General features: G+C 39.7%; 3 protein-coding genes, 1 long non-coding RNA gene, 1 other non-coding gene and 1 pseudogene across 26 annotated transcripts; 2 read left to right on the top strand and 4 right to left on the bottom strand.

Annotated features, from left to right (window-relative positions):
• The first annotated feature begins 5202 nt into the window (after positions 1-5202).
• LOC100388830 (cyclin-dependent kinases regulatory subunit 1-like) lies at positions 5203-5541 on the top strand. Its single transcript, XM_002750923.1, has 2 exons — positions 5203-5265; positions 5356-5541. Exons 1-2 carry the CDS (start codon positions 5203-5205, stop codon positions 5539-5541), a joined length of 249 nt encoding a protein of 82 aa, XP_002750969.1.
• Positions 5542-59829: 54288 nt separating this feature from the next.
• Positions 59830-75447, bottom strand: LEPROT (leptin receptor overlapping transcript). 6 transcript variants are annotated; one of them, XM_017974816.5, is made up of 6 exons: positions 74691-74972; positions 73453-73612; positions 71219-71308; positions 70730-70805; positions 66026-66212; positions 59830-64238 (listed from the first exon to the last, which is right to left on the bottom strand). In XM_017974816.5, exons 1-6 carry the CDS (start codon positions 74754-74756, stop codon positions 64122-64124), a joined length of 696 nt encoding a protein of 231 aa, XP_017830305.2. In that variant the 5' UTR covers positions 74757-74972; the 3' UTR covers positions 59830-64121. The 6 variants fall into 6 exon arrangements, with proteins under 6 accessions (XP_017830305.2, XP_078188268.1, XP_035107651.1 ...); XM_078332141.1 differs by lacking the exon at positions 59830-64238 and adding an exon at positions 68783-68878 and having other exon boundaries at positions 66084-66212; XM_078332142.1 differs by lacking the exon at positions 66026-66212.
• Positions 75448-76159: 712 nt separating this feature from the next.
• Positions 76160-76973, top strand: LOC118142970 (uncharacterized). Its single transcript, XR_013520165.1, has 3 exons — positions 76160-76230; positions 76686-76782; positions 76897-76973. It is a non-coding gene; the product is annotated as an uncharacterized LOC118142970 (long non-coding RNA).
• Positions 76974-80225: 3252 nt separating this feature from the next.
• Positions 80226-80417, bottom strand: LOC118143553 (U2 spliceosomal RNA). Its single transcript, XR_004727745.1, has one exon. It is a non-coding gene; the product is annotated as a U2 spliceosomal RNA (small nuclear RNA).
• A 549-nt stretch (positions 80418-80966) lies between these two features.
• Positions 80967-259424, bottom strand: DNAJC6 (DnaJ heat shock protein family (Hsp40) member C6). Of its 17 annotated transcripts, XM_078332133.1 has the most exons (21): positions 242358-242558; positions 234707-234741; positions 152039-152151; positions 132415-132565; positions 131020-131069; positions 130760-130908; positions 118410-118532; positions 113666-113799; positions 112101-112295; positions 111080-111197; positions 109552-109631; positions 108223-108416; positions 108047-108127; positions 104214-104648; positions 101758-101892; positions 97597-97665; positions 94587-94706; positions 90385-90648; positions 87791-87933; positions 84854-85030; positions 80967-83301 (listed from the first exon to the last, which is right to left on the bottom strand). In XM_078332133.1, exons 4-21 carry the CDS (start codon positions 132546-132548, stop codon positions 83200-83202), a joined length of 2703 nt encoding a protein of 900 aa, XP_078188259.1. In that variant the 5' UTR covers positions 132549-132565; positions 152039-152151; positions 234707-234741; positions 242358-242558; the 3' UTR covers positions 80967-83199. The 17 variants fall into 17 exon arrangements, with proteins under 17 accessions (XP_078188259.1, XP_035107641.2, XP_078188264.1 ...); XM_035251750.3 differs by lacking the exons at positions 152039-152151; positions 242358-242558 and adding an exon at positions 253539-253726; XM_078332138.1 differs by lacking the exon at positions 131020-131069.
• LOC144577021 (PRELI domain containing protein 3B pseudogene) lies at positions 188422-189286 on the bottom strand (annotated as a pseudogene).
• Positions 259425-279732: the final 20308 nt, after the last annotated feature.

Here is a 279732-nt window from a genome sequence, read left to right as displayed (position 1 = left end):
GCTGGAAAACACTCCCCAGGATAATTATCCAGGAGAACACCAAGAACCTAGCAAGGCAGGCCAATATTCAAGTCCAGGAAATACAGAGAATACCACAGAGATATTCCTCAAGAAGAGCAACCCTAAGGCACATAACCATCAGATTCACCAGGGTTGAAATGAAGGGGAAAATGCTAAGGGCAGCAGAAAGATCAGGTTACCCACAAAGCGAAGCCCATCACACTCACAGCGGATTGCCCAGCAGAAACCCTGTAAGGCAGAAGAGAGTGGGGGCCAATATTCAACAGCCTTAAAGAAAAGAACTTTCAACCTAGAATTTCATATCCAGCCAAACTAAGCTTCGTAAGTGAGGGAGAAACAAAACCCTTTACAGATAAACAATTGCTAAGAGATTTCATCACCACCAGGCCTGCCTTACAAGAGCTCCTGAAGAAAGCATTAAACATGGAAAGGAACAACCAGTACTAGCCACTCCAAAAACATACCAAATGGTAAAAACCATCAACACAATGAAGAAACTTTATCAACTAATGGGCAAAACAACCAGCTAGTATCAAAATGGTAGGATCAAACTCACACATAACAGTATTAACCTTAAATATAAACAGGCTAAATACCCCAATCAAAAGACACAGACTAGCAAATTGGATAAAAAGGCACAACCAATTGGTGTGCTGTATTGAGGAGACCCATCTCATGTGCAAAGACACACATAGACTCAAAATAAAGGGATGGAGGAAGATTTACCAAGCAAATGGAGAGCAAAAAAAAAGCAGGGGTTGCAATCCTAGTCTCTGATAAAACAGAATTTAAACCAACAAAGATCAAAAAAGACAAAGAAGAGCATTACATAATGATAAAAGGATTAATGCCACAAGAAGAGCTAACTATCCTAAATATATATGCACCCAATACAGGAGCACCCAGATACATAAAGCAAGTTCTTAATGACCTACAAAGAGACTTAGACTCCCACAAATAATAGTGGGAGACTTTAACAATCCGCTATCAATATTACACAGATCAATGAGACAGAAAATTAACACGGATATCTAGGACTTGAACTCAGATCAGTACCAAGCAGACCTAATAGACATCTACAGAACTCTCCACCCCAAATGTATATTCTGAGAAGAATATACATTCTTCTCAGCACCACATCATCACACTTACTCTAAAATTGACCACATATGGAAATAAATCACTCCTCAGCAAATGCAAAAGAACAGAAATCATAACAACCAGTCTCTGAGATCACAGTGCAATCAAATTAGAACTCAAGATTAAGAAACTCACTCAAAACCACACAACTGCATGGAAAATGAACAACCTTCTCCTGAATGACTACTGGATAAATAATGAAATGAAGGCAGAAACAAAGATGTTCTTCCAAACCAGCAAGAATGAAGACACAACACACCACAATCTCTGAAACACATTTAAAGCAGTGTCTAGAGAGAAATTTATAGCACTAAATGCCCACATGAGAAGTGAGGAAAGATCTAAAATCGACACCCTATCATCACAATTAAAAGAGCTAAAGGAGCAAGATCAAACAAATTCAAAAGCTAGCAGAAGACAAGAAATAACTAAGATCAAAGCAGAACTGAAGGAGATAGAGACATGAAAAACCCTTCAAAAAATCAATAAATCCAGAAGCTGGATTTTTTTTAAAAGATCAACAAAATAGATAGACCACTAGCCGGACTAATAAAAAAAGAGAGAAGAATTGAATAGATGCAATAAAAAATCATAAAGGGGATATCACCACTGATTTCACAGAAATACAAACTAACATCAGAGATTACTACAAACACCTCTATGCACATAAACCAGTAAATCTAGAAGAAATGGATAAGTTCCTGAACACTTACACTCTCCCAAGACTAAACAAGGAAGAAGTTGAATCCTTGAATAGACCAATAACAAGGTCTGAAGTTGAGGCAACAATTGCCTACCAACCAAAAAAAGTTCTGGCCCAGACAGGTTCACAGCCGACTTCTACCAGAGGTACAATGAGGAGCTGGTATCATTCCTTCTGAAATGATTCCAAACAATACAAGAAGAGGGAATCCTCAATAACTCATTTTATGAGACCAACATCATCCTAATACCAAAACCTGGCAGAGACACAACTGAAAAAGAAAATTTCAGGCCAATATCCATGATGAACACTGATGCAAAAGACTTCAATAAAATACCAGCCAACCTAATGCAACCACACATCAAAAAGTTGATCTATCACAATCAAGTAGGATTCATCCCAGGGATGCAAGGCTGGTTCAACATATGCAAATCTATAAATGTAATCCATCATGTAAACAGAACCAAAGACAAAAACCACATGATTATCTCAATAGATGCAGAGAAGGCCTTCAACAAAATTCCACAGCCCTTTATGCTAAAAACTCTCAATAAACTAGGTATCAATGGAACATATCTCAAAATAAGAAAAGCTATTTATGACAAACCTACAGCCAATATCATACTGAATGGGCAAAAACTGGAAGCATTCCCTTTGAAAACTGACACTAGACAAGGATGCCCTCTCTCACCATTCCTATTCAACATAGTATTGGAAGTTCTAGCCAGAGCAATCAGGCAAGAAAAATAAATAAAGCATATTCAATTAGGAAAAGAGGAAGTCAAATTGCCTCTATTTGCAGATGACATGATTGTATATCTAGAATTCACCATCATCTCAGCCCAAAATCTCCTTAAGATGATAAGCAACTTCAGCAAAGTCTCAGGATACAAAATCAATGTGCAAAAATTGCAAGCATTCCTATACACCAATAACAGACAAATTGAGAGCCAAATCATGAGTGAACTTCCATTTGCGTATGCTACAAAGAGAATAAAATACCTAGGAATACAACTAACAAAGGACGTGAAGTACCTCTTCATGGAGAGCTACAAACCACTGCTCAAGGAAATAAGAGAGAACACAAGCAGATGGAAAAACATTCCATGCTCATGGTTAGGAAAAATCAATATCATTAAAATGGCCATACTGCACAAAGTAATTTATAGATTCAATGTTATTCTCATAAAGCTACCATTGACCTTCTTCACAAAACTGGAAAAAAACACCTTAAACTTCATATGGAACCAAAAAAGAGCCCACATAGCAAAGACAATCCTAAGCAAAAAGAACAAAACTGGAGGCTTCACACTACCTGACTTCAAACTATACTATAAGGCCACAGTAATCAAAATACCATGGTACTGGTACCAAAACAGAGATACAGACCAATGGGACAGAACAGAGGCCTCAGAATTAACGCCACACACCTATAACCATCTGATTTTTGACAAACCTGACAAAAACAAGCCACAGGGAAAGGATTCCCTATTTAATAAATGGTGTTGGGAAAACTGACTAGCCATATGCATAGAGCTGAAACTGGATTTACACCTTATACAAAAATTAACTCCAGATGGATTGAAGATTTAAACATAAGACCTAACACCATAAAAACCCTAGAAGAAAACCTAGGCAATACCATTCAGGACATAGGCATAGGCAAGGACTTCATGACTAAAACAACAAAAGCCAAAATACACAAATGAGGATCTAATTAAACTTAGAAACTTCTGCACAGAAACAGAAACAATCATTAGAGTAAACTGGCAACAAACAGAATGGGAAAAAATTTTTGCAAGCCACCCATCTGACAAAGGGCTAATATCCAGAATCTGCAAAGAACTAAAACAAATATACAAGAGAAAAACAACCCCATCAAAAAGTGGGCAAAGGATATGAACAGATATTTTTCAAAGAAGACATTTGTGCAGCCAACAAACATATAAAATAAGTACTCATCATCCCTGGTCATTAGAGAAATGCAAATCAAAACCACAGTGAGATACCATCTCACAACAGTTAGAATGGCTATAATTAAAAAATCTGGAGACAACAGATGCTGGAGAGGATGTAAAGAAATGGGAATGCTTTTACACTGTTGGTGGGAGTGTAAATTGGTTCAACCATTATGGAAGATAGTGTGGCTATTCCTCAAGGATCTAGAAATAGAAATATGATTTGACCCAGCAATCCCATATACACCATTGAATACTATGCAGCCATAAAGATGGATGAGTTAGTGTCCTTTGCAGGAACATGGGTGAAACTGGAAACCATCATTCTCAACAAACTGACACAAGAACAGAAAAACAAACACTGCATGTTCTCACTCATAAGTGGGTATTGAACAATGAGAACACATGGACATAGGGAAGGAAACATCACACACTGGGGTCTGTTGGGGAATGAGGGCTGGGAGGGATAGCAGGGGTTGGGGAGATTGGGGAGAGATAACATTAGGATAAATACCTAATGTAAGTGATGGGGGATGGAGGTAGTAAGCCACCATGGCATGTGTATACCTATGTAACAATCCTGCAAGATCTGTACATGTACACCAGAACTTAAAGTAAAATAAAATATTTCTCTCTCTCTTTCAAGGCCCTACCTCCAAATACAGTTACATTCTGATGTGTTGGGAGTTGGGGCTTCAACATAGAAATTTTGGGAAGGTACAATTCAGCCCACAAAGTTACCCTTCCAGTAGGCAATCATTTCCTCTTGTTTTCTGTAAGGAGACAAAATGAGGACCATGGATTATGTATCTCATATTATGCTCACATTGCCAGTGTTATCTTATTACATACTCTTAGTCTCTTCTGCAAAAGTAACATTTGTTAAATATTTCTAAAGGTCCACCACCTCAAGGGTGGTTCTAAAGGAAAAGCTAAGGTAAAATAGTCACATTCAAGAATACATCAGAAGATTGTATCTCAAATATCCTTCTTGGACCCTTGTATTACAACTGTTTTATGAGTCACCATATTTGACACTGCCAAATTTTAGTTTTTCTCATTATTTAAATAATTACTGAAAGAAAGGAGCCTAAGAAATCATTCTGAAGTAACCTAATATTTAAGGGAGAGGCAAGAAATGGGAACACTACTGTTTTGGTTGAATCGTATCCCTCTAAAGGATGTGTTCAAGTCCTATCCCCTAGTACCTGTGAATGTGACCTTATTTGAAAATTGGCTCTATGCAGATGTAATCAAATTAAGATGAGATCATTGTTGATTAGGGCGAGACCGAATCCAATACGACCAGTGTCCTTACAAGAAAAGAAACAGACTTGGAGGTGGGCGGCGCAGGGCTGAAGGCTAGCAGATGGAGCGATCATGTCACACAAACAAATTTACTATTCAGACAAATATGACGACGAGGAGTTTGAGTATCGGCATGTCAAGCTGCCCAAGGACATTGAGTATCGGCATGTCATGCTGCCCAAGGACATTGAGTATCGGCATGTCATGCTGCCCAAGGACATTGAGTATCGGCACGTCATGCTGCCCAAGGACATAACCAAGCTGGTCCCTAAAACCCATTGGATGTCTGAATCTGAATGGAGAAATCTTGGCGTTCAACAGAGTCAGGGTTGGGTCCGTTATGTGATCCATGAACCAGAACCTCACATCTTACTGTTCTGGCGCCCGCTACCCAAGAAGCTGAAGAAATGAAGCTGGCAAGCCACTTTCAGCCTCAAGCTTTAAACAGCTGTCCTTACTTCCTAACTAACATCTTTCTGATGGCATTATTGTGTTGCCTTCTTGTTTCTCACTTTGCTATTTAAAAGATTCAATACAGTGTTTGAATGTGCTGGTAACTGCTTTGCTTCCTGAGTAGAGCCACCACCACGATAGCCCAGCCTGATGAGTGCTCTACGGACCCACAGCCTCAGCTGAGTGTGACCCCAGAAGCCACAGTGTGCTGTGTATCCAGAACACACTTGGCAGATGGAAGCATCTGAGATTAAGACCATGTCTGTTACAGGGATCGTGTAAACTTGTTTTGTTTTTTTCTGCCGGGTGTTGTATGTAGGTGACTTGTGGATTTATGTTTCAGTGTACTGGAAACTTTCCATTTTATTCAAGAAATCTGTTCATGTTATAAACCTTGATTAAAGAGGAAGTTTTTATAATCTAAAAAAAAAAAAAAAAGAAGAGAAACAGACACCAGGAGGAAAACCTATGTGTTTTCCTCTTCTTATAAGGACACTGGTGTCAGAGGAAAGACAGCCATATGAAAATAGATGCAGAGATTGGAGTTATGCTGCCACAAACCAAGGAATGCCTGAGGCTACCAAAAGCTAAAAAAGGTCAGGAATATTCTCCCCTAAAGGTTTCAGAGGGAGTATGGCTCCCCAACACCTTCATTTTGAACTTCTAGCATTTAGAATTCTGAGATAATAAATTCATGTTGTTTTAAGCCACCCAGTTTGTAGTATGTTTTAAAGACAATTCTAGGAAATGAATACATTTCCTAAGAAGACTGAGAAAGAGAAGCCATATAGGAAGTAAGAAAACCAGAATGTTTCAGAAGTCAGAGGAGGAAATTGAATGGAAAGTCACTTGTTTGTCAGCTACCCTATGCAGGTTAAGTAATATGCAAATCAGGAAGTGTCCACTGATTTTGGCATTGCACAAATGTATAGAAGTTTATTATTAATATTACAAGGAATTATTAGGTAGTTCCAGAAGAATAGAAATCACTTGTGTCCAAAGAATTAAGTAAGACTTTATAGAGGGCATGACATTGATGCTGGAATTTAAAGGATCACATTCTAAAATGCAGAAATGGAAGGTATAGTTGAACAATATGGGAGTTAGGGGTGCCAACACCTCATGCAGTAGAAAATGGTATATGACTTTTGGGTCCCCAAGCATATAATTACTAATTGTCTACTGTTAACCAAAAGCCTTTCCAATAACATAGAATATATTTTCAATTAACATATATTTTGTATGCTGTATGTATTATATACTATATTCCTACAATAAGTTAAACTAGGGAAAAGAAAATTTTGTTCAGAAAAATCAAAACTTAGAGAAAATATATTTACTATTCATTAGGTGGAAGTGGATCATCCTAAAGGTCTTAACTTCATCATCTTTCTGTTGAGTAGGCTGAGGGGCAGGAGGAAAAGGTAGGGTTGGTCTTACTCTCTCAGGGTGACAGAGGCAGAGGAAAATCTGTGTATATGTGAAACTGCACTGTTCAAACCCAAGTTGTTTAAGGGTCAACTGTAGTATAGCTAGAGGGGGAAAGTGAATGAAATTATGGAGGAAAAAATTTCAGAATATTGAGGAAATGGCCAATATAACATAGGATCAATATAAAGGAGATGTTATTTGGGATCTGTATTTGTCTGTTTTCACACTGCTATAAAGAACTACCTAAGCCTGGGCAATTTATAAAGAAAAGAGGTTTCATTGACTTGTAGTTCCACATGGCTGAGGAGACCTCAGGAAACTTACAGTCATGGCAGAAGGTGAAGCAGAAGCAAGGCACGTCTTACATAGCGGCAGGAAAGAGAGAGCGATGGGGGAAGTGCCATACTTTTAAGTCATTGGATCTCATGAGAACTCACTCACTACATGAGAATAGCATGCGGGAAATTCACTCCCATGACCCAGTCACCTCCCACTAGGCCCCTCCCCTGACATATGGGGATTACAATTTAACATGACGGGTGGGGACACAGAGCCAAACTATGTCAGGGTCAGATCACGGATGTCCTTAAATGTTATGATAAGGAATTTGAACTTTTTTCTAGAAAATCAGAAATACCACAGCCTTAAATGTAAATTAGGAAGGTTGTGTGTAAAATTTTGTACAGATACTGGGTATAAACAAACATTGGTGAGCTGTAGACAAGGAAGACTGGGAGGTATTAAAATGCCTAAAGAAGAGGTCTGCAGATTTGAACCTAAATAACAGTGGGAATGGAAATGTAGTTCCTATTTTTGAAGCCTTAACACATGCCAGGCCCCCTACTGACTGCATTATATATGTGATCACACTAAACCTGTCAACATCTCTCCATGGTGGAATTTCTCCTCCAAACTGTATACTTGTGAAGGCTGAGACTCAAATACATTAAGTATCTTACCAGAATTCACATACCTAATAATGGTGGGGCTGATATTTATACCCAGAAATTTGTTATAATTTTATGCTCCTGCCTCATCAATTTGCCCCAACCCAACCCCTACGGCTCATGTTGAAAATTTTGGGTTATTCAGAAAACTTATTAAATGAAGCTTTACACACTTTTCAGTTCTGTGCCACCCACCCCCCACACCACTAAAAAGGAAGAATATTTTGAAAACACAGTAATTCCATTTGAGAAATTCACTGTATTCTTGACTTACAATGAGTTTTCCATCTATTTCCTCCCATCTTTCCTATCTCCTAAAATACAGTCTGTCACTATTATAAGCATTTAAAGCTTTCCTTTTCCTACTGGCACCAGAGAACATAATGGGCATTTTGACATAGTAAAGAAAAGTGCCCTTTGAACTATCTGTAAAATGAATGCTGCTCAAGTGCACACTGGTTTTCCTTTTAGACGAGGATCACTTAGTGTTTCCCTGTCAGAGACTCACTGATGACCATTTACCCTTGAGACATACATGAATGAACCAGACAATGTTCTAATGATACTGAATTGGAAAGAAAACTGTACCTTGTTTCCTGCTTGTAAGGTTATTGCCTCAAGATAAAGATACAAACTGTTAATGAGAGCATTCTTCTGTGTTTGATGAAAGAGGATTCGAGCTATTCTTTAATCAGTTTTTAAAGAAAACACGCATTTATTTATTTTTAAACAGTAAAATATTATGGAATCAAGCATATACCTGTATATCTTGTATATTTAAAAAAATGATCAGTGTCATTGTAAGGCAACTGGCTTCCAACTTTTGAGAATCTAAACTAAAACAGGAGAAACTGAGAATTAGGGGGGAAAAGGCACAAGAACCAAATAAATGCCTTTCCTTCTTCTGTTTATATAATAAATGCACTTATTGTTGCCATGGCAAAAGAGCTAGTCTATTTTTTCCATTCCTCTGTCTCTATCCATTATTATATCCAACACCAGAAAATGTCATATTTCGCCGTCGTCATTCTTGGGTCATTATGTTTATCCATCTACTCTGCATTTACCACTCTCCCTTACAGTTTTTTTATAATAATATTTACAGAAAAAAAGTGATTTCAGGTGAGGGAAGTGACTTCCAATTCAGTCAGAGAAAGAAGGAAGCAAAGAATGATGAAAAGAAAAGGGGAAAGCACTCAGCAGTTATTTAGCCAGTGGAGGGACCTTCCTGATCTTGTAAAGCCCTTCAGACACCCAAGAAAAATGTCAAAAATGCCACTTAAAACAAATTCTAGTTTATCTATAAGCTAAGTCAACTTTGTGGAGGTCTATTTTGGCCTTCTAAACACAGACAGCCATAATGATGGGGGTCATATTGTATTTCATCTTTATTAGGCTGAACTCATGAAAAAAGTAAATTCTAAATTAAGGAAATTAATAATACCACTATCCTACAATATTCATACGCCATATGGAGCATTCTCAATTCGTGATGCCACATTTTATCAGGGAGAGTAACACACTAATATATTTCAAAAGATGGCAACCACTGGGCACAGTGGCTCATGCCTGTAATCCCAGCACTTTGGAGGCTGAGGTGGGCGGATCACGAGGTCAAGAGATCAAGACCACTCTGCCCAACATGATGAAACCCCATCTCTACTAAAAATAAAAATAAAAATAAAAAAAGATGGCAACCAAGGTCTTACAATCACATTCCCCCATTCATCAATTCATCTGTGTATTCACAAAACATTTCTTAAGAACATATTATGTGCTAAGCACTGATTTAACTTGAAATTTTTTTAAAATAAGACTTTATCCCCTCTCAAAAATTTCACATCCCCAATCCTCCCATGCAAAAGGCAGTTGAATGAACAGGGTAATTATTGTTCAGAAAAGAGAAGACTAAGTTTGAAGAGCTGTCCCTGAGAGAAGAGCAAATGCAGGAAAATGCCACAATCTGTAGAAAACAGTAAGGGTGAGATAAGTGGTTTCATCCTGTTTATATGTCCTGAGGCTTGAGTGTATAAACAACCCACTCACAATGTTCTTTCTCTCTCATTCCCATTCTACCTACCATTAGGGCAAAGGGATGAGGTAGCCTGCCTTCCCTTTCATAAATCCTTCAGTCGCAGACCCTGAAATTCATGTAAAAGCAATCCTACAGGACAGAGTTACTATTGGGAGGCTCAGGACAGGAGGGGGTCTAACCTTGTACAATCTAGGAAGAGTCCAGCAAAGGAAAAACTTGGATTCTGCCTTCGATTATCTGAACAGCTGTCTTGTAAAATAAGGAACAGATCAGACTTACACAAAGTTACAAGAAGCCAATTTGAGACCAAGGTGTGGATATTATAAAGAATAAGCTTTTTCCTGAATTTTCCTGAATTTGCTATTCTCTCAGGTTCAGCTCTTCAAACTTAGTACTGTTTTTTCTGAACAAAAATTACCCTGTTCATTCAAGTGCCTTTTGCATGATGTGAAATTTTTGAGGGTAGGGATAAGGTTTTACTTTTTCTACAAAAAATTCAAGTTAAATGACATAATATGCTCCTAATAAAAGTTTTGTGAATACATAGATGAATTAACGAATGGAGCAATGTGATTGCAAGACCTTGGTTGCCATCTTTTGGGAAAAATTATGTATATGATATATAATATATAATTTATATTATTTATTATATGTTATATTAATTATATATAAACATTAATAGGTATATAATATATTAATATATAATATAATAATAATATAGATATAGTATATATAAACTCTAGAGCTATAATTTTCAAACTTGGATGTGCACATGAATCACCTGGAGATATGTAGATTCTGATTCAGGTCTGGATTGGGGTCTGAAACTCTTCATTTCTAACCAGACTGCAGATTGTATAGATGCTTCTGGTCCTAGGACTACATCTCACATCACACAATTCTAGAGTTATCTGACAATGGGGCTCATTAAGACATACTGGGTTGCCGGTCACTGGCGGTATTTAAGTAGATGTTACTATTTGTCAGGAATGTGATAGAAAGGATATAAGATTGTTAATAATAGGGGAAACTGAGTGTACAGTACACAGGAACTTTCTTTTAAACTTTGCAATTTTTTTTTTATCTCTAAAACAATTCTAAAGTAAAAGTGTTTTTTGTTTTTGTTTTCTGAGAGAGGAACTCATCTGTTGCCGAGACTGGAATGCAGTGCTATGATCTCTGCTCACTGCAGCTTCAACCTCCCCAGCTCAAGCCGTCCTCCCACCTCAGCCTCCCAAGCAGCAGGGACTACAAGCACGTGCCATCAAAACACCTGGCTATCATTTTGGTATTTTTTGTAGAGACAGGGTTTCACCATGTTGCCCAGGCTGGTCTTGAACTCCTCAGCTCAAGCCATCCCACCGCCTTGGCCTCCCAAAGTCCTGGGATTATAAGAATGTGCCACCATACCTGCCCCTAAAATAAAAGTTTTTATGAAACATATTTTCTCTTAAGGAGATAATTATCTTTTGGGGAAAGTATATTCTTTACTGTGGCTTTTTTTTTTTAATTGATTGACACATAATGATTGTATATATTTATGAGAGACATCTGATATTTTGATACATGTATATATAATGTATAATGATCATATCTAGGTAATTGTGGTATCCATCATCTATCATTTCTTTATATTTGGAACATTCAAAATCCTCTCTTCTAGTTGTTTTGAAATACACAATAAATCGTTAACTATAGTCTTCATACTGTGCTATAGAACACTTGAACTTATTCTTTCTATTTAACCATAATTCTATACTTGTTAACCAGTGTCTCGCTATCCTCCCCTACCCCACCCAGGCTCTGATAACCACTCTTCTACTCTCTAATTATATGAGATCAACTTTTTTAGCTACCACATATGAGTGAGATCTTGTGGTATGTGTCTTCCTGTGCTTGGATTATTCCACTTAACATATATCCTCCAAGCTCATACATGTTGCCACAAATGATATGATTTCATTCTTTTTTTATGGTTGAATAATAGTCCATCATGTATACTTATACCGTATTTCCTTTATCAATTCATCTGTTGATTGACACTTAAGTTGATTCCATATCTTGTCTATTGTGAATAGTGCTGCAGTGAATATGGGAGTGCAGATATATTTTCAAAATACTAATTTCCTTTCCTTTGGATAAATACCCAAGTGAGATTGCTTGGTGAGATTGCTGGGTCATGTGGTAGTTCCACTTTTAATATTTTAAGGTACCTCCATACAGTTTTTTTATAATGGCTGCACTAATTTACATTCCCGCCAACAGTGTGTTAAGGGTTCCCTTTTCTTCTCCTACTCACCAAACCTTGTTGCCTTTTGTCTTTTTGACAATAGCCATTCTAACAGGAGTGAAGTCATACCTCATTGTGGTTTTGATTTGCATTTCCCTGACGATTGGTAATATTAGCATTTTTTTCTTCCATCTGTACATCTTCTTTTGAGAAATGTTTATTTAGGTCTTTGGGGTTTTTGCTTTTTTTTTTGGCTGTTGAGTTGTATCAGCTCCTTGTATATTTTGGATATTGACCCCTTCTCAGATGTATAGGTTGCAAACATTTTCTCCCATTCTGTAGTTGTCTCCTCACTGTGTTGATTGTTTTCTTTGCTGTACAGAAACTTTTTAGTTTGATATAATCCTCCCATTTGTCTGTTTTTGCTTTTATTACTTATGTTTTTAAGATCTCATCCATAAAATCTTTGCCCAGACCAACATCCTAAAACATTTACCTTATGTTTTCTTCTCATAGTTTCATAGTTTCAGGTCTTATATTTAATTCTTTGACTCATTTTGAGATAATTATCATTTTAGTGAAAAAAATGCCATTATGATTATGGAATTATAGTCCCAGGCCATGATAGATAGAAACTAGAGAAAGATCATCAGCAGACTGAGTTTGGAAGGATTGTGATATTTCCAGAACCACCTAGTAGGAGAGTAGGAGCCAGAGATGAACAATAAGGGAATGGAAAGAAATCAGTGGTATGGCAGGAGACCCTAGAAAATGAAGAGAGAAGTCAGTTCCTAAAATATTTCCAGTGGCTCTGAAAGTTTAAGAACTTGTGCCTAAGTCCAGTTAAATTTTCTGTAGCATTATGATGTAAAGTAATCCCCACCTTTGCGATAGCTTTTCCTCCATTAAGTATCTCATACAGAAACAAAGGAAAATTGGATGCTTTAGAGTACATACTAGTGGAGGAACAGCCAAAAGAAACAAACTGCAGGTGAGGAAAATAACTTTGAGAAGCCAGAAGTCAGAACAAGAGGTGACTTTAAGAGACATAAGCCCTCGGAGAATATTTGGAGATATAGGAGGAAGGGCGCTAATGGCTTTCCCCTAATGCTGTAAGGCTATGATGTAAAGGGACACATTACTAATAGCGTGTAAGTATATAGGCCTATTTATAAATAGCAATTGTGAAAGTATTTGCCATGTGCAATTTTATGAGTGTACAATATTAAACTCAAGTTCATATCCACCACTTCAAACAAAAGGAAGTTGCAATTTATTTATTGCCATTTTAGTTGAAAAAATAATAGACCAGTAAAGAAATTTCCTTTCAATTATGTGTTCCCAGCTTGCTGCCTTCTTGAAATAAATAAAGCAGCACTGTCCCACCTCCCAGAACAAAAACAATAGCACCATGTAATAGGCCAAAAAAGCAAAACCTCCAAAGCAGACGGAATCAACTCCTTGTGCCAACTTCTTACTCTGTTGACTTTGATCTCTCTTGTTTATGTGAGTGGAAATGTTTTCAAGATGTGCAGTATTTCATTGATATCAGAAGCCAGGTCTGTTAACAGGATAGGGTTCCTGTGGAGAGCACATCAGATTAGAACATCAGGGAAGCCAGGGTCAATTCAAATAAATGAAACAACTAATTGATTATATCAGGTAGTTTGATTAAAAGATATAAAAAGTCAGCAACACAGCCTTGTTATCAAGAAACTTTTGGTCTGATATGCAAGAGAAAACAAATAAATAAATGACTGCTTAAACATGTAAAGAAAGATTGCAAGATGAAAAAAGTTTTGGAGATTGGTTGCCCAAAAGTGTGAATATACTTAATACGATTGAACTATGCACTTTAAAATGGTTAAGATGGTAAGTTTTATGTTATGGTTCTTTCACCACAGTTAAGAAATTTTCTAATTTTATGAAAAAATCAATAAAGATAATTGACTGGCCACCCTACCCCTTAGGAGAAAAAAAAGAGGGAAAGGCTGGCATGGGTTTGCCCTCAGACAAGATCGGAATCTGGAGCAAAAGAAAGACCTTACCCTAATAATACCCACTTTAGAAAAAAGCCAAGAAGTTATTTCAAAATCTATTATGGAAAATCAATGATCAAATGCTAAGAGAATAAGTAGGAAAACCAAAGAACCAGAATTGGTGTGGAGCTACAGAGAAAACAGAACAGCAATGGGCAAAAAACTGGCAGAGTCTGGGAAGAATTGATAAAGTACAAAAACGGGCCAGAAATAAGAGGAAACACAAGGAGCAATGGCCAGCAACAACCTCGAACTCCCTCTCTAAGTTGTTGGTAAGCAATTCAAAATGTGTAGGGACAAGTGGGGATAGCTAGATACTAGGTGTGATGCCGGAGAACAAACTGCAAGTATCTGCTAGGATGGAAGGAGGAGGATGATCAGGAAAAGCTTCATGGGAAAGTGGCAGTTAAAGTGAGCTTTAAAAGATGGACAATTAATACCTAACTGATGGGTTGATAGGTGCAGCAAACCACCATGGCACACGCTTACTATATAACAAACCTGCACGTCCTGCACATGTATCCCAGAATTTAAAATAAAATAAAATAAAATTTAAAATAAATAAATATTCACTGTTTTGTAAAAAAAAAAAAAAAAAAAAGGATTGATGAATTTTAATGTATGAGATGAAGAGAAAAGCATTTCTATATGACAAGAACAACATAATCACTGAAGCCATAGGAAAGGCCAGGAATCATTGTAATGTATACCTACCGCATCTATGAATAGGAAAATTAAGAAAATAGTGTGAAGTAACCCTAGAAAGAAGACTATGGCCATGCTATTAGGCTATCTCAGGCCATAATGAAGCATTAAATAAAACTAATTTTGCAATCGTGTTTTTACTGTTTTGGAGTAGACAGAGAGAATACGTAAAGGACTTATTTAAAGGCTTTTCAGTGACTTGGGTAAAGAAGATTGTACCCAACATAAGGTTTTATCTTGATTATTGCTAGTATTTCCACCTACTAATACCTAGTAGGTGAATAATAAATGTTTGCTGGATTAATAACTTAATGCATCATAAGAAAAAGCTTAATTAATGAAATAAGAGCTCCTAAGCTAATGACAATGGTAATGAAAAATAAGAAACCGAAAAAATATTGTTGAGACAAAATAAATATAATTTAATATTAGATTGGAAGTAGAGAAAGAATATATGATTGGAGCCTAGGTGCATTGAGGGTAAAGTAGGGAAGGTAATGAGTCTTTTACCCCCACTTATGCATAGAAAAGATTTTTTATTGTTAATCTTTCTCATATGAGGTATAAACTATAGTGGTGTGCTTGGTAAATACCCACAATACAGAAAGGAGCACAAGAAATTAATTATACTTGATATGAAATTGAATTTACAAATTGTCTAGCTATACTTTTTGGAATGGGTAGAAACAGTATTCTTAGCTAACTTCTAAAAGGATTCTAAGCAACCTGTATGCTTCACTGAATGGATAACTTAGGTCCCACTCCGCTCTTCTCAACAGAAGCACAAAATGAAAAAAGCTAATTAGGGAGAAAAGCTGCCCTATAGCTCATCTCACAATTTTAGAAGCAATCCATTTTACTTTAAGTACTCCTAACAGATACCTTCTAAAAGGCAATGATACTGGTAAAAATGAAACTCAATGTTCCCAGCTCACAATGTTTCCATCTCTGCCCTGATGGTTGGTAAAGTAATCAGGATGATCTACATACTCCTCACTGTAATATCTGGCTATTTGCTAACACAGATGTTTGGCTTTTACACCGAAGATACCTTGAGGTTCCCCTAGGCAAAAAATCATAGGAGAAAGTGCTCTCTTTTAAAAGACAAAATCTTAAATAGTGAACCACACTGATAAATCTGACCACCCCCTATTTGAAATTTTAAACTAAAGCAGAGGTAAAGGATGATATTTGGCTACTTAATAGTCACTTAGCAATAGTGGGATATTACTAGGAAATCTTGTTTCTTGTTCAGGATAACATAAGTGCATTAGGTTTTCCTGAAGTTTTGTAATCTAAACCCAAATAGACTCAGACCTGTTAGCTGAAAATTGGGTGTCTGGTTAGAGTTCTTTGATCTTCATGATACATTCTGTGTACACAGGAAGATAACTGTCTGTACCATTTACCATAAAGAGATTTTAAGTATATGACAAACATTAATCACTTCCCAACTAAACTAGCAGAAGCAGATTCTTAAGGCCAGGCTGATCTCCCTGCCAGCAACAAGGACTTCATGAGGGTGTAGTAATGAAATGGAAGTATTTTACACAAGCACATATACAAATTGTATATTGCTCAGCCCACAGTTTTTATTCTGGAGTTGGGAGTCTTAGGCTCAAAATCCAATCCAAGATCCATTCAATCCTCTGCTTTCCAAATAGCATTCTTTCCTGTTATGAAAAATCCATGGGCATCCAGATTCCTCAGCGTCACCTGTGAGGGTTATCCAGTGTTCCACAAACATTATAAGTTGTTTACACTTCTGAAATCATCTATATAGTCACAGTTCTTTCTCCTTCTCAGTTTAAATCCAGGGAAACGCAATCAGGAAGGAGCTTGGAAGATACTTCCGCAAGTCATCAAAGAGGGTGGAAACCAAAATACAAGCCCTGCAGCTTCAAAGGCACAGCCGCTGGCTGACAAGAACTTGTTTTTAGGCCCAAGGATAAAAATATTCAGGATGGGCGTTTTCCATAAAATGTTTAAGAAGAAATGAAAAATTATAACAGAATTATTTGCAGCTGTAAGACACCTTTTCCATCTTGAAGAGCTGCCATTTCTAATACCTCTTTTCCCTAAAAGCCATTCCTACAGCAGCCCAGATTGAAATCACTAGGACTGAAAGGGGAAAAATTCAGAAAACCCAAGTGAATTCGTGAAAACAGACTCTACACCAAGAAAACATAAATTTAAGAAGTGCAAGGGAATTTACTCTCACAGGAAAAGAAGCCTGGTATAATACAATCCTCCTAGGAAAATTCATCCCATCCCCAAGACAAGGCTCTAAATAAATTGTGTTATCACTGTCAAATTTTTAAGATTTTCTGAACTAACATTGGGACTACCAGAAAATGTTATGTACCTGTACATGTTAAAATGCTTCCCTTCATTCTCTTACTTTGCAAGCTGTTTTTGACAGTTCTCTTTGGGTACGTGGACAGCAACAACATTAGAATCAATGTTCTACTGGTTATTTACTAAGTGCCCGGGACTGTGCTGGGTATTTTAAGAATGAGTAATAGGTGCAAAAACATACTTAGATAAGATTAAGAAGATCTACTTTTGGTAGCACAGCAGGATGACCATAGTCAACAATAATTTATTGTATATTTTTTAATAGCTAGATTGGGCATGGTGGCTCACACCTATAATCCTAGCACTTTGGGAGGCTGAGGTGGGAGTATTGCTTGAGCTCAGAAGTTTGAGACCAACCTGGGCAACATGGCAAAACCCTGTCTCTACAAAAAATACAAAAATTAGCAAGGTATGGTGGTGTGTACCTGTAGTCCCAGCCACTTGGGAGGCTGAGATCAGAGGATTGCTTGAACCCGGGAGGTTTATTCAATGCTGTAGTGAGCCATAATCATGCCACTGTACTCCAGCCTGAGTGATGGAGTGAGATTCTGTGTCAAAAGAAAGAAGGAAAGAAGAAGAGAGAAAGAAAAGAAAGAAAAGAAAGAAAGAAAAGAAAGAAAGAAAGAAAGAAAGAAAGAAAGAAAGAAAGAAAGAAAGAAAGAAAGAAAACTAAAAGAGTGGAATTGGAATGTTTCTAACACAAAGAAATAATAAATTATTGAAGTGATGGAGACCTTAGTTACTCTGATGTGATTATACAATGTAGCCTGTATCAAAATATCACACGTGCCCGTAAATATACATACTTATTATGTATCTAAGATAATTAAAAAAATTTTTTTTAAATTTTTTAAGCCCAATGAATGGACAAGTTTAACTTTCAGTTTTATTCAAGATACACAGACAGTCCCAAGTATATCTGCTGGTCTGTAAGTGTAATCACATTTATTTATTTAAATACGGTCAACTTTTCTTTACTCTGATAAAACTTTACTTTGTTTTTTTCCAGCTATGTATATATATTTAGATTTAAATTTGTATAAGTTGTATGCATATGTATGTATATATAAAACCACACATAACAATTCAGGTATCCAGTATTTATTTACTATACCTACAACAACCCAGAATCTAAGAAGGAAACACAGTAGGCAAAATGTTCTTGCTACACTCAAAATAGATATGATAAACATCATGTACTTAGAGCACTGCATCATCCTTCCCTGGTGCCCACATTCAGAGCTTACCAGCTTTTATTTTACTCATCATTACTCAATTCCACTGCTAATAAGAAGTAAATAGAAAATTGATTGTTAGAGACAACATCCTTGGCAGCAGCAAAAAGTTACAACTGACAGACAAATAGTAAAACTATAAAAAGTCCATTCACATACAATAGTTGCTTATTATATTGTTGAACGAATGAGTAAATGAGCAAACTTTCCAAAAATTCTATTATATAATTGGTTAAACTAGAGTTTGAAAAAATCTGGGTGTTTTAGTTATCTGTGTGCAGAATATGAGTCAAGAATTAGTGTTATATTCGGTTGAATAAACTTTTATTCAGTGGTAGGAACAGAACTAACATAGGCAACCTTCAATAAAGGCACATGTATATGTTTCTCTGTCAGGGTGGGACAGTGATTATTGTAAAGATTCAGAGATCTCAGAGAAATGAAGAACAGCTAACCCTCATGGAAACTGGAGCCATGGGCTGGGAAGGATCAGATACCTGGATAGCCATATGGGCCACCTCATATTCTCCCTGGGGCCATGTGTCTCTCATCTGTGTTACTCTTGGTTCTCTTGGAAACTTTAGCCTCCCTGAGGCTGTAACTAGTCCTCACTGTTGGAACCTTCAGCTCATCTCCCCAGAGATAAGTCTTAATTCCACTTCCTAGGAGAGGAATTTGATTGAATCAGATTAAACCTTTTCTCCGACAAACTGTGGCCAAGTTTAACAAGGTAAAATGTTACAACCACTATTAGAGCAGCATTCAGGATTTATTCACTCAATCACGAATGTACCTGTTTACATGTCATAGGTGCTCTTTCACCGCATGGAGCTCACATTTAAACAGAGTTAATGTTGTGCTTCACATTACAAAGAAATATAATACTTTGTTTAAGTCATTCTAGTGGAGAAAAGAGAAAACTCAGTCATTCATCAAGAAATTTAATGAGTCCCTAGTATATTTTCTACATGGTGCTAGGTGCTGTGGTTATAATGGAGCACAAAATGAGACCCAATTCCTGCCTCATGAATGAAACTTGACTGTTACCTTCAAATTTTAAAGTTTTTCATCTATAAAATCTATATTTATTCTATGCTGCTTTCAAAGACAGAACTCACATCAGAGAATGAAAGTTACATAAAGGACAACAGATGAATGAACTATCTAACTGTTAGTAGATTCCAGAAATAAAGTTAAAATTCCCAGAAGATTCTGCTTTGCTCTCCAACTACAGCAAGTGGAGATAGCTATGAAGAATATTATTGAAGCAATTCAGCATGAGAGAAAGAGTTTAACTAAGGTATTTGCTAAAGTGCCTTTGAAATCTAAGATTCCAAAATGGAGCTTCAGGGAATGGTGTTCAGAAGCATAGTAGTCCCATGTGACAACCCAGTTCACTTTAGAGAGAGGGCCTCCCAACAGGCTTGATTACGTCATTCCCCATCCATCCTCATTCTTCTTGGATGTACTGTCTGTACAGACGACATTGCAGAAATGTTCAAAGAGACCCACAATGGCTCCAAAAGAACATTTTCATAAGCAATATTGTAGACTGACTGTACAAATTGGTAATGGAAGCACTATAGGAACCATTGTGACTGATCTGTTTTTAGAACAATACTGAAAATGGCACAACTTGTAGCAGACAGGAAAATAGGCTGACCTCTTTGAGACAGAGAAAGAGACAGTGTATGCGTGTGTTTGTGTGTGTGTGTGTCTGCATGTGGCAAGAAAGGATTTATGTAAGCAACCTTGAAGATCATCTGAACCCTACCTTCTAAAATGTGATGCTGATGCTCTCTGTGGCAACAGAAAGATACAAGAAAGCCGAGAATTTCTTTTTCTTTTCTTTTCTTTTTTTTTTTTTTTTTTTTGAGACAGGGTCTTTCTCTCGACAGGCTGGAGTGCAGTGGTGCGATCTCAGCTCACTGCAACCTCTGCCTCCCAGATTCAAGTAATTCTCTAGCCTCAGCCTTCTGAGTACCTGAGACTACAGGCACATGCCACCACGCCCAGTGAATTTTTGTATTTTTAGTAGAGATGGGGTTTCGCCATGTGGGCCAGGATGGTCTCCATCTCTTGACCTCATGATCTGCCCACCTAGGCCTCCCAAAGTGCTGGGATTAAAGGCATGAACCACTGCACCTGGCTGAAAACCAAGAATTTCAAATGCAGACTTTGGGACCTACAACAGTGCAGAGAGTTTGGGTCCTGGCTCCCTCATCTCACTTTTAATTTTATTTGTAAAAAGGATATTATCACAACACCTACTGCACATAGCGACTAAAAATATATATGCCACTTAGCCCAGTCAGTGCCTGGCCTATAGATACATTCCAGATACATTAGTTATAAATTAACATAATTATGAATGTATGCTGACTGCTTTATCTAAATTTTCTCATTACTCTTCTCTTTTTTATAGATGAAGAAATGCTTTATGGATGAAGATCTTGAGACTCAGAGAAGTTAGCTAACTCGGTCAGTGTCAGTGAGTGGCATGGATGGAACTTGAACCCAAGTAGTTTTCAACCAATAATTTAAACCCAAGTAGTTTCCAACTACTTCAAGTGTATTTTCTCTCCCTGGCATCTTTACTATCAGACTTCTGTCTGCACTTTGGTCACATGAAACAAACATGAATTTAGGTGTCTGAAAGATAGTTCCTCTCACTGACCAGATAGATTTCCATATAAACATATACAGAACTGTGACGGATTTCAGAATAAAAATCATAGCAGTATCCTTTAACCATCCATCCCATTCCTTGGTCCTTTTCTTCAAAAAAAGCATGCAAATTTCAGATTTTAGTAAACTACAATGAAAGATACATCTGATAACCTAATATTTGCTCTGAAATTGACCTAAACAAATCTCGATCTCATTGGCTTGTTACAAAATATGATCTCTTTGGGTGTGGAACAGTCTTCCTTCCCCATGAGTTATTATTGAAACCAGAGGCTTTTCAGTTGCATGAAATACTCAAGATTCTAATCTAATGACTCTATGCATCACCCAGAGTCCTCCTGTACCTCCAGTGTTCTTTATCACCATTCTGGCCTGGTTCATATTAACAAGTCTCAGTGTTTTAAGAACCCCGGATGACGCTCTCTTTGTACAGTCCACCGTAGAATAAATATTGACCAGAATGTAGGAAAACCCTGGACGTGTGACAACACTGACTTGAAAGCAAATCATTAGTTTAAAAAACAAGTGTGTCATAAACAAATTCTTTTTTTAAAAAAGTGTGGGAGGCATGTAACAAAATTCCCAAATGATGTTAGCAAATTAGATTTTAAAATCTATAAGTAAAATATTTTGTCAATTAGATAACAACTTACAAGGAATTTCATGTGTCCCTTGATTACAAAAATATTAAGCTCTTACAATGGGTCAAGTACTATCTAAGAACTAGGGATACAGCAATAAATAAGACAGAAGTCCCTGCCCTCATGGAGCTAGTAGTCTAGTAGAGGTATACAAACACACAGTAAAAAAGTGTAAAGGCCAGTGTCTTTAATCCCAGCACTTCAGAAGGCTGAGGCCAGAGGAGCTCTTAAAGCTAGGAGTTTGAGACCAGCCTGGGCAATATAACCTCTACAAAAAATTTTAAATTACCCTGCCGTGATCTGTGACTGTGCCACTGCACTCCAGCCTAGATGACAGAGCAAGACTTATCTCAAAAAAAAAAAAAAAAGAGAGATGGGGAGAGAGGAAAAAATTTAATATTTTATTTTATTTTTATTTATTTTTTTGAGACAGAGTTTTGCTCTTGTTACCCAGGCTGGAGTGCAATGGCGTGATCCCGGCTCATCGTAACCCCCGATTCCTGGGTTCAGGCAATTCTCCTGCCTCAGCCTCCTGAGTAGCTGGGATTACAGGCACACGCCACCATGCCCAGCTAATTTTTTGTATTTTGGGTAGAGACGCGGTTTCACTATGTTGACCAGGATGGTCTCGATCCCTTGACCTCGTGATCCAGCCGCCTTGGCCTCCCAAAGTGCTGGGATTACAGGCGTGAGCCACCGCGCCCAGCCCCAAAATTTAAAATTTAAAGTCATGATGAAGGTTATAAAGAAAAATAAAACAAGGAAGAAGATAATGACAGCTACAATGGGTGGTCACTTTTCAGATAAAGTTATCAGACAAATCATCTTAAAGAGATAACCTTTCAGCAGGCGCTAGAATAAATGGAAAGACAGAGCCATGTGGATATCTGGAGGATGAATATTCTAATAAGAGGGAATGGCATATATAAAGGAATAACTGAAAACAACTTCCAAGGACTGAGGATGGCAAGAGTGAAAGTAGTAAGAGGCGAGGTTAGAGAGTCAAGAGAGACCCAGCTCACACATACCAGGTCCTGGTAGGGCATTTTAAGAGCTTTGAATTTATAGCAGGTGGCCTTAATAGAAGTTAATATTCACAGGCTGATGTCACACAAGCCTAAGGTTATTGTAACACTGTAACTTCCTCAAAAACTTAGGAGACTTAGTCCTTATTCATTTAGGTTAATTCCATGTTGAGTTTATCATTGTATAAGGGTTCTCATTGTCCTGCAACATCACAGTTTTTTGTAATATCAGGTTGTATTTTTTCAATCTGATGGGTAGGAAATGATGATACATTGTGGTTTTAATTTGCATTTCCAAGATTACTGAGTCTGAAACATTTCCATGGTGTTATTTGTCTTTTTCTTACTAATCTGTAGAAAAATCAATATTGATTTGTATGTTCTTAATCCTAATTATTTGCTAGATACCCACAGATGCACACGCACATGCACACACACACCCACACACACACGTAACATTCTCCACGTCTGCTTTCTGCTGTCCTTAAAGTGTCTCCTGATGAACAGAAGTTCTTAATGCACTCAAATTTCCTGTCTTTCTCTTTGCAGTTTGTGCTCGTTGGGTTTTGTTTAAGTAATATTTCCCTCCCCCAACTCACAGATACTCCCTTATATTTTCTTTTAAAAGTTGTAGAATTTTACCTTCCACATTTACATTTTAATAGACATGGAATTGATATTTATGTTCATGGTAAAGTGAAGATCCAGTTCCACTTTTTCCATGTTAATAACCAAAGATCTCAAACCCATGTGTTGACCATTTCCTCATTTCACTGGCTTCCAGCAATGCTGTCTCTGTCACATACCAAGTGTGTTAAGTTCCATTGATCCCTTAGTCTTCATGCCAGTCACTCACTTCTTATTTAATAAGCTTAATGATAAGATTTGCTTCATCTTTTTCAGGACAATTTGGGTCATTCTTGGACCTTCAAGTCATTTATATAAATTTTAGAACCAGCTTTCAAGCTTTGTTGTTTCAAGCTTTTAAGTACAACACAGACTGCCTTTAGATATGCATTTTAATCCCATTGAATATATTGTCCCATTTGAGTAGATACAGCATCTCAAGATATTTTGTCTACAAATCCATATACGCCGTATATCTTCTATTAATTCTAGTATTAATACATTTTAATAAATTTAATAATTGTCTCCATTAAGGTCTTTATTTTTTCAGATTATTCCCAGGTGTGTGTGTGTGTAAAGTTGCTATTGTAAATTAAATTATAACTTTTAATTTCAGCTCTTTTTGTGCTTTGTTGCTGTTGTATAGAAATACAATGTATTTGTATATTGATTTTTATCCAATAACTCATCTAAACTTTTTAATCCATTTTATTAGTGTATCTGTAGCTTGTTGTAGGTGTTCCATATTAAATCATCACATAAAATTTCTAATAATGCTAATTTCCTCTTTTTTCTCCTAATTCTTACACTCTTCTTTTTTTTGTTTGTTTGTTAGGGTTTTAACTTTTGTTCTGGGGTAGGATTTTTTAGTAACATTTGCAAATTACCTAAAAGATAATGTGTCTGAGGTTGTACCAAACTTGTACCAAAGTTGAAGTATATTTATATACCTGAAATAAATTGAACTTGATAATGATGTATTAATTCCTATACACATTGCTGGAATTACTTTTAATTGATATAAAGTTTGGGATTTTTGTATCTATGTCTTAAACATTGGTCTATAATTTACTTTCATTATTATACCTATTCAACTCACTTTTAGAATGAAATGAGTTGGGCAATTTTTTCTTGTCTTTTATTTTCTGGAACAACTAAAATAACATGGGGATTTTCTGTTCCTTAGAAAGTATGTTTGGACTTGCCTGTAAAACCAACAGAACCTCTGTCTACTAAGGAATGCAGTAGTAAAAGGAAAAGATTGATAATCATGTTGTATTATGGATGTATTTAATTTTTTATTTCATATTTATGCTGGTAGGTTGTGGGTTTTTTTTTTTCCAGAAACCTACTTTTCTAGACTGTTATGGAATGAATTGTGTTCCTAGAAAATTCATATGAAGCCCTAATCCTCAGTTTCTCAAACTGTGACTGTATTTAGAAACAGGGCCTTCAGAGAGATGATTATGTTAAAATGAGGCTGTTAGGGTGGTCCCAAATCTAACCTGCCTGGTGTTGTTAGAAGGAGATACATGTGACAGCAGGCATGCCTGCATACAGAAGAAAGACCATGTGAGGGCACAGTGAGAAGGCAATCAGTCATCTGCAAGCCAAGGAGAGAGGCCTCAGGAGAAACCAAACCTGCCAACACTTTGTTCTTAGACTTCCAGCCTCCAAAGCTGTGAGAAAATGAATTTCTGTTGCTTAAGCCACTCAGTCTGTGGTATTTTGTAATAATACCTCTAGCAAACTAATATATATCTATTGAAATGTAAGCTAGTTGTTCAAAACATTTTCTTTTTCTCCTTTTATTGTGTATTTTGCTTATTCATGTCTTTTCTTTTTTTCTTATCGGTCTTGCTAGAGATTTTTCTGCCTTATTAAGAGTAAACCAGATCTCCTGTTTCAGATCCTGGCTCTGCCATTACTAGTAGTGTGAACTTTGACAAGCTACTCAACTTCTTTTAGCTTCTTTTTTCTCTTTTGTAAATGGAAATAAATGTCCTCATGTATATATCATATATATATACACACTATATATATAAAATATATAAATATATATATGAAAAAGAAAGTCTAATCAACCTACAAATTTTCTCTGCCTTAGTTACTCCCAGTAAATTTTGATATAGGCCGGGCGCGGTGGCTCACGCCTGTAATCCCAGCACTTTGGGAGGCCGAGGCGGGTGGATCATGGGGTCAAGAGATCAAGACCATCCTGGTCAACATGTTGAAACCCAGTCTCTACTCAAAATACAAAAATTAGCTGGGCATGGTAGTGCGTGCCTGTAATCCCAGCTACTCAGGAGGCTGAGGCAGGAGAATTGCCTGAACCCAGGAGGCAGAGGTTGCAGTGAGCCGAGATTGTGCCATTGCACTCCAACCTGGGTAACAAGAGCGAAACTCCGTCTCAAAAAAAAAAAAAATTTTGAAATAAAATGTTTTCATTACCATTCACCTGTAGGTATTTTGTATTTTCCTTTTAAATTATCATTTCTTGCAAGGGTTAACTGGCACCCTGTATTCCATTTCATTTTGTTTCTGGAGATAGGGAGTGTTTTGTACCCCTTCCATTGTATTTTAGCTTCACTCTAGTCCTTCCTGGATACATCTGTTTCCATGCAGTTCCTGGTTCATAGACACCATATCTTCTTGTACTTTTCTAAGGATGCCAAACTATTTCTTCCACGTTTTACTGGATCCCAGACTAGCTGGTTTTCACATGTACATTCTTCCTCAAAAACCATATTGATATGGCTTATTTTCCTTGTTGCACAGCATCTTTTTTTTCTATCATAAGAACTATTTTATTTTTCTTCTCTACTTGAACAAGGCAAGACCTATTGAAGGCAAGCTCCAGGTTTTCAACAGGTAGGGTGGGTGGAGTTTCTGGTGGTCCTGCTCATTGTGCAATGGTATGGTGGTTGACTACTTTTCTCAATCTAGAATTGAAAGGCAGATTCACTGGCACTGATTTCATTCCAAAACCCACTTTCTAGCTTACTTCTTTCTGGTCAACCCGTACGCTTTGTGGTTAACATGCTCCTTCCACGCAGCTGAGCTTTTGTTTTGTTTCTGTTTTTGTTTTTAGTGAAGTGGACAGATTACATACCCACTAAGATCAAGTTTCTTCCTTTCAACTTAAACTTCAGGACTGAACTCTTCACTGAACTGCAGACCAGCAGCATGGGAATGTGTACGGCTTATAAGCCACTTAGATACTGAGGTTGGCATGCAGCAAAAGCTGACTAAACACTTCTCCCTGAAGCAGAGGTCCACACAAAACAATCTGGGAAAATGGGCTCTAAAAACCTTCAAGGCCCCTCTTTCTACCAACCTACCATAATTCCCCAGTGTTTAAGAAAATACGGCAGCCTTTTAGATTTAAAATAATTTTACAGTTTTCATTGTGATTCTCCATTTATATTCCACACAATAGAGTGAGTTAGGATGGACAGCCCCGTTACCCAACCAAATGTGGTACCTGGAGAGCCAATAATTGGCAGAGATTTCAGTGGGACCCAAGTCTCCTGAATTCTAGCCTGGGTACTTTTCCACTCAACTTGGTGGAAAAGTTTATATAAGTTTCCTATTAGTTTTTACAAGAAGCCCTTCATGCTCTTGCGTATATTTAGGTTCACGTTACTGCTTTCAGATCCACTGTCTGATTTGGAAGGAAATCTTGCAATTAGAGGATGGCTTCATCTCAATATTCAATTGAATAATAGGAGTGTGGGTTGCATGTTTTGAGCATTAATAATACCAAGAAGCCTTCCATTTATTTAGTTGAACAAAAATAGTAATCCAATGTCTGCTACCCAAAATGGCCCAAGTAACTTTAAAAGCTACTCTAAAGGGATGAAGAGCTGTGGGAAATGACTAAATGCACTGAAAGCAGTACTCTGCTCTCTTAAAGTTCAAAAATTAGGCAATCTGGGTGAGAGACAGATGTGATCTAAAGGAACCAGGACACAGCCCTGAACAAATTTCAGAACTTGTAATGTGTTCAAGTTATGCAATCAAGTGCTGAAACCAAATTTGGGGCATTGCTTTAAAAAGCATTCCTGTTGAACCCATTTGAGGGCAGATGGGCTCTTCAGTAGGGCCTTGCTCTTGTGTGTGGCACCTACCATTGACCAGGTGGCCCCAGGCACAGTGTACAGTGGAGACCTGACTCCCAGTGCCTGCCACGGAGATCCCAGGCAGCATTCAAGTGAACGACTTAAGGTCCTGCCCATCAAAAATGTGCCTGTCACATGGCACTGCCTTACCCTTCTTGTAAAAGTAGAAATAGTACAGCATTTCTGAAGGGCACTTTGACAGTTGTATTCATTCAAGTATCTGTCATTGGACAAAGAGGTACTAAGCTACCTCTCCATGCCAGGCACTCTGCTAAGGGCTGAAGTGAGCAAAGCAGACAAAAATCTCTGCCCTTATGGAGCTGATATTCTAGTGTATATGCAGGAGAGGAGCTAGGGGGAGGGTGGGAGATGAAAGAAACTGAGGAAGCAAAATAAATCGAAAGGTAATTAATAAATAGAAGATGAGAAATTCCATGGAGAAAACTTAAGCAATAATGGGGACAGGGAATGGAGGTGGGTTGTAATTTGAAAGAAGGTGGTGAGGAAAGATCTTATTGGAAAGGTGTTATTTTTTCTAAAATTATGTTTAAAAGCTTATAGCAACAAAAAAAAAAGAGGAAGAAAAACTGAATGGAAACCCACAAAGTGCAATTTGTGGTGGTTATTTTTTTTTTTTTTTTTTTTTTTTTTGGAGACAGTCTCACTCTGTCTCCCAGGCTGAGGCTGGAGTGTAGTGGTGCGATCTCAGCTCACTGCAACCTCCGCCTCCCAGATTCAAGCAATTCTCCTGCCTCAGCCTCCTGAGTAGCTGGGACACAGGTGCATGCCGCCATGCCTGGCTACTTTTTTTGTATTTTAGTAGATACAGGGTTTCACCTTGTTGCCCAGGCTAGTCTCAAACTCCTGAGCTCAGGAAATCCACCTGCTTCAGCCTCTCAAAGTGCTAAGATTACAGGTGTGAACCACCGTGTCCCGCCTGTGGTTATCTTTAGAAGATATTTGAGTGAATTTTCTGTGTACCGTGTTCTGCACATGTATGCTTGTGCGTTTTTAATTAGTTGGAATTTTTGACAATGTACTGTGGCATCTTTAATTTTTAAAAGACCCTCCCAAGCAATTCTGAGGCACAATAAAATATAAACTGTTTTCTTCACACCTTACATGTTAAGTTCTATGCTCAAAAAGATTCTGGTAATTCTGGGCATGCTGAGTTCAATGTTTTAAGTTGTACGTATTTTTAATTGTCCTAAAATTTCCCTCAGTTGGGTTACTAAAGAGTTATATGAAAATTTCTCATAGTTCATTGTGAGAAATGAGTGATGTAATCCATGTAAAGATGTTAGCATCATGCTCAATAAATGTTTAGCTGCCATCAGTGTTATTATTGTGAGAGGCTTAATGGAGAACTTGCTGTTTGACTGGACCTTGAAAAAGGAATGGGTAAAGGATGTAGATAAAGGTCAGATGGCGACGGCAGATTATCGATGCAGGAGAAATACGTTGGCAAAGATATGAAGAATGAGCTCATTGTGAGCAAAGGCAAGTCTCCCTTTCATTCAGTAGACATTTACCAAGCTATTGCATCACAAGCTCCAGGAGTTCTGAGGCTGTGCCCACTCTTTTCTCTGCTTTATCAAAGCCCTGACTCAGCACATTACACAAAAAGAGCTGTAAATACTTGTTGACTGTTTAAAGTATTTAAACCACCACTAAAAGCATGCTCATTTTAGATGTGTCCTCAGGTAACTTCTGTGACATCAGTTGTCATTTTAATAAAGAGCTAACCAGAGCCACACTAAGAAAATGAGTTCATCAAGATGTATTCAAGCTACAAAAATAAAACATAATCATTTTTTGATTTGTATACAATAACAACTCATTTATCTGGTATGGTTAGGAAAATAGTAACTTATTTAGAATGGAAACATCCCTTTAATGCTAAAGGTTTTTAATTCTATTTTAATAAAGTTGGATGAAAATATTTTTAATTATGGGTTTTTTTGTGTGTGTTTGTTTGTTTGCTCATTTGTTTTGAGATACGGTCTCATTCTGTCACCCAAGCTGGAGTGCAGTCACGTGATGATGGCTCACTGCAGACTCAACCTACCAGGCTCAGGCAATGCTCCCACCTCAAGCCTTCTGAGCACCAGGGATTACAGGCATGTGTCAAAGTGCCCAGCTAAATGTTTGTAATTTTTTGTATAGATGGGGTTTCACTATGTTGCCCAGGCTAGTTTCAAACTCCTGGGCTAAAGTAATCCTCCTGCCTCTGCCTCATAAAGTGCTGGGATTACAGGCATGAGCCAACACACCTTACCTATTTTTAATTTTTATTACAAATATCTGTGGCTTTTTGAAGACTGCATATAGAACAAAATTGAGCCTTTAATGAATCTGTATCAGTTATGAAACATAGTTGTGAGCATCCAAAAACCACGTTTGACTAACATTTTATTAGAATGTTTTAAAGTAGTCCTCCAAATTAAAAGAAAATTGGAAAGGTCAGGAACCACGCAGCTCCAGGGTTCTATGTGGAATGGAAGAATTCAGGGTACCACCACAAGGATGAGTCAGCCCAATAGCTTTGTGTTGCTCTGCTCAACATCCAAATTCCTGCAAGAAGGTGACTGACTTGTCTTGGACTATAAGCTCAGCCTTGTCCAGGAGAAGGGAGAACTCCTTACATGATGGTTCCTTTGGAACAGAATACAAATTGGGAAAGGTAATTTTCTGGAGAAAAATCGCAGTGCTGCTTCCAGAAGAGAGAAGAATGAATGCTGAGCATGTGAAAACACAGAAGTCCAACATAAGAATTAATGAGTGTTTTGAACATCAATTACAGTATCAACTTGTAATTCAGTGATGTTCTTGAAAACTAATGTTCAAGGTTACTTTTCCCCTTCAATTAGCAGTCTCCGGCTTCTTTACTTTCTGAGTTTCTAATTTTTATAATTCTGTCTTTTTTTCATCTTTCAAAATGATTATTTTCTTGCTACTTTCAATTTACCTACTTTGGGTAGTCTCCATTCATCTTCTTCTGCTGCTTGGCTGTGGACTAGGAAACGAAATAAGCAAGCTTGTTAGATGTGTGTATGTAATGAGACTGTGAATAAGTCTGGGTCTATCAGTAAAGCACATTATAAATGCATAGACTTGGTGTCATCTACACTGACTGCTCAAAGACTTCTCTTGCTAATGTTTAGTTGTTTAACTACTTAGATAGTGACTAGATGAGGAATTTCTCTGCAAATAATATGGTACCAATTATAAGAACCATGTCCTTTGTATAATTAAATTCATTTTCACCATATCATTGAAAGGAAGGAGAGGGCAAATATTTGCTCAGTTTTAAAAGCATGAAAATAGAGCAACAGAGGGCTTAAGTACACTGGGGAGAGGCTAATGTTGAGCACCAGGTGTCCTGGTTTTCCATTCTAGAAATTTGTTAATAGATTCAGCTATGTCAATATCAGGAGCTGTACAGAATCATAGGTCAAAGACAGCTTAAAACTCCAGGATCACTAGGGGATTCAAGTATATGATATAGTCAGGGAAGCTCAGGGAAAATTACATAGGTGGCTGTAAAACACACATAACAGCACCCACAAATGGGAACAAACATTGATTTCCCTGTTCAATCACTTTTAGCAATAACTTGGATGAAGATACTGAAAATATGTTTAACAATTTGCAGGTGACACAAAATTGACAAAGATCTTCAGTACATTTAATGACAGAACCAAGATCCTGGCTGAAACTACTGGCTAAATTTTAATTGTGATTAAACAACATGAATTTTTCAATTTCTTATATTTATATATAAAATTCTAATTTACACACATGGTATAGGGGAGGTCTTACTTGACAACAATCATACAGATTTTGGCTTACTGCAAATAAAGAAATAATAATACCATTTATTAAATATAGTACCAGCATCATACTATGCGCTTTGTATGTACTATGTCAATACCCACAACAATTCTAAAACATAGGCATCATCATCTTCACATTGTGAGAAACTGATAATTTGAGAAGTTAGATAAAATGCCCCAAATGTGGCAGCTAATGAATGTTGAAACCAGGTGTCAAATCTACCTAAATCCATATCTTAACCAATATGTTGCTATTATGTAAAAATAAATGGCATTATTAAAAGATTTAAGGACGTCTCTTTGTCATACTCATTCTAATTGAAGTACTGTGATTGCAGTTTTCTAGGGGTCAATAACTTTTGTATTGGTTTATATTTTTATAGAGATACTGTCACAGCATATTCTGAGAGCACTGGAAAGCATGCCATATGAGATATCAAGCAGGAAACAGAAGGGTCTAAAAGGTGCCTTCAAATATACAAATTTGAAACAGGAATTATGCATGGTGTCAAGAATCTCGCCTAGGCATTGGATTTAGCCAGACTAGATGCATCTCTCTTAGCTGTGTGACCTTGTGCTAGTTCCCTCACCTGTAAAGTGTGCACAATAATCTCTGCCTGGTACTAACATCGCAAGTGTTACAAACAATGGATGTGAAGTTCCTTGGCACAGACCCTGGCACAGGGAAAGCAATCAAGAGTATTATCACTGCTTTTTGTGGAAGCTAAAGAACAATGAACTTTACCTCAATATTAGGAAGAATGCTCCAGCCTGGGTAACAAGAGCGAAACTCCGTCTCAGGAAAAAAACGAAGAAGAATAGCACCTGTCAGAAAGATAATTGTTTACCTTGTGAGATAGTAAACTTCAATCCCTGGGGGCATTTAGCCAGCATTTGTATATATACTTTAGAGGAATACTGCATTGCATTAGATGAGTTTTTGAATTAGATGCTGAGGTCCCTTTTAAAAGTGAGATTCTATATAAGAACAGATATGCTTTCCTTCACCTACCAAATGTAGTGACCTACAAGCTGTGGGACATCCTCATCATCTTATCCATTCCCCATTAAGCAAAGGCCACATCCCTTCTAGAAGCCTGATAAGGTACAGGACTATTCACAATCCCAGATAGGTGCACACTCTTCCTGTAGTTAAGCAGGTCTGAAGGGAAAGTGACTTTGGCATCAACTACATTCTTTAAAAAACAAAAGAAATGTACATATGTGTGTGTGAATATATATTTAGTTATTTATTCTGAGAGCATTGATACTTCATCAAATATCAAATATCAATGCTGTGTCAAGCATCCACTTCATTCACGATTTAGCTGTGACTGTAAGTAAAAAGCATATTTTATATATAAAGATATATAAGTGTGTGTGTGTGTTTTAGCCACAGTTAAATGACCCAGAGAAGTAAGGTTACTTTAATTGGGAAGAAATGGAAGGAGAAAGACTGCAAGTTAACTTCTTTAGCCACTCCATCCCTTTTCCCAAATGACATCCCTGTTTACAAATTACAGCATCTGGTCTGAATTGCCTTGTTTTACTACCTCACTCTAGCATGCCCTTGGTGAATTGATTTTATGCCTTGTGTTTAAAAAAAAAAAAAAGGACATTTGGTAATACCTTCTAGATATGTGATGTTTTGAAGACCTCAGTTGCTCTTTACTTTATCTTTTGAACCAGGTTTCATAGTATTTATTTACAAAGGCCAAAAAAGAGTTTTACTATGTTACTAAAGTTTGGAAATTCGTCTGAGATGATGAAAGAGTAATTACAAACTGACTTCACGCCTTAGGGAAGTGTTTTGGGCATTTTGTTTACAGGCCAGAGGGATGAAATCTGCCTCTTTGAAGTCCTCCTCTTGACACATTTCTGGCCAGGCTAAAGTAAAGTAATGAGATTTTCTAATATCATGTGATGTTATGTTTCTATTTTAAACTTTGGACATTTTTTACCATATGAAATTTATTAAAGTCAAATTATTCTTTATTCCACATGCTACTCCTGCCTATAAATCTCTTCCCCTAGCTCATGACCAGACTATTTTCTACTCATCCTTCAGATCTTTGCCAGATTTCATTACTTCATGGAGACCTCCCTGACTATGCTATAGAACTTTGCTTGCAAGTAGATCTTTCTTGAAAACATGATTCTCTGTTTGTCTGTCAAAGATTTGGTCAAAGGTCTTTTGGAAAAACAGGTCAACCAGATCATTTTTTTGACTGGCCACATGGGCAAACGCATTCATATACAAATGCCATGAGCAACACAAACACTGTAGAGGCACAAGACCTGCCACCATTTCAGTACTGCATTCCCTAACACTTTCTGGGGCTGTCATGTTATCAGGACGATGCTTTGGGAAAGTAAACATTATCTCAAAATGTGGGCGTATTTAACCAATAGCAGTAGTTTCCAATCAGTTTGTCTTAAAGATTTGTGTTTTGTTTTTTCTATGCCCTGACCCCACAACCTGTTACCATAAATGTGTGAGGACAGGGACAAAGTCCGCAGTGTTTCTCACCTTACTCCTAGGCCTGGCACAGAGAAGGCACTCAATAAGCAATCATTCAGTAAATGAGTGGGTCCTACCGTTAGTCTGGCTCTCCTTGCATAGAGACAAATTAGGAGTGATCGAACCAAGAATAAATAAAAACTTTTATATCAGCAAGGGAAGTTTGATTATCAAATTAGTAACTGTTTAATCCAGCATTACTTGGTTACCAGTCATTAGAAGTATTGTCTGTCTTTACTGCCACATGCAGGAACAACTTTGGAGCTCTTCCGGGGGAGCTGCCTTCAGAAGCTGTTTTCTGAAGCACGTTAAGGAGACTGTCTCATTAATTTTTACTCTTACCCACTTTACTGCCCCCAAATGACTATCAATCATCCATTTCATTCACCACACTTAACTTCAGATAATTCCTTATGTGCTTTTGGAATTGTCAAATGACTACAAAATATTTTGCACATTTTTGAAATAAGGTTAGAACTTTCCCCTCCACTGATTTTTTTTTTTTTTTTTTTTGAGACGGAGTTTCACTCTTGTTACCCAGGCTGGCGTGCAATGGCGCCATCTCGGCTCACCGCAACCTCTGCCTCCTGGGTTCAGGCAATTCTCCTGCCTCAGCCTCCTGAGTAGCTGGGATTACAGGCACCCACCACCATGCCCAGCTAATTTTTTGTATTTTTAGTAGAGACGGGGTTTCACCACGTTGACCAGGATGGTCTCGATCTCTTGACCTCGTGGTCCACCCGCCTTGGCCTCCCAAAGTGCTGGGATGACAGGCATGAGCCACCGCGCCCAGCCTCCCCTCCACTGATTACTTGGATAAAGCAAGCATCTATTTGGATATCGAGAATGTTCATTGTTTAAAATGCTGCATAAAGTTAAATTCCCATTACATATAAATAAAAGAGTTTTTATTATAAATCTTAATGACAAAGTCATATAAGCAATGTTGGCTTATCGGTGGTACATCATCTCACAAAAATCAGAAATTTCCCTCTGTTTGCTTATTTGGGAAGGAGAGCAAGGGATTGGGAGGGGCCCCACTAGGGATTTACACTATTCATTCACTTTATCAAGGTTGCTAATAGTTGCTACTAATTAATAAGAACTTGATCCCCAAATTAAAAAACAAAAGCAAAAACAGGAAGGAAGGGAAGAAGGGAAAGGGAACACACACAGGCCGGCCCGGCAGCACGCACCCTACTGGATGGCACTTGAAGGCCCATCAACCTACACGCTTCTTGGGACTTCCAGAGACATTGTGCGATATCACAACTTTGTTTTTCATTCTTTCACATCATTAAAATGAGATTAGAGCTGCTCACCAAGCAAACTAGAACCAATATTAAGTTACAAAACATCAACTTCAACATTGTTTGGAAAGACCAACCAACAATTCGAGAAATCCTATTTAAATGATGCAGCTGCCCCACAGACCAAGGGCCCAGTCGCTCCTTGGCGCTCTGTGATCAGAAGGTCCTTGGATCCCCAGGACTGCAGCCGCTGCCGTCCACAGCGCCTCAGTCTCTCTCTTCCTGTGTGGAACCCGGGGCCGGCAGGGCGGTGTCAGGCCTGGCATAGCTCAGGTTCCAGGTGTCCTGGGCGGCCTGAGTGGGTTCCTAAGTAGCCTCATTGAAAACACCTGAGAAAAGGAAACTATTAACTAAATAAGGGTTTTTCCACTTAATTTAACCCAGATCTCTAGCCAACTTAAAGGATTTAATTGGCATTTGTGAGAAATAATAGCACCTGTGTCACTGAATTGATTGATTTGGGACACAGATGGTTGACTTTCCCAGACGGCAACATAACGGAAAGCAGCATCCCTAAGACAGTGTCATGTGTTCTGAGCCTGCTTGTCACCTGGGCCTCAGGGTTCCTCGTCAGCCCCGTCACCGATGTGAACCAGCACTGAAGTATGAGGGGCAGAAAGGACTCCGCTGGCGTCAGGCACTCCCCTGCCTGTGACCCCTTTCCAGCAAGCTGACGGTGAGCCAGCGGCCCGCTCTGCCCAGTGTCCTCCCGCAACAGGGTCAAAACCACTACCCGACACAAGCCGCGTCGCTTCCGCACACGTGTCTGAGAGCACCTGCCGTAGATATCTGTGCGTTTCTGTGAAGCCCTGTGCTGTAAGGACTGGACTCTGACTAGCAAGCTGCCTTGCAGCTCCCAAACACTAACTCCGCTCAGGAGACTCGCATTGGGTGTAGATTGCGTCTTTACAGAGGGAGATGGAGGCTTCTGAGGACACCAGAGCTGTAAGTGTGGGACTAGAGCTGGGTGCCCAGCCCTTATGTAAGCTGTTCTGTTTCTGTGACTTTAACTGACATATTTCTGCAGAATGCCCCTTCATCTCCCCCCTTCATTAATGAAATATTACTGACATTGTTGAAAAACTGCCTTTGAGAGGCCAGAAGCCCCGCAGAATGTCTCTGGAAGTCCCAAGGGCCCTGTAAGTTGACGTGCATTCAAGTGCCGTCCATGCTGCGGAGCTGGCCTATGTGTGTTCCCTTTTCCTTCTTCCCTTTCTTCCTGTTTTTTGTTTTTGTTTTTAAATTTGGGGATAGAGTGGGCTATACGGGGAGAATGGTATACGATTTTGTTAAGGGGAAAATACACCATTTTTTAAAGTTGCAAAAAAAAATTATGTAGCTGCCAATTTCCTGGCCTCTGGTTTTTGTGCTTTCACCGTGAGGAGCTTACCATAAATCCTAAAAATGTTATTTGATCTCCTCGGTGATGGTGGTGAGGTGGGAGTAGTTATTTCAGCCCCCCTTGTGCTATTAAAATGTCAACATTGGCACAATTACATGTTTAAAATAGAATGCTATTGTTTAAGGAGGAATGTGGTCAGCTAGTGGCCCCATGGAATTTGAGAGTTTCAAATGAAAATAATGGACTAGAATTTAGGGGAAAGAATGCCTAAGGAAGGATAAGGAAAGCCAGCCAGGCAGAGAGGGAAACATTTCCCCCAAAATAAAGCCTTTTCATTTTGTTGGCTGTATGCCATGCTTTAGGAGGCTTCCCAGCTGACTCTGACCTAATCTTACATCAAATATCAATGCTGTGTGCTGTGCGCACAGGTCAGGCACGGCTCTCTCCATTTTAGCAGTTCTGGATCAGTGCAATAATCCTCCAAGGGTCAAGAGGCACCGAGAAAGGAAGGAGAATGAGGATGAATACAGCATGTGCTAAAGCTCAGTGTCCACAGCAGCTGACTGGGCCCAGATAGGCCAGCCTAGCCCAGCTGGAAAGTGTATTATGATGTATGTTACAAATAGCTGCACACAGGCAGATGCACATGCACTGTTCTGCTTATGAATGAACCCAATCATTCTAACTAGACTCAGTGCATTAGTTTACTCTGCCTTGCCCTTTCTGGCTGGAAAGTTCTGCTGTAAATGTCAAATTTCTCATTATAACTTCTGATTTCTGCCCTGTGCTCCTTCAAGGAAACCCAAGTATTTAGTTATCTGTTGCCAACAATATATATTCCAAATGCCCAGGCCCATCCTAATCTGGCTCCAGCCCAACTTTCTAGCCTGATAACTACTTCTGCTCTTCATGACTCTTTACTCAAATGATCCAGTCCCTAAAACACACCCTGCAATGTTCTAGTTCTAGATCTTTGCTTCTGCTTTTAGCTCTTCTCCACTTCGTCTTCAACTTTCAAGGACAAGCTCAGGCATTTACTCTTACAGAATGATCTTGTCATAGCTGAGGACGACACAGACTAACTCCACGCTCTACACCACACAGGCACAGCCCTGCCTCATCTGTATTAGCCCACTGGACTTGGCATAGCTCAGATTTACAGAAGTAATTGCAACCTGGCAGTGTGGATCATGTGCAATCCACAGACACATTTCCTTCAACACAGATTGGGCATACATGAGGATTAATAAAAACTTTCTGAAATAGTTGCCAACATTTTAAAAAGCAGAATTTTCCACATTAAAAATAAATAAATCTAGATTTTCAGCTTCTTTTGAAATCCCAGAATATGCATCTCAGTTCACCCTCCTGAACAGCAAAAATCACACAGAGCAGCAGCTGTTCTTTCATTTGAAGCTGTGTCTCCTATTAGGTATACCTGCCAGCGCTTCCTTATTTCTTATATCCAAGTGGCTTTACTCATTTAGACTTCCTGGCTGGATGCTATGGGGATTTGAGTTTGTATGTACACAACACACACACACGTGCACATACACTCACATCTCACCAAGTAACTGTTGAACCTTACTCTCCAATTATACGGTTCCACAGAGCTTTAGCTCTTCCCAGGAATTGCCACATGACAGCAGAGCAGAAACAAACTGAACAATATAACTTGGCTCCCAACCAAATGTCATCTCCTTCCTCTCACACCAGGTAGGAGTACAGGTTCTAGTCCTCTGTGGATTTTGCCTCAACTCTTTTTACCAAGATTCCAAAAATATTTACTCATGTTCTTTTATCATTTTTTTTTCAGGAAGCTTTTTATTTTAGAATGGTTTTAGAGTCATGGAAGAGTTGCTAAGAGAGTACAGATTATTTTCATATAACTATACCCCATGCCCAGTGTCAGCTATAATTTGTGACCACTGTAAACCAGGTTCTAATATGTGAATATTAACTAACAACTGTACTTTACTCAGATTTCTTTAGTCGTTCTGAGTTTCCTTACCAAACACCCTCTTTCCCTTCCTAAGATCCCATCCAGGATACCACGTTACACTGAGTCAGCCTGTCTCCCTAGTCTCCTCTTGGCTATAAGAGTTTCTAAGACCTTAACAGATTTGAGGAGTATTAGCCAGGTATTTTATAGAAGACCTTTCAACTGGGAGATGTATGATATTTTTTTCATACATACAACTGGGGAAGCCTACAGAAATAATATGCCATTCTTATCACAGCATATCAAAAATATCTACTATTGATGCTGACCTGGATCCCATGGCTGAGGTGGAAAAATTGGTCAGATTTTTCCACTACGAAGTTAGTTTTTTCCCTCTCCATAACTACTCTTTTGAAGGAAGCCAATATGTTCAGCCCACATTTGAATGTGGAACTATGCTCTACCTCCTTGAGGACAGAGTATCCACATATATTGTTTGGAATTCTTCTGTATGGGAGATCTACCTATTCTCCACTATTTATTTATTTGTTTAATCATTTATTTGCATCTTTTATTTTTCAATTATTTATTTGTATCAGTATGGACAGACTCATGGATGTTTATTTATACTTTATAATCCAATACTATTTTGTTGACTTTGTCACTCAAATTTTTCTGTCTTCGGCCCTTAGGAACTCTTTTCACTGGCAGCTGTTTCCCCTTAACACGTCCCCATTGTTGTGTGATTTTTTTTTTTTTTTTTTAGTTTTCTGAGCACTTCCTTACATCCTGGTACCTTAGGCCTATGTTTGTATTTCCTGCCCCAGTGCTAGCATTGGCCGCTTCTCCTACGAGCCCTGATTTATTTTACTGAAGAATGTATTAGAAAATAGGATCTGGGGCCCGGTGTGGTAGCTCATGCCTGTAATCTGAACACTTTGGGAGACTTAGGCAGGAGGATCTATTGAGGCCAGGAGTTTGAGACTGGACTGGCCAACATGGTAAAACCCCCGCTCTACTAAAAATACAAAATTAGCCTAGCCTGGTTGCAGGTACTTGTAATCCCAGTTACTGGGAAGGTTGAGGCAGGAGAATTGCTTGAACCCCCGAGATGGAGGTTGCAGTGAGCCAAGATTGCACCATTGGGCAACAGAGTGAAAGAAAGTGGGGGGAGGAGAAGAGGGGAGAAGAGGGGAGAAGAGAAAGAAGAGAAGAGAAGAGAAGAGAAGAGAAGAGAAGAGAAGAGAAGAGAAGAGAAGAGAAGAGAAGAGAAGAGAAGAGAAGAGAAGAGAAGAGAAGGGAGAAAAGAAAAGAAAAGAAAAGAGAAGAGAAGAAGAATGGGAGGGGAGGGAAGGGGTGGGGAGGGCAGGGCCCTGAACATCAAGATTGCCACCTACAGGAAGGAATAAGTGTCTTTGTTCACAGAAGATAAAATTGTTCATGCAGAAAATCCAAAAGAATCAACAACAACAAACTCCTGTAACTAATAAGCAATTAGTGCAAGATTAATATACAAAAGTCAATCACTTTTCTATATATGAGCAATGAACAAGTGGAATTTGAAATTAAAAACACAATATTGCACTTTAGGAGGCCAAGGTGAATGAATCACTTGGTCCCAGCAGCTTGAGATCAGCCTAGGCAACATGGCAAAAACCCGTATCTACAAAACAAAAATACAAAGAAATTAGCCAGCCATGGTGGTGCACACCTGTAGTTTAAGCTACTTAAGGGGCTGAGGTCGGAAGATCACCTGAGCCGAGAGGATTGAGGCTACAAGTGAGCCAAGATTGTATCATTGCAGTCAAGCCTGGGTGACAGAGTAAGACCCTGTATCAAAAACAAAACAAAACAAAAAATCACAATACCATTTACACCAGAAACCCCCAAACCAAACTACATCAGTATAAATCCAACAAAATGTATACAAGATCTACATGAGGAAAACTATAGAACTCTAATGAAAAAAAATCAAATAAACACTAAATAAATGGAGAGACAGTCCATGTTCATGAATAGGAAAACTCAACAGATGGTGCTGGAATAATTGGATTTCAATATACAAGGAAGGGAGGAAGGCCTTGATTCATAACTCATACCCTTTAAAAACTTAACTCAGATGGATTACAGACCTAAATTTAAAATTTTAAATTATACAACTTTGAAGAAAACATACAAAATCATCATGACCTTAGGCATAGATTTTTAAGATAATGCAAAAGTATGATCCATCAAAGAAAAAGAAAGATGATAAATTTAATCCTAGCATTTTAGAAGGCTGAGGCAGGTGGATCACTTGAACCCAGGAGTTTGAGACCAGCCTGGGCCACATGACGAAATCCTGTCTCTACACAAAATACAAAACTTAGCCCGGCATGGTGGTGGGAACCTGTAGTCCCAGCTACTCAGGAGGCTGAGGTGGGAGGATCACCTGAGCCCCGGAGGTCAAGGCTGCATGATCCATGCACTCCAGCCTGGATGACAGAGTGAGACCCTGTCTCAAAAAAGATAAATTATATTTTATCAAAATTTTAAACTTCTGCCCTTCCAAAGATGCTAAGGATATGAAAAGATTCCCACATCATCTAGTGGTTAGGAAAAAGAAAAATGAAAAAGAAAATTAAAAGACCAGCCATGGACTGGATAAATATTTGCAAATTACATATACAATAAAGCCTTGTGTTCGGAATGTATAAAAATCCTTCAAAACTCAATATTAAGAAATCACACAACTCAAAGAAAGGGACAAATAATTTGTATAGACATTTTACTGAAGATATGAAAATTATTAATAAGTACATTACAGGATTCTTAATATCATGAGTCAGAAGTGACCTTGCTGATAAAACAGGTTGCAGTAAAAAAGCTGGCCAAAACCCATCAAAACACAAATGGCAATGAAAGTATATGCTAACTCTAATGCATTAGCATGCTAAAAGATACTCCCACTAGCATCATGACAGTTTACAAATGCCATGGCAATGTCAGGAAGTTACCCTATATGGTCTAAAAAGGGTAGGAACTATTAGAATGGCTAAAATTTAACAACTGACAATTCCATTTATTGATGAGGTTGCAGAACTGGGACTCTTATACATTGCTGGTTGGAACACAAAACGACATAGCCACTTTGGAAAACAGTTTAGTACAAAGTTAAAAACATACTTACCATTCAACTCAGAAATCAAGCTCCTATGTATTTACCCAAGTGAAAAGACTCATTGGTATCTCAGATAAAAATATAGTCAGCACCTTAACTAATATCTCTGGTCATTATGCAATCTCATTTGACTTAGAATCTAATGAAAGAAATCAAACACAAACTAAATGGAGAGACAGTCCATGTTTATGAATAGGAAGACTCAATAAATGGTGCTGGAATAATTGGATTTCAATATACAAGTAAGGGAGAAAAGAAGAAAGGAGGATGACAATATTTTTCTTTTTCTTTTTTTCTTAAAGAAAGAAGGAGAGAAAGAAAAATAAGGAATGAAGGAGAGGAAGACAGAGGAAGAAAAAGAGGGAGAGAGAACAGGAATGTTGTTTTAGTCTAAAAATGGGTATTGAAAACCTCTTTTATGCCAATAATTGTGCTTAATAATGGCCGATCAATATTTCATTTAAACCTATGAGTAGGTGTGATGTGATACTGATAAGAATGTATATTTTGTATATTTAAAGTGGAGAGTTCTATAAATGTTTATTAAGTTCACTTGTTCCGGATCTGAGTTCAAGTCTTGGATATCCTTATTAATTTTCTGTCTCATTGAGCTATCTAATACTGATGTTGAAGTATCCCACTATTATTGTGCGGGAGTCTAGGGAGTCTAAGTCTCTTTATAGGTCTTACGTATCTGGGTGTTCCTGTATTGGGTACATATATATTTAGGATCGTTAGCTCTTCTTGTTGCATTGATCCTTTTACCATTATGTCTTTGTTGCTTTAAAATCTATTTTATCAGAGGCAAGAATTGCAACTCCTGCTTTTTATTTATGTATTTATTTTTGCTCTCCATTTGGTTGGTAAGTCTTTCTCCATCCCTTTGTTTTGAGTCTTCGTGTATCCTTGCATGTGAAATGGATCTGGATGCAGCATACCATTGGGTTTTGGCTGTATCTTTTGATTGGGGGATTTAGTCAATTTAAATTTGGGATTACTGCCATTTGATGTTAGCTGGCTGTTTTGTCCATTCGTTGATGTGAATTCTTCATTATGTTGATGCTCTTTACTTTTTGGTATATTTTTTGAAAGGCTAATACTGGTTGTTCCTTTCTATGTGTAATGCTTCTTTCAGAAGCTCTTGTTAAAGCAGGCCTGGTGATAATAAAATCTCTGACTACTCGCTTGTTTATAAAAAAAAATTATTTTTCCTTCAGTTGTGGAGCTTAGTTTGGCTGGATATGAAATTCTGGGCTGAAAGTTCTTTTTCTTAAGGATGTTGAATATTGGTCCCCCAATCTCTTCTGGCTTGTAGGGTTTCTGCTGAGAGATCTGCTGTGAGTCTGATAGGCTCCCCTTTGTGGGTAACCTGATCTTTCTCTCTGACTGCCCTTAGTATTTTCTCCTTCATTTCAACCCTGGTGAATATAAAAATTATGTGCCTTGTGGTTGCTCTTCTTGAGGAATATCTTTGTGGTGTTCTCTGTATTACCTGGAGTTGAATATTGTCCTGCCTCGCTAGGTTGGCAAAGTTTTCCTGAATAATATCCTGAAGAGTATTTTCCAGCATGGATTCATTCTCTCCGTTGCATTCAGGTACACCTATCAAATGTAGATTAGGTCTTTTCACATAGTATTATTTTTCTTAGTTAAAAAATATTACATACAATATTTTTCTTGGTTAAAAAATAATTTTATCCTAAAAAAGATTTAAAATTAAGCATAGAAATATTGAAGAGAATTATTAATGGTTTATGATATTAATTATAAGAGAATTATGGGTTTATAATATTAATTATATTAATATATGGGTTTATAATTAATTATATGGGTTTATAATTATATGGGTGTTTATAATATAAATATATTAAATATATATAATTAATATATTGATTATATTATAAATATAAACCCATATAATTAATTATAAATTGTTTTGTGTTATAAAATTAATATAATTATTATATTATAAATCCATATAATTAATTATATTCTTATATTAATAATTAATATTATAAACCCATATAATTATATGGGCTTATATGAGTTTATGACATAATTATAATATAAACACATAATTATTTTATGGGTTTATAATTATATGGGCTTATAATATAAATATGGGTTTACAATATTAATTATTAATATAATAATATAATAATATATTTTATTAATTATATATTAATAATAATAATTAATATAATATAATTAATAATAATATAATTAATAATAATAATTATATATAAATAATAATATATAATATAAAAATTAATATAATAATAATTAATATTGTAAACCCATAATCTTAGTGGTTTTAGGTTAAATTTGCATCTTTGATACTTTATGTCCTTAAAATGTTAAGAGAGCTTTAGCAGTTTAATTTAAAACACGTAATTGAGAATTAAGTCTTCTATTTTAAATTGAAGTTTCTTAAGTTTACTTGTAGAAATGGCATATGTAGAAAAAACAAAACTCTAAATTCAGTTTACAAGTTAGAGATTCTTACTCAAAATTGCTAAGATTTGCTGTTAAAAAAAAAACTCTATTCAGTTAATGTAATAACCAAAAGCTCCACAGAAGAACAAGTATTGACTGATCCTGGTAGTGAGTTTCACACAGATCCACTCATTATCTTCATGTTATAAGGACTTTAAAAAGGAAGATAAAATTGCAGCCAGCACCCAATAATATCTTACACCATAATAGATACATGAACAAGATGTGTCATTTAGAGTTTGAAGGACAGAAGGAAGAATAATACTGGCAACTTTGCCCCACTTGCAGTATAGTATATTAACCTCTCTAAGCAAGTGACATTCCTTTTACCAAAAAACAAACAAAAAACCCTTAATTCATTGTTGACCTTTATTTATTTATTATTGACTTTGTCCAAAAATACATTGAACCCAGCCAGGGGCAGCATTTACAATCTGTGTAGCTTGGTAAAGGGCTTTTGACTCATGCTGTCCATAAGAAGAATTAATTTAAACCCAGTTTTCAGCCATAGATAAGGTAAACTGTACCTTGGAGTACCCCAGATGGTCCCAATTTACACCTATTGCCCCAACATAATGAATAACACCTAATTCTGCTCTCAAAAGTGTCCCAGTTAGGGTGGCAATCCATAGCCTACACATCTAGTTGCAGCCCATTTAGATTGGCATTTGTAGAGTACAAAATCACCACCCTTTAAGTTAAAAAACTAGGGTCTGAGTAACAGTCAGGTTATTTGTCATCTAAGGCAAATCCCTTAACCTTGGACAGCTATGAGATTTTCCAGTGATGCTGCTGCTTTTTTTAGTGTTATATGCACTACATGAAAATATCTAACTGACACGGTTTTGTAAACTCCACATGACTATACGAGCACACACTATTACAACAATAAAGCAAAAGGATGTTAGCAAAAGTAAAAATTGTAATAAAATACAAATAACTCAAAATATTTAATAATTCTTAACCCAGTGCGACTTTTCTCATTAAATAAAGTTTTTCATCTCTTCCTCCTCTCCTCTCCATTGTTTTCTTTCCTTCAATATTTTTTGAGTCCCTACTACATGCTGTAGGAGCAAAGGGATTTCCCTCCCCACCCCCTGCTCGCCACCACCCTTCTGAAAGTTTGTTAATCTGAGTCTATAAAACAAACTGACAATAGATTCATGGGAGACACAGTATCTGACAATAGGCAGATTCATGGGAGACAAAGTAAACATATTTATCACATGCATGTGTGCACAGGAGCCACACAAACTATGGCACTCAAAGACTCAAAGAAGAGCCAGATAGTTGAAGCTTCAATAGCATTTTCAGTTACACAAAGAAATAGGTTCCTGAAGGCTCCTGCAGGGAGACAGTAACACATTCTGAGAGGGTGTGGGGAGGAAAGGCATGGCAAGCAAAAGCTGTCTTGTGATGCAGATGAAGTCTCTCAGGGAGCAGCCCTCAGAAAGAATAGATGCAGCAAAACCTTCACTGCCAGAACTTTAAAAGTTTGGGGTCCTTGGCCTCCTCTTTTTCTGAGTTCCTTTTTCCTGATCCAGATAAGTGGATCCCAGAGAAAGCCTCTGCATCTGCTCTTTACCTCACCAATGCAGATTTCCTCTACAGATGCAAATCTCCCCCAAAAAGAACAGCTTTTCGGAACTATTCCTGTCTGCTACTTCTCCGAATAACTAACTGAAAATACGCCAAAGAAGTATATTTTGAGGTGACATATTTTGGTTTCCCACAGTGTCAGGCACTATTCTAGGTACTAATTCCAAAAGAAGACTAAGACACGGCACTTTCCAATATGAACTCATCCAATCATTTTTCCAGTATTCTTTTTTTTTTTTATTTTTTATTGCATTTTAGGTTTTGGGGTACACGCGCAGAACATGCAAGACAGTTGCGTAGGTACACACATGGCAGTGTGTTTTGCTTCCTTTCTCCCCTTCACCCACATTTGGCATTTCTCCCCAGGTTATCCCTCCCCACCTCCCCCTCCCACTGGCCCTCCCCTTTTCCCCCCAATAGACCCCAGTGTTTAGTACTCCCCTCCCTGTGTCCATGTGTTCTCATTTTTCATCACCCGCCTATGAGTGAGAATATGCGGTGTTTCATTTTCTGTTCTTGTGTCAGTTTGCTGAGAATGATGTTCTCCAGATTCATCCATGTCCGGTAGTGTGATGCCCCCCGCTGTGTTCTTTTTGCTTAGAATTGACTTGGCTATGCGGGCTCTCTTTTGGTTCCATATGAAGTTCATGGTGGTTTTTTCCAGTTCTGTGAAGAAAGTCAATGGTAGCTTGATGGGGATAGCGTTGATTCTGTAAATTACTTTGGGCAGTATAGCCATTTTCATGATATTAATTCTTCCTAACCATGAACATGGGATGTTTCTCCATCTGTTTGTGTCCTCTCTGATTTCGTTGAGCAGTGGTTTGTAGTTCTCCTTGAAGAGGTCCCTTACGTTCCTTGTGAGATGTATTCCAAGGTATTTTATTCTTTTTGTAGCAATTGTGAATGGCATTTAGTTCTTGATTTGGCTTTCTTTAAGTCTGTTATTGGTGTAGATGAATGCTTGTGATTTTTGCACATTGATTTTATATCCTGAGACTTTGCTGAAGTTGCTTATCAGTTTCACGAGTTTTTGGGCTGAGGCGATGGGGTCTTCTAGGTATACTATCATGTCATCTGCAAATAGAGACAATTTGGCTTCCACCTTTCCTATTTGAATACCCTTTATTTCTTTTTCTTGCCTGATTGCTCTGGCTAGAACTTCCAGTACTATATTGAATAGGAATGGTGAAAGAGGGCATCCTTGTCTAGTGCCGGATTTCAAAGGGAATGCTTCCAGTTTTTGCCCATTCAGTATGATATTGGCTGTTGGTTTGTCATAAATAGCTTTTATTACTTTGAGATACCTTCCATCGATACCGAATTTATTGAGGGTTTTTAGCATAAAGGGCTGTTGTATTTTGTCAAATGCCTTCTCTGCATCAATTGAGATAATCATGTGGTTTTTGTTTTTGGTTCTGTTTATGTGGTGAATTATGTTTATAGACTTGCGTATGTTGAACCAGCCTTGCATTCCCGGGATGAATCCTACTTGATCATGATGAATAAGTTTTTTGATTTGCTGTTGCAATCGGCTTGCCAATATTTTATTGAAGATTTTTGCATCTATGTTCATCATGGATATTGGCCTGAAGTTTTCTTTTCTTGTTGGGTCTCTGCCAGGTTTTGGTATCAGGATGATGTTGGTCTCATAAAATGATTTGGGAAGGATTTCCTCTTTTTGGATTATTTGGAATAGTTTCAGAAGGAATGGTACCGGCTTCTCTTTGTGTGTCTGGTAGAATTCGGCTGTGAACCCATCTGGACCTGGGCTTTTTTTGTGTGGTAGGCTCTTAATTGCTGCCTCGACTTCTGACCTTGTTATTGGTCTATTCATAGTTTCAGCTTCCTCCTGGTTTAGGCTTGGGAGGACACAGGAGTCCAGGAATTTATCCATTTCTTCCAGGTTTAGTAGTTTATGTGCATAGAGTTGTTTGTAATATTCTCTGATGATGGTTTGAATTTCTGTGGAATCTGTGGTGATTTCCCCTTTATCATTTTTTATTGCATCTATTTGGTTGTTCTCTCTTTTCTTTTTAATCAATCTGGCTAGTGGTCTGTCTTTTTTGTTGATCTTTTCAAAAAACCAGCTCTTGGATTTATTGATTTTTTGAAGGGTTTTTCATGTCTCAATCTCCTTCAGTTCAGCTCTGATCTTAGTTATTTCTTGTCTTCTGCTGGGTTTTGAGTTTTTTTGATCTTGCTCCTCTAGCTCTTTCAATTTTGATGATAGGGTGTCAATTTTGGATCTCTCCGTTCTCCTCATATGGGCACTTATTGCTATATACTTTCCTCTAGAGACTGCTTTAAATGTGTCCCAGAGAGATTCTGGCATGTTGTGTCTTCGTTCTCATTGGTTTTGAAGAACTTCTTTATTTCTGCCTTCATTTCATTGTTTACCCAGTCAACATTCAAGAGCCAGTTGTTCAGTTTCCATGAAGCTGTGTGGTTCTGGGTTAGTTTCTGAATTCTGAGTTTTAACTTGATTGCACTATGGTCTGAGAGGCTGTTTGTTATGATTTCAGTTGTTTTGCATTTGCTGAGGAGTGCTTTACTTCCAATTATGTGGTCAATTTTAGAGTAGGTGTGATGTGGTGCTGAGAAGAATGTATATTCTGTGGATTTGAGGTGGAGAGTTCTGTAAATTTCTATCAGGTTTGCTTGCTCCAGGTCTGAGTTCAAGCCCTGGATATACTTGTTGATTTTCTGTCCGGTTGATCTGTCTAATATTGACAGTGAAGTGTTAAAGTCTCCCACTATTATTGTGTGGGAGTCTTAAGTCTCTTTGTAAGTCATTAAGAACTTGCCTTATGTATCTGGGTGCTCCTGTATTGGGTCCATATATGTTTAGGATCGTTAGCTCTTCTTGTTGTATCGATCCTTTTACCATTATGTAATGGCCTTCTTTGTCTCTTTTGATCTTTGTTGCTTTAAAGTCTATTTTATCAGAGAAGAGAATTGCAACTCTTGCTTTTTTTTGCTCTCCATTTGCTTGGTAAATCTTCCTCCATCCCTTTATTTTGAGCCTTTGTGTATCCTTGCATGTGAAACAGGTTTCCTGGATACAGCACACTGATGGGTTTTGGATTTTTATCCAATTTGCCAGTCTGTGTCTTTTGATTGGTGCATTTAGTCCATTTACATTTAGGGTTAATATTGTTATGTGTGAATTTGATACTGCCATTTTGATGCTGAGTGGCCGTTTTGCCCGTTAGTTGTTGTAGATTCTTCATTATGTTGATGCTCTTTAGCATTTAGTGTGATTTTGGAATGGCTGGTACTGGTTGTTCCTTTCTATGTGTAGTGCCTCTTTTAGGAGCTCTTGTAAAGCAGGCCTGGTGGTGACAAAATCTCTGAGTACTTGCTTATTTGCAAAAGATTTTATTTTTCCTTTACTTCTGAAGCTCAGTTTGGCTGGATATGAAATTCTGGGTTGAAAGTTCTTTTCTTTAAGAATGTTGAATATTGGCCCCCACTCTATTCTGGCTTGTAGTGTTTCTGCCGAGAGACCTGCTGTGAGTCTGATGGGCTTCCCTTTGTGGGTGACCCGACCTTTCTCTCTGGCTGCCCTTAGTATTTTCTCCTTCATTTCAACCTTGTTGAATCTGATGATTATGTGCCTTCCAGTATTCATTGAATGCTTACTATTTTATCCCTTAGTATTTAAATATAGTATATCTTTTTATACATTTAGAGCTTCTATACCCTGCAATAAATTTTTTTGGAAAATTTTCTCCAAGTATTAGACATCTTTGTAAGATTTAACCATCAGATATAGATGTGTATATAAAAATTGTATATATTATAATCTATATTATTTATGTAATTGTTTCTATTAAAAATTTGGAAAATTGTACTTTCAGAAACAGGGTCTTGCTATGTTGCCCAGGCAGGTCTTGAACTCCTGGATTCAGGTGATTCTCCCACCTCAGCCTCCCAAAGTGCTGTGATTATTGGATTGAGACACTGTGTCCAGTGCATTTTCTAATTAATTAGTACTAGTGCTTAGGAAACCAACTGATTTTTTTTTTGGTACTGATCTTTAGTAAGTTTTATAAGTGTAATTATTTCTAATAGTGTATAGATTCTCCTCTATTTTCTAAGTAATTAAGAGTGTATAATGCAAATAATCTGTTTATTTCTTTTCAGTCTTTCTACCACTTACGGCTCTAACACAATGTTGAACAAGTGATAAGAGTTAGCATATCAGCCACTGTTGCCAGAATCAGGCTGTTGCTATTAATTTTTGCATGTCTATTCCTGCCTTGTAATAATGAGGTCCTCAAGACAAGTGCTGGTGCCTCTTCCTGCTAGGTCAGTGATTCAGGATCCTCAGGCTCCTGAGTATGGTCTCTGTATGCAGTCTCCCTTGTATAGTAACCCTCCATAATATGTGCTGAATTGAGTCAAATGTCACATCTATGTAGATTTTCTAAGCTTCTGCAGGCAATGTTACTTGATCTTTGTATTCCCAGGTTGGTTTTGTTTTGGAGGCAGGGGAGGTGTGGCTTTATTTTTATTGAGGTATATCATATTTTACTGAGTGTATATATTGTAAGCATAAAGCCAAATGAACTTGCACAAACTTAAAACTGCTGTGTAACCATCATTAGATCAAGAAACAAATATTCCAGCTGTTGATGAAAAGAGTCAGACTGTAAAATATTTATAGAGGTTTCTTCTGAGCCAAATATAAATGACCATGGCCAGAGGTACAGTCTCAGGAGATTCTGAGAACACGTACCCAAGGTGGTTTGATTATAGCTTGGTTTTTATACATTTTAGGGAGACAAAAGATATTAATACATGTGGGATATACACTGGTTCAGTCTGAAAAGGCAGGGCAAACTCAAATCAGTGGGGTAGAGTAGGGGAAGGGTTTTAAGTCATAGATGGATTCAGATTTTCTGATTGACAATTGGTTTAAAGAATTAAGTTACTGTCTAAAGACCTGGAATCAATAGAAACAGTGTCTGAGTCAAGATAAGTAGTTGTGAAACCAGGGTTCTCATGTAGATGAAGCCTCATAAGGCACCAACCTTTTGGGAATCATCTTTTTATTTTATTTTATTTTTAAGGGCTTAAGTCTCCACCCATGTATAGCAGAGTCTTCTCAGCAAATATTTCTGAGGCATTTGGGATACTCTGAATACTTTCTTTACCCTGTGTCTCATGCCTCTTTGCTATCCTATTTCTCAGCCCACATTAACCCCACATGCAACCATTCTCTTTTTCTTCACTCTCTTACCCACTCAATATACCTAAACACCTGAGTGATCAACAGTGTGTATCACAGGCTTTGAGTAGGAATCTTGGGCAAGGGAGGGAGGCAATGGGAAAGGGGGAGAGGGCTTCATCATTGCTCTGCCAATCTGCTTGTTCTCAAAAATCCTTAGGCTGTCACCCCAAAGGGTCTCCCCAGCACTGTTTTAGCCTCTGACACCTTTTCCCCTGGATTTTTCCACCACTGGTGCTAGTGTACCACCCCCTACCCCACTTCCCCTTTGTCATTCTGATACAAATCCCCAATTCTCTTCACTTTATTATCTAAAACATTTCAAATCCTTTCCCTGTCCTGAGGCATAGCTCTTAACACTCAAATGGCTTATCTAAGATTAAATAAACAAAAATGTTTTCTCCTCCGAATTGTGCACCAGCCATTAAAATGATCTTTCTCCCTGCTCCACTGTAAGAATTAAATAAATGCAGTCCAAAGGCTAGGACTTAGAGACCACTTTCCTTTTACTGACAGGTTAAACCTAAGGATGTGTGAGTTCTGACAGCAAATATGCCTGAATGGCACCAAAGTCAGCTCCTAGGGTCACCACAATGAGGAAGTGGCCCAAAGCACCTGTATGTTTCAGGGCTCTCTCCCTTGTCCCCCATCGCTCTCCCTACCCCTTCTGCTAAATCAAATGTTAACATCCTCTGTCTGCAGGCCCCAGGGACAGACACCCAAGCGATTATTGCTAAGGGTGTGGCACAGCAAGCTCAACTCTATTAGGGCACAGTTTCAGTTATTTGGGGTTTACACGGCATTCTTTGCCAACATGTTTTCATGAGAATTCATCTCATTCTACCTACTGCTGGCTAAATTTATCTCCACAGAGTTTAGCAACATGGAATGATTAATTAGGGACCAAGCTATTTCCTGAGTGCTTTGGACCTAACTGTGATTTTGTGACTCTGTGATTCACTCTCATTGCTTCAGCCATCTGTCCCTGAACAAAATGCGTTTATCTATGTTTTCTGCGATTTGTAGTTCTCCTTTTTCCCTCTTTCAAAGACATAAATATGATTGATTTGGAAAAACAAAATTGTTTTTTCCTCTCTGCATGGTTTTAATTAAAACACAACTACAGAAATCCCAATAAAACATAATCATGCCACTCCTGCACATATCTCTAGTGGCTTCTCATCTCTAAATGAATCCCGACGCCTTACAATGGCCTGCTTGGCCTCATCGATCCATCTACCCATACACACATTATCTCATCTCCCTGAAGGCTTCATGCCAGCTCACAGAAGTGCTCCAGCTGAGGGCCCTTGCACCTGCTTATCCTTTTTAGACCATCTGGGCCACTACCACCTCCATAACTGCCTCCACTTCCTTCAAACGTCACCTTCTACGTAAGCCTTTCTTGGGTACTGTATCTTAAACAGAAGCCACCATAACCCATTCACACCCACATGCACACTCACACGTATTCTATATCCCTTTCTTCCTTTTCTGGCCTTAACATTTCCACTAACATACCAACCATTTGACTTATTTGTGTAGTTTATTCTTTGCTTCCCTACCAAAAAAAACAGTAAGCTCCATGGGGGGGTGGGGGTTTTGTATATTTTATTTACTGTTCTACCTCCAGCACCTAGAATAATATCTGGCACATAATAGGTGCTCAACAAATATTTCTTGAAAGAATAAATGAATACTAAAAAGAATTGAGAGTAGACCTTAAAATAGGTCCCATTATGTTCATTCCTTCTCATCATTCATAGCTCTGTTCAACCACCAATCATCCCTCTTCTGCAAGTCATTCTCTATGCCTTTATCCTGATTTATTTCTTCATAGCATTCACTACTGTCAAATTTTCTTTCTTTTTCTTTCTTCCTTCCTTCCTTCCCCCCTCCCTTTCTTTCTTTCTTCTTTCTTTCTTTTGTTCTCTTTCTTTCCTTCTCTCTCTTTCTTTCTTTCTTTTCTTTCTCTTTTTTTTTTTGACCAAATCTCACTTCTTCACCCAGGCTAGAGTTCAGAGGTGCAACCTCAGCTCACTGCAACCTCTGCCTCTGGGTTCAAGCTAGTCTCCTGCCTCAGCCTCCCTAGTAGCTGGGATTACAAGCACACACCACTGCACCCAGCTTTTTTTTTTCTTTGAGACAGAGTTTTGCTCTTGTTGCCTGGGCTGGAGTGAAATGGCATGATCTTGACTCACTGCAACCTCACCCCCTCCTGGTTCAAGTGATTCTCCTGCCTCAACCTCCCGAGTAGCTGGGATTACAGGTGCCCACCACCATGCCCAGCTAATGTTTTGTATTTTTAGTAGAGATTGGGTTTCACCAAGTTGTCCAGGCTGGTCTCAAACTCCTGATCTCAGATAATTCACCTCCCTCAGCTTCCCAAAGTGCTAGGATTGCAGGCATAAGCCATTGCACCCAGCCCAAATTTCATTATTGAAATATTTTTTACTTTAAAAAATTATTTGTCTTGCCCATTTGAAGGTAAGCGCCATGAGGGCAAATAATTTGTCCTGTATCTCCTCAGCTTAAAATGTTTTCATTTTTTCCTAATCATCAAAAATAATTTGGCCATATACTGTGGGTCTATTTCTGAATTCTTGATTATGGGTGTCTCTTCTCCAATATCACATTGTCTAAACTAATGTATAAAGTTGTAATAATGAGAACTCATGTCCTGTTGCCCAGCAGTGCCCTTAAATGGTGACAAGAACTGAATGGGGAAGTAGCTTTATGATTTTACGACTCATCAGAGATGGCTTTGCACACATATTTTAATCTGGTTAAAATATTTCTCAATACAAACAAAGAAATCCAAACCAGAATCAATTTCACCTAACATAGGAAATTAAACTCTTCTAATTGCTAATACTGCCCAGAAGTATATGAGGTTTAGCAGTACTCTAAAATTTTTTTTGAGCACCTGAATAATCAACTGGGTTATCTCAAATACAACAGGGTTTGTAATCTGACTGATTTGGCTTAGAATAAAAGAGCCCATTACCTATGCAACAATCCTGCATGATCTGTACATGTATCCCAGAACCTAAAGTACAATTTAAAAAAAATAATAAAGAATGAACTGCTTTCAGCAGTCTCCAACCTTCATGAGGATAAATTCAGATAATGAAGAAAACACAGAATAGAAAAAAAGAAAAAGAAAATTTTCCTGACATTGCCTTAATTAGTCCTTAAAGTTAACAGTAGCTACAGTTCAGCCACTGCCACTTCATGAATCTATACCCATTGTATTAGGGCCACTTTATTTACTCTCTAGATCAACCGTCTTTTTTTTCTTTTCTTTCCCTTTTTCTTTCTTTCTTTTTTTTTTTTTTTTTTTTTTTTTTGGAGATGTTTCGCTCTGTTGCCAGGCTGGAATACAGTGGCATGATCTCGGCTCACTGCAACCTTTGCCTCCCGGGCTCAAGCAATTCTCCTGCCTCAGCCTCCCAGGTAGCTGAGACTACAGGCACGCACCACCACACCCAGCTGCTTTTTGTATTTTTAGTAGGGACAGAGTTTCACCATGTTGGCCAGGATGGTCTTGATCTCTCAACCTCATGATCTACCCCCCTTGACCTCCAGAAGTGCTGGGGTTAAAGGAATGAGTCACAGCGCCCAGCCCATCTCTTTTTTAACATGACCATAACCTGGCCAGTGTTCCAGCTAGCACATAACTTCATTTCTTAAATCAAGCTATTTTATTTATATTATTTATTCTCAAGCAATAAATATCAAAGTTTAGTTGGAATATTTTTTGGAAAAATAAAAAAATAAAGGCCAGGAGCCATAACTCACACCAGTAATCCCGACATTTTGGGAAGCTGAAGCAGGAAGATCACTTGAGGCCACGGTTGGAGAGCAGCCTGGTCAATGTAGGGAAACTTTATCTCTACAAAAAATAAATAACTTAGCCAGGCGCAGTAGTCCTAGCTACTCAGGGCTACTCTACTGAAGTGGGAGGAACCCTTGAGCCCAGATTAAGGTTGCCGTGAGCCATGATCTTGCCACTGCCCCCCAGCCTAGGCAACAGATAGAGACCCTGAAATCCACATAGCTCTTTTCTTTGCCTTTTTTGGGTGAGGCTTTCATGGCCACCCTATCTAAAACCACAATGCCCCAAATACTATTTATCCCCCCTTCCCCACTATATTTTTTCCAGTAGCACCTATCATATCATATACTTTATTTACCTAGTTTTTATTTTTCTTCTCACACTGAAATATAAACTCTTTTTGGAGACAGTCTTCCTCTGTCACCCAGACTATATAATGCAGTTGCACGATCTTAGCTCACTGCAACCCCCGCCTTCTGGGATCAAGCTATTCTCCTGCCTCAGCCACCCAAGTGGCTGGGAGTACAGGCACATGCCACCGCACCCAGCTAATTTTCCTATTTTTTTTTTTAGTAGAGGCGAGGTTTCACCATGTTGGCCTGGCTGGTCTCAAACTCCTGACCTTAAGTGATCTGTCTGCCTCAGCCTCCCAAGGTGCTGGGATTATAGGCATGAGCTACTGCACCCGGCCTGAAATATAAACTCTATAAGGCAAGTCTTTTTTTCTATTTTGATCACTGCTATGGCTAGGGGCAGCCCTACATTTTATGGGGCCTTACAATTTTCAAGTCCTCCTTAAAAGAAAGAATTTTTAAATTTGTGAATATGAGAATCCTGAGAAATAAGACAAATATTACAAACTCTAGAAAAATGACAGTGCAGGTAAATGCAACCCACCTCATAATTCAAATTATTTTGGTATTGGCTGGATTCCCGAAGATATTTTTCCACAAAGCCTACAAATATCTGATATGCTTTGTTAGTTCAAACAAAGAGACTTCATTCATTATGTTTTGCAGATTTATTGAGATATAATTTACATACATAAATTTAGCCCATTTGAGATGTACAATTCAAAGGTTTTAAGTATATTCACAGAGTTGTACAAACATTACAATAATCAATTAAGAACATTTTCATCACACATAGTTTGTTTCACATTTTTTCAGTTGGATACTTGTTTCTACTTTTTTTGTTAGTTTGATTTTTTGTGGTTTTTTTCTGAGATGAAATTCAGATACTACACAGTTCCTTGAAGTGTATAGAGCCAGGCACAGTGGTACATGCCTATAATCCCAACTACTTGGGAGGCTGAGGCAGGAGGATAGCTTGAGCCCAGGGAATTTGAGAACAGCCTGGGAAACATATTGAGATGCTGTCTTAAGTGAAAATATATATATGTGGTCAAATGATGTTCAAAGAGCTGAGCAACTGTCAGTACTAATTTCAGAACATTTTCATCACCCCCAGAGAAACCTCATATCCATCGGTAGTCACTCCTCATTTTCCCTTCTCCCAACCCCTGGCAACCATGGATGGAAACATTCTATTTCTATGGAGTTGACTATTTCGGACATTTTTTTTTTTTTTTTTTGAGACAGAGTTTCGCTCTTGTTACCCAGGCTGGAGTGCAATGGCGCGATCTTGGCTCACCGCAACCTCAACCTCCTGGGTTCAGGCAATTCTCCTGCCTCAGCCTCCTGAGCTGGGATTACAGGCTTGAGCCACTGCGCCCGGCCTCTGGACATTTCATACAAATAGAATTATACATTATGTGGCCTTTGGGTGACTGGCTCTTTTCACTCCACATAATGGCTTCAAGATTCATCCATGATGTAGCACTCCATTCCTTTTTATGGTTGAAAAAACATTCCATTGTATGGATGTATCGCATTATCCATTCATCAGTTAATGGATATTTGCATGTTTCCAGCATCTGACTATTATGTAATGCTGCTATAAACATCCATGCATAAGGTTTTATGTGATGTATGTTTTCATCTCTCTTGAGTGAGGAATATGCCTAGGAATGCTATGTCATATGATAACTCAAAATTTAATATTTTGAGGAACTGACAAACTTTTCCAAAATGGCTGCATTATTTTACCTTACTACCAGCAATTTGCAAGGGTTCCAAATTCTCCCTTTGTCAACACTTGTTATTGCCTATCTTTTTGATTCAAGTTATTCTAGCGGGTGAGAAGCGATCACAGTAGTTTTGACTGGAATTTCCCAGACGTATAATGATGTTGAACATGTTCTTGTTGTTCTTATTGGCCGTTGTGAATCTTCTCTGGAGAATCACCTATTCAAACCCTTGGCTCATTTTTCAACCAGTTTGTCTTTTTACTGAAGTAAGATGGGAAGCCACTGGAGCAGTGGAGTGACACGATCTAATCTACATCTTACAGATTCACTCTGACGAGTAATCTAAAGGAGGAAAACGGCAAAAGCAGAGATACCATCAAAAAGGCAAGTACAATAATCCAGACATGATAGGGCCTTGAACCACAGTGGTAGTAGTGAAGGTATGAGAAGTATTTTGAGTATAAATACATTTAGAAGCTAGAAGCAACACGATTTCCTGACAGATTGCCTGTGAATACACACAAGAAGTCCTGAAACACTCCAAAGTCTTTTGGCCTGAGGAACAGGCCAGATGGGGAATATTAAGGACTTCCTTTTGGTCATGCCAAATTTCAGGGGCTTTCTAGGCATCCACGCAGAGATCATGCTGGCAGTTGGATATATAATTCTGGGGTTTAAAGAAATCTGGACTGGAGATGAAGATGTGTCAGCTGCCTAGAAAAAGTATTTAAAGCCATGAGACAGCGTGAGATCACCGAGTCAGTGAGAGTGGAGTAGGAAAGGTTTTTGTTAAACAAATGAGAAGTTTAGTCCTCCCATATTACATATATAATTTTCTTACCTGAATTTGCAGGAAATTTTACTAATCCCATAGCTTTTATTCTATTAATTTGCCTTCACAAATATATTTTATGTGACACCTTACACTCATCTCTTATTGATATATCTTAGATCAAAAAAGTCCCATCTCTGGCTAGGCATGGTGGCTCATGCCTGTAATCCTAACATTTCAGGACCCTGAGGTGGGGTGGGTGGTTCACAAATCAGAAGATCACGACCATCCTGGCTAACACTGTGAAACCTTGTCTCTACTAAAAATTTAAAAAAACATTAGCCGGGTGTGCTGGCACATGCCTGTAGTCCCAGCTACTCGGGAGGCTGAGGCAGGTTAATCACTGGAACCCAGGATGTGGAGGTTGCAGTGAGCCAAGATCACACCACTGCACTTCAGCCTGGGTGACAGAGCAAGACTCCGTCTCAAAAAAAAAAAAAAAACTGCTGGGCCCAGTGGCTCACACCTGTAATCCTAGCACTTTGGGAGGCTGAGGCGGGTGGATCACCCGAGGTGAACATGGAGAAACCCTGCCTCTACAAAAATACAAAATTAGCTGCTATGGCGGCGCATGCCTATAATCCCAGCTACTCCGGAGGCTGAGGCAGGAGAATCGCTTGAACCCTGGAGGCGAAGGTTGCAGTGACCCCAGATCATGTCATTGTACTCCATCCTGGGAAACAAAACCCCACCTCAAAAAAAAAAAGTCCCATCTTCAAACTGTGTATGTGCCCCACAACTTCAACTTCCCCTGTATTGATAAGCTAGAAAGAAGAGACAAGTGTGTCTGGCAGTGTTTCGTTGGAACCCTCTGTTTCAGAGCTTCTGGCTAGATGGTCTGAGAGTAGAAGATATCCGTAACAGGAAACACCATTTTGCACAGGCAATGTGAGTAGTTTACAGAGGTGCTCTAAAACACACTGTTGGAACCTCAGGCTGTAGTGCATCAGCTTAAGTACCACTGTGAGACTCACTGCAAACACCATGGAATCTTGAATAAATCAAGTCTAAGACTCACTGCAGATACTAAAGTGGTATCTTAAATAAATTAAAACCTGTTTAGGCCGGGCACGGTGGCTCACACCTGTAATCCCAGCACTTTGGGAGGCCGAGGCGGGTGGATCACGAGGTCAAGGGATCGAGACCATCCTGGTCAACATGGTGAAACCCCGTCTCTACTAAAAATACAAAAAATTAGCTGGGCATGGTGGCGCGTGCCTGTACTCCCAGCTACTCGAGAGGCCGAGGCAGGAGAAGTGCCTGAACCCAGGAGGCAGAGGTTGCAGTGAGCCGAGATCGCGCCATTGCACTCCAGCCTGGGTAACAAGAGCTAAACTCCGTCTCTTAAAAAAAAAAAAAAAAAAAAAAAGCTGTGTTTAGAGCTCATCTAGCTCATTTCTGTCAGTGGTTAAGTGGATTTTAGCAGAAGCACTGTCACAGAACCACAAATGGCAAGGCTGCAGCAGTGACAGCTGGAAGTACTAAAGAATTCTGCGTTTGTCAGGTGAACAAGCATACAATTTTGAGAAGGCTGTAAGAATCATGAAGCTTTACAGAGTGCGTTGATATAATTTGTTTCTCAACCACAGAGGAAGTGAAAGTGTTGAGGCAGAGGCATGGGTGCATTTGTGCTTTAAATTCGTAAGTGACATTATTATCCAGCAAAAGTTGAGCAGACGGTTTTATTATTTAATTATTCTGAGGGGAAAAATGAATGCACACACTTAAGTGAAAATTTATTCATTTGGAAGTGTCAACAGCTATCATTATTCAATTTTGATAAAGATATAATCAAAAGTGAGGAGATATTGTGCAGTCTCCAAGTGTGCTCTTCTTCAAATGGGAAAACTTAGGATTAAGACCACTTTGCCTATGTGCCTAGTATTGACCACAAGTAACTGTTTCAAAATGGTCATCTATTAATTTTCCTTGGGAACTGATTTTTCTTACGGACATTTTATAGTTATGTTGGTATTATCAAATTTTTATTTCTATTTCTGTTAAAAGTTTAATGTTACACTTAGCTTGGCAACACAAAAAATGACTAGCTTGATTTCTTTACAATCAGGCTGCCTAAATCCACCTGTAAAAAATCAGCTCTTTCCCAAATGTTTTCTGCGTAAGGAGGACGTATTATTCCTTTAAGACTATTTTCCACTAGTGCATTCTTTTCTGTATTGTACAAAAAGACTCTTCAAAATATGTAGAGCACTTTTCTTAAGGTGTCAGGTTTTTTTCTCTTTTCCAATACAGCATTTCCAATCTTCCACGTCCACCACGGGGAACATCTACCGCAGCAAAGTTGTAGTCAAGGCCTGGATTCTTTTCAGTCAGCACAACATTCCTGGACAGCGTCTCTTCAACTACAGCAAGTACGGGCTTCAAACTGGTCAGATTCACATTAAGATATGCAGACAACACTGGGAAAACTAACTTTTGGATCTCCTTTCCAAATGTAATGCACCGCAAAGTAAAACATTAAATTTTTCATTTAATAATGTACATAAAAGCCTTTCTTAAAAATGTAAATAACAAGTTTTATTTACAAAGTAATTGTCCCATCACATCGCATTTGGGGTTACATGTATCACTGTTGTATGCTGGTAGTGTGGCTATTTGAAAGATTATCATTCATGAGCTATTACTCACTGGGATTTTTGTAATAAGGGATTTCATGAGACAAAATGGAAAAAAGGATTAAAATGCACAACTAATATTTATCTACTAGAGAAATAATATTTTTCAGTTGTGAACTAATTACTATGCTTAGAAAATGCTAGCATCCTCATAAATATTTTGGTTCTATCAGGATACAAAATATGATTTTGCAAACTTTGAAAAGGCACATTTTTGTGACACCACCTAAGCATTTCCCTGAGAACATAAAAAAGGTTATTAACATAACGAACCATTTCAGCCTTGAAAAGTGTATTCATTGAGGAGATACCTCAGAGGTAAAGACTCCTTAGGACTGTAAGAAAAATCTGTGGATTCCTAAGTGGAAGAAAAGAAACAACTATGAAAAGCAAGACCAGCTCAGAAATCTTCCTGAGGAAGAGATGAGATATGGTAGAACTGTCCCTGTCCCAATATATTGCTAACCTTCTATAAGCTGCTGGAATGTTTTTTCATTCCATTCTCCCATCTCTGTGAATGAGAATCAGTGGGTTATCCGCCATTCTCTAAAAATGCAAGTGCAGCAGTCGTGGGCATGGCAGTCGGTCCAATGCAGGCATCAGAGTTTCAGATGTGGAGAAGATAATCACAAGGCATTCATTGTATCTGTGATGAAATGTGATCTGCTTTCTTCTCAGCACCACATGACATCAGCTGTACTTAGAGAACTGACTAATGGGAGGAGAAACGTGGGTGACTCTGGAATATGAAGAACCTCAGGAGGGAGGATGGAGGCCCACGGGAAGGCTCTCAGTTGGGAGAGGTGAGCAAAACTCCCAGGAGGGTACCTGGACCTCAAGGGCATTAGGAGGCAAAAATGAGTGGAAAAACTAAAAGAAGAAAGGCCTCATTCTTAGGAAAAGAGGTGGAAAGTTGCACTGTCCTTCCTCCAGACTGCTCACACTATCCTGTCTCAGAGACACAAAACTCAGGCAGGCACCTTCAGTATCACAGGTCAGGTATATTAGAGTTGAACCTGCCAATGGAGGCTTGGCCTGGGAACTCAATCACCAATTGTGGAAAGGTATCTCAAAGTCTGCTTGTAAGTCACTTGTTTGAAACATGATAAAGAATTCCTTCATAAGATTATTTACTTGTGGGCAGTTTCGGAAATGGATTCTCAGTTTTAGACTATAGTCACCATGCTCTGAATCTCCAAATATATTCTACAATATTTAAACAAGCCTTTTATATGGAAAAATGCCCAACATTTGTGTCACCAAGATGAAACACTTGTATTATACATTCAGATATAGCACTATTTCCTACTGATATTTACTATTTAAATGATATTTAGGCACTACAGAATAAATAGCTCTCTTTTCAGACATAGAGCAAATCTAATAATCTATCACTTCAAATACTCTATATGTAAGTATTTTATATCAGTCTAAAGATACAAACAAGAGGTAATGCTTTAAGGCTACATATGAAGGCTACATTGGTTATTGAAAATGTATATAAACAACAAAAACACTTTTGCAAAATGTAGTAGAAAGGAATCACTATTGCCATTTTAGAAAGAAAAGCTATTACACGCCAACTAGACAGTCGAAATGGTATCCTAAAACTTCTTGCTATTGTTCTACTGCAGGACAGATTATTGCTCAAAACTGCCCACTTCAAAACATTAAGAAATTCTCTCACTTTTGTTATCTTTTCAAGCAAGGCAACATCACAATAAAAACTTTTAAAGTTAAACTTTTAAAGTTAAAAGTGAAATTTATTACAATACAATAAATGCAAGTGCCATTATTAAAAATGCTGGTTAAAATTATAAAATATCTAAGTAATTTTTCTAATATAAATATTGGAAATAACAACTTTAACAATTCTACATGTATACAGCACATTCAAAACATAAAATCATACACAAGGCCAAAAAATAACATTGCAGATTAACCCTTTAGTTACTACTTTCTATCTTGTGGTCCCAACATCATACCAGCTAATTACTCAGATCACAAGCCTCAAGGTTTAAGTGTTTTGAATGTATTTCAGTTTCACACTTTAACAATGCTTAAAGACTGTTGGTGGTATTCTGATCAGATGGTTCTCTTTCCCATATTTCCCTTTCTCAATAGATCTTAGACAAAAGGGTAAGCTGAGAAAACTGTGATTACAGGATTCAACATGACATGTACACCCATGATTCATTTAAGGGTGGCATAAAGTTATATATAAAAGACCTACAGGATGTAAGACAAAGAGTACATCAACATGTAATGAAATTAAGCAGCCCACCCACTGCGTGCTTACATGGCTCCTATATCCATTCAGGAAGGAGCCAGAGCTGTAGGTCACAGCAAACCACAACTGCTGAGGAGTAGGGGTGGGAGGCAGAGGGAAGGAGCTGAGGAGAAGTGCCAGATCACAAGGGAAATGTAAAAGAGTTACCTATCTATTCTCGCACTCCTGCTAATGCACAGGCTGGCTCCAGCCCAGCCTCCCTGCCTGCATCCCAGTGGAGCTCTTCCCCCAGCACTGCCTTTCAGATAAGAAGATATATCTGTTCCTTGCTGAGAACTTTTTTGGGATCAAGGGGGCATGTTTTGCTTTTTAACTTATTTTTATATTGACAAATTATTGTATATATTTATAGGGTACAAAATGGTGTTGTGATTTTTGAATATAAGATGAAATGATTACACTAACGTATCATGACCTCAAATATTTAACTTTTTTGTAACGAGAACATTAGAAATTTACTCTTAGCAATATTGAAATGTACATTCAATTATTCCCATATTTAGCATGCTATGCAACTGATCTTTAAAAAAAAATAAAATCACACTTATTCCTCCTAAGGCTCTGTACCCTCTATCTCCCAATTCTGAGAACACTTCACAAATTTGAGGAACAGCCTAAATATTATAGGCTTGAACATTTGAACTTGTCCTCAGCATGATGGCAGGTGAGACTTTTTTATTTTTTTACAAATGAGCAGGTAATACCCAGAGAGGTTAAGTGGTTTAGCCACTGAGAAGGTAAGGAAGTTGGGTTAGATGTTTACTTCTCTATGATGATGCTTCTCCAACTTCAATGTGCATCAACGCCTATGGATCTCATCAAAATGCCTTGGATCGAGTAGGGCTTCAGATCTTGCATTTCTAATAAGGTCCTAGGTCCTTATATGTCAATGCTCTTGGTCTGTGGGCCACACTTTGAAGAATATGGGGCTACAACACAAAGAGGGACCCACCCCTGCCTTCATGGGCCATAGAGACCTGCTTCAGTGTTATCTGCCTCTCCAAGCACATCCCCAGGCAAAAGGTTTAGATGCACTGTATAAGGGAGCAGCTGTCTACAAGGTTTTGCTAATATATTTTCGAGAGCACCATGACTAGATGAACAGCCAAACAAGTAATATTATTTGAGTAACATCATCTAAATTTGAGAGGTCTATTTGCTGAGAATAAAACTCCACTTTTACTTATGAAGCTTTCCTTAAAGTGAACATGATATAAAGATATTAAAAAACCCAGCATATTAAATTTCATAGTAAAATGCAGCATGTGCACATGTATACATATAGTATGAGTTCTAAGAAATTCAATGCACTGTAATCAGAATAAAATGCTACCACTGCTCCCAGCTAAAATCATCTCCTCTTCCAAATATAAGGAAAAACCCTTGAATTGTAAGGAAAATGACTGCATTGCCTGCTAACACAAGGCCACACGCTCCCCATTTGATCTGAAAGACAAGAAAAGAAGGATTAAATCTTTACTTCCTTCATATTGTACTCTTTGCAATCTCTATTATTTTCTGCATTAGAAACATCCAATGAAATATTACACAAAGCTGCTAAAAGGCTTAATAATGTAACAGGCAGAAGACAATGAACTGTTCAGTAATTATTCTAATTACTTCTGTGATGCTTGTTAATTAAGTCTGATATCATCCTTAACATTTTCCCAGTTAGACATATTTCTCTACTTGTTTTTAATTGACAAGGATTGCCTTAAGTAAAACTCAAGTGGTAAGATTATAAATGGTGCAATTACAATATTGGGTACTGACAGTTCTGCATACATCAACTTCTGCACACATCAACTTCTGTCACAGAAAATAAAAACTGGAGAGTTATGGATTTGTTTATTTCTTTTCTAGGCAAGAAAAGACTTTAAATAATAGTCTTCATACAAGTGAAAACTGCTTTCCAGCTTGGAAGATGATTTGTAGATGGTTTTACCGAAGCACATTTGGGGGTGAGAGTACCCTCTAGTGGGCATTTTTTTGTTTGTTTTACTTTAACCAATAAAAACGTCAATGCAAGTTTATTCACAAAACATGATGGCAGTATTAAAAGGAAAAAATATAAATATTTACTGCAGTGCTTAAGAAGTGCTGGTTTAAAGCACAAAAAGAATAAAGTCATGACAATCTTGTTGTATTCAAAAACTCTCCATCCTTCCCCATTATCTAGACCAAGTTCAAACTGACATGGGGTTCAAGACCCTTGCTAATCAGGTTTCACAAACTCTTCAGCCTTAATCTCAACAACTTTCTTTTAGCTCTACCACACTGGACTCTTCTTTATTCCATATACTGCATTCTTACACTTGAATGTCATTCCATGGAATAGCCATCCTACTTCAATACAAATGCTATTTATCCTTAGAGGCCTGTATCAAATGCCAGTCAGAATTTCTCTCTTCTTGGTGCCCCTTTGTGTTGTGGCGGCATTCTGATCATGTTTCCACTGTCTCACATAGTACACTTACAGACTCCTTACCCAGCAAGCTAGTTTCTGTGTTTCTTAGGAGCAGAGATAGTACATATCTCTTCTTCTGGTGTCCTACAAATAGCAGTTGTTCCAAAGATATTTACTGAATGAATAAATAAGACTTGCACTTATCTGGTATTCAATGGCTCAAATAAGAGTTTCATAAGATTGAAATAGAATGTAATTTGGGGGAGAATAAAATCAAATAGTAGGAAAGACAGTGAACATCAAATAATTGAATAAATTATACCTACAATGTATACTTTGGAGACAAAATTAAAGTTTTTATCTTGGAAGTGAAGACGTCATCTTATTCACTGCATTTTCTGGAAGCTACATAGTTGTCCTTCAACATATATCTATTATACTGAGTTGAGAGTTGAGTCTATAATCCCATTTGCAGAAGACGAATTTGAAATATTTTCATTTTGTAACTAGAAAAGTATTGCTAGCTATTATCTGTGGATTACTGTAAGATTTAAGAGGCAGCAATTTAAGAACAATTCCAGAGAATAGCTTAAAGCAGAAAAATAAGAAATCATATAGTCTGGCTAAAACTTGTAAGAGAAAAAAAGCATTCTGAAAACATGACCAAGCTACTGATAGGTAGGTCTAAAGTAGAGGAACAGAGGAACTAAAAATATGTGGCCTTAAGTATAAAGTCTAAGCAATGAAAATGAAATAGAGGTCCCAGACACAGTCCTCTGAAGTAAACTCAGCAACAGTAGAGCAAAACAAAGAAAATAAAACTTACCACAGCCACACGAGCAAGAATAACAGGAAATCCAAAGGCAGAAACAACAATTCCAGTAGTGAAGAAATATGCCAGTTCCCGACAGGCACTACTGGTTGCATCAGAGTCATATGTGACTCTTTTGGCAATGAAATGAGGGATGGGGGAGATGGCGTGGAAAATCAGGACGAATAAGGGCCAGTAAACGCTGTCAGTTGAACCCAGGCAAAACCCAAAAAGAAAAGTCACAGTTACACTTTAAATAAAAGTCATACTACTATTTCAAAATCATTGCTATTTTCAACGTGTAGGACAAAAAAAAAATTAGTTGTGAATATTAGAACATAAGATGATTTCTACCAGAGATAGATAAGTAGTGATAATTTTAAAATTACTAGTTCATTACTATGTAGGTAGCTTATCTTGTGTTAAGAAACTACTACATAACATATACTCTAGAAACTTTACTGTTTTCTGTACTCCTGAGCTGCAATTTTAGAGACAGAATTTTAACTTAGTCATTTCTGCTTTCCCTATAGAACATAGTACAATGTCTTGCAAAAGCGAATTCAGTAAAGATCCTATGAGTGCATGAATCCTTGAAACCTTTTAAGCGCTTAGAATAAACCCCAACTTCCTTGCCCTCACCTACAAGGCCTTACATGATCTGGTATTATCTACTTCTTCCATTCATTTTGTACTATTTTGCCTTCATTTGCTTAATCTGTAGCCACACCAGCCTTCTTTTTCTGTTCCTTGAACACTGAGCTCATAGCTGTTATCCTGGGGCCTTTGCACTAGCTGTGCCCCCTGCTTGCAATGTCCTTCCCCATAATCTTTTCATTGGCTGACTCCTTCATACCATGTGATCCAAACTGACAAATTCCTTTCTAAAAGCGGCTTTTCCTGGCCTTCTATTCCAAGGTGCCCCAGGTCACCCTCAAACATACCACCCTCTTTTAACTTTCTGCACAACAATTATTTCCCTGATAGATCACTCTTGGTCAATTGCTCTTTATCCCCAGGGCCTAGAATCATGTACTTGTTAAATGAATAAAATAACAAATAAATTTTAAGTACGGAAGACATGAAAATAAATACGCTCACTAGTAAAAATTTTAGAGGTACTCTCTCTAATCTTCAGTATAAGAGCTCACAAGTAACAGTGTAATGCAAGAGCAAAACAAAAGTCTTCTTCCCAAATTTCAATGTTTTGTAGTTATAACACAAAAATTGCCACCTGGTTTCCAGTGCTATTTTCTCTATAAATACTTCAAAAATAATATTTTTTTTCCATCAAACATTCATTATGCTTCATTTCTTAAGAAAAACCAGTCTCTGCTCATTTTTTATATACATATACCACAATAATTCATATCACCACAATACTGTGATCACACAGATACACCCAGACAGCACCTACAAGCGAGAATTGGGATGAAGCCACACCTCTAATGAGAGCCGCCCATTCCAGCCACTGATCTAGGTAACCAAAAGGCATGAAGGGAATGTGTCCTTCAAGAGGACTCAGGGTGGAAACAGTGGATTTGGACTCCTAATTTTAAACTAGAAGAATGATGGTGTGTTTCAAGAATCACCAAACAACACTGTGTGAAGGAGCCCTGAGACATTCTCCAGTTCAAAACCCTTCTTTTAACAGTGAGGAAGAAGATACAAGAAGGGAAGGGTTGTGGATTAGAAACAGCTGTCACCTGACATATCCGCAGGTAAGAACTCTTAATTCTTCCTGAAATACAGTGACAGTTTTCTGAAAAACAATCTGACTCTGTTTCCATTCATAGTAAGCCACCAGTATCCAAATAAGAGAAATGTTCATGTATAAGCAATCTTATTTATAGACAATATGTAAATACTAACTATATACAAATCAGTAAACATGTATATAGTTAATATTTGCATTTTGTCTATAAATAAGATTGCTCATACATGAACAAGCAATCTTTGGCTCTTTATAGAAAAAGTTTTCAAGTTATAAAGACTGTCTCAACTACTCAACTCTGCCAAGGATAACTGGCAGAGCAATACAAAAGCAGCCAAAGATAATTCATAAACAAATGAGCATGGCTGTATTTCAATAAAACCTTTATTACAAAAACACGTAGCAGGCCATATGTGGCAGTTTGTTGACTTCCAATATAGAGGATAATCCTGGTTCACTATCATTAAGATAGTGAACAGCTTTGGGAAGCCAAGGCAGGAGGATGACTTAAGGCCAGGATTTCAAGACCAGCCTAAGCAACACAGAGAGACTCTGTCTCTACAAAAACTTTTTAAAAAAATCAGCTAGGTGTGGTGGTGTCTCTAAAAAACAAAAAATTAAATAAAGATAGAAAATAAACTTCTTTGTAGTAGCAGTAATGGGTCATTTTCTTACCTTGCAAAGAAGACACAGTGTATCACAGAGAATTAAAACTCGTAGATTTAGAGTTGGTTGTGGAATAACAGAAAAACGTTTGGTCAAGAGAGTCAGAACATGAATTCCATTTCCATGTCTGCCTTTTTTTTTTTTACTTTTTTATTTAAGAGACAGAGTCGTGCTCTGTTGCCCAAGCTAAAGTGCAGTGGTGTGATCACAGCTCACTGCAGCCTCCAACCCCAGGGCTCAACCAATCTTCCCACCTCAGCCTCCCAAGCAGCTGGGACTACAGGCACACATCACCATGTCTGGGTAATGTTTTTTTAGTTTCTTTGTATAATGGGGTCTCACTTTGTTGCCCAGACTGGTCTCAAACTCCTGGCTTCAAGTAGTCCTCCTACCTCTGCCTCCCAAAGTGCTGGGATTATAGACATGAGTCACTGCATCTGGCCTCTGTCGATCTGGGTAAGTCTTCAACTACTCTGGGCTTCAGTTTCCTAGCAGGAAATTGAGGAAAATAATACCTTATGACATTCCTAAAACTACAATAAGGTAATTGCTGTGAAGGCTCCGAACAATTATAAATGATTGCTTATATTTGGATCCTTCTTGGGTTTAAACCATTTCTGTAATTGTTGGCCAGGACTGGGGTGATAGATTTCAATCCATCAATATCATAACAACTCACTTCAGTTGGTCTCAATTATATCATCTTCCTTTTGGGGGGTGGGGGTGGGACGGAGTCTTACTGTGTCACCAGGCTGGAGCGCAGTGGCGCAATCTCAGCTCACTGCAACTTCCGCCTCTCGGGTTCAAGCAATTCTTCTGCCTCAGGCTCCCAAGTAGCTGGGACTACAGGTGCATACCACCACACCCAGCTAATTTTTTGTATTTTTAGTAGAGATGGGGTTCCACCATGTTGGCCAGAACTGTCTGAATTTCTTGAACTCATGATCCGCCTGCCTCGGCCTCCCAAAGTGCTGGGATTACAGGCGTGAGCCACCGCGCCCCGCCTAACCACATCATCTTCTATCTGGTTGTTCCAGCCAATCACCTGGGAGACACCAAAGAACTCTCTCCCCTTTTTGAACCCTGACATCAATGAACAAAACCTGTTGGTTGGTTTGGCTTCCTAACTCACTCTCCTTTTCTTTCTATTCCCACTGCCCAGCCTTCAATTTTGCTTGATTTATGACAGTAGTCCCTTACCATTCTCCCTGACTGCAATCTCGGCACTTTCCTATCTAGTCTCACATTATGGCAGGAATGACATTTTAACCTAACCCCCTCCTCCAAACCCATTCTCAAGATATTTTTCCAGCTCCTATTGTCTGAAGTATAAAATGGAACCTCTTCTTCATGGCATATAGAGCCCTAAATGCTGACTCTTACAATGTTGACTAACCCTTCTTTACCTCTCCAACTACAGCTTATAGTGTACCATAATGTACCATGTAAGGTTTCCTGAAAAGGCTATACACTTTCATGTCTCTGGGTCTTAGCATACAGCTTTCCTGGTGCCTAGAATGCTTTTTCCCCAGAGATCTATATGACCTGCTTCCTAATTTTTTTTTTTTTTTTACATTTCTTCTCACTTTTTATCTCCTCTGAAAGGCCCTCCCTGCCCACTGTCTTTCCAGCCTCTGTGCCCTTTATCTTTTGTACCACTTCTATCTCTGAGAGATGCACACTTTTGTTGTTTACTCTCCATCTCCCCCACTGAAACAGAAACTGAGAGAGCAGGACCTTTGTTTTCTTATGTCTTAATTCCTAGTTCCCGTAACAGTAGCTGGCTCATGGGAGGCACTCAACCAACAATGGTTGAATAAAAAAATGTGTATAATGTTTCCTCTGCCTGGAATGTCCTCCCCTGACTTATCAGCCTAAGAAACTTTTATCTACCAAGTCTTGGTTCAGATACAACCTCTGCCATGCAGCCCTCCCTGACTATCTCACTGAAACTCAGCTGCACTTTCTCTGAGCTCCAGCACACTTGGCTGGCATCTTCACTGCAGCTGCCACCTTACTGACTAGACTGTTTGCCTGTCTCTCACTCACAACTAGAACTGTACCTCTTTGAGAACAGGACTGTGTCTCTTCATTTGTGTGTCTCCAGCTAGTCCAGAGTAGGCATTAAACAAATGCTTAGGGAATGAACACATCAATTTTTAACAGAGCCTTTTCTTCTCCAAAAGTACACCTGACCCACAAAGAGACTGTGTCATAATCTGCACTTCACTAACTCATTGGTTAGAACTTGGTGCTAAACTGACCAAACTCTTTAACACCTATACAATAGTGATAAAGACACAGAAAGAGGAATAGTTCTTTTTGAAATGATAACTTACCCATAATCCTCTAAGGCACATCCCAGCATAAGAAAAGTCAGCCCAATAGCTCCACTGAAGGATAATGCCACAAGAGCTGTGAAAAATAAAGCTGAGAGTTAAAGTTCCCACAGCAGAAGTCACCAGGGACTAGAGGGTTTGGGGAAATGGGGAGTGACTACTAATAGATCCAGAGTTTCTTTGGGGGGGGGTGATGATGCAATTTTCTGAAATTAGAGAGTAGTGATGGCTGCACAACCTTCTGAATATACTAAAAACCATGAAATCTTACACTTTAAAAGGTTAATGTTATAGTATGTGAATCATTTATCAATAAAAATGTTTACTAAAAAAAAAAAAGAATAAAAGGTCCGAAATTCAAGCAAATGTTAACAATGTACTCATTTTATTGAGGTTACATTTGACTAGCAAATGACTCCTGTTGCAGACTGCATTCTGTATGTCCCTTTCCAATTTATGTTGCAACCCTCCTGGCTCCATCCCTCTCACCATGAGATGCCATTTGGAGGTGGGCCTTTGGGAGATAATTAGGTTCAGATGAGGTCATGAGGCTGGGGTCTTCACGATGGGATGAGTGTCCTTATAAGAAGAGAAAAATGGAGCACACACATTTTCTCTCTTCCTCTCTCTCTGTTCTCCAAGTGAGACCAGAAAGCAGGCCTGCAAACCAGGAAGCCGGCTCTCACCAGATACCAGATCTGACTGCACCAAAATTTTGGACTTCCCAGTCTTCAGAACTGTGGAAACTAAATGTCATTGTTTAAGCCACCCAGTCTACAATATATTTCTTACAGTAGCCCAAACTAATTAAGACAATGACCCCATGTCTGCCACCTTAAAATCATAAGGTATACAAAGGCTCAAGTAATTCCAGTTCCTAACTCTTATTTAATGTATGAATTCCCTCTATAATTGTCATAAGAGGCCAGCCAGTCAGTCCACACAACTCCAGTGAAAGAAAACTCACTACCACCCAAGGCAGGTCATTTAATTCCAAGTTTCTAAATGTCGAAAGCCCTCCTTTAAACAATCCAGAACTGCGTCCCTGTAATATATACCTTTGATCATTTTGCCTCCCAAAACCACAGTACTTTAAGTATTTGAAGATTGCTTTCATTCCTATGTAGGAAACAATTTCAACTAGTGTACACTGAATAAAATATTTATTCCCTGTATCTATTGGACACTACTCTCTACAGGAGTAGGAACGTATTTGCCCTTGTCATGCTGCTGACTGAGAAACAGAGTATCAGGGTTGTTAAAAAAAATCTTGAGCTGAGTCACAAATATGAGTCAAATCTTAACTCTGCCACCATCTGTTCTTATGACCTTGGGTAGAAGCTAAATCCCTTTGAATATGATTCCTCACCAGTAAAATGGAAATAATGGTGCCACCTAATTGAGCTTACGGGAATTAAATGAGATAATCTATGGAAAATGCTTGGCAAAAGGAGGTAGTCAAATAGATGCTGACTGACCTAGGTATCTTCTCATTTTAGCAATGTTCTTTGATAAGGGTAGAAATCAAAAGCATAGGAGACTGTATTATCCAAATTTTCTTCTGAAAAAAATCCATAATACTCATAATTACTATTAAACTAATTAATTAAGCTGATGAACATTTTTGATTGCTTCCTTTTACTTGAGAGGAGATTTAGAGAGACTCTCACGGGAAGATGCCAAAGAGCTTTTTAAAAACACCTGAAAGTATACAGATGTTAGGGGACAAAGAAAAGCTATCAATTTTAACATCTTTTTGCATTTAGTACAGGCCACTCTTTAATGGAAAATGCCCATGTGTGGATGGAAAGCAAATTCCACATATTATTTCATTAGATACTCTTTTCCTAGCAGGCATTCCTCCCCTCCTCTGTTTCTGACCATCTGCAGTACTCCCTCCTACATGAGGCCCGTCAAAACTAGGAAATGCAGACCTCTTCCTTCTGTTCTGATACCAACTTCTCAAGGTTCACAACCATATTTCTGTTTAATTCTTTTTGTTTTTTTTTTTTTTAATCTCTCTTTTCAGGAATTACATCCTTTGGACACCTCTTAAAGTTGGAGTTGACCAAAAATCCAACCCTTTCTCATATTACACACTCCTGCTGAAAATTACAATCAACCCAGAGCTCCCAGTACCACAAGGGCCCCGTCACAACTGATGCTCCAGCCCAGAGTAGGTCCTAAAGAACTACGCCTGTACTTCCACCTCCAATCTGGACTTCTCTGTCTTGACAGCCAACAAGGACCTCAAATTCAACATGTGTAACATGTACAAAACTGAACCACTATCCCTACCCTTTAAAGGTCCAATCTAAAGAGGACTGACACCATAACTACATTCCACCTTCCAACAAATCAATGTCAATCTCCCAGGTTTGTTAAACTCTCTGCTATGGCCCTAGTGCGGGCCCTTATCCTCTCATTCCTGCCTCTGTGACTCTTGCAATCCATCCTCTACACAGCAGACAGTGATCTTCCAAATATATATATCACTGCTGCCACTGCTTTGCAGTTGCTTCCACAGCCTATAAGCTGTCTTGGCAAGCAGGCTCACCATGGTCTGGTCTGACTCACACCTAACTGGCTGTCCAGCTTCAACCCTCACCACTAAGTTCTGGTCTTACTAATGTAGCTTAAGTATCTGAAGAGAAGAAGGCATGTTGTTTCATGCTCCCTGCCACATGTCACATGCTGTCCTCTCCACTTGGGATATACTCCACCTGTGCTCCATGCCTTGCCAGGTGAAGCCGTATTGATCCCTTCAGATTCAGTGCAAGCATCTCCTCTTCTGTGATTAACAGTCCTCTTTCTCCCTGGAGCAGGGGAAAGTAATCCCACCTGGATCAGTTTCTTAGGGCTGCTGTTACAAAGTACCACAAACTGGATGGGGGAGAACAACAGAAATTTATCTTCTGACAGTTCTAGAGGCTGGACTTCTGAAATCAAGGTATCAGCAGCGCCACCATACTCCCTCTGAAGGCTGTAGGGAAGCACCCTTCCTTGCCTCTTCCTAACACCCAGTGATTGCCAGCATGGTTGCCAGCAATCTTTGGCCCTCCTGGCTTTGTAGCCGCATCACTCCAATTTCTGTCACCATGTTCACATGGTACTCACCACGTGTCTCCATGCCCAAATTCCCCTCTTTCTCTTATAAGGACACCAGTCATTGGATTAGGGCCCACCTTAAACCAGTATCATTTTAACTTGATTATATCTTCAAAGACACTACTTCCAAATAAGATCACATTCGCAGGTATTAGGGAATTAGAGCTTGTGGGAGGACAAAATCCAACCCACCATCTCTGTTCTCCCACAGCATCTGAGCCCCTATCATAAACACTCACATAGTAATATTAATTCCAGCTCTGTCATCCACCAATAACTTCTCATTTATCTTTACCCTAAGTCTCTGGCATACAGTAGTTCCTCAATAAAAGTTGAAGAATCTGCAAAATGCTTCCTTCCCTTAGACCTTTTCCATTTAAGACTTCCTTTTTTTTTTTTTAACATCACAATTTTTTAACACATTCACACATAAACATGATCATGATTTGGTAGTTTCTGATCATGTGCAGTACTGAGACACTACTTTTCATCTGTTTTCGGCATTGGTTTCAAATGGATATATAATAAACACAGTCGACACTCTCCAAGTAAAACCATGTTTACTAAACTGATAATGAATATAAAAGTCGGCCAGAAATAATGATAAAATATGTCTGCTGCTAACAGTTCACACACAGATAAATTCAGAGTGAACACAGGCGTACTCATGCATATATAGTATCTACATGTTTATAGCAGATGTTAACTGGGAATATCTTTGGGTGCAAATTTCAAGGATGATACAAACGCCAATATAAAAACAAATCATGCTACTCTATTCGACAGATTAGAAATGGAATGGTTTTCTACCAAAATCACAGGAAGCCTTGCAAAAAAACCTTTTCCGACTCACATTGCTCTGAAGCCATACAGATAAGGGAAGCGGTGTTTTTATCAACTCCCCATGCAAAAAACACATACTACACAAACACTACTTTCTTCTCTGTCCATAGACGAACATAGAGAACACTGAAGAAGGGAGTGTTAAAATTACACCTAATCTCTCCATGACTGCGAGAAACAGCGCCTTTCTGGGTGCTTTCCATTGACACCCACCCACGCTCAACTCGGCCCAGGTGTAAAAATCATTAGGAACAAGAGGATTAAGTTTCCAAACGCTAAGAATCCAGGAGACAAAGGGTCCTTCGTAACAAACAGGAAACTACGGAGGGGCAAAAAACACGACGAAAGGCGTTAGCGTGGACACGTCAAGAAGTGGAAATCTTGTTTAAAAACTCTGGAGGGGTGGAGGGCGCCGCTCACGGCTGGGATCCGCCTGAGGTGGGGGGATTCTGGTGTCGCCACTGGAGAGTGGGAAGGCCAGCGACCTCGCAAAAAGGGCTAAGGCTCCCCTGAAACGCCGCTCCACCCGCACCCCAAAGGACGAAGGGAATGCGCGATCGCCTCCCCACCCGGAAAGGCGGGAAGGGTGGTAAGGCCGTTCCTCAGCGGCGCACGAAAGGCGCAGCCCCAGGCTTGACCGGAACGGAGGTGGCGACCACACCACAAGAGGAGCGGGCCGGGGACCGCGATGTACCTTTAACGCCCGCCATGTCTCCCGAGCTGGGGCCGCGGCTGCTTCCGGCTTCCAGCCACCGCGGGGGCAGCCCGCCCAATCCAGACTGGGCGTAGCCCAGCAGATCCCGAGCCCGCCCCGGCCACGCAGAGCCCCGCTCCCAGCTGGCAAAGGCCGCTCCTGCTAGCCTAGACCCCACCCCCACCACTCGGAGCCCCGCCCCCGCCATGCAGACCCCCGCCCCCAGCTCGCAGAGGCCGCCCCTGCTGGTACAGACCCCAACTCCGCCCACCAAGAGCCCCGCCCCTCCTAGTGCAGAACCCCGCCCCCAGCTCAGGGGCTGCACCTGCTAGTTCAGGCCCCGCCCAGTTATTCAGAGCCCCGCCCTGACGGTACAGAGCTCCTCCCCTAGCTCGCGGCGACTGCCCCTGCTGGTCCCGCCCCGCCCCCGCCATTCTGAACTCCGCTCCAGCTGGTCTAGAGCTCTTCCCCCAGCTCTCAGAGTCCAGCTCCATCCCTAAGAACCCAATGTAGAGCTCCTCCCCTAGCTCGCGGAGACTGCCCCTGCTGGTCCCGCTCCGCCCCCGCCCCCGCCCCAGCAATTCAGTACTCGGCTCCAGCTGGTCTAGAGCTCTTCCCCTAGCTCGCAGAGTCCAGCTCCATCCCCAAGAACCCGGGCCCTGCAAAGCTCTCCCGGAATAACCCTAACCCTGCGCCCTGGGCCCTCCTCCTAGATCCTGAGACCTCCGGGTAATCCTCAAGCCCTCGCAGTCTGTGGGCTAGGACCTTGGCTCCGCCCCGACCTCGGGCGCAGAGTCTCCCTCAGAACTCGGTGCACGCAGCGCGGGATCCTCCCTGAGCCTCCCTGAGAACGAAGGTGTAGAAAGGGGAAAGGGTGGAGAGGGACGGAGGGGAAAAGTTGCAGTCTATGGGAGAAGGACACTGACTCAATAACCAGTGTTATGTTCCCTGAGCCCCCTTGTGCGTGCTTGTGTGAGAGCTTGCACCTGTCTGCCTTCACGTGGCTGTGGCAGAGGACGGGTGGGGGCGTCAGAGGACAGGCCTCTTAGGAAACAACCCTCGTCAATAACTTGACATTTGCCTAGGTTTGCCTTGCTGAATAGCAACGCTTTACTGAAATTAGTGGGGTTTTTCTTTACTCCCTGGTTTAGTTGTAGAGACAAAGACCATATAAGCTTTTGTGTCCGAAGCTTTTGTGAATCTTAAAAAGAAAAAAAAGGCTATTATCTTTGTACCTTGGGACCTCAAAGTTTGCAGGTAACCAAGGCCAATTTTTAGATCTCTGAGAGCCATTGTGTACTTATCTTACAGGAATGGAGAGTTCTGTTTTGGCAAGCACAATCTAGAAGATCATAGAAAGTCTGGTCCAAATGCTTCATCTTACATTTAAGGAAAGAGGTGCAGAAGGGTAGGACTTGCCTGTCACACAACTCTTTGGAGGAGGTGGATTCTGGGGCACTTCCCACATTCTAAGGTCCACTCTACCTGAAGGTATGGTCCCTCTTCTCTTGCTTTTCCTCAGTTTTCCAAAGGACTGAAAGACAGAGGAGTCTGTGGAAACCTAGCTTCCCCTGGGCACCTGAGAAGTATAAATTCTCACCACCATCACTTTTCAGGACCTTGCTCCGTTTACTTTTTCACAATTGTACATTGAGCATGTTATTGTCTCAAGAAATGTCTATTTGTTGATTCAGTAGTGTATTTTTCTAGCTGTCAGTTTATTTTTCTAGCTCCTCTCATTTCTCCTCACCGATGGATGGCACACTCACTGAAAACATTGTAATACCTGACTCACTGCAGAAAATGCTTGGAGATCCAGTACTACACTGCACTCTTTGCTTTGGAGCCTTCGATCTATTCAAGATCATTGAGAGTGTATGCCTCTTTGGCCTAAGGATTATTTTGAGCTGAAGACAATTAGGAAGATGCAAATAGGTACAAGGTACTAGAAAAGCATTCTGCCTTCCCTCTATTTGCCAAAAAGCAGGATGTAAGTTTGCAAAGATGTACCTCCTGCCTGCTCTACCAGAAAGGACAAAGATTAATCACTAGAGATAATTGTAGACCCTTGTCAGCCTGGAGACAACACAAGAAGAATCTACATGATAAACTTTAGTGTCTAGCCTTTATCTGCAGCTAGTCTCCCATAAATTTGTCTTTCCACAATTTGCTGCCCCTAGAGACTCAAGGTCCTTTATCTTGTCATTTCTCTAAAAAATGTATTGTTCCTTTGCTAACATGCTATCTAAGCCCAAGTGTTTTGGTTTTCTGTTTTTTTTTTTGAGACGGAGTTTCTGTCACCTGGGACGGAATGCAGTGGTGAGAGTCCAAGTTCTAAACAAACGAGTTGCTCATCTCTGAGTTTTCCCACATGTTACCTACATGAACAATGCACATGTTGATAAACTTGCTTTACTTTTGTTCGTCTTTGGCCAGTCTAATGCACCGGGCCCCAGCTGGAGAACCTAAGATACATATGTCGAGGAAAAGATTTTTCCTCCTCTACAAGAGCTTGGTTCCCTATCATATTATTTCTAATACCTGTTAGAGCATTCAAGGGTACCTGCGTATCAGACAAGCCCTGGAAGTCTGTGGTTTTTAGCTCTCTTCATGTAGTGCTAAGCTAGTCTCATGGGGAAGATACTCTGTGGGGTTAAATTTCCCTCATTCCCCTTTCCATTTCCACCCACGCACTGTGTCTCCAGAGAGCCTAAATAGGGTTTGCAGGAGCCTTCCATGTCAGCCTGACTCGAGTCACACAAAAGATATGTGATTTTAGAGCAAATTGACAACACATCAGAGGCAGAGCTTGGTGTGAGCACCCTAGGCTCAGGAGCAAGATACTGACTGGAAGGTGGTATGAAACTAAAAGTTGAGGCATTTGCCCCAGGGTAAAAGTCTGGAATTAGAAAAATGCTGGGACAGTGTTTGTCTTGAACAAGTTTTCTGCCCACGCCAGCTGTCCTTTCCAGGTTACCAAACACCTTAAAGGGGAAGTTAGCTATTTTGCCATAGGTTTTAACCATCTGAAAAAATCTGCTTTTCTTTTGCCTGATGTTGCACTGAAAAAATTGTTCTTCCACTTACCCCTTCTACATTTTCTCAAGAATAAGTGTCTTCAGAAACAGAAAGTAAAACCCTAAAAACCAAATCCTTCTGCCCAACTTGGCATTGGTATGTTACTTGGATGTATACGATCTGTGACCTCTGTCATGCTGCCTATGACTACAGTGGACTTATTGGGATGAATTTTAATATTCTCTCCTTGCATTCAATAATCTTGTACTGATGAGCTAGGTTTTATTGTCTCTATCTTACAGGGAAAACAAGTTCTCAGTAACCAGTGAAAAGGGAAGCTGAGATCAAGTCCCAGACTGCTCAACTCTAAAGTCAGATGGTCAGCACTTGTACTGTTCCCACAGTAGATCTTATGCACCAAGAAGCAAGAATTCTTATAGTAATTACAAATAACAGTAACCCCTTATGTTTCACAGGGCATCAAATCCATTCGCTGATTTAATTTTCTCCTACATAGCTTTTAATTTTCTCCTATGCATTATACAGAATATTGGCTGAGTTAACAAATATCAATAAGTTTACCATATTCAGTATCATCTCTCCCTATCCTCAGGGAACAAATATAGCCTCAAGCTCCATGGATAAATTTCTCCATGCTTTAGCTTCCTGAGGTAGCAGTTACAAAAACCTGTCTCTCAGAATCTTGGGGGGAATTAAATGAGAAAAAAGAAAAAAAAATATATATATATATATACATATGTATGATAGCACCTAGGGCAGTGCACACCAGGTAAATGCCAGGATGTTATATCTACACTGGGCAGGCTTGCAAGTCAGTGCATAAGTTAAATGCAAGAATGATGCAACACTAATTGAAATCCTAAACATTAGTTTTCTTCCTAATGCTCAATCACTCCTTTTTACATAACTATTCCCTTTACAGAAACTACAATGCAAATCTCTGCCATTTTATGCAGACAGATCTTTGTAAACCGAAGGAGATCAGGAATAAGGGCCAAGGTAAAAGTAACTTTGGGTTGCTTTTTCCTACTTGTGTTTATCCACGCCCTAGAATATGAGGTTTCCATGTAATTCCAGCTCCAATACTCACCTACACTTTGTCCTTTTTACTATCAGTAACAATAACAATAATTACTATTTAGTGAGTACTCACTTGATAAGAGTTTATATACACAGTCCTTAATTCCTCCATTGCAGCATTGTTAGAATTCTATTTTACAGGTGATAAAATTAAGACTCAGAGAGTTCAAGAAATTTGTCCAATATGAGTCTGTAAGGCTTGGCATAGTGGCTTATGCCTGTAATCCCAGCACTTTGGAAGGCTGAAGCTGGAAGATCACTTGAGGCTGGGAGTTCAAGACCAGCCTGGGCAATATAGCAAGACCCTGTCTCTCCAAAGGAAAAAAAGAAAAAAAGACAAACAGAAGAAAAAAAGAAGCAGGCATGGTGGCTCCTACCCGTAGTCCTAGCTACAAGAGGGCTGAGATGAGAGGATCACTTGAACTCAGGAGTTAGAGGTTGCAGAGAGCTGTGATAGACCCACTGCACTTCAGCCTAGGCACCAGAGAAAGACCTTCTTTAAAAAAAAAAAGTCTATAAATTGAAAAACTGGGATTTAAATCCAGTCCTTTTACCTGAAATCAATATTTATCACTATTCCCAAAAACCATGATTTATCTTCAGAATAATCAAAATCTGCTGCTTGACCTAGCTTCCCGGATAGATGTTACCAGGAGGAACACTGACTTGTTGCTGTGATAACTATATCTGTAATTCAACTTTTTTCTTTTGTTGTTGTTTTTTTAGTTGGCGGCACGGTGAACCATTTCTGGAGTTACTGCAATACCAGGCTGATGTGTGGAATGGGTGGGGCAAACTCTTATTCCATCTCCCTGCTCAAAAAAATCCATTTAAAATATTGTTCTTGGATAGAAGACATATTAGATATTAAGCTGATAAAAATAGATGCTGCATTGATTTTTAGCCAAAAGGCCAAAAAGCAATTGGAATTCAACTTTCTACTCATTCCCCACACAGACTGTGTTTCATTCACAGCATTAGGATTCAACTTGAACATTCTTCCACATGTAGACAGTATAGTGATGGATCAGGTACTTTGAATTATAGCATTTGTTTCCAAAGAACTAAAATATCTGAGATTTTGTTTCTAAGATAAAGTCCCAGACTTCCAGGTTTAATCCCAGGTTTTGCCTCAACATACAAATTCATTTTTGAAAATCCTTTAATTTTCTGGCTAGCAGACCAGGATTTCTATGCTAATTCTTTTGAAACATATATCATGTAGCATAATCAAAATTGTGTGTGCATGTGCATGTGCATATATTTGTGTGTGTGTGTGTGTGTGTGTGTGTGCTGGGGCAGAAGTGATTAAGTATAAATCCAGAAATCCTGTCAGATTATATTTTGCTGCATGCTTTGCTTTTCATATTCTCTCCTCATAACTTTCCTTAAAAGTGAATTATATGTATGGAGGCATTCAAGCTCGTCATCGTATTCCTACAAGTACCCAAATAACTTAGATTTCTACAAATATTTTTGAACATTTTAATATACATTACAAATATTTTAGACCAATCACATTTTGTTGTAACATATTTACAAAACAGAAAATATATTACAATAAATATGATGAAACAGTGAATCTGATCAACAACAAGCTTTGTCACAACCAGTTATTTAAAAGGAATGCAAAAACCTGTTGGTCTGCATATATTAAGAGTTTTGAGATAAATAGGGGTCCAGAATTATTATGTATCCGGAAAAGAGATGTGGGGGGAAACCCCTAAATTTAAGTTAAGTAAGTTTTTTTCTCATTGCTAATTACACAATGTTTAATGTTTTAAACTGTGAACGTTGATGAATTATCCAAACATGATACAAAGCTAATGTAGTTCTATCATTTCAAAATACGTGACATCCACAGAATATCCTTTTAATTGTTATCATTATACACTGTAGTTCACACAATATCTACAAATGTGAATGAGAAAAAAAAAACAGGTCACAGAAACATGTCTCACATTCCAATTTTAAATAAGACAAGCACATACTGGATCAACATTATTTTATAATACGTTAATAAATAACACCTAGTTTGTTATGGTTACCTTGAACAGTTTATGACTGTTTATTTAAAAAGAGAACATTTTCTTTGAGTTTCACATTGTCAGTAAAAGATAAAATAAATAATGAACCTTTATAACAAAAAAAAGAGAGAGAGAGAGAGATCTATGTAGAACCTAAAGTATTTCTGACATGCCGCTTTTCCGGTATGCTTGCCACAAAAAATTAAAACAAAAACAAAAAATGATTGTCTTTTCAAAACAACTTTTAAAAGCTTTTCACAACATTGAGCATGAACCTTTGAAGATTAGCATGAAAATCTATTTGCCCATCTGCTTTGTGCATATATATATATGTATAATGCACATTGTATATGTGCACACCAAAAGGTATCTACTAAAGTCACAGAATAGCAAACTGCTTACCCCTTAAAATGAGAACCAGCCAAAACACTGATCTGAATCCAGCCAGTCTGAGATCTGGAAAGCTTTCATTCCTGCTTTGCTTTCACAAACATCTCTGTATGAACAGTGTTCCTGTGGATCCCCAACTACTTCTAAAACAATAAAGCCCACTGTAATAATCCAGTGGGTCTAGATTTGCCTTGTGGGGAGATGGGACCTGGTTCCTCAGAGCAGATACTGACAAGCCATCTGACTGTGTCTGCAGGTGAGTGCAGCTCTCTCACTGATCGTGCCTCATATTCTCATAACTCCCATTCAGTGTTGCCTTCTATTCTCTTACCACAACCACTCACAAACCTAGAGAACACTGAGTCCAGATATTGGTCCTGATAAATTGTGAACGAGCCAAACTGCTTTTCCAGCTAAGAACGTTTTCTTGGCTAAACAAAAGAAGAGCATTAAGCCTTATGGCAAAACTAGATGTTTCATTTAAACCCAGGTTTAGAGTTGTTATAGTAGGAAGATTTTTTTCTTTAATCAATCACAGTTTTCTAAAGAAAAAGAAAGGGTAGCAGCCCATCTTCCTAACCAGGAATAAAAATTCTGACATCTTCAGAGTCCCTATTTTCTTTAGCCAAGCATTTTCATTCATTTATATCTTAGTCAGAAAGTTGGTGGTAATCACTGGACTGTAGTTTAATCACTGGACTATTATCACTCCCCACAACTGAAGTTCCTTTATATTTGTTAGTCTTCTTGACCAAAAGACATTTACAGTATTATGCTACAGGCCTTAGTAAATTTTTACTTAAAAAAAAAAATACTTGGTGATTTCGTTCCTGGAGTCTGCATAAAGTCACTGCTCAAATTATATCCTTCCAAGAAAATCTAGAAACCATTAATTTAAACCATCACATAAATCTATGATCATAACTTTGGCTCATTAATCCTATTCTCAGACAATGTGATGGGTGTTATACCTTCATGGGTGGTGGCCTCTATTTTCCATTTCCCCAGGTAGGATGCTGAGTAGGCTCCCCAAAGGGCAGGGTGGAATGTGGTTCTGCAAGGTCATCTGACTAGAAGTTCCTCTCATGCGCTGGATCTTTTATGGTGGGAGCTTTGAGAAACCAAACATCCACATTCCTTATCAATGATAAATTAATTCATGAGTAATTTAACGGTTTAGTACTGAAAACATGTTACTGGAGTTTTTGGTTCATCTGCGAAAACCTCAGAATTGTGACACACACTAAGCATTAGCAAAGGTCTGCAGCAGAGATGGAAAAGCTCATAAATTAATATAAGGGCTTTTGGCCTTGGTTTTCAAATTCAGACCAGGCATCATTGAGCTCCATGAAAATCATCTTTGCATATTGTTCATAGGGTTGCCCAGTAGCCTGTAGAAAAAACAAAAACACATATTACATACCACAGACCAAAATTATGTTCATATTCAATTTTTCACTGCCAATATATGGGTCCTAAGTAATTGAAATGCTTTTCTATTTGGCCATTTCTCTTTTTCAGCCTCATCTATTATATTTGACCTGAATTACTATAACCTCCCCATAATGCCCTCCCCCTAGAAATGCCCAAGGGCAGTAGTAATTCACTCAAGGAGTAGACAACGGAGAGCTTATCAGGCAGCAAAAGATGTATCTCTGTTTTCCAGAAGTATCTGCCAAATGACAAATGTTCATGGCAGCCCATCTCCATTGACTGTTTTTATCTCCCATTTTCCCATTTCTAAAAAGTTCTTTGAGAATCATAATGGCGCATACAGTTTGTGGATTTTTCTGGGCTCTTGTTTCTCCTTCTCTTTTGATTCATCAAAATTCAAGCACTAACATTACTTCTCATTAATTCTCCTATTCAGACTAGTTACAAAAAATGTGGAGAGATGAAAATCGAATGCATCAAATTCAAGCCTGTGTTGCCAAGTGGCACTTTGATCAGAGCTTCATGTCACATGACTGGTATAGTCTATGTGACAGCAAGATGACTCACTTCTTTCTGAATGTGTCTATGTATTACGATGATTTTGTTTGGGCCATGAGTTAGTTGAAGTTTCTGACAACGTAGAGCCCTTAGATGTATATATACTTCAATGAAAGCATAAACTGATGTAACAATATAGTGATAACCAATAGAGTGGCAAATTTAATTCCATTTTGAATATTTTATTATTTCTCACAGATTTTACCAACTACATTCTAAAGCTTTTTCACTACCATCCAGGCTAACCATACTATTGTATCTCCAAAGGAAAGGAGTCGTCTTCTGTCCCACTCTTAGCCTGTCCTTACTGTTGTTAAGTCAGGACACAATTTATTTTTTCTCTTTTCTTTTTTTGAAGACAGGGTCTCACTCTGTTGCCCAGGCTGGAGGGCAGTGGAGATTAAGGCAGCTCACTGCAGCCTTAATTTCATAGGCTCAAGTGATCCTCCTACTTCAGCCTCCTGAGTAGCTGGGACTATAGGCTCATGCCACCACACCAGCTAATTTTTGTATTTTTTTTTTTTTAGGGACGGGGTGTTGGCATGTTGCCCAGGTTGGTCTCAAACTTGAGGAGTCAAGCAATTTGCGCACTCCAGCCTGCCAAAGTGCTGGGATTACAGACATGAGCTATCGCACCCAGCCACAATTTACTTCTGAGCCCTAAAAATTAATCACTGGGTAAATCTTACCCTCTATCCTTTAATATATAGTTTGATATCTTCTTTCCTATAATATATAGTTTGATACCCTCTCTCCTGTAATATATAGTTTGATATCTTCTTTCTTATTTCATAAAGTGTGACTATTTGTTTAAATATTCGATTTTAGCCCATAGACTTACTTTTATTAAAAATAGGTCTAATCAACCAGCACATTTAAAGTAAGACACACATGCATAAGATAATGAAGCAAGGACCTGACAAGATACACAACAGGGCAGGTTATACCCACTTTATCTGGGTGCACCACGAGGACAGCCTTTCTGTACACCTTCTTCACCTGCTCTGGTGTTACCAGGTCTGCCATGCCAACTGGTTTCCACTTGGTCTCCCCAGCCCACAGCACAGTATGCATTGTGGAGAGAAGGGCTCTGATATTTCTTTCTTTGCCTTCAATCCATTCCAGGATCTGTAAACACAAAGAGAATTAAGAAATTTGAATGCTTACTTACTAGTTCAAAAGGTTTCCACTAAGACTCTAGAAACCCCTTCTGCTCCAGCAACATCAAAACACTTAGGGCAACCTGTATAATCCAGGCTGTTTCCTCCACCTGGAATGCTTCTCCTCCTCAACCTCCTACCTTCCTTCTGGTAACTCTATCATCCTTCAAAAACCTGCTGAGGAATTTCACACTGTTAGACTTTGCCAGTTTGAATTCCTTTCTCTTCCATTCCCCACCCCCAGAGTTATACTCAATATAAACTCCATGAGGGTGGATACTGCACTAAATAAGTAACCCTTTAAAAAGGGCCAAATTCTGGGCTACTCTACCTTAAACATGTTTCTACCATAATATGTGCCACACTTTATTGTAATTGTGTGTTTATCTTTCCCTGCCATTAGGCAGAGCTGTTTGAGTAAAAGTATTGTTTCCTTTTTTTTTTTGTGATGGAGTCTTGCTCTGTCACCCAGGCTGTAGTGGTACAGTGCCACAATCTCAGCTCACTGCAACCTCTGCCTCCCAGGTTCAAGCAATTCTTCTGCCTCAGCCTACTGAATAGTTTGGATTAAAGTTGCTTGCCACCACACCGGCTAAGTTTTGTGTTTTTAGTAGAGACGGGGTTTCACCATGTTGGTCAGCCTGGTCTTGAACTCCTGACCTCAGGATCCACCCGCCTCAGCCTCCCAAAGTGCTGGGATTACAGGCGTGAGCCACCACACCTGGCCCAGTATTGTTTCTTATATATCACTGTATCTTGGAACTAAATAATGTACCTGGCACAGAACAGAGCTCAAAAAGGCTTGTTAAATGAATTGACCCATTTAGCCATTTATTTGAACTATGAACATTCACAGTTTGAACAAATGAGGTGATTAAGTCCGAGTGATCATAAAACCGTATCGGCGTTGAGTACCTAACAGGGTTCAGCTAAGTGTGTGTTGGTGGATGAATGATTTAGTCACATTAATGACAACTACCCTCCCAAACAATTACATACCCTGTACCAATTAAATAATCAAACATGGCTTAAACGAAATAAACAACTTTCTTTTATAGGAAACTGTCTGAGTCTGCCTAATGAACAAAGGTTACCGAGATGAAGCACAAAGATTTTGGAAGAAATATTAAGCCTCTGAGACATTGAGTCGAGTGAAAAACATGCAAATGAAGGACCCTACATTGTACCAAAAAAATGTATCCAAGAATCTAAGTTATAGTAGATGTGTATTATATACATCTACAACAAATCTGTCAGGCAATTATACAGAACAGTGGTATATTTTTTCAGAATGTGTTAAGATTGACTTGCCGTTCAACTACTGGTTTTGCAGATGTTTTAATACAGAGACAGATTACATCCTCCTCTTTCACTGTTATAGTGTCAGCATATTTAGTATTTTGTCACTTAGGAATTCAACCTCTCCATCTGTGAAGAGCATTCCAATTCTCTTGATCTTTACAGACTCTTCCAGACCTGATACCACTCATCAACATAAGCACCCTCTGTTTCCTAGCTAATCTGCATCCACCTGTCCATACATCTTCAGCTATGAAGTTATGTGAGTTTTTTTTCAGCTGTGAAACAAACGAGTTAGATTCGCTGATTTACAAACTTAAAAAAAAAATAATGCTGAAACATACTAAAGAAGTATGTTGATTTGAGGAAAAAAGTATGTTGATTTTGGTTTGAGGAAAAACCTCAAATCAGATTTTCCCCAGACCTCCTGAATCAAAAATAGATAAAAGTAGAACTGCTCTGTTTAAAAGTAGAGGGAGACAATGCGGAAGACAGGAGCCACACCTCCCTCAGTCTTTCTCTCCTCTACCTTCCAAACCTCCAGGTTTAATGTTGCAGGAATTAGTAAGTCTCCAGTACATAAACATTTCTCTATTGGTAGAGAAAAGACCCTGGGGAGGCTTCAGTCAATCTGGTTTAATAAAAAACTCTCAAGAAAGAAAGAGAAAACATAAATAATGCATTCTTCTTACCAGCAAAGTCTAATGACTCATCTTTAGAATGTGAATGCCATCTGAATAACAAAGTCACCTCTTAAAAAGTGCCGCTGCTCATTTGAACAGGCAAACAAAAGAAATCTGTATCATCATACTATGGAATAACATTTATTTTATTAAAGAAATTAAACAGCATGCACAACCTTCTCAAGGCTGTTTTGCTATTAAAGGGCATAGCTGTACTCAAATCACAGCTGCAAAGAGCAAATGAAATAGAGTGGTCATCAGAAATCTAACACCATGCCTTCTATAGGTGCTATGGTCTAGATGTATGTGTCTCCCCAGAATTCCTATATTGAAATTCCAATTCCTGAGGTGATGGTATTAGGAGGTTGTGGCTTCCTATTGGAAGGTGATTAGTTCATGAGACAGATTTTTTACAAATGGGATTAGTGCCCTCATGAAAGAGGCCAGCAAGACCTCTTTCTTCTTCTGCCTATGAGGACACAGGGAAAAGACCGTCATCCATGAACCAGGAAGAGGGCCCTCACCAGACATCAAAATGGCTGGCACCTTGAACTTGGCCTTCCCAGCCTCCATAACTATGAGAAAAAACAATCCTGTTGTTTATAAGCCACCCAGTTTATGGCATTTTGTTATAGCAGCCTGAATGGACTAAGACAGTAAGTCCATGCTGATTGCTCCATACACATGACTTTATCACATGATTTTGTCATATAGGATAATCAAGCTGTGTCAGGGGCCCCACTTACCTTTAATTTCTCAGGATCCATTTCCTTAGCCATTTCCTCCTTTCTCATCTCAGCTATTGTCCGAGGCCCCTTTTTGTCTTTGTGAGCATTGAAACCTTGACCAGAGAGTAGGTCTTCAAAGTCAGCTGCTTTTTGTTTCCCTTCTGCAATACAATTTTTGAAAATCATTATAGTTTTCATTCTTAAACATAATGCTATATCATTATCTCACAGGATCTGGAGTCTTCAAGGTGTTTTTAATGTACATTCAGTCCCTTAACCCTCATGCTTGCTCACCCTGTGAGTAGGGTAAGAGACTCTTGCACCCATTTTACAGATGATGAAAATGAATCTGTTCAGAATCATGTAATATACATGTGGCAAGGTTAAAACTGGAGGCTGGATCATGAAACCAAATCCGATTCCATTTCCACTGTATCTTCTCTTTATATGAGGATACTCATCCCTCCAGATTATAACTAATTCGTATCTGGGTTTTCATACTTGAAATTCATGCATGCTACCACTTCCCTGCACATAGCCTGTTGATGTTTTAGCTGATCACAGTGCTCTTTCCCTCCAAGTCTTCTTGTAGCCTCAGTCCTTCTCAATTTGTTTGCAGAGGCAGTCTAGCATGTGGCTAGGAACAAAGACTTTGGACCCCGACTCCCCAGGTTTGAATTACAACTCTACCAACTATTAGTGATGCAACCTAGGCAAGTTACTTACTATCTCTATTCCCCAATTTCCTCATCCATAAAATGGGGATGGTGTTAGGAATATTACTCACCTTATAGAATTGTTGTGAAAATGAATTAGTTAATATTTAAAATGCTTAGAACAGTGCCTGGCTATTTAAATGCTTGTTAAAACAAAATAGAACCAAACATCATAGTCCATACAGTCAATTCCAATCAACCAAAATCAATTTTTTAGTTGAAATCCATTTGCTATCTCTATTCTGTAAAATATATACACACCTGCACTTGCACGTACTGAAATGTAAGTGCTCTGAGACTAGGGATTTTGTTTCTTGTTCACTGCTGCATCCTCAATGTTTTCTACACTGAAGATGCTCCATAAGTATTTGCTGATTGAAGTCACTTGCCCCACATCTGTCTACTCAAAAATGGAGGGGAAGTGACATGACTCTATGGAATTGTCCAGGAAATATCCCTGCTAGTCAAAAACAAACATGATGTTACCTATCCCCAACAACAGAACTCCTAACATGTTGGTGTTGTGAGAAGCACCTGTGTTCTAACCAGTAAAGAGCAGGGGTTCTGGAGCCAGATTGCCAGGGCAAATCTTGGCTCTGTTGCTTAGAAGCTCCATAAACTTAGGAAATTACTTCATCAATCTGTGTCACAGGTTTCCCACCTATAATATGTGGTTGGTTTGGAAGATTATAAGAAATAATACAGGAGTTCCCCTACTTATTCACAGGGGATATGTTCCAAGATCCCCAGTGGATACCTGAAACCACAGACCCTATATATATAGTACTATTTTTTTGGTCTGATAACCAGGATGGCTACTAAGTGACTAATGGGTGGGTAGAGAACACAACATAGATGTGCTGGACAGAGGGATGATTCACGTCCCAGGCAGGATGGAGTAAGATGGTGCAAGGTTTCATGCTACTCACAATGGTGCACAATTTACAATGTATGAATTGCTTATTTCTGGAATTTTCCATTTAAAATTTTCATACTGCAGTTGACCTCAGGCAATTGAAACTGCAAAAGATAAAACTGCAAATAAAGGGGGATAATTGTACATAAAAAATGCTTAAGATAGCACCTGACATACAGTAAGCACTCAACAAATGTTAGCTACAGCTACTAGGAAGAACATAAGAATTGCCTTTCCTGTTCCACAGAGAGAAAGGCCTGTTCCCTCAACATGTTCCTGTATACTCATTGCAGGGTCTGACAAAATCAGCTGAAGTATAAAATGTACCAAAACAGGCTTTTAATAAACTCAAATCTAACTATCCTTCCTATGCAAAAATATTATTTTTCACTCGTTGTCAAAATCCTATCCAGAGTATCCTCCAGCCTCAGGTGTTGGCACCATCATAGGTACCCCATTGATCTCAGGAATCCACCAAACAGAGCATAAGAAAGACCAAATGTCCAAGACACAAACAGTCCTCCAACCGAGACCCAGGGGCAAATATGACCGATGTTCTTGAAAGATTCCCCAACTTCTTCTTTCCTCTTCCAAAATAACAGCTTTAAGATCCATCCACCTCTCCACTCACATCCCTTCAACATTCATTTAGTGCCTACTCTATGCCAAGTACTATGCTAGGTGCTAATGATCCCATGGCAACTAAGACACAGTCCCTGCCCTCCATCTGGTGCCAGTCTGGAGAGAAATAGACAAATGAGTCCACAGTCACAAAATGGTATAAAATTTAGGAGCACAGTCAACCCAGGAGGCTCCAGATACAGCACTGGGGATAGGGATCATGTTGCGTTTCTACAACTATAAGACTGCCTCAGAAACTACCAAATTGAAACTACTGTTACCTTCAGACAGACACACTCAGGCAGTATGACAACACAAACAGGCTGCCCTGTAGCTAGGGCCCATATAGTCATCCTTACCCAAATTACTTGATCCTTTCCCACGTTCATTCTGGCTCCCAGGCATGGCCGAGAAGCTCACGTTGTAGTTGGGTCGGTTCTGGGGAGAGGAGTGGGACATGCTGGGCTGAGGCTTTGGCTGTGGCTGCTGCCAGTTGTAGGCACCTCCTTGCTGCCACCCCCCACCCATAGGCTGGGGAGATGCCTTCTGTGGCGAGCTGAGAGGTGGGAATCCTCCACCCAATCCAGTTGGTGTGGTGGGTTTGCTGGCAAATGAAGAACTACCTAAAGAAATAAAAAGGGATAAAGAAGGTAACAGTGGCCTCTAACGCTAGAGTCTTAAGATATTGTTTGCAGTGGCTTTAATGGCCATTCCCTTAATTGAGAGCATAAGTAATCTTCCTAACATAGATAAAGGAATTGCAAGCATACATATTATTTCCTTAATCCCCACAATGACATTTTTAAGTATGTTTTAATGGTCTCGTTTTTTCTACAGATGAACAAACTGCAGGTAAGAGCCGTTATAAATAATTTTCTCAAAGGCACAGCAAGTGGCTGAACTGAGACTTGATTCTGGATCTTTGCCTCCAAGTCAAAAAAACCCTGGCTTTTCCCACTGTGCCATCCTTCCCCACTCTCCCATCTTCTAAGCAGATTCTGTTCCTTCACTAGAATAAAATTTTTTTAAAACTACCAAATAACAAGAATGGAGAATAAAACAGAGTAAGTCCACTCATTAAGGTGCTACTGAAACTTCAATTATTAGGATTAATCCTGTTTTTGTTATAAGTACAAGCATGGTTAATGCCCAAGAGTAAATAAAGATTTCTGAAATTTCACAAGTAGGTTTTAATTTCATACTACTTGCATTTCATTGAAGGAGAGCAAAAACAGCCAACATTTTGAAAACTTTAAACAGGACAAAGGATCTTATTCAATCTTTAAAAATGATGGTATTTCATGCCAGGAATTTAAGTAGAATCTTGATTCCATAATCTCCAAAACTTTTAAGCACTCACTGCATACAAGCTGGGCTATGTCCAAAATATGAAAACCAGCTGTGGCTTGCATTTAAAGAGGTAAAATCAGAAACTGAAATGTGCTGATCTCCAAAGACCTTTCACGCAGTAAGTCTAAAGTAACAATAAAAAAATAACTAATATTTATATAGCTCTTTAGAGTTAACAAAATGTGTTTTTGTACATTACTGCTCTCTGATCTACACAACACTCTTTAACTTCCTTATCTTTAAAGCTCAGAGAGGTTTCCTGATATGTTCATAATCACACAGCTAACTAATGGAGCTGGGATTAGACCATGTACATCCTACCTCCAAATGTCATGTTCGTTTACTGCCCTCAGTAATCCTTAATTCCTCTCCTAATTGCTGAGCCTTTCCCTATAACTCATCCCTTACTATCTCTCCTTTCTATATTTTCCCTATTCTAATCCTGGGGCTCCAGTTTCCTTCCCTACTGGAAATATATCATTATCACTGGACTTAGCATCAACCTGAGTTTGAGGCTCAGCTCTATCATTCATTCTTGCATTCATTCATTCATTCATATGTACACTAAATTCACCACTATTTGGTGAGTATTACTATGTATCATGTACTATGCTGGGCACTAAGAATATAGCTGAAAACAGGATATAGAGAATCTTTGATCTTCTGAAGTCTGAGTAAAAAAAATCTCACCCCTTTGAGCCTCAGTTTCTTCATCTGTTTAATCGAAACTATGTCTATATCACAGGTATACTGTAAAGACACAACTATATGAAAGTATTTCACAACCCCTAAATTAAGCAAACAAAGAGACATTATATATTACAAAATAATGTAAGCTCATAGGCCAAGCACATGCCTGATACATCTTCAGGGCTCAATAAATACTTGGCAACAGGAAAATATAATGATAGGGCTTGTCTTCAAGCTTGCCATTGCCCCACTCATTCCATAACTAGCAGCACGAAGTCCCTCTTCATATGTTCCAGAGCCCTCCTGCCAATAGCACAGGAACATACACCTAAGACATGGTATTCATTCTATACTGGGGTTTTATTTTATATTTAAGGAAGCTTACTTTGTTCTGAACATATGTTTTTTATTTTAAAATTTGGTAAATATGGAAAAGCCTAAAAAATGATGAAAAACTTGTCATATGCCTACCACACTGTCAGTTACTCATTCATTTAGGAAACACTATTAAGCATCCTCTAGATACCAGGCTGCAGATACAGTGGTGAAAAAGCAGGCACCGATCCCACACTCATGGAACTCATCAACATTGCAGGACTCTCTGACGTCTACCCTTCTAGAGTATTTTCTCCCTATGCTCAGCAATTCTAATTGTTAATGCTATTGACGCAGAGAACACAGAAATACAAAGCGGCAGCTAAATCCAGTGGCAGCTTTTAATGTCCTCATTAAAAGCTAAAGCAGTGGTTCTCAACCTTGATTGTACATTAGTATTACCTGGGGAGCTTTTTAAAAAATGCTCCATCTTGGGTAGCCCCTACAGTAGTGGATATTTTACTTTGATTAAAGTTTATTTCTCCCACTGTAGGGTAAGTTTCAAAGAGCAGGAATGTCATCTGCCTTGATTCTCTATTACATCCTGAATGCCTACCGTGCAGTAAGTACTCAAAAATACCTGTGAAACCAGGGAATTAATGCTCAAGGGAAGAAAACCACTGACTGGATAAACTGAACTGATAACCCTTCCCACACTCAGCTTCATCAACCGCTAAACCTCTTATGAGTGCGAGCTCCAGACCTAGACTTCTTGGTGTTGAAAGCTTGTGATTTGTGCATGTTACTTAGCCTTTTGTGTCCCTGTTTCCTCATCTGTAAAACGAGGATTATAAGAGTAACTACTTCAAAAGATTATGAGGAAGATTAAATGAAATGTTATATGTAAAGCACTTCAAGTAGTGTCAGGCACATAGTATGGCCCCAATAACTATTAACTGTTACTTTTATCATTTTCATCATTTGACATTATATTATATATTTGTTAATTTATTATTTGTTTCCCCTTCTATAATGTAAGTTTTATTAAGGCAGGAGGTTTTTTTTGTTTGTTTGTTTTTTACTGAAACAGTCCTAGCACATAGAAGGCACTTCCATAAATATTTATTAGATGGATAAATGCATTAAAAATAAACAATAAATGAGATTGAAGTAAAATTTCATCTGATGTTATTACTTTTAAAATTTGGAAATTGTCAGTAAGATACAAAGAAAGATGGAGAAGAAAATGACTGCATAAAATAATTTTGAGAGTTCTTAAAAGCGAAAAACATCTAACTAGTACAGCATGGAAGATAAAGCTGACACAAATATAAGGCAACAGTGGTAGCCAGGCTCACATTCCCTCAGTCTGGCTCTAAATGCCTCAGGAGGGCTTTCTGAGATCATAAACTATCAATATGGCCAAGATAAACCTTTGGGTCAGGGCTCCCCCAACCTTATTGAACAAATCGGCACTGCCCTAGAGGAGGAAGGAAAAAGGAAGAAGAAAAGGTTTCAGAACACAGCAGCAGTCCAATGAATCCCTCCTTGAAAACAGGCTCGTTGGTGAAATCAGTTTGAGAACTCTGGATACTGTATCCCTCTTAGTGGTAATCAAAATCCATTGAAACCAGTGTTTTCCAAACTCACTTGCTCCCAGAACACTTATCCTATAACAACTATTAACATATGGTGAAAATATTCTGGAAATATGATACTTGAGTCTATTTTCTGTATAGAATTTTACAAACTGACCGTAGAGCACCACAGTTAATGGAGAGAAGGGGAAGGGTGTGAAGCTCTCACAGGTACCATCACAGCATCACAGTAAGCATTTTGCAATGGTGGCATCACATGACACAAATCCATCTCAGCAGTCCTGTCTCATACCATCTCCCTATACATTACCTTTGTGCAGCCAAACTCTGTAGCTATGAGCCCCTGAAAGCTCTAACTTTATTCATGCTACACATCCAGAATTAGGCACAGGAGAAATGAATCAATAAAGATGATTTCTAACCCCATATCTGATTCCCATTATCCTTTTTTAAAAAGCTAATCTCAGGTTTCAGAGGATAGCTTAAGAATACACACTATTTGAGGTTCCAGGTGACAATACCAGCTTGCTATAACACCAAAGACTGAGATTTGAGGCTTTGGAGCTATAAGTAAATGTTATTTGTATCTTGATCTTCTGAGTTTGTACCTAGTGTCCCAAGGTCAGCAAAAGGATCCAGAGTCTGGGGTTTGTTTTGATGGGTGGGAGTACCATGCGAGGATCCGGTTGGGCTGGTGGCAGCTGACTTGCTTCCCATTCCAAAGCCTCCTGAAAAGGAAATAAGGTCATTGAAAATGAGTCAGTTGTTTGAGGCTGAATTCTGAAATTCAGAATTCCAAAGTTACTGTTCATTTGTCACCTAGGCAAATTAGGACAGGGTTTGAAAATGTCTAAGAAGTTGCTAGACCCTGTTTCCCTGACCCGGGTGAATGGCGGCCTTGAACAAGGAGAGAACACAGAAAAGACAGATGCCGTTTCCAGGATACAAACGTGAAATATTATTTCCAGTGTTTGTTTCCAGGTCCTCATGTCACCTGACTTCACTCTTTCGTATAGGATTTGAAGTTAGGTCTGGATCTGGATTCTGGCTTTGCCAATTCCTGAGTGACCTTGGGAATCGTACTTAACATCTTTGAGCTTCAGCATTTTACCATTGGTTTTAAAAAATAAGAAATAATATGAAACCAACATCACAGGCAACAAAAGAAAAACAAATGGGACAATTATCAAGCTAAAAACTTCGGTGCAGAAAAGGTAACAATCAATGGAGCAAGAAGGTTACAGGGTAAAAAGACTCTTATCCCTCACCATATACAAAAATCAACTCAAAATCCATTAAAGATAGAAATGTAAGACCCAAAACTATGAAATGACCAGAAGAAAACATACAGATGAAAACTAGAAGAAAACCAACAGATGTATAAAAACAAATAGATGTATAGAACCAACAGATGTATAAAACAATACTAACATCGCTAATCATCATAGAAATGCAAATCAAAACCAATATGACATATTACCTCACTTCTGTCATAATTGCTATTATCAAAAAAAAAAAAAACTACAAAAGACACATTGGCAAGGATGTAGAGGAAAAAGAACACAGTTAGTGGGAATGTAAACTAGTACAGCCATTATGGGAAACAATTTGGAGATTCCTTAAAATATTAAAAATAGAACTGCCATATGATTTATAAATTCTGCTACCAGGAATATATCCAAAGGAAATCAAGTCAGTATATCAAAGAGATACCTGCACTTGCATGCTTACTGCAGCGCTATTCACAACAGCCAAGATATGGATTCAACCTAAGTGTCCATTAACGGATGAATGGATAAACAAATATGGTATATATACACAATAGAATACTACTCAGCCATAAAAAGGAGGAATTCCTGTCATTTGAGACAATATGGATAAACCTAGGGAGTGTTATGTCAAGCGAAATAAGCCAGGCACAGAAAAACAAATACTGCATGTTCTCATTCATATATGGAAGCTAAAAAAGTTGGTCTCATAGAAATAAAGAGTAGAATGCTGGTTACCAGGTGCTGGGATAGTTGGAGGTAGGGCAGGGATGAGGATTTATTGGTTAAAGGATATATTATTACAGCTAGATAGAAGGAATAAGTCAAGAGACCCACTGTACAGCATGGTGACTATAGTTAATGATGATCTACTATATTCTTGAAAAATTCAGAGAGAATGGATGTTAAATGTTCTCACCACAAAAATGATAATCATGTGAGGTAATGCATTTGTTAATTCGCTACATTTAACCATATCACAGTGTACGTATACTTCAAAACATCACACTGTACATGACAAATACATACAATTTTATCTGTCAATTAAAAAAAAACAAAACTTTTTTCGAGACAGGGTCTCACTCTGTCACTAGGGCTGGAGTGCAGTGGTGTAATCTCGGCTTACTGCAGCCTCGTCCTCCTGGGCTCAAGCAATTCTCCCATCTCTGCCTCCCAAGTAGCTGGGACTACAGGTGCACACCACCATACCGGGCTAATTTTTGTATTTGTGTAAAGATGAGGTTTTGTCATGTTGCCCAGACTGGTTATGAACTCCTGGTTCAAGGAATCCTCCCACCTCAGCCTTCCAAAGTGCTGGGATTACAGGCATGAGCCACTGTACCCCAGCCTAAAAACTTTTTAAATTAAAAGCAAAGAAGGAAATCCTGTCACATGCTACAGTATAGATGAAACTTGAGGATATTAAGTGAAATAAGCCGGCCATAAAAAGTCAAATGCTGTATGATTCTACTTATGGGAGGTATCTAAAGTAGTCAAACTCATGTAGAACGGTGGTTGCCAGGGGCTGGTGGAGGCAGAGGTAGGGAGTTACTTAGCGAGTGTAGAGTTTTAGTTAAGCGGGAAGGTCAGAGGGGAGATGGGTTTGTTCTGGGGATCTGTTGCACAACAAAGTGCACACAGCTGATAATACTGTACTGTACACTTGGAAATTACTGACAGGGTAAATGTTATGTTGTGGGGAGGAGGTTGCTACAATAAAAAAGAAAGGAAACAGCAATTGCTTCAGAAAGGTGTTGTGATAAGCCCATTGGGTATGTGTCTGTATGTGCATGTGTAAACTTGCTCAGTGTCAGGAAAGCAGTCACAAAAGACAGCTCCATAAATGCCACAGTGGTCATGAGGAGGAGACCTTATTTATCACAGAAAAATCCAGCCCTGAAATCAGTACTTTGTAAAGAAGGAAGAATAGTCACATTTGTCAGCATCTACACTATATCAGAAATTCTTATATAAGTTTTTTTACTTAAGCTTACTCAATTGTGTGGGACGAAAATTATTATTCCCATTGTTCAGATAAGAAAACTGAGGCTCAGACTTGCCAAAAAAATCCAAGTTTCCAAGTGATAGAGTTTGATATATATCCATATTCATCTGATTCTATCGTCAAGATAGCCATTCAGCAAATGAAACTTAGAAAAGTTAAATGGTATATGATAAGTAGCACTATCATGTCATCACGTGCATTGGCAAAAGCTCTACCAGAATATGAATCTTTAGGAAAAAGTGACAAAAATTACACAGGCAGCCCACAATACTCTGAGAGTACTCACTCCATCTTGGGTAAGGATTATACTTTTGAAATTACAGAAAATAACCTGCTGACCTTTACCTGGTTTAGCATGCCAGTCCCAACCTCCAGAAACATCTGGCTGAACGTTCACAGCAGGGGTACTAGAAGCTGCAAATGGGGAGAAGAAAAAGAATGAGAACAAGAGAGCCCAGAACCCACTTTTCTAAGTTCACACAGGATAATGCCATTCCATCCCAGAAGCCTGCATGGCCCCCACAAGATCCCAAGAAATCCACTCCTGCTTCTGCGTTCTCGTCACACTCTACAACACTCCATATGTTCTGCCTTCACCTGTGTTTGTTCACATGAGGCTTGCCAGAAACTACATATTATCTGTCTCTGCTCCTGCTTTGTCTCACTTTGGTTTTACCTCCATATCCATACACTTTGAGTTATAACTGAGCATGTGTCTGTCTCCGTTCAATGGTGAGTCCTACTTGAAGGCAAGAAAGAACTATCGTATGTGTGTGTCCCACCACTAAACTTAACACAGAGTCAGTGGACAAGAAAAAAAGAAGGGGAGGCCAGGCACGGTGGCTCATGCCTATAATCCCAGTACTTTGGGAGGCTGAGGTGGGTAGATTACCTGAGGTCAGGAGTTCAAGACCAGCCTCGTCAACATGGTGAAACCCTGCTTCTACTAAAAATACAAAAATTAGCCGGGCATAGTGGCACATGCCTGTAATACCAGCTACTTGAGGGCTGAGGCAGGAGAATTGCTTGAGCCTGGGAGACGGAGGTTGCAGTGAGCCGAGATAGTGCCATTGCACTTCAGCCTGGGCAACAGAGCAAGACTCTTTCTCAAAAACAAAGCAACAACAAAAAAAAGGAAAGAAAGAAAAGAGGAGGAAAACACCTTAAACTCAGTTTACCTTTGCTAAGCATGAACAAGTATAGAGGCATAATCCACTTAGACTGACATTTTGTTTTCTCTGCTGTGACATGAATTGAGAATGATGAGTCAGGCAGAACATGGACTGGGCACTGGCTATATGCCATCACTAGGCTGGTTGTCAGGGATGTGTCTGTGATGCTCAAAATAAACTCAGGACAGCTTCAAAACAAATCATTCTGACCCCCCTCGAAGTTCCAGACATATAATTTAAAAGAAATATTTGGCTAAAAGGAATCAGGTGTACTAGAGGAGTACATGTTGGTGGTAAGTTTTTTCCACATCTATATAGGAATTTCTTTCTGAGGCACCTCTAGGTTTTGGCCACACAAATTAATGATTAAAATGCAAATACTAAACTGACATTGCAACTGGGATTTAAAACACATACACACACACACACCACCACCACCAGCACCAGAAGGCACCAAGATTAGCATTCCAAATCTTTTATTTAGTTGTTTTGTTTAGTCAGTACCAACCGAGACATCTAGTACCTTCCTGTCATTAAGTTAAAAAGAATATGCCATTATCAGCAATAATAATTCTTTCTTTTCTATTTCTCCCTTCTGTTTTTCCACAGTAACCCATTCCACTAAGGTGGAAGTCAGACAGTTTTACTAATACTTTCTATCTGATTTCCTTCAAGCTCTGATCTTAGTCTTACATCTAACTAAGATGCAGAAGTGGGCATCAGAACTTCAAACTTATTGTTAATCAAACCCACAAACCCTTATGACTACCTACCACATGCAAGACACCGCTCCAGGGGACAGAGACTAAAAGATGCATGGCCTATCTTCAAGAAACTTAAGGTCTGTTATAGAGACAGAAATAGATCAAGGGAAAGATAACGGAAATTTACCCAGTATTTTAGCCTCTATTTTGCCTTCTATTATAATTATTTATTTGTTCTTCTAACACCATGTCCCAAGAAATTATTATCTTCAAAATAGATGTTCAATAAATATGTGTTGAGCCCAAAGGCAGTAATTTTTTTTTTTTTAATTTTCACAAGAGATTGTCAATACCTTGTAGAAACCGTGGGAAAGTACCCTGAGGTTTTGGAGGTGGGCAATCTGACCTCACAAAGCGGACTTCTGAGTGTCATCTATATTCTATCCTATATGAAGATGGTGAATTGATTCAGTTACAGTGAAATATCATTGCTTTCCCAACAAGGAGAGGGGAAAATTCTTTCCACTCACTAGCACAATACAGGCCAAAATGAGAAATGTAACTGTAAAACAAAGGAGTGCTAACTGGTCTAAACTGGGTGATAAACATCATGTTCTAATCAGCTCATCAGAAACAGAAAACTGGATCCCAAACTGCCAAGCTGCCAAGTATGAACACCCATGTGCATGGGACACAAAGGGTAGTACTCTTATCAAAACAATAATTAAAATCAGGAAAACGTATAGCCTTATAGATACTATCACTGTGCATCAAATAAACTTTTATGGAAAAAAATGAGTTCATTCATTTTATATTTAACACTGGAAAGATAGCGCCTACTATGTGCCAGTAATTCTTTTAGGCGCTACAGATGCATTAGTAAACAAAACCAAATTCCCCGCCTTTGTGGAATTCATGTTCTAATGAAGAGAGAAAGAGAGAACCAAAAAAATTTAACACGTGAGTAAATCACTGCATATACCTGAAGTTACTAAGTACAACCAAAGGGTGAATGTAAAGTAGGGCAGGGAGATGAGTTGCGATTTGAAATGGAGGAATCAGAGTAGACTCCATTGAGAAGCTGACATTTGAGTAAAGACTTGAAGGAGGTGAAGGACTTAGCCAGGCAGAAGCTGGGGAAGAGTATGAGACAGAGGAAACAGCCAGTGCAACAGCAACGAGGCCAGCAGAGCTGGAATGCAGAGAGCAAAGATGGGGAGAATAGCAAATGAGGTCACTGGCACTGGGATGTGAGAGCATACGGGGCCTACCCAGGCCATTTCAAGGACTTTGGTTTTCATGCAGAGTGAAATGGGGGGACATTTTGAGCAGAGCAATGGCATGGCCTAACATGTAAATGAGTGATCAAAACCAACTCTACCCTACATTCCTGCATCTTTCCTCCCACAGGTAGTCAACATCCAATCAGGAGACTCTCTCAAGTAAGCATGACTCATAGGTGAGAGGTGAATTTCTTGTATGTTGTCCTGTGAATGCACTTAAAATAGTTTGAGATTCAAGGCTAGTTGGAAAAGAACCATAAAAGTTGCTCCTGGACTCTTTTTTCAGTCATGTTTCAGTTTCACCAGTGTTGCAAAAGTCATCCTCCTTTTGCACTGGCATGGTTTCCCAAAGTCAACGATGACTGGACTGCATTCTCCAAGCAAGCTCAGATGCCTTCAACAATACATCGCTTTCTAGGTTGTGGCCAATAATGTTCAATAGACTTCAACGTCAGGATGAGCTACAACTCTCTGGCTCAAAGCTATTTATCCCTCAGTGCAGAGCTCCAGTTTTAACCAATGCTACCTACCTGACACATTTTTGTACTTATAAATGGATGTGATTATTATCCTTTCCATAAAACATAAGTCTCTAACATAGAACTACAATTTGGGCCACATATGTAATTTTATATTTCCTAGTCCCACTTTAAAAAGTAAAAAGACATTATTGAAATTATTTTTAATAATATAGTTTATTTAACCCACTATGTATGGAATATTATTTTAATCAATGATCAATATAAGAATATTGATGAGATGTTTTACATGCCTTTTTCGTGCTAAGTTTTGAAATCTCACAAGGATTTTATACTTGGAGTGCATCTCAAATCAGACTAACCACATTTCAAATCATCAACAGCCACACATAACTAGTGGCTATCATATCCCAAACTTTGTTCTGTGGAATACCAATTTTGTGGACTACTAACATATTTTATTAAGACATATGTTTCCCCATTTCAAAGATTTCTCTAACCAAGATGTATCTTCCAGCCATTTCATAGTGGCAGTGTTTTTTTCTTTTTTATTGGTACACAAAATAATGATTAAGTCCTAGAGTCAAGGGTCATTTATAATTCTGTCCATGTAGCTCTAATGCAAAAAAGAATACCACAGTCAAATGGGTTTTAGGAAAGCAGAGCAAAACAAAGTGAAGCCGGCTTCTGTCCTATAGGACAGCTCAGAGCTTTTAATATGTTAATGTGAGTTGTTAATTTCAAAAACACAGATGTATGAGGAAGCTTTTACCAAAAAAGGACCCAAAGGGTGCTTTTATATATGAACACTTACTGACATCTTAAAAAAACTATATTCCACTGACCACAATATAAAATACTTTCTTACCGTGTACTGTGGGTGAAGGACTTCTTGTGGGCTGCAGGAAGGGGTCACTGGAAGCACTGGATGTGTTCAGAAAAGAACCCAGCAAATCCTGACCTGCTGGTTTGGAAGGTACTCCAAATGGGTCAAAGGTGGCACCTAGAAAACAATGGGAAAATATATTTATTTGTCCTGTGAGTTCATTCACTAAATGTCAAAGAATTGTCACTTCCTGCAGAGCTAACAGTGGACTCCAAGAATTTCCTATCTTTGTGGATAAAGGAATAGTCTGGATTTATCTGTTGGATGAACCACAGTCAGTACCATCACTGCTACACAGCGCTAATCTGTTGCCCAGCAGATGTTAGGAGAGCATTATGCCAATGAGGTCTTAGCTGAAAACTTATTAAGCCATATATCCTACCTTGGTTCTAAGAGCAGGATTTATTTGTTAACTACCATTATCCCTTTTTACCATGCTTAGCACATTTAAAATATCAATTTATGTTAAACTAGAGGTGTTCTCCAATAATTAAAACTGCCCAACACCACCAGACAAGAGCTCAAAATTTAGTCTTTGCAACAATGCTAATATGTAAGTATTATCCCCACTTTACAACTGAGAAGATTTTTCAATAATGTTACACAGATAGTTAAGTATTAGTCGTGGGATTCAAATCCAGGTTTTTAAATCTATACTTGGTGTTCTTTCTACTTTCTCTTGGGGGGATAGAATATTTGCATTCTAGATCTTGGTATGCCACTAATCCAGTGGATATCCTCGGACAGGTCAATCAATATATCTAAGCCTCAATTTCATTGTCTATAATACAAGGTACAGAATTAACTGATTTCTAAGGCCCCTTCTGGCACTGGAATGCCATTATCTACCTGAAACTATGATGAATGAAATCGTGAGAGTCACAGCAGGTGCATAGTCTTAAAATGCAATCATTGAGTACTATGCTATCTTGGAAATTGTTTTCCTGACAGAGCTTTTATTCTTTGGCAAGTTAAAACTGTATGGAAGGGCTGGGCAGGGTGGCTCACGCCTGTAATCCTAGCATTTTGGGTGGTCAAGGTGGGGGGATCACCTGAGGTTGAGAGCTCAAGAGCAGCCTGACCAACATGGAGAAACCCCATCTCTACTAAAAATACAATATTAGCCAGGCCTGGTGGCACATGCCTGTAATCCCAGTTACTCGGAAGGCTGAGGCAGGAGAATCACTTTAACCCGGGAGGTAGAGCTTGCAGTGAGCCGAGACTGCGCCATTGCACTCCAGCCTGGGCAACAAGAGCAAAACTCCATCTCAAAACAAAACAAAACAAAACAAAAACTGTATGGAAGGAAGTACAGAGGAAATAGCCTTGACATGGGATTCAAGACACCTGAGTTCACATCCTGGCTCCAGCAGTAGCTAATGTTGGAGCTTGAGTCTCAACACCAATACTCTGTGATTCTGAGACCTACGCTCATGAAGGAAGCCTCCAGCTGAACCTCACAGGTCGAGACCAGCCCAGGGCCTTCTGTGAAGGTTACGCTTGGGGAAAAAAAGTTCTTACAGGATACTATAGGCCTGAAGAGTTGAGATATTTCTCTTTACCCTTCCTTATGTGAAGTCATCTTGGGTAATGGTGATAGTACCGAGGGGCAGCTGATTTGAGTTGGTTCTTCAGAAGCTGTGCTGGATCTCTGCTTACTCAACCACACTGTCGTATAAATGTCAGAAAATCCTAGATGACCTGGAGTAGAAGGTTTGAGTCTCTGGCATTGAAACAATGAAACTAACAGAGCCCCAAGGAGCTCAGACTCCTTACCTAGTACCAACTGCTCTGTTCTAGGAAGCTGTGCTTCTGGCATGAGTCACTTAAATGTATTTTCAAATAACCAAACCCTTCTCTGGATAGCCAAAGTATATGGAAAACTATAACTTCAGGAGGGCATTATAGGAAAACAGAAGGAAAGCTCTAGAGTCAAATGGCCTAGGTTTGGACACTGGCCTCATCAATTACTACTCATATAAATGTATAAACCGATTTAACTCTATGCTTCTACTTCCTCAACTATAAAACAGGGATAAGAATGGCACTTATTAGGATTCTATGAGAATTAATCATGTTTAGTATTAAATTCCATATCTGGCAAATAGTAAATACCCCACAAATATTACCTATGTTTCTCAATAATAATTCATCAATCAAAATGTTTAAGCAGACATAACTAATGCAGCTCAGAGATTGAGTCCTAAACAAAGAAAATTAGAAGTCAGAGTGTGAAGCTTCTACTCTTACACTACCTTTGTGTGCTACCAAAATGCTATTTTCTCTTATGCTCTCTATTTAAATAAATATACAGACATCTAAAGGACTTTCAGTGAAATCAAAAAAGTCTAGCTTATTAGGAAAGTTCAGTTCTACCTCTTTGGCCCAAAGATTGCAATTTGAATCTGAGAGGCACAGTGCAACACAGAAAAAATTACCTTCTCCCACTCTCAGGGTTGGAGATGCAGAGGTGGAGGTGGCAGAGCGGCGTGGTGTTGACTGCGTAGATGCAGGTCCACTAGGATGAAACACGTCTTCCATTCCCGACTGTCCAGCCTGGGTGGGACCAGCTGCACCTCCACCCCCAAACAGGTCACTCAGTAGTTCAGAATTGGTGGGAGGAGCCGCCGGCGGGGAGAAGCTGTTACTCACTGCAGACCCTTCCAGGCCCAAAAGGTCCACATCCTCAGGGGGTGGAGGGGCTGCTGGCTCCTGCTGCTTTTTGCTGGGCTTCTTGACTCCATGAGGCTTGTCACCATTGGCATTGCCATGCGGACTGGAAAGGGTCAGAAGTTCGTCGTCTGATTGCTCACTTTCCTGATTCACTAGGGCAGCGTGGTCCTCCTCACAGAATGACTTCTCTGATTTCTGATCTAAGGAAGGCCAGTGTTAAGAGGTTATTGTTGACCACACCATTGTTGGGTTTTGTTATAACATAAGTATATAATTCCAGACAGAAAGATTCTGCCCTGAGCAAACAGGGCTTTCAGACCCTTACCAGTGGAAGACTTGATGTATTTCACTGATGTATTGAGCTACCACTTGTCGAGCATCTGAGAGACAGTAAAGTGTAGGGGTGTGACATGGTAAAAGCCCCATAAACTGCATACCTCGACCATACCTCAGCTTTCTGTTGAAACTGCTCTCTGTAACCCTAAGGTGACAGGCAAGCAGTCCAAACCCACGCCATCTTGGCCCCTGCGACTTGTAATAAGTAACCAAGGCCTGTAATTTCCACCCTACCCAGACAATGTATAAACTAATGCTTATCTTGACTTCTGTGAACCACTTAAGTAACAATCGGAATGTCTAAAGTCCACTGGCCCTCGGAATGTCTGAAGCCCCTCACCCTCACCCCTACCCAGGAGGTGGTTTACGGGCATAAAAGGTCTTGACACCCTCCTTTCGGGGCCACAGGTTGGAAAGATGTGAGTCCTCCATGGCCGCCGGCAATAAAGACCCTGCAATTTGGCATACTTTTGTCTTGGTATTGATTTTCTATGCTCGCTCTGGTACAACAGGGGTAAGGAGCAGGAACTCTGGAGCTAGACAGCCAAGGACTGAATCTCACTGGCTCTGTGACACTGGGCAAGTTACTTCTCTGTGCCTTGGTTTCCTCCTTAGCAAAGTGGGAATAAATTACACCTAACGGCCAGGTGTGGTGGCTCATGCCTGTAATCCCAACACTTTGCGAGGTTGAGACAGGATTACTTGAAGTTAGGAGATCGAGATCAGCTTAGCCAACATGGTGAAAGCCCATCTCTATTAATAATACAAAAATTAGCTGCACATGGTGGTGTGTGCCTATAATCCCAGCTACTCGGGAGGCTAAGGCACAAGAATCACTTGGACCTGGGAGGCAGAGGTTGCAGTGAGCCAAGATCATGCTGCTGCATTCCAGCCTGGGCTACGGCGAAAACTGTGTCTAAACAAATAAATAGTGCCTAAGTCACAGGCTACTGTGACAAATACATGAGACGATGTTATAAATCACTCCAATCAACAGTAAGTAGTACCTACATGTTGATTTTTTTTTTCAGGCACTATGCTAGGTGCTTTGGGGTGGGGGGTACAAACCATTATCTGCCAGTCCTTTGCTGATACTTCTCACTGTCTGTACTTCTCCATGTGTCCTGTATCCAAAAGCAAATCCTTTCTCCAACAGTCTGGAGCAGAAGTGAACCTCACATTTAAAAAGCAAAAAGAAGGGCTCTGCTTTGAATGGTCCTTATACCAGCCTGAAAGGGATACTTTCAGCACAAAATGAGCAGCAGGAAAGAGGCCTCCTCTGGGGAAGGAGTGACTTTCCAAGCCCTTCCTGAGACAGATCTTCCTACAAAAATTTGTTATTTAATGCCAGATAGACCCACATTCCAAATCAAGTACGGATCCACATCCTTTAGTCCCAATTTTAAACTGCCAAAAGCTATGAAAAGGGAAAGGCTTTCCTAAGTTTGACATGAATTCATTTGGTGGAAACCTGACAGGAATGAATGTGAAGATACTTACAGTCCTCATTTATCTCATTAGGGCTATTACTTACATGCTCTACTGCAGAAATATTAATATGTTTGATTATAGGTTATTGTCTGAGATATCACTTGGGATGTTGAGTTACATACAGTTTATGTACCATATCTCCCTTCTAAAATCCAAAAACTTCTGCATTCCTAAACATACCTGGCTCTGAGAGGTTCAGACAAGAGACTGTGCATCTATGCTAAAACCTATTTCAGAGCCTACAGGAATTATCTCTAAATTATTTACTAAAATGACAGTGGAGAGCTAAGAGTGAAGTTTTATTAAAAGCCCTCACTGTGAGGAAAATAAGAGGTAAGAAAAACCAATAGGAGATGAGGAATCTACCTAGTGTCCAGATACCACTGGATTTTCCAAATTTAAGGAGTTTGCTAGTTCCATTTCTCAAAAGAAAATTCTGAAAGTAAGTCTTTCAATTCAAAGGAATTTTATGAACAACATTTCCATCAAACTGAAACCCGCAGGCAATGGGAATACTGTCTTACATTCACACAGCAGAGGATGGTCAATCAAGAGAATTTCAGATAGACCATCACCACAGCCAGTTCCCCACCTCTTTCATACTCAATCCCTGACTACCCATGTCTACACTGAATCTCACAGTTAACCTCAGCCAGCTCTAAAGCAAGGACGGCCAATGGGTATTGATTAGGATGCCAATGTCAGGCTACTGCTGGCCACAGTTGGAAGACTTCTATTGAGAAGGATTCTGAAAATATCTCCAGGTTTGAGAGAAAAGAACACAGTGATCAAGCCCCGATTTCTGGTATAGTTGTTAAAGCAAGAGCAGAGATATATAGGTCAAGTGTTTGCTTTCCCTGCAGCAGGGTAAGCTCAGTCCTGCCCTGCTGGTGGTTATGGCTCCCTGGGGGAAATGCTGATTTCATATTTTTATAATACTTAGTTGAGAGCAGAAGATAGAATCCTGTGTGTATCTCATTACAGAGGCAGCAGTCTAAAGGGAGATCATAAAAAACATCACACTCATTTGTCAGTCCAGGAAAGATGTGGCCCAAAACACAGCATAGATAGAGAAGGTAAAATTCAGCTTAAAATGGCCCTTTGCATCAGTCTAAGAGAATCTATTGAGTTGAAAGTAGGGAAGTTGCCTGATTTGAAAGGGAATGAATTGGAGGTATGTAAACTTGAATTATGTCTTTTTTTTTAACATTTTTTAATTTAAAAAGTTTTTTTTAGAAATAGAGTCTTGGCCAGGCATGGTGGCTCACGCCTGTAATCCAAGCACTTTGGAGGCCAAGGCAGGAGGATCGCCTGAGGTCGGGAGTTCAAGACCAGCCTGACCAACATGGTGAAACCCTGTCTTAAAAAAAAAAAAAAAAAAAGTAGAAATGGAGTCTTGCTCTGTCACCCAGAATGCAATGCAGTGGTGCAATCATAACTCACTGCAACCTTGAACTCCTCAGGTAAAGCAGTCTTCCTGCCTCAGCCTCTGAGGTAGCTAGGACTACAGGCATGTGCCACCACTCCCACCTAATTTTTAAATTTTTTTGTAGAGATAGGATCTCGTTCTATTGCCCGGCTGGTCTTGAACTACTGGCCTCAAGCAATCCTCTTGTGTTAGCCTCCCAAAGTGCTGGGCTTACAGGTGGGAGTCCCTGTACCTGGTTTGAATGACCTCTAAGTGCTACTTTAGTCTGCTTTTAGGGCCAACATCTTTACAGAAGAAATACTTAATCTTCAAACCATGTAACTTAGAGAAACACTTGTATACCTTGCCAACAGAGAGAGGCAAAGAAACCGCTTTGTCCATAATGCCTGGGGTTGTCTGGAGGGATATCTGTTGGAGCCTGCCCTGCAAGACAAAAGACCATGCAGCATCAATGAGACTCAGGAAATAATAACAAAGAGGCTTCATCCTGAAAAACAAAACCTCCAGGTGACTCATACCTCCTAAGGCCAGTGTATCTTGATGTTCCTGGTGAGAAGAGAAGAGGATGCTGGGATTGACATCTTTTGTGCAGTAATGTTCCCATGGTGGAGTTAAGTCTATTACTTTGTCATGGGGCTGTAGTTCCACATCCAGTGTCACCTGAAATAGCTGAGGATATTTTTCTGGTACATCACATGCATCTAACTCAGGCCTAAATAAATATTTAAAAAGATAAAATCAGTAAAAAACAATGGAACCAGTGTATTGTTTGGCACAGAAGTCATCTTAGGTTGACTCTTAGGATAAATCTAAGACTCATGTCTAAGAAAGACTCAATCATAACCAGATAAATTACTTTACTTTTCTGAACTTCAGTTTCCTAATCTAGAGAAAAGGGAAGAATAATGCCTGCTCAACAAATCTGGATGCTACTGCATGTAAAAGCATTCTGGAAAGCAGGGCTGATATGGCTGGCCATTATTCACTGGCGCGGCAAAATCCATTATTAAAATAGTACAATAAACCCACAGCCACTCTCCTGAGGCCTTGAGTGTCCTATCCTGTCCCCAGCAACTCCACTCTGGCTTTACCACCTCCACACCTGAGTTCACCTAGACCACACTATGAGATAGGTTCATCAGTGCAGAGAGGTCCTCCAGAAGCCTGTTCTGGTGCTATGGCAGGGCATCTATTCTGATGCGTCATTGCTGATGCCATACCACTGATTAAACTGCTATCCCCACTGGAAAACACAAGGGGATACACAGATGCAAAGGATCAAAAGTAATGATACTTTGTCCCACTTTGTTTACCTTTATTCCCTCACATAGAATTTAGATCTTTCTATTTGAAGTCTTTGATCCCTTTGTACGTCTGAAGAGAAATCATACCCTCCGGAAAGCTTTAGAATGCCCGCAGCCTCTCTGTGCTACAGAGCAACACTCAGTGGTCTAGCAGCACAGGATTCCGGGGGATGCTACAGCCTAGTGCTACTGAGCCTCTGCACTTCATAGCTACTCTGATTCAAACAGAATTTTGGGGCCCACCACAGTGGCTCACACCTGTAATCCCAGCACTTTGGAAGGCCGAGACAGGCGGATTACCTGAGGTTAGGAGTTCAAGACCAGCCTGACCAACATGGAGAAACCCCATCTCTACTAAATATACAAAATTAGCCAGGCATGGTGGTGCATGCCTATAATCCCAGCTACTCAGGAGGCTGAGTCTGGAGAATCACTTGAACCCAGGGGGCGGATGTTGTGGTGAGTTGAGATTGTGCCATTGCACTCCAGACTGGGCAACAAGAGTGAAACTCCATCTCAAAAAACAAACAAAGCAGTACTTACTTGGTGAACTTTAAAACTGTTGTGTCCAGTGGTATAAATCCAGTGTGAAACTGAAGCTGGAATATCTGGGTGTTGGTCACCTAAAAATACACGAGCAAAGCACATTCCAATCAATCAGTGAAAAGGGAATCTGATCAAAAGATTAGATTTTTGGGGAGCCATGTACCTTTGACTGTTTCAATATCTGAATTTGTGTTTACTATGGATATTAAATGACCTCCCCACTTAGAATAGACTTGGCTTCATTTCCAGCCTCTCCTCTCCTTGAACTCTGCCTTGGCAAACCATTTTCTCATCTGCTAAGTACTATGTTCTTGCACACAGGAATACTTTGACTCACTGCATTCCTTCTACCCAGGATGCCCAGTTCCAACCCAATGAACTCATCCTTCAGGGCCTGTCTTAAAAGTTTGTATTCTCTCTGTAGCCTTTCTAGTTCACTGCTGGCTAAAACAAACTGCTCCCATTATAACACCTCATCCTCCCTCTAATATGGTATCATGTGTATTTGCACTTGTACGGATTTCCCTTGCAAAAGTGATTCCCTTTAAAGGCAGAGATATAGTCTTACTCTTGTCAATCCTAAAAACCTCAGCAATGGCTGGCACAAAGCACTCAGTCAATATGTAATGAATCAAAACACAGTTACTTGCAACATTATTTCAAATAGCCAAAAAAGAGCAATATCCCAAATGTTCACCAACTAATGAAGAGATTAATAAATTATGACATTACAATGGAATAATATTTGGCCATATAAAATAATAAAGCACTGACACATGCTATAACATGATGAGCTTCAAAAACACTATGCTAAGTGAGAGAAGTAAGCCACAGAAGGCCACATATTGTATGATTCCATTATATAAAATGTCCCAAATAGACAAACCCATAGAGACAGAAAGTAGATCAATGGTTGCCAGGAGATGGAGGGGAGGGAATAGACAGTGACTGCTAGTAGGTACAGGGTATCTTTTGCGGGTGATGAAAAGGTTCTGGAATTAGATAGTGGTGATCTTTGCACAACCTTTTGAATACACTAAAAACAACTGCATTGTATACTTTAAAAGGGTGACTTCTGGGTGACAGAGCAAGACTCCAACTCAAATAATAAAATTTTTAAAAAGGGTGATTTTTATGTCATGTGGGTTTATCTCAATTTTTAAAAATTGAAAAAATACAATTCCTTAATTCTACATCCTCAGTAGAAATCTATTCCCTTGCACTGATCCAAACGGGGCACTGTAAGAAAAGCACAGGCTTCTAAAGAGCATGCTTTGCTAAGAGTTCCGGGGCTGCCACCCTCTGGCACAGACCTCACACCAAGGACTTTGGGAAGTCAGAGCCTCTCAGAGTCTCCATTCCTCCCCTGTAAGATGAAGGAGATGAGCTAAGCAATCTTTAAAGGTTCTTTCTCATTCTAAAACCACAAGTCACTCAAGCCCAAAGTGATGTGGAGAAAAGATTCAGAAATACTCCTATTGAAGACTCAGATGAGCTTATGCCATGATTCTTCCTAAAACCATACCTTAGCCTGCAGCCGGCTCCCAATGGTGGACCTCAAGTGATACATAGAAACGACCACGTCTCCTTGCACAGTGATGTTCAAGGGAATGAAGATTTTCCCATCTTGGACACGATATTCTCTTTAAACACAGACCAAAATATACATTGAAAGAGAGTCCAATCTGGTACAGTCACACAGACACAGGTATAGTCTTCTGTGGCTCTGGCCCAGGGGCCTGTTTGCCCAGGCCTGGACCCAGAAACTATTTCGTATCTTGAGCAAAAACAGGAGTGCAGCCAGTGCCAACTAGTTGTGCAGTGGAATGGTGCTGGTCTGATGCCAGGCCCCCTCTCTCAATCCCATCTGGACTGCAACTGCCCATGCCTGCTTTGCAGATCTCATTTTCCTCAAATGCATCTAGCCCCCAGTGTATCTGCCTTTTCTTCACTTTGAATTAATAGTAAAAGCAGATATAAAGGGAACAAATAATCCATTGGCATCAGGATACAAACAGAAATGTCATGCTCTGCAAAAGCCTTGGATGCCAATCCTCAAATTCAATCTATTCCAAACTCATTTTTCATTTTGTGTTACCACCCACTTCCTTCTCTCCACATCCCTTATGACCACCCACTGGCACCTGCTCTTTATTATGGATTCTATAACTTCTTTAATTGAATCACCATCTACCTAGTTGCTCACTTAGAAACCTCATTCATCATTACCCTTACCTAATCCCATCAAGGGCATCTCCTTCTTCAATGACCAGGTGTCCTGTGTTCCCCTCCACTGCTTTAATCCTCTACATAGCTCATACTAGTCCCTTAGCCTATATCACCATCACCGTTTTATTTGAAAAGGGTCGTGGCATCCCTTGATTTACTTGTACTTTTCTATGCTTACCACTGACGTTGAACATTTTTTATATATCAGCTATTTCACAATGATATAGTACTGCAGGAAGAATATGATTCAACTCATTCCTGCTCATTTACACAAGAATTGAGAAGTACACAGGAAGAAGTAAAGTATCATGACTTACTTCATTCGTTCAAAATCTGTGCAAGTTGAATATATTTTGGTTTCTCCAATGAGTACATCACAGTAAGGGCGACATCCATTCCTCTGTTTGTTGAAAAAGGGTATTGGACTGACAGTAATCGACTTAATTGTGAGAGGCTTGAAGTGAGGGCGGTAGGGCTTGTCTGCTAGTAGGTCACACATATAGCCCAGGTATCTGAAACAGGAGATTGGCACTCTGTTGGGGCCCATCAAACCAGAATAAGCAAGCAATCTTCGCTATGAAGTTTCTTCTTGCAAATTATTGTTATAATAAAAACTTATTCTATTAATTTCTTAAACATTAACCAGCAAAAGATAATGCAACCAGTAATTTAGGAAAGATTTTATCTACTGAGATTGTTGTACTTTCCCAATGAACTGATAATGAGGCATTTATTAAATCAAAAAGCTTATGGGAGTTTAATAGTATTTCAATATTTGAACATATGTTCCTATTTTATCTAGCAGATCCAATTTATCAGCTAAAATTTGGCTTTGAATAAATTTTAGAATTTTATCATCAGAAGCACTTTTAATCCAAAAAATTAAGGAGATGCAATTTTTTAAAAAAATGAAGAAATGGTGATTAAAAGAAAGAAAAATGAATGGTATCCAAAAAGGGTTTTCTTTTTTAATCCATTTTTCAGATTATCTTTTGTAATCTACTTTATTTCTATGTCAGAGTCATAAGAAAAAATGAATTTTAAAACTCTTTATTCCCTATGTATTTTTGCATTTTCCTTTGTTAATCGTGTTCCCCACAGGAGAATCACTAGTGATAAGTATAACCAGCTACTGCTGTTTTTCCATAAAGACCCGTATAATAAAACAAAAAGGGACTGGTATTACAGCTCTGGATCAGGAAAGTTGTTCTGGCTATGTCCATTGGGTATTAGACCTGAGGCAAATCGCAACCTGTCTTGAGTCCCAGTTTCCTTACCTGTAAAATGATGGAAGTTGGACATAATATTCTTTAAAGTTTGCTTCTAATTTTAAAATCATATATTTTCATATGGGACTTACAAACTGAGTGACAATCAAATAACCTAATCTAATTCTGTTTTTCTGTAGCTCAGGATAATGCCAGATTGATGTGGTTTGGCTGTGTCCCCACCCAAACCTCATTGTAAACCCACATGTTGTGGCAGGGACATGGTAGGAGGTAATTGAATCATGGGGGGTTGGTTTTACCCATGCTGTTCTCATGATAATGAGTAAGTCTCATGAGATCTGATGGTTTTACAAAGGGTAGTTCCCCTGCACACACTCTCTTGCCTGCCACCATGTAAGACTGGCCTTCACTCCTCCTTCACCTTCCACCATGATTGTGAGGCATCCCCAACCACATGGAACTGTGAATTCATTAAATCTCTTTTTCTTTATAAATTACCCACTCTCAGGTATTTCTTCAAAACAATATGGAAATGGACTAATACAGAGACAAAGTAAAATAAACTTGTGAAAGGATTTATAAGCCAGATTTCAAACAGTACACGATACCAATTAGACCACATCTGTGCCTACCGTGCATCTAACTTACTTTACCTTCTGTGGGATGGTGAAAGTCCAATTCCTGGTCGCTTTGCATATAGCAATCGAATAGCCGGTCCAGGAGTAGAGTAAAGATTACAGAAAATGAACATAGCACCAACCAGAATTGATGATGCCGCCCGTCCATCCTGTCAAAGAAAATGCATAAACTCATGAACATGATCAAATCAGCTATTTTCCCTTGAGAATGGCAGTATTTGCAATTAAGAGAGAGAGAGTAGAGATCCTCTTAACCGGGGGTGGTTTTCATTTAAAAATTATTGACTTAAAACCAAAATCTGTCTCAGCTTTTTAAATCAAAAAGCAGCAAGGAAAGACTTATCCTTAGGATAAAATTGACTCTAATCTGAGAAGCAAAATAAACTTGATTTGTGTATCTTTACAGAAAAATAATATAATCTTTAAAGTAACTTTGGACTTGTTAGCATCAGAATTAATAGCTGAAGTCTCTTGATTTAGGACTGGAAGTAAAGAGCTCACAGGTTAGGTAAATGCTGCTTGTTGGATAGGGAACATATGTATTGCATGCAAAGTATGTTCCTAGATTCAAATAAAATAAAGAAGCTTCACCAGATTCAACTTCATTCAATGTAGAAATAAATCAGTTATGGACTGAATCTTTGTATGCCCTCAGAATTCATATGTTGAAATCCTAGCCCCAATGTAATGGAATTAGGAGTAGGGCTTTGGGGAGGTAGTTAAACAGGGAGAGTGGAGTTGTCATGAATGGGATTCGTGCCCTTATGAGAAGAAACAAAAGAGCTTGCTGTCATCTGCCTCCTCTCTTGGCCATGTAAAGATACAAGAAGACAGCCATCTGCCACCCCAGAAGCAGGTCCTCACCAGACATTAGAAGTACAGGCACCTCATCTAGGCACAGTGGCTCATGTCTGTAATCTCAGCACTTTGGGAGGCCAAGACGGGCAGATTGCCTGAGCTCAGGAGGTTGAGACCAGCCTAGGCAACATGGCGAAACCCCATCTCTTAAAAAAGAAAAAAAGAAAGAAAAAGAACTGCAGTCACCCTGATCTTGGACTTTCCAGCCTCCAGAACTACATTTCTGTTGTTTAAGCCACCCAGTCTATGGTATATTTGTTATACAGCTCAAGCTAATTAAGACAAAATTCAGTAACATCCCTGACAGATGGCGACCTAGCCTCTTCTAGAACACTTTAAGTGACAGGGAGATTACTGCTACTTGAAGTAGCCCATTCTAGTTTACAGAGTTCTTCCTTATATTGAATATGTTGAGTTGAATTGCATTCCTCCATGGCTTCCACTCAATGACCTTAATCCTTTTGTGAGAACAAAAAATAAACCTACTCCTTTCTCCCTATGGCAGTCCACATATCTGGAATACCTTCCCTTTCCATCAATGCTTCTATTTCCCATTTAAAACAAACACACTCCCTTCTATTCTTCCTCATTTGATATTCCATTTTAACAGACGTCATCATTTAACATATTTCTTCTAAACAAATTCAAGTTTTAAAATGACAATTTTAAATGTGCTGCCCAGATGTGAAATGAAAGATATGAGATATAGTGTGACCAAACTAGAGGTAAATACCATCGTCTTTATTCTGGACACTATGCTTTTATTAACATAACCCCAACCCAAACTGCTGTAAATGCAGGCTAAGTAACAACATAAGCTTTTATTATTCTCTCTACCCACTGAAACCCCTGGATTTTTTCCAGATGATCTGTTAAGGTAATGGGCAAATACATTTAATCTTTTCAAACCAGAATTCAGGACTTCAAATTGATTTATCTTGGGTTTAATTTCACATTGTTAGTTTTCGTTAAGTGACTAACCGGCAGGAACTTTTAAAATCTAATTCATTATGTGACCCTTATAATTCTAAGAAAACTGATAAGCTTAATTTCCACATCTTCACTGAAGTTGTTGATTAAAATGAATAACTAAATAAAACCTTCTCCCAGGAGAAAGTTGATCCATTAATCACCTACCTTTGGAAGCAGATATTCAACCTCAATTCAACTAAATGTATAACAACCTAACCAAATTTCTCCATCTTGACTATAAAAAACTAAGAAATATCTTGCAGGACTCCAATAAACTATCTCAATTAGTCTATTAGTCATGTGAAATATTCACTTGGTTTGATATGTGTTAGTAATGAACCGATGAACCAGTGGAGACTTCTTTTTTGCTAAGAATGTAAAATCATCTGTGCAAAACTTTCTCTGCATTTTGCCTTGAATTACCATCAGGCTCACGGCTTATCACTTTCCAGGATCAAACTCTTTCCATATTTTGGGGAAAAAATCTCCTTTCTTCATTTGCCAGGCACCTCTCCCTCCTGTTTCCACATAATACAAATGAAATCCATAAATGCTTCCCCAAGTGCTTTTGGCATTGTGTCACATAATTTAAGTCTACAGAGTAAACTAATCTGAAGGATTGTGAGGCTCTCGTACTATCTTGCAACCTATCAGCTTTGTCTTCAATCATCACTATGTCCTTCCTAGCTTGGCATTTGTTCCCTCTGATAAAGAAAACAGAATAAAGGAGTTAAGATTATACCATGTGCCTCAAGAATTTGTTGTCCTTACTCCAAACATAGTTTCTAAAAAAAGATATTTTTCTTATTCTGAATTATTTTCAGAATTTAGCCTTCCTGACACTCTTTTCACAGATCCATGGCTGTTGAATATGTAGCCTTTCTTTTTCCCTGTAATACAGGTCTTTTAAAAAGTTTTGTTTTTTTATTAAAAGATTAGTATATGATTATTATTTGAGATGGAGTCCCACTCTGTTGCCCAGACTGGAGTGCAGTGGCATGATCTCGGCTCACTGCAATCTCCACCTCTCAGGTTCAAGCAATTCTCCTGCATCAGCCTCCCAATTAGCTGGGATTACAGGCACACATCACCACACCTAGCTATTTATTTATATTTTTGGTAGAGATGAAATTTCACCATGTTGGCCAGGCTGGTCTTGAACCCCTGACCTCAAGTGATCCACCTGCCTTGGTCTCCCAAAGTGCTGGAATTACAGGCGTGAGCCACCATGCCCAGCCATGCTTGTTATTTTTAATAAATACCCAGTAGTATATTAAGAAAAAAATGAGAGCACCCTCCGCCAGCTTCAATTCCATTTCCTGAAGATGTGGTGTTGACTTTCAACACATGCCTGTCCTTTTTGAGTGAGCTTATGAGCACCCTGTAAAACCACAATCTTTTGTTTGCCTCTTCTTTTTTCTTCTTCATTAGATTTTTATTCTTTATGAAGAATCACTGGAACTGGGAGTCTCTGGTCTCCACTGAGCCATCTTTCCTCCATCAAGTTGCTAGACATAGGCTCTCTGAACTTTTAGAACATGTTTGAGTGGCGAGAAAAGCACCACGGTGCTTAAGGCTGCTTAGTGCATAAAAGTAATCTGTTCTGTTGCACCATCTGCTGTGCCTTGGAAAGGAAAATCCTTTGGTCTTTAACATTAAATTCTTTTTTTTTTGAGACGGAGTTTCGCTCTTGTTACCCAGGCTGGAGTGCAATGGCGCGATCTCGGCTCACCGCAACCTCCGCCTCCTGGGTTCAGGCAATTCTGCCTCAGACTCCTGAGTAGCTGGGATTACAGGCATGCGCCATCATGCCCAGCTAATTTTTAGTAGAGACGGGGTTTCACCATGCTGACCAGGATGGTCTTGATCTGTTGACCTCGTGATCCACCTGCCTCGGCCTCCCCAAGTGCTGGGATTACAGGCGTGAGCCACCGCGCCCGGCCCTAACATTAAATTCTTACAAACACCAAGTGTCTTTCCTTTATTGCCAAGAGTTTGGGGATGTGAAGTAAAAAAAAAAATGTTCTTCAACTTTCTTTCCTGTTTTAGCCAACTGGCTCTCAAGAAAGGACGGGGGTGGGGAATCATCAAGTAATACTATAGTAAAAACTTACACACTCAAGTTTATGGAAGAAATGAAATTTCCAGCATTAATGCTCAGATTCCATTTGTATATTCAATCAGTTATTGAAGCCTTTATACCTGGGGTACAAAAGTTTAAAAAAAGTCATGGTTCTTTCCTGCAAGGTGACAATAGTGTAGCAGAAAAGCATGGAGGAGAAGAGCTTATTATGATGCAGAGTATTAAAGCCACAGAGGACTTAGATATAATGGGAATGTCTGTATTGTGAAAATACTCAAGAGTCCAAAAGATTTTACTGAAAGTTGAGTTTTAAAGGATAGGCAAGAGTTCTGAGAAGAAGTGTTAGGGAAAAGAACTCTACGAAATTGATGGTCAGAAAAATCATTAGTCACACTGGGAATGCTCTAAAATACAGTAAATCTATGTGACTTCTTACAAGGGCATAGATATCTTTTTTCTTTTATTTTTATTCAAACACAAACAGGAAGAAAAAATAAATATGCCAATATGTTAATGTTAACTTTATTCACACAAAAGTCAATGGCATTATTAGCTGTGCATACACCACTCCTGTTTCTGTTTCCTTTATAATACTTAGCGCATTCTAGAGTCCCCACACTATGTGAACTGTGTAGGCAGATGTGTATCTGCCTTTCTCACTAGTCAAGCTTTAAGCCAAGAATAATAAATTCCTTCCTTACTTTTACAAGTCTCATATTACTGATTCCTAAATATGGGCTCAACAAATCCTGTTGAACTCAAATGTTACCTGTCTACCATTGGGCACAGGACCATTCATATTTGACCAAACCAAACCATTACCAACAACAACAAAAGGTTACTCACCAAGCAGTGGACAACACAGACATTTTTGGGATTCTGCAGTAGCCAGTTATACATATTCCGACACACAGCAAAAAGGTTGTGCAGACTGGGAGCCTGCCTAATGGGCCAACTGCATTCTGAGACCTAAGGGAACACAGCAAAAGGAAATTAATTCCCCCAGCAACTTCCTTTCCATAAGCAGGTATCACACAAAACAACAACTTCTGGAAGTGATACCACGTCTTCTCTTAACATAGCCAGGAAAAGCGGGAACAGGGTCCAAATGCAGAAGCTCCAAAGGAAGAATAGGGTGTTTAACACAGTAATTTTTTAAATTAAAGATTTTGGTTTCAGTAAAGGTATGAAAACACATTTTGAAACACATTTTAAATTAAACTAGACCATTTCAACTACATATTTGGATTTTTTTCTGTTCTGTGAGGTTCCACAGAATTTCATTTCTATTAAGCATAAAATGTTTTGACTTCCCCCCTAAATGTTTAATTATAGGGTTATAAGTCCTGCACCATCTCTAATTTATCCCAGCTTTCATCATAACATGAAAAGTGCTATAGAGTGAGCCAAAGGCAGGCTTATGCATGGATCTATTTTTTTTTTTCTCTTTTAATCAAAAGATACAACTTACAGGGGAAACTCTTGGCATTTTCATGCATTTAACATGCATATTTTTTTCATACATATGGATCATCAACTAAGTTCTGGAATACTGCTTGGCTCTCATCTATGCAACAATCATCTAGGACAGATATTAATATAAGCCCCATTTTGCAGATGAGAAAACTGACTCCCAGAGGTTATCCAGAGTCACACTGCTGCTCAGCGTCAGCACTGCCGCCCAGATCTTCTGAATATAAATCATCATGTTACAACAGCAAACAGGTTGACATGATCATTTGCTTCAAAATACTATTAAGGCATGAGCCCCAGTCGATTACATATTTACTAATTTATCTAAGAAACAATAAGGAGAAGCTTACAGTTGGACAAACTTCATGACCTCTTTAAGCCTTTCTTTCTTCATAAAATGTGGTGAATAGCAGTACCTCTTACATAAGTCCCAGGGCTGTGGACACTACATGAACATGTACTTCAAGAGCTTAGCTCAGTATCTGACACACCCAGAGTGATGATGAATGTTGGTGATTATCATTACTTTATCAAATAACTGCCAGTGCAAGACCCTGAGGTCAGACAAAGCTGGCCATGTTTGAAAAAAATGAAATCCTCCATGGTGAGAGTGTAGACTGAAGGGCGAGATCATACAGTCTTGTTAAGGAGCTGGGAGAACATTTGAGAAGGAGAACGACTCTCAGATCTACATTTCCAAAGATCTTTCAAGCTCTAGTATGGAGAAATAGATAACAAGAGCCTAAAGGTAGGGAAACCAGTCAGGAGGTTGGTGAGGAGTGTCAATAAGGGATGACAGTGGCTTAGGCTCACTGAGAGGCAGTGGGGTACAAACATACCTGAGGGACTCAGGAGACAGAGATGTAGTGAGACACCTGGACATAAGACAGGTGATACATGGTAGCAGTGTGTGCATGTGCAGGGGTGTACTGTAGAGAGTGTCGGGGGAAGGAGAGGAAAGGGTCAAGCCTGAACTCCAGGTTTCTGGCTTGAATGGCTGGATAGAAGGCTACAGGAAGTGCTATTTCCCGAGATATGAAATTCTGGAGAAAGAAAAGGTTTCATACAGATGGTGTCAGAATGTGCTCCACAATCCCAAATGTCTCAAATGCCTTCTATTTGACTGTGGGAAAAAGAGGCAGGTGGAATTTGTTTGACTAGCCCTTTTCTGGCAACCAGATAATAAATAATCAAAATATGACTGGGTAATTATCTGTGGTCTTAGTAGAGCTGACATCTAAAAGCAAACACCTGGAGTTTCTCTCTCTGGGACTTCCAAGAAAGCCCATTCTTTTTCGGTAATTTGTAACTTTTTTTCTACAAGATGACTATGGGGCAGTGGCAAGAGAACTTCCAGGTTATCCACCTTCATATATCTTTGGGAAGGACAGTATGGTTTATTAAATAAAGTATTTGAAATGTTTGGCATAGCTCCAGAACAGTCCAGGGTGATCTGGCATTGGCCTCTGTCAATTTGAACTCTATAATGGCTTGCCCCTTTTACCCAACATGACTCAAAGCTGTTTCTGGCCTCACCTTTACCCACATATATATTCCCCATTGATGTGTTTGTTCTCAAGGAATGGAAACAACTTACTGACTAAAAATATAGAATAACTGAGAAGATACATTTTGCTGTCAGAGGAATCATAAAATATATATTTGTACAAGCTGTTTTATGTCTGAAATGTAATTTCGTCCCTTGGTAAACTCCGATTCATCTTTTAAAACCCAGGTTCAAGATCTAATAGGCCTTATTGACATTTACTGAATATTTTACTCAACTGTTGCAGAATTTATATTCTTTTCATTTGCACATGGAACATTTTCTAGAATAGACCACACTTTAGTCCACAAAATGAGTATGTACAAATTCAAAAACACAGAAATCATACCAAGTATCTTCTCTGACCACAATGGAATAAAACTTGACAACTAAATAACAAAAGGAACGTTGGAAAATACACAAACACATGGAAATTAAACAATATGCTGCTGAACAACAAATGACTCAATAAAGAAATTAAGAAGAAATTTTAAAATTTCTTACAAATTAAAATAAAAATATACAAAAACATATGGGATCCAGCAAAAGAAGTACTGAAAGAAAAGTTTATAGCAATAAACACTTATATCAAAAAAAAAAAAAGAAAGACTTCAAATTAACAACCAAACAATACACCTTAAGGAACTAGAAAAGCAAGAACAAACCAAGGCCAAAATTAATAGAAATAAAGAAATAATAAAGACCAGAGCAGAAATTAAGAAAATTAAAACTAAAAAAAAATACAGATCAACAAAATAAAAAGTTGTTTTCTTGAAACAATAAGATCAATAAACCTTTAGGTACACTAAAAAAGAGAGAGAGAAGATTCAAATAAATAAAATCAGGAATGAAAAAGGAGACATAACAACTGAGACCTCAGAAATACAAAGACTCATTAGAGACAGCTATTATGAACAATTATATACCAACAAATTAGAAAACTTAGAAGAAATGGATAAATGCTTGGACACACACAGCCTACCAAGATTGAACCATGAATAAATAGAAAACCTCAACAAACCAATAACAAGTAATGAGATTGAGGCTGTAATAAAAATTCTCCTATCAAAGAAAAGCCCAGGACCTGATGGATTCACTGCTGTATTCTACCAAATATTTTAAAAGAACTAATACCAATCCTACTGAAACTCTTTAAAAAAAATGGAAGAAGAGGAAATACTTTCAAACTCATTCTACAAGGTCAGCATTACCAATATTAAAACTAGAGAAGGATACAACAACAACAACAACAAATACAGGCCAGTATCACTGAAGAACACAGGTATAAAAATCCTCAGCAAAATACTTGCAAACCAAATGCAACAACACATTAAATAGAGCATTCACCATTATCAGTAAAGATTCACTTCATGGGTACAAGCATGGCTTAATATATGCAAATCAATAACTGTGATATACCACATTAATAGAATCAGGAACAAAAAACATGATTGTTTCAATAGATGCTGAAAAAAATTTGATAAAATTCAACATCCCATTGTGATAAAAATCCTCATGAGGCCAGTTATGGTGGCTCATGTTGATAATCACAGCACTTTGGGAGGCCGAGACAGGCAGATCACTTGACGTCAGGAGTTTGAGACCAGGCTGGCCAACATGGTGAAACCCTGTCTCTACTAAAAATACAAAACTTGGCCGGGCATGGTGGCAGATGCCTGTAATCCCAGCTACTCGGGAGGCTGAGGCAGGAGAATTGCTTGAATCAAGGAGGCAGAGGTTGCAGTGAGCTGAGATGGTGCCACTGCACTCCAGTCTGTGTGACAGAGTAAAACTCTGTCTCAAAAAAAATCCTCATGAAAATAGATATAGAAGGAACATACCTCAAAATAATAATAGACATCTATGATAAATTCATGGCTAACATTGTACTGAAACGGAGAAAAATTGAAGGCCTTTCCTCTAAAGACTGGAACACGACAAGGATGCCCACTTTCACCACTATTATTCAGCATGATACTGGAAGTCCTAGCCAGAGCAATTAGGCAATAAAAAGAAATAAAGGACATCTAAATTGGAAAGGAAGAAGTCAAATTAGCCTTGTTCAAACCCAACATGATCTTATGGCTAGGAAAACTTAAACACTCCACCAAAAAAAAAACAGAACTGACAAATGAATTCCATAAAGTTGAAGAATAAAAATCCAACATATATAAATTAACAGCATTCATATATGCCAACAGCCAACAATCTGAAAAAGAAATCAAGAAAGCAATGCCATTTATAATAACTACAAAAAATATAAAATACCTGGGAATCAATCTAACCAAAGAAGTGAAAGATCTACACAAGAAGAACTACAAAACTGATGAAAGAAATAGAAGAGGACACAAAAAAAGAAAAGGTATTCCATGCTCATGGATTAGAAGACAAAATATTGTTAAAATGGAGATACTACCCAGAATGATGTACAGATTCAATGCAATCTCTATCAAAATACCAATGACATTCTTTACAGAAATAGAAAAAAAAAAAAACCATAAAATTTATATGGAACCACAAAAGACTCAAATAGCCAAAGCCACCCTGAGCAAAAAGAACAATGCTAGAGGCATCACATTATCTGACTTCAAAGTTTATTATAAAGCTACTGTAACCAAAACAGCATGGTACTGGCATAAAAACAGGCACATGGACTAATGGAAAAAAACAGAGAACCCAGATATAAATCAATACATTTACCAGGAATTCATCTTTAACAAAGATACCAAGAACTTACAATGGGCAGTGGACAGTCTTTTCCACAGATGGTGCTGGGAAAAGTGGGTAACTATACGCATGAAAATGAAAATAGACCTATATCTCTCACTATACATAAAAATCAAATCAAAATGGATTAAAAACTTGAATCAAAAACCTGAAAATATAAACAACTAGAAGAAAACATTAGAGAAATGTTCCAGGACATTGATCTGGACAAAAATTTCTTTCAGAAGACTTCAAAAGCACAGGCAACCAAAGCAAAAAATAGACAACTGGATCTATATCAAGCTAAAAACCTTCTGCACAGCAAAGAAAACAATCACCAAAGTGAAGAGACAACCCACTGGATGGCAGGAAATATTTGCAAACTATTCATTTGACAAGAAATTAATAACACAGAATATATAAGTAGTTCAAACAACTCAATAGCAAAAACAAAACACAAAAAAACAAAATTAAAAACTGGGCACAAGAGTTGAATAGAATTAAAAGATCTTCAAAAGAAGACATTAAGATGGACTACAGTTATATGAAAAAATGTCCAACATCACTAATCAGAAAAATGCAAATCAAAATCACAAGAGGCGTCATCTCACCTCAGTTAAAATGGTTTGTATCAAAAAAACAGGTAATACCAGATGCTAGTGAAGATGTAGAGAAAAGGGAACTCTCACACACTGTTGGTGGGAATGTAAATTAGTACAATCACTATGGAGAACAGTATGGAGGTTCCATGTGACCCAGCAATTCCACTACTGGGTATATATCCAAAAGAAAGGAGATCAATGTATCAAAGATATATCTGCACTCCCATGTTTACTGCAGCACTATTCACAATAGCCAAAATATGGAATCAACCTAAGTGCCTACCAATGGATGAACGGAAAAATAAAATGTGGTATACATACACAATGAAATATTAGTCACATAAAAAAGAATGACATCCTGTCATTTGCAGCAACACGGATAGAACTGGAAGCCATTATAAGTGAAATAAGCACAGAAAGAGAAATACTGCATTTTTTTACTCATAAGGAGTAATTTAAAAAGTGGATCTCATGAAGATAGAGAGTAGTAGTTACCAGAGGCCAGGAAGGGGAATGGAAAGGGGTTTGAAGAAGGAAAAAATACTGTAAATGTACTTAAACAGTACACTTAAAAATGGTAGAAGTTGTACATTATATATGCATATTTTAAATCAAATATTTAAAAAATAAAAAACCAAGTTCAAGTGCTCTCTTGTCTCTGACAGTTTCTCTAATACTCACAGACAGAAATGCTTAGTCATCTTCATACTCATGCCTTTGTTTATTTTCATCTATTACAGCTTTTTTCAGTAGAGCGACATGGTTAAGGCCACAGGCCGGATTTTCACTCTGGATTTACAATTTACTAACCTGATTAACCTTAGGCAACTTACTAACCTCTCCAGGCCTCAATTATCTAGTGTGTAAAGTATTAATGAGCATTAGAGGATTGTTGTCAGAATTAAGTAGCAGAACATAAAAACAGTAAATGCTAGCTTGTGGTCAAGCTGTCCTGAATAAACTGCTTATACTGTCTCCCCTTCTGGACACTGAGCTCCGTGAGGAGAGACCATAACTTACTCACTTTTGTAACCCCAGTGTCCACTGTGCATGTGTTGCTCATATGGCAGGTGCTCAACAGGTATTTGCTGAGTGAATGAATGAGTCAAAGAATAAAGGAATGAACGCCATTTGGTAATCTCTTTTTATAATAAGATTTGTCTATATGTACAATATCTTGAGGAGGGAACAGGTGAATCCATTTTATTTGGGTTTTTTTAGACTGCAACAAAATGAAAGTATAGCAAATTTATCTCCCCAGCAGTATTTTTAAAGATTTAAAAAACTGGCTGTTACACACACACACACACACACACACACACACACACCAAATGTCAATATCTGTAATGAGTCTCAGCTAAAAGTTGGTTAAATTATTCTTAGCACAATAGGCTAATAGCTCCAGAATCATTAACTCAATCAAGTAAATAATATTAATTTAAAGTACTCTATAATTATATATTTACTTGATATATAATTACACACCATTAAACAAACATACAATTAGAATTTTTTAAAAGCATGCACTCTGTCTAAAAGGGGAAAACATTAAGGCATAAACAAAACCAACAAAATAAAAAGGAAACTCAATCACTGCGAGCTATTTTTGTCGCTCTCTGGGGCTCACAGCTTCATGCAGTAAGCATAGTCCTTGACACTTCGCAATGCTGTCTCCAGTCTTCCTGAACACTTCCTGGGGTTGCTGAGCATCAGAGGACACCATACGGATTACCAGGCTGCCATGATACCACCCAGTGGGAAAGAGGCCAAAACAGCGCCAGGGCTGGATGCCATTCAATTTTCATCTCTCCATCATCCCTAGCCCAAGACAGGATAGGCAGAAGCAGCCATTCACTAAGCATAAGGACAAAAGCTTCATTAGCCGGGCATGGTGGCACACACCTGTAATCCCAGCCACTCAAGAGGCTGAGGTAGGAGAATCGCTTGAATCTGGGAGGCAGAGGTTGCAGTGAGCCAAGATTGTGCCACTGCACTTCAGCCTGGGTGACAGAGCGAGACTCCATCTCAAAAAAAAAAAAAGAAAGAACAAAAGCTTCTACTTAGAGACAGAGAGTAAGACTTAATTGCCATACCTGGCGTTTTATGAATCACACACCATTTGTGCAGGATGGGGACAATTCAGTCAATCATTTATTGTGGCATTTTATTATTACCAATGTTAATCATAGCTACTACTTGCTGAATGATGACTCTAAGCAAGACACTGCTATCAAATTTATTCCTTATAAGAAACTAACAAAAAAATCTTGAAGAGTGCTTATGAGAAAGGTGCTCTGTTATTGGCATATCCATTTTATACAGGAGAAAACTGAGTCCAAGGAGAGGTAAAAGTGATTTGCCCAGGAAGAGGAACAGATGAGATGTGAACCTAGGGTAATGTTTAAATTCTAAAGTTCGTATACACTACAGGGTTTCATCTCCGTTTAAAAAAATAAAAGGTATGTACTCTCCATTATATTACATTGTCTGATGATTGATAACAATTCCAAACCTTGCATTTGTAAAGTGGTTAGAGCTTCAAGTGATGGCTGTGTTTTACCACGGTTAAGACATTCAATTCATGGAAGCTGTGTAACTAGAATGTGGGATCTCTGGTCCTCTGGCCCCCAGGCCAGGGATTGTTTTTTTTACTCCAGTTATTTCCTGCCCTGACACTGAGGCATGGTGGCAGAGTGAGGGATGAAGTATGAGCTATAAAGTTCCCCTACTCCCACCAATCTCCCACCAAAGCAGAAACAACTGGGAGCTGTAGAGACCTCTTTGGTACGCTCTGGAAGAAAAAGGGGTAAAAAGACTGACCTTCAATCATGAGTCCTTTAAGACACCCTAGGTGATAATACATTTTCCAAAAATCAAATTATTCCCAAAGGGAAAGAAATCCTACAGGATTATGTCATTTAGAAATAGTTAACAAGAGGGCAGAGTCTAAAAGAACCAGCTGGGCTGCAGATTTCTAGGCTCCCTGCAGGATGCCTTCACCATACTGTCCTTCCTGAGTGGACAGAGGGAGAAGAGACAAAGTGGTCCTAGAATAGCATTACTCAGAACTTAAGAACTTTGGGGCCAGGTTAGACTTGCTGTTCATTCATCCAGCTTTCCATTTATTGCCAACGGTAATGCCAAGAAATGTGTACAGGTTCCTGATATTCTGGGACACAGCTATAAACCTTCTATGCAGAAACCTAACCAGCATATACACGCATATACACACATATTCTTGGAATGGATGGGAACAGTGTTTATGTGGGGAATGATGAGAAAGTACAGACAGTGGTGTTGGTTACACAACACTGGGAATGTAATTAATGTCACTGAACTTGTATACTACGAATGGTTACAATGATGAGTTTACGTTATGTATATTTTACCATAATAATTTTTTTAAAGGAGTGGAAGCAGATGATAAAGCTCTCCGAAGCCTACCAGGAGATCTACATCACAGAGGAGTTATGGGTCTTTTAAATTCAGATTATGAACATCTGGTTTAACTGATGCACCTTCTTGGTCTCTAGGACTTCACTGTCAGCATAAGTACTCTTATTTCCTTAATGTGGACACTGGCTATAAAGAATACAAAAAAAACCGAGGTTCAATACCTCCTCTGCAGCCCTGAATAGGTATTATAGTACTTCGCTTTTGAATGCTGGACTATGTGCTATGCATTCTCTTGAGTTGTATCCTGTGCTAAACTGAGACTAAACAAACTGCTATTTTAACATTCTGTGACATGTGCAAATATATAATAGAAAAATAAGGACAATAGTATTGATTATTTCATACAATTCCTGTCAACCAATGTGACTTCTAAGGATAAAAGCGAATCAAAATACAGAATGAAAACCCTCAGCAAAGTAAAATCTTCCGGGAAACAGCCTGTCTTTGCCAACATCACTACCTGCACCCTGAAATGCAGGTTTGAACATAGACAAACAATCACATAATCATCATGTAAAGTGACTCAATTCAGGTTTCAAGGCACAGAGATACATGATGTGGGCAGAGCCAGAGTCCCAAGAGTTTATGGATAAAAAATTCCTATGAGTTTATATACTCTCGTGAGTCTATAAATAAAACCACTTCTGTGTTTGGTATTTATGGTAGACTCTACCATCAACATTTATTAAATAAGGTTTAATTTCAGACCTAGAACTCCACAGAACTGGAAGGAGTAAGAAATGGCTCTAGTCCTCATGAACTGAAAGGTAAAAACAAAGAAAACTTTTCTAAGTCATGCAATAATGAGATGCAAATCAATTCATAGTATTAGTGCCGGAGAAAGAAAGGTCCAGGAGTTTGAAAAGAGATGTAGGCCAATCAAAAACAAAAGTAAGATGGAAACACTAGGGCTTTGGGACTGCCTCCCTGAGATGCAACTAAGCATAAAGGAGACAGGTCAGAGGATCCACTTCCCTTCTGCCAAATTCTAGGACTATCCAGGAAGAGCTAAAGATGTAGTGCAAGCCTGTGTTTTAGGAGAAAGAATTGGAAAAGCCTTATGGCAGAGTTGCTTGAACCCGGGAGGCAGAGGTTGCAGTGAGCCAAGATAACGCTACTGCACTCCAGCCTGGGCAACTGAGTGAGGCTCTGTCTTAAAAAATAAAAAATTTAAAAAAAGAAAGATAGGAGATGAAGGGTGTGTGGCATGGATGGCTTTTAAGGGAGAAGGAGTAGCTCATACAAGGAGACTGTGTGTGTGTGTGTGTGTGTGTGTGTGTGTGTGTGTGCATGCACATGAGCACATGGATATCCCTGGTTGGAGCATGTGATTTTTGGGCAATGAAGAATGGTAAAAGATAAAGTTAGAGGACCAGATAGAGGCTAGATCATCAAGAGCCTCACAAGACACTTTACAATTTGTATAGGCAAGAAATGACCCCACTCCTCTGACCTACATAGGCCTTACTCCTGCTCTAAGATCCAGCTGTCACTGGTGTCTCTTTTTACTAATCTCCCTTGGCAGGTATTATAAATATTATTTATACTTACATTGAGAGTGTCCTGGGTTCTCTTGCCAACTAGGCTTAGGTGCCTTGAGAACACAAACCAAACATTTATTTTATATCTATAGTGTTTAAGAATTCTTTGCACATCCATGCTTTTAAAAAACATTGATTATCTACATCAGGCACTGTTCTAGGTATCAAAAAAAATCGCTCCCTTCTCTTCTAGGGCAAGTAAGAGCAGCCCAGCGTAGGTGTTTATATGTAATCTCTAATTCCTTTGGTAAACTATTAAGTCCAGTCACAAAATCTTTAGTTACACTGATAGATGCCTTTCATTAAAAACATCTTTATAGAGATTGCCTTTTATAAATGTTTCACAAAGATACATCTTACATGTTTAAATGCTTCTATAATGATATTATATCTCTTCTATAATGATATTATATCTTTATAAAGGTGATTTCTGAGGGAAAATTATCCAGATTATCAAAGCTCTTTCAAGGTCAAATAAAATTTCTATGAAATATTGTGTAGGATGTTCCACAGTCCTAAAATTTTATGAAAATAATGGCTCTGACTTAGCCTCCAAATAAGAAAAATCCATTCGAAAGATTTGCCTTACATTAAAAACAAAATATCTATCCACATTTTTGTTTGATGTTAATTCACTTGTTCTGAATTAGCTAATAGGTGGAATAAGAGTTGGAAGGTTATTTTATTACAGTAGAATTTAAAGAGCTGCACTTAAAATCTCTATTACAGAATGGCAATTTAGATCAAACCACTTCAGAACGATGTTATCAGTGCTTTATCAAAGACTGGTCCCCACGGCTACATCAGGAGCAGCCCCCGGGAAGTTGTCAGAAATGTGGATTCTCACGCTTCCCTTGTCCTTCTGAATCAGAAGTCTGTGTTTAACAAGCCCTCCAAGTGATTCTGAGGCACACTAAAATTTGAGACTTCTCAAAATATGCTGAAAAAGAGGTCCTTAAAACTCTCCCATATCTTATTGATTATTAGGGCAGGAAGGAGCCTTAGAAAGCATAAACACTAATTTTCTTGTGTGTGTTACAGATCTGGAAACTGAGGCCCAGAGATTACCAATGGGAACTGGAATTTGGAGCAAACTATGTTCCAGCATCAAATCTGAGATCCTAGATACACAGCACTGTCAACGAGCTATCATTTTACATATTTGACATCAAGTTTCACTTTTAAAGGAGCTATGCATGGAAATTCCATTCTATTTATAAATAGACCCAAATGAATCTAAAGACTAAGTCAAAAATATTTAGAGATGTTCTTGAGAGGGGGAAAATGGCCTTTTTTTAGTAAGTCAGAATTCAGTGGTCAGAAATATCAGGCTCGATATCAAATTCAAACCTAAGCCAATTCTCAGTTCCTTAACCAGGTTAAAACTAGGAATATTTCTCTGCCTAGTTCAAAAAGCTTCTTAAAATATATTAATGGAAAGACATTTTCATTAACACTCATTGGTACTGCTCTAGCCACACTGCCTCATCTTGATACCAAGTAGCAATAAAGGAGTCAAAGGCATAATTAGTGTAACAGCATGAAGGCAGCCGACTGCCCTAGCAGCAGTTCAATCTCCAAATTAAGCCTCATGAACAATGTGCCATGGAACAACCAGCTACCAGCAGACTTGAGACCCCAACTTCGATGGTATTTCATTGACGGATACACTTTCCCATAAGTATCCCCAGCCAAGGAAAATCTTTAGGATGTCTCACAGCAGCCTAACAAATATTTTGTGGACAGAAGTGTCCAGAGTGTATAGTTTTTCAGCTTCAGATGTGTAAGGGCAAATGCTTTGAGGGGTCTCTAAGGAGGAAAAACACCCTGTCATGTCTTCAACAGTACAATCTCAGGGCTAAAAATCCTTACCCGGCTGTGAAACTTGGCAGTTCGATAAGACTTAGGTGACAGATTGTATACTGTGTAGTGGTCAAGATGTCTGGAATCCAAAAAGCTTCGAATGTCATCAACCTGATTCCTGAATCCTATATCAACATTGTCCAGAGGAAAGGACATCACTAGGAGAGATCACACAGAAAGAGAACACGTTAAACGTTTAGGTTTGCTGTCACAATGGGCAGCAGCTGGAAGCTGAGCCAAAGGACGGTTAATTAACATGAGAAACTTACCAATAATTCTGGAGGTAACATAAGTGAAGTCTAAATCTCCCTTTGTGTAGCTAAAGCAAGACAAAATATGGGCACTCATTAAAATGATCCAGATATGCCAAGATTTCTCTCTCTCAATCACTTGCACATATGAACTGGGAACTGCTGTCCAGGGGCATCTTTTGACTCCCCTCTAGCCCTTCTCTCCAACAAGGAAGTATCACTGAGAAAAGACAGCCCATAACCTCAGGGGTATAAATATGCCACTCCAACTAGGGCATTCTAAGGCCCTTGTAGATGCCACTTCATGATCTGAATCAATTTCAGAATAGAAAACTGCAATACTAGTTGTTCTAGCTTCTTTACCTACATGGGAAATATCTTCCATAATCGTAAGTGGCAAAGGGGTAGGAGAAGTAGTTGAGAAAAAATAAATGACACCATTTTTCTGCCTACCAGGCCCTGGTTGAGAATCAGAGGTAGGAGTAAGTTTTACCTTTGAACAAAGATTAAAATTTTGATTAATATATTGGACTTGACAGTTGAATTTCTGATTTAGAACTGCATATTGTAACTCAAAGTAACCCTAGAATTTTCTGATATTTAGTAAATATATTATGCTTCCCTTGTCCTTCTGAATCAGAAGTCTGTGTTTAACAAGCCCTCCAAGTGATTCTGAGGCACACCAAAATTTGAGACTGTTTTCAGAATATGCTGAAATAGAGGTCCTTAAAACTCTCCCATATCTTATTGATTATTAGGATAGGAAGGAGGCTTAGAAAGCATATACACCAATTTTCTTGTGTGTTTTACAGATCTGGAAACTGAGGCCCAGAGATTACCAATGGGAACTGGAATTTAGAGCGAAGTATGTTCCAGCATCATCAATAAAAAAATAATTCTTATGACCTGCTTATAAGAATTTTCATACAGTGAAAGAGTAAAAAACTTCTCTCACTGAATAAAGTTAAAGGGCTAGAAGGACATAAAAACAAAGTTCTGATTTGATTACAATCCATAGGTAATGCTTATTCAGATTGCATATATATTTTAATCTCACTGAATGCCTAAACATTCAGTCAGGGTACAAAAGCAAAGCTAGAGAGGTTAATCAACTTGCCTCGGGGCTCTTAGTTAACAAAGGCAGATATTGCATTAGAATCCAGGATGTCTGATTCTAAAGCCAGGGAGGGCAACCATTATACTCTAATGTCGTGATGAACTGAGTGCTCCCAGCCTATGCTTATATCTTCTAAAAGACCTAACTTTATGTCTTCAATGACATTTCTTAGTTGTCAGATCCCACAAAATTATATTCCAAAATGGACACTCTTTGAGCCAGACAGGCAGCTGGCAGGTAACCAGATGCTTTGAGAGCATGGAGATCCATCAAATTAATGGGAAGAAGGTGCATACCTGGCCACAGATTGTATCACTCTAGAAGATGTGTCTTTGAGGGTGTCTTTCAAGTTGTCCTTTAGGTTACTAAAGAGCCTCCCTGCACCTCCTTTTACCATGTCAAAGAGACCTCCCCCATAGCTGGGCTCCATGTCTGGAGATGAGGCACCTGCCAAAATAAAAGAGAAAAAAAAAAACAAAAAAAATGTTGGTTGCAGAGAATCCACAGAAAACCAATCCCTCTTCATTCTTAAAACATACACAGACTGTCTTTAGGAGTATGGAACAGATATTCCTGAAAGTTGTGTCCCATTCTCAGAACTTATAGACTCTGAGTTATAACACTATTATGGGTCCTCAGGTGAGACCCAAGATAGTCTCTCACTGAGTCCCAGGAATGGAAACCTCCAATATTGCCGCCACTAGCCACTAGCCATGTGTGACAATTGAGCACCTGAAATATGGCTAGTCTGAACTGAAATGTGCTGTAAATATAAAACACACAATATATTTCAGAGACTTTGTGCAAAAAAAAAAAAAGGAATATAAAGTGTCTCGATATTTTTATATTGATATTACATGTTGAAATAATTTAGATATATTGAATTAAAGAAATTATACCTTGAAAATCAATTCCACCTGTTCCTTTCGACCTGTTTAGTGTGGATACTGGGAAATTTTAAGCTACATGTGTGACCTGTATTGTACTACATTTGAACAGTGCTGCTCCAAAGAGAGTGCGGAGGAAGAGCAGTAGTCAGCTTCAATTTCACTCCTCTGCCCTTTGATGGAGATGACTGAATGAGAAGCCCAATTCCATGGCTGCCCTTTACAGCACTGGTTCACTTCTATGATGAAGAACAGCTTCTGAAGGGACTTTAGCACAGCTTTTAGGCCTTTGGATGCATGGTAGCCATTAGTGCTATCTGTCAAATATTTCAGCTTCTCTTCCCTTATAGCTTCTTAAAATTGTGCTTTCTGGCCCCCTGTGCTTAGCTCCAGTCCAGGGTTTCTCAGTCTCAGCATTATTGATATTTTAGGCCAAATACTTTGTTGTGTCTCTGGGTGCTGAGTAGCATTCCTGGCTTCTATTGACTAGATGCCAGTAGCACCTGCCCCAATCCCCACTCCGCCTCTGAGCTGTGACAATAAAAAATGTCTCCAGAGATTGGCAAATATCCCCCAGTGGGGCCAAATTATCCCTGGTTAAAAACCAGTGCTCTAGTCTATAATGTGTGAGTGGAAGTGTTGTGTATAACTTCCAGGATACATTTAACTGTTAAAGTGGTGTTCTCTATAGTTTCTCTCTCTCTCTCTCTCTCTCTCTCTCTCTCTCTCTCTCTCTCTCTCTCTCTCTTATCTTCTCTCTCTCTCTCTCTCTCTCTCTCTCTCTCTCTCTCTCTCTCTCTCTCCCTCCCTCCCTCCCTCTCTGCCATAGCAACCAGCAAGGTTTGAGACTGTGGCTACTCTGTCCAGGACTTCTGGTCCCAGAGAGAGAAAGGAGCTATGTGGCAGATGACCTTTGATGAATATTTAGCATGAGTAAGTAATATGGTTTGCTCTGTGTCCCCAGTCAAGTCTCATCTCAAGTTGTAATCTCCACATGTCAGGGGAGGGACCTGGTGGGAGGTGATTGGATCATGGAGGCAGATTTTCCCCATGCTGTTCTCATGACAGTGAGAGATCTGATGGTTTTAAAATGTGGCACTTCCTCCCTTGCTCTCTCTCTCTCCTGCCACCATGTAAGATGTGACTTGCTTCCCCTTTAACCTCTGTCATGGTTGTAAGTTTCTTTTCTTTTCTTTTTTTTTTTTTGGAAAGAAAAAAAAGGAGTGAAGGAGAGGAAGAAAGAGGAAGAAAAAGAGGGAGAGAGAACGGAAATGTTGCTTTATTCTAAAAATGGGTATTAATAATGGCCGATCAATATTTCATTTAAACCTATGAGTAGGTGTGATGTGGTATTAACAAGAATGTATATTTTGTGTATTTAAAGTGGAGAGCTCTATAAATATTTATTAAGTTTACTTGTTCCGGATCTGAGTTCAAGTCCCGGATATCCTTATTATTTTTCTGTCTCATTGAGTCTAAATCTCTTTATAGGACTTATGTATCTGGGTGTTAGGGTCATTAGCTCTTATTGTTGCATTGATCCTTTTACCACTATATCTTTGTTGCTTTAAAATCTATTTTATCAGATACGAGAATTGCAACTCCTGCTATTTATTTATTTATTTTTGCTCTTCATCTAGTTGGTTAATCTTTCTCCATCCCTTTGTTTTGAGTCTTTGTGTATCTCTGCATGTGAAATGGGTCTGGATGTAGCGCACCATTGGGTTTTGGCTGTATCTTTTGATTGGGGGATTTAGTCGATTTAAATTTAGGATTACTGCCATTTGATGTTAACTGGCTGTTTTGTCCATTCGTTGATGTAAATTCTTCTTTATGTTGATGCTCTTTACTTTTTGGTATATTTTTAGAAAGGCTAATACTGGTTGTTTCTTTCTATGTGTAATGCTTCTTTCAGAAGCTCTTGTAAAGCAGGCCTGGTGGTAATAAAATCTCTGAGTTCTTGCTTGTTCATAAAAGATTTTACATTTCCTTCAGTTGTGAAGCTTAGTTTGGCTGGATATGAAATTCTGGGCTGAAAGTTCTGTTCTTTAAGGATGTTGAATATTGGCCCCCACTCTCTTCTGGCTTGTAGGGTTTCTGCTGAGAGATCTGCTGTAAGTCTGATAGGCTTCCCTTTGTGGGTAACCTGACCTTTCTCTCTGGCTGCCCTTAGTATTTTTTCCTTCATTTCAACCCTGGCGAATCTAACAATTATGTGCCTTGGGGTTACTCTTCTTGAGGAATATCTTTGTGGTGTTCTCTGTATTACCTGGGGTTGAATATTGTCCTGCTTTGCTAGGTTGGGAGGCTGTAAGTTTCTTGAGGCCTCTCCAGCCATGCAGAACTGTGAGTCAATTAAACTTCTTTTCTTTATAAATTACTGAGTCTCAGGTAGTTCTTTAAAGCAGTGTGAAAACAGACTAATACAGTGAGAAACACCTATTTGTGTCACCAATCTTTTGGGAATGTTCATAACCAAAGTACAACCTAACCTATGCAGGCTGATACAGGAAGGAAGCAGGAATATGTATAGAGGAGGGAGCTAATATAAACAGTGGCCAGGTAGGGGTTTAAGGCCTAGCAGTCAAGAGCATGAGTCATTCTCCTCCTGCCCAGCTTTGCTACCCCTAGCTGTGTGACCCTGGAAGTCAATCTTCCTAAGCCTTTTTCTTCCCATTTGTAAAATAGGGATAAGAGTCATGCCTACTCCATAGGGAAAGATTAAATAAGTACACATAAAGCTCATAATGTGGTACCTAATAAATCTAGGGGTCAAGAGATCATAGCTAAACTCTATCATGCCACATCCTGAAATTCCTATATTGATGGTATTTTTGATCTTTATTCACTTTCCAACTCTGTAATGACAAAGGATAAGAATGGTATCTATTCTGGTTTTTAAAATTGCAATATATAAGATTTTTAAAATAAAGAATAAGAAAAATACTCATGTAATAGGCACTATAGTTGCTAACTTATATATAACACTATTTGGTAGGTATTTTTCTAAGCATTTTATCTACTTTCACTCATTTAATCCTCACAGCATCCCTATGAAGTAGATAATATTATTATTTCCATGTTATAGATTATAAAACTGAGGCACAGAAGTTAACAAATTTGTCTAAGGGCATATAAGCTGGTGAATATTTATTTGCTAGCAGACTTGAGATTAAGCCCCAGGCAACCCTTCCAATCACATCCCTCTTTCTTCTCCTAATATCAGCCTGAATTTTACATTTAGCATTCCAATTAACTTATTCAAACTTGTATTATATATGTTTGAATTCACAAAAAATATATTAATATATTTTCCATGATGTCAAGCTATATATGAATGGTTTTCTATTTGCATTATTCTGCAACTTTATTTTTTTTTCACTTACCATTGTTTAAAATTCATCTATGCTGGTACCAAGTGCAGTTTTATCTCAATTAATGTGTGTATCAATTACCCCACTGATGGACATGTAAACTATTTGTTATAATAAGCAACACACTGAAGAGCACCTCACTTTGGTAACATATATGAGACTCTCTCTAGATTATACCTATGAGCAGAATTTGCCAGTAAATAAGGGATATACCTCTTCATATTTCTAGATATTGACAAATCATTTTCCAAAGCAGTCACAGCAGTTTAAATTCCTGCAAGTATGTTCATAACACATATGTACATATGAGCTCCTTCACTCTATATTCTCCTTAACATTTAGTATTCTCAGACTTTTGCATTTTTACTACTTTGGCAAGTATACATCAGTATCTTACTATGGTCCTATTTTGATGATTTCCCTGATTACTAGTAAGGTGAAGTATCTTTTCTTGTACTTACTGGCCAGGTGGCTGTTCTTTCAATCATACGTCAGGTACCTACTACACTCCTACATGCCATTTAGATGTTCATACATATATGTATAAATATGTGTTGACTGTCATGTTTTTCCATCCTGATCTAAAGAGCTACTGATACCTAAAAGATGTCTAAGTCACCATAAGACATCTATTAGAAAATGAGTCTCTGTTAGAAATTGCAAAGAACACTGAATACTGGTAAACAAACAAATGAATGGACATATGGACAAATACTAATCATTTCTGCTACTAACTGAGCTCTCCAATGCAACGGGAGCTGTGCTCAGACCTTAGTGGAAGTGGTTATTGTTCCCGGTTTACAGTTGAAGCAATGGAAGCTCAAAGAAGGAAAGTAACTCACCAAAGATTCCAGTTAGCAAGTGGAGAGTCAGTGACTCAAACCCAGATCTTGCAATTCCAAAGCCTTGCTAATCCACCATTTCATACTCTTCTACAGCTCCACTCAGTTCAGGATTCCAACAACTACAATCAAGATGAGCCTTACCTGCCTATACACAACTGCCTCTCTCCTGTTCCCTGCTCTCCTCCACCGCCCACCTGCACACCTTTCATCTGGCTGCTCTCAGCAGCAGATGTCCCCACAATAAGCAGCCTCATAAATCACTGCATGCCAGGCAAACCAAGCCAATCTCATTATGTAGGCAGCCGAGTCTCTGTCGCCCCTACTGCTTCACAGCCCTGAAGAAAAGGCCAGGAACAAGTCTAATGGGCAGCTCCAGACTGGGGCCAGTGTCACAAATCTGAGAATGTTCTCTTGTGTCCTGTTTCATATGAAATAGAGCACATTATTTCCCTATAAACACCCCCCCCAAGTAAAAATCTGTATTGTGTTTTTGTTTTAACTATAGTGAAGATAGAGCAGCAGTAAATGTTTATAATTCCCCCATTTCCATCCCTGTAACATTTTCAGGTGTTCCGCTTGAATACCCCTTTGATATGTAACTGTTTAAGAGATGACACCAAATTGACTGGATGTCTCTTCAACTCCCAATTTTATGCTGGAACAGAACTACAAAGGCACCAACCTATTAAAAGATATAAATATCCTTGATTATCTAAAAATCAGACTCTCACCATCCTTCAGGCTGTATGCTCTGCTCATTAGAGCCTTGGAATGCTGCAGAAACCAGAACAACTTGCTAGAGTCCATCTGTAATCTTCATATATTCAAATTATACATTGAACTGGCCAGGACACACAAAAAAGAAGAGGGACATTATTTGACATTGCTCTACTGGTTCTTTTAAGTAGACATTCTGGCTGTCCCTAATGAGCCACATTAAGTGCCAAAAGTGCAGATTCTGCAGATGATATTTTAGCCTCAGCTAGTTGAGAGAAAGGGCAGAGAGGTTTCAAAACATGGCAGAACAAAGAAGAAAATGGTGCAACGAGAAACGCAGAAGAGAAAGGAGAAACAATGACCACAGTAGATCAAGGGGTAACAAACTGGGTCCCATGGGCTGGATCCAGTCCAAGGCCTGTTTTTATACAATCTGTAAAATAACAATGGCTTTTACATTTTTAAATGATTGAAAACAGTCGAAAGAGGAATGATGTTTCCTAATGTGAAACTTATATGAAGGTCAAATTTCAATGTCCAGAAGTAAAGTACCCTTATGTGTTTACATCTCGCCTATAGCTGCTTTCATGCTACAATGTGGAGTTAAATAGTTGTGACACAGATCTCATGGCCCACAAAGTCTAAATCATTTACTCTCAGGCCCTTTACAGAAAAGGGTTTTCCAACCCTTGCATTATATAGTTAACACCACTTGTGTCCTTAGGAATTCAGAGCTTGCCACCTCCAACACCTTTCTAAAGACTTTGGCTAAAATGGCACCCAGTAGAAAGAACACCCTGTGCTTACTAAGGGTCCTCAGGGATTTGAGGGTGTAAGAGAGTGGAGGTGGGGACATCAGAGTTGAGAAAGCATGAGTGTACCATCCAAAGAGAAAGTTCCAGGTCTCTGCCTCTAAGGCTCCAAGTAGATTCTTGTTTCATGATGTCTTGTGGTTTGAAAGCCCACCAAAGACAAACATCAGAGAATTGCACTTTTACCTCTGAGTCACTTTAAAGATACAAGAAACAAGTTTTCCTTGGGATTCCTAATGTTTGGGAAACTAGAAGCAGTATCCTATCCCTTCCAAGTTGTAGGAACCTGACCAGTTCTTGCTCTCAAGAGTGACACAAAATTTGTGTTTCCTGGGAGATAATTTCTATTCTCCCATTAGATTGCTAGTTAGCTGCTTGATCATTTATTTGTATCACGCTTCATTTCAAAAGAGATTTGAGATGATTCAATAGTTATTTAGAAATTATATAAAGAGGATGAGCACAAATGCTAGAGCTAGTCTTAACCGCCGTAATGTAACTAAAAATATTAAAAAGTAAGTGTGGCAGGTTTTCATAAACGTTTTACTGATTTCTTAGCCATGAACAAAACACCGTGAGAAGTGGTATGGAAGAAATGTCCATAATGCATCGTGATCATCCCCTCATATGCTTATTCAATATATGCCTACGGAACCCTGCGCTGTGGATAATTCCATCTGGTCCCCAAAGAAAAAATGCTCTTCCATAAAATACTGTCATCGAAAGAAGGATGGTATGTAAACACTTAGCAAAAAGAGATGTTCATCAAGATATTGTTTACCATGGCAAGAGCTATAAGTGATATATTTTTTCAAGAGTATGGGAATTGATTAAATATCTCCAATAATGTCATTTGGTTAGCTACTAAAATCACTTGGTAGAAGAGTACAGGGCCGGGCGCAGTGGCTCACGCCTATAATCCCAGCACTTTGGGAAACCAAGGCGGGTGGATCACTAGGTCAAGAGATTGAGATCATCCTGGTCAACATGGTGAAACCCCTCTACTAAAAATACAAAAAATTAGCTGGGCACGGTGGCACATGCCTGTAATCCCAGCTACTCAGGAGGCTGAGGCAGGAGAATTGCCTGAACCCAGGAGGCGGAGGTTGCGGTGAGCCGAGATCACGCCATTGCACTCCAGCCTGGGTAACAAGAGCGAAACTCCGTCTCAAAAAAAAAAAAAAGAGTACAGATAGGCATGCCAAAGGCTAAATGAAAAATAAGCAGGCTACAACACATAATCCACAGTACAATCTTACTTTTGTAAAAGAAAACCATCTGAGTTTAGAGAAAGAATTCAGAGTATACAATAAACATAAAATAATAACAACTCAAACCTACTAAATGCCTACCATGTACCAGGCCACTGATCTAGATTCTTTATATGAAATAACACATTTAATCTTCACAATTACCCTATGAAGGCAATATCATTGCTATCTTCATCTTATATACAAGGAAACTAAAGCAAAGACACATCAGTGATTCACCCCAGGTTCTACAGTTAGCAAGCCAGGATCTGTACCCATGCAGGCTATGCTAGAGCTCAGGCTTTTATCGACTACACTTTCAAAACAATTATAGCAATTATATTTAATTATCTCTGGGAGAAGGATGAGTGATTTTTGTTTGTTTGTATGATCGTATTTTCTAAATTTTCTGCAAGTTACATTCATTGGTTTTTGTTTGGTTTGCTTTTTTTTTTTGAGACTGAGTCTTGCTCTGTCACCCAGGCCAGAGTGCAGTGGCGCGATCTCAGATTGCTGCAACCTCTGCCTCCCAGGTTCAAGCAATTCTCCTGCCTCAGCCTCCCAATAAGCTGGGATTACAGTTGCCTGCCACCAAGCCCAGCTAATTTTTGTATTTTTAGTAGAGATGGGGTTTTGCCATGTTGGCCAGGCTAGTCTCAAACTCCTGACCTCAAGTGATCTGCCTACCTCGGCCTCCCAAAGTGCTGGGATTACAGGCATGAGCTACCACACCCAGTGAGGTTCACTAGTTTTACAATTTAAAATATGTTATAAAAAATAAAGAGCCAAGTGTTATGCTATTCAATTCTGATATGTCCTTCTTCAACAGTTGTAGAGACCTCCCTCCTCTTGCATGATTCATTGCAGTTCACAGTCACACAAGTTTGTCAGCTGGCCTGGGAGAGACAGGCAAAGGCTGCCAATAGTGCTCCAAGAGCCTGTGTGGCCCCTTCACTCCAAGCAGGCTAGGGGCTTGCCAGGAAGAAACATCTTTCTATACTTGACTCATTCTAAGACTTCAGACCTGGCTTCATCACAGCAGTAACTGTCTCATTTCCAGCATCAATACTCAAGATGATTTAGTATGCTGAGGACAGGAAGGAGAGGGCAGAGGCCACTTGGCACCAACTGCAGTTCCTGGAACATCAATCAGCCTTCTTCAGTGAGTCCTCTGGGCCTCCACAAAGATACTTCCACAGAACATCACTTTTCCTCTTTCCAGAACGTTTCATCATCCAGTTCTAGTAAAGTGAGTTACTATCCCATAGTGTTCAAGATCAGCCTTTTGGAGAGACGACTGATAAAGTGAACTTGGCATTAGAATCATGTAATATTCATGTTCCCATTCACCAGTGGGCATTTTTCTCTGTGGTTAAGTGTCACAGTGTCAAAAATGTCTTGTCCTGGCTGCTACAAAATTGACAACTGTGGGATAGAAATCCCTGAAACTAAAGTGACTTTGTAGAGATACCCCATTAGCCCCTGCTCTAGGGAAAGTCCATTACTTCACAGTGCTTGGCAAAGGGCAAGGAAGGAACTACTGTCATTATCACAAAGGGCTTCATCATCCTTCTTTACAACAGATTTTTCAGCTCTTGACTCCCAGCAGTTAGAGAAATGGATCATATGGACCTAGCAAGTAGATATACCATGGAAAAACCTACTGCCTTGACTTCTGGAATCAAAGACTGCTTACATCTCATTCCCCATTTATTTCACTCCAGGGAAGCTTTGAGGAAACATAATTGACTTTAAGGAGAGAGGTCTTAGACTGGAGACTTGGTTTCTCTGCTTAAAAGCTGTGTGACCTTGAGCATAACATTTTATTCCTCTAGGCCTCCTTCCCCCCAGCCCCACCACCAACTCCTCACCCTATAAACTGGAACTAATTAAGAACAAAAATTTTCCTAAGTGCCTCATGTCATCAACAGGATCAAATAAAACCTTGCATGACATTGAGATTTTTATATAATGAGATTTTCAAAAATGAACAGAAATTTTTATTTTTTAAATATTTATTTAATTAATTTACTTACTTGAGACAGAGTATCATTCTGTCACCCAGGCTACAGTGTGGTGGCCCAGTCTTGGCTCACTGCAACCTCCACCTCCTGGGCTCAAGTGAGTCTTCCACCTCAGCCTCCCAAGCAGCTGGGATTATAGGCGTGCACCACCATACCCAACTAATTTTTGTATTTTCTGTAGAGACAGGGTTTCACCATGTTGCCCAGGCTGGTCTCGAACTCCTGACCTCAGGTGATTGGTCGGCCTTAGCCTCACAAAGTGCTGGGATTATAGGCATGAGACACTGTGCCCAGCAGAATTTTTATTTTAATTCTTAGAAATTCAGCACTCACGGTAAATGATTCCAAGAAATGCCTCCTACAAATGGCTGAGAATCCAACTAGAAATTAAAATGTCAGAGAAAAAAAGACTACACTTAACAAAATAATAAATCAACACTCCCTATGCCAAACAAGGGGTTAGGCATTACAGAAGGCAACCCATGTTAAAATACAGGCTTTATGTCAGCCAGATCTGGTTTGGATCCCACTTCTGCTACTAGCTGGATGTATCATCTAGAGAAGCCTTGATTTCCTTATCTGTAGAATAGAAATATTAATAGAAGATAAAGCCACAAAAAAATGCTGCCTCTAGCAAAGTCACACAGCCTTGGCAAAAAAAAAAAGGCCATGCTCTTCTATTTCAGGGTTGATGAAGCCAGACTGGAGATGTGTCTAGCAAGCCTCCCTAGGGTAAGAATCTCTTATTGGTGCATCCAAGCTACAGTCCATGGAAACTCTTCACTTTTGATAGTTCAGAAGAACAAGTGTTTAACAGAAGTGAACCTCTTTATCACTCTGAAGTGTCTGCTTCCCATCTTGACGTGATCTGGTGTCTGGTGGGAGGACTTATGATGAGCTATCTGTGGAAATCTTCAGGTTCACTCAGATTCAGTGGTACTGGCTTTTTAAATATTATAATACTTCTGTACTAGTTGGCACATGGTATGAACTATTAAAACTACAAGTCACTCGATGACACTGTACAACAGTGGCCCTGGATGCAGCTGCTCAACAGACCAAGAGGGCAGAAGCAAGGGCATGTGCAGCATCCACAGAAGGCTCCAGGGGAGCTAAGCACTGGCAGGCAGAGGCCAAAGGGCAAGTGGTGCCAGTGAGTCAGGCTTTCTGGATTCAGGCTACATAGGAAGCACAGGCATCCAAGAGCCTCACAGCTCTTACAAATCAATAGCACACCCAGCCCTCCTTGTACTGCCATAAAGTGCCAGGGCCCTTAGAATAATCTTTTTTTTTTTTTTTTGAGAAAGGGTCTGGCTCTGTTGCCGACGCGGGAGTGCTGTGGCACAATCTTGGCTCACGGCAACCTCTGACTCCCAGGCTCAAGTGATCCTCCCAACTCCACCTCCTGAGTAGCTGGGATGACAGGGGTCCCTTATGCCTGGCTAATTTTTATATTTTCTGTAGCAACAGGGTTTCACCATGTTCTCAAACTCCTGAGCTAACATGATCCACCAGCCTTGGCCTCCCAAAGTGCTGAGATTACATATTTCAGCCACTGTGCCCAGTCAGAATAATCAATTTAATGGGGAAGTTGCTAAAAGATTCTGCTGCCATTCCCTACATCAAACCATGGCCCAGAAATGGAGATCATTTAGCTAATAACAACAACACTCTTCAGAATGTCCAAAAATTAATTTGAAAATTGGAAATTAGAGTGGTAATTTGTGCTTTAAACAGTGATAATATATATGTGCATGGGCATATTTACTTACAGGATAAAAGAGGGTTATATTTTACATTGATATATATTGATTTCTATATTATGTTAGTGTGCCAGTTATTAAAGCTTTTGTCTAACTACAGACACCAAAAAATCTTTATGTGTGCAATTTCCACAATCACTTTTCAGGACCTTAATAGGAAGAGTACTAGACTATGATGCCCAGCTCTTTCCCAAGCCATGGGATAATCACAAACCCAGGGTCTCAAAGAATATAAACATAGGATAATGAATTAAGTGATTTCCTAAGTCCCTTCCACTTCTAAAATTCTTTAACACTATCATCCTCATATAAAGGCCAGCTACTAAACATGTACCCTAGGCTAGACACTTAGCTAAGCAGTTTCCATAAACAACTAAATTGGACCCTTGTGCTAAGCACAGTGGCAGGTGGGAGTCCCACCGAGGAAATGGAGGTTTTGGTGAAGTTTAGTAAGAGTCACAACAGAATGAGATGAACCTGGATTTGGCTGGACCCAAAGCCTCTGCTCTTACTCACCTCTCCATTCTGCCTCTTTCAAGAGGCACTTTTTGTCTCTCATGCCTCCATTCTCCCACCTCATTCTGTTCCTCCATCCTAGGACTCAGAGCAGTCAGCTGCATTATATTCATGAACTCGTGAATCAGTCTACCTCCTCTCAACTCAATTACTTGCTATTGAGTCTTCAATAGCAAGGAACATGCTTCATGCCTCTTCGCAGCTCCCTATATACAATATATGGCACACAGTAAGCACTCAATAAAAGTATGTGAAACTGAGCTGCTATAGAATGCAATAATCAAAGAGAAGATGGCAGAGATGACAAGGAAGACCAAACAGATCAACCTAGACAGTGACCTGGGCTTTGCTTAACTGTAGGTAGCAAATACGACCAAATGCTTTCACTGTTTCACTGTCTCCTCAAGCTTTTCAGAATTTCTGATTACAACACTGCACCCACTGAGAATGCCTGCCTGAGAGATGGGGGTTTCATGAAATTCAGCACAAGCTTTATTGTAAAGAAGACTAATATTTTTTAAGAAAACCCGGGAGAAATGTTTACCTTCGAAGAGATAAGAAGAGATCATTAAGAAACCAATACTAGCTCCTCTTTCCCAAAAGGATCTACAACACGAAAAAAGAATGGTAAGAGTAGAAAAAATGAGAAATACAGTCAAAGTAAAGATCACATTGAAACCAAAATGGTCTCTGTGTATAATAAAGACAGGGCAGTGTTCATAACCAGGCTGTTGGTGCTAGGGGAATTCCAGCCAAATGGATGTAACATATTTTGTTCCTTCAAGGATCAAGGAAGTCAAGCTACAGGTGCCAATCCAAATTCTATTCCATAAACTCTCATATAAAACTATACATGGATGTTGCTTAATTTGATTCGACAAACATAGTAAGTCCTTATGATATGCCACAGAAAAGGGGTCTAAATAACGAACCTTTACTCTTCAACACGTAGACCAAATAAAAAGGTTCAGCATTACGAAATAATAGTAATCAAATCTATTCAATGAGATTAGAGTCCCCAGTAGAAACCTGAAATAATAGAAAGGGTTCTGTATACCACATGGACCCTCAACTCCAGAAAGGGAGGGGTCATAATTTTTTTTCTCCTTTCAGTAATCAAAAGATCAGGGCTTAAATTGCATAAAATAGACTATAACATTTCCCTCTTAATTACCAGCCTGGATCAGAGAAAATGTCCTTGCTATTATCTGACCTTGTCTATGATAGAAAACAGAGATAGCAGAGGACTGATGGTCTGTTGAAAGAAAACTGCAAAAGAGAAAAATAAGGCAAAAATTTTCTGTTCAACATTTCAGTTTCATTTAAGAGAGACAGGAGAGACAATATAGGTACCAAAGGGTGACTAAGAGAACTCTACCAATCTCCCAAATAACCCCCCATACACAGGTAGAATTTTAGAAAACCAGTATGCTTGCTATGCATATGCAACTCCAAGAAGGGTTTCTCAAACTCCTCCCCTTCCAATAAGATTGCCTTCCCTTAGTTGCAAGACAGAAATTCTGGAGCTGCCATTGCAAGCCATCTTTGGAGAGAAAGATCAGATTATTGTTCTCCAGAAAAGAAGCAGTGATAATGGATGGATATTGTTCATTGTTTAGAAGATCAAGGTAAGTGTACATATGCTATGTGTGACACGCAACACACACATGTGCTACACATACACCAAAGTGGCCTTACTACACGTTAGGCACTATGCTAGGAATATACAGTATCCCACACATTAAAACTGAAATATATTTTTGCTCTTATTTTACAGATAAGGAAACCGTATCTCAAAGATGTCAATTCATGCAAGCAGACTCTGTGGCACAATGGATAGCACATTGGACTTCTAGCCTAAATCAAAAGAGTCAACAAGGTCAATTCATTCACCAGGTTACTTAGGATGTATCCAAATGTCTGTGTGATGACAAGACCCATGTTTTTTTCATTTCATCAGGCACAGTCAGGTACCTAACAGAGAGGTGGAAGCCCCCCTTGGCCAATGAGAGGAAACAACCCACACTCATAACACTTTAATACTCAATGGAATATTAGCAATGTAACCCTATGCCTCAAATGGATACACCAGGAAAAGAAAATGACTTCCCCAAATCATTGCCAAGACTTAACTGTTTTTTAAAAAAAAAGCTTTATTGACATATGAAATCTACATATAAAACTACATATTGAATAAATAAACATTTTATAAGTTTTAACACATAACTGTGAGGGCAGGTGTGGCCAGGCTTACACCTGTAATCCCAGCACTTTGGGAGGCCAAGGTGGGCAGATCACCTGAAGTCAGGAGTTCAAGACCAGCCTGGCCAATATGGCGAAACTCCCTCTCTACTAAAAGTACAAAAATTTAGCTGGGCATGGTAGCTGGTGGTGAACACCTGTAATCCCAGCTACTCGGGAGGCTGAGGCAGGAGAATCGCTTGAACCCAGGAGGAGGAGGTTGCAGTGAGCCAAGATTGCACCACTGCACTCCAACCTGGACAACAAGAGCAAAACTCAGTCTTAAAACAAAAATAGCAACAACAACAAAAAAAATCTAACTGTGTGTATACACACACATGTATGGATGATTCATTCTTGCAGTATATTTTCATCGATGATTCTGCTGTGGTGTGGTATTCTATTGTGCATTGTCTATACACAAGATGGTGAAAACACAGAGAACAACTCAGCACTGTAGCAAAGACATGCATACACACACACCACACTCAAAGGGATCTCACATCAAGAAACATTTCAGAAAAAAGTTTTTTATTCTTTGTTATATATAAAATACCTAGACCTCCCGGAGAGTAGAGATCCTCTGACAATTCCTCAGAAAGCAGGGGCTACTTTGAACACTTCATCTTACTTTAAATAATTTACATCAGCAGTTCTAAAATATGATCCCACAACCATCAGTTTCAGAATGATCTGGGGTCTTTACTCAAAATGCATATTCCTGATTTCCACTTCTAACCATGATAATGGTATTAGACTTGAGCTCCTGTGATAAACTAGATAGGTTATATGAAACATCTGTTTTCAGGCATTAAGCAACAGTCTAAAAAGGACTGAGATCTTTGAAAAAAAAAAAGAAAACATATAAGGTGACCCTCGCAGTTCCTCCAGCTTTTTACCTGGAGGCACTTTCTTATTACCATAAAATGATCTAGAACCCAAGCAGAATAGTGGTCCTGCTGAACTCTGAAGGCAGGGATCAAAATACAAAAACTGCTAAGAAGCTGGGATGTGTGGGACAATATAAAAGAAAATAGGGAGAGGCACAGTGTGGACATCGTGGATGGGGTGCTGAAGGGATGGGAGGGGAAAACACTGCATGGAAATTCACCCTGAGTCCTTAGCTGAGGTCTGGGCTATGAATATAGAGAGTAAGACTTCACAAGGCCCCAGCAGAGACTGCCTGATGAAGGGTTGAGAACTAAACCAGCACTATATACCAGAGGTTATAAATTTTGGCATATGTTGGAGCTCTAGCACAGCCAAAATGGAAAGCTCTTGCTGAGCACCTCAGGCATTTAGTTGAATATTCAGTGTTTTCGTCTCAGAAAGGCCACATCCATGCTAGGAATAGGACCATATCCTAGAGTAAAGGCTGCATTCCTAGGACCAGGTTGAAACCCACAGAAGAGCCATTTTAACAAAGAATAAAATCAAGCCTAATGACTGGAAGAATATGTCAGCAATTTCACTGTCTTCCAGAATAAAATTCAACATGTTTTCAAGGAAAATTATAATCCAGACTTCCAACAAAGTATCATCACAATGTTTATCATACAATAAAAATAAAACTGCACACATGAAGGAGCAGTATAAATTGAACAATAAAAAGCAGTAAATAGAAACAGAACCTGAAGTGCTCCAGATACTGGAATTAGTAGAGAAGAACTTTAACCTTATTAATATGTTCAAAGGCTTAAACAAAGAGATAGTCTTAATGAGCTAATAGCAAAGAATATTGAAAAAAAGAAGAAGGAAACGGCAGAATTGAAAAGTATAATGTCTGAAATGAAAATTTTTCTAAATGAGCTTAACAGAAGATTGGAAACTGTAAAAGGAAATTGTATGAACTTGAAGGCAGGTCAACAGAAATTTAAAACAGAGTCTCAGTGAGCTATGAGACAACATCATGTAAGCAGTTTACCATCATGTAAGTTGTTTACCATCATGTAAGCAGTCTAAGAAGGGATGGAGGAAGAAAATGGAGCAGAAAAAAGCTATTTTCAACATTTGGTGGAAAAAATTTCAACTCAAAAATCAGAATGTCTCAACCTTGGCACTTGGCACTATTGGCATTGTAAATTGGATAATTCTTTGTTGTGGGGGGCTGTCATGGACATTGCAGAACTTTTAGCAGCATCCCTATCCTCTATTAACTAATTTCAAATAACATCCTCTCCTACCTGAACTCTAAGCAAAGACAACCAAAAACGCCTCCAAACATTGCCAAATGTTTACTAGAGAACTAACATTGTCCCTGCTTAAGAACTACTGCTGCAGATCCAAGTAACTCAGCAAACCCAAAACAGGATAAATATACAAAGAATCACCTTAGACATAGCAGAATAAAACTGCTAAGGACAAAAAGAAAAAGGAAATCTTAGTAGCTGATAGAGAAAAAGATACATTTCATACAGAGGAACAATAATGTCAATAATGGCTAACATTCATCAGAAACAATGGTGGTCAGAAAGCAATGAAACGAATTTTTTTAGAGTGCTGATAGAAAAAAAAACTATCAACCAATAACTTTACAGACAGCAAAAAAAAATCCTTTCAAAACAAAATTTCATATTAAAAACAAGAAAATTTGTTGGTAATTGCAACAACTTGTAAGTGTGAACACTTATAAGAAGGTATATTCTTTTTTGTTTGTTTGTTTTTGAGACGGAGTTTCGCTCGTTACCCAGGCTGGAGTGCAATGGCGCGATGTCGGCTCACCGCAACCTCCGCCTCCTGGGTTCAGGCAATTCTCCTGCCTCAGCCTCCTGAATAGCTGGGATTACAGGCACGCGCCACCATGCCCAGCTAATTTTTTGTATTTTTAGTAGAGATGGGGTTTCACCATGTTGACCAGGATGGTCTCGATCTCTTGACCCGTGATCCACCCGCCTCGTCCTCCCAAAGTGCTGGGATTACAGGCTTGAGCTCTATAAGAAGAATATACCTTCTTATCAAGTGTTTACATATGCTGGGCATATGTAAACATATAAAACCATAAAATAAGTCTCAACAAATTTCAAAAGGTTAAAAAATACATATTTTTGGGTGTCACTTAAGATTCATTCACATGCTTGAAGGCAGAACAATAAAATTAAGGCTCAAGTCACTTGGCTTGCTAGTAATTGGCAGGGCAAGGAAAGAAAAACTGCTCTAACTGTAAAGCCTGTGTTTCTTTTGCCATATGTTTGAATAGGGCCTAGACTGGGAAAGATAGGGAAACATATGAATTACCAGAAAATGCCATCCTTAGTCCAATAAGACTATCTGCATTGCAACTGATCATTCTCTGTTCAAACTCTGCTGTGCTGTGCTAAAAGCTAGGAGCTCAATTACTTGAGAAAAGTCATGTTAAAAACTTCATACAAAACCACATATCAGAGAGCTCAAGGGAGGAAATCAACCAATACATGCAACAAGGCATCCCAGGATTTTGGAACTGGATATGCAACCAGTCAAGAAAATCTTCATTTGTGTGTGTGTGTGTGTGTGTGTGTGTGACCACAGGGTTGAGGGGAGGGGAGAAAAGGGGGAAAAGAAGTACAAAGTAGAGGCATGAATGCCAGTTTCTACCTTTTAAAAAAAGGTTTCATTCAGATATAAATATAAACATTACCTATACATTATATTTTCTTATATTTTATACCTTAAATATGTTGCATTACACAGTAATATCATATGTATCTATAATATAGAAGACATTCATAATCAATGTGAAAAATTTAGGCACATTTAAGAGCATATATAAAAAGAGCATTAGAAAGAAAGCAAATGGCTTGGTAAGGAGGATGGAACTGAGGCTGAAGAAGGAAAAAAAAGAAAATCAAGAATAAAACCAGATGGGGCCTTGTGCCATAGAAAGAAAGACTGCAAAGCAGTGTGATTAACTCACTTCCCTGCCCCTGAGGTCTACTGAAACCAAAGAAAATGGAATTAAGACAGAGAAAAAAATAAACGAGGGCACCACAGTTAACATTTTGGAGACTATATATCCTTACACTCTTAGTTATGTTGTTGTAAATATGCACACATACACTTGTTGTGTTGTGTGTCCACATACATAGAAATAGAGATCATATATAGATTTGGACCTGCCATATTTCCACTTGGGAACAAAATGTAGTCTTCTGAGTCACTAATATGTTTTCTCTCATATCTCTCATAGGGCTGTATTATAATAGTTGATTTTCTACTGTTTAGACACACCAAGTATTATTATGAAAGTGCATATAAAGTAGATGAGCATTCTGAGGAGCTTATTTCCAGACTGTGTGTGTGTGGCAGGCAGGGCAGCAGGGTGGGGGTGGTGTTGAAGGTTGTTGAAGTAGGAAAGAGCATGGCTTATGGAAGAGGTGGTGTCTAAATTGCAGTTTGGTTGGAAATGGGTTCAAGGGCATTTTAGCCCATTATTTAGTGCAAAATAATATTGGAGAGCAAACAAAGGTTAAGAGACCATCACGTCAGGGACAGACATAAAAGTGAAAGGATCATAACTGAGCTCTGGTCATAAGTGTACTAGGGAACATGCTAGGCTCACCTAGCACCAAAAGATGAGTATTACAGTCTTGCCTAAGCAGATGAGGAAGGGTGGAGAGGGGGTCTCCGAAAAAGAAAGTAATTTGCCTAAGGCACCAACTATAATACATACTAGAACCAGGATGTCATGCCATTTTCTCGGGGAACTTGAGGGTGTGTTAGAAAGGGGTGGAAGACAAGACTGGGAAGGTGAGTGCTCCTCAGACCTCAGAAGGTCAAGCTAAAAATTAAGAACATTTACCAAATTCTCTTACTCTTTCACGCTCACATATTGAATGACACACACACACAAACAGATCTCAGCAAATTTCTAAGAAGCCGTTCACAGAGCAGATTAATATTGGCTGAGACAAGTGGATTTCTCCAGGGATAGCACACTTTAGGGCATATTTCAAAATCAAGTATTCCATCCCAAGCCAGCTGAAGGAAATTTCAAGGCAGTCCTTCAGCATCTAATTATCAAATAATTGTATTAACAGGAACCTCCAATAGGTAGTCTCTAGTAAGCCATGCCAGGCATAAAAATGGTCAATGATGCTAAGCAAACTCAGAGTGAGGACGCTTGTAAATGCTAACTACACAGGGAAGGCAGATACAGTCTGAAGGTGAATCCTAGGAGAAAACCAAAAAACCCCCAGCAAGCATTTGGAGGAAAATCTGCTACCTAAGTGCAAAGAAAACCTGCTATTCCTCTGTTACGCAGGTCTCAAGGGTAAAGAAAGCTACCACTAGCTGTGGACTCAGCTTCTAGTGTGGACTTGGCTTGTGGAGACAGTCTCGTAAACTTCTGACCACTACCCTCTCTTTCAGAAAAACCAAACACTGAGTAAAATTAAAGTCAGTGGGAGGGGTCGGCTTCTGTGCTTGGTTGGCCAGACATGGTAGCCTACCTGGACCTGCACTCTACACACAGAAGGCATGGGCTAAATCCCAAAGGCCAAAACCACACCCTTACCTGGTGGGTAGTAGGAGGTTGGTTCTTACCCTCTCTTCAGACTCCTTCCACTCAAAAAATGACTCTCCACGTGTTACTTTTCCCAAAAATTCTTGACTCAATAATAACCACTCCTGGAGAACCAGGAAAAGAGAAAAAGCATTTATTTAGGACTAGCGTGTTGTGATTAAAAGGACCTAGGATTCGCAAACAAGCAGACCTGGATTCACAACACTGACTCTCCTTCCTTGCCACCTGAGTAACAGCAGGAAAATTAATAAATCTCTCTAAGCCTCAGTTTTCTCAACTGTAAAATGGAGGCAGATAATATCCTCCTCCCATGTACATGATGATTGAGATAATGACGGATGAGGATTTTTCACCTAGAAGGCAATGATAAACAATATTTGCCTATACATGCCTACCTTCTTATTTCTATATGGGAAAGTGGAGGAGATCCTTATGGGCAAAATCACACACACACATATGAAAGGGAGAAAAGCACAAAAATGGTTTGCAGCTAGGAACTACCACATCCTTCTATCAGTTCAGTGGAAAGGCCATTTACTTGCCATATAACCTTATACAGAGAGAAAGCCTATGATACCTTCTTCATGGAATCATCATGAATGTTAAATCCATCATCTGTAAAAGCACACTCACTGTCTGTTACATTTACAACTTAGTAATTGGCAACTAGAGGTGGAGGTGGATGTGGTAGCATTGAATTAAGAATATAACTCACAGTGGGTTCACCAGTGGGGACTCTGAAATATTTTCTTTGGAGATTGGATGGGGATTTGAGTTGTATAGAGATCAGACATCTGGGAAACAGTCCTCTGATGGAAATTCTCCTATGCAGCCCCATCCTGCCTGAGGCAGGCTTACCAAGAAAAGGTATGGGGTCCCTCCCTGGCTCTCACATTAACTAGCTGTTCTGCCTGTCTTTCTAGCTTAATTATGCTCCAATAATCCTGACAAGATTGGCTGGATTTCACTGTAAATCACGACAGTGGAAATCCTAAAATAAAAGTAAGATTAATGCTATGACCTTAATCTTGGCATGAGGGCTCATTAATTGCAAATCATGGAGTTAATTGAATTCTAGCGATAGCACTGCCAGCTAGATAAAATTTCCTGAGACCTATTTCTTTACTGACATGAAGATAACTGAAATGCACCAGTGACAACCAAGCCAAATATTGGGGGTTGCTAAGGAGACAGATAATTATTTCCCTGGCATGCTAGTTGCCCAAATCAGAAGAGTCTGATGTCATGCTTTGGAGGACTGTCCCTATTATTACAGCCACCCTCCCTGTCTTCTTCATGTTCAAGGGTGTGATGCAACCTCTCTGAACCTCAGTTTGTGATAATACTTGTTAAGAACGAAATACACACATGCATATATAACTACAAGAAGTGCTCAATAAAAAGTAGCCATGATCATCATCCCATCTTCCACTCTTTGCTGTCATTCATTATTATAAGGACCCCCAGAGGGAGGAAAGAGTTGTATGGCTTTCCTTCCACATGGCTGGCTGCAGAAATGGCACTGGACACCCAGGGCCTCCCTAAGTTCAAGGCAGCTTCTGTTTCTACCTAGTAACGGGCCAATGCATATTCTAGTACAGTAGTTCCCTCTTATCCACAGAGGATACATTCCAAGACCTGCAGTGGATGTCTGAAACCAAAAATAATACTGAACCCGATTGCCATCAACTGGAACACGTTTCTGTCTTGCCTTCCACTCACGAATTGAAGTCTTTTCCATTTTAATAAAGCACTTACACACTGTGGCCATAACATTTGCCATCTGAGATGCAGTGGCAAAACTAGCATGAATTCCTTTTTTTCTTCTTCACAGTTTCACAGATAAAAGATTCATTCTTACCATAAATCTTCAGAACCTCGGAATACTATTTTTTTCCTATTAAATCAGGAACTTTTGCCTTTTCACTTAAAGGAAGCACTCTACAGCTTTTCTTTGGCATATCCAAATTGCTGGCATCATTACTCTTGTGATTTGGGGCCATTATGAAGTAAAATAAGGGTCGCTTGAACACAAGCACTACAATAACCAAGATAGTCAATCTGATCACTTACACAGCTACTAGATGACTAAGAGGCAGTAATATAGATGCTGGACAAAGGGATGATGCATATCCCAGGCAGGACCAAGCAAGATGGTGCAAGATTTCATCACACTACTCAGAATGTCATACAATTTAAAACTTATGAATTATTTCTGGAATGTTTATAATACTTTCAGGCTGCAGCTGACAGTGGATAACTGAAACCTTGGAAAGTGAAACCACGGGTAAGGTAGTCTGCTGTTTGTGTCTTCTCTTTCCTACAGTCTGGTCTGTGTAGTTCCATCTGCCCTTGGGTCAAAAAAATTTATATGCACAAATCCTCATCCAACACTGAGAGATGAGTATTGTAGTCTCCACTACACAGGAGGAAGGAGGAAGACTCTGAAATGGAGAGGAATGTGTATCAGCTAGTGGTGACAGTACATATTAGAGCCAAGATATTATGGTGTTTCCTCACAGAACTGGGTGGACATAGAGGGTATATTAGAGTGGGGTGAGAGGTGAGACTGTAAAGGCGAATGATCCTCAGATCTCAAAAGGCTTGAAAGTCAAGCTAACCTTCAAAGAAGTAGACAAAAGAATTTAGAATCACTGGGAAGGGTGAGGCGATGGTTTTGTTGAAAGCTGCAACACAAAATTAATTGAGAATGTGCAAGAAGTGCTTAGCGAGAAGACAGTGCTTAATTTCTATTTGTGTCAAGCACTCAGCATGACACTTACCAGGGTAAGCCATCCAAAAAAGGACACTTAATTGAACTGAATTGAATCTGTCAAGAAACCAACAATTCCTATTCACTTTTAAACCAATTTCAATTGCACTGAAGTGCAGCAAGATGATAACAGCAGTAGCTATCACTTAAGCACCCTCTGATCCCTGGGAACTAGACTACAAGCTTTATGTCCATTATCTTACTTAATCTTCACAATTATGTTCCCAGGTAAGTTTGATTATCCCCCTTTTACAGAAGTTCAAACTGAGCACTTGTCTTAGACTATTTGGGCTGCTATAACAAGATACTATAAATTGAGTGGCTTATTAACAACAGTATGTATTTCTCACAGTTCTGGGGTCTGGAAAGTCCAAGATCAAGGTGCCTGCAGATTTGATGCCTAGTGAGGGCCCACTTCTTTATTCGTAGAAGACCGTCTTCTCCCTGTGTCCTCACATGGTGAAAGAGACAAGCAAGTTCTCTGGGGGCCTGTTTTATAAAGGCATGAATTCCATTCATGATGGCTCTGCCATCATAACCTAATCACCTCCCAAAGGCCCTACCTCCATATATTATCACATTAAGGTTTAGGTTTCAGCATATGAATCTGGGAAAGAGGGGGAAACAAACATTCAGCCCACAGAAGGACCCAACACAAAAGTTTAGGTCATAACCAGGCTCTTCTCTAGGTCTGCCTCACTCCAAAACCTGTGTTCCACTGACAACATTTTGCTGCCTCCTATTGTATTTGTCAAAAGCTTAAAACACAAAAGCAAACAGTCAAACCCACTGCTGGAGAACAAAAAAGCCAGACCTTGGCCTGATGTCTGCTCTGCATTAATCTAAGGATATTTTCAAGAACAGACACCTAGGAGTTGAAAACTGCTACACATTCATTGCGTAACAATGAAATTAATGAAAAGTAGTTTCTAAGGCTTGAATAGGCAGGAGTGGGAAACCACAGTCCAGTTATGATCATGGTCCCTCATACGGTCTTGGTCCTACAAAGGGATGATGACAGTGGATCAAGATGCTTTTTCCTAATTCAGCCTATTCTTGCTTCCCAATCCTATCCACCCCACAGGCACACGCAGCTTTTAGGGTCAGTAGCTGCTGTCTTTGACTCTCATGTTCAACAGCCACATAAACCAGCATCAGGGGTAGTGGCAGCAGAGCATAGCAGGTGGGGAAAGAGCATGAGCATGAAGAACCAAACTGTAAATATGTTTTCCATCTTCCCCAAAGAACCACTCTACATACTTGGAAATCTGCCCATTGTCAAGTCCCTTTGAGGTGTGAAAGCACATCAGTGCTGACAAACCCAGGGTCACAGCCTTTTTTCTTTGAAGAGACTATGGCCAAAAGAGCTGATAAGTCATTAGCAGCATCTGGTATCCTCTGCTGCCTTTTAGATCCCAAGTAACACAATCAGAGCTCACAGGCTCTGAGATTTCAAAGATAGGCACTGATAAGCATAAAAATGGTCTCCAAAAACGCAGGTGACAGGTAAGCAGGTAGCTTTCCATCATGAACAATGTGTCCTGCAAAATCCACAGGATGGTAAGAATAGGTGGGCAGATACATTGAAAGGATTTGGTTTCCAAAGAAGGAACTAGGGCTACAGCTAGCTTATAGATTTGAAGAGGGCAATGCAGCCTTTTGGTGTCTGATATCAGTCTTTACGCAAAGCCTGGAACAAGCCCATTTCTGTATAGCATAACTGTACAAGCAAACATGGTAGTTCTGGGGGAATCTAATCTTCACCAGGCTCATGCTGTGTACTAGGTTCATGCAAGATGCTTCACACACACTGTTTCACTTAGCTCTGAAAAGGACCTTGCTAAAAAGGCTATCCGTCTCAATTAATAGGGACACAAATGAGGCTCAGAGAGGTTGCATAACCTGCCCAAGGTAAGAGTCCTGGCCAACAGTGATGCAAGGGGTCCCCAAGGTTAAATGTTAACCTAGGTAGCAGGCTACACATCAAAATAGCCTGGGGTGCCTGTTTTTTAAAATGCAGATTTCCAGATTTCTCTCAAAGCAGAATCTCTGAGAGTGGGGCCTAAAGTCTACATCTTTCAACACCCCTCAGTAGCTTCTGATAAACAGAAAGTGCAATAACACAGCCACAGCCCTATGCCACACTGTGTGACAGAGATAGGCAGCCCTAAATTAGGGTCAGGCAGGGTCGAGAAGAGAGGCAGAGGAGCTACCATTCACCAAGTGCTTCGTATAAATTATTACACTTAATCATTACAACAACCTACTGAGGAGGACATTATCATGCCCATTTTACAGAGGAGGAAATTGAGGCTCCATGAAGTTAAATGACTGGATAAAGGTCACATCTGTTAAGAAACACTGGGGTCAGAACACAAACCAGATCTGTGTGGCTCTAAATCTCATGCTCTTTCACTATCACATTCTTCCTCTTTCTGACAGAGAGTAGAGGTGTCAGTGCAATTGCTAGTAGCATATGGATAGCTGTAGCTATGGAAGGACCCAAAGAAGACCTTGCCCAATATGAATCAGGCAGCAGAAGTGGCTACATCCTGGGAAAGGCTGATTCTTCCTCCAGCAGCTACAATTGCTGTTCTGATAAGAGCAGAAGCCTGGACTCACCAAATACAATGCGGGCAGTACCACAGTGGAGCCATCATCCCTCCTCTCAGCACACTTGCATATTGGGAGTCCATTCCCTTCCAGGAAAGGGTCCAGGCATTTGGAAATCTGCATGACCTGACCCATAACCAACAGAGTTCAAGATCCAAATACCAGTGTGCTTTTAAGCATATGGCTTTCCTTCTCTGGACAAAATCTCTTTCTATAAAATGTGGAGGTAGAATTTGCTGTTCTCCAAGGTCCCATGAACTCTGGGTGACTCCATGACTTACAGTCTATATAATGTGAGTGTTAAATTGTGATCTGTGCAATTATGAATATTACAAGGCAAGGACTGTTAGGAGTCTCAACAAACTGGACATGGAGGTGAAGTTTTTAACTGCCACTAATTGGTGGCACTGGTAGAACTGAAGCATTCAAATCTCCAGCATGGCTTCTGTTTTTCATTTCTGCCCCAGAAGCCCAGGGGCAGGGGATTACTATCTAACAAGTTGGCCACCTGCAAGTGCCTTCTTTCCTCTTTCCCTGTACTTGGCACTAATCTCAAGTGACTGCCTGTTGACTGACCACTCCCCAGTTGCCCTTCTTGAAATCTTTAAGCATATGCACATTGCCTGCAAGCTCCTAGAAGGCAAGATGGGGTGAGTCAGAGAACACTCCACAAACAGTGCCAAGCACAGGGCTTTGTCCGTAGTGGCAGTAGTAGTATTCTAGTATTCCACTACTAAAAATAACAAATCATACCTAAAATCAGCTAAGATTTGAGTGCCTACCATGTACCAGGCATTGTTCTAAATGCTTTATAGACCTATAATGTACATGCCATTACTATCTTGTATTTGTAATTTGGAAACAGATATAGAGGCTCACTTTCTTGCTGAGGTCACACCGTTACTAGGCTAACTGTGGACAGTCTCGCATTGCTGAATGAGAACACAGAGAGAATAGTTGGGGCTGTGTGACCTTGGCATCAGATGGACTCGAATTTGTACTCCAGCAATTTATTAGCTGTTTCTTTAGATAAGCAGCTTAAATCTTTGGGTGCCTGTTCCTTCATCTGTAAAACAGGATAACAATATCCACCTCGTGGGTTTTTTCTGAAGAACCTAACGTTGCACCTGGCCTGTTTATTTACTCAGAGATCTATTGAGCTTCTACTGTGTGAAAGGCTCTGTGATGGGTGTTGGGAAAACGGAAGAATAAAGCATGATGTCTGACATCAAGCTGCTCGCAGTCTACTGACAGGAAAACACAAATGAAAATTGTATGTAAGACCATATGGGAAGGACAATGTGATGCACAGGGCATCACTGGAGCACAGAGGAGAGCACCTGAGCAAAGAAAGCTGGAGTTTGCAAAGATGAATGAGGCTAACCAGGCCATGTGGAAAGCAGGGTACTCAGGGCCAGGTGGTTCCATCCTGTCAGTCAATCATGCCATACCTGGACATCAGCCTTAACTCTATTCTCATACCTCATATTCAATCTTTCAGAAAATACTGTCTACACTACCTCCAAATTTTATCAGAATTTAAGATATGTAGAGAGTTCCCACTTACCCAAGAGAGAGTGGATATACACACACACACACACACACACACTCTCTCCCTCTCTCTCTCTCTCTCTCTCTCTCTCTCTCTCTCTCTCTCTCTCTCTCTCTCTCTCTCTTACAAAATGAAGAAATAATAAACTCAAAACATGAAAGAGAGTTACCTGTGAGGGAAGGAACAGAGTAGAGGGGACAGGGACAGAAGCTTGATTTCTTTGAATACAACCTGTTTTAAAGATTTGAATTTGGAACTCTGTCAATATTCGATATCATTACAAACATAAATTTTAAAGCAACCCCTCAAAAGTGAAAGCAAAATGAAGCAACAAATCCAACTTAGTATGAAATTGATGATATAACCACACAGAGAAAATATCTCAAGTAACTTTAAGATACAAAATAACTATCTTAAAGTAAAATATATAAAACTAGCACCCCCACTACCACCAAAAGAAAAACAAAAAACTACCTTAAACTGTTTTGCTAATAGTGCTGTTATTCCAGTGTGATTCTATGGCTGTGCATCGTGGCATAAAGCAAAAAAGCAATTATATTGGTGCAATTGAGAACCAGAATTTTGGCATGGAAGAAAGCATTATCATTATGAATCCATAATGTACTTTATCTTTTGAAAAATGTGCTCCTAGCTCTGTCCACTGAGAAGGCCTAGACACCAAGACCAACTCAGGAGCAGTGAGCACCCCTTACACCAAGACAGTGGTCTTGACACACCATTTCCCTCTAAAGGGAAATAGAGCCCTTTGAAAAAGTGGCTGTCTCTAAGATTGGGGCAGAAAATGCACAAGTTGAGCCTGGAACATCTGGTGATACCAGAAAGCAAGGAAAGCAGCAAAGACTACTTGAGTGTGTCAGAAGCATTGAGAAGCCAGTTTCAGAGGCTCCCATGGCCACAGATGATCCATTTAGGCCTCAGTAAGAATACTGATGTCCCTCTGTGTACTCAAGAGATTGGATCCAGGATGCCTGATGGATACCAAAATCCAAGGACGCCCAAGTGCTTATATAAAATGGTGCAGTATTTGTATACAACCTACACACATCCTCCCATGTACTTTAAATCATATCTAGAGTACTTATAATACCTATTACAATGTAAATGCCACACAAATAGTTATTTTATTCTGTACTGGTTTTTATTTGTATTTATTGTTTTGGTGTTTTTTCCAAATATTTTTGATTCAGGGTTGGTTGAATTCACAGATGTAGAACCCTTAGAGGGCCAACTGTAATAACTGCAGTGGATTGAAACCTGAATGTGTGTTTAAAAACATGAGTTCACAATGATAAAATGAAGAGAAAGAGAGAAGCTTCAGAAGTTCCCTTAGAGAAGGATAGGGAAGCTACTTTTTATTTTTGAAAACTGGTCAATGAAGGGTAAGAATCAAGCTTTTTTCTTTTTTTGCTATATGAACTTTACACCAGAGTAACCAAATGTCTGATGAGGAAGAGTTTTTCCTCATATAAATATTTCAGCAAACAAAAAAAGTAAGAATTACATTTAGAGCCCCTAATGAAACAATAGAACTAGGCAGTGATGGCAAAAACAGAAACAACCACACATTATATATCCTGATGGAAATACAAAACACAGCCTATGAGACAGTCTTGCAAAAGGATAATCTGAATGTAAGTCTGATCAAGCCTCTAATCTACCAGGAACACAGGGGACAAAAGAAAGGTAAAGTGACACCACAGGGATGCAGTCAGCAAAATCCAGACTTTGGGAAAATCTATAGTAAAAACGGCCTGTTTTGTTTTGTTTTTCCAACAACAACAAAAAAAATTGCAAAGGAACAAAAAAGACAAAGAGAAGAAACTTTAAAACTGACTAACTTCGATGCATAAACATTATTTGGATCCTGGTTCAAACTAGAAAAAGGCAAAAATAAGATTCCCACTTATAAGAATCAGGAAAATCTGAACAGGTTGGATATTTGATGATATTAAGGACTATTAAGATTCTAGGCAAGATAAGGATATTGTGATAATTTTTTTTTAAAAGAAGCCCTTTATTGACTGATTGATTGATTGAGAAAGGTTCTCACTCCAGGCCTTAGCCTCCCCAGTAGCTAGGACTACAAGTGCATGCTACCAGATATGCCCCTACATATTAGAGGCAAATTCAAATATTTAATGATATTATGGCTGTGATCTACTTCACAATAATCCAGAGGTGTCGGGACAAGTATAGAAAAAAATGAGATTGGTCATTAGTGGATAATTCTTAAAGCTGAGTAATGGGGACATGGGTTTCTGGTTTCTACCTATGTTTCCCCTTTGTACGTTTTTGTATATTTGAATTTAGAAAACTATATATATTTATGTACTACATACATTATGTACAAAGTTGATATGGTTTGGCTATGTTCCCACTCAAATGTCATCTTGAATTATAGTTCCCATAATCCCCACGTGTTATGGGAGGGACCCAGTAGGAGGTAGTTGAATCATGGGGGCAGTTACCTCCAACCTGCTGTTCCCGTGGTAGTGGTGAGTTCTCACGAGATATAATGATTTATAGGGGACTTTTCCTCCTTTTGCTCGTCACTTCTCCTTGCTGCTGCCACATGAAGAAGGACATGTTTGCTTCCCCTTCTGCCATGATTATAAGTTTCCTGCAGCTTCCCCAACCATGCTAAACTGTGAGTCAATCAAACCTCTTTATAAATTATCCAGGCTTGCATATGTCTTTATTAGTAGCATGAGAACAAACTAACACAAATGTATACAATATTTTTATACACTCACATACAAAGAGGTATAATAAACCTTTTCTCACTACCTATGATGCTACCAGCCTAGTCAAGGCCAATCACTTCTCATCTGAATTATTTCAATATCGTCTTCACTGCTCTCTCTGCCTCCACACTTGCCTCCCTAAGGTCTGGTTCATAGAGAGAAACAAAAGTGTTCTTTTAAGAAATAAGGCAAATGTTATTCTTCTACCAAAAATTGTCCAATCATTTCCCATCTCACTTAGAATAAAAACCAAAACTTGTACAATGGGCTACAAGGCTCTATAGGAACTGGCCTCTGAACTCCTCTCACGTTATCTCCTACTTCTATTCCTGTGTCTTTGCTACAGCTACACTATCTTCTATTCAACATGTCCTTGCCTCAGAGCCTTTGTACTTGCAATTCCACTGTTCCCCAGAGAGCCACATGACTTCCCTCTCCTTACTTCCTATAAGTCTCTCCTTAAATCAGAGCTACTTTCCTGATCACCCTATATAAACTCTTAGCCTACTCTTTTTTCTTCATGGTTCTTTTTATCTTGAGGGTTTTTTCTTTTTCCTGTCTCTACTACAAAAGAAGCTCCATAAAAGACAGACATAGTTGATTTGATCACTGTTATTTGCCAGATTATCTGGCTCAAAACATATTGTTAATTCTGACCTGAGATTCTGAATTATAAATTGGTCAGCAATACCGTACAGGGTATTTACCAAAGGGTGGTAGGATAGGCAAGCACATTATGGAATGACTGTATGCCCCCTTAAGACTTTGAATTTGAAGATGGCCCTTTAGGAGCAGCTCAGGATTGCAGCTCCCAGTGAAAGCACAGAGGGTGAGTGGACACCACATTTCCAGATGAATCTTTATTGCCCACAGACCAGGAGACTCCCAGGCAGAGGAGCCCCACGAGTCACCAGCGCAGCTCTTTTGGCTGGCACAGCTGTTTCAGTTCGCACAGCTGTTTTGTCGGCGCTCGGCACAGCAGCTCTCTGTACAAAATACACTGGTCTGGTTGCCCTTTTAAGCTTGCAGTTGGAGCTCTGGGAAGGCAGATTAGCCCATTCATCTGATTAAACAGGGGTCTGAAACAGGGAGCCAGGCCAGGAGATTCCCATGCAGCACCATTGTTTCAGCCAGTGCAGTGGGTCACCACCCAGGAAATCACACAGATCCCAGGGCCCTTTCAGCAGGTGACTGGAACACCTGGGAAAGAGTCAACCATTCAACTTAAAAAAAAAAGGCTCTGAGGCAGGGAGCCAGGTGATCAAGCTTGGCAGGTCCCACCCCCACAAAAACAAACCAAAAAAAAACAGCAATTGGAAACACTTGGGGTTGAGTTTCATGGCAAGCACAGCTGAACCTGGGATGGTTCAGCTCTGTGGCAAGGGGCATCCGCCATTACCGAGGCACTCCACCCCTATGGAGGTAGTCCGCCATTGCTGAGGCAGCCTGCAGTTGCCGAGGCAACCCGCCATAACAGAGAGAGTCCACCATTACAGAGGCGGGCCACCATTGCCCAGGCAGTTCTAACCACACCCATATAAACAGGACTACAGGGAAGTTCACACAGCAGTAGGGTGGAGCCCACAGCAGCTCAGCAAAGCCTCTGCAAACACACAGTGACTAGGCTGCCTCCTTGCTGGGCAGGGCAGCCCTCAAAAAAAAAGGCAGAAGCACAACAGATACTCATAAATAAAGCCGTAACTCCCTGGGACACAGCACCTGGGGAAAAAAAGGTGGTTTATGAGTTCTGCTGCAGCAGACTAAAATGTACCTGCCTAGCAGCTCTGAATGAACAATGAAACTCACAGCTCAGCACCTGAGCTCCTATAAAGTACAGACTGTCTCCTCAAGCAGCTCCCTGACCCCCGTATATCGAAAGAGTCACCTCACAAAAGACTGATCAGACTGACATTTGGAGGGCATCATTCTGGGACAAAGATAGCAGAAGAAAAAACTGGTAGCAACCCTTACTGTTCTGCAGTGGCTGCAGGTGATCCCCAGGCAAGCAGGGCCTGGAGTGGACCTCAGGACTCTACAGCAGAGGGGCCAGACTGTTAGAAGGAAAACTAAGAAACAGAAATAACTTCATCATCAACAATCTGGACGTCCACTCTGAGACCCAATCTGAAAATCAGCAACTACACAGATAACAGGTAGATAAATACACAAAGATGGGAAGAAACTAGTACAAAAAGAAGAAAAACACCAAAAACCAGAACACCTCTTCTCCTACAAGGGATCACAACTCCTCACCAGCAAGGGAACAAAGCTGGATGGAGAATGAGTGTGATGAAATGACAGAAACAGAATTCAGACGGTGGGTAATGAGAAACTTCTGTGAGCTAAAAGAACATGTTCTAACTCACTGCAAAGAAACTAAGAACCTTGAAAAAAGATTTGATGAAATGATAACAAGAATGGACAAATTAGAGAGGAATATGAGTGAACTGATGGAGCTGAAAAACACAACACGAGAACTTCACGAAGCATGCACAAGTTTCAACAGCCGAATTGACCAAGCAGAAGAAAGGATATCAGAGATTGAAGATCAACTCAATCAAATAAAACGAGAAGGCAAGAATAGAGAAAAAAGTTCAAAAAGGAATGAACAAAGTCTCCAAGAAATGTGGGACTATGTGAAGAGACCTAATCTATGTTTGAGAGGTGTACCTTAAGGTGACAAAGAGAATGAATCCAAGCTGGAAAATACTCCTAAGGATATTATCCAAGAAAACTTCCCCAACCTAGCAAGGCAAGCCAATATTCAAGTCCAGGAAATAGAGAGAACACCACAGAGATATTCCTCAAGAAGAGCCACCCCAAGGCACATAATGCTCAGATTCATGAGGGTTGAAATGATGGAGAAAATGCTAAGGGCAGCCAGAGAAAAAGGTCGGGTCACCCACAAAGGGAAGCCCATCAGACCCACAGCAGATCTCTTGGCAGAAACCCTACAAGCCAGAAGAGAGTGGGGCCAATATTCAACATCCTTAAAGAAAAGAACTTTCAACCCAGAATTTCATATCCAGTCAAACTAAGCTTCATAAGTGAAGGAAAAATAAAATCCTTTGCGAACAAGCAAGTACTCAGAGATTTTGTCACCACCAGGCCTGCTTTACAAGAGCTCCTGAAAGAGGCGCTACACATAGAAAGGAACAACCAGTACCAGCCATTCCAAAAACATACCAAATGCTAAAGAACATCAACAAAATGAAGACTCTGCATCGACTAATGGGCAAAACAGCCAGCTAGAATCAAAATGGCAGGATCAAATTCACACATAACAATATTAACCCTAAATGTAAATGGGCTAAATGCACCAATCAAAAGACACAGACTGGCAAATTGGATAAAAGGCCAAAACCCATTGGTGTGCTGTATCCAGGAAACCCATCTCACATGCAAGGATACACAAAGGCTCAAAATAAAGGGATGGAGGAAGATTTACCAAGCAAATGGAGAGCAAAAAAAAAAAAGCACATGATTATCTCAATAGATGCAGAGAAGGCCTTTGACAAAATTCAACAGCGCTTTATGCTAAAAACCCTCAATAAACTCCGTATTGACGGAACATATCTCAAAATAATAAAAGCTATTTACGACAAACCAACAGCCAATATCATACTGAATGGGCAAAAACTGGAAGCATTCCCTTTGAAATCTGGCACTAGACAAGGATGCCCTCTCTCACCACTCCTATTCAATATAGTAGTGGAAGTTCTAGCCAGAGCGATCAGGCAAGAAAAAGAAATAAAGGGTATTCAAATAGGAAAGGAGGAAGCCAAATTGTCTCTATTTGCAGACGACATGATAGTATATCTAGAAGATCCCATCATCTCAGCCCAAAATCTCCTGAAACGGATAAGCAACTTCAGCAAAGTCTCAGGATACAAAATCAATGTGCAAAAATCGCAAGCATTCCTATACACCAAAAACAGACTTAAAGAGAGCCAAATCAAGAATGAACTGCCATTCACAATTGCTACAAAGAGAATAAAATACCTAGGAATACAACTAACAAGGAACGTAAAGGACCTCTTCAAGGAGAACTACAAACCACTGCTCAACAAAATAAGAGAGGCCACAAACAGATGGAGAAACATTCCATGTTCATGGTTAGGAAGAATCAGTATCGTGAAAAGGGCCATACTGCCCAAAGTAATTTACAGATTCAATGCTATCCCCATCAAGCTACCAATGACCTTCTTTACAGAACTGGATAAAACCACCTTAAACTTCATATAAAACTAAAAGAGAGCCCGCATAGCCAAGTCAATTCTAAGTAAAAAGAACACAATGGGAAGCATCACACTACCGGACTTCAAACTATGCTACAAGGCTACAGTAATCAAAACAGCATGGTACTGGTACCAAAACAGAGATATAGACCAATGGAACAGAACAGAGGCATCGGAGGCAACACAACATATCTACAACCATACAATCTTTGATAAACCCGACAAAAACAAGCAATGGGGAAAGGATTTTCTGTCTAATAAATGGTGCCGGGAAAACTGGCTAGCCATGTACAGAAAGCAGAATCTGGACCCCTTCCTGACACCTTACACTAAAATTAACTCCAGATGGATTAAGGACTTAAACATAAGACCTAATACCATAAAAACCCTAGAAGAAAATCTAGGCAAGACGATTCCTCAATGGAGTGGCATTGCCTACATAGGAGTAGGCAAGGACTTCATGACCAAAACACCAAAAGCATTGGCAATAAAAACCAAAATAGACAAATGGGTGGGACCTAATCAAACTCCACAGCTTCTGCACAGCAAAAGAAACAGTCATTAGAGTGAATCGACAACCAACAGAATGGGAAAAAATTTTTGCAGTTTACTTATCTGACAAAGGGCTGATATCCAGAATTTACAAAGAACTAAAACAGATTTACAAGAAAAAAAACAAACAAGCCCATTCAAAAGTGGGCAAAGGATATGAACAGACACTTTACAAAAGAAGACATACATGAGGCCAACAAACATATTAAAAAATGCTCATCATCACTGGTCATTAGAGAAATGCAAATCCAAACCACACTGAGATATCATCTCACACCAGTTAGAATGGCGATCATTAAAAAATCTGGAGACAACAGATGCTGGAGAGGATGTGAAGAAATAGGAACACTTTTACACTGTTGGTGGGAGTATAAATTAGTCCAACCATTGTGGAAGACAGTGTGGCGATTCCTCAAGGACCAGCAATCCCATTACTGGGTATATATCCAAAGGACTATAAATCATTCTACTATAAGGACACATGCACACGAATGTTCATTTCAGCACTGTTTACAATAGCAAAGACCTGGAATCAGCCCAAATGCCCATCGATGATAGACTAGACCGGGAAAATGTGGCACATATACACCATGAAATATTATGCAGCAATCAAAAATGATGAGTTCGTGTCCTTGGTAGGGACATGGATGAACCTGGAGAACATCATTCTCAGCAAACTGACACAAGAACAGAAAATGAAATACCGCATGATCTCACTCATAGGCGGGTGATGAACAATGAGAACATATGGACACAGTGAGGGGAGCACTACACACTGGGGTCTGTTGCGGGGAATAGGGGAGGGACAGCAGGGAATGGGGAGTTGGGGAGAGATAGCATGGGGAGACATGCCAGATATAGGTGAAGGGGAGGAAGGCAGCAAATCACACTGCCACGTGTGTACCTATGCAACTATCTTGCATGTTCTTCACATGTACCCCAAAACCTAAAATGCAATAAAAAAAAAAGACTGAATTTTATCTTTAGGTGATGAGAAGTTTCAAGCCTATAATATACGAGGACTTCAAATTTTACAGTCATTGTTACCACCACCATCATTTTACAGCATGGGAAGTTATGGGGTAAGAATGGGTAGATACAAAGAAATCTGAGTCACCTTGTTTCCTCCCACTCTTACCATAGGTAAAACCCAAATCCAACCCACCTTTCTTTTTTTTTTTAATTAATTATTTATTTTTTTTTAAGAGATGGAGTCTCACTATGTTGCTCAGGCTGGAGTACAGTGGCTATTCACAGGCATGATCCTCCTACAGATCTCCGTTTCCGACCTGGGCCGGTTCACCCCTCCTTAGGCAACCTGGTTGTTCCCCTGCTCCCAGGAGGTTTCCATATTGATGCCGAACTTCATGCCAACACCTGATAGGCACAGTGCATTACAGTCCAGAACTCCTGGACTCAAGCGATCCTCCAGCCTCACCTCCCAAGTAGCTGGGACTACAGGTATGTGCCACCAAGCCCGGCCCAACCCCACCTTTCTACATATCTGCTAATCTTTACTTAGTACCTTACTTGGATCAGGCCATTTCTATCTCTAGCCTCCTAACAGCTTTGGACCCCTCCAATCCTTTCCAGAGGGTTGAGGCACATTGTTAAAATACAAATTTTATCTTATCACTCCCCTTCATAGAAACTTTTAGGCACAGGGTTACACGATTTACAAAGCCTTGAATGACCCAGGAACTGTTTCTCTTCCCATTCTCACCTTCTGCATTCCTCCTTCACCCATCTTTGCCCCAGTCCCAGGGAAACTCTTTGCAGTTCTCTCAACAACCCATTGCTCTCACTTTCTTCTGGATCATTGCACACATTTTTCTCAGTATGCACTGTCTCAAGAGTATTTTTGCTGTCTCCAGCAACAATTCTGTATGTTGCACTCATTACATTCTGTGCTTTATCTCAAGAAAGCCATTTTAAAACACTTCATATTATTCACCACTTAGCCATAGGCTGTAAAGCCTAAGGATTTTGTAGCCCATGTTCTCCTACTTCTCCTGTCAAACATGATTACATCTTATCTTGCAGTCTGTGTATCTGCCTACAAAATTTTGTAAGTATAATCTCATCTGGGCATCTTTTTCTTTTGACAGTTTTGTTATCACCCTCTCCAAAGAAGGGATAGTGACATTAACCTAACAACAAATTTTCCATCTTTTTCTCAATTATGTGATCTAAGAAATCCAAAAATATCTTCAGTAGAACTTTTTACAGCAAATGAATTGGATACAGACATGGCTGAAGTCTTGGTTACTTTGCAAAATAAATTTATTTATTTCTATTCATAGCTATGCTTTTTACTTTAAAAGGCCATGCAAACAACCTATAAATCTTTAATAATGATTCTCTTTAATAATGATTCTCCAGGCTCCGCCTTTGATATAATGTAATCAAACATAGGGCCATATTAAAGACTAAAACTTCAGAAAAAAAGTCCAATAGTCACAAGGAATTCTGGGCTGAGGGACATTGTAGAGAGCATTATTAGGGTTAGAATAAAACAAAATTTGCAGTTATTTTCTCAAATATTTGAAGCTATATCCATGGAGGAAAAAACTCCTAAGCCATTGTTCTAAAGATGGCACTGATACGTTTTAAGGTTTTAAAGCTACTATGTTTTCAGGAGTTATGACAATTTCTATAATAACGTATGGGTTGAAATCCTGATTCTGTCACCTGCTTGCTATGCTATGACCTTGGGCAAGTCTCTTAAACCCTTTGAGCCTCAGTTTCCTCAGCTGTAAAATGAAGATAATTATATCCAGTTTATAAGGCAGTTGTAAAGCTGAAGTAAAATGATATCCATAGAAGTACTTTATAAACTAAAAATAAAGCAGTGATGGTTTTTATTCATGGTTAATGCCAAAGAGCAATGCAATCAGAAGATAAAACTCCTCTCAGAACTTCAGTTCTTCATCTAAGAGTCCATTTATTTCACGAAGCTGTTATTCATATTGTAATTAGAAGCATATCCAAAGATCTCTGCTGAGCCCAGATGAGTAATAAGGCCAAAATGTACTATTCAATTCCCACTGTTAATTTGGGGGATAGTGTTCTTTTTGTTTGTTTAAAAACACTTCTTGGTATGTCAAAATTCTTAATATGAGTTGGTGAATTAGCATTAGATTGAGAACCCAAATGCCCAAACTGTAACCATATACAGTCTGCTAGTGATGGATGGATTGTGACCAGTGAAAGCACATCTGTGAGTCTCTAACCACTGTAAATAAAAGAAGCTGCCATTGTTCTCAAAGCAACTCAACTCCTCTGCCAACAGAACATCCTTTGAGCATCCTCCAATTCTCTGTAAATCCTATGTTTGAAATTCTGATATAATCATCTAATTTCCATTCTCTAAGTACTTAAATGGATGTTATGAGTAAAGAGTGACTTAAATATTTTTATAAACCACTGCTAATATCAAAAACATCACTGGTGTCTTATGTTCAAAGTCTCTGGGAGACCTCAAGAGAATTCTGAAAAAAAAAAAAAAAAAAAAATCACTGTCAATTTAACCACTTCCTAAGGTGAGTTTAATGAAGCAAAAGAGAATAACACTTCACCAAGGACAGTAATCATTTTTGCAAACATACCTAAGCAAAGTAGATTTGACAAGTGTGACAGTACTTACTCCTAGCATTATTGATGCCTGTCCAAAAATTGCCATTGATTCAGGGGAGGGGAGTCATTGCTGATCATGAGCTTCTGTCTCCCCTTCTGTACAAATAAATTCCAAAATATGTAACACTCAAACATGACATTAATTTATTTTTCTTTTTCATTTCTGCACTTAAGGCATTTGCTTTAGCTATCCTCCTACTAAGAACCTCTTCCTGGCTCTTGGCATAATCAATTCCTCATCATCCAGAAAGGTGCCCCACCACCCAATTCACTAAACATTTGTTATTTGTAAATATCAAGGTTTCCAGTGCCCCTTCCTGTGGTCTGCATATCCTGATTTGTGGTTGGAAAAGACAGTTAACCATAGTGACATCTTTTTCTCACTTAGTGCCCATTGTTAACATTTGTATTCATAATCCACCTGCCATATTGATAGCAGGAAAAATAAAAGTAAAGCAAAGCTATAAGCCAAAAGAAGTCCAGAAAAGCCTATGATCAATCATAGCCTACAATCTCTAACCAGACACAGCAAGGCTGGCAAACTCAGGCCTAGAACCAGGTCCCAGGTCCCAGGACATGCTGAGAGATTCCAGGACACGAAGAAATTAAAGTCCAGGCCCCTCGGAGTAATGAACACGAGGCAGAAGACAAATTAAGATTACCAGCTTGGTATCAGACCAACGTGGAGCCAAATCCCAACTGCACCATATGTAGTAAGTCCTGTGATATCTCTGTGCCTCAGTTTCCTCATGGGAAAGAAAATAAACCAAGAGCACTGCTAACAGCAAAATGGAATATGGGGACAATGCCCTTTGCCAATTTGGTCACCCAATATTTTGTCTGACCTGAGGTCATACTCAGCAAACATAGTATAAAAGCCATCCCTTCAATTTGGGGCTCATAACCTATCTTAAAAAACATTTGCTGCTCAAGTTATAATTAGAAATATCTGTTTATTATGAGGAACATGAAAGGGATTTATGAAGTGTTAATGAGCAACTCTGGTCTGTCTGGCATCAAAATGAGTGGACAATGACCTCAGGCTCCAGTGCACTAAGATAAAAGAGTGGCAGCTTCACCCTGTACTTGCTGTATAGCCTTGAGAAGTTATTTCATCTCTCTGGAAAATTTGGTTTATAAATTAGGAATTAATAATCATACCTGCCCCCTAGGATTCATCTGAAAATTAAATAAGAGAATACATGTTAACATATGCCTAGCAATTAAATAGTAAGCCCCAAATAAATGACAGGTACTTTTACCATTGTGACCTCCACACCAAAGACTCTGATTTTCAGTCTTTCACAGAATCCTGAGAATTTCTGGAAGATCCTGCTTTGCGAATTTTCCTAGAAATGTAACTTCACAAATCAGGGAAGCCAATGGCTATAGAGAACCAACCAGGACCTGTTTTTCTGGAGCTGAAACAGAAGGAGGGGTATGGTAGAGACTGCTATTTGCCAACCAAAATCCATTCTTCCCTCCTTGTTCTTCTTAGGAATATTTTTAGCTGGTTATGTGGATTACCAGAATAGACGACTACATTTCCCAGGCTTCCTTTCAACCAGGTATAACCATGTAATTAAGTTCCGACCAATGGGATGAGAGTGGAAGTGAGACTGCAACTTACAGGCTGTTTCTTAAAGAGGAAAGGTAAGCCCTTTCCTCACCTTCACATTGGCTAGAAAATGAATGTTTGGTTGGCTATCTTAGATATGAGGAAGAGAGTAATACCCTAAGGATCAAAAAGCAGCATGATAAAAGCAGCTTGGCACCCTAGCTACTTTATACAGCATCCATTCCAGATCAGACTTTTATATGAGCAAGAAATAGGCTTCCATCTCCTTAATCCACTGTTACGATAGCCTTTGTAACATGCAACCAAACCTCTAGCCTCATAAATATTGTAGACAATGGGAACAAGGAAAAAAAAGGCAGAATATGCTAGAGGATTGCAACATGTCCCTGGTATATAGTGGTATCTACATCATTTTTTGCATATTTAAACATACTCTGTTGGACTCCATGCAATCAACCCGAATTTGAAATATTGAGGTCAGCTTCAAGAACAAGAGGCACACAGGCCAACTGGAGAGTGTCCAAAAGTAGACTAGGTAATGAAAAGTACAGAAAACCCATCTCATGAGGAAAGACTGGAAGAGCTGAAAAGAGAAAGGTAAGCCAGAAAGGTTAGATTAGGTTTCAAGTAACTCAAGGGCGGTAAGTTAAACAGGACTTCTCTCTTTGCACTCAAGTTTCTTCATCTGCAAATAGGTAAACCCAGAAAAAATCCCTTTCAGGTACACCACGAGGGATCTATAAATTCAAAAGAATTTATGTTGCACCAAGGGACAGAACTACAAACCACCTAGATACAGCACTGGGAGAGTGAAGGGCAGACTTCCACTGAACATCAATAAACATCCTAGCAACGTTTCTTGTCCAGGAATAGAATGGCTGCCTTCCAAAGTCCAGAGCTACCTAACTAGAATGGTTCAATCAGAAACTAGACTTGGATACAGGTCCCTAGAGGATGTGCTAAGTCTTGGAAGAACCAGAAACTTAAAACAGCTCCCTAGAGATGCAGTTCCCTCTTGCAGACAGAGCAAAAACGTGAGCATTGTAATAGACGGTTTTGTATTTGAATCTATTTCTGCCGCTAATTTGATACATGAACAACTTATTAACCTTTTTTGAGTCTTGGTTTCCTCATTTTTTAAATGGGGATAGTAAAACATAACTTGAAGTATATTTTACTATTTATAGGAATATTTTAAATGTTTTAATAAATATAATAAATATAAATGCTTTAATAAAATATACGTCAAGTTATGTTTTACTATCACCATTTTATCCTCAGATGTTCTCTGGGTCAGCTGTAGACATTTCCTCTTTTGAACAGAGCTGAAGCTATTATAGTATATATCAAGCACATTGCACAATATAGGCTCATAGCTATTTATAGTAGTCATCTTAATCATCTTGCTGACTTTATAAATGGAGGAAAAGAAAAATGTGACAAGCTCAGAAGATGAAGTTAGTCATCCTGGTGGAAGGATCAGCAGGTAGAAGGCTGGAATTTGTGGACTGGGCAGGTAGTTGCACAATCAACATAAACAAGGACTTGGCACAGAAATGCTGTGGTTGAAGTGCAGGCAGGATCAAAAGCCACTCACAAGGTGGGAAAGGAAGGAGAAGCAGCAGTTGCAGGATCATCAGACACTGGGAAAGGGCCCTCATCCAGACCTCCATCTACCCATTCACTATTTATTTATTATCTATGAGCAATTATAAAATGAGAAAAGTGCCACAAAGAGGAAAATACAGAGCATAATCAGGGCACAAAAAAAGAAGTTCCTTACCCAGATTTAGAGGGTCAGAAAACAGTTTCCAGTGGACATGATATCTAACTTGAGACCTGCATTACCAAGGCAAAGGTGTTTGGGGGCAAAGGGTGGGTAGTCAGCTCAAGCTGATGATGTACTGGGAGGAGGGTGGAGAATCATAAAACCTCTCCCACTTCTCCTCTAAAACTCCTACATTCTGAAGAACCAAGAAGACTGCTAAGTCCTTCCCAACTCTAAGGTTCTATTACGGCCTCAAATGCAAAAGCAAAACAAAAGAAATGCCCTATCAACTGAGGTCAAGCAATTTTAAAAAAAATAGTGGCAGGTATGGATGGCAACATGGGGTTCCGTATGGTTTTGGAACTGTTTGGTACCTTGGCTGTGATTCGGGAAGTCACACAGTTGAGAAAATAGCATAGAATTTAACATACACACATGCGTGCACATGCAAATGAGTACAAGAAACTAGGGTAACCTCAGGTAGAATGAATAAATGTCAATATCCTGGCTGTGGGATTACACTAGGGTTTTACAAAATATGCCACTGTGAGAAATGGGCAAAGTTTACAGGTATCTCTCTGTACTATTTCTCACAACTGCATGTGAATCTATAATTATTTCTATAAAAATTTCAGTTACAAAAGTAGATGTAGATAAAGAACATAGTTACATAAAATTGTAGTTATGAAATAGAAATTCATCATTGAAATTTTAGCAAAATACATTTAGAATTTTTTAATTACTGATATCTACTACCAAAATATTGTTATATTTCGATACTTTCTTCATTTTTAGACTAGTATACATCTTTACAATAATTTTTCTATGCAAATACAAATAATATGAGTGTACATGTTTATGTAGTTTAATTCAATTTATAAAGATTGTTTCTTGTTTATACTACTAATTTTATATTTTAAAGATCTTCCATCATATTAAAAATTTCTTGAGCTGGGCATGTTGGCTCATGCCTATAATCCCAACACTTTGGGAGGCCAAGGTGGGAGAACTGTTTATGCCAGAGTTCAAAACCAGACTGGCCAACATGGTGACACCATCTCTACTATTAAAAAAAAAGGAACTTGTTTGAGTTGGTAATACTATATAGGCATATCTTAATTTTCTAAACCAATCCTATATTTTGAGACATTTTACGCAGTTTCAAGTTTTTTTCTATTATAAATAATTCTGTAATAAATTAAATCAAACTGGTTGCCAACTTTACTGAGTTGAAAGATAAGTTACCAGATACAAAATGTTGAGTTAAAATGGATCTTAGAAATCACTTGACCAAACAAATCAGCTAAAACAAACATACACCCACACATAAATCATATTATAGTTATGGAAATTATGGGCCTATTCTCACTTTAGGATGTAAGGACAATGGACAATTCCAAAAGTTCTCTATTAAAAACAGAAAAAAAAAAGCATGAGCCACCAACCTTGCTCTAAGTCACTTTTGAACTTGTAGAATCAAGTAGAAAAAATATAAGTGGAAAAAACTGTAGAGAAAACAACTAAAAGTTTAAAACATGATAGATATAGTTCATATTTTTATTCTCTATGACCTTGGGGAAACAGTTTAACTATTTTAATTTTATTTCTTCATCCATAACTATACCTTCCTCCTTACTAGGTCCTCAGTAAATATTTGCTGTCTAAATGAATGAAGTATGGGCATATTCAGGGACTCAACTGCTCATTGTTACTCAAACATGCAAAATTCTTCTAAGCTTCTAGTTTGGAATGTCCTCCCCCATTTTCCTCTCCACAAGGAAATCCTGCCTACATGGCAAAGCCAGCACTAATGTCCCCCTTCAAGAAGCCGTCATCAACCCACTTCCTTACTTTTTGCCTGTACTGTCTATCTCATACTTTGTTAAGTTACATAGACCCTTCTTTCTGCTGCTTGTAAAAGAGGGACTTGAGGGCCAGTTTTCCTCCTTTTTTCATCTTTGAGTAGGGCTTTACCAACCATCTCAACACGAGACACGCTCCTCACATGCCCCAGTCTGTCTACAGCTTTGGATGAGAGGCACACAAATAATACCTATATGTGTAATTGGATTCTTCCCTCCTGGAATTTAGAATTTGGGATTCAGAGACAAATGATCATTGAGAACTAGTTGCTTTAAGCAGTGGCATAGAAACTCAGAACCTTTGAGGAAGCCACGAACATAGAGAAAACAATAAAGCTTGTCTTCAGAGACAGTGAAGGGCAGAGCAAATGCACGGGAGGGGAAACAAGAACTATGGGGCAGTGGAGAGGGGGCTTGCAGGAGGTGCTCACTTCTGGGGTACCTGATGCATATGGGCTGGCTCCACTGCCCCTGGTCCCCAGAAATTACTCTGTGACTTTATAACAACTCCCTTCCTTTAGTTTGTAAGTAATATGTTTTAAACAGACTTTTATTAAGAAATGGGTAAAGACTACAATGCTGTTTTCTCCATCCCTTTATCATTCTATTTCTTCCTATGAAAATACTCTTTCCAACTTTATCTAAAATGTTCAAATCCTACCCATCCTTCAAGACCTCAACCTAACCAAGAAGGGGCCAGTGTCTACCTTCTCTGAACTCCCTCATAGAGCATCCTGTCTGTGCTTGGCACACGCACATCAGAGCTATTCCTGTCTTGCCTTAGCCCCCTTTTAAATCACTTCCTCTCTCTAGGCCTCAGTTTCCTCACTCAAAATGAGTAGACTGGATGAGATTGCTGGGTGGCAACAGGGTTCTACACAGTCCCAGGTTCTGTCCCAGACAACACTATTGGGGGAAGGGAAGGGAGTGGTCCCAGAAAGCAGTGTCCAGACTCCCACCCTTACTTTAACAAGAGCTGCTGTTTTCAAATACAATCATGTGCACATAATGATGTTTAGGTCAATGGCAGACTGAATATATGACAGTCATCCCATAAGATTATAACTGCTGAAAAATTTCTATCACCTAGTGATATTGCACCCATCGTAACATCTCAGTGCAATGGGTTACCTTTTCTATGTTTAAATATTTTTGATGCATACTTACCATTGTGTTATAATTGCCTACAGTATTCAGTATAGTAACATGCTGTACAGGTTTGTAGCCTGTGAGCAATAAGCTATACCTTACAGCCTAAGTGCGTAGCAGGCTATACCATGCAGGTTTGTGTAAGCATACTATATGATGCTTGCACAACAAAATCGCCCAAGTATGCACTTCTCAGAACGCATACCTGTATTAAGCTATGCCTGTCTGTCTTTTATATACTCAGAATCTGGGTAAGGCTATATTGAGAAAAGGAATCTACTACTAATCAAACCTGAAACTACCAAACTGGAAAAAACATAAGGCTCCAAGATTGCATAGCAGTAGGAGTCATACAGTACAAATAACCAAAACAAGTATGCAAATTTCATTGAGCTAGATACTCTTCTAAACATTCTGTGTTCATCAACATTTTAATCATCATACAATCATATGAGGTAGATATTCTCAACTCCATCCTAAACCAAGAGGCTAAATCAGATAAACTAGAAGTGGCAAAGCCAGGCTTTGAGCCCAGGCAACATAGACCCAAATCTGAGTTCTTAACCACAGTACTATACTGTCTTCTAAGCTCCTTTAAAGGGACATATCTTAGCTTTTGTTTATTTTCCTTTTTTATCCCACACAGCACAGTACTTGACCTGCTGGTCATTTAATAGTGTTTGCTGAATTAATAAATACTTGCATGAACAAAGGAGATCTATCTTGGATCCCATGGAAACAGACAAACTTCTAGGACCTCAGCTGCCTCCAGGTGATCACTTTAGCACAGCCCTTTTATAACTTACATGCTTTCAAAACCATCTTCCTGAAAAGCAAAGGACTTCCTGCAGCCTGGTAGAAATTCCTGTAGGGTATGGTTTAATTTTTAGGGCCGACCTAAGTACCATTAGCTTGATGAGTCCATAGAGGCGTACTTCACCAGGGTCATTATCTTCAGCTCACATTCAATATATTCCCTATATCAGGGTTTCTCTACCTCAGGCACTATTGACATTTTGGGCAGGAAAGTGCTTTGTTGTGAGGAGCTGTTTTGTACACTGTAGCATGTTTGGCAACACCCTGGCCTCTACACACTAGAGGCCAGTAACAGTTCCCCCAACTACTGTGACAACTAAAAGTGTCTCCAGGCATTACCAAATGTCCCAGGAGGAGGGCATGAAATAGCCCCTCATAGATAACCACTGCCTTACATGAACCAGCTTTTATACAAACACTGGGAAAATAATAAAGAAAAAGAGGCTGGGCACAGTGGTTCACACCTATAATCCCAGCACTTTGGGAGGCTGAGGTGGAAGGACTGCTTGAGCACAGGAGTTTGAGACCAGCCTGAGCAATATGGCAAAACCTTGTCTCTACATAAAACACAAAACTTAACTAGGCACAGTGGTACACAGTCCCAACAACGAGGCAGACTAAGGCAGGAGGATCGCTTGAGCTTGGGAGGTAGAAGCTGCAGTGAGCTGAGGTCATGGTACTTGGGACTCCAGCCTGGGTGACAGAGCAAGACCCTGTCTCAAAAAAATAAAAATAAAATAAAGAAAGAGAAAAAAATTATGAACAATCCCAGAATGAATATAACAAAGTCAAGGCTCAGTGCCTTATAAACTGAAGAAAGAAAATTCTCCACCTTGAAGAAACCTCAGGATAATAAAATATTCTCAACACTGCCTTACTTCACTTGATCTTCAGCACAGCCAACACTTACCAAGTTATCTACTATAGGGCAGGGAATACAGTGAGCACTTTTCTATACCTTATTCCATTTGCTCTTCCTAACAATCTGAAAAGAAAGGCATTATCGGCCAGGCATGGTGACTCATTGTGCCCAACCAATAATGTCTGTAATACCAGCATTTTGGGAGGCCAAGGCAGGAGGCTCATTTGAGCCCAGGAGGTCGAGACCAACCTGGACAACATAGCAGAACCTCATTCTACAATTTAAAAATTAGCCAGGCATGGTGGTGCAGGCTTGTAATTCTAGCTATTGGGAGGCTGAGGTGGGCAGATTGCTTGAGTCCAGGAGGTGGAGGTTGCAGTAAGCTGTGATCACATCACTGAACTCCAGCCTGGGTGACAGGGTAAGATCCTGAAAAAAAAAGGAAAATATGGAAGGAAAAAGGAAGGAAGGAAGGGGGGGAGGGAGGGAGGGATGGGGGAGGGAGGAAGGGAGTGAGGGAAAGGACAGGAGGGAAGGAGAAGCGGGAGGGGAAGGGGAAGGAAGGAGTATTAGCCTGTTTTCACATTGCTATAAAGAGCTACCTGAGCCTGGGTAATTTATGAAGAAAAGAAATTTAATTGACTCACAGTTCCACTGGCTTAACAGGAAGCATGACTAGGAGGCCTCAGGAAACTTACAATTATGGCAGAAGGCAAAGGGGAAGCAAGACACATCTTACATGGTGGCAGGAGAAAGAGGAAGTGAGAAAGGAAGTGCCGTATTTTAAAACCATCAGTTCTCATTCACTATCACCAGAACAGCAAGGGAGAAAGCTGCCTCCATGATCCAATCACCTCCCACCAAGCCCCTCCTCCAACAAATGGGGATTACAATTTCGACATGAGATTTGAGTGAGGACACAAACCAAACCATACTAAAAGGCATTAACTGTTTTTACAAAGGAGGAAACTGAGGCTGAGATAATTTAAATGACTTGCCCAAGGTCACAAAGCTAGTCAGCAATGTTAAAACTTGAATCTAGAACAACCACTGGCTCCAACTCCAATGCTTTGTCCATTGCTGTACTGCAGCATTCTACAAGAAAACTGGTAGCTATAATCAATGAAAAGCCAAAAAGTAATACAATTTTCTCATTCACACTTTACACATGAGACAAAAAGGCATATCCTCAATGTTAACAATGGTTATTCATGGAAAACAAGTTTATCTGTTATTTTTATTTTTTCTTTGTGTTTTCCACATTTTCCAAATTGTTTTGCCTTGAATATGTATTGCCTAATAAAAAGTTATTCAAATTAATTTCTGAAAACAAAAATATTTCACAAAAATATCAACCTTAAATGTCAGTTTCAAGTAAACCATTATCATCATTTCTCATGTATGAGTCTACCAAAGATTAAGAAGTTTGTCAATACTCAGCTTTGAATAAGAATGCAGGTAGTCTCATATGCTGTTGGAAACTTAAGTTAGTATAAGGTTCTTAGCAACAATGCAGGCTCTATCATAATGTGAACTGCATATGTTCTTTCAGTAATTCCACTTCTAGGAAATTTTCCCATAGGTATACCACATGTATAATATACAAAAATATATGCTCAAAGATATTTATTGCCTGTCAATAGAGGAATTGGGACAGTGGAATTCAAAACAACCATTATAGAAAATAAGGCACATCTTTAGGTACTAATATAGAAAGCTATCTATGATAGTGTTAAATAAAACATCATGTTATAAAATAGCATGTATAGATGGAGTCTAGGATATACAAGTGCATATTATATATATGATTTGATGTATGTATATGTGAGTATGCAGGAATCCACGTCTGTGTGAGAAGTTAAAGAGAAAAAATGGATTTTTATTTTCATTTTTATACTATTCTCTGAATTGTTTTAAATATTCTTTTCATTATTATATATCAAACTAAAATAAGTTTGGAGGGGGTTAGTTTATAAGAGCCAAGAGGCCTGGCTTTCATGCAATGGCTTGAAAACAAAGCAAGACATAAAATAGAGCTGTCTTCTGTTACAACTGCAAATGCTCACAAAACAAGACAGTGTGTGAAAGTTTCCCAGCCTCTGTGTGCCAATGAGAGGCATAATGGAGACAGTTCTCTCCTGGCACATTCAGAGACAAAGCCAGGCTCCTATCTCCTGTTAGAAGATTTTAATGGCTGAATTTGAAGACCAATAACTACAGTAAAATCCTGCTATACTTTCACGGCAACCTAAACCAATTTCCCTAGAAATTCAACCCAACTTTTCCTGTCTTATCCCTCCAGCTTGTCTCTTCCTAAAGTAGCTGAAATATCTTGGCTACAGGGTGCCCAAGATGTCAATTCCTCTTTTGAAAATCTCTCCCATGCCCCAATATGGCAGAAGAACTGAGTTCTGCTGCTAGTTTCACTGTGCATAAGCTCACTGAACCTAATTGAACCTTCTCTCAAAAACGTTTTATTGATACCACCTACTTCATTGGATCATTGCAAGATTTCCATATGACAGAGCACAACAAAGTGCGTTGCTGGTGGGGGATACTGATAATGGGAAACGCTATGTATTTGTGGGCAGGGAATATATGGGAAATCTTTGTACCTTCTTCTCAATTTTGCTGTGAACCTAAAACTGCTCTTACAAAAATAGTCTTTAAAAAATTAAATTTAGGCTGGGTGTAGTGGCTCACATCTGTAATCCCTATATTTTGGGAGGCCAAAGCAGGAAGATTGCTTGAGACCAAGAGTTCAAGACCAGCCTGAGCAACATAGCAAGACCTTTTGTCTACAAAAAAATTAAAAATTAGCCAGGCATGTTGGTGCATGCCTGTAGTCCCAGCTATTTGGGAGGCTGAGGCAGGAGGCTTACTTGAGCCCAGGAATTTGAGGCAGCAGTGAGCTATGATTGCACTACCGCATTCCAGCCAGCTTGGGCAACAGAGCAAGGCCCTGTCTCAAATCAATAAATAAATTTTTTAAAGGCTGATCTTAGTGTTGAACAGTATAATTGCTGGCCTCATCTATGATGTAGAAATCCTGCCTACAATGTGAATACCTAGGAAGCCACCTCAAACTCTCTGTGCAAGCAGCCAAACTGTCTCTTAAAAACACAACTCAAACCGCATTTGTGGCCATTCCCTCCTAGTTCACTAGGCACCAGTTATATCAGGTACACACTCCTTTCTACAAAGCTATATCCCTTCTCCAGGTCTTTGCATGTGCTTTACCCAGAACTTGAAATGCCCTACACTCCACTCTTTCTCTCTCCTACTTGTTTCTGTTTCTTCAGGGGTCAGCTCAACCATTATATCCTCAAAAGGGCCTTTCCTGACCATCCCCTGGAAGGTAGGTCTCACGTCCTACTACCACCCTGAGTCATTCTCTGCTCGCTCTAGCCCTCCATAGCATTTAGCATACCATAGAACCATGTATCTTTGTTCCCTGGTCATGCACTATAATCTAAACTCAGAAGTGCCAAGATCTTATCTATCTTATCCTCTACTCTATCTCCCATGGCTAGAATAGTGGCAGCACATAGTAGGCAGCCAGGAGACATTTATGCAACGAATGAAGAGTATCAACTCCAAACGCATTCATTTGCATTCTCACATTTTGCCATGCCTATGAAAAAGGCAGGTCTGGATGACTTTTCTCATTTGAATGACTTGCCCAAGGTCACAGCTTGTAAATGACCAAGTCAGAGCTTACATTTGGAGCTCCTGACTCATAATTCCCTAGTACTCCCACTGCTCAACAGCTTCCACTAATTTAGACATAGAAGGATTGAAAACAGAGCAATATATCTAGGCTTCAGCAAGAAGAGATGGGGAAGAGAAAGATCTGCTTTCCTGCAGAGGTAAAGTAAGAGATATGGGGGGAAGAAATGGTGAGCTATTACCTTATACTCTCAAGCTATGAATTAGTAAAATTCATTCCTTCATCTCTATGAAATGCAGCTGCCTCCAGTACTGCAGCTCATGAAAGCTCTCATCACTAAGTCACAGTATGGAAGGAACACTTTCCTGATTGAAGCAGCAAGTGAAATTTTAGGTAAGCCAGATGCAATTGCCTAAATTGGAAAGTGACATGAGTCTTCACACCTTTTGGACCACATGCAGCAGACTGAGAGCTAAGTCATATGCATACACATACCCCAAAACTACAGTCATCCACACATGGCATGGGGCTTTACATATCCCAAGCATGCTGACTCACTGACTGGAGAGAAGGGAAGGAAAAGAGAGAAGACAAGAGTAGACAAATAGGAGAGGCAAAGGAGAAGAGAGAGGGATAAGGACGTTGAAGATGGGTGGGAAACAGAAAGTGAAAGACAAGAGAAAGACAAAAGAAAAGAGGGAAAGACTGCAGAAGAGGAAGAAACTAAAAGAATAAGGGTCAGGGGAAATGAAGACTATTATCCTGCTAAGATTTTTGCTGCAACGCTCAAGTGGTCAAATGCTGGTTATAAGACAGTCCTCAGTCCTTGAAAATGTCTAGGATCAAGGTTTTTCAGAGAATTCTGAAGAAAAAAAAAATTCTAGTTTCAATAATCATCTTCCAAGTTTCTCAGGTGTTTGATTATTCTTCCTGTGTCTCCATCAGCAAGCAAGCAAGTAACCAGGGCCTAGGGCTCTCCCACTGAGAAGGGGCCACCCGACACCAACACCATCCTGGCCTCGGGCCTCAGGCCTGAACTCAGCCCAGAGCCACAGAGCTTCAGTTCTAGCATTTCTGCCCATTATCTTACTCCTCCTCAAGGCAAACACAGGGACTGCTCCTGCCTCTCACCCCTCCACAGCACTCCCCTGGGCATCTGCACAGCCTAATGGGCAGTCTACCAAAATGCTGAAAGCCTGGTGAAAGCTTGTGCCAAGCTGACAGTATCCTCAGCCCTTCCACAGGCTGAGGTGTTCATGGTGAGCTTGCAGCAGAGAAAAACAGTTGGTCACATTTTCCACTTCTGGCTGAGACTAGAAATACTACCTCTTCTCCTGCTGCCATCCAGGCATCTCCTGTACCTCACACACTACCACTGGTTGGTTGTCAGTCTGTCATTCACCTGTGTGATGCTTCCCCAGGCTCCCTTTTTTTCCCAGTCTCACTGGCACTGCCCTGGCTAGGGCCTTTGTGGTTTCTCAGTCATCAGCTAAACTGCCATTCGATTGTTTTCCTGGTCCTCCACAGGCCAGCTCTGTCTTCTAGCATACCCCTCCCCTTCCTCCTAAATCAAGCATGCCTGCCTGGGGCCCTGGAATCTGTGTTTTTTTTCCTTCAACTTTTAAGTTCTGGGGTACATGTGCAGGATGTACAGGTTTGTTACATAGGTAAACGTGTGCCACGATGGTTTGCTGCACAGATCAACCCATCACCTAGGTGTTAGGCCATTATCCATTAGCTATTCTTCCTGATGCTCTCCTTCCCCCTACCCCACCTGACACCCTGACAAGCCCCAGTGTGTGTTGTTCTCTGCCATGTGTCCATGTGTTTTCATCTTCAGCTCCCACTTATAACTGAGAACATGTGGTGTTTGGTTTTCTGTTGCTGCATTAGTGTGCTGAGAATAACAGCTTCCAGCTCCATCCATGTCTCTGCAAACAACATGATCTGGTTCCTTTTAATGGCTGCATAGTAGGGAATCTGTGTTTAATCAAGTAAATCTGATGTAGCCAGGACACAGTTGGGAACCACAGGTGGGATTCATCCTTACACAGCTGTCAATTATCTCCAGGATTCACATTTTGCCCTCTTTTCCCTGGGGCTCCAGTATGACTTTTGTAGGCCGTAGGCATTTTTACCTTCATGGACCTATTCCTCTATTAATAGGGGTAAAAAAAAACCCATATATTATAATGACTGCATTTGAATAAAGATGAATTCATTATTGTTGTGCTTATTTATTTTATTCTGGCTTTAAAGGCAATTAAAATGTAAATATTTTTGTCGACCCTAAAATGATTGTGCTTCCTACACACTGTGTCTAGTAGGTAAGTCAGCCCTACCTCACCTCTGTCCCCAAATCTTCAGTGGCCTTCCACTGCCTGCAGAATAAAGTCCAGCCTCCTCAGCAGACTCACCATGACCGGGGTCTTATCTTCCCAGCACCATCTGCTAAAGTACCTTCCACCCATCTGGGCTCCAGCTTCAAGCCTAATGCAGTGCTCTCAACATACCATGCACTATGATGCCACTGTGCATTAGCCGGAAGCCCAAAACAAGTTTTCTTTCCTTCTTTCCCTACGGATTTCTGGCTCAAATATCAACTTCCACTGTGGCCTTCCTTAGTCTTCCTGGTTAAAATTATGGTTCCTTCTTCTGCACTCCTATAGTACTTTATATAACTATTATTACACTATTTATTCACACTGTCTTTTGTCAAATATCTCCAATTCTAATTGCACTTTTTGCACAGCATAACACTTCTAAAATCAGGAAGTGGATTACAATGTATGCCAAACACACTTGCCAGCTCCCAGGTGTACTACACCACAATACACCGAGGTGATTTTCTGCACAGGCAAACTCGACACTGCACAGGAGGCACTGGCTCATCTGCTTGCTTCCTTGGTGGTGATATTTGCACTGCTAATATCACACACATTTGAATTTTAATTTAAAGTTTCTCTCTAGTACATTTAAAATTATGTTCTGATGTATTATTGAAATAAAAAGATATTTTTGCATCTAGACCATGACCTGTGATATCTCAGATAAAGCAACTAAAGGTAGTAGAAATTGCCAGATCCCTTGGCACATGTTATGGAACTTCCTAATTCCTTGGACCATGAAAAACAACTTCTCAGATACTGAGCTACTCTGTCAAAAGCTTCCAAGTAAATTTCAGGAATAGCTGTTTAATATCCAATAACTGTAATTTAGTTTTTTCAGAGTTATACATTTTGCAAAAAGGAAATGCACTATCTAAACTCCAGGATTCTTCATCCATCTCAAACATAGGTTTTTTCCAAAAGGGGTTCAAGATGGTGAGCACGGATTTTAAAAAGCAGTAAGTCAGCAGAAAACTTATACACAACTACAGACAGCCAGAGATGATACAAAGAACTTTTAATATTAAACCTGAAAATGGCTAAGATTAAAACTTAATGATACTGATTAAGAAACACACAGATCTATAGATAAAAGTAATCTATCGTTAGTTCATGAAAAAAATTATATACATTTTGAGTTCCCTTTTTCTGGCTAAACAAGAGTTAGCTTTAAGATGAATCATCCAGTAAATTGTTTTTGTTGGTCGAAAAAGCACAGTCTTTTGGTAAGCTAATTCTTTTCTTGACATGTCTATCTATATTAGAAAACTGTTGAGGGTCTAAGCTATACATTAATCATCTTTCTTTCATTTCCAGTGCCTTTGTATATGAAAAAAAAGTGCTCATAACTGAATTGGTCTAGCTTTTGACCAACAGTTACATTTCTCTCAAACCTGGCCTCATTTCTGTTAAAACCTAGCTATATGCTTATTTTTAGATTTGGATGGGCATATTTCATTATGAATGCCCTTTTAAAAATTCAAAATCCGTTCATGCTTTTGTGCATTCAACAAGCATTTATCAGGCTCCTAATAAATGCCAAGCAATGACAAGAATACAAAGGAGAATAAGACCCAGCCTTGCTCTGAACTTTACTTACAGACTAGAGGGAGAGACAGGCCAGGCAGCATATCACAACTCAGTATGATGAGAGTTGTGATAGGGAAGTACAGGCTGCTGAGGAGCATGGAGAATGACCATTGCATACAGCTTGGAATTAAGGATTATCTAAGCCAAGCCCTGAAGAATGAGTAGGAGATAACCTGGAAAAGTGGGTATCCAGGGAGCTATGGGATAAGTTGGCCCCCACTGAGGGAACAGCATATGCAAAAACATAAAGATAGAAGTTCAGGCTGGGGAGGGGATCTACCAGTGGAGAGACAACAAGTTTTCTTGGGCTCCCTTTCAGAGGTACCACAAAGGGCTTCTGATGACCTGTTAACAATACCCTGGAATTTATCCTAAGAGCAGTGGGGATCCATTTTCATTTGCAAGATATTTTTCCAAAAACATATAATGCTGCATCAATTATATTGTTCTCTCAATGCCATATCAAGTCTTAATCAGCTTTATTCAATGCTGGTTTTGCTGTCGCCTTCATTTCCAGTGTTTTTAAATTCTTTTTTTTCTTAATCCACATTTCAATTTTAGTATTCAATACCCCAAGGTTTCATTTATGAACACTTACTCCAGTTTAGTCCTCTTAAGTTCATTTGCTTGCTGTGCATTTATGTTTAACAGGTAAGAGCTATAAATTACCAGCTATTTCAAAAAAGGCAACTAACTGCACTAGAAAATGAAAATTTATAGTTTTATCATTAGATCAGAGTTTAAAAAAATCAAGGGATAGGCCGGGCGCATTGGCGTAAGCCTGTAATCCCAGCACTTTGGGAGGCCGAGGCGGGTGGATCACGAGGTCAGGAGATCAAGACCATCCTGTCCAACATGGTGAAACACCGTCTCTACTAAAAATACAAAAAAAAATTAGCCGGGAGTGGTGGTGCGTGCCTGTAATCCCAGCTACTTGGGAGGCTAGGCAGGAGAATTGCTTGAAAGCAGAAAATGGAAGTTGGAGTGAGCTGGGATTGTGCCACTGTACTCCAGACTGGGAACAGAGCGAGGCTCTACCAAAAAAAAAAAAAAAAAAAGGATAAGGATTTGTTTAAAAATCTCTTATTATTAGGGCATTACACCTTTCTCAGAACAAGTATAATTTGCAGAAATTATAAAAGGAAGATTTTCATCAAATATCAATTATTTAGCAATGTTTTATTTAGCTGAAATGCTATTTCACTTGTAAAAACTATCTCCAGTTACAAAAAAAAAAAAAATCGCAAACCTTAATTAAATTTAACCTGCTTTTGCAAATGTCTTAACAAGTTTTAAGCTAAACAATTTTTAAGCAGGAAAATGATAATTTAAAAATAGTTTGTTATACTGTTTCTGTGGTTTATGTATTAACTGGCCTCTTTGATAGGCAGAAGCTTATCACACTAAACACTGTAAAATAAAGGCAAGAGCTAATCATCTTCTAGCAAAAATACTCTCTGTGCAACAACTGCAAATGTCAAAGCTATTATTTAGTGGTTGATAATTGCCTGCTACAAAATATAAAACAAAGTACATTTACCGGATTGTTTTTCAGCTTGCCACTGCCCTCTGACATACCAAATAAGGAATTCCCGTAGACAAAAGCTGCAGTGCAATTCACTCAGCCTCAGACCAAGCCTCCCCTCACCATTATCCTTGTTCTTCCTCACTGCCCCCAAATCCTGAAGTGGCACCATATTATTAAAAACTTTAAGTACCTGGGGGTTATGCTTCAGAGTAAGACATCATTTGAGTAATTTCAAATGATGCACAGCTCCTTCATGTAGAAAAAGATGTTTTGTGGTCACAATTACTTCAAAAAGTAATTATATTCAAATAACCTGACATATCATGCCTTAGCAATTACCAAAACATGATTTTGACACATGGCAATTTTTAAGTTAGGCAAATATGAAATGCTAAAAAATGTGAACAGCTGTTCTTCTGTTTAAGTTAGAGCACTGCAAAACTCAGGTAATGACTTTATTTTTTTCAGTTAACGTAACCAGCCCACGGTACAGCATACTAAATCACAAAGTACAAACCTAAGAAAGTGAATACCTTTACTAAGTTACAAACCTTTGACAAATCAATACAGTACTCTTTAATATAATGAAACCGTACTTTTGTTCAAGTCAGGTTACTTTAGTGATAATTTTCACTCCAAAAATATTTAAGTACCAAATTAAAACACTGGTTTTTAATGGTGGCTTATAGCAGAGCAAGTTATTTTACACAAACTATATTTTAAAACTACACAATTTCTCCTTTTAAGTGAGTTGCCTTTGGCAAGATGTTGAAGTGTACAGCAGCAGGGCAATGAGTGTCTATAGGAGGTGACTCTACTCTGTTCTGGGGTTGGCCAAAGTCAGGTGGCGTTCCAACGTTTCAAAAGATTGAAAATTCTACCTTAAGGAGATTCAATATCAATACCAATTTCCAAGGAGTTCTTGTTGAATTTTCATAGAAATACTGGAACTCTCAAGATCAGATAGTAATTTCAAACAATATTAATTTAAGATGATCTCTTTTATTTAGAGGCCCTGCAACTGATTTGATCAAGTCACATAGCCTTACACCAACTTATCAAAAAAAAATCTATCTAAAATATAGTTGTATTTTTAAAGTAACACATAAATATGTAGTCAGCTTGGAGAGACCTGGGGTACCCCACGTCTCTACCAACTTCCATGATCACTTCTCGGCAAATGCTGCTGCTGCCCCTGGAGTTGTTATGCTTCCTCTTCCCGAGGCTGTCAGTTCTTCAATCTTGGCATTTAATTTATGTATTATCCATTCCATTGCTTCTCAGCCTTTACCAGCGTTTGCGGATGTCATACTTGCCATCAGACCTTCAAGGTAACTGCTGAGGTTAACTCCTTTCATGGTGATTATGGCTTCTTGAGTCAAAACAGTTTTTTCTGGGTCCTGAGGATTTGGTTTGTGTATAAGTTTCATATACTGAAACCATATTTGTAAATGAAATATTAGTAGAGTTAAGTTCCATTGTTTTCTCTACAGGATCAACTACAGAATATTCGTGCACATATGTTTCGTTCTTGCTGCACCACTAAGAATAAAAGGCTTCACAATGAAAGGCAGTCCCTACCGTGTACTGAGAAGTCTGTGGCTGTGCAATTTTCCAGAGGGATCTATATTTCTGTCCAACACATCAACTCCAACCACGCTTGGGTCCATAGGGTTTGGTTATTTCTGCATTGCAGCTGTTGTAGCAATTTCCCACGAGTTGTTGAAGATGTGCTCTCAAGTCCAGATCTTCATGGTACAAGCGGCCTGAGCAATGTCTGGGTGGCGCCAGGGCACAACAAGGCCCAGAGGCTACACTGGTCCTCGCCCCACCCCCAGCACCCCAGCACCTTAGCCAGCTCTGGGGATCGCTCCTGCAAAGGGCCCTTGACAGGACCCTCACCATCTTGAGCTTGAGCCCATACACGTTTCTCCTCTCCTGGAGGCTGTTGAGCTAAAGGAAAAGAGGAAGTCTGGTTGCACTGATTTTATAAACATCAATCTTTGCCTCTGACATTTGCAACAGGATGGCTGAGCTCAGGCCTTGTGGTCTAACGAGACATTGTATGGTTAGACATTGTGTGCCTCCTAGTTCCTTCTCTGCACAATAACTGTATGACTTTGTTTACCACTGCTAACTCAATCATATTGTTTGCATATGATCCTATATGAATAGGCAAGGTTAGAATGACATTTGGAAAGGTCCAGCTGTACCTTGTTAACGATCTTACTTGCTTGACTGATTTTAGATAAACATATGTTTAGATTTATGACCCCCTTTTGCAAACTTTATTGTCCCTTTGCTGTACACCCTATGAATAAGAGTCATACTTTCTGTACCCCTTTTTCTTGTGATTTATGTTCTTGATTTTATTTCAAGATACAATGGAATGTACGTCACTCCTCAAGCACTGAAAGGTATATAACCTGTGGTGTGCACAAACAAACTTGCTGCTTTGGCACTTGTTGCTCCGGCATTGCCTGGCAGTCCTCCAGACCCCACTTTCTATCTATCTTTTCTTCCACGCACTCCCTCTTCCAGGTTAAGAACATTTGAGTGGGTCTGAGGCTCTCCACTGGTCGGAAGCCCCCCGGCAGACGTGCCGGACCCCCACAGCCGGCAGCACAGCCCGCAGGCACTGTCAGCCAGTGTTTTTAAATTCTTTAAATTTAAGTGAAGAAAATATATTTGTAGTTTCATGGGATTCAAAAACAACTCATTTTGATTCTCTCAGTCACTCCTAATTTTCCTTGCCTCAGAGAAAGAAGCAAATTAAAAAATTCACCACTAAATTCTTCATTTGCAAACTTATGGGCATTTCTCTATCACATTTTACACAATATAGAATAAGTAGAGCCTGGGCCAGGCGCGATGGCTCACACCTGTAATCCCAGCACTTTGGGAGGCTGAGGCGGGCAAATCACGAGGTCAAGAGATAAGACCATCCTGGTCAACATGGTGAAACCCCATCTCTACTAAAACACAAAAAATTAGCTGGGTGTGGTGGTGCATGCCTGTAAGTCCCAGCTACTTGGGAGGCTGAGGCAGAAGAATCACTTGAACCCGAGAGGCAGAGGTTGGCGTGAGCCGAGATGACAGAGAGAGATGCTGTGAGCCGAGACGACAGAGAGTTGCACCAGCCTGGGTGACAGAGAGAGACTCCGTCTCAAAAAAAAAAAAAGAAAAGAATAAGTAGAGCCTGTGTAACCTCATGCAACTTGCTTAACCTCTCTGTGCCTTGGTTTATTCAACTATAAGAGGACGCTTACTATCACTTATCTTACAGGATTCTTACAAGGGTTAAATATGATACCATATGCACAGTGTTTAGCATAATGCCTGAATTATAATCATTAAATTGTAGCTATTTTTGTCATTAAGCATTATTGAACAATGTACAGATATGTATGTGGTTAAGCTTTGAATCTGTATTTTATTATAATTCTAATGGTATACATATACATATATGTATATAGCATATATATTTACACATACTTATGTTGTATGTTGAAAATCTTTCCAGAAACTTTTAGGCGTTATCGCTGAGGCAAGGACCTAAAGAATCAGGGAGAGGAGAGAATACTTTACTTTTTTCATTTTATTCCTTTCTGTAATCTTTAACCCTTTGTGTGTGTGTGTGTGTCTGTGTGTGTGTGTGTGTGTGTGTGTGTGATGGAGTCTCGCTCTGTCACCAGGCTGGAGTGCAGTGGTGCAATCTTGGCTCACTGCAACCTCTGCCTCCCGAGTTCAAGCGATTCTCCGGCCTCAGCCTCCTGAGTAGCTGGGACTACAGGCGCACCACCACACTCAGCTCATTTTTATATTTTTATTAGAGACAGGGTTTCACCATGTTGACCAGGATAGTCTCAATCGCTTAACCTCAGAACACCTGCCTTGGCCTCCCAAAGTGCTGGGATTATAGCTGTGATCTACCCTCCCCGGCCTTTAAGTCTTTTTTAACCTTTTATAATAAAAATTGGTGAAAACCCCTGTGGCGCAAAATAAAAATTAAGAAAAAACCATTATTCTCAAAGCTTAGGATAATGATATGGAAATCATTTTATATAGAGAAAAGAGTGTGGAACTTAGGCTTGATTGGCCTAGAATAGAGGAAAACTAGATTAAGAGGAGAATCAGTGTCTGTTCTCAAAAATCAGTTATCTAAAGACCACCATGTGAAAGGAGGATTGGAGGCTGGGCACAGTGGCTAACACCTGCAATCCCAGCACTTTGGGAGGCCAAGGCAGACCGATCACCTTAGGTTGGGAATTCCAGACCAGCCTGGACAACCTGGTGAAACCCCATCTCTACTAAAATACAAAAATAAGCTGGGCATAGTGGCATGTGCCTGTAATCTCAGCTACTCCAGAGGCTGAGGTAGGAGAATTGCCTGAACCTGGGAGGCAGAAATTACAGTGAGCCAAGATCATGCCACTGCACTCAAGCCTGGGCAACAGAGCAAGACTCCGTCTCCAAAAAGAAAAAAAAAAGGATTGGATTTAATTTGTTTCTAGAGAACCAAAAAGGCTGATTTTGCCCAAATAAAAATAACTCTGTACTGATGAGAACAGTTCAAAGATACTGCTCCAATGGCAAAAAGTCCATCACAGAAAACGTCCACCATTGGCTACCTGGCCAACTTTCTGAGATTTGGTTCCAGGGATTTCCCTTCCAAATCTATGAATTCTGGCAGTCTCCAAGCATTTGAAATTTGAAACTTAGATTGACATATCTTGTTCTGTTATCCAGTAACTGGTGCATCCTTAAATGATTATCCAGTAATAGCCAAACTATAATCACACATTAAATATGTTATATAAATTGACCGGGCCTGGTGGCTCACACTCGTAATCCCAGAACTTTGGGAGGCCAAGGTGGGCAGATCACCTGAGGTAAGGAGTTCAAGACCAACCTGGCCAACATGGTGAAACCCCGTCTCTACTAAAAATACAAAAATTAGTCAGGCGCCATGGTGGTGGGCACCTATAATCCCAGTTACTCGGGAGGCTGAGGTAGGAGAATAACTTGAACCCGGGAGGCGGAGGTTGCAGTGGGCCGAGATCACGCCTCTGCACTCCAGCTGGGTGACAGAGTGAGACTCTGTCTCAAAAAAATACAAATAAATAAATAATAAGTTACATAAATCAACTTTGCCTCCAACCTACAAGACCTTTAAACAGGCAGGTATTCTTAAGAAAGGATTATTAGTACATATATGTTTACTGTACTTCCATGAAGTATACAGTTATATAAATACATATCTTACAATGTTGAAACCTGGCATATAAACACTAACTAGAATATAATTTGTTAGAGGTAATTTTTATTTACAACCAGATTCACACTACATGTTATTTTAGCATTGTTCATTATCCTTATTCTTTAAAATGTATTAATATCTGTTTCCAGATTTTAATTGGACTACTCTTTTTCAGCTTGTCATTATGAACTTGGTAAATTAAGCCCAATACTGGAACACTTTAGCAGCTCAATATTGGAAGTTCTACTTTTGTGGGTTCTACTTTCCCTGAAAAGTGGGGTGCACCCAAGAGAAATAGGGGGTTTCAGCTAATGAACTGGGGTAGTGCAGTGCCTTTGAGATATGATAGGATGACCTTTAAATGACGTTTTTCTAGAGAATAATTTGAATGACGAGAAAGTGAGCCAGGGAAGGCAGAGAGCTCTGGAAGACGCATCTGGCTACGAGACTGCTGTTATCTACCACTTGGGAGGCTGTTGACTTAGAAAGCCATTACATTCCTCTGAACATCTGTCCCTCCTTTATCTAAAAACAGAGAGGGAAATCAAAGTAGATAAAATTGTTTCCATTTCAACAATCAGTTGATATTGTGCCTACCCAAAAGTTTAGTTCAGTGGGGAAAAACTCAAACCTTTGAGTCAGAAGAGGACCTAAGTCTGTCTGTCACTATCTATTCCACCTTTGACAGGTCTCCTACCACCTCTGATAATAAGTTTCTTCATATGATGAATTGAAAGGTCAAGATACAAAGTAAAGAAAGACTGCAAATGTATTTTTATATTGCTTTTAGCCTCAATTAAAGCTCTCTGGTAAGAACAGCTATTATCATTCCCCTTTATAAATGGGAACAGGTCAGGCATGATGGCTCATGCCTGTAATCCCAGCACTTTGGGAGGACAAGGTGGGTGGATAACTTGAGCCCAGGAGTTCGAGACCAGCCTGGGCAACATGGCAAAAACCCATCTCTACAAAGAAAAAAAAAATTAGCCAGGCATGGTGGTTCATGACTGTAGTCCCAGCTACTCAGGAGGGTAAGGCTGGAGGGTCGTTTGAGCTCAGGAGGACCAGACTGCAGTGAGCCATGATCACACCACTGCACTCCAGCCTGGGTAACAGAGCAGGACCCTGTCTCAAACAAAGAAACAAATAAGAACAGACTTTAAAATGTTACTAGAGGCAGGCATGGTGGTTCATGCCTGTAATCACTGTACCTTGGGAGGCCAAGGCAGGCAGATCACTTGAGACCAGGAGTTTGAGACCAGCCTGGCTAACATGGCAAGAGCCCATCTCTACTAAAAATATAAAAATTAGCCAGGTGTGGTGGCACATGCCTGTAATCCTAGCTACTTGGGAAGCTGAAACATGAGAACTGTCTGAACTTAGGAGGTGGAGGTTGCAGTGAGCTGAAATTGCACCACTGTACTCCAGCCTTGGTGACAGAGAGAGAGAGAGAGAGAGAGAGAGAAGAAAAGAAAAAGGTTACTAGGTTTTTCAACAAGTAACAATAATGCAGAGGTTTGATCCCAAGTCTCCAAGCATAGATACATTCTGCTTTCCCTACCTATTTAATAAAATTCTGGGGAAATGAAATAAGAGAATTCTCCAAGTGTTCTATTATAAACAGTCTTACAAGTATAAGGTATTATTAAGATTAAGCTTTAAATTCTCTAGAGAGATATCAACATTTTTTTCCATTCATTAACATTTCTGTCAGAGCAAAAGCCCCATAAACCACTGATCCAATCCAGCATGTCACCGTACAATCAGTTGAATAAATGGGCAGATTACCACTGCTTTAGAAATGATCCATGAACTTAATTAGATATACTAAACAAATGGATACATTTATACTGCACAGGCCACACTTTGAGGATCTTAGAAGAAAGAACTATAATTAGGCAAGACAGATACAATTATACCACTAAATAAATCCTACTCTCAGAGTCCATTCCTTCATTCAAACCAAAGAAATCATTCTCAATTGAAAATATGCATCAAAATCATCATAGGATACCCTGTACTTTTACGACAAAGCCACAACATCCCTCTAAGAAAATATAGGAGTAAATGGTGGATAAGGAGAGGCGAAAAGGGATCCCTGCAACCTCTTCATACAATGTCACTTTTATCAAGTTTAAGGATCAACTCCTGGCAATAGCACATGAGAGATAACAATATTCTAATGAAACACTTTCCCATCACAATAGGTTATTAAATCAATCCATTATTCTTCTCTCAACCTATTTAAAAAGTCTGATTTCGTGAAAAAGACGATTCTTTAAAATTCAGGACTCACCGTAGGTTGCTCTGCTCTGTGTTATAGTAATTTGCCCCCACTGACAATCCCCTAGAGGCCACAAGGATTTCATTCACTACTGTGTTCCCCCACAGTGCTTAGCACATAGCAAGGCTCAGAAAATAAACGTTGAATGTATTCTACAATGTAACATATTTCAAAAACCAATTCCAACTCTTAAAATAATAATCCCTATGAAAAATGAAAACACATGTATTTTATATTTCTTTCATTTTCCTGAGTGAGGCTCCTTCACACTCATTTGGAATGTGTTTGTTTTCATTTCAATTGTTTACATGCTCACTATATGTAAACACGATTATGGTGGCATCGTTCAGAGAACATGAATCTTTTTAAGATTTAAAGGAGATTACATCCAGTCAAAAAATGGATTACACTTTGATATATCACAGATTTGAAAAAATGTAAATCGAATAATCACGTGCAACATCAATAATAAAAAAAAAAAAAAAGTCCTGGCTGGGCGCCGTGGCTCACACTTGTAATCCCAGCACTTTGGGAGGCTGAGGTGGGCAGATCACCTGAGGTCAGGAGTTCAAGACCAGCCTGCAAACATGGTGAAACCCAGTCTCTACTAAACGTACAAAAATTAGCTGGACATGGTGGCAGGCATCTGTAATCCCAGCTACTCGGGAGGCTGAGACAGGAAAATCGCTTGAATCCAGGAGACGGAGGTTGCAGTGAACCAAGACTGCACCTGCACTCCAGCCTGGGCGATAAGAGCAAGACTCCGTCTCAAAAAAAAAAAAAAAAAAAAAGTCTTGAAACCATCAGTCCCTTGGGGATCATTTTAGCTTTATTTAAAATGGTCTAAGAGAACGTCCCAACAGTATCTTCAGAGCTTTAATGGGTAGAATTTACTTTCAACCCAGGACATTTGAGCAACTGTGGACAATATTTCATCCTACTTTGGGACAATAAAAATAGAAAATGATAGCCCAAGGAGAGACATTACACAATTAAAATAAACAAGCATTTGTTTGCAAAGCAGGGCATTGAAATTCAATTTGATTTCATTACTGTTCAAACAACCTCATATGAATATTTCCTCTGGAGTCCTCAGTTGTCCAGTATTAAAATTGCCAGTGTAGAACCAACCACTGAAGAGGTCAATTATAAATTATCTCTGTAAACAATTCTACGAACCTGGTTCCCTGCAGAAGTCAGCAAATAGCTATAATAATACTCCTAGACCAACATGGATATATGAAATGTCTGTTTTGATACTGAAATCGCAAATGCCAACAGCAGTTCCAAGAGAGGACTCTAACTTGCCAAAACGTTGTATAGAAGACAGTTGCAAGCACAGATACAAAGTTTAGAGGCATTTCCATTGTCCCTACATGTAAAGGTTTATGAAAGCTGTACACTCAATGCCAAAGGAAAAACAAGATCAACGCCAACAACAGATGAAATAAATTTCATTGTGCAAACCGTAAAAGCTGTGTAAGAGCTCTAGATCCCAGGTTAAAAACTACAGGAGAAAGGTAACATTAACTCTAGCAGACGGCTGAGTTAAGATGTGGCAGAGCTTTACAGAATTGCAAATAGCATCAGCATTGCGAGTATAACAATTGGAATAAACACCGTCTGCATGCTGCAAAAACAATCAACGCACTTGTTCCTTCACCTCTCTCTCTCACCCAGCTAGGTAGTGAAAGCAGCTGCCTCTCCCAGCCCTCCTCCCAAGCGGTTCTTCGCGCCATCCCCTCCCCTCTCCTCTCCACCCCTCCCCTCCTCCTTCCCTCCCCCTCCCCGCCCCCAGCTGCCTTATTCAGCAGCCTAGAGAGATTAGGAGGCGCTCGCTACAGTCCCTGGGCCTCCGGACTGCTGGCTAACGTTTCCTAGCTCCCTAGATGAGAGAAATTAGACTCGACACCTGGGTGGTATTAGAAGCTTTCGCCTCCAGCCCAGCTCTCTAGCACGCCAGGGCTAAGGGCGAGGGGGAGCCTCGGGCCGGGCGACTGGGAGGCTCCGGAGGCCGCGCGCGGCTCAGCGCTGCGCTCCCCGCGGGCAGCGCTACCTGAGCTGTCCATGGTGCTGGCGCGGTCTGGAGGCTGCCGGGCGGGACTCCGCGCCGCTGCCCCGGCGTTCACTCTGTGCTTGCCGCCAGCCCCGCTGCTTCCCGCACTTAAGTCCCCGTTACTGTCCACCAGCTGCAAAGATTCATAACCATCGTTGCCGGTCTTTTTCCGGTAGCTCCCGAGGAGGCTCATGGGCAAGCCCGGAGAAGAGAGAAAATAATCAACCTGGGAAACGAAGGGGGAGATGGAAGGCGGAAAGGGCTGAAGGAATTAAAAAAAAAAAAAAAAAAAAATCAAGTGCCCGACATGACGCACAGAGGGAAAAGAAGGGGCGGCCACCGGAGAGGAGCTTCGCGGGGCGAAGCGAAGCCGCCGCCCTGGGCAGAGCTCGGCTCGGGGCGCCTGGAGGAGGGAGGGAGGGAAGGAGACGCGGGCGGGCGGGGGCGCGCGTCCTCGGGGCCAACGCCGCGGAGACGCCCGGCCCTGCCGAGCTCCGGGCCCCGGGCCAGCACCTCCTGGCTGAGGAGTGCCCGGAAGCAATCCTATAGGTGTCGCCGCGTCGCCCCGCCGCGCAGCAGGGCAGCGCCAAAGCCGCTGGCCCGCGGGGAGGGAAGGAAAGGGAGGAGGGAGGGGAGGGGAGGTTCGTGAGAAGGGGGGTTGAAGGCGGGAAACAAGGCGGGGTGGTCGGGGGAGGGGACTACTACGACGAGGGTTGGGAGGGTGTGTTCGCACGCGTGTGGCAGAGAAGAAAGGGGCGAGGTGTCTCGGCCTGCGAAGCTTGGTGGACCAGGGGTCTCGTGGTAAAATCCAGACACACCCATTTCATGCAACTTAGCCTATTTTCACCGGAGTCCGCCAAGGCCACCAAGACCGTAACCGTCCTAGAGGACTTAATTGTAACTCAACAGAAAAGGAATGCATGTTAAGTGCCAGAATATATCCATGCTAGGATATAAAGGAAGAGCAATATTTTGCATAATCTCCAGAATGGAGACGATCCCTAAGGGAGGTACCAAAGAGTTGGATATTCCATTACTAGGAGGTAGTTAGCATCCATTCTGCCTAGTGAGCAGATGTGACTGTTTAGAACTATTTGTTGAGCGAATAAACTGGGAAGAGGGGCAGGGTTAAGTCCGGTGCAATTTCAGATCTGCCGCCATTTACCATAGGACCTGGAGAAAAGACTGGATCAGTCAGTTAGCTTGAGGGCATGCTTGGGAAGCAAGATAGACAAGGATTTTTTCCCCATCCTCTAGCCTCACCCCTTATTTTTCTTTCATAATTCTGGCCAAAGGAAGCCGCCACTCATAATCAGAAGAGAATTTATCATGAAGTTAATTAAGCTGTATGCCTAATTTTATATTTGTTATTGTGTATTCTTAAAAGAAAATTCTAATACTGTATAAGTTCTGGACCTTAACAAAACCTGTATAAACTCTGATGAGTCTTAATGTAATTATCAAATGTTTATTTTCACTTAAAGCAATAAGATTTCAGAAGGACTGCTCATTCTCATCATCTTAGGTGAAAGATCAAGTAAAAGTCTTGGTTTAAAATTATAATTTTCTCTACTAAAACTTGGAGGGATTAAGGGAGGAGCCCTTCAAAAGTCATTTGACAGTTTCCTCACCAAAACAACAAAAAATTACATTCATGTAAAATGTACTTGAGCCCACACACAAAGCCATTTGCTTTCTTCTCATCTTACACGGTTTTCTCTTGGTGTCATTATTTCAGTTACCTAAGGACACAAAATCAAACAATAGCATCTAAGAGACTTCAGTCCAGATCATTTGAGACTCAGAAAGTTTCCTGGAAGCTCTAGCTCTACACAGGTCTACGTAAAATAAATTGGCCTAAGAGACATTTTCCTGTAACAGGATCACCCAAACACAGATTCTTGTAGGAAGCATATGAATCAGAAGAAGTCAAAAGAAATGTTTTCTAAATCCTTCCAGTCCTTCTGGGGAAACCTAAATTTCCTGGCCAGTTGCTTTCCCAACTGCATTATTTGATGGTTTGGTGTGGCCTGAATTGCAAATCAGAGTTAATGCTCACTTATAACAAGATAAAACAGCCTGAATGGTGGCAGGAAAAACTGTAATCAAAATTTTAAAACAAATTTTTATACTTTCATTTTCCAAGACTGAACTATTTTAGTTACTTGACTAAAGTAATAATTCTGTAAAGTCTAGTAAAGAAATCTTTTCCCATAACATCTTAAATAATCTTTCTCTGTACTTTTTCTTTTAATTCATTACCAACACACAGGGAGAGTAAATACCTAGTGTTTATCATGTGTCCTGACAAATGCTGGACTATAATCATTGGATTAAGAGAATTTAGAACCGGCTTGGGTGTCAGATTGAGATCCAGTCTCAAAAAAAAAAAAGTTAGGATCATTTTTGAAAAGTGAAAATTACTATTTTCAAAAAGCCCTTATTTTTGCTCAATTTCAACTTGCAGACATAGTGCTGAAGGAAATTATAGATTAGATGTATGCCTTTGTAGTTTTCAGTATCTATGGAGTTTGCAAATTTAAAGAAAAATATGAATGGGCTAAACAGGATTTCATTTTTATCTTTACACTTAATATAAATAATGTCAATCAGGATAACTATTAATGATCCTACAAAATTGAATATTTAAGGAGCATATTAAGGCAGGAAAATACAATAACTAGGTTAATTTACAACAGCCTAAATACTAGAGGTTGGGCCTAAATTTGAATATGCACCAATTTCAATATTAAAATTTTCTTTACTATGCTGAAGATCAAATTCATAAACTTAATGAATATCTCACTGTTCTACTCTATAAAACAAACATCATATGAGTACCATCATTATATAGTAGAAGTAAGAATTAGATTAGTACCTAACAGATATACAGAGAGAGAGAAAGACAGGGAGTACTTAACAAATGCTTCTATTACTATTATGGTCTGTACTGGGTGCAGCTCTATGCTCAGTGCCTGGCAGTCTTAGTTTTTCCCATGGGAAAAGCTCAATAAAGGCTAAGTATTATTTTTTCCAGGGGTATACTAATGGAAAATTGTCTATGTAATTTTGAATGAGAATTTGGGCTTAAGGGAGGTGGCGCTGGTCAAACACAAGGTAAATATTTAAAGCCTAACTCTTGATTTTGCAAACTCAAGATTACTTCATAATTTATCTCAAAAATACTACATCATACATGAGACAAAGGCAAAAGATAAGATGCCCTCTTTGGGGTGAGCAATCTTTCCCTTTGTCTTTTCTCTTGCTGCCTTCAGGTGCATTTATTAACTTGACGAAGATTAGCCACACTGAGGAATATTGAGGAACCAGGCTCTATTCCACCCCATCCCCTTCATACACACCCCATTCCAAATGCTGCCCTGTCATAGTGGATGCCACCTCACTTTTCCGGTGGGCTAAGAGAACAAAGTATGTATGCCATGACCTATGTAGGATTTTGATCCATAATTTTCATTTCCAGGAAATATAATACACTGATTAAGACTGAACTTACCTATGATTGATTCTTAATTCCAATTGCTCTTGGCTCTATGACTTTGGGCAAGTTACTTAACATCTCTGCGTCATTTTTCTCCTCTGTAAGATGAGGATTATAGTAATGCCATCATAATAAGGTTATAGTGAGAAGTAAATTTGTTCCTAACTAATAAGTACTTAATACATGCTATCTATTATTATTATTCCACTTCTTTTAAAAATGTTACCTTTCCAAAAATGCAACTTCCTATCTGTACAATTAAGCCAAAATTGGCCCAGCTTACCTAAGAGATTTATTATCATTATGACATATGATAACATAAAAGCACTTTGTATAATGTGAACTGATTGGCCTTGAGTTATTAAATATTCACATGTATATGCTTCCTATTGGATTTGCACTCTTTGAGGGCAAAAATCTATGTTTTGTGCATGTCTGTGTTCCCCATGATACTCCAAAGAGCTCTTCACTCTCATTAGATATTGAGTAAATATCTACTGAATTAATAAACAAAAATGTCATAGCATTACCTAGGCCAGTGATTTTTTTAAACTATATGTCATAGCCAATGTGTAAATTATAAAGTATTTTCATAAAAATGAAATAGGTTGGAAAATATCAGCATTTGGAACACAGGTATTGTTTCTTAAAATATTGTTTTGGGTTTGTGTGATACGTATGAGTGTGTATGTGCATGTTTCTGCTCAGTAATGATATAAATGTATTTCTCACTGTGTGTCCTAATTATAAATGTGTAAATGTCTTTGTTATGGGATAATCTCTGGTACTAAGAGGTCCTAGTATTCCTAATTATGAATGTCCTATACACTGTGACATCTGAATTCATTTGGCTAATTGGACCGCAAACAGTTTTGGCTAAGCAGACAGTAAATGAAGCCAGAGCTTCTACTCTGTTCTCTCTTACAAAATATATTATGATCAGGTTTCTAAAATGCATCTCTTCAATTTTCTGTTTTAACAGATATAAATCAATGCACAGTATTGAACTTACTTTGGCAATGTGCCTGAGGGTCATAATCCAGATTATCTCCTTATTGAATAAGGCCTATGAACATACATAGTGCAAGGCACTCACACTGGGGAGTATCAGGCCATCTCTGACTCCCAGACATATTTTTTCTGTCCTATACTTCTTAAAATGAAAAACATTTTAGTTTAGATGCCTTTACAGAGGGTACAGAGGCTCCAGTCTGAGGGCCATGGTTCACTACTACTTCCCAATGTAGGATACTCAGCCTCCTCCACTCATTCCTACTACCAGTCAGCAAGCCCTTGCAGGCACTTGAATTTGAGACCTGCAGTGTAGTGGCAAAAGCTTAAGGAGAAACACCACCAAGACTCCAAAAGCCAGGTCTTTAGGCCGCAGTCCAGAAGAAAGTGGAACAGACTGAGAATCCTCTCCTGACTCTGCTCTTTATCAGCAGGGTGTCCTTGATCCATTCTCCTTCTCTTAGCAGTAAAATCAAAGATGCTGAATTACATGATTCTCTTTAGTTCTCAAAACTCTAGTTGTCATTTCTCTTTCTCCTCCAAATGATGTCCACAGGGGAAAACCACAGTCATTTAAGTGCTACAGTTTGCTATGTCCCAGTTAATCAAGGTTTTGCTGTAGAAATGCATGCATAGTAGCAGCTGTCAAGAGCAACATATAAAGCAACACAAGAAAGAAAAGATGTATGCTGGAAAAAAAATCTGGTGAGCTGATGACATTTAACAGAAGAAAATCTGAACTATTCCTATAATGTTTCTTAGGAGTGGGGATATATGTTCTTGGTGCCTGAAAGAGTTATGGGTCTTTCAGAAAATAGGACAAATTTCCCAGGTAGGGCATTTTTTTTTTAAATAATCCAATATCATGAAACCTGTGTTTCCTTGAAGGCCCAGAAGTAATAAAAATAACTGCCATTGATTATTTATCATTTGCCAGGTGACATACCTACCTTAACTCTAAAACTTTTATTCTTATTTTGAGGCAAACTTGGAGAGGTTAAGTAACTGGCCCAAGGTAACACAGCTATTAGTTAGGATTCAGACCTCCATCTTTCTGATCATGTTTTAGCCACTACAGTAGCCTGAGGAGGCAGTTCCACTGATCAAAGCGAAAGCTGAAGGACATTTAGGTCATTCCTTAGATCTGACCTGCCTTACTTAGTGTGGTCAGTGGAAAATGGTTTGGGCACCTAATGGAAATTGTCCTTGCTTTACCTCCCACATGGCAGGTTCTGCTCAGTGAAACCTGAAAGTTTTCAATTAATGTAGCCTCCAGATAAGCAACTTTGTTTTGTAAACAACTGGCTTAAAAGACTTTTCATATTGTACTCCTAAAAACTGGATTTTTGCTACTCTTGGAAATTTAAAATCACTAGAAGGGAAAAATAGTTTTTTCTCATTAAAAGCAAGCTCCTAACTAAAGAAAAAAAGTTTGACCTCTACTGTGTTTTGTACACATAGATGTGTATAAATATGTGCATGTGCAGATTAAAGAGACATCAAGGCATGGCAGAAAAACCACTAGTGTTTGGAGGAAAATTACCATTGTGTTTACTTGCACACATGGATGTGTATAAATGTGTGTGTAGATTAAAGAGACATCAAGGCATGGCAGAAAAACCACTAGCTTTTGGAGGAAAATTATAACTATGTTTGAGTCCTAGATTTGTAATATGCAGTTGCCTATAATCTGCTTAACCATTCAGCCACATTTCCTTTCTATGCAGTGGAGGAAACTACTGTCCTTCCACACACAAGGAATCAAATGAAGTAGATATGGTAGCTCACGCCTGTAATCCCAGCACTTTGGGAGGCTGAGGCAGGCAAATCACCTGAGGCTGGGAGCTCGAAACAAGCCTGGCCAACATGGCAAAACCCCATCTCTACTTAAAAAAAAAATACAAAAATTAGCCAGATGTGGTGGCACACACCTGTAGTTCCTAGTTCCAGCTACTCAAGAGGCTGAGGCAGGAGAATCACTTGAACCCAGAAGGCGGAGGTTGCAGTGAGCCGAGAATGCACCACTGCACTCCAGCCTGAGTGATAGAGGAAGACTCTGTTTCAAAAAAAAAAGGCAGCAAAAAAAAAGAATCAAATGAGGCACTTAATAAACACTAAAGCCCTACATAAATACTGCATTTTCTCAAATCTGAGAAACCATTTTAAGTCACAATATGAGAAAAAGATGCCACTAAAGTATAACATACTATCCATCTTAAGATACCTTGAGATTTCTTAAATGTTAACATGTTAAAAACTTTAATCAATGATGTAACAAATGTTATTATTTGACTGCGTATTAGTCTGAGAATACATTTGTCAAATTATAATTCAGGTATTTTAAGCAACTCTGATAGGTGAAGACAATGCCCATCATGTTTTACCAGGTGTAGCACAATGCCTGCCAAGTAATAGGTGCTCAGTAAGTATCTGCTAACTGAATGAAAATACAAAAAAATAAATTATTTTAAAAGCCATCGTTAGTTTACAGAAAAAATTTGCTCTGGTTTCTTTTATGAGCTCACTTAAAAAACACAATTCCATTTGCTAACATTTAACTTCTCCTTGAATTTTTAAGGACATGCTTACAGTGTAACAACATCATTTTGTGCTGCTATAACAGAATACAGGAGACTGGGTAATTTACAAAGAACAGAGATTTATTTCTTACAGTTTCAGGGGCCAGAAGTCAAGATCAAGGAGCCTACTTCTGATGAGGCCCTTCATGCTCCATCATCCCATGATGGAAGGCAAGAGAGGGTGAAAAAGCAAGAGAGAGCAGGGGGCTTAAGGGGGAGGCAAACTTGCTTTTATTAGGAGTGCACTCCCATAGTAACGGCATTAATCCACTCATGAGGGTGGAGACCTCATAGCCTAATAAACTGTTAATAGTACCACCTCTTATTACTGTCAGAATGGCAATCAACATGAGCTGTGGAGGGGATATTCAAACCATAGCAATATTACACTGTGAGATATACATTTTTTATATATCTATGAAATCCACAGTTCTCGTAACTCCTCTCTCTCTCTCTCTCTCTCTCTCTCTCACTTGCTCTACCACCCTACTCTCACCTGTCCAAGGCAGGACTCTTATCTGATTGTGGGTCCTGAGACCCTCATCCCAGAGGGTGTCCTGCCCCATACCCTGGAGGAAGAAATGCTGCACAGAGAAGACAAATAGAGTCTAAATAGGCCTTATTGGGTTTAGATCATATACTTTTTGTCCATGAATCACATTTTAACACAGTTGTCCATGCTTCAATCATGCCTACCCAATAAAGCCTTTACTCAAGGCGCAAGAGGATAGGGTTTGGGGACCTTCCAGATACTTCAGTAAGTAGAAGTTCCCGGAGGATGGTGCACCCATAGAGGTCATGGCAGCTCGGCATCCCTTTCCCTGTATCTTTGTCCTAAAATTTGCTCTGGTTTCCTTAATGAGCTCACTCAAAAAACACAGTTCCATTTGCCAACATTTAACTTCTCCTTGACTTTTTAAGGACATGCTTTATTATAAACCAGTAAATGTAAGTGTTTGCCTGAGTTCTGTGAGCCGCTCCAGTTTACTAATCGAACCCAAATAGGCTGTCATGGGAACCCAAATTTGAAACTGGTCGATCAGAAGTTCCAGAGGCTCAGATTTGCAACTGGTGTCTTAAAGTGGGGGTGGTGGGTTGGGGGGCAGTTTTGGGGACTGTGTCAGTGGTATCTGACACTATCTCCTGGTAGATAGTTTCAGAATTAGAGGACACGCAGGTCTCCACTGCAGAATTGATTGCTTGTTTGGGGGGGAAAGTGCCCATTTGGTCACAGAAGACTTTAATCTGTGTTCATTGTTGTTGTGAAAAAATAAGAAAAAGCACTCTGAGCGTGTTTCTCCACGCACAGATAAACCTACATTACCGTTTTAAGAGTAGCGCATGGAGGCATCAGTCCTGTTCATCTATCATTTTACGAATAGAAAAACTTCAGCTTCTCAAGTGGGTTAAAGATCATAATGGGCGGGTTTTGTATTCAGTTGCTCTCAGTCTTGAAGAAAACACTGAATATTTTTATGTGGTAAATAGTACCCCAAAGTCAGCTGCAAACCAACACTGAAGTGAAACTTTTCCTAAATCCTGGATAATTCCATTCCATGTTTGGCCCTGAGTCCACTATGATTTTATGGTCAAGATCCTTAAAATCTGGATGCTTCTTTTTCTTTTCTTTTCTTTTTTGTGAGACAGAGTTTCACTCTTGTTGCCCCTGCTAGAGTGCAATGACACAATCTTGGCTCACCGCAACCTCCGCCTCCCAGGTTCAAGTGATTCTCCTGCTCTCCTGCCTCAGCCTCCCGAGTAGCTGGAATTACAGGCATGTGCCACCATGCCCAGCTAATTTTATATTTATAGTAGAGATAGGGTTAGTCAGGCTGGTCTCGAACTCCCAACCTTAGGTGATCCGCCCACCTTGGCTTCCCAAAGTTCTGGGATTACAGGTGTGAGCCACTGAACCGGGCCTGGATGCTTCTTTTTGTAACTCCTTTGTACCTAACAGGGTGCTGGGCCATAGAGCATGTGAAACATGGGGCAAACCCTCTATGATGGTGATAAAGGCAGTGACCATCCCAGACACAGGTGGAACAAATTCTTGAGGTGCTGAGTCTCCAGAGCACCAAACCACTGCTGCTCACTTGGCCACATCTAACTAGAGGGAAGGAACTAGCATTTTCTGAACACTAAACTAAATGCCTGGGTTATTCATGTATTTACCCATTTGAATGTGAAAGGTTTCATGAGAAAGATTATCACACCCAAAGAGAAAAACTGGAATGCAGCTAAGTGTGGGCTAAGCGGTGATTGCTAGTGATCCTCAATATTCCTCTCCATCTTCTATGCTTCCATGCCCTTTAGCTGGGCATGTGGCCACAGAGTATAAATATTTTTCAGTCTCTTTCATGTCTTGGACCTGTCACATGCAAGTTTTCTATAATCTACTAGGTATATACATAGGACTAAGTTGTAGCCATTGTAATAAAAGCAGAAATAATACGTGCAGCTTCTGGTATGGATCCTTAAAAGGGAGGGTAGGTGGTATGTACTTTCAATCCTTTTCCCTTTCTTCTAGTTGGAATATGGAGCTCCAGCAGGTATCTTGGACCATGTGTTAACCTTGAGGGTGTAAGACAGTCACAATGAAGCAGTAAAATAGAAGAATCCTGAGCTCCAGAGAGCCCTAGCAACCCTATCTCTAGATTACTTAGAGTTAAAAGAAAAACTACTTAGTTATTATTTTGCCACTGTTATTTTGCTTTTTTCTGTTATGTTATCCAAACTAACTGGGGTAGAACCTGCAACCATTAACCACTAGATTTCAGACTTTTTCTCTTTTTTTGAGATGGAGTTTTCACTGTTACTGCCTAGGCTAGGCTGGAGTACAGTGGTGCAATCTCAGCTAGCTACAGACTCCTGGGTTCAAGAAATTCTCCTGCCTCCGCCTCCAAAGTGGCTGGGATTATAGGCATACACCACCATACCTGGCTAATTTTTTTATGTTTTTAAAAGAGATGGGGTTTCACCATGTTGGCCAGGCTGGTCCTGAACTCTTGACTACAGGTGATCTGCCTGCCTCAGCCTCCCAAAGTGCTGGGATTACAGGTGTGAGCCACAGTGCCCAGCCATTTTCAGATATTTATTTATAACAACATTTACTGGGAACTACATGTTCATGTGGTCATGGACAAATTTGATAACTTCTGTAAGCCTCTGTTTTCTCATCCACAAAATAAAAACTAACAGGGCAGTTATTAAAATTATATAACATAAAGTACATAAAGAGCTTAGCGTAATTCCCGGCATACAGTGAGGGTTCAATGAATGCTATCTATTGTGTTCTTTGTTGTCATTGTCCTTCAACAGAGCTGAGTCTATTGTGTCTGACTCCAAAGCCAGTGATCATTCCATCTCATCCCACTATCCAGAGACTGCCTTTCTGGACAGACTCAGCCCAGAGCTGTGGAACCCTGACTATGTTATTGGTGAATTTCCTAGTAGAGCTATCCTTTCCTTTGGGTGTAATTCTCTTTCTTTGATCTACCTGCATGATCTCAATACAGTTTAAAATATTTTGAGCCATCAAAGTTGATACAGAACTTAAAATGTCAGTGTTATGACATGGTGGTTCTGAGACTATTAGCTTCAATATGGCCAAATGAGAGAGTCTCACTCATTTTCCATTTGTGCTAAAGGTAAACTTAGGTAATAAGTGGGGGCATTTTTATTTTATTATTCTATCTTTTTACTTTCTATTATGGAAATTCTCAAACATATTCAAAAGTAGGGAAAATCATATAATGGACTTCTTTGTACATATCACTCAGGATCAACGCTTATCAAGTTGGTCCATTTCTCCATCATCCGGGAAAGACATTGGTGTTGATGCTGACATCCCTGTCAAGGACAATTAACTACCACGGCTTTCAGTGCCTTGGTGTAACCTCAGATGTGTGGCCTCTGGACAAGCATCTGTGATCTCACATTGTTGGAGCATTTGTTGTATCCCTGGGGGTTGCAGCTCTCTGTAGGTTTTCTACGGCCTGACCAAGAAAGAAGGCATATGCAGATTTCTACAAAATTAAAATTCCATTAAAGATTTTGAGATGAGGAAGGCTAGCATCACTGAGAGTACAAAGTGACTTTGGAACATAAAGAATTTCTTTGGGTTGAATTACAGAGAAGTTTGTCACTGTACCTGTGTTCCTGAACTATCTGTGAAACATGAATATACAGGCTAAAAAATTGTTTATCTTAATAAATAATTAACAAACATGTTGAATGGTTAAAAAAAAAAAGTCATGGTAAATCTTTTTTCATATGTATAGAACCCTAAGTACTACCATTAAGCAAATTCCAGACTTCATAATTTGGGGGGAGTAACTATCAGATTTCATCTGTACTAGAATTGCACAAAGTACCATTCCATCTGCTTGCTATTCCCTAACCAATTCCTCTTCAGGAGACGGTCAAAGGAAACTGCATACCTTTCCATTTCCTTTTTTCCCAGGAAAAACAACACATCATTCATTCATCTTGTCCCCACCTCACCTCCCACCTTCACCCATCCCATGCCCACAAAACTCACCTCATTTTCAAGTACTAGTTGTAATCTTAGGCCTTGCTGCCCAAAATCTCAAAATCAGCATGGAATTAATGTAACCATCCAACTCCTTGCCCACTGCCCAGATGTGAGCTGATTTATCAAGACAGGGAAATTGCAATAGAGAAAGAGTATAATTCACACAGAGCCGGCTGAACAGGACATCACAATTTTATTACTTGAATCAGTCTCCCTGGAAAATTCAGGCACTAGGGTTTTTTTTTTTTTTTTAAAGGATAATTTGGCATGTAGGGGGCCAGGGAGTGGGGACTGTTGATTGACTGGGTGGCAGATAGAATCATAGGGAGTGCAAGTGGCTTCTTCTTGCTGTCTTCTGTTCTTGGGAGGGATTGCAGATCTGGTTGTGCCAGATTACCAGTCTGGGTGGTGACAGCTGGTGCCTCAGGATGCCAGGTCTGAAAAACATCTCAGACCAATCTTAGGTTTTACAATAATGATTGTTACCCCGTGGAGCAAGTAGGGAGGTTAAGAACTTGCAGCCTCTAGCTACAGAACTACTAAACCTACACTTCTAATCTCGCAGCTGATTTATTAGTCCTACATAGGCAGTCTGTTCCAGGCAAGAAGGGCTGTTACTATCTTTGTTTCAAGGTCAAACTAAGTTCCTCCTAAACTTAGTTCAGTCTGCACCCAGGAACAAACAAAGGCAGCTTGAAGCTTAGAAGCAAGATGGAGTCATTAAGTCAGATCTGTCACTGTCATAATTTTCTCACTTATAACTTTTGCAAAGGCAGTTTCATTAAATTTTGCCAAAATAGGAGAAATATATGGATTAGTACAGCTGGAGAGAGTTATAAAGGGTAGACTATCCCTTTCAATTTAAAGATATGAAAATCGAGACAGAAAAATGAAGAAATTGATTCACATTTGAGCTTTCTAAAATGCAGATCTAATTATGTGACTCAGTTGCTTAAAACTATTCAAGGGTTTCCTATCACCCTCAGTCAAAGGTAATTAGCATAATGGACTCTTTGCATTCTAGGTCAGCTAATTTCCCTCAAGACTCAGCTCTCAGCCTTTACCACTTCCTCCTTCCCAACCTCTTTCTAAGTCCAGACAAAGAACTACCTGGCCAATCCCAGCCTGCTCTTCAGATCCCTAAATACATAGCACTTCCCCAGGAAACCATCCAATTTCTCAAAACCAGGTTCGATATCATTTTATGAAGTCCTGTGGAACATTCCAAGTCTTTTAACATAGCACTTACAACATGCTACACTGAAATTGCCTGTTTACACGTATGACTTCCCACACCAGACTGCAAGCTCCATGATGGCAGGACTATATTTGGTACCTAACTCCATGCCTGACACAGGGTAGATGTCTGATAAAGATGTGTTGAATGAATGAATAACTGCTGCCACTGGGAAGAGTCAGTCAACAACCTATGGGAAGGTGTTCTACGCTGTTTAGCACCCCATGAAGGTTAGCCTTCGCACTTATTACTGATTAAGGCCTTGTTTTAGGAGACTGGTTTTCTGACCAGTCCAGGTCAGAGTTCTCAGCATTCCATTACACTGCTTAATAGGAATTCCGCCAAGAAAGTTATCACTTATTGCTACTTTCCATTTCTACTGGATTAAAGTAGGCAAATAGAGTTGTACCCTATTTAAATTATTTTAGTTGAAAACTTTGACTTTATTTTTGATCCAAGTAGGAGACTGACACACTCTAGACCATTTTTCTGAAAGACTTATGGACCATCATTTTTAAAAATTTCCTTCGGGCTATATATTATTTATGAATAACAGAATATAACTATTTTATCTTTGCCTCTGAAATCTCTATGCCCATGTGGCATAGACTACAGGGAACCATGAGTTGGTGAAAAAAATAAGTTTTCAAAAGAGGGCAGAAGACTGCAAATTACAAACAGGTAATGTCCGAGTAATGGTAAGTATGTCTTCAGCTCATAGTACAAAGATAATGAGAGCAGTGCTTTTCTAACGCCTTTATAGCTTTGTTCACAAGACTGGAGAGCATAGTGGTGCTGGTTTTCAATTCCACAAGGATTTCCTGAGTATTACCATGGAGCCAGTGCCCTTATCCTCAATCTATCATAAGTTTCCATGGGAAGCAATGATAGGAGGAAAAAAATAGCAAAGACCTATTAAATGATTCAGTAAAACTGAAGTTAACACAAACTCAATTTACTAGAACCTTCTCAGTATGGTAGTTAAGAACATGGGCTTTAGAGATGGACAGACCTGGGCTTCCAGCCTGGATGTTTGAACTGGAGCAAAATATATAACTTCTCTGAGTCCATTTCCTCATTCATTAATTGAGATACTAACCTACTGATTGGCTGTACATATTAAATTAGCTGGAGTAGGTATAGTATACATTTATTCTTTTATCAGCCAAGAAGAACACTCCCTTTTTCTGAGAAATTCTTTTCTGTGGTTGGGTTAGAGCTGCCATAGTCCAGGGATGGGTACCTGTAACCAAGGTAGGTCAACCATGGCTTTTTCACGGGACTTTTCCATTTAAAATCAGAAAGAGCAAGTCTGAGTCCTTCCCTAGAGCAAGAAAGACACACAGAGGTTGTAGGAGCCATACTTTCTGACATGTGGGGTAAGTGATCTGAGAGAATGATATTGCAGAGGAGGGAAAAGAATTTGAGAGAAGAAAACAGGGAGAAAGGAAAAACTGTTTATATTCTAGAAATTCAGGAGACCCAGATGCACTCCCCCCGTTTATACAATTTCAAGATCCCCCTTTTTTAATTTAGTTAATTTGCATTGCATCTCTGTCTCTTGGAATCAAAGGAATCCTGCCTAATACAGTACTTAACACAATGCCTGCGTCACTGTAGCTCAATACACTGAAGTTATGATTTCCTCACATAATTGGATTAGCACTTCTATCCCTACTTCTCCATAATACATACAAAGAAAAACTTAAGAGGCCTAAAGAAAAGCTTACATTATAATAAGCATCATGCTACCACTTAGAATCTTTACATATTCAACTAAACTGCCTATACTTTCTTCTGGCTATAACTAACATTTATGCTGTACTCTATACACAGAGAATATTTTTGAAGCAAAACATTTTCCAGTAAAAATATGTGAGCCACATTTATAATTTTTTAATTTCCAGCAGCCAAAATAGATTTTTTGAAGTGAATTTAAAAAAAATAAACAGGTGGGTAGGGCACAGTGGCTCACACCTGTAATCCCAGCACTTTGGCAGATCACGAGGTCAAGAGATGGAGACCATCCTGGCCAACATGGTGAAACCCCATCTCTACTAAAAATATAAAAATCAGCTGGGCATAGTGGCACACACCGGCTACTCAAAAGGCTGAGGCAATAGAATCACTTAAACCTGGGAGGCAGAGGATGCAGTGAGCTGAGATCGTGCCGCTGCACTCCAGCCTGGTGACAGAGCAAGACTCAATCTCAAAATAAATAAATAAGTGAATTCATTTTATTTAACTCAGTGGGGACAATATATTCTCATTTCAACATGTAATCGATATTTTATATACTTTTCCATCTAAGTGTTCAAATCTACTATGTATTTTATACCTACAGCACATCTCAGTTGGACTAGCCACATTTCAAATGCTCCATAGCCACTTACAGTCAGTGGCTACTAAATCACACAGTGTAGATGTACAATGCCATAGTCAATCTTCACAACAACTTAAGAAGATTAAAGCTTTTGTAATTACAGATGACAAAACTGAACTCAAAAAAATTAAGTGTTTTTTTTCACAGTCAACAACTAATCAGGGCAAAGCCCAGGCTCAAACCTTGGCCTTTGCCCTCTACATTTTTGCTTCTTATTTACATTTTCTGTACAGTAAGAACTGATGATCAACACAATCCTGAAATACAGCCAAATCAATCAAATAAATACATAATGACGTGACTTCACCTATAAAATGAAAAGACTGGATAGGTGGGCAATAGGTACAAAGATTTATCTTCTATATTTTCTGTTATAGTTCACAAGTCAGGTGTCAAGAGAAAAATGGGTATTGCTGATACATCTTAACCATTATCATTTCCTCTGAATCTTTTCACAAAGTCTTTTCATTGCTTTTTCTTTGTAGTAACAAATGAATTCCTTGTTTTAATGCAAATTAACAAGAAACTTGTTTTTTATTTGAGCTAGAGTAAAAGTGCTTAGCACAATACCTGGAACATAGCAATTTATGTTGATTTCCTTTGCATCATAGGGAAAACATGTTTTGAAGAAAAATTTAATATCTGGGAAAATACACAAATAGACCATAAGTTTGATTCTAAAATGAAAATTATATTTTTTTATTTTTTTTTTGAGACGGAGTTTCGCTCTTGTTACCCAGGCTGGAGTGCAATGGCGCAATCCCGGCTCACCGCAACCACCGCGTCCTGGGTTCAGGCAATTCTCCTGCCTCAGCCTCCTGAGTAGCTGGGATTACAGGCACGCGCCACTATGCCCAGCTAATTTTTTGTATCTTTAGTAGAGACGGGGTTTCACCATGTTGACCAGGATGGTCTCGATATCTTAACCTCATGATCCACCCGCCTCGGCCTCCCAAAGTGCTGGGATTACAGGCTTGAGGAAAATTATATTCTTTAAAAAAACCTGCCCCTGTATGTGCATAGATAAAACAATGCCTCTATCTGTGCATATCTGCCCCTATATGTGCACAGACCAACGTATTAACAATAATTAGCTCTTGATAATGGTATTAGAAGTGACCTAAATTAGATGTTTATTTCTGTATGTTATGAAAGAATGTTTGCAGAAATGGCTGCAGTCATTCACCCCACTTACCCTCACTTGCTGCCATCCATACCACAATGCAATATTATTTTGTATTTCTTCTCACCAAGAGGTAGAGTATACTTCTTCACTCCTTGAATCTGGATTGGCCTTGTGACTTGCTTTGTACAATAGAAGGCATTAGGGAGTAAATGTCTGTGTCCCTCCAAAATTCCTATGTTGAAGGCCTAACTCTCAACATGATGGTATTTGGAGATGGGGCCTTTGGAAAGTGATTATGTTTAAATGAGGTTATATGGGTAGGGCCCCCATTATGGGATTAATGTCCTTATAAGAAGAAGGAGAGGCCGGGCGCGGTGGCTCACACCTATAATCCCAGCACTTTGGGAGGCAGAGGCGGGTGGATCACGAGGTCAAGAGATCGAGACCATCCTGGTCAACAGGATGAAACCCCATCTCTACTAAAAATACAAAAATTAGCTGGGCATGGTGGTGCACGCCTGTAGTCCCAGCTACTTGGGAGGTTGAGGCAGGAGAATTGCTTGAACCCAGGAGGCGGAGGTTGTGGTGAGCCAAGATCGTGCCATTGCACTCCATTCTGGGTAACAACAGCGAAACTCCATCTCAAAAAAAAAAAAAAAGAAGAAGAAGAAACACCAAAGCATGTGCTCGCTCCCTCTTCTCCCCCCCCGTCTCTCACACACACACACACACATACACATGCACGTACACACCATCCACCCCCATGTGAGGACTCCATGAGAAGGCAGCCAGCAGCCTTCTGCAAGCCAGGATAAGGGTCCTCACTAGCAACTGAAACTGCCAGCACCTTTATCTTGACTTTCCCAGCCACCAGAAGGGTGAGATATAAGTGTGTGTTGTCTAAGCTCTCCAGTCTATGATGGATAGCCTGAGTTGACTGACGCAGACGGGAAGTGCTGTTGTACCAGTTCCAAACATAGGCCCAAGAGCACTGTGAACTTCTACTTGCTCTCTTGACTCCTCTTCTCCTTCTTCAGGAGAGCAAGCCCAAGCTAGTCTGCTGTAGGATGGGAGACAAAGAGGAACTGATCCTGACATCCCAGCTGATGCCCCAGACATTTGAGTGAGCCCCAGTGACAAGAGCTGCTGTTGGCCCAGATTGGAAGAACTGCCCACTAAGCCCACTTAAAATGCTGCCAGCAGAATTGTGACCTGAGTGTATGCTGTCTTAAACCACTAATTTTTGGGGTGGTTACCTCAAGACAGTGTAAAATAATAAAAAATTTAAAATAAAAAAACTGGCTGGGTGTAATGGCTCACACCTATATTCCCAGTGCTTTGGGAAGCCGAGGCAGGAGGATCACTTGAGCCCAGAAGTTTGACACCAGCCTGGGCAACATGATGAGATCCCATCTTTACAAAAAATTTAAAACAATAGCCAGGCATGGTGGTGGGCACCTGTGGTCCCAACTACTCGGGACTGAGGCAAGATGATTGCTTGAGCCCAGGAAGTCAAGGCTGCGATAAGTCATGTTCACGCCACTGCACTCCAGCCTAGGCAACACACCAAGATGCTGTCTCAAAAAAAAAAAAAAAAAAAAAAAAATTGGAGTGGTTTATTATGTAGCAAAACCTAATTAATACATATGTGTTTTCCAGAGTTTCTACAATGAAAAACATAACATTCATTAAAACAAACAAACAAACAAAAAAATAGGCCAGGCACGGTGGCTCAGTGGCTCATGCCTGTAATCCCAACACTTTATTTAGGAGGCCAAGGCAAGTGGATCACTAGAGGTCAGGAGTTCAAGACCAGCCTGGCCAACATGATGAAATTCCATCTCTAATAAAAATGGAAAAATTAGCCTGGTGTGGTGGCAGGTACCTGCAATCCCAGCTACTCAGGAGGCTGAGGCAGGAGAATCAAGAATCATTTGAACCTGAGAGGCAGAGGTTGCAGTGAGCTGAGATCGTGCCATTGCACTCCAGCCTGGGCAACAAGAGTGAAACTCCATTTCAAAAAATTTAAAAAATAAAAAATAAACATCTTTGTAAAGAAGGCAGAAAAGAAAGGAAGAATGAAGGAAAGGGAATGAAGGAGGGAAAAAAGGGACAATGGTGTGAGGGAGAGGAAAGTAGGAAGGAAAGAAAAAGAGCAAAAACACAAATCTGGGTACAAATCCTGACTCCACCATCCACTAGCTGTGTTAGTCAGGTTATCCAAAACATATCAAACTTTTCTAATATTGCTTAGCTCATAGAATTGCTCTTTGAATGAAAAGTGATACTTACAGCACCCAGCAGAGTATCTGACACTTAATGGGCACTGAGTACATCTCATACCCCTTCCTCACCTTCTTTCTTCTACATCCAGCAAAACCTGGATTTTTATGGCTCAGCTTTATCCCACTCAAGTATGCAAGGCTATAGTTCACATTTTATTTTAAATTCATTTCATCTCCTTTCCCAGGCGGAACAAGCCAAGTGACTCAAAATCCATTCAATTGGGCCTTTCTGCACCTTTAGCTTTGGAGAAAATGTTAAATAATAGGAATGCTATAGATTCGTTACTAGCTTTTCCTTGAATATTTTATTATGAAAATTTCAAATATACCAAAAAAGCTGAAAGAATTTCACATCATGAATACCAACATATCTAATATATAAATTCAGTAATTTGGCTAGGCACGGTGGTTCACACCTGTAATCCCAGCACTTTAGGAGGTAAAGGTGGGTGGATCACTTCAGATCAGGAGTTTGAGACAAGCCTGGTCAACATGGAAAACTCCATCTCTACTACAAATACAAAAATTAGCCAGGTGTGGCAGAGTGTGTCTATAATTCCAGCTACTAGTGAGGTTGAGGCAGGACAATCAATTGAACCCAGGAGGTGGAGGTTACAGTGAGCCAAGATAGCGCAACTGCACTCCAGACTGTAAGTAAGATGTCACCTCAAAAATAATAATAATAATAATAATTTGAAATATTTTCCAAGTTTGCTTTATCTAGGTATTTGGGATTTTTTTTTTTTTTTTGCCGAATTTTAAAAGAATGAATTGAGACATGTTACTTTACCTCTTAATTTTTCATGATGCATTTCCTAATAGGAACATTTTCCTACACAACACAAAGTAATTCCCTACTGTCATCTAATATCCAATCTATATGTAAGCATCTCCAATTGTCTCCAAAAATGTCTTTGATAATAGCTGACTTTTAAATAATAGCTAACATTTAGATAGTCACGATGCTTACAACAACACTCTGAGGGGGATATTATTATTATCATCCTATAGTTACATAAATAAAGTTCAAATGCTAACTGTCCTTCAGCACCATAGGAAAGGCAATAGTTTAAAAATAAACAACAACAAAAAAAGAAACAAATGCTAACTGCCTTGCCCAAGATCACATAGACAGTTTGTGGAAAAGTTACTATTTAAGCTTATTTGTTTACTGTTTTTTAGTAGATCAGGCTGATACATCAACAAATGCATTTAAACTTTTTAAAAATCAATACACTCTAAAACAATAAAGCCTTCAGAAGAAAGCATAAAGTAATATCTTCATGATATTGATGCAAACAGAATTCTTAAACAGTACCCAAAAAATAGGAGCCATGAAGCAAAAATTAATAAAGCAGACTGCATTAAAGAATTTCGGTTTATCCAAAGACATCATTAAGAAAGTGAAAAGATAGGCCAGGCACGGTGACTCACACCTGTAATCCCAACACTTTGGGAGGCCAAGGAGGGCAGATCAAGAGGTCAAGAGGTCAAGAGGTTGACCATCCTGGCCAACATGGTGAAACCCCATCTCTACTAAAAATACAAAAAATTAGCTGGGCATGGTGGCAAACACTTGTATCCTCAGCTACTCGGGAAGCTAAGGCGGGAGAATCACTTGAACCTGGGAGACGGAGGTTGCAGTGAGCTGAGATTGTGCCACTGCACTTCAGCCTGGGCAACAGAGCAAGATTCCAGCTCAAAAAAAAACATTTTTAGTAACTGACAGTATCAAATGTTAGTAAAGACATGAAGTAACTAGAAATCTCACACAGTGCTGAGAGGATTAAAATTTGGCACAACCGCTTTGGAAAACTGTTTGGCAGTGTCCATTAAAGCTCAATATGCACATACCCTGTGACCCAGTAATTTCACTGTTGAGTATAGAGCCAACAGAAATATGTTCGCATGAACACCAAAAGACACATATGAGAATATTCATAGTAGTACTTTTCATAGTAGACCCAAACTGGAAATGTCTGCCAAAATGAAAAAACTAAATTAGTATATTTGCTCAACAGAATACTATACAGGAGTGAGGAAGAATGAACTCCAACTACCACGCAACGGATCTCACAAAGTTGGGCAAAATAAATGAGCGCAAAAGATCATATACTAAATTATTCCACTTATATGAAATTCAAAAATGAACAAAACAAATCTACAGTGTAAAACACTGGATCATTATTCTCAGTAGAGGCTGGAGGGTTGGCAGGAACTAGAGAGGGGCTTCTGGGTTGCTAGCAATCTCCTGTTACTTGATTTGGATGCTAGTTACACAATGTATTCACTTCATAAAAGCTTTATAATGTATTTTCTATGTAATTAATTTAAAATTTTGCCTACAAATTCAATGTTCTTTGGGCATACACATATTCACAAATTATTATGTAGAATTCTGAAGCCAATGTTTAGCAGTTCATCTCCTGAAAAGACTAAATATGCCAATTTGTACAATGTTCTTGCTTTCATATGCTGCCTGTCTTGCTTTTTCCCAATGCTGCCATTAGTTATAACTTTTTCTTGTTAGAGTTAAGCTTCTCTATATTGCTTTCAAACTTTTTTTTTTTTGAGACATAGTTTCACTTATGTTGCCCAGGCTGGAGTGCAATGGCATGATCTTGGCTCACCCCAACCTCTACCTCCCAGGTTCAAGTGATTCTCCTGCCTCAGACTCCCGAGTAGCTTACAGGCATGCACCACCACACCCAGCTAATTTTGTATTTTTAGTAGAGACGGGGTTTCTCCATGTTGGACAGGCTGGTCTTCAACCCCCCAACCTCAGGTGCTCCGCCCACCTTGGCTTTCCAAAGTGAGCCACCACGTAGGCCTCTTTCAGACTTTTTAAAACTTTCTTACAAATTCAGAGACAACAGCAACAAATTTTAGAAAATAAAAACAGAATGAAGAAACCTAAATCCTAGCCTGGCAATCTGAGTTACAGTATGGAATCCCCTAAGAATTCAGGATTTGACAGCAATGTAGACAGGTGAAGGCAATACAAAGAGAGACCCCCAGTTCCTCTTCCGCAGACCATGCAGATAGGCAGTTGCCATTCCCCATCCCCAACAGAAGACTAGAGATTTAACCTTCAGAGAGGGCAACAAGAGGTTCAATGGACAAGAGAACAACAGGCAAAGTATAAGGCTGAGTACTGCACTGAAAACAGAATTCAAATAAGCACTTACATTCTCAATGCTAAGACCCCCAGTGTTCTTCCCAACACTTCATGGGATGTAATGGCATCCTTTTAAAAGAAATTAGGCCAGGCACAGTGGCTCATGCCTGTAATCCCAACACTTTGGGAGGCTGAGGCAAGCAGACTGTTGGGAGCCCAGGAGTTTGAGACCAGCCTGGGCAACATGGTGAAACACCATCTCTACAAAAAAATACAAAAATCAGCCAGTCATGGTGGTATGCACCTGTGGTCCCAGCTGCTCAGGAGGATGAGGCAGGAGGATCGCTGGAGCCCAGGAGGTCACAGCTTCTGTAAGCTCTGGTCGTCTGCCACTGTACTACAGCCTGGGCAACAAAACAAGACCCTGCCTCAAAAACTAAATAAATAGGTTAGGTATGGTGGCTCACCCTGTAACCCCAGCACTTTGGGAGGCCAAGGCAGGTGGATCACAAGGTCAAGAGATCAAGACCATCCTGGCCAACATGGTGAAACCCTTTCTCTACTAAAAACACAAAAATTAGCTGGGCATGGTGGTGCATGCCTGTAGTCCCGGCTACTCAGGAGGCTAAAGCAGGAGAATCACTTGAACCGGGGAGGCGGAAGTTGCAGTAAGCCAATATCATACCACTGCACTCTAGCCTGGCAACAGAGTGAGACTTTGTCCAAATAAATAAATAAATGAGATTAAATAGCAAAGTAAATGGAAGTAAGTAAATGGGGGAGTGATTGTTCTTCATGCAATCTTTTGAAGCTTAATAAAATGGACCTAGTCTCCAAAGTCTAAAAAGATAAAATGAATGAAAGGAAATACATTGTAATAGGAATAAATAACCACTACTCAAGAGGCACTGAGGAAGGACTTTTAAAGAAGGACTTAAGGAAGTGAGGTCAAAATGAACTATAACAGCATCTTATTATTCCACTGACAGATGAACTTGTAAGTATCCATTTTTAAGAATCTTGTATATAAGCTCATTATCCCCTCAATGTTTTTATATTACCACTACTTCATATGTTTGCATTTTTAATGGGCTTTTAATTCCTTTTAAGATAATTTTCCCACTAATATACCACCATAAATATCTGATTTTCAGTGCATTAGAGTATCTGGCAGAGTAATGCATATGGTACTTCCAATCTACCCTATTATGTCATTGACTCTTTCACTCACTCATTCATTCCTTCACTCACTTGTTAACTTAGGCATTTTCATATGGGCCAGTAAAAGTTTAATAACTTCCAAAATATACATTTTAGGTAAGCATAACTCTTGCAGTGTAAGAGTTTCTGCTTTTATCTAGAGAGGCAAAACAGCATAGAAAACATGGGTTGTGGGATCAAAGAAAGCTATATTGGAATCCCAGATACACTACCTATTAGCCGTCTGATTTTAGCAGGTTATTTCACAATTCTTATCCTCAAGGCCTTCATCAATAAAATGAACATACCTCTCAGGATTAGTGCTAGGTTTAAATGAGCTAATGTACACTAAGCGCTAAGCACAATTCTAGCACATGGTAAAAGATAAACAAGCAGCAATTTTATTGTTTCTTGAATGTATTAATAACCTATTTCATATATTTAAGATTTTAAATTTACATTCATCATCTCACTAGAGTTACATCAAAACCAACACACTCCTCCCATCTTTTCTGTTGTGGTTTTCTGCACACGGGCTTTTCAGTCCTAAAAAGTGATCTGCAGGTAAATAGAAAACAAACGAACAAACAAAAAGGGATAACCGGCCAGGCACGGTGGCTCATTCCTGTAGTTTCAACACTTGTGGGGCCAAAGCAGGAGGATTGCTGAAGCCCAGGAATTTGAAACCAGCCTGGCCAACAAAATGAAACCTTGTCTCTACAAAATATTTAAAAAATTAGCCAGGCATGGTAGTGCATGCCTGTAGTCCCAACTACTCAGGAGGCTCAGGTGGGAGGATGGATTGAGCCACAGTGATCAAGCTTGCAGTGAGCCGTGATCATACCATTGCACTTCAGCCTGAATGACAGAGAAAAATCCTATCTCAAAAAGAAAAAGAAAAAAGGATAGATAACTACTGTTCTACATAACTTAGAATTCTGCTATTCAAATGGCTAATGCTGAATCCTAATTAACGAAAGTTAGGTTTTAGCTGTATGAGAGAAGACTCATACAACCAAAACATGTACAGTAAGAATCAGGTTAATTCAGCACATGTTCATTGATCTTCCAAGTTGCTGGGGTAGGAGGGTAGAGGGATATGTTAAATTATTCCATAAACATATCCTGCACATCAACTTCTGTGGTAGACAGAGTTCTGGACCCTGGATTTGACGAGTTATCTCCCTTCAAAAACCTAAAATAAAGCAGGGCATGGTGGCTCACACCTTTAATCCCAGCACTTTGGGAGGCCAGGTGGGTGGATCACTTAGGGCCAGGAGTTCAAGACCAGCCTGGCCAATATAATGAAACCCCATTTTGTTAAGGGAAAAATACAAAAATTAGCCAGTGTGGTGGGATGCGCCTGTAATTCCAGCTATGAGGGAGGCTGAGGCACAAGAATCACTTGAACCCAGGAGGCAGAGGCTACAAAGAGCAGAGATAAAACCACTGCACTACAGCCTGGGTGGCAGAATGAGACTCTTTCTCAAAAAACGAAACAAAAAACCTAAAATACAGCCAAATATGGGAAAAAAAATCATAGCAGGGGGAGAGAAAGCTTTGGGAGATTAGAGAACGGAAAATGGTTGGGAACACCGGGGACGCAAGGATCACTTCCTTATGATCATCACCTTATACATTTCCATATAAGGTCATCACCTTATATGACCATGACTCAGAACAGCGCTTGGCATCATGTGCAATAAATATTGTTAGAACCGGACATCTAGTTCAGGCAGCAATTCATAAAAAGCTACAGGGAATAAACTCTTGGAAAAGGGTCTTTGACAAAGAATAAATTTCAGTTGACCAAAGATTGAATTAGAAGATATATTTCTAAGACAGAAACAATAAAATGAGGCCAAATAACAAAATCCAAAAAGAACATGGTCTAAGCAATTGTACACCAGGCATTTCAGTGGTCACATAAATCATGTACAGGAGGTTTGCGGGAGCCTAGGCTGGGAAACCAGATGGTGGTCATATTGAGAACCCCCCTACCTCTGTGCAATGAAACAAGAGCAACTGCTGCTGCTTATGCAGGAAAGTTAGACCATCAGAGTTTGTAAAGATGAAACTGATGACACTGCAAAGCAGGAACAAATAAGACTACAAAACCAAAGTGACCAGATAATTACAATTATTATTACCAATTTAAAGGAGCTGAGCAGAAGTGCAGAATCCAGATGAAAACCCATAGAATTAAAACCAGTGAGTTGGCCAGGCGCAGTGGCTCACATCTGTAATCTCAGCCCTTTGGGAGAACGAGGCAGGTGGATCACCTGAGTTCAGGGGTTCAAGACCAGCCTGATCAACATGGTGAAACTCTGTCTCTACTAAAAATACAAAATAAGCCAGGCGTCGTGGTGGGCACCTGTAATTCCAGCTACTTGGGAGGCTGAGGCAGGAAAATCACTTGAACCCGGGAGGTGGAGGTTGCAGTGAGACAAGATGGCACCATTGCACTTCAGCCTGGGCAAAATGAGCAAAACATCATCTCAAAAAAAAAAAAAATGAGGAGTCCAGAACAAATTAATTTGGTTCTCCAAAGTTAGGGGAAAACACTATTAAGGGGCAAATGAGAAGAGGAACCCAGAGAGTCCCAGAGGCAGCCATCTCTGAATCTGACTACCCATTGGAGGCCTTGAGGAGACTGATAAAAACAGAAAAGAGACTCTCCGCCCTGCAAACTTCCAGAGATTCTGATTCAACAGACTCAGTACTAGAGGACAGGTGGGGGTGTTCCATTAAGGACACTCTGAGGAAAAGGAGAACATATGAAGGGAAGTCTGAAAATAGACTCCTCTGATAAATCCCTACCCTGCAGGGCTGAAGTCTCTCTGGGAACACAGGCACACATGAGTAGTTGGCTTTCCCAAGAAACAGAATGGCAGAGATGGAGAAAGGAGATGCTTCAGGCTGGACAGTCTCATTCTCGTTGAGAGGTGGTAAGGTCCTCTCTGAGAGAAGACCTCACCGTATGGAGCAGTGGCTGTCAGAAATGGGAGGGTGACGTCACTGAGGTAAAGGGAAGGACTGCCCAGGAGCTGTGACATCAGAGGCCTAGCAGCAGTGGAGAGCACTTTTGTGACTTTCCCCAGGCATTGGGAAGATGACAGGCTTGAGATGAAGGGGTTCTAAGGTAAAAAGGGGACCCTAGGATCTAAGCTGGGGAGAGAGGAAAGAGAATTCAGGTCAAGGTCATGGAGGTAGGAGGAGGTCAGAAGCATAGAGGCCTATGGGAATCACACACCAAGCCACTGAGAGTTAGGCAGCTGAATTGAAAACTTAACATATTTGTTTAGTAGGAGGAGGGGTAAAAAGTCAATGTATCACTACGTACCCATCATAAATGCTAAAAAGAAAAATAGTGACTATACCAAATGCTGGCAAGAATATGGAGAAACTGGATCACTCATACAATAATCGTTGGAATTTAAAATGGTATATCCCCTCTGGAAAATAATTTGGCAGTTACTTTGAAAATTGAAAATGGACTTACCATACAATCCAGCAATGGCACTCTTGGGCTTTCATCCCAAAGAAATCAAGACTTACTTTCACGCAGGAACTTGTACACAGATGTTCACAGCAGCTCTATTCCTAATAGCTAAGAACTGGAAAGCACCCAAATGTCTTTCAGTGGACAAATATTTTAACAAATTATGCTATATCCATTTTAGGGAATACTACTCAGCAGTAAAAAGGAATGGACTGCTGGTACACACAACTTGGATGCAACTCAAGAAAATTATGCTAAGTGAAAAAAGGCAACCTCGGGGATGCCTTTATAATTTCATTTCTGGAAAAAATCATGAAATAGTGTAATTATAAAGATGGGGAATGGACTAAATTGCCAAGGGTTAAGGACTGGAAAAACTGGTGGCCCTAAGGGGTAACGTAAGGGAGTGTGTGGTGATATTTGAGCATCTTGATCATGGTGGTTGTTAGTTAAGGTTACATATATTCACATAGTACACAGCATAGAGCTACACACATAAACTAGTACAAGTGTGACTGGTGAAACCGTAATAAGTTCTACGACTGTGCAAATGTCAATGTCTTAGCTTTGATATTGTACTACAGTGGTATAAGATGTGAACATTCAGGGAGGCTAGAGGATGAAGGATGCATAGGATATCATTGCATATTCCTGTGGAATCTCTCTGACAAATCTGTGATTATTTCAAAATAAAAAGCTTTTTTTTAAGTCAACAAGACAAGAAACCAAGTAATCTCACAAATATTCATTGAATGACTCATGTATGCCCGTTCCATACCAAACACTGGAGGTATAATTGTGACAAGACACAGTCTCTGACCTCAAGGAGTTCATAATTTGGAAAGGACTCTGACATGTTCTTTTCAATCTCTTACTAACTAGAGAACACAGTTCATGCATGAGTAAATAGCTCATTCCCTACAAACTGCAGATGACTTCCTTATACTTTCTTAGGAACACCAGTAGACACATAAGAGGAAAGGATTTTGCACCAATATTGCAGCAGATAGAGCCCATCCCGCTATGATGAGCCAAACCCACTCACCATCCATCCCTCCTCCTTCTGGTGACATGTTAATTTCTTGATTTTCCTCTGAAAAGGGCCTAACCCCAGCCTCAACTACCTTTATTCAATGAAGGTTTGGCCCTAATCCTCTCCCCTAATCCCAGAGGGGGAAAACAAAACTGGAAATCAGTATATTAGACTCTTGGCTTTAAGGGAGAAGGGAAGAGCTTTAAAAGTTTTCACATTAACTAAATAGAGCCTTTTATTTAAAAGCCTGGGCGGAGAGCGGTGGCTCAGGCCTGTAATCCCAGCACTTTGGGAGGCCGAGGCAGATGGATCATGAGGTCAAGAGATCGAGACCATCGTGGCCAACATGGTGAAACCTCATCTCTACTAAAAATGCAAAAATTAGCTGGGTGTAGTGGCGTGTACCTGTAGTCCCAGCTACTTAGGAGGCTGAGGTAGGAGTATTGCTTGATCCTGGGAGGCGGAGGTTGCAGTGAGCCAAGATTGCGCCACTGCATTCCAGCCTGCTGCCTGGCAACGGAGCAAGACTCTGTCTCAAAAAATAATAATAATAAAAATTAAAAAACAAAAGCCTGAAATACTGAAATTGTTTTTGCATCTCAACAACCACTGCAGATAAAGCATTCTACTGCTACAGGAATTCTAATAGTCTGACAAAAAAAAATTTTTTTTTTTTTTTTTTAGAAAAAAAAAGCTTTTTTCTAAAACCCTGAAAAAAAGGAATGGTGCCAGGTATGATGGCTGAGGCCTGTAACTTTTCGGGGCCAACACAGGAGGATCACTTGAGCCCGAGTTTGAGACCAGCCTGGGCAAAAGTAAGGCTTTGTCTCTACAAAAAAATAAAAGAATTAGCCGGGCATGGTGGCATGCACCTGTGGTCCCAGCTACATGGGAGGCTGAGACAAAAGAGACAAAAGGATAGCTTGAGTCCAGGTCAAGGCTGCAGTGAGCCATGTTCGAGCCACTGCACTCCAGCACTGGTAACAGAGCCAGACTCTGTCTCTAAATAAATAAATAAATAAAAATAAAATAAAAACATTAAAAGAAATGAAGGACTTAGGGTACAACACGCGTAAACTTTAAACACATTATGCTAAGTGAAGGCAGCCAGACACAAGAGACCACATATTATAATTCCATTTACATGAAATGTCTAAAATAGGCAAATTCCGAAAGACAGATTAGTGGTTGCTGGGAACTGGGGAAAGGAGGAAAAGGCAAGTAACTATTAATGGATTCCATGAAAGTGTATGGGAATAGATAGTAGTGATAACTGTACAACTTTATGAATATACTAAAAACCACTGAGTTGTTGTACACTTTTAAAAGGTGAATTTTATGGTATGTGAATTATATCTCAATTTTTAAAAGGAAAAAGTACACTGAGATTTCATTTAAAATTTGAAACTTGAGCCAGGAATGGTGGCTCAGGCCTGTAATCCCAGCACTTTGGGAGGCCAAGGCAGGCAGATCACTTGAGGTCAGGAGTTCGAGACCAGCCTAGCCAATATGGTGAAACCCTTTCCCTACTAAAACTTAGCCAGTGTAGTGGTGCGTGCCTGTAGTCTCACCTACTTGGGAGGCTGAGGCATGAGAACTGCCTGAACCCAAGAAGCAGAGGTTGCAGTGAGATTTCACCACTGCACTCCAGCCTGAGTGATGGAGCAAGACCCTGTCTAAAAAATAAAATAAAATTTGAAACTTGAAACTTAAATTTTTTTAGCCATGTATTTTCCCTTGAGAAGAAATCTACCCAATATGAAAAAAACATCTTCACAGAACTCTAACACTTACTCAGAAAAGCCCAATCTGAAAATCTCTCTCATAAAACCCACTTCTCTCCTTCTTAAAAGTGGGAAAAATTAGACCAAAAAATGAAATGACTGCCTCAAAGTGAGTCAGTTACTAGGCTGTAAGGAGGAAAATTTCAGGCCTCCTACTTCCAGGTCAATGGATTTTTCATTTCACCTAGTTGCCTCATTACTTTAAAAATCAAAATAACCCTCCTATCCCTGGAAATAAGCAAGAAAGATTGAAAGAGAGGGAGGAAGGAATGGAGGGAGGAGCCCATCCGTACCTTGTCCACTACATCATTTGTTTACCTAGGAAAGTGAATTATCCTCCTAACGCACAAACCTATTGTCCAGGTAAAAGTAGAGTTTGAATGGATCAAGTGTCAGTTTCTAAATCTTCTTTTAATAACTGAATGCCCAGTTAATATTATAAAATATAATATAGCAGCATTTTATAGATACTAAAAATGTGGAGAGTGTTTGGACAGTCATATTAAGTGAAAAAATATATACATAAATAATCTGAACTAAGTAAAGTACATTATACAGATATATAAAGATATACACAGAAAGGGAATCCATTCAACTTAACAGCAATTATTTCTAAGAGATGGGATAATGAATGTTTTTACAGACTTTCTCCGTGCGTTTCTGAATTTTCATGATTTCCTTTTGCGAGTACACATACAATTTAAATTATGTTATACTGAGTACCTACTATGTGTCAGACATCATGCCAGATGCCTTTAATATATTATTTCTAATCTCACAACAACCTTATGAGTCAGGTATTACTATTTTCATTTTGAATGTGAGGAAACTGAGTCTCAGAGAAGTTAAGCAACTTGTCTACCTTTCTAAGTTTTAAGAGGAGCAATCCAAGGGTAGCGTTCTTTTATCATCCCTGTCTCCTTGCCTTCTCTTCTTTCCTCTATGTATTAAGAACATATATATGCTGTGCCCAAACTTCATCTAATAATTAAAAATACAGGAAGTGACACAAAAGGGGAAACACAGGATGCTCTGGAAACATGTTACGGGGCAGGGAGTGGGAAGGAGACCGAGTCAGAGGAAGCTGCTACTGGAAAGAGGAGTAAAACTGAGCCAGGCAAACGAGAGAATGTATTCCAAGCAGAAGAAACAGCACGCTGGAAACCCAACATCTAGCCTTCGAGGATGTAAAATGAAGCCAGGATGACACTACCAATTCCAAGCTCTGTGTGTGTGTGTGTGTGCGCGCGTGCGTGTGCACATGTGCATGTGTGTGTGTATATATATTTAGATGTACATTTTAATATTTTGATTAAACATATTAATGTTAACATTAATATTTGTTAAAATATTTAACATATATTTTAATATTAAATTCTGTATTTGCAATCCAATAAGAAATAGACTTCACTCTGTTTTCAGTAGGTCAAATCCCACAGGGCAGGAGGGGGAAGAGACAGTTCCCACTGTTTCTTGGCCTTAACCCTACCCTCAACCCAATTAAGGCAAGTCCCCTTCCCTGTAGCTGCTTCTCTAAAGAGCCCTCTCCTTTTAACACTGGGTCCCAGATTTTCCCATTTTCCCATTTATCTCACAGCAGCAGGAGTCACAGCTGGGTTCAATCTCTGCACTCCACCACCATCTCCCCTCCCCCAAAGTTGTAAAAATGGTATTCTAAATTTAAACCACAGAGCACCAAACTAAAAATGGCTTTAAAAGAGGATCAAACATACCTTGTGCTGGGCTCTTGTTAGATTTCACAGGCACGAATTTCCCTTTTTTCTCAGCATAGGTAGTCAAATGATTCTTAGGTGAAGAAACAAGCATCTCCAGATTTGCAGGAGATAAAAGTGTCTGCTTTTAAACTGCCGCAGGGAAGGGGATGGAGGAGGGCAGAAAGTAGGGAGTGAAGTGCTGACTGGCAGGATGCTTCTGGGTTCTGAGAATGTCACCCAGCTCCAGTGCTAGCACGTGCTAGAGTCTTCCTCACCCCTTTCCTGATCAACCAGTTAGGAAAGTCAGATGAACTAGGAGTCAGAAGTCCTGAGTACCAGTCCTGATTATGAGACATTCCCCCAACCCCCAGGTAATTTTCCTTCCCAAGTTCAGTTTCCTCATCCATAACCTGAAGAGGCTGAACTTGACTAATGGTTCTCAAGCATTCTTTCTGTTTGGCACTATTTTTGTTCATCTATCAGTAAAAAATTCATTTTATTTATTAAAGCATAAAAGACATACTGAAACGTGAGCAAACCATGTGTTGAGCTCCAGGAATTTTCACACACTGGTTTAAAAACCAGCAGCCAGATTAAATAACAGACTATTTCCGGCATCCCTCTTACTTCGTACATTTTCAAGTACTAGAGTTGGAGTGGGGGAACATATCTGAAAAGACTGAAAACTAAGTGTCAGTTTGTTTGACTGATTGTAAGAAAATTTGGAGAAATGTGAAAAACATTTCCACAATTCCAATCACTTTGTAGCCTTTCAGAGCTACGTCACGTGGATTGACTTATTTAATTTCCCTGACCATTTCCTAGAATTACCATAGTATTGATTTGAAAAAGACCTGAGCACATAAGTGATCAAAAACATGAGATGAATGAAATGAATGGAGCTTGCATTCGAGAGGCTGAGCACATTGGCAGTGACATGAAGCACATGAGAATGACAGCACTAAATGTAGCGCGCAATCTGGGAAGGGGGCTGAAAAAATACCTAACTCAGCCACGGTAAAAGGTTTAGACTGTAACCAAGTACCCACCTTTTTCTAAGAGAAAGAATTACTTTTTAAAAATATATTTTTTATTTTCTCTTTCCTCCTTTTCCCTTATTCCCCACTTCCTACTTAGCTCTTTAGAACTGCAATTATAACCTTTACCTTCCCTTCACCAGACACTCCCTACAGGGCAAGCTTATCTCTGTGCTTACTTAGAAACTCCAGAGCCAGAAGTCTCTTAGACCAGGAGACTGCCTCTAGACATAACAAATTAAAACCTAAAGCCTGCCTGTGACGAAACTTGTTCCCACCTGGAGAGTATCTCAAGACGTTGGCTGCCTTGCAACCCAGTTCTGCCTGAGAGGGCGCCAGCTCAACCACCTGGTAGGGAAAGCACCAAAGCGAGTCACTGAGACCCCCCCACTGGCTCCCTCCCTCCCCTGCATGCTGTTCATGTCAAGTCCCCCTTTGAAAACCCCTGCTTTTTTGCCCCAAAAGTGAAGCAGTACCCTTAAAGGCAGGAGTCTGTACTTCTTCCCCTCAACTAAGCTTTAGAATAAAAGTTACAAGATCAAGTTTTATAAAACTTTTGGAAGCTCAATCATTCAAATTATTTTGTAAATTTTAGAATCATGTTGAATTGGGAGGTGAGAGTTGACAATTACAAATCATAAAATCACAAAAGTATTAAATATTTGAATGGAGGACCAGACTCAGAAAAATTATAAAGTGTTTCAGTACACATATTCTCTGGAACAAAACAACACATATTTGTAAGAATTTCAGAGCACATATGAAAAAAAGGTAATGACAAGCTTTTAATAAGCAAGAAAGAGTAACTAGAAATCAACATATATTCTTTATTAAATTTATCTGTTTAAAATGGCATTGTTTTTGGCCTGCAATTTTTATTTTTTAACACAGTCCATTTAAAAAAACACACACAAACAGACACGTTTAACTTCCATCTTTAATAGAGTAGGTTGTAGCGGACTGGTTCTGATGAGAGAAATTAGAAAGCCAGAAAAAATTTTTAAACATCTATGTGAAGTAATAGGAAAGCTACTAATCAGTCAGGATTTGAGGAGCCAGATCTTGGAGAAAGGGGATGCTCACTGAGGTAAGCCTGACTTTCTGCAAGCCCATTTTCCTACTTAGGATATTTGTCCTAACATGGGGTAACAAGCTAAAAAGCCAGCTGCTAAGACACAGAGAGGCCTGCAGAACTTTAGAGAGTTTCAAGGGCTGCAGGGATTAAAGTGGAATTTAGGACTGAAAAGGCACATCCTAGAGTAACTCACAGCCTGACAAGAATTTTCTCCTTAAGATATTCCTGACTCAGCTAGCTGCCCAGAGGAAGAGGCTAAGACAAAGAGAAAGCAAATGAAAAGCACAATTTTGCTGAGTAGAGTTTTCAGCAAATTCACAGTATTAGGGATATAAAAATTAGTGTTTAGAACTGTCAAGGGGAAGGGCTGGTGAGAGACATCTCAGACTCTCAATCAGTTCCCCTAGAGGCCTAGGATTGAGAGAACCAGAAGTAGAACAAACTTCAAAATTCTGCAAAACAGTCTTGATTGGACTGAGTGCCTGATTGGATTGAAGTAATCTCTGGTCTACTTCTGACAAGGAATAGGACAAATACTCTCAACAGGTAGATGATGTCATCCAGAGCATTTTCATACACAATACTGGACATATAATAAAAAATTGCCAGGCATATGAAGAAAGACAACCAAGAGGAAAAACAGAAGAGATAAAAAGGCTCACAAATAGTCCACACATTGAAGTTACTAAGCAAAGTTTTTAAGATGACTGTGATTTATATATTTGAGAAAACAGATTGCAAGGTGAAGAATCTATTTTGTAAAAGAATCTAATAAAGGCTGGGTATGGTGGCTCATGCCTATAATCCCAGCATTTTGGGAGGCCAAGGCGAGCAGATCACTTGAGGCCAGGAGTTCAAGACCAGCCTGGCCAACATGGTGAAATCCCATCTCTACTAAAATACAAAAATTAGGCAGGCGTGGTGGTGCATGCCTGTAGTCCCAGCTACTCAGGAGGCTAAAGATTGCTTGAACCCAGGAGGTAAAGGTTGCTGTGAGCCAGGATCACACAACTGCACTCCAGCCTGTGCAACAGAGCAAGACTCTGTCTCAAAAAAAAAAAAAAAAAGAATCTAATAGAAACTCTGGAACTGAAAAATAAAAAACTGAAATTAAGAAATTAATGGTTCTATAACAACAAGTTAGACACAGCAGAGAAAGCCAGTAAGCTCTAAGATAGGCCAACAAAAAAATAACAAAACTAAAAAAGAAAGAAAAGGGCTAAGTATACAAAAAATTTAAAAAGGAATATATGGGGCAGGGTAAAAAGTTCTAATATAAGGTACCTGGAGTCCCAGAAAGAGAGAAAGGAACAAAACACTGTTTGGAGAGGTAATGGCAGAGAATTATGAGAATTACAAAAAACCTCAAGCCACGCAGATTCAAGAAGAACTGAAAACTCCAAGCAGGATAAATACAAGGAAAACCAACCTGGGACACATGGTGAAAACCAAATAAATTGAGAAAAGTTTTAACAGCAGCCAAAGAAAAAAGATGCAATACCAAATAGCAATGTAAGACTGACTGACAGCCAACTTTTCCAAAAAAAGATGAAAACCAGAAGACAATGGAATAACAGTTTTTAAAGTGCTGGGGGAACATCTGCTTCCCCAGAATTCTTTGCACTTAGTCAAATAGTCCTTCAAAAGCAAAGACAAAATCAATTCATTTCCAGATCATAAAAACTGATAATATTTCTTTCTAACATATATGCAGTACAAGAAATCCTAAAGGGAGTTTTTTCATGCAAAAGGAAAAGATTCCAGAGGGAATACACAAGAAAAAAAATCAGAAAGAAATGAAAAGCAATGAATAGGGTAAATATGTGGGTAAATTTAAATGAATATTGATTCCATAAAACAATAATTTTAGTGTCCTATAGGGGTTTAATAAAGTATAATTAAAACTAATAATAACACAAAAGACAGAAGGTGGGGTGAGGGAGAAGATAGGATAAATGGAGTAAAAGTGCTCTAAGATCCTAATATCATCTGAAATATTGAAACATGATTAAGTAAAAGTAGCCCTGGGGTAATCACTTGCGCAGACACGCAGACACACACACACACACACACAGAAAAGTAAAATGAAAACAAATGTCTAATCAATATGTTAGTAGAGAGGGAAAGGGAAAAGTTAAAAATAATGCTGGATTAATCTAAAATAAAGTGGTATATAAAATAAATGGGACACAAGAAACAGAGTAACATGGTAGCTACAGTGCTTAACATATCAATAATTATATTAAATGGTTTAAACACTCAAACTAAAGACCATACTGTCAGACTAAATTTTTTAAAACTCACTATGGCCGCTTATAAAATATACAGATTACATATATGGTTATAGAAAAAGTAAGGTATAGGCCAGGCGCAGTGGCTCACGCCTGTAATCCCAGCACTTTGGGAGGCCGACACAAGTGGATCACCTTAGGTCAGGAGTTCAAGACCAGCCTAGCCAACATGGCAAAATCCCATCTCTACTAAAAATACAAAAATTAGCCAGGTGTGGTGACATGCACCTTAGTTCCAGCTACTCAGGAGGCTGAGGAAGGAGAATCGCTTGAACCCGGGAGGCAGAGGTTGCAGTGAACTGAGATTGCGCCACTGTATTCCAGCCTGGGTGACAGAGACTCCATCTCAAAAATAATAATAATAATAATAAAGAAAAAGTAAAGTATAAAAATAGGAAAAGATCTACCATGTATCTATTAACCCAAAGAAAGTTGGTATAGCTACATTAATATCAAAAAGGTAGATTTTAAGGAAAGAAGTATTGCTCAAGATAAGGAAAGACATTTCATAATGAAGATGTAACAACTGTAACTGTATATGGTATGCACCTAATAACAGAGCCACAAAGTTAAGTAAAGCAAAAATTGGCAAATATAAAAGGAAAAATAGGGAAATCAAAAATCACAATGGAAGAGTTTGCCCTTGCTCAGGAACCAACGGAATGAGAAAAAAAAAACAGTCAGGATAGAGAAAGATCCATACTTCAGGATCAACAAATTGAAATAACTCACATACACAGAACATGGAACCAAACAATGTTAGTATGCACATTCTTATAAGTATACATATAACATATAAATATAAAAGTTGACCATATGAAGGGCCACAAAGCAAGTCTAAAATGTTTCTAAATCATCCAAAATATATTCTCTGACTACAGTGAAAGCAAGCTAGGAAAAAACGGCTGAAACAGAACTAGAAACTCCCCAACTGTTTAAAAATTTTAAAGTATGTTTTACATTACTTTATGGGTCAAAAAAATCAATCAAAGAGAAAAGCATAAAACATTTGAAAGTAAATAATAAAAATATGACATAACAATACGTGCAGGTGGACACAAAAGCTATACTTAAAGGATATTATATGTATAGCTTAAAGGATAGTAATGTGAAGCCTTAAACAAAAGTATTTTTAAAAGAAAAGTTGAAAATCCAAGATACAAACTTTCATCTCAAAAAACTAAAAAATAATTCATAAGTTACAGCCAAAGAGTATAAGAGGAAATAATAACAACAAAAGCAGGAACTCATGAAATGAAAAATAAGCGTATAATACAAAAAAATTAACCAAGTAAAAGATTACAGGGACTACTAAAATTTATAAGACCCTGACAATATTGCATCAAAATAAATGAGAACTACCAGGATAATAAACAGAAATGTGCCACTATCAGGAATAAAACACACAGACAAGACCACTCCACCTAAAAACATTTTAAATATCACAAGAGAATATCAGGAAAACCTTACATAGAAATTTAGATGAAATGGACAAATTCCTAGAAAAACACAATTTATTAAAACACACACAGAAATAGGAAATCTGAATATATACACTATTAAAACAACTGAAGCCAGGTAGGGTGGCTCACGCCTGTAAACCCAACACTTTTGGGAGGCCAAGGCAGCAGGATCACTTGAGGCCAGGAGTTCAAGATCAACCTGGGTAACATAGTGAGATCTCATCTTTACAAAAGTAAAGTAAATAAATAAACAAACAAACAAACAATTGAGTCCATATTTTATAACCGTCCAAGAACAAAACTTCCAGGCCTAAATGGCTGTACCAGTGAATTTTTCCAAACATTTAAAGAATAATTCTAATTTCACAAAACTCTTCCAGGTAATAGAGAAAAAGGGAATATTTCTTGAATCATTTTATAAGATCAACATATTCTTGAGGCCAAAACGTGGCAAGGGCACCACAACAAAAGAAAATTACAGGTTAATCTCTCTCATGGACAAAGATAATTCTCAAGAAAATATTAGCAAGTCAAACCCAGCAATATATAAAAAGGTATCACAACCAAGTTGTTTGTTCTCAAAATGCAAAGTTGCTTTAACACTCAAGAATCATTGAAATTCACCATATTAACAGAATAAAATAGAGTAATCATATGATCCACATAAAACAGAAAAATATTTGATAAAATCGAGAACTGATTCGTGACAAAACTTAGCACAGTAGGAACAGAAGGTAACTTAATCTAATTTTTAAGTGTCCATATAAATCCCACATCAAATGTTGTACTTAATGGTGAAAATGTGATAGCTTTCCCCTAAGATCAATAACAAGATAAGAATACTCACCATCACTGCTTCTATTCAACATTGTAAGAGAGATCCTAGTTAGTGCAATAAGACAAAGGAGAAAAAGTATAAGGATTGAAAAGAAGAAATAAAACTGTCATTATTTACAGAAAAATAAACTGTCTAAATAGTAAACCTCCCAAAATCTAAAAACTATTTAAATTAAGTGAATTTAGCAAGGTCACTGAAATAAGGTCAACATATAAAATCAATTCTATTTATTTTTCTTGTTGTTGAGATGGAGCCTTGCTCTGTCACCCAGGCTGGAGTGTGCACTGGTATGATCTTAGCTCACTGCAACCTCCACCTCCCAGGTTCAAGCAATCCTCCCACCTCAGCCTCCCAAGTAGCTAGGATTCCAGGCATACACCATCACGCCCAGCTAATTTTTTTTTTTTTTTTTTTTTTTTTTTTTTTGGTATTTTTAGTAAAGACAGAGTTTCACCATGTTGGCCAGGCTGGTCTCAAACTCCTTACCTCAAGTGTTCCACCCGCCTCTGCCTCCCAAAGTGCAGGGATTACAGGCATGAGCCAACGCACCTGGCCTAATCAATTCTATTTCTATATCCCAGGAATAAACAATTCCTGGGATTATTATTATTAGGATAATACACAATAAACATTTAGGAATAAACAATTAGAAAACGAAATTCTAAAGTGCCACAGAGAGTCAAATATCATATGATTTCACTTGTATGTGGAATCTAAAAAAGTCAAACTTATAGAATTAGAGAATCAAAATGTGGTTATCAGAGGCTGGGAGGTGGAGGCATGGGCAGGGAAAGGGGCAATGCTGATCAACAGGCACAAAGTTACAGTTAGACTCAGAAGAATAAGTTTCAGTGTCATATTGCACAGCATTGTGACTAAAATTAATAATAATGTGTTGAGCCAGGAGTGGTGGCTCACGCCTATAATTTCAGCACTTTGGGAGGCCAAGGCTGGTGGATCACCTGAGGTCAGGAGTTCAAGACCAGCCTGGCCAACATGGTGAAACCCTGTCTTACAAAAAAAAAAAAAAAAGAAAATAATAATAATAATAATAACAGTATGTTGTGTATTTCAAAATTACTAAAAGAGGATTTTAATGTTCTCATCACAAAGAAATGATAAATATTTGAGGCGATAAATATGCCAATTGTCCTGATTTGATCATTCCACAATGTGTTGTATCTATTATAACCCTGTATCAAAACATTACATTGTACACCATAAATATATACAGTTATTGTCAACTCAAAACTAAAACAAAAAAAAAATGTTTTTTAAGTCAATAAAATAATAAAAAACAAGGTCAAAACTTCAGACTGGTAGTGCCCTCAACAGTTATGCTAGGAAGATTATCCTCACCAAAAAAATTGTCAGGTGAGGTGGCTCACTCCTGTAATCCCAGCACTTTGGGAGGCCAAGCCTAGGGAATCACTTGAGGTCAGGAGTTGGTTACCAGCATGGCCAACATAGTGAAACCCTGTCTCTACGAAAAACACAAAAATTAGCCAGGTGTAGTGGCGTGCACCTATGATCCCAACTACTTGGGAGGCTGAGGCAGGAGAATCACTTAAACCTGTGAGGTGGGGGTTGCAATGAGTCAAGATGGCACCACCATACTCCAGCCTGAGTGACACAGCAAAACTCCATCTCAAAAATAATAATAATAATAATAATAAAATGTAAGTGACAGTTACAGTAGCATAAAAATAATCAATGACCAGTGACATCACTTTTTAGATTTATAACTCTAATAACCCAGTATATCTGCCCTTTAAAGAGGGTAGTTTACACTCAGCTCAATCCCATTGTTGCAGACTAATCTTTATTAAAGAAGCCAGAAATACTTTATTGAACTTATAATGTCCAAAAGTTTTAATGTTGGCTCAAATTATTTTAAAATATTAAGGGGTCAAAATAATTTTGTAAACTCTGAGTAACACAAATATATATATAAACATTTTCTATTTTCTTGTTTAGCATCTCAAAATGAAATTATAAGATGAAATAACCTACCTAACAGAAAATTAAACTATGTATGTAAATATATATACACATATATATTTCAACTGTAATGTAAAAGAGAAGTGATAAAGTAACATTTATTAAGATAAAGTAACATTTATTTCAATATGCAAATGCTCAGAACAAGACTATATTAGAATACATAATTAAGTAGATAGCTACGTGCACCTGTATATAGATTGAATGATTCAGGTGTGTTGTATTGGTGTCTCAAACACAAGTAGCATTGCTTTCAGTAAGTGATTTCCTGAACAAAATTCAGTATAATCTTCCTTAGATTTACACAGCATTTTTAATCCTGGAAGTTTCAGTGTATGTGTGAAACCAATTTATGTTCTAAGCCCAGAAAATTATAGAAGGTTTTCACCTACACCTTCAGCAAAACATTTGAAAATTGCACAGGACGCGGGCTAATTCATCATTGAATGGAACAGTCCAAAACACCAGAGGTCACTAGCATTTCTAGTTTCTGTCGATGAATGCTACTAGCACCCCTCAATCATGTGACCATCAAAAAACACACTTGAAAATTTCCAGTGTGTCCCCCAAAAAGCAATACCATACCCACTGATTACCACTGGCACAGACCAGTCTCTAATCCTAGCTTAACCACATGCTACCCCTGAAGGTCTAAGAAGTCACTCATTCATTTACAGATCACTCAGCTACAGTATCATTTCACCAACTCACCCAGTTACAAGCAGCAGTGACAAAAATCCTTCAGAGATTTAAAGTATCAAAGTAGTCATGATGTTTAAGAAAAATCACAATTTTTAAAAAATTTCTTTACACTTATATTAAATTACAGATTAGAGGAAAAACACCACACTATTTTTTAACATTTAGAGCCTAAAAGTCTGAATCTGACCCTGCTCAAACTCCCAATCAGATTTTATAATAACTTCCAGTGAAAAGTTGTCTCAGGAACCACTGGCATAGACAACTTGGGAAAAAAAAAAAAAAACAGGGTCTTGCTCTGTCACCTAGGCTAGTGTGCAGTCTAGCTATCTCAACTCACTGCAACCTCTGCCTCCCAGGTTCACGCGATTCTCCTGCCTCAGCCTCCCAAGTAGCTGGGATTACAGGCACCTGTCACCACACCCTGCTCATTTTTGAATTTTTAGTAGAGAGGGAGTTTCGCCATGTTGGCCAGTCTGGTCTTGAACTCCTGACATCAAGTGATTTGCCCACCTCAGCCTCCCAAAGTGCTAGGATTACAGGCGTGAACCACTGCGCCTAGCAATGACAACTTTAAAATCCTAGTTTTACCACATTAAAATGTTATGTGTAACTGTTTGCTAAACAAATGCCATGTTTGCTAAACAAATGCCATGTTTGCCATTTTTAAATAAAATCTAGAAAAATAACAGAAAAATTGGAATGAGAACTATTTTCTTTGACATCTTATAGACAAAAAGCAAGATCACACAAATTTTCAGTCTTCATTTTTATTTTTTTGCACCTCTGCTTCTAAGACCTTGCTGCATAACATACTCAAAGAACTTAATAAAAAGAAAATTTGGAGCTGAATTTGAAGAGTTAAAATATCTGTTTTCCAAATAAAAACAACCTAAAAATTTAGTCAAAAGCCATCATTTCTAAGGTTCACATTTCCCTTTTTATTAAGAGGTAATTCTAAAAATGTTGACAATTTTATTAAAAACTGTAATTTTACAGAATACGGGGCTATTTATTTTCAAGTACCTACCTAGCATGTGAATGGTTTTGGAGATTAAAAAAAGATCTGGTTTTGAATCCTGGCTCTGCTAGTAACTAGCTTTTGTATCCCTGTACAAAATTCTTAATCCATTTCTTCAAAATAAAATACCACCTACCTTATAGTGTTGTGACAATATGCAAAGCACCTCCAAGGAGCTTTTCACATAATAGTTGTTCATTAAATAGGAGCTATGATTGTTATTATTGTAATTAGCTGTCCTGTTTGCCAATATCTACTTATTAACTTACTCAACTATTTTCTTTTTAGTTGCCTTATACTAAATTTCTTTTTTCTGGCTTGCAAAACATTTTGAGATATGATGAATCAATGTTACACAATGTCTTTTGTATTTAAAATCTTCACTGAATTGTCCTAAGATGAACTAAAAAGATGGAAAAGGCAGGCAGGCAGGCAGTTCTTAAGCCACAAGTAAACATTTACTGAAACAGTCACGTGATGGTAGCTTATAAAAATTCACTTTCTGAACTTCCAACATCCTGGTGCTTTCTTTGCCCCCGACAACCTCTTAAAATTTTACCTGATTCTCTTTTTCAGTCTTTACAAGAAGAATTGACTTCCAAACAATTCATAATATTTTAATAGTTTTTCTGTGGTCCTTTTCAACACAGACTCTGATTTTTAGTGCTTTTATGTCTTGTATTCAGGACACCATCTGGAACTCTGGGACCCAGGAATGGTTCTCACTGGCTGCTATGGTCACACCTACACACACACACACACACACACACACACACCCCACCTCACACCATACATTTATCTGGTGTCTGTCAACACATACTCATCTCCCAGCAGCCCTAAAGGGATACTTTGCTCTCAAAGAAATAGGCTTGGAGCCAGGCGCAGTGACTTACGCCTGTAATCCCAGCACTTTGGGAGGCTGAGGTGGGTGAATCACCTGAGGTCAGGAGTTCGAGACCAGCCTGACCAATATGGCGAAACCCCATCTTTAAAAAAGAAAAAAGAAACAGGCTTGGAAAAGAGCTGGGGGACCTTGGAAATAAAGTAATTCATAATGTATTTGGAGTCTTAGAACCCTTTAAAAATCTGAAGAAAACTACTGACTTTCTCTCCCTCTCTCTCTCTACACACACATTTATATATTTATATAAATATATGTGTATGTATATATATATATATAACTGCATTTCACAAACTCCTTGAAAACCATTAAGGAGCTATGATTTACTTCAGTGTTCCTCACACTTCTTTGACCAAAACTCACAGGGGAAAAAAAAAACAGATGCGATGTCAGAATACAGCCTATACACACATGCATAAAAATAAATATCTAAAACAGAAGTTTCAGGAAACAGTTGTTACCCCTGCTATGTGCAATGATTTCTGACAGTTTCTATCTCATCGACCTAAAATGTAACCTAAGACTCACCAAATTGCTTTCCCACCACCCACAATCTGAAAAACAGGAATCTAGTCTAATAGCTCTCCATTTTAGAGATAAAGAAACTGAGACCCAAAGAAATAGAGTCCTGTCCTACCAAGCTCACTAAAGAGTTACCACTGAACAAGCCAAAATCTACCAATCTTGACTCCCGACCCAAAGCTCTTTACAATACAAAGTAAAACAAAAATTCTAAATTCCAGCCAGGCACAGTGGCTCACGCCTGTAATTACAGCACTTTGGGAGGCTGAGGTGAGTGGATCACATGAGGTCAGAAGTTCGGGACCCGCTTGGCCAACATGATGAAACCCATCTCTACTAAAAATACAAACATTAGCTGGGTGTGGTGGCAGGTGCCTGTAATCTCAGCTACTGGGGAGGCTGAGGCAGGAGACTCGCTTGAACCTGGGAGACGGAGGTTGCAGTGAGCTGAGATCACTCCACTGCACTCCAGCCTGGGCGACAGAGCAAGACTCCGTCTCAAAAAAATAAACAAAGAAAGAAAAAAGAAAAGAAAAACAATTCTAAATACTAACTCTCCTTTAAGAAAAAGGCTGGGGATCTGAGCTTAAAACACACTGATACACTGAGAAACCAGAAGTGTTTCCATTTCAAACAATGTTGAGTATTAACCTTAACCTGAGCCTCCAATTCAGGCAGCTTTAAGTTTTTTTCTAACTCATGTCCATGGCCTAGCATGACTTGGCAAATAAGGAATTTTTTTTCTCTCTCCAGAAACCCTTTCTGCAACCACTGAAAACAACACAGGAAAAACCAACATTCTTCTTAGAGTTAATTTTAAAATACTTTGATTTCACACACAGGTAACACCTGCCCGTAAGATGCTGGCTTAGAAACAGGAGTGAACAGGTCCTCTTCCCACTTACTAGGCCCATGCATAGCTATTTTCTTCCCCACTAAGGCTGCTTCATTAAAATTTAAACGTCAAAACCACACAGATCAATACATGGATGTGAATGATCCAGAGCCTATGAGATGTTAATACAAACACCACCAGCTACCTGGCCCTTTTGAAAGCCTCAATTATAAAAAGTGGAATTGTTTAACAGCCTTCATTACAGTTTCATATATTAAAATACCATTCATTCCCATCAGGTTGTGAGTGGGGTTTTTTTCCTTGTTTTTCTAATGTTGAATATGTGTACATCACTGCCCATCACCAGGTGGGAATCCTTTAACAAGTCTGAGAGGGTGGCAGACTCCGGAGGTCTGGAGAAGGCCAAGCCCCGCGGCGTTGCCCGCAGGAAGGTTTGGGGCCTGCATTGTTGCACCGATCACCCAAAGAACTTAGCTCCGGCTGGGGGAGGGTCGCCGCGCGAAACCTGCCCCCGGGGCTGCGTGCCAACCTCCACCCGCGCACCTAAGCCCCCGAACCCAAGGGGAAGCGCCGCGGCCTCCTTAAAACACTGCGCACTCGAAGCGCAGACTGCTACGCAGCGGCTAGCAGGGAAAGCGGTGGAATGAAAGGAGGGCCGGCGAACCCTAAAATTAGCGCTCCGGAAACAGGAGCCCGGCACCGCCGCGCGGAGACAGCGTCCTCCGCCCGAGTCTCCCCCAAGCGCGTGGCCCCTCTGCGCCCTTCCCGGGCAAGCGGACCAGAAGCAAGACCAGCGCAGTAGGAAGGAAGGACTCCCCCCCCGGAAACAGGATCGGGGAACACGTGTAGCCTCAGGAGACCTAGGGGTCCGTCGCTCCTCCCCCAACTGCGGCAGAACATTTAAGGAGCCTCAGAATTTAAAATCCCAGAATCCTCCAGAATGCTTGTTGTTGAACTTAAAATGTGGTTGGCTCGTTTTCGGTGAGCCCTTTCCTTTTCTAACTTTTCATTTAAATCCGTTTCTCTCTTTCCTCCATCCCCCCCCAGCAGAATTTATAGAGTGTTGGGAGGTGAGGGGGGTAAGGAGTGGAGGCTGACGAAGTAGGGTACTTTACATCCCAACATTTCTCTGCAAGATAAACAGTTTTGAAGGTCAGCGACGGCTCCCCATGAAGCGCTCCTGGAAAGATTAATGTTCATTAAAGGATTCTCCGTCAGCGTTTGCCTTGAGAACCCGAACTGTTTTAAGTCCCAAGTATTCAGATATTCCAATTCTAATAATGCATTGAAAACCTATATATTCATTATTAACTATTGTGAGCACCCCCCCCCGAAAATAAAATTATCAAAAATCTGGGAGCTATTCTAAGGAAATCTGTGAAAGCTGTGTTACTCAGCCAAGATTAAATGAAGAAGGCAAAAACAGTTATATTTAGGACTACAAAAATGGAAAACTGAATGACACAATATTTGGAAACTAGAAGCTAGTCATTTTTTAAAGTCATCATATTTATTATATAACTAGAATGTTAATATAGGCATGGTAATTTTAAGCTAGCCATTATTACAAACTAAATACGTCTGTGGCGTGACATCGCATCCCTAGCATCTTTTAGCCTTTAGCCCTCTCTTAGCCATCTTTCTGCAGTCCAACCCTTACCTTTATTTTCAGAATCTTTCATTCTCTGCTTCCTCCCTCTGCTGCAAATGAGCAGGAAAGTCCGGCTGATTCTGCAACCCTGACTTTTGATTTGTCATTCACAGTCAGCGGTCTCGGGGGCGAAGTCTCTCAAGGGAGGAGCACTCGGGCTATGATAATTGCATGCAAGTCAGTGTGCGGGGTTATAATTTTGCTTATGCTGGAGCGGAAAGGATGGGGATGAAGGCAGACGTAAACACAAATTCCAAAACATGGCATGGAACCGGATCTGGAGCCGAGGCTTGCCTTTCCTTCCTTCCCTCAGGATGGGGAACCAACTGTTTAGCGCCTCCTCATTGCTGAATTGAAAGGGGAATGTCTGTGCCATGCACCAGGTTTATTTTCAAATGGTAACTCAGCTTTGGAAGAGGATTAAGAGCCCTGTACTTTCATTCATTCATTCAACAAACATTTATTTTATCTCTCTGTGAGATTTTATCTCTCTGTGAGGCTGTATGCTAAGTACTGGGGATACAACAGTGCAGCCCTCAGTCCTCAAGCTGCTCACAGGCTGTTACAGTACAGAGGCATACAGGGCAACATAATGGCCTGTGTCTGCTGCATGGACACAGGTTATTGAACCAATTTCACCCAGGCCTAAGCTGATACTCCAGGAGGCTTTAATGACTGGTTGCAAGCCACTGAGTGGCAGATGAGGAATAGGTACGAGGATGCCGAACCATAAGACCCCTCTGTTAGAGAGCAAGGAGGACTCAAGTAAATCTTTCAGTCTCAATTCAAACTTACTTTGAATCATTCCACTCAGGTTCATTTATTCATTCCTTCAAACATTTATTCAACACGTGTTTTTCTGGGCCAGGCATTATTCCATCTGTTAGGATTTCAGGTCCCTGCCTTCTTGGCTATTGCACTCTGGTGGGAGGATTCAGATAGGTAATACAGACATATAATAAATGGCAATAAATGCTGTGAAGAGAAATGAAACATGGTAATGAGGTAATAGGGGTGCTATTTTAGGTAGGGTGGCCTAGGGAGGTGCCATTTAATCTGTTTTATGGACACTGGGTAAGAGTCATCACAGTCTACCAAACAGCTTCACTCAGAAATCGTTTTTTAAGTTCTGAGCCCTCCCAATCTCCTCTGCTTCATACATACTCACTGATGGATGTTGTTTATTCCCCATTATATGGATTGGTAAACTGGTATCCAGAAAGACTAACTGGCTCAAATACAAGACCTAACTAAATTGGGAGAAGAGCAACAGAAAGGAATATATCTTCCTGTTACTCTCATCCTCAGAAATTACTGACTTAAATGCAGTACTGACATTAAAACTTTGCTGGACTAGGTGTGAAGAGGGTTGAAGACTGTCTACCATCTCTAACATTTATTAACTGAGTAGTATAGGGCAAATGACATAACCTCTCTGGCATCAGTTTTCTCATCTCTAAAGTGGGAATAATCATAGCTGCCCTACTATATGTACTGGGCTGTTCAGAAGATCAAAAGGGAGAACAGAATTTTGTAAACAAAACACTAAATAAATGTAGGGTATAATTACCAACTGCTTGGGCACATTTAAAAGGACTAATTGCCAGTGTTCACCTGTTCATTACTGCAGCCCAAGAGTGAAATGTAACTATAATGTGAGAGCTTTCATGGCTACTAGGGGGCCTTGAGCTGACTTCTCGTTGCCACAACTGGAAGACTCCCTGAAAGCTTTGGGAAGTGTTATTTGTTTTCAGTTCCCATCTTTCCTTGGCAGTGGATAATATCTGTTGTATTTGACGACTTAAGACCAATAGGGAAAATCTGCCTTCATTACAAATTAAGACCAATAGGAAAAATCCTTCATTACAACTCCTTACCGGCCACCAAATGAGCCACTGGCTAAACCACATCAGAGAAACCGGCATCTTTATCTCCAAGGAATAAGTCCAGGATAGCCAAAATATGCCCAAGAGGAGCACTTTGGGAGGCTGAGAAGGTGAGGGAGTAGGCGGTGAGAAGCCTCCATACATGCACTCTTTTATTCAATAATATTCATGGTGCCAGTCACTGCTGTGAACACCAAGAATGACAGTGCTGTCCTCGGGAGCCTGTGGTCTCAAGTCAAGAGGCTTCCACTAGATAAGCCAATTTACCAAAGTAGGCAAAGAAATGCCAAGGCCTAGGTTTGAATAGTAGGACATGAGCTCTAAAGCAGAAAAGGACTGGGAGAGGTGGCTGACGCCTGCAATCCCAGCACATTAGGAGGCCAAGGCAGTAAGATCACTTGAGGCCAGGAGTTCAATACCAGCCTGGTCAACATAGTGAGAGCCTGTCTCTACACACATACAAAAAAAATTTTAATTAGCTGGCATAGTGGGATGAGCCTGTGGTCCAACTACTTAGGAGGCTGAGATGGAAGGATGCTTGAGTCTGGGAGGTCAAGGCTATAGTGAGCCATGGGCAATAGAGCAATAAAGACCCTGGGTGACAGACCAAGACCCTGTCTCAAAAAATAAATAAAGCAGAAGAGAATGGATTCAAATATGTGCCCTGTCATGTACCCGCCCCTAGAATATAAGCTGGGACAAGCTGTTGCACCTCTCTTACGTTTCCATTTCCTGATCTATAGGATGGAGGTAATAATAGTACCCACCTCCCACAGCTGGGCGAGGCTCAAACAAGTTCATATGTTTAAGGTGCACAGCATAAAGCCCAACACATCAAGTAATGGTTCCATAAATGCTGTAAGATGGATAGTACTACCTTGTAATTGGATCAAGTTTACTCCCCTAAGCTTCAGTTTCCTCATAAAATATGGAAAGTAATAACTAGTTTGTAGGATTATTGTGAGAATTATATATGAAGAAGAATATAAAGTCCTTGGCATAAAGGAATAGCCAATCACCAACCAGCCTCACTCCAGGCCCTTTTAAAAATGTTTTTTGTTTTTGGTTTGTGTGAGTACGTACTAGGTGTATATATTTATGAGGTATTTTGATACAGGCATCAAAAATCATGGAAAATATCACATGAGAAATTTTGATACAGGCATGCAACGTGTAATAATCACATCATGGAATATGAGGTCTCCATCCCCTCAAGCATTTATCCTTTGTGTTACAAACAATCCAATTATACTCTTTTAATTATTTTAACATGTACCATTAAATTATTATTGACTCTAGTCACCTTGTCATGTTATCAAATACTAGGTTTTATTCATTCTTTCTAACTATTCCAGGCCCTTTTTAAACAAGCAGGCTCCCAAGACCAAAAAAAAAAAAAAAAAAAAGGCCAATGCTGGGAGTAGAAAAGAAGTGGGAAAAGAAGAGAAGGAAGACAGCCATTTATATATGTACAAAAAGAAGTAATCCATTTATATTACAAAAAGAAGTAATCATGCTTTCAAAACAGTTTAGTCATTTCTAGGGGTATCTGCATTGTACCCAACATTGCACCCAACATTGCATTTTGAAAAGTTTCAAACTTGCCAAAAAGTTGAAGGAATTGTACAGCAAGTCCCATATCCAAGTACATTTTGGTATATTTGCCTTATCACATGTGTCCGTTTCTCTATCCAACTTTAATTGATCTTTCTTCTTCTTAAGTTGAAAGAGGTTTTAAGGCCTCATTAAATAAAAAGAGCCTTTACTTTCCCTCCTGACACAATTTTTCCAGAAGCCACAGGCATCCTGATTCTGTTGCCATTCCAAGCAGAGCCGGGTAAACTCTCAGAAGTCTTATCCTGCCACACAGTAAACCTTGAGGCCACACCCAGTTAAGGGACAAGGATGGAGTCTAGAACTTTCCTCAACAAGGCAATGTCTCTGTCTGACCCCAAGCTTCAGATAAATTGGTATCGAGGATGATTATAAACAGCCGCAAATGGACAGATGCACCATCTCAAAAGCTGGGTTTAGGAAAAGCTTCAGGCAGGCTCCACTGGCCAATAAGTCCTGTGACAACCCTGCACATCCTTGTCTTGTTAGATGCCACTCTGAGTCACTAAACCAGTGACTCATGCTCAGCAAGCGAGGCCATCTTGAGAGCTAAACTGAAGAGAATTTTCAAGAGCAACAAGTGAAACCCTGAATTGAAAGGGAATAAGGCTTTTTATTGTCCTAGCAAAACAAAAATGAAAGGGAAAAGAACACTGCTGTCATACTGTGAGTTAAACTTTCCCAGCTGCGAAATTTTACTCTGAGGAAAAACTGGGCACCAGCAAAGACAAACAAACCGGAAAAAAAGCTTTTACATTCCCTTGGAACTTTTGAGGCATTTTAATTCTTGATTAGATAGGTAAGCAGAGACTCAGAACATATGTCCCAAATTAGGCAGATCGAGTATCTTTCAATGGCTTGTCTAGAGCTTCTGCTAGCTTAATCATTCATTCCAAAAGAGTGGCTTCACCTGCAACACCACACTCCATCTTCCTGCATCCAGACAAGCCTCTGTCTGGCTTGCTCAGAGCACCCAAACGGCCAGAAAAGAGGCGAGATGGAAAAAGAAAATGTGCTTACTGCAGGGAGTGGACAGATATTTAGGAGTAGAGCTAATCACAGAAGAGGGCAGTGTGGCTTACACGGAGCACCTACTACATGCCAGGCTATTTTCTTGTCATCATGATCATCATCCATTTTTTGAGAACTTATTATTTGGCAAGCATTGTCTTTAATGCAAGGACTCACTGCAGAACGCCTGGGTTTGAATCCCAGCGCACTGGTTGTATAACTTTGGAAATATTACTTAACCTCTCTCTGCTTCAGTTTTTCTTATGTGTAAAATGAAAGTTGTAACAGAGTTATTGTAAGAATAAATAAAATCAAACACTTTTTTTTTTTTTTGAGACAGAGTCTTGCTTCTTGTCACCCAGGCTGGAGTGCAATGGTACGATCTCGGCTCACTGCAACCTCCACCTCCCTGGTTCAAGCGATTCTCCTGCCTCAGCCTCCGAAGTAACTGGGATTACAGGTGCACACCACCACAGAGCTAATTTTTTGTATTTTTAGTAAAGACGGGGTTTCGCCATGTTGGCCAGGCTGGTCTCCAACTCCTGACCTCAGGTGATCCTTCCGCCTTGGCCTCCCAAAGTGCTGGGATTACAGGCGTGAACCACCACACCTGGCCAAAATCACTCTTTAAGATGGTAGCTGGCACACAGTGTGATGAAAGCAATGCACATAATGTTAACTCTTGCCATTCCTGTTTTGTTAGATGACAAAAATGAGGCAGAGAGGCAAGAAGACTTGACAAAGGAGACACATAGCTAAACACAGCAGAGTCCAGAATCACCATGTCATTCATTTCTCACACAGTCCTGTGAGGGAAGTGGTAAAGAAAGGAGAATAGCTGCATCTGCAACACTACACTCGGTCTTCCTTTTATTGGTGAAAGTTTGGAAACCCAAAATGGCCTAGTAATTTACACATCCTAAGTTGGTGAGTAGCAGAGTTGAGATATAAAACCACATTTGCTGGCTGTAAAACCCTTGCTTATCCTACTAGGTCAGTGGTTCTCAACCTTTAGCATGTGTCAGAATTACTGCAGAGTTTATTAAAACAGATTTCCAGCCTCCAATCCCTCCCCATACTCCCACCCCTCAGTTTCTGCTTTGGTAGCTCTGAGACGTGGGGCAGAAGGGGGAGGGTGGTGTGGGGGGGGTGGCTAGAATTTGCATTTCTAACAAGGTCCTGAGTGATGTTGATGCTGCTGGTCTGGAGATAATGCTTGGAGAACCACAGCTCTCTACAGTCATGCACCTGTATACAGAACAGGTGGTAGAAGGGCCAGAGCCACAGATGCCAAGATTGTGGGTCACTGAGGTTTTCCCACTCTGACAAAGTGCTGATTACTTCTCAGAGTCTGGCTAACAAACCTTATATTTACACAACCCTTTCATTTTTATGATCTCATTTGATCTCTCTAATATCCTTAGGAACAGGCTAAGTAGGGATCATTACCTCCATCCAATGTGGCATGCTTTTAGGGACATATGGCTAGACAATGGCAGTGAGAGAAAAAAACACTGATCAATGTGACAGAAATTCTGTCCTCTCCTCCAAGTAACTTGTTCTGAAAAATACTATCTACTGATGGAGACTGACTCTAGTTGCAACCTGTGTCTTCCCAGAGAATACCACAGCTCAGGAAAGGGTTTAGAGGCGGGAATTTCTGATGGGAGGAACTCAAGGCCAGTTATCTACCATAATTTCAAGGGCTAGAGAAATCTACTGCTCATAAAATGCTTTTGTCATTTGCTCCCTTTTCTGTAACCTACAAACTTTGCTATTTGAGTAAAATATGGTTCTCTGGAAAGAATGGAAGCATTTAGAGGGTTAATTTCAACTCAGCACAGCTTATTCATATTCCCATTTAGAAATCCTGGCATGATTAAGTATGTTTTTAAAAGCTGTTTAGACATTAAACCAACAAACAATTCATATCCAGAATATTTAAAGAATTTCTAAAGTGGAGAAGAAAACAAAAAATCCACCAAGTTAAAGAAATGAGAAAGACATCAGTAGGCCTTTCACAAAGCTTCACACAAGAATGGCCAATGTTCATGTGAAAAGATACTAGGCTTCATTATTTGTCAAGAAAATTCAATATAAAACAACGTGGAATACCATTTCCCACCCATCAAATTAGCAAGCATTTGGAAGTCTGATCATATTCAGTAAGGAATCAGTTATATTAGCATGAACTGAATTAGCACAAATATACAAAGGTCAACTTGGCAATGTCTCTCAAAATCAAATATTTATATGTATACTTTGATGCAGTAATTGCCCTTTTAGGTATTTATGCTATACTTATAGTGACAAATGTTCAGAGTGTAAATTTCAGAGTCATTCTCTTTGGAAACATACATGAAGGAGTCTATCATTCCAGACATTTTTTGAATGTCTGCTATGTTCAGGACACAGTGTTAGGATGAAAAGATGCCAGGAGTCCCTAGATGTTCCTTCTCCCCTGCAGCCTCCTGATGAAAAAGAAGAAAGTGGCAGAAAGAAGGATGCTGCTGCAGAAGACCTTCTGGTTGACCCAGAAGGGTTAACACCCCAAAGAAGCCTTAGTTGTGGTTGCTTCCCAGAGGGCACTGAACTTTTAACCATATTTTGAATGTGATCATATAGTTGAAAATCTAGACTAATAGTAGTCTAGACTATTATGAAAATCTAGATGATTATTAGTCTATACTAACAATAGTATACTAATAGTAGCCTACAATTTTAGCCATATTAATATGGTTTTCTAATAATTTCTAGACTTTTCTAGGTTTTCTAGACTATTTTCTAAGAATAGATTTTCAACCATATTAATATTAGGTTTTGTTTTATTAATATTAATATATAATATTAAACCTATTAATATAAATAATCAGTCCTTTGTGAACCTCTATGTACCAGAAACATATTTAATCATCACAGTAACATGACATAGGAATTGTCATCCCCATTTTTCAGACAATATATACCTCTGTTTTTGAAAGACTAAGGACCTTGTCTAATATCACACAGCCTATTAATATGCCATTTATTAGTGGCAGATGCAAATCATAGCCTGTCTGACATCAAAGCATATGATTCTAGATGCCCAAAGTGATGTTGACATCACCATAAGAAATTCAGGTTAACTTTTAAAAATCAAATAAAATTGAGTATAGATTTCTTTTACTGCATAATATTTATTCACTACTTCTCCCTTCCATGAGTACAGCTATTGAAACATGTTTTTCTCATGTGTGGTGGGAGATGTCACAGAAAGGAGGTAGGCAGGCCTGAGTCTGCCACTCACGAGTCACATGACTTCCAGCGTATCACTTATTGTCTCTTGCTTCACCTTCTCTTATGTATAAAATGGGGGAGGCCAGGCACGGTGGCTCACGCCTATAATCCCAACACTTTGAGAGGCCAAGGCTGACAAATCATGAGGTAAAGAGATCGAGACCATCTTGCCCAACATGGTGAAACCTCATCTCTACTAAGAATACCAAAAACTAGCCAGGTGTGGTGGCGTGTGCCTGCAGTTTCAGTTACTTGGGAGGCTGAGGCAGGAGAATTGCTTTAACCTGAGAGGCAGAGATTGCAGTAAGCTGAGATTGCAGCACTACACACCAGCCTGACAACAGAGCAAGATTCTGTCTCAAAAAAAAAAAAAAAGGAAGTAAATAACATCTGCCCCCTCTTCCAGGGGTGTTGTCAAGATCTAAACAAAATCCTGTAGTTGAACTATTCTATAAGAGGTAAAGTATCAAGGCCAGGCATGGTGGCTCATGCCTGTAATCCCAGCGTATTGGGAGGCCAAGGCAGGCAGATCACAAGGTCAGGAGTTCAAGACCAGACTGGTCAACACAGTGAAACCCCCTCTCTACTAAAAAATATAAAAATTATCTGGGCATGGTGGCTTGTGCCTGTATTCCCAGCTACTTGGGAGACTGAGGTAGGAGAATTGCTTGAACTGAGACCTGGGAAGCAGAGGTTGCAGTGAGCCAAGATTGCACCACTGCACTCCAGCCTGGGCTATAGAGCAAGACTCCATTTCAAAAAAAAAAAAAAGAGGTAAAATATCATGTAACATTAGATATTATAATGGCTTTATCCCCAAGATTTACGGGGGGGAAGGGGACGATAAATAGCACAGGAAGGTAGTGAGGAGCCAAGATCCTATCTAAGAAAAAAGAGGTGTGAGATGGTGATGAGCTCTGGGAAGCTGTGAGTAAACTCTAGATCAGACACAGAGAAGCAGCAATGGTTGTAAATGCACTACAGATCTGGTTTTAAAATTATAAAACTAATTCAGGAACAGAAAACCAAACACTACTTGTTCTCACTTATAAGTCCAAGCTGAACAATGAGAACACATGGACACAGGGAAGGGAACAGCACACATTGGGGCCCGTGGTGGTGAGGGCAGGGGAGAGAGAGTATCAGTAAAAATAGCTAATTAATAACTAAGTGCTGGTTTGAGAGGTGCAGCAAACCACCATGGCACACCTTTACTTCTGAACATCCTGCGCATGTATCCCTGAACTTTAAATTAAATTAAAGATTTTAAAATTAAAATAAAAATTATAAAACTAGAACACTTATTCTAACCCAAGTTACTACATTGGCAATATTCATTTATTCCTTTTTTGTAAGCATTCACACAACATCTGGAATAACACTATACATGTAATTATCACTCAAGGAATACTTGTTGCAATCATCAATCGCATTCAAGCTCATGAAAAGAAGTGGTCAGCATTCAGCCCTATTAGGTTTCAGCAATAGTTCTGTTTGTTTGTTTGTTTGAGACAGAATCTCACTCTGTGGCCCCTGCTAGAGTGCAGTGGTGCATTCCAGACTCACTGCAGCCTCTTCCTCCTGGGTTCAAGCGATTCTCCTGCCTCAGCCTCCTGAGTAGCTCAGACTACAGGTGTACCCTATGCCACCACACCCAGTTAATTTTTGTTTTTTTTAGTAAAGATGGGGTTTCACCGTATTGACCAGGCTGGTCTCCAACTCCTGACCTTAAGTGATCTGCCCGCCTCAGCCTCCCAAAGTGCTGGGATTATAGGCATGAGCCACTGTGCCCTGCCTCAGCAATAGTTCTTGATGAGGTAGGAATTGAATTGGTGCACTGACTTAAAAAAAGTGGAAACACATACTTGGAAGCCAGCAAGATGACAAGGACAAGCTGCAGAGTCTTCCTAACTACCACCAATAGAAAAGCTTGTTTCTAATGCAATAAATAAGTATTTCAAAGATAATTATTGCTGGTCATTTTCAAATTTATTTTTATAATGCTTACTACGTGCTAACACTTTATAACTACTAACTCGTTTAATTCATTAATTAATTTCATCCTCAAAACACCCAGGGTGGGTGAGGGAGACTACATCGATGGCAGGGTCCTGGTGCAATCTGTCTCTGCCCTGCATCCGGTCGGCCATTTTAGAAATAAGGCATGTCAACCCCCCAGAAGAAGGATCCTCAAATGATGGGAACAGACAAAAAGGACAAGACAAGACACATTCATAAGCAGTATCTACACAGTACAAAGCCCTCCACTAAGCCCAGTGGGGAATGCAAAGATGAAATGGATGAGAATGTGGAATCCTACAGATGAACAGTGGCAACCGCTCTACAGGTGACGAAATGCTAAAGGAGGGGTTACAGGTTGCAGAAACCCCAGAGAAGATTTTAGGCAGGAGACTACATTTGTGCTAGTCTTGGCAGGTGGGTAGGAATCGGGCAGGCTGAGATGCGGACATGGACATTGCAGTCAGAAAAAAGCCGTGAGCCAGCAGATCATGTCACACTCCTGCTTAGCACACTTCAGTGTTTTCCCAGCTCACGTAGAATAAAATCCTCATATTCTGCCCGGACCTCGATCCCGGCCCTGCATCCCTCACTTACCCCTTGCTCAGCTCAGGCACTCTGGGAGCCTTTCCACTTGCTATCTATTACTCGGCTCCACGCTGGAGTAACTCCTAGTCAGGTCTCCGCTGACTTGCAATGCCTGGGAGAGGCCTCCCCAGTCTGCCTGCCACGGAAGCTCGGGCCCCCTGCTGTTTTTCCTCTCGCAGCGGTCTATTTGATTCCGTCCAACCACCCATAGCAATGTGTACCGGGCTTTCTCTGTTTTGCGTGTGTAATGTCTGTCTTCCTCTCTAGTAGTTCCACGAGCCGGTCGAGACAAATTGTGGAATGAATGAATGGAGTCAGTGATTGGCTGTGAGTTAAGGCCCTGGCGAGGACAGGACGGAGTGTGCTGAAAAATAGTTTATCGTCCCGAGAGCTTCGGAGATCGCCGCAGGCAGGTAGAAAGGAGGCGGGGACAGGGAGCCTCGGGGTCGGATTCACTCCCCCAACGGGCACTGACTGCACTGCAGGCGCCAGGCCAGGGGCTCGGGGCCGGGGGCATGCAAACCTGAGTAAGGCTGTGTGGCCTCGCCACCCCGGCTTCTCTGTGTCCAGAGCCAAAGCAACGAGCAGGGGCTGGGGGAAAGGAGACTGCCGAGACCAGCCCCTGCGCTTCCCCAGCGGTCCCCGTGCCCGCGGCCGAGGGTCGAGTCGGGGGTCGCCCAGTCATCCAGGCTCCCGGGCCCGGGAACGCGACCGGAGAGACCACCGAGAGCCGCGCGGCCGCCGCGGCGCCCCAGCCTGCGGGTAACAGGTCCCAGCTGGCCGCGCCCACACTCACCCTGCGCCGCCTGGCGAGCCGATCGCGGCCTCCACAGCCTCCGGGTCGCCTTCCACGGCCGTCGCGAAGAAAACAGCTTCCGGCTCTTTTGGCCTCCCTTCTCAGTGGCGCCCATCGGTGCCCCGCGCCCTCCCCCGCCGCCGTCGCCCGAGCCGAGCGCCACCGCTCGCCGCCGCCGCCGCGCGTCTGCCAGGTGCAGGGCCGCCGCCGGGAGACGCGCGCCGGGGGCGGAGCTCGAGGCGGGGGCCGTGGCTGGCGCCGACTGGGGAGGCAGCCCGGCCCGGCCCACTCGGCGGCGCCTGGCGCCCGGGGCGTGCGGGTGAGCGCTAGCCCGTGCCCCTCACTCGGGAGGCACCGTTGGCAGCCTTAATTAACACAGGAGTCCCGGGGGGCCGCGCACCCACTGGATCTCCCTATTACAAACCATACACTCCACGCTCCGAGAGGGTAAGGTATCTACCCAGAATCACACAGCGCTAAAGAAATTCCAGAGCCCTGGGCTCTGACGGTGTTTGCTCACACAGTGCTACCGCCTCAGAATGAAACAACATCATGTTAGAAAGTGGTTTTAATACTGACAGATATTCCTGTTTTCCTAATACAACAGATTGCGAATCACCCATGATTTTTTTGAGAACCTGTTTTATGTCCAGCCACTTTTACTCACATGTCATAAAACCTCATTGCAACCCCATAGTGTGGGAGGCGTTTCCCGTTTTCAAGATGAGGAAATTGAAATGTCAGCACTGAGGCTCTCCCACCCCATCCCCATGCCATCACTGGTCTCTGTGGAGATTTTGCTTGGAACTGGGAGAAACTGAGAGTAAGATTAAAACCAACGCCCTTGAACATGGCCTGGCTGCAATAATAATAGCTAATATTCATAGAATGCTTTTTATATGCCGGATTTTACATACATCATCTTGTTTAACTCTCCAGCAAAACTCGTGGGGAAGAAACGGCCTCCAAGCTCAACAGATGGGGAAACTGAGCATCAGAGAATACAGATTAGGTATGTAAACCCTCAATAAAGGTTTTAAGTTAGAGCAAAGTATGAAATTGCCATTTTTGTAGGCCCAAACAATATCAGACAAAAGCTTCTTTAGGTGACCAAAATTAAAAACACCAGTGGAGACCGGGCACGGTGGCTCACGCCTATAATCCCAGAACTTTGGGAGGCCGAGGAGGTGGGATCGCTTGAGCCTGCCTGCGTAACAAAGCGAAACCCCGTTTCTACCGAAAAGGTGTATGTATGTGTGTGTATATATATATAAATTGTCCAGGTGAAGTGGCACATCCCTGTAGTTCCAGCTACGCAGGAGACTGAGGTGGGAGGATCACCTATGCCCAGCGAGGTAGAGGCTGCAGTGAGCCGGGATGGCGCCACTGCACTCCAGCCTGGGTGACAGAGTCAGACTGTAAAAAAAAAAAAAAAAAAAATCACCAGTGGAGACCAGTGAAAATCGAATGCCTGCAGATGTGATATGCTGAGAAAGACACATCATCTATGGAGCATTCTGGCCAAAAACTGCACAGCATGAAGCTAATCATGGGGAAACCCAAAATGAGGAATATACTATTAAAAGGGGCAAAGAAGTGCTGTATTCTTCAAAAGTATCAATGTCATAAAATAAGAAAAGCTATGGAGATGTTCTGGATTAAAGATGACTGGACTGGGCGCGGTGGCTCACGCCTGTAATCCCAGCACTTTGAAAGGTCGAGGGGGCAGATCACCTGATATCAGGAGTTCGAGACCAGCCTGGTCAACATGGCAAAACCCCGTCTCTATTAAAAAATGCAAAAATTAGCTGGCGCAGTGGCAGGCACCTGTAATCCCAGTCTTTCAGGAGGCTGAGGCAGGAGAATCGCTTGAACCAGGAAGAGGAGGCTGCAGTGAGCTGATATTGCGCCATTGAACTCCAGCCTGCTAGAAGGAGCAAGACTCGTCTCAAAAAAAGAAAAAAAAAAAAGTGACCGAAGAGACATTGCAGTAATGCAATGCCTGACTCTAGACTGGACCCGGTTTTATAGTTTTTTTGTTTTTGTTTTTTAAGGCTCTAAAGCACATTACTGAGTTAATCTTACCAAAAAAATTAAATATAGGTAGCAGATTAGAAAAAAATGTTTATCAATAAAAAACGTGCTGACGTAGATAACTACACTGTGATTATGTAAGAAAATGTCCCTATTTTTTCAAAAAAATACACAGTGAGGCCCCACACAGTGGTTTGGCATGTAATCCCAGCACTTTGGGAGGCTAAGGTGGGCAGGTGGCTTGAGATCAGGAGTTCAAAACCAGCCCGGGCAATGTAATGAAATCTTGTCTCTATTTTTTTAAATTGAAAACTATTTAAAAAATTAAAAAAGAAAATACACATGAAGGTATTTAGGAATAAAGACCCATGATCCATTTAACGTGCCTTCAAGTGATTGAAGGGGGAAAACAGTGTGTGTGTGTGTGTGTGTGTGTGTGTGTGTGTGTATAATAAAATGGAAGGAATCACTCTACCCAAATTTGAAGGCTTCTATAAAGGTACAGTGTCAAAAACAGTGCAGTGTTGACAGAAGGATAGACACATGCCTCAATGGAACAGAATAAAGACCCAGAAATATAATAGACCCACATAAAGATGTCCAACTAATTTTTGACAAAAGATCAAAAGCAATTCAGTGGAAGAAACATACGTTTTCAACAGATGATGCTGGAGTAATTGGATATCCATAGGCAAAAAAAAAAGGAGGCGGGGGGAACAAAAGGTCCACGACCCAAACTTTATACCTTATACAAAAATCAAATCAAAATGGATTCCAGACTTAAATGTAAAACTATAGAACTTTTAGAAAGGAATAGGAGAAAATTTTCTACTACCTAGAGCTATACAAAGAGTTCTTTGGCTTGTTACCAAAAGCACAATAAGAGGAAAAATTGAAAAGTTAGAACTTATCAAAATTATTTTTGCTCTGTGAAAGACCCTGTAAAGAAGATGAAAAAGACATACTACCAACTGGGCAAAATACGAGAAATCACATACCCAATAAAGAAGTATTTAAAATATGTAAAGAATTCTCAAAACCCAGCTTTAAAAAAACAAACAAACCGGTGGGTACAGTGGCTCACGCCTGTAATCCCAATACTTTGGGAGGCCAAAGTGGGTGGATCACCTGAAGTCAGGAGGTCAAGACGAGCCTGACCAACATGGTGGAATCCCATCTCTACTAAAAATACAAAGTTAGCCGGGCATGGTGGCGCATGCCTGTAGTCCCAGTTACTTCGGAGGCTGAAGCAGGAGAATTGCTTGAACCTGGGAGGTAGAGGTTGCACTGAGCCAGGCTTGTGCCCTCACGCTCCAACCTGGGCAATATAGTGAGACTCTGTCTCAAGAAAAAAAAATTAAAATGTGCAAAAGATATGAACACATATTTCTCTGAAGCAGATATATAGATAACAAATAAGCATATGAAAAGAAATCTAACATTGTTAGCCGTTAGGGAAATACAAATTACAACCACAATGAGATATCACTACACACCTAACAGAATCAGGATACAGCAGAGAAACTGAATCACTCCTACATCACTGGCAGGAAGGTAAACTGGTACAGCCACCCTGGAAGAGTTTAGCAGTTTCTTATAAAACTAAACACATAACTACCATACGGTCCAGCAGTTGCACTCTTGGGTACTTATCCCAGAAAAAAATGAAAACACACATAAACCTACAAAAAGAATGTTCACAGTAGCTTTATTTGGTAACAGCCCAAAACTGGAAAGAACCCAGGTATCTTTTAATGGGTCAATGGCTAAACAACCTGTGGTACATGCATACCATGGAATACTAGTGAGCAATAAAAAGTAACAAACTACTGACACATGTAACACTCTCAGTGAACCTCCAATGAATTAGAGTAAGTGAAAAAAGCCAATCTCAAAAGGTTACATACTTTCATTTATATAACATTTTGAAAATGGCAAAATCATACAAATGGAGGACAAAACAGTAGTTGTCAGGGAGGAGCAGGGTGGACGTGGCTATAGAAGGGATTCTGTGGTGATGAAACCATTCTGTATCTTTACTGTATTAATGTCAACATATTAGTTATTATATTGGATTATAATTCTGCACAATATTTCTATTAGGAGAAAATGGGTAAAAGGGCACATGGGATCTCTCTATATTATCCCTTACAACTACATATCAATCTACAATTATCTTGAAACAAAACATTTAAATTTTTTTAGGTTGCATATCAGCAATTTTGTATAGTTCAATTAAATATTTAAAATTCAGCTGAGTCACAATTCAACCTAGGCTCATGATTTCATGACTACATTGAACTTCCTCACTCCCTCTTGCTCACTCAGTGAGGCCAAAGACCATCTGCTAAGTCTCAGGGTAGAGGCATGGAGGAGTCAAAGAGGTTACAGTAGCATGAAGGCCCAGGTCTGTTGGGAAGAGCTAAATTATTCTCCCAGTTCAGAGCGAAGCCCTTAGTGGTCGAGATAAGTAACACTCTATAATAAATTTTAGACGCACTGTCTCATGCCTATAATCCCAGCACTTTGGGAGGCCAAGGTGGAAGGATTGCTTGAGCCCAGGAGTTCAAGACCAGCCTGGGCAATATAGTGAGCCCTTGTCTCTACAAAAAAAAAAGAAGAAAAGAAAAATCAAAAAAATTAGCCCAGGGCAGTGGCATGCTTTTGTGTTCCCAGCTACTTGGGAGGATTGCTTAAGCCTGGGAGGTTGAGGCTACAGGGAGCCATGATCATGGCACTGCTCTTCAGCCGGGGAGTTTTTGAGACAGAGCAAGACGCTGCCTCAAAAAACAACAACATAAGACAGAGAAACAGAGAGAGAGGAAAAAAACTGGAAAAACCCCATTTTATTCTTTCTGTAATTCAGAAGAATAGGAAGCTGGCCCAGTGTGGTGGCTTACACCTGTAATCCCAGCACTTTGGGAGACCAAGGCCGGCAGATTGTCTGAGGTCAGGAATTTGAGACTAGCCTGGCCAGCATGGCAAAACCCATCTCTACTAAAAAAAAAAAAAAAACTTAGCGGGCCATGGTGGTCAGCATCTGTAGTCCCGGCTACTCGGGTAGCTGAGACATGAGAATCACTTAATCCTGGGAGGGGGAGGTTGCAGTGAACCCAGATTGTGCCACTGCACTCCAGCTTGGGTGACAGAGCAAGATTCCGTCTCAAAAACAAAAGAAGAAGAAGAAAAACAACAGAAAGCTGTAAATATGAAATGAAGAAGAAAACTGGGAAGAAGGCAGAAATTGAGAGATGTCCTCTCTCTTTAGCAGCAATAAGCTGCTTTCTTCCACAGCAGCTCTCACTCTCCCTGGCATTCGACTGAAGAAACTCGCCTTTAGAAAAAGTGATCTTGGCTGGGTGCAGTGGCTCGCCTGTAATCCCAACACTTTGGGAGGCCAGCTCACTTGAGGTCAGGCAGCTCACTTGAGGTCAGGAATTTGAGATCAGCCTGGCCAACATGGTGAAAACCCCTCTCTACTAACAATAAAAAAATTAGCCAGGCATGGTGGTACACGCCTGTAATCCCAGCTACTCAGGAGGCTGAGGCAGGAGAATTGCTTGAAGGCAGAGGTTGCAGTGAGTTAAGATCAAGCCACTGCACTCCAGCCTGGGCAACAGAGGAAGACCCTGTCTCAAAAAAAAAAAAAAGAAAAAAGAAAAAGTGATCTAATTAGCAAAGTGACTCTCACTGACTGGTTTTGAAACAGTGCTAAGTGTTAATAGCCCCATTGGGAGTGGCTTAGAGACTCACCTTTTATTCCACTGTCCTGGCACATCCAGTGGATTGAAACAGCTCCTTGGAGAGGCTCCTTTGCTTACTGCTTAGACTTCACCGGTCAGACAAAGATGCAAGGGACATTCTTTGACTTGCCCTTTTAGTCCAAACATCACATGATTTTACGGCACTCTTCCAACCGGAGCTGAAGAAAGACCAGAAGTCTCTGACTCCCACAGTCACTGTTTGCTCCAGGCAGATCCAGTGGCGGCTTTGCCACAGTCCCTGGAGTCCATGGGAAAAGAATGTGATCTGAGAGAAGATCTTCCACCAAGTGGAAACACCCAAGTGCCTGAGGCACATTCATGAGCATGAGGAACACAGAATTTCTTTTCAAATGTCAAAAATGCAAACGAAGTAAGCCTACTTATTTGTACATCTGGCTCACTGGGCGTGGAGAAAAACAAAAAGGGGAAAAAAGTCCTGAATTCCATGCATGTCATTGTGTTTACAAAGCTAGGTCAAGAAATATGAATATGACAGCACTCAAAGTAAATGGGATACAAGATTTATGTGTGTGCATGCATGTATATGCATGCATGTGTGTGTGGTGTGAGTGGAGAATAGTAGAAATGACCTAGACTTTTCAGCTAAACACAACTGTGTGAATACTGGCTCGGCCACTGACTAACTTTATGACCTTGGCCAGCTTGCCTAACTTCTCTAAGTCTCTGTTTCCCAATCTGTAAAATGGAAATAATAACTAGTACCTACCTCATAGTTGTGATAAGTTTTGCTGTTGCATGTAAAGGATCAAATAGGCTCAGTAAATGGTAGCTTACTGTAATACTTTGTCCATTTAGAGAGACAGTGACAGACAAAAAGGATGGCACTGTTTTTTGTTTCTGTTTTTGCTTTTGTTTTTGTTTGAGACAGGGTTTCACCCTGTCACCGAGGTTGGGGTGCAGTGATGTGATCTCAGCTCACTGTAGCCTCAACCTCCCAGGCTCAAACATTCCTCCCACCTCCGCCTCCAGAGTAGCTGGGACTATAGGCATGCACCACCACACCCAGCTAATTGTTTTATTTTTTGTAGAGACAGGGTCTCACTCTACTGCCCAGTCTGGTTTGAATTCCCAGGCTCAAACAATCCTCCCACCTCAGCCTCCCAAAGTGCTAGGATTATAGGTGTGAGCCACCATACCTGACAAAATGGCAAATTTTTTGTTTTTGTTTTTGTTTTTGTTTTGCAATGAATAAATAAATGTGTAGTATATGCCTGTGAGTGGCTCAAGAGAGAGAAATGAGAAGGTCTTGCTGGTTGAAGACGGCCACATCCTTCAAACTTCATGATTTAAATGTCTTTCTTTTATTATGCTTGAGCAATCCTGTTGCCCATCCTCCCTTACAGAAAGTTCCAGAATATAAGCTACACTGTATAACCTAATATAAACTTATATTCCTAACCCAAATGCCTCTGGATCCACTGAAACCAATAGTGTTGTTTCACGTTTCGGTTGCCCCAATGGCAATGACTATAGGACTGTCATTAGTGCAGAAAACAATTAAGGGTAGTCTCCACTTTAAATTTATCTATTTATTCATTTATTCATTGAGACGGAGTCTTGCTCTGTCACCCAGGCTAAAATGCAGTAGTGAAATCTCTGCTCACTGCAACCTCCACTTCCTAGGTTCAAGGTATTCTCCTGCCTCAGCCTCCTGAGGTGCTGAGATTACAGGTGCCTGCCACTGCACCCAGCTAATTTTTTGTCTGTTTTTAGTAGAGATGAGGTTTCACCATTGTGGCCAGGCTGGTCTTGAACTCCTGACCTTGGGATCCACCTGCCTCGGCCTCCCAAAGTGCTGGTTTACAGGCATGAACCACAGCACCTGGCCTAAATTTATTATTTTTTCAATTTCCTTTTTTTTTTTTTTTTGAACAAGCCTACAGCACCCGGTATCCCCAGGCAGGTGCTGTAGGCTTGTTCAAAAAAAAGTACTAACCAGGCCCGACCCTGCTTATCTTCTGAGATCAGACAAGCTCAGGCTCATTCAGGATGGTATGGCTGTAGACCCTAAATCTATTTTTTAATCTAAAGTTTACAAGATTAAAGAGTAATACCTATGTGTAGCTAGTCGCTAATCTATTATATGTTGTAGTCATGGAACATTTCTATCATTCCAGAATATTCTATTGGGCAAGCACTGCTCTGGAAACATGCTTCATATATTTTGGGCTTATTTCAAGATCTATATCCACAAGCCAAGCATTTTATTCTAAAGCCCTTCTTATTTCACTATGGTTTTACTCCTATTCAGAGATTATTCTTTCTCTAGTGGATGTACACTGAACATCCACTGTGTAGCAAACCTTACAATGAATTGTCAAATAGGCTGTACTCTTATTTTGCAAAAAGTGCATGAAATATAGATACTGGGCTATCCCCTTTGCTAAGGTCTGAATGTTTCTGTCTCCCAAAATGTGTACATTACAACCTAAGCACTAGGGTGATGGCATTAGGAGATGGGGCCTTTGAGAGGTAATTAGGTCATGAGGGTGGAGCCCTTATGAATGGATTAGTGCCCTTATAGAAGAGGTCCAGAGAGCTGCCTTGCCCTATCTACCATGTGAGGACACAGCAAGAAGACATCATCTATGATCCAGAAAGCAGGCCTTCACCAGAGACTAAATCTGCCTTGACCCTGGACTTCCCAGCTTCCACAACTATGAGAAAGAAATCTCTGTGCTGGACACGGTGGCTCATGCCTGTAATCACAACACTTCAGAAGACCGAGGTGGAAGGATCACTTGAGCCTAAGAAGTTAAAGGTAAAAAGAAAGAAAGAGATTTCTGTTGTTTATAACTACCCAACCCAATTTATAGCATTTTGTTACAGTAGCCCAAAGAGACCAATATACCCTCTTTTGTGGGGTTGTGGGTGGACACTCAACCCTTGGGCAAGTTATTTAATCTCTCTGACCTTCTCAGCATTATAGTGAGGATTAAATAAGATAGTGAAAAACACTTAGTAAACTCTCAGTAAATGGTAAGCATTATTGTTCATAACATCATCATCATCCCAGTTGGCAGAGGACACAAAGGAAAGAAAACTCAATCTTCCCTGTAACAGGATAATTTGAGCATTGTAGGCCTTCCTTGAGTTGAACACAGGACTGTTTTCTTTTGGCGTTTTGTTGCTGGTCTTTATTCTGCCTTAGGCTGCTCTTTACAGCTGAAGAATGCAAACACTTGTCCCTCCTTCTGCTCCTTCTATATCCTTTCACTTCCCTTTGAATATTTTCTTCTTTCACAATATCTTTCTAAAAAATAGAACCTAGAGCCCTCCTAAGTTCTTCATATATTCTCCAACTTCTATGTTCAATGTCTACCAGGAGGCATGGCCATAGGAAAGGATTTAAAGCATTTTAAAAATATTGTTTATGAAGGTTATACTTCTGTAATTGAATGTTGAAACCTAAATATAAAACGTTGTTCATATCTGTTACACACAGACAAGCACATATACACAGAGACACTATGTTGTTTACATAAATGGTGTCATAACCTATCCATTGTTCATATTTTTCATTTACAATAAATATATCTGGAAAATAGTTTCAATGCCAAGTTCAATTATATGATCACTTTCATTAACCTGAATACAAAACTATATTTCTATTATAGGAACTAAGATTTTATCAGCTGTTTTTGAGAATGTGGAGAATGTTTTAACATTAGGTTGAGCTAATTTAGAGTCATTTAAAATCTTAGATTTTTTTTCATATAAATTGCTATCAAGCCAAGTTTCTCCTATTTTGTATACTTTTGTAACTGAGTTCTTAAACATAAATGTAGAACCTGGCATTTAATTGCATTTTGTTGTTTTGACCTAGGCTCAAGGTCTTTTGAAATCTTTGATCAGTATGATTTTACTTGCATCTAAGTCACTGAAGCATCCAAGGCTAAGAAGGAAGGCTTGAACATGACGAAACAGCTATAACCTTGCTTTAAATACATGGATCGACTTCCCTCCCACTGATCTTTGCAGGAGTCTTGCTCTAGAACTATTGGATCCCATCTCTCTGATTTTCCTTCTCTCCCATTTTAGGTCTCTCTGATGAGATGTAAGATAATGATAGTCAAGTGTGGTGAAGGAGGGAATGTATAGTCTACTTTCCTGCTCCCTAACAGCTTTGGTGACAAAATCAAAACTCAACATAAGAGGAGTTTGAAACAATAGAGATAAAATAAGATTTGGAGTTCTACTAGGAGTCCAGTTGGAAGTTAAATAAGATCAGAAACTCATTTGAGGAATCCATTACTCATGAGTATATCCCCAGTCAGGAGGAAATGAAAGACAACCAGTCTGTTGTAAAGACTTAGCAAGCAAGAGGGAGAAACAGGAGTACCTCTTGTACGTGTCACCTTTCCTTTAGTTTGGAGTGTGTGGCGTCGTACCAGTGGATTCACAAATGCCAGCTCTGTCTCCTTCCAGGCACATAGTGGAATTGCAATTCCCCACTTTTCAGTGCCTTCCCCAGAGACAGCTACTGTTAGCTGTTTAACATATATCTTTCAAGGCCTTTCTTCTATAGTTCCACACATAACAAATATATGTCAAAGATATAGCGGGAACATATTTAGAAATATTACTCAAATTCCTCCCTTGCTGCAACTCCCCAATTCAAACAGCTTGCTCCTTTATGCTCATTGCCACAGGGATGAAGGGGAGAGAAAAAACAGGCCCAGTGGGTTATGAGGATTGTCCTCTGGTTTTGGTTTTCCAAAGTGTTAACACTTATAATAAAGGTGAATCCTGGTATAAACAGAGACTTAGGAAAAACACAGTAAATAAGAAAAGTAGAGGATTTGAGGACAGAGGCATTTCCCAACCATGACTTTCCCCACTCTTAGTTATTTCCTCTGGGAGATAGGAAGCAGGGAATCTGAGATAACGTGGTAAGAATATAGATTCTGGAGGATCCTAGAGTGAGGTGGTGCTTGACAGCCTGTTTCTAATGCAGAATCCCAAATAGTTGCCCGTAGACACTCTCTCAGACATTCCAGTGCCCTGCTAGGGAGCAGAAAGAGCAAAATGAATCCTGGGCCTGCAGAATGATTTCTGTGCCCGTGGGCAGGATGATGAAGTAGCAGAGAAAACCACTAGACAGACACAACAGGAACACCTGTGTGAACTGGTGACCAAGGATCAGAAACGAAGGTGGATATCTTGGCAGATTCCTGTGTTGACAGATGCCCTCAAGTATCAAATGGATTGACTGCTGTCCCCGGCTCCCAGTGCCTTGAAACTCAGACACGGTCCTGGAGAAAAGGTATAAGAAACTCCAAATTCACTGAGATTGCATCTACAAGGCTGATACTATGGGGATTCGAAACAAAAATTAGATTGAATTATAGAAAAGTACAAGAAATTCTATTTTTATATACTTGTGTTATGAACATGCAAACAAATATTTTTACATAAATAGTATATAATCTATATATTATTTATATTGTTATTAACAACATATCTGAAAATAAGTCCAATGCATAATATTCCATATATAGATGGACTATGATTTATTATTTATTACTTAATCATATTCTTACTGTCGGACATTTAGGTTGTTTCCAGTTTTTACTGATTCCACCAGGACTTCAAATGGATATCCTACACAACTTTGTGCACAAATGTATTTCTGTAACATAGATTCCTAGAAATAAAATTATATGATCAAAGCGCATGTGAATTTTTCATTTTGATACATACTGGCTATTTGTCTTTCAAAATGACTATCAATTTACATGTCCATGGCAGCATATTAGAGTTTTCCTTTACATTGGATATTACTACTACTCTGGATATTATTAGTATTTTTAATTTTTGAGAATTTGATATTTAAAACTGGTTTTTCTTTTTTTTTTTTTTTTTTGAGATGGAGTTTCGTGCTTGTTACCCAGGCTGGAGTGCAATGGTGCGATCTCGGCTCACCACAACCTCCGCCTCCTGGGTTCAAGGCAATTCTCCTGCCTCAGCCTCCTGAGTAGCTGGGATTACAGGCATGCGCCACCGTGCTCGGCTAATTTTTTGTATTTTTAGTAGAGATGGGGTTTCACCATGTTGACCAGGATGGTCTCGATATCTTGACCTTGTGATCCACCCACCTCGGCCTCCAAAGTGCTGGGATTACAGGCTTGAGCCACCGCGCCCGGCTTGGTTTTTCATTTTTAAGTTTTATTTCCCTAATTAGGAAGTTTAACAACTTTTCATATGTTTAGTTATCATTTGTATTTCTTTTGTGAATTCTTTGTCTCTATAGCTTTTACCCATTGTTTTATTGAGTTTCTCTCTAGCTGATTTGTAGAAGCTTTTTATAGGGTATGGATATCAATCTTCTCTCTATTGCATATACTGTGAAGTTTTCTTATGTCAGTCACTTGTTTTTTAACTCTTTGGAGTATTTCCTTGTTTATATAAATTTAAGTCTTTAAGTAGTCAAGGCTGTTCATTTTTTATTTTCTGAATGTCTTAATTAAGAATGACTTTTCCTTTTAGTAGTATACAAGCATTTTACACTTTATTTGCATACTACTATAGATTTACATATTTAAGTCAATTGAAAACATTTTTTCTGAATTTTCAGTGGACTCTGCCTACCAAGTTTTTCTTCTATCAGGCCCTGTGGGAGGCTGGTCCCCACCCTGCAGGGGTGTTTGGACTGTGCAGTGTGATGAGGACTAAAGGTGTAATGCAAAGTGCTACAGGAACACACATAGGAGGAGACGGGGAAGACGTTATGGGCCAGGGGATGTGAGCTGGACCCTGAAAGATGAAGTGTTGACCAACAGGGAAGAGAAGAAGAAACATTCTAGGAAGATGCAATAGCATATACGAAGAGAAAGAAGTGCTAAAGAGCAAGGCATGTTTGAAGAATGACGTCGCCAAATCTTAGTCTGAAATAGCTGGAGTCTAGAGCTCATGGGATGTGGCAAGAGATGTAACCGGAGAGTTACTCAGGACCAGACTGTGAAGAAACTAGAAATACACACCACTTCAGGAAGTGCCAAGGCATCATGAACCTGGGATTCACTTGTAAATAAACTGAGTGTGGGGAAGTGGGTGAGGTTATTGATGAAACAGGACTGGCCCAAGAATTGATAAGCATTGAAGGTGGATGGTGGTTACTTGGAATTGAACTGTTCTCTCTACCATTGCATATGTTTGGAATTTTCACACTACAAATTTGAAATTTAAAAAAATTGTCATCTTACACAAGGACATTTTATATAATATAAGAATATTTTTATTGTTGTTAATAGCATTGGTTTTTTTTGGGGGGGGGTTGTTTGTTTGTTTGTGACGGAGTTTTGCTCTTGTTGCCCAGGCTGGAGTGCAATGGTACAATCTTGGCTCACTGCAGCCTCCCCCTCCCAAATAGCATTGTTGAGAAAAAAAAAAAAACTCTTGTTAACAGAAAGACAAACAGATAGACAGTAGAATGAAAGTTGCCAGGGAAGGGTAGTAGGGGGGATGGCAGAGAGTGGAGATGGTTAATTGGTACAAAAAATATTTAGAAATAATGAATAAGATTTAGTATTTGATAGCACAACAGGTGACTATAGCCAATAATAATTTAATTGTATATTTTTGGCCAGGCATGGTAGCTCATGCCTGTAATCCAAGCACAGATCACTTGAGATCAGGAGTTTGAGATCAGCCTAGCTAAAATGGTGAAACCCTGTCTTTACTTAAAAAAAAAAAAATTAGCCAGGCAGGTGGTGGGCACTTGTGGTCCCAGCTACTCAGGAGGCTGAGGCAGGAGGATTGCATGAGCCCAGGAGGTCAAGGCTACAGTGAGTCATGATAATGCTACTGTATTTCAGACTGGATGACAGAGCAAGACTCTGTCTCAAAAAAAACACCTTTTTTTTAAACCCCAAATACCAATTCACTCTCTTGCTCCCTCTTTTGCCTTATATCATACTGGCTCTCCTCGCCCTTCCATCATGAATGAAAGCTCCCTGAGGCCCTCATCAGAAGCAAATGCTGGTGCTGTGTTCCTTATACAGCCTGCAGAACTGTGAGCCAAATAAACCTCTTTTCTTTAAAAAATAAAAAAGAAACAAGCCACATGTTATAGACTAGTAAAGTGATTCTATTTATGATAAATAAGGAGATAGCCAGAAAACGGCACAAAGCTATTAGTAGAGTTCACCCTCTAGGTGGAAGAATTATGAGCATAATTTTATATTTTTCAGTACCATGTGAAAATATCAAAGTGTATTCTTTTTAAAATCAGAAAAACAGATCTTCAGTTAGAAAGAAAAAAACGTTAAAAACCTAATTATTCTTTCCTTTCGGTGGCGGCAAGATGGCCGTGCAAATTTCTTTTTTTTTTTTTTTTTTTTTTTTTTTAATTTTTTACTGGATTTTAGGTTTTGGGGTACATGAGCAGAGCATGCAAGACAGTTGCGTAGGTACACACATGGCAGTGTGCTTTGCTTTTCTTCTCCCCTTCACCCACATTTGGCATTTCTCCCCAGGCTATCCCTCCCCACCTCCCCCTCCCACTGGCCCTCCCCTTTTCCCCCCAATAGACCCCAGTGTTTAGTACTCCCCTTTCTGTGTCCATGTGTTCTCATTTTTCATCACCCAACTATGAGTGAGGATATGCGGTGTTTCATTTTCTGTTCTTGTGTCAGTTTGCTGAGGATGATGTTTTCCAGATTCATCCATGTCCCTACAAACGACACAAACTCATCATTTCTGATTGCTGCATAATATTCCATGGTGTATATGTGCCACATTTTTCCAATCCAGTCTATTATCAATGGGCATTTGGGTTGATTCCAGGTCTTTGCTATTGTAAACAGTGCTGCAATGAACATTCGTGTACATGTGTCCTTATAGTAGAACGATTTATAGTCTCTTGGATATATACCCAGTAATGGGATTGCTGGGTCAAATGGAATTTCTATTTCTAAGGCCTTGAGGAATCGCCACACTGTCTTCCACAATGGTTGAACTAATTTACACTCCCACCAACAGTGTAAAAGTGTTCCTTTTTCTCCACATCCTCTCCAGCATCTGTTGTCTCCAGATTTTTTAATGATCGCCATTCTAACTGGCGTGAGATGGTATCTCAATGTGGTTTTGATTTGCATCTCTCTGATGACCAGTGACGATGAGCATTTTTTCATATGATTGTTGGCCTCATATATGTCTTCTTTCGTAAAGTATCTGTTCATATCCTTTGCCCACTTTTGAATGGGCTTGTTTGTTTTTTTCCTATAAATCTGTTTGAGTTCTTTGTAAATTCTGGATATCAGCCCTTTGTCAGATGGGTAGACTGCGAAAATTTTTCCCATTCTGTTGGTTGCCAATCCACTCTAGTTACTGTTTCTTTTGCCGTGCAGAAGCTGTGGAGTTTCATTAGGTCCCATTTGTCTATTTTGGCTTTTGTTGCCAATGCTTTTGGTGTTTTGTTCATGAAGTCCTTGCCTACTCCTATGTCCTGGATGGTTTTGCCTAGATTTCCTTCTAGGGTTTTTATGGTGCCAGGTCTTATGTTTAAGTCTTTAATCCATCTGGAGTTAATTTTAGTGTAAGGTGTCAGGAAGGGGTCCAGTTTCTGCTTTCTGCACATGGCTAGCCAGTTTTCCCAACACCATTTGTTAAACATGGAATCCTTTCCCCATTGCTTGTTTTTGTTAGGTTTATCAAAGATTGTATAGTTGTATGTATGTTGTGTTGCCTCCGGTGCCTCTGTTTTGTTCCATTGGTCTATATCTCTGTTTTGGTACCAGTACCATGCTGTTTTGATTACTGTAGCCTCGTAATATAGTTTGAAATTTGGTAGTGTGATGCCCCCCGCTGTGTTATTTTTGCTTAGAATTGACTTGGCTATGCGGGCTCTCTTTTGGTTCCATATGAAGTTCATGGTGGTTTTTTCCAGTTCTGTGAAGAAAGTCAATGGTAGCTTGATGGGGATAGCGTTGATTCTGTAAATTACTTTGGGCAGTATAGCCATTTTCACGATATTAATTCTTCCTAACCATGAACATGGAATGTTTCTCCATCTGTTTGTGTCCTCTCTGATTTCGTTGAGCAGTGGTTTGTAGTTCTCCTTGAAGAGGTCTCTTACGTTCCTTGTGAGTTGTATTCCAAGGTATTTTATTCTTTTTGTAGCAATGGCGAATGGCAGTTCGCTCTTGATTTGGCTTTCTTTAAGTCTGTTATTGGTGTAGACGAATGCTTGTGATTTTTGTACATTGATTTTATATCCTGAGACTTTGCTGAAGTTGCTTATCAGTTTCAGGAGTTTTTGGGCTGAGGCGATGGGGTCTTCTAGGTATACTATCATGTCGTCTGCAAATAGAGACAATTTGGCTTCCACCTTTCCTATTTGAATACCCTTTATTTCTTTTTCTTGCCTGATTGCTGTGGCTAGAACTTCCAGTACTATATTGAATAGGAGTGGTGAGAGAGGGCATCCTTGTCTAGTGCCAGATTTCAAAGGGAATGCTTCCAGTTTTTGCCCATTCAGTATGATATTGGCTGTTGGTTTGTCATAAATAGCTTTTATTACTTTGAGATATGTTCCATCGATACCAAATTTATTGAGGGTTTTTAGCATAAAGGGCTGTTGAATTTTGTCAAATGCCTTCTCTGCATCAATTGAGATAATCATGTGGTTTTTGTTTTTGGTTCTGTTTATGTGGTGGATTACGTTTATAGACTTGCATATGTTGAACCAGCCTTGCATCCCCGGGATGAATCCTACTTGATCATGATGAATAAGTTTTTTGATTTGCTGTTGCAATCGGCTTGCCAATATTTTATTGAAGATTTTTGCATCTATGTTCATCATGGATATTGGCCTGAAGTTTTCTTTTCTTGTTGGGTCTCTGCCGGGTTTTGGTATCAGGATGATATTGGTCTCGTAGAATGATTTGGGTAGGATTCCTTCTTTTTGGATTATTTGGAATAGTTTCAGAAGAAATGGTACCAGCTCCTCTTTGTGTGGCTGGTAGAATTCGGCTGTGAACCCGTCTGGACCTGGGCTTTTTTTGTGTGGTAGGCTCTTAATTGCTGCCTCGACTTCTGACCTCGTTATTGGTCTATTCATAGTTTCAGCTTCCTCCTGGTTTAGGCTTGGGAGGACACAGGAGTCCAGGAATTTATCCACTTTTTCCAGGTTTACTAGTTTATGTGCATAGAGTTGTTTGTGATATTCTCTGATGATGGTTTGAATTTCTGTGGAATCTGTGGTGATTTCCCCTTTATCATTTTTTATTGCATCTATTTGGTTGTTCTCTCTTTTCTTTTTAATCAATCTGGCTAGTGGTCTGTCTATTTTGTTATCTTTTCAAAAAACCAGCTCTTGGATTTATTGATTTTTTGGAGGGTTTTTCGTGTCTCAGTCTCCTTCAGTTCAGCTCTGATCTTAGTTATTTCCTCTCTTCTGCTAGGTTTTGAGTTTTTTTATCTTGCTCCTCTAGCTCTTTCAATTTTGATGATAGGGTGTCAATTTTGGATCTCTCCATTCTTCTCATATGGGCACTTATTGCTATATACTTTCCTCTAGAGACTGCTTTAAATGTGTCCCAGAGATTCTGGCATGTTGTGTCTTCGTTCTCATTGGTTTCGAAGAACTTCTTTATTTCTGCCTTCATTTCGTTGTTTATCCAGTCAACATTCAGGAGCCAGTTGTTCAGTTTCCATGAAGCTGTGCGGTTCTGGGTTGGTTTCTGAATTCTGAGTTCTAACTTGATTGCACTATGGTCTGAGAGGCTGTTTGTTATGATTTCAGTTGTTTTGCATTTGCTGAGCAGTGCTTTACTTCCAATTAGGTGGTCAATTTTAGAGTAGGTATGATGTGGTGCTGAGAAGAATGTATATTCTGTGGATTTGGGGTGGAGAGTTCTGTAAATATCTATCAGGTTTGCTTGCTCCAGGTCTGAGTTCAAGCCCTGGATATCCTTGTTGATTTTCTGTCCGGTTGATCTGTCTAATATTGACAGTGGAGTGTTAAAGTCTCCCACTATTATTGTGTGGGAGTCTAAGTCTCTTTGTAAGTCATTACGAACTTGCCTTATGTATCTGGGTGCTCCTGCATTGGGTCCATATATGTTCAGAATCATTAGCTCTTCTTGTTGTATCGATCCTTTTACCATTATGTAATGGCCTTCTTTGTCTCTTTTGATCTTTGTTGCTTTAAAGTCTATTTTATCAGAGATGAGGATTGCAACTCCTGCTTTCTTTTGCTCTCCATTTGCTTGGTAAATCTTCCTCCATCCCTTTATTTTGAGCCTTTGTGTATCCTTGCATGTGAGATGGGTTTCCTGGATACAGCACACTGCTGGGTTTTGGCTTTTTATCCAATTTGCCAGTCTGTGTCTTTTGATTGGTACATTTAGTCCATTTACATTTAGGGTTAATATTGTTATGTGTGAATTTGATACTGCCATTTTGATGCTAGCTGGCTGTATTGTCCATTAGTTGTTGTAGATTCTTCATTATGTTGATGCTCTTTAGCATTTAGTGTGATTTTGGAATGGCTGGTACTGGTTGTTCCTTTCTATGTGTAGTGCCTCTTTCAGGAGCTCTTGTAAAGCAGGCCTGGTGGTGACACAATCTCTGAGTACTTGCTTGCTCGCAAAGGATTTTATTTTTCCTTCACTTCTGAAGCTCAGTTTGGCTGGATATGAAATTCTGGGTTGAAAGTTCTTTTCTTTAAGGATGTTGAATATTGGCCCCCACTCTCTTCTGGCTTGTAGAGTTTCTGCTGAGAGATCTGCTGTGAGTCTGATGGGCTTCCCTTTGTGGGTGACCCGACCTTTCTCTCTGGCTGCCCTTAGTATTTTCTCCTTCATTTCAACCTTGTTGAATCTGATGATTATGTGCCTTGGGGTTGCTCTTCTTGCAGAATATCTTTGTGGTGTTCTCTGTATTTCCTGAAATAGAGTGTTGGCCTATCTTGCTAGGTGGGGGAAATTTTCCTGGATTATGTCCTGAAGAGTATTTTCCAGCTTGGATTCATTCTCTTCATTACATTCTGGTACGCCTATCAAACGTAGGTTAGGTCTCTTCACATAGTCTCACATTTCTTGGAGACTTTGTTCATTCCTTTTTGCGCTTTTATCTCTGATCTTGGTTTCTCATTTTATTTCATTGAGTTGATCCTCGACTTCTGATATTCTTTCTTCTGCTTGGTCTATTCGGCTATTGAAACTTGTGCATGTTTTGCGAAGTTCTCGTATTGTGTTTTTCAGCTCCTTTAATTCATTCATATTCCTCTCTAATGTATCCATTCTTGTTATCATTTCCTCAAATCTTTTTTCAAGGTTCTTAGTTTCTTTGCATTGATTTAAAACATGTTCTTTTAGCTCACAAAAGTTTCTCATTATCCACCTTCTGAAGTCTAATTCCATCATTTCGTCACAGTCATTCTCCGTCCAGCTTTGTTCCCTTGCTGGTGAGGAGTTTTGGTCCTTTCTAGGCGGCGAGGTGTTCTGGTTTCGGGTGTTTTCCTCCTTTTTGCGCTGGTTTCTTCCCATCTTTGTGGATTTATCCACCTGTTGTCTGTTTAGTTGCTGACTTTTCAATTGGGTCTCTGAGTGGACACCCAGATTGTTGATGATGGAGTATTTCTGTTACTTGGTTTTCCTTCTACCAGTCTAGCCCCTTCGCTGTATGACTGCTGAGGTCCACTCCAGGCCCTGCTTGTCTGGGGTGCACCTCTAGCGGCTGCGGAACAGCGAGGGATGCTACCAGTTTCTTTTTCTGCTATCTTTGTCCCAGGATGATGTCTGCCAAATGTCAGTCTTATGGGTATAGAGGGGTCAGGGAGTTGCTTGAGGAGACAGTCTGTACTTTGTAGGAGCTCAAGTGCTGAGCTGTGAGCTCTGTTGTTCATTCAGTGCTGCTAGGCTGTTATGTTTAGTTCTGCTGCAACCTAACTCGTAAGAAAACCCCTTTTTTTCTCAGATGCTCTATCTGGGGGCGGGTTTGGGCTTTCCTTGTGAGTGACAGCCTCGCTGTCCTGCCCAGCTAGGAGGCAGTCTAGTCACTTTTTGCCTGCCGAGGCTCCGCCCTGCTGGTGTGAGGTTCGCCCTTTTGCTGCAGGCTCTGCCCCTCTGCTGTGGTCTCCGCCCTGTTGCCACAGGCTACGCCCTGAGGCGGAGTCTCTCTGTTGTACCGGGTTGCCTCGGCAATGGCAGGCTCTGTCAGCAATGGGCGTGTACCTCAGTAGGGGCTGATTGCCTCAGTAATGGCTGACACCCCTCCCCCGCGGAGCTGCCCTTTAAGAAAACCTTTTCACCGGGAGAGTTTGGAATCACCATTTTGTTTGTCGCACTGTGCTCCCCCAAACGCTGAGTCCCTGGGATTCCCTGGGCTGGGTCACAGTTCAAGACCCGTTCAGTCTCAAGTTCAGCCCTCTCGGGTCTCAGTTTGCCGGTTCAACAGGGCACCCGTAACAGTGCACTTTTGTAAGGAGCGCTATGGAGCACCTCTGCGCTCCGGCGCGGGCCAGAGCCGCACCAGCTGCCGGCTGCCCCAGCCGAGACCTCTGCCTGGCGTCCCGCGTCTCTTTTATGCCTGGGAAATTCCCCGTTCTGTGGGCAACTAAGATCCATCTGGAAATGCTTCCTTGACTCACCCTCTCCGGGCATCCAGCAAGAGCTTCAATCCTGGGTTGTTCTCACAGCGCCATCTTGAGTCCCCTCTCGGGTTGATTTATATTCTGCCACCAGGGTTAGCACTAGAATTCAACAAATAATTAAATATATTACTGTTAATAAGAAATAAGATTTTCAGTGTAAGAAGATATAATATAAAACATGGTATAATAAAATTATCTAATGGTTACATTTAAATTAGAAATATCAGTATCAACTTGTAATTTAAAAAAGATATTTCCCAATTATGTCTACGTCAACACAATAAAACTGAACACCTCATGCCAAGATCTTAGAGGTTTCCAAATACCCTTCCCCACTAAAACAAACCAGCACTCTTTGGAAAAATAATTTCAGGTCTTGAAAGGGAAAGTATTGGATGACTGTGAGATCTTATACCAAACCTCAAAGAAGCACTCAAACACTGATGGTTCCACATTAAAAAAACAAGAACAATTCGAAGAAGGTATCACCAAATCTGGGACAATTTGATTATAAGAAAGAATAATGATTAGAGTTAATAAAGGAATTTGACAAAGTGTCAGAATATAAGATCAATACACAAAAATCAATTATATTCAAACATACTAGCAATAAATAATCTCAAAGTGAGTTTATAAAAATTCCATTTACAACTGCATCAAAAGAATAAAGTACTTAAAAATAAACTTTTTCTTTCTTCTTTTTTTTTTTTTTTTTTTGAGACAGAGGCTCGCTCTGTCACCCAAGCGGGAGAGCAGTTGTACAATCTCAGTTCATTGCAATCTCTGCCTGCCAGGTTCAAGCAATTCTCCTGCCTCAGCCTCCTGAGTAGCTGGGACTACAGGGGTGAACCACCACACCCAGTTAATTTTTTGTATTTTTAGTAGAGAGCGGGTTTCACATGTTAGCCAGGATGGCCTCCATCTCCTGACCTCATGATCCTCCCACCTCAGCCTCCCAAAATGCTGGGATTGCAGGCATGAGTCACCACACCTGGTCATGGAATAAACTTTTTCAAAATAAATTTTAAGACTTTTAAACTGAAAATTACAAAACATCACTGAAAGAAACTAAAGAGCTAAATAAATGGAAATACATCATAAATTCATATATTGGAAGACTTAATATTGTTAAGATGGCAATACTCCCCAGATGTATCTACAAATTTAACAAAATCCCTATCAAAATCCTAGCTATTTTTCTGAAATCAACAATCTGATCCCAAAATTTGTATAGAAATGCAAGGGATCCGGAAGAGTCAAAACATTCTTAAAAGAAAAGAACAAAGTTAGAGAGCTCACACTTTCTATTTTAAAATGCACTAGAAAGCTACAGCAATAATGTATGGTACTAGCATAAAAATAGACATATAGATCAATGGGATAGAATTGAGAGTCCAGAAATAAAATTATACACTTATGGTCAATTTTTTCAATAAGGGGGCCAAGACGATTCCATAAGGAAAGAAAGGCCATTCTAGCAAATGGTGCTGGGACAACTGCACATTCACATGCAAAAAGATTGTTGGACCTCTACCATATACCGTAAGCAAAAATTAACGCAAAATGGGCTGGGCACGGTGACTCATGACTGTAATCCCAGCACTTTGGGAGGCCGGGGCAAGTGGATCACTTGAGGTCAGGTGTTTGAGACCAGCCTGGCCAACATGGTGAAACCCATCTCTACTAAAAATACAAAAATTAGCTGGGCGTGGTGGTGCACACCTGTAATCCCAGTTACTTGGGCGACTGAGGCACGAGAATCGCTTGAACCTGGGAGGTGAAAGTTGCAGGGAGCTGAGATTGCACCACTGCACTCCAGCCTAGGCAACAGAGTATGACTCTGTCTTAAAAAAAAATCAAACCTAAATTTAAGAACTATAAAACCTTAGAGTAAAATATAGAGATAATCTTTGTGACCATGGATTACATAATTGGTTCTTCAACAATAAAAGAAAAAAATAGGTAACAAATTAAAAGTTCTGTGCGTCAAAGGGCACCATCTAAAAGTAGAAAGACAACCCACAAAACAGGAAATTAAAATTGGTTCAGCCACTGTGGAAAGCAGTGTGGAGATTTCTCAGAGAACTTAAAACAGAACTACCATTTCACCCAGCAATCCCATTACTGTGTCTATATCCAAAAGAAAACAAATTGTCCTTCCAAAAAGACACACGCATTCAACTGTTCATTGCAGCACTGTTCACACAGCAAAGACATGGAATCAACTTAGGTGCCCATCAATAGTGGATTGGATAAAGAAAATGTGGCACATATACACCATGGAATGCTATGCAGCTATAAAAGAGAACAAAGTCATATCCTCTGTGGCAAAATGGATATAACTGGGCGCCATTATCCTAAGCAACTTAACTCAGGAACAGAAAATAAATACTGCATGTTCTCACTTATAAGTTGGAACTAAACATTGAGTAGTCAGGGACATGAAGATGGCAACAATAGAAACTGGGGACTACTGGAGGGCGAGGAAGAAAGAGGGACAAGGGTTGAAAAACTCTTGGGTACTATGCTCTGTACCTGGGTGACAAAATCATTCGTGCCCCAGTCAATCCTTGGCATCGCACAAGATACCCAGGTAGCAAACCTGCACATGGACCCTCTGATTCTAAAATAAAAGTCGAAAAAAGAATTGGATAGTGATATCAAATTGGATAGTGACACCAATCCTCTACCCTGCCAAAAAGAGAAAGGCAAAAGGAGAAAATTCTTTTTTTAACAGAAGAATAACATCTAATGAATATAGAATAAATGATATGATTAGAAAATGACCATTTTAGCTGGACACAGTGGTTTACGCTCGTAATCCTAGCACTTTGGAAGGCCTGAGGTCAGAAGTTCAAGACCAGCCTAACATGGTGAAAGCCCACTCTATTAAAAATACAAAATTAGCCCAGCGTGGTGGCACAGCTACTCGGGAAGCTGAGGTAGAAGAATTGCTTGAACCCGGGAGGTGGAGGTCGCAGTGAGCCAGGATTGTACCACTGCACTCCAGCCTGAGCATAAAGAGTGAAGCTCGGTCTCAAAAGAAAAAGAAAAAAAAAAGAAAATGACCATTTTGCAACTCTAAAGGTAATAATTCATTCAGGAAAGTATCATCAGTGGATATGAAAGTCATTAAATGAAGGTTATTAGAGGAACAGGATATATATAACTTCTCAGAGCACGACCCCACAGATCACTTACCAATTACAAAGGGAAATCTGCTTTTAGGGCAATTATGTCTGTATGTGTGTATGTATAAGAGTAACCAGAGAACATATTTTGGGCTAATTAGGCAAATATAAATGACTTGATTAGATGAGAATATGTAATTATTTTAATGTTCATTTTCTTATAAAAATGGCATTATGATTGTGTAGGAAATTTTTTAAGAAAGGCATACAACATATGTAGGGGTATGTTGGCCAATAGTCTTGGTTTGCCCAGCACTGGAGGATTTCCTTGAACTCAGGGCTTTTCTTGTTAAAACTGGGCAGTCTTGGGCAATACCAAGGTTATGGGTTACCCTAGATGAAGTGTTATGTTGTCTATAACTTTCTTTAGAAACTTTTGGCAAAAAAGAATAAGAAAGAAAGTGGGAGGCCAGCGGAGAGAAAGCAAATGTAAAAACTTTTAGTTGCTGACTCTGAGTAAAGAGCCCCAGATTTGGAATTTCTTTACTTTACTCTAGAAGGGAAAATTCTAAATAAGATGTTGGGGGAAATGTTTACTATGTATTAATTGTTTATTTTGAATCTTTATTACTCTTCTAAAAACTTATTTATAATTTCTGTGTTTACATAAATATAGTGCATAAATTTGTTTTTTAAAAAGCCTATATATTTCTGGGTTTGCCCCAGATTTTTCTGGACAGATTTTTGTATTATTTGGTACATATTTATATCTCTTATACCCTCATTGTGGATTGTGTGAAGTGTGCTTCTTTACCTCATTTAGCATGTTTGGGTCTGAATTCTAGTTTCTCTCATATCACAATCACAACTCCTATCTCCTAACTGTTGGCATTTTCCTTGTACATGCTCTTTCAGAATAATTTTATTTTAGATATGCCCACTGTATATCATAGACTTGGATTTTGTTTTGTAAGCCTCTCTGAAACAGCTTTTTTTGAAAGTAGATGAACTAAATAAGCCCATTTACGCTTATTGATAGGGTTAACGTGTTTGGTCTTACTCATCATGTTATTTTTATATTTATTTTAAGTATTAAATTTACCACATTTATGCGTTCTTTTCTCTTTGTCCTTTTTCAATTTATTTTGGTATTTAGAAAAGTTTGTATTTTCTATTAATATCCTATATAATGCCGCCACAACTTTTTCTTTACTTAGTTTTTTACTAGATGGTTTGTCAACTTTAAATGATACTGATAGGGTTTGGCTGTGTTCCCACCCAAATCTCATCTTGAATTGTAGTTCCCATAATCCCCACATGTCGTGGGAGGGACCCTGAGGAAGGCAATGTAATCATGGGAGCGGTTACCTTCATGCTGTTCTCCTGATAGTGAGTGAGTTCTCATGCGATCTGACGGTCTTATAACAGGCCTTTCTCCTTTTTGCCAGGCACTTCCTGCTGCCACCATGTGAAGAAGTATATGTTTGCTTCCCATTCTGCCATTATTGTAAGTGTCCTAAGGCCTCCACAGCCATGCTGAACCGTGAGTCAGTTAAACCTCTTTTTTTTTTTTTTTAAATAAATTACCCAGTCCTGGGTATGTCTTTACTAACAGTGTGACGATGGACTAATATAGATGCCCTCCAGTTTCTACCTATTATGTATATGGCAATCAAGTAGCTTATTCTGCTCTCCTCTATCTCCCTCTGTTCTTCTACATTTTGATTTCTTTAGTTGTGTTATTTCTACTTTTGGACATACAATATTTACATATTATCCTCACACCTTTGTCTCTGCCTTCATTTTGGTCTCTTCAATTAAATAAAGGACATGCTCACTACGGTTACCGGCTGTATTTTCTCCAGTTAACTCTTGGTTTAATGAGGCTTGTTATCTAGTGTTAACAGATTCCTAATAAGAGCCGGGCATGGTGGCTCATACCTGTAATCCCAGCACTTTGGGAAGCCAAGGCAGGTGGATCACTTGAGGTCAGGAGTTCAAGACCATCCTGGCTAACATGGTGAAACCCCGTCTCTACTTAAAAAAAAGAAAAAAAAATTAGCTGGGTGTGACGGTGTGTGCCTGTAGTCTTAGCTACTCAGGAGGCTGAGTCAGGAGAATCTCTTGAACCCAGGAGGTGAGGTTGCAGTGAACTGAGATCATGCCATTACACTCCAGCCTGGGCAACAGAGCAAGACACTGTCTCAAAAAAAAAAGTTCTTAATAAGGATTATTAATTAAAATATACAGGCATGGTGGCTCACTCCTGTAATCCCAACACTATGAGACAACAAGGTGGAAGGATTGCTTGAGGCCAGGAGTTCAAGACCAGCCTGGGCAACATAGTGAGACCCTATCTCTACAGCAAATAAAAAATAAAAAATTAGCCAAGTGTGGTGGCACACACCTATAGTCCCTGTTTCTGTGGAGGCTGAGGCAGGAGGATCACTTGAGCCCAGGAATTTGAAGCTGTAGTGAGCTATGATCACACCACTGCACTCCAGCCTGGAAGACAATAAAAGAAAGGAAGAAAGGAAAGAGAGAAGAAAATATAACTTAAATTTGCATTTTGAAACTATCAATCAATAACCTTGATAACTGAAGATCGGCTTAACTGGATATAAAAATCTGTGGTTCACACTTTC

Source organism: Callithrix jacchus, chromosome 7, assembly GCF_049354715.1.
Source record: "Callithrix jacchus isolate 240 chromosome 7, calJac240_pri, whole genome shotgun sequence".
NCBI classification, from domain to species: domain Eukaryota; kingdom Metazoa; phylum Chordata; class Mammalia; order Primates; family Cebidae; genus Callithrix; species Callithrix jacchus.
The sequence above is the reverse complement of the archived record's forward strand: the minus strand, read 5'-3'. Positions and strand labels throughout refer to the sequence as shown.

Excerpts from the sequence above, each read along its gene's own strand:
- LOC100388830 (XM_002750923.1), top strand. The coding sequence starts at position 5,203 with ATGTCACACAAACAAATTTACTATTCAGACAAATATGACGACGAGGAG. Across the intron at positions 5,266-5,355 it reads AGGAGTTTGAGTATCGGCAT|TATCGGCACGTCATGCTGCC; the intron begins GTCAAGCTGCCC and ends AAGGACATTGAG.
- LEPROT (XM_017974816.5), bottom strand. The coding sequence starts at position 74,756 with ATGTGTTTTTTGCATGGGGAGTTGATAAAAACACCGCTTCCCTTATCT. Across the intron at positions 71,309-73,452 it reads TGGCAAGGCATGGAGCACAG|GACACTCATCCCATCGTGAA; the intron begins GTGGAGTATATC and ends TCTTCTTATAAG. Across the intron at positions 66,213-70,729 it reads TGTGCCTTAGAGGATTATGG|CGTTTACTGGCCCTTATTCG; the intron begins GTAAGTTATCAT and ends TTCAACTGACAG.
- DNAJC6 (XM_002750919.6), bottom strand. The coding sequence starts at position 197,180 with ATGAGCCTCCTCGGGAGCTACCGGAAAAAGACCGGCAACGATGGTTAT. Across the intron at positions 90,649-94,586 it reads TGCTGACCTTGGGACACTAG|GTAGTTCTTCATTTGCCAGC; the intron begins GTACAAACTCAG and ends TTATTTCTTTAG. Across the intron at positions 83,302-84,853 it reads TCGTGGTGCACCCAGATAAA|GCTACTGGGCAACCCTATGA; the intron begins GTGGGTATAACC and ends TTTTTTCTACAG.